Source organism: Rana temporaria, chromosome 11 (genome assembly GCF_905171775.1).
Source record: "Rana temporaria chromosome 11, aRanTem1.1, whole genome shotgun sequence".
Taxonomy (NCBI): Eukaryota; Metazoa; Chordata; class Amphibia; order Anura; family Ranidae; genus Rana; species Rana temporaria.
Genome location: NC_053499.1, coordinates 158558068 through 158846425, shown reverse-complemented (window position 1 = coordinate 158846425; position 288358 = coordinate 158558068). Strand labels below are relative to the sequence as shown.

Below are 288358 nucleotides of genomic sequence, written 5' to 3'. Positions count from 1 at the left end.
TCCCTACTGTGCATGCGCGACTCACGCTGTGCGTCCTCACTGGTCCCTGCTGTCTTCTGGGACCTGTGTGTCTCCCAGAAGACAACGGGGGAGGACAGAGTAGGCGCCGGAAGTGGCGTAGGTCACCTCGATCACCGCGATGACATATGCCCGGAAGTGGGAGCAAATACCTGTATTACACAGGTATCTACTCTCTCCTCCCCCCTGAAAGATGCCAAATGTGACACCGGAGGGGGGAGGGGGATTCCAAAAATGGAAGTTCCATTTTTGGGTGGAACTCCACTATAATGCCGCGTACACGCCATTATTCATGTCATGGAAAAAAACGACGTTTTTCTCGACGTGATTCCTCTCAAGCCTGCCTTGCATACACACGATCGTGATAAAAAATGCTCGAGCAAAGCGCGGTGACATACAACAAGTACGACGGCACTATAAAGGGGAAGTTCCATTTGAATGGCGCCACCCTTTGGGCTGATTATGCTAATTTCCCATCTCGTAACTTGCATGCACGTTTTTTTTCCCCCTCGCCAAAGCATATACACGACCGTTTTTCACGACGAGAAAAACGACGACCTGAAAAACGACGAGAAAAAATAGAGCAGGTTCTAAATTTTTAGTGCCCGTTTTTCTTGTCGAGAAAAATGCTCTTGAGCCTTCACACGACCGTTTTCACGACCAATTTAATAAATTGCATTTTTTTCATCATGAAAACGGTCGTGTGTACGCGGTATAAGTCAAAGAACAGTCCAGAGCTTTATTTCTTTTGTGTTTTGTTGAGGGGAATAGGGGTATTATGGGTTGCCCACTTGACTTCAGAAAACTCTTCAGGGACAACTCTTCCTATATACAGCTCTATGTGCACTCCTCTTCTTCCTCAAGCACTCACTTGCAAAAACAGATTCAGCTGGGATACTTTTAGAGAATCTGGCAAAGAGCTTTACAGGCAGGGACCAAGGCCCCTTTGGTTGCAAAGCAAAGTCCAGTCTCCAGCTTACTTCCCTGTGGTTACTGATTCCAGCACCACATCTTCAGGCAGTGCCAGCTCGCCTGGCTACAGCTGCCCCTTTTCACTAGCCTTCCTGGCTACTTCTCCACAGTCATCCCAGACTGACACCACTGTCTTTCCAGACTGCTCACACACCAGCCCACCCACCTGCCTCCTCTATAGACTCCTGGATGTGCTGACCTGCTTCCGCTGTCCTCTCCTTGCTCCAATGCCTCCAGGAAGTCCATAAATCAGGTTTGTTCTCCACCCAGAGACTGGCCACATCAATCACCTAGCAAATATACAAGAACAAGTCTCCTGCGCTCTGATATTTTGTAGGGAGTGCTATGGGGTGGTGCGGTTCAATTAAAAGTTATCATCTAGAGTCTTGCAGCCCTCCTCAGAATCGTGGGTATTCATGAAACTATAAAAGAGAAGAAAGAGAGCGGAGGGCGCACCGACCTCGTGTGATACTGATAAAAAATATTTATTCCAATAATAAAATCAATGGTTATACTCACCAACCGATTGGTTCAAACGATTATTCGTGTTCCACTGACGGTGCTGGACATCTGCTGTACTCACTTTTAAAGCCTGTTTTTAACTCCAATTTTGTGAGTATAACCATTGATTTTATTATTGGAATAAATATTTTTTATCAGTATCACACGAGGTCGGTGCGCCCTCCGCTCTCTTTCTTCACATCAATCACCTTGCAGGTGGACAGACAGGGAGAATGTATCACAACCAAAACCAGGATGCTGGAATGAAACCAGCAGCTGTGATGGAGCAAGAGCGTTACCCGCTCCTGACACCAGTATAAGTTTCCAAAGATCCAAAAATGTAAGTTAAGAAAACCGACAAGACCAAAAACCTGGATACCTGGGTCATCTTGGAAACTACAAACTTGCTCCATATTGTAAAGCAGGCACAGCTGTGCAAGTAAGCTTCTTAAGTTGTGCTCCAGAGTGTCCTAGGAGCACGAAAAAAATACTTCATTCACGTAATTTGCCTAGGTCAGCCGCGCTGTCCTCTGGCCTTTCCGTGCATTGCTCTGCTCGGCTCCGGCGCCCCCCCCACCTCAGGCCAAGCACGGTACTGCACACCACTTTGGCCTGAATGGTGCTCGTTTTGCAAGACAACACTCGCAAACCAAGTTACGATTTTTAAAAATGACTGTGCTCTTTATTGGGAAACGCTCATTAACCGCGTTGATCGCAATCCGAGGTTCCACTGTAAAACCTTTAACCTGGCTTTACGCTATCCAAAACTAAAGACATGACTTGAGTAAGATAAAATTATGGATTGCCATAGGTCACTGCAAATAATTATACTTACTTATGAAGTAAAACCTTTTGTGCACATACGTCCCCCATTAGTAACTGAGAACTTCACAAGTTCATCCATGTCCGCTCAACATCCCTTCTCTATTATCTTTAATGGAGCAACACATGGTTAGACTAGAAAAAAAGAACACAAGGAGAAAATAAAAAATTGTGTAAAACAATTTTAATGCAACAAGAGGTACAGTTAAGTAATGGAGCACTGGGTAATGGTGGCAACACATCTACAACCTGGTAACACAGTGATGATATTCTTCTTAAGTTCTTTCCATCCTGCCTATCATCGCTCCTATTTCAAGGCTAATTTTAACTTTCAGCCAGTAGTTGGCAATTACCTATGCCCTAAGGAGTAGCCCATAGAACAGGGGCCTTCAGACTTTCTAAACAAAGGGCCAGTATACTGTCCTTCAGACTGCGGGAGGGCCAGACTGTGGCCAGTGGAAGTAGAAAATGTCCTTCTGTCAGTGTCAAGTAAACAATGCCCCCCCATCATTGATGTCAGTGGAAGGAATGGTGCCCTAACGTCGGTGTCATTAGGAGGAATTTTGCCCCATCATTGGTGTCAGTGGAAGGAATGGTGCCCCAACGTCGGTGTCATTAGGAGGAATTTTTCCCCATCATTGGTGTCAGTGGAAGGAATGGTTCCCTAACGTTGGTGTCATTAGGAGGAATTTTGCCCCTTCATTGGTGTCAGTGAAAGGAATGGTGCCCTAACGTTGGTGTCATTAGGAGGAATTTTGCCCCTTCATTGGTGTCAGTGGAAGGAATGGTTCCCTAACGTTGGTGTCATTAGGAGGAATTTTGCCCCTTCATTGGTGTCAGTGAAAGGAATGGTGCCCTAACGTTGGTGTCATTAGGAGGAATTTTGCCCCTTCATTGGTGTCAGTGGAAGGAATGGTGCCCTAACGTTGGTGTCATTAGGAGGAATTTTGCCCCATCATTGGTGTCAGTGGGAGGACATATGCCGAATTGTTGGTGTCAATGGAAAAAATAGTGCCCCGTCATTGCTGTGAGTGGAAAGAGTTGTGCTCCATCGTTGGTGTCATTGGGAGGAATTGTGCCCCATTGCTGGTGTCATTTGGGAGGAATTGTCCCCCTTCACTGGTGTCAGTCGGGTGACATATGTCCAATTGTTAGTGTGGCTTGGAGGACACATGACCAATTATTGGTGTCAGTGGATGGAGTAGTGCCCCAAGGGCTGGATAAAAGCAAGCAAATGGCCACATCCATCCCCCGGGACGTAGTTTTGAGACCACTGCTATAGACTTTGGGCTAGATTCATAAAGCCCGCCGTAAGTTTGTGTGGGCGTATCGTATCTGAGATACGCTACGCCGCCGTAACTTAGTGAGGCTGGGGCTGGATTCACAAAGAATCTGCGCCCTAAGTTACGGCGGCGTAGCGTACATCTGCCGGCGTAAGCGCGCCAAATTCAAATTCTGAAGAGGTGGCCATGTTTTATGCAAATAAAGCATGACCCCACGCAAATGACGTCTTTAACGAACGGCACATGCGCCGTTCGTGAAAGAATCACAGTGCGCATGCTCGAAATTACGCCGCAAATCGTCAATGCTTTCGACGTGGACGTAATTTACGCAAAGCCCTATTCGCGAACGACTTACGCAAACAACGTAAACTACGCAAAATTCGCCGCTGGCCCGACGTCCATATTTAACATTGGTTGCTCCTTATATAGCAGGAGCAACGTTACGCCGGAAAAAGCCTTACGCAAACGACGTAAAAAATTCCGCCGGGCACACGTACGTTTCTGAATCGGCGTATCCAGCTTATTTGCATATTCTACGCTGAAATCGACCTAGCGGCCAGCGTAAATATGCAACTAAGATACGACGGCATAAGAGACTTACGCCAGTCGGATCTTAGGCAAATTTTGGCGTATCTTGCTTTCTGAATACAGAAAGAAGATACGCCGGCGCAGATTTGAATTTACGCGGCGTATCAATAGATACGGCGGCGTAAATTCTTTCTGAATCTAGCCCGTTGCTTACAAACAAGACTGACTTTCTATCTGGTGCTATAATATATCTTCAGTCAGTGCTGCTTTAGAATCCTAGCCAATCATAGCCAGCCTTGCCTCTCGATTCACACATTCCGATTTTAGCCGGGACGTTGCATGTTTTCAGATAAGTCTAAAATCAAATGTTAGATAAAAATATTAGCTAAACTTTAAAATGATTGTGGGATCTTAGAAAGATGACATTTGGGTACTAAATGATGTTTTATATATTTGCCTGGAATTATATTTTAAAGAAAACTCATTGGTATGTAACAGGAGCTCCGGTGCGCCCAGAGCCGCCCCTACAGTGAGGGGAAAAAGTATTTGTCCCCCTGCTGATAGTGATTTATACATTTGCCCCACTGACAAAGAAATCATCAGACTATAATTTTAATGGTCGGTTTATTTTAATCACTTTACCGTGAAACGACTTATCTGTATGTCGGTTTGAGGAAGTGGTTGTACCTGGTTTACTTTCCGTGTGACAGCAATAAAAGTGATCAGATTTAATTTTTTTAAAAGGGACAGTGTAAAAAAAAAATGTTCAGGGCTGGCCCGAGGACTCGCACCCTAGTAGTCACACAGTGAACAAATAACGTGCACAAACAAAAAAAAGACAAAAACGTGACAAACATAGGCAATAAATAAAATGAAGTGGGTGAAAGGGATAGTGGAGAGGAAAATGAAAAAAGTGGTCATTGTGTTCTACAATGACCAGGCCCTCCGGCCAGGAATAAAAAATTCCTCCGGTCCTAGCCAAAAGGCCGGCCCAGGTGGCAGGTGCTTAAAAAGCGTGTTGCTGGTGCAGTGACTGTGGTATCTTTAAATCAAAGTGACCCTCACTCACAGTGATTCTCAGATACCCCTGGACTCCAGGGGCACATGCACTATAGGCTTTTCCGTTCCAAATCCAACCCCCCGACCGGCCAGTGCAGCCCTCCACCCCTGCCAGCTAGAGAGCCCTTCAAGGTTTTCTTAGGGAGTACTGCCGCTCCAGTTAGCAGCCTCCACCAATACTAGCCCCTCCAGACCCTCCGTCAACCCTGCGTATTTGCATGGTCCTACCCCGACCCATCACAGGGCAGTACCAGCTCCTCCTACCGGATTGCCGACAGGGATAGCACTTAAACCGGCCAGTCAGAAGGCCGGACTAGAACTCGGCAAAAAGACCAGACCAAGCGCAGCCACCCATCCTCACCAGGAGCACCCTTCCAGATGGCTCAGATGCAACCATTGGCTGGCCCCCAGTATCTGTCGGGCAGCACGGCGTAGTCCCTGCTGAAACCATCCTTCCAGGTGCAATGACGTCATTGGATTGCATCCACCCTCCCCATATAGGAGGTGCTTCTGCGCTCCTCTGACAACTGATAAGAACAGATACTACACTTGTTCTTAGCCAAAAGGCAGAGAAGCGATGGTTAATAAACCAATGCCCTGACTTCAGCCCTCCTTGTACTTGATGCCCGCTGTTTAGCACCTGCCCGTCACCTGCTCCATGACTCCAGCCCTTGCAAGGCCACTGACGGAGAGCGGAGGAGCACATTTTTTTGGAGACGTGTCAGCAGCTCTGCCCAACTAGTAGCCACAGCTTCCCGACATGTGTTCCTCATTTGCCTGCTCTGAGCTGGTCCTGGCTCTATGTGCTTTGGCATCCGGCCCCGCTTGGCATGCTGCCTGTCTCTGTGTCTTTGTCCCAGCCACTCACTGCATACCTTTTCTCTCTCAATGAGAAAACCAGCTTTAGAGAACAGTAAATTTACAGAGCCTGCTCTGTGCACTGTGCATCTTGTATCCTGTAAGTACGACAACCCCCGCCCCCCCCCCTTTCTTCCCAACACACCCCAGCAATAAAGCAATGAAAAAAAAAAAGTCTGCCCACAGCTGAGGGCAAGCTAAACACAAAAGCAGTGGAAATTAAAACAAATTGGCCCATTAAGAGTTCCATGTTGCTATAAATACTGAACAGCTAAACCGAACTGAGGGACAGTAGCATGGGAAAATTCTCCCAGGAAACTTGCCTGTGTCAAGACATGGCCAGCCTGGGAAGCGAGGAGAGGAGGAAGATAGGGGAGGGCTCTGAGCATGTGAACTTCAAAGACACATCAATTAAACCAAAGCTACGAAAACACAACGTAGGGCTGATATTTACATCTGATGGGCCCGTGTACTTCTTACCCCCTTGCTGCAGCGGTTCTGCTAAACCCTTTCATATTCGTGTTGTTTGGCTTCTGTGCTCACCTATTGGTGTTGCCTGCTATGCTGTTGTTGTTTTTTCCCTCCCATGTATCACTTCCTGGCCCACCTCCTAGTTTCCTTACCTATATAAACCATGCTCGGGGCAGACTGAGCAACTTCCTAGTTCTCTGAGCTCCTGTTTGCCAAGTGTTTTGTGTATTCAGTGTCTGACTTCCCGTGTACCGACCCGGCTTCATCTTCTGTATGTGCTTGTCTGCTGCCTGCCCTGACCTCGGCTTGTTTCCCAGATCCCCTTCTGTGTCCTGACATCTGTATGCTGCATGCGCGAGTGGGGATCGCAACCAAGTTCCAGATTGCTCAAAGAGGGGAACCGAGTGGGACTTTAGAGGTACCAAATGACCGATAGAAGAAAGTAATAAAAAAATGTTTCATTTATTAACATAGTAAAAAAAAAAGTTACCATACATCAAGTGCATAAGTCATGCCGCGTACACACGACCGTTTTTTCATGACGGGAAAAATGCATTTTTTTTTAACTGGTCATTACAAACGATCGTGTGTAGGCTCCAGAGCATTTTTCACGACGTGAAAAATGGCCATTAAAAATTTAGAACATGCTCTATTTTTTCTCGACGTTTTTCACGTCGTGAAAAATGGTCGTGTGTAGGCTTTAACGACGGGGAAAAAAACGTGCATGCTCAGAAGCAAGTTATGAGAAGGGAAATTTGCATAATCAAGCCCAAAGGGTGGCGCCATTCGAATGGAACTTCTCCTTTTTGATAGGGTTTAAAGCTGGCCATAAATGGACTGAAATTTGACTTGTCCCTGTTGAACCAGATAAATTTCGATTCATCTATGGCCATTTCCATTACAGAGAAGTCAACCTGGTGATTGATCAACTCCTCTCAAACCCGGGACGGCTGGAAAATTTGTGTTTAATGGAGGACTCCTGCTATCAGCGTAGAATACTGCAGCAGGGAGGATTTCCCAATCCACCTTAAATGTGTGGATGGGGGAATCTTTTGGCTTTTTTTTTTTTGTCCGCCAACTGGCTAATTAATAAAACAAACAAAAAGATCTATGTATGGCCAGCTTTAGCCCAGCAGACAGAGCTGAAAATGCAGGTTGTGTTGTAAGCCCAAAAAGAAGTTAGAAGAACACCTTCTGGTAGATCGATGAGTATTTCTCTGTTCTTATGGCATTTTTAAGAGGATAAAATATGGGGGTAATTTGCAAGTATTGCAGATACACATATTGTAGAACCCGAAACCTCAACCTAAATCCTAACATTTTTCGTTACAGCTACGCAAATTTTAATTAGCTGATCTTGTTTCCAAAATTGTTGGATGTTAATTGCTAGGAGTAGCAATTGATGACTAAACAGATGGACTTAAATGGCACCCTACTATAGCATTCAGTATTATGTAGTAGTGATCAGTCGCACATGACTGGAGCATAATCGTAACAACATGCTACTTGTTAGTTTACACCATAGGGAGCCATTTTTTTTCTATGTGCTTACTAATCAATTGCTACTCCATACGATGGTTAGTGATTTTAGTAGAGTGACTAAGCTACTGAAAATTGTCAGTGTAACTTTAGTCTCATTTCTGGGCAAAGCTTTCCAACCTATCATCCCTTTCTCTCCTCAACCATTCACTAGGTTTTTCAAAATACAAAATGTGTCCCTCACCAATCCCGCTTCAAAAAGTGGATAGCCCCTTCATCGGGTTATTTGTTGCAGCTGCAGTCTTCTGTATGCTGAGTGGACCCTACTGATAGTCAGCTATTAGGTAGTGTCCTCGTCGTCAAGTCAAGTATATGGACACCTGAAGAAGCACCCTCTGCAAGGAAGAAGATTCTGGACCTGACGTGGCACGTGACGGAGGATTTTGGCAAGTATTTGGGATGCCAAGAACAGCATAGCGTCTATATAAGTGGACCAGTACAAGCTACTAGTACCAACATTACCAACAACTACTGTCTATACTTTTATTTTTACTGAATCAGGGGTCTCCAAACTTCCTCCCAGGGGCTGGATGTGGCCCTTTGCTTGCCTTTGCCCAGCCCTTGGAGCACTTTTCCTCCCACTGAAACAGGACACTATTCCTCCCAATGACACCAACAATGGGCGTAACTCCTGCTATTGACATCAGCAATGGGGCACTATATCTCCCATTGACGCCAACGATGGGGCACTGCTCCTCAAACTGACACCAACAATGTTACACTATTACTCCCCCCAATACCAAAGATGCATTGTTTACTCCCACTGACGTCAGGACAATTTCTACTCCCAATGGCCACAATCTGGCCCCCTAAAGTTTGAAGGACTGTAAACTGCCCCTTTGTTTAGAAAGTTTGGAGACCCCTGTTATAAATGTAGACAAAAGCTGCATAAAATGTAAGGTTATTTTCAAGAGTATATCATGACTAGGGTACTAAATATGGCTTGCCTCCAGTCTGCTCTGACCATTGCCCTATTTATTCCACCTTTAAATAACAACACGACAAGGAGCTGGAGTTAAATGGCCATGGCAGCCTTTTATTAAACAAATTATATAAATAACAGGTAAATAACTTAATAGCACATTGTAAATGGAGCCACGAGCAACCCAGAGAAGAAAGTACCCGCGTACAACTCAATTAGGCCTCCTGCCGCAACACCGCTGACTTGAAGACAAACAAATCGCAGATACCACCATCTCAACAACTGGGAGCTGTACCTCAGGCAAGTCCCTACAAAGAAAATTTTTGCCCACACTAATCTAATCGGACCTTGTTACCCGTTTGCTACATGACAAAACGACAACACCACCAACAACAACCAAACTCCCCAGCACCCGAAAAATAATGTGAAATGCAGGGCGGGAGGAAGGAAAGTTTTCCAAATTCAGCTAACCTCCAACTGTTGACCTCCTCAGACCAAGTGCCTGACCACCCCCTGCTCCACCCGTCTCTTACCTGGACACCAATTACATAAGTCCCTGCCACGTTATTTTCTTTCAAACTAATGCCGTGTACACACGATCGGACATTCCGACAACAAAACCTTGGATACCTTTCCTGAGGGATGTTGACTCAAACTTGTCTTGCATACACACGGTCGCACAAAAATTGTCGGAAATTGCGAACGACAAGAACGCGGTCACGTACAGCACGTACAACGGCACAATAAAACAGGAGTTCTATACCAAGTGCGCCACCCTTTGGGCTCCTTCTGCTAATCTCGTGTTAGTAGAAGTTTGGTGAGAGACCATTCGCGTTTTTCAGCTTTGTGCTTTTAAGTCCGTTACTGCATGACGAATGTGCTATCTCCATTACGAAACGCTAGTTTTACCAGACCGAGCGCTTCCCTCTCGTACTTGATTCAGAGCATTTTGTGCATCGGAATTGTCCCCACACGCTCGGAATTTACGAGAAAAAAATTTGTTGTCGAAAAATATGAGAACCAGCTCTCAAATTTTTGTTGTCGGAAATTCAGACAGAAAATGTCCGATGGAGCCTACACACGGTCGGAATTTCCGACAACAAGCTCCCATCGAACATTTGTTGTCGGAAACTCCCACCGTCTGTACGCGGCATAAGAGAAACCCCTCCTAGATCCAAGTCCCTTTAACCCCTGTCATGCCAGCCCTCCATCTATCTTCTTTGCTTTTACTCCGGGCCTCCCTTTACTGAGCTCAGTAGCTTCTTACAAGCTATTTCTGTTCTTTCCCAGGAGACCGTAATCCACAAATGTTATATCATGTCTCCCAAACTAGTTAATAAAATATGTTTTGAATTAAACACTAGCCTTCAACAGACACTTTAAAAACATTTGCCATGTACTGTATGGGACAATGATAAGAACTGAACCTACTATATAAAAAAGAAGGATTGTATTGTGCAAGAGGCTAAAATTTAGAAGCAAGGACAGCTCCAAGGATAAAACGTTCCAAAGACAATTCTTCAAAACCTAGAAATGGCCCCTGAAATCAGGGACAGTTTGAAACCAGGGGAAGTCTTTAAAAAAAAAGGCTAATTTTATACCCCTGCGTATACCAGAAAAATTAAAGGAATAACATAGGACAAGCAGCAAACGTACACATATCATTTTATATTATTTCTTTTTTTTATTGTCATTTTAATAGTACAAAAGTAGAAAACAAAAAGAAAAACCTAACAAAAGAATACACTCATGATCAGATTATCCAAGCATATTGTGCTTCCATACTTCCACTGTTTGGCATGTGATGTGGTGTCAATAGAGGGCTTGACGTTGAAACCTCAGGATTATGAGGGGGTGTTTTTCAGGGATACACATATAGTAATATTTTAACAGGGTTCCAAAGGCCAAAAAAATATATATTTTGCAGCTGTTAGGATCCTACCTGGAAGACATTCATCCAGCTGAAATGTTGATAGGCATTCCAGATGTGGTCTTCCATCAGGGACAGTCAGACTGCTTCCTATTAGTCCTCCTAAGACTTCCTCTGCTGTTGCTCCTGCAGTCTCTACTGGGCCCTTCTACATGTCTACTGCTGTTGTTCCCACTGCCCCAGCCTTTGCCATCTTATCTATGCCCCCAGTCATTCTCAGCTCCTTTCCTATTTTTCCTTGCTCTGTATATCTTCATTTATGACCAAATGTGCACCATTTTTGATGGACGTTGGCACAATCCAATTGCTGCATTCTCCTTTAAAGTGCCCTACTTGTGCTGCAATTGTCTGAAAGACATCTTACTCTAGCCTTGGTGTGTCTATCGACCTTGCCTGTGGTTTACATATTGGCTTTGATACCGTATTTGCCGGCATATAAGACGACTGGGCATATAAGACGACCCCCTAATTTTCCAGCTAAAATGTTGGTTTTGGGATATACTCACTGTATAAGGTGACTCCCTTCCTACTAGTCATGCCTCGCCTCACTGTGCCATTACATGCTAGACTGTGCCACCATTACATGCCTCACTGTGCCATTAGATGCCTCACTGTGCCATTACATGCCTCACTGTGCCACTGTTACATGCCTCGCTGTGCCATTGTTACATGCCTCACTGTGCCATTGTTGCATGCCTCACTGTGCCATTGTTGCATGCCTCACTGTGCCATTGTTGCATGCCTCACTGTGTCATTGTTGCATGCCTCACTGTGCCATTGATACATGCCTCACTGTGCCATTGATACATGCCTCACTGTGCCATTGATACATGCCTCACTGTGCCATTGATACATGCCTCACTGTCCCGTTGATACATGCCTCACTGTGTCACTGCATGTCTCGATCCCTTACCTTATCTCTGACACACAGCTTCCCAGGAGACACTGTGTTTAGCGTTCCGCCTATCACGGATGCCTTCTCGTCCGAGAGGGCATCCGTGATAGGCGGAACACTGAACACAGTGTCTCCTGGGAAGCTGTGTGTTCCACCTATCATGGAACAGCAGAAGGAGGAGGCGCAGCTTTTGATAATGGACGGCCGCGGTTAGGTTACCGGCGTATAAGACGACCCCCAACTTTTACGAAAAATGTCAGGGGTTAAAAAGTCGTCTTATACGCCGGAAAATATGGTATTTGGCATCTGTGTCCTTTGCAATGAACTCCTTATATGCCTTCTAACTACACTCCTGTCTCATTCTTTGGTACTAATGTTGCAGGGCTTAATCTCTAATGCTGCGTACACACAGTCGGACATTCCGACAACAAAACCGACGGTTTTTTCCCGACGGATGTTGGCTCAAACTTGTCTTGCATACACACGGTCACACAAATGTTGTCTGAAATTCAGAACGTCAAGAAGTTTGACGTTCAGCTTTCAAACATTTGTTGTCGGAAATTCAGACAGCAAATGTCCGATGGAGCCTACACACGGTCTGATTTTCCGACAACAAGCTCACATCGAACATTTGTTGTCGGAAATTCCAACCGTGTGTACGCAACATACAGTAAGTCTCAACTAACATCAGTGTTTAAGGCTTTACGTCCATGTGGACTATCTAATTACATACGTTCTCTTTCAGACATTGCTTCTAGCCTGCCTCCGAGTAAAGTCCAGAGCACCTAAGTACTTGGCCAGGCACATAAACATCTACATAAGGTGGTTTCAATAGGTGAAGTGTGCTGAAGCAATGGCCATAGTGCCTGAGTTAGTTTAAAAACCTTAAGCCCTTGTGCTTGCTTAGAATCAAGCTCATGGTAAAAAATTGGTGGAGGGTCTGCTTTGGGTCTTTCTCCTCCAATTAGGATGTTTTCTATTTTTAGGGAAAAGGTATAAAGGAAGCAGATTTTCATTTGCTCCTTTCTGCTATTATGGTGCTACTAGACTGTTAGTTTATTATTGTCCATTTCAGAATGGACTTTCATAGGGGTGGATGCCACATTCATTGGTAAGACTGTGACACTTGCCCTGCTGTGCTTTCTCCTGTAAATGCTCCTTTGATATGACTGGCCTTAGGTCAATTTTTTCTTACCACGACTCAAAGGAGTAGTAACAGGGGAAGCAAAAGTCGGAACTGGTGCAAGGCCGTGTGGAAATAGTGCAGCTTTGACCCTGAATCAATAATGGTTGTCATTTTCTTCTTCTTGATATGACTGTATTACATAGAAGAGGCCTTCATGCTCACAAATATGTTTTCTTTTTTGAGAACTATGATTATGAGGAATATTGATAAATACATTTGAAAAGAGCTTCCACTGCATTAAGTGTCAGTGATGCAAGGAGAGATAGTTACAGACTTACAAAGAAGGTTTACACCCCCCCGAAGAAGCCACTGGATTTGAGTGTTCCGTTTTCCCCAACTCAATTTTCACACAGTTATGCATATGGTATTTTCTCCTCTCTTTCTCTGGCTCCAAGAAACAGTCTAGGGGTCTTTTGTAATTGTATTGCTGAATTGAACTTGGATGGGTAAACGGGAAACATGGGATACCTTTCCCCCTATTCTGAAATAGCCTTTCCACACAGTTCACTATTTGCTGGGACTTGCTTCTTTGTAGGACTGAGAACCGTACACTGTCTCTAGGGAAAAGGATTAGATCAGTACTCACAATGCCATAGGATCATTAGTTGCCTCCTTCTGATATCTACTGGTCTCTCTTCAGTGAGGAAGACACAGACTCACGATACCACAGGACCAATAGATACTCTTCCCTCCAGTATCCCTCAGGTATCCTCCAGTGAGCTCTCCAGACTGTAGGGGAGAAATCCCAGACTTTAGGAAATAGGCCCCCTGGCTTAGACTATAGCTGGGACCTCGATGAATTTACAATAGCATCTCCAGAAGACTGCCCAGAGGGTTCAGGGGACTCCTCTGACAGGGCTGAACCAAGGCTCCAACGACCCCTGCTTCAAGCATCAGACCATGGCTCTAGTCCTGCGGGAACGCGTGGGAACAGAGTTCCTGCACTTTTTTCACAGCAGGAACGCAGTTCCCTTTGCAGGACTAGAGCAGCCGAGAGCAGTTGAGCCGCCCAAGCCAATCCTTTACTAAGCGGCTATGCCCAGCTCGAGTCACTGTCAGGGGCAGGCGAACCTTAGTAATCCTTTATGTTACTGGCCGCTTCCTGTATATGGATTCATCGGGTAGTGTGCGGGTATTCTGTCACTTCCTCGATGCCGCAATGTCTCCTGGGAGCTTTTGTCATTGTTCCCAGGAGACATTCCGGAGGTCTGCCGCAAGTTATCGCAGGATTTAGAAAGAACTTGCTTTAAGAAACAAGCGGTTTAGTAATTATGCATATGAGCGTATCATTTTTTTTTTCTTGGTGGGGGAGTGGATCTTGGGTGGGAGTTCCCACACTTTTTTCCCCAGGACTTGACCCCTGCATCAGACTATTTATGGACTCTTCGGCCACCTACTGGACACACCTCCCCAGGAATTGGCTAGATTCTCATAAACATTCTGCTGCTTCTCTGAACATAAACAAGCTGCTTCCGGGTCTTCCAGGAACTTTCCTTTAATAATGAAAACTTGCTCATGATGAAGCAACTGGGTCCGAAGAAGTTTAGCCACTCCACTCTTGAGGTTCTGCCTTTCCTTCTCATACCTGCACTGGCAAAATGCGGTAAGTACGGTATTTTGCTGCCTGCAGACAACAGATGCACTTCTGCTGTACCGGCCAGCCCTGGTATACACAGCAGTAAGGCTTAGCTGTACCTAGTACATCTCCATTATTACTGTCCCGTATAGAGTATGTTTTCCCAGCATCTTTGACACAACTTCTCTTTTAGCTGAGATAGCCCAGAGCACCTTTACAAAGAGGCAAAACTGTCTGAAATGAGATTTGCCATGGAAAAAAAAAAAGGCAAAATATCAATTCTGACCTTTCTAAGTAGACCCCTGCTTTTCATACGTCTTCCCTCTGTGGACTTGCCAGTTATTTTCATCCTCCTAAAGTACTGTAATTAAGTTTGACATAAGCACGTGGATTATATATGCGGACTGGTGACAGAGGGCGGCTCTGGGCCTTTTTCCCCCCCCCCCCCGAGTCCATATGGAGATTGTAACAAAGTAATGTGCAAACGTAAAAACAAAATGAGAGGCGGTTGAGCGCCGGCCTCATTAGTGACAGAGCATGTTGTTTTACTGCGAAGGCTTATGTTAGTAATCATTCAAAGTCAGACTCCCTTGCCCCACCTCGCCTGCTTTTATTGACCAAACTTCATCTGTAAAAAGGACTTTCACGCTGCTATATATCTGCATAGCTGTAAAGTAGTGGCTAGGGTTGTCCCGATACCACTAAGACTGAGTTCAAGTACCGATACTTTTTTTCAAGTACTCGCCAATAGCGATTACCGATACTTTTTTTTTAATGTCATGTGACAGTGACGCACTAATAGATGCCACTGACTGATGGGTACTAAAAGGTGGTACTGACTGGTGGTTGGGAGTCAGGACTGATGGCTAGCAGGGGCACTGATGGATGGGCACTGATAGGTGGCACACACTGATGGCTGGCACTGATTTATGAGCACTTATAGGTGGCACTGATTATGCAGCACTGATAGGTGGCACGCACTGATGGCTGATAGTGATAGGTGGCACTGATGGCTGGCAGTGGCACTGATGGGTGGGCACTGATGGCTGGCACTGACTGATAGCATTAACTGATGGGCACTGACGAATGGCTGGCACAGATGGCTGGCAAAAATGGATGGCACAGATGGATGGACACTAACTGATAGCTGGGCACTGAAAGATGCATGGGCACTGACAGATGGCACTGACAGGTGGCTGGCACTTATGGGCACTGAAATAAATGACACGAGAGGAAAAGAACTAAACTAGTATTTTGCTATGCTGCCTGCGACCCCCATCTTAGTACACTCTGCACTCGGCCGCATAAAAGCAGCAGCGGACATCTTGTTACACCCAGCCCATATAGTTCGGGCTGGGTGTCACAAGATGTCCGCTGCTGGCTTAATGTGGCTGAGTTCAGGGTGTACCAAGATGGGCGTCGGGATGTCCAAGCACTGACGGCAACACGGAGCGTCACTTCAGTTACCGAATGTGACGGCTCTGGTCACTGATCATGATGGATTGATGCGGATGTACCCTGCACCTCTACCTGCTTGAGGACTCGATCTCCGCCTGCTGACTCCGCCCCTATTGAACACTGCCTCTCCTATCCCAGGTATCGGATTAGGCATCGGGAGCATTTGTGCGAGTACAAGTACTCACACAAATGCTCGGTATCGGTCCCGATACCGATACTAGTATCGGTATTGGGACAACCCTAGTAGTGGCGGCCGGTCCATAAGGTCCAAAAGTAAAAACATTTTTGTCATATTATCATTTATTTAAAAATAAATTGTTCTATGTGTGTACAAATGCACTGCGGGGCGCTGGACTAGTAAAAGTCTATTAGGTCCGTCAATGTTAAACAATCACATGACTCGAGCCTGAGGCCCCGTACACACGACCGAGGAACTCGACGTGCCAAACACATCGAGTTCCTCAGCGAGTTCAGTGTGGAAGCCGCCAAGGAGCTCGGCGGGCCGACTTTCCTCATTGAACAACGAGGAAATAGAGAACATGTTCTCTTTTCGGCCCGACGAGTTCCTCGACGGGTTCCTCGCTGAAAAGTGTACACACGACCGAGTTTCTCGGCAGAATCCAGCTCCGACCGAGTTTCTGGCTGAATTCTGCCGAGAAACTCGGTCGTGTATACGGGGCCTCAGGCTCTAACTAGCTTGTTTAACATTGTGCTGCCCATCCTCAGCCCCCTGACACGGCTCCCGATACCTGGCGGCTTCCGTGTTCCATCTTCAGCCCCCTGACTGGCCAGGACGTGAAACCAGAAGTTGAGTTGCATCTTGATATAGCGTGGTCATTTACCCCGTAGGATCCCAACGTGCTGGTCCATATACTAGACAAATCTTTTTTTTGAAAAAACAAAATAAATAAAAACTAATTTCGGGAGTAACTAAATAAATGTATTTTTCGGACGAAAACGAAATTACGAAACAAAATATTTCAGTGTGCGCATGTCTAATAGCGGCAAAGGGCGGGGCCAACTCAATATTGAACCCTACGAACTTAGACTGGGATGCCATTAAAGTTCATGTACATCATGTAAAGGCAGGCGTCCCAATACTTTTGGTAATATAGTGTGTGTGGAAATATGATTCTTTAGAAATACCAATGCTTAATATAGAGATTTGTAGAATAATGGAATAATCAGTGATTGCCGGAGACCTTCCTAAGACATCATTCCCTTTTATCGATCTCTTCATTTCTTCTTAATCAACAGAGGCAAATAAAAAATTGGACTAAAATTTTCCAACCCAAGATCGCTGATGAAGCGAATGTCTTAATATGGCGTGAAATCACTTGGCCTGTGTGGTCATCTCTCTCTAAAGTAGACGTCGCCCATGAGACACAACAGACGATGGAGGAGCGTTCACCTGCAGGGAATTAACACATTCCCCCCCCCCCCCCACACCCAGCAGTGATAGTGTTAAGCAGCAAATTTCTTTATCCTTTCATTTTCCTAAACCCCAAGATGCGGTTCACGCTAATCCTGATTTATTTTTGGGTTTTATCTGTGTTATTAATTCCAGTGATGGATGTTGCGGAGCACAGGGGAGGGTGACGGTGTGAAGTGCGGACACTGCTATGCCTCGCTCTTCCCTTCGCCCCGTCTGAACACACCAGCCTGACAAAGGATTTCTCAGAATGAGCCGACTGCAGTAATTTGATGTTTTTTTGTTTCCTGTAAATATCTTGTCATATCTCACCAGCACTAATCTGGATTTAATGTGGATTTAAATATTAACAATGCAAAATAATTTGGGTTAAAAAAATAATCTCCCCGGATAAAGTAGGGAACAAAAATACTATATATTATCAGCTTTGGAGAGCCCGCGAGCGCATTTACATATTCAAATGAGAGCCGCAGGGAATGGGGGAAGAGTTTGGAAGTCCGGGTCCTGCGAGCGCCGAAGAGACCGAGTAACCGGACTTCATTGGTTGAACGAGATGGACTACTAGTGTCTTTTTTTTTAACCAGACTATGCAACTATGTAACTGTTAGGCCTCGTACACACGATAGGTTAACCAGAGGACGACGGTCTGAAGGTCTGAAGGTCTGAAGGTCTGAAGGACCATTGTCATAGGTTAACCGATGAAGCTGACTGATGGTCCGTCGCGCCTACACACCATAGGTAAAATAACCGATCGTGTCAGAACGCCGTGACGTAAAACACAACGACGTGCTGAAAAATACTAAGTTCAATGCTTCCAAGCATGCGTCGATTTGATTCTGAGCATGCGCAGATTTTTAACCGATGGTCGTGCCTACTAACGATCAGTTATGACCTATCGGTTAGGAATCCATCGGTTAAATTTAAAGCGATTTGGCTTTTTTTTAACCTATGGATAAATAACCTATGGGGCCCACACACGATCGTTTTTGACCGATGAAAACGGTGCTTCAGACCGTTGTCCTCTGGTTAACCTATCGTGTGTACGAGGCCTAAGTCCTCGTACACCCGATAGGTTAAACAGAGGACAACAGTCTGATGGACCGTTTTCATCGGTCAAAACCGATCGTGTGTGGGCCCCATAGGTTATTAAGCCATGGTTAAATAACCTAACTTGCTTTAAAATTAAAGGCAGTCCTTTCCACTTAAGGACCGCCTCCTGTAAATATACGTCAGCAGAATGGCACGCCTGGGCAGATGTACGTACCGGTACGTCCTGTACATCTACCCAGCCGTGGGTCGCGGGCGCGCGTCTGAAGCTCTGGAACTGGGACCCGATTGACGCTGGGGTCCCGCGATCGGTCCCTGGAGCTGAAGACCGGGGAGAGCCGCGTGTAAACATGGCTTCCCCGTGCTTCACTGTGGCGGCCTCATCGATCATGTCATCCCCTTTATAGGGAGACACAATCGAAGACGTCACTCCTACAGCCACACCCCCCTACAGTTGTAAACACACACTAGGTGAACCCTAACTCCTTCAGCGCCCCCTGTGGTTAACTCCCAAACTGCAACTGTAATTTCCACAATAAACATTTTAAATGCATTTTTTGCTGTGAAAATGACAATGGTCCCAAAAATGTGTCAAAATTGTCCGAAGTGTCCGCCATAATGTCGCAGTCACGAAAAAAATCACTGATCGCCGCCATTAGTGGTGAAAACATATTTTTTTTATAAAAATGCAATAAAAATATCCCCTATTTTGTAAACGCTATAAATTTTGCGCAAGCCAACTTTTACCAAAAATATGTAGAAGAATACGTATCGGCCTAAACTGAGGAAAAAAACATTTTTTTTATATATTTTTGGGGGATATTTATTACAGCAAAAAGTAAAGAAATATTGCATTTTTTTTTCAAAATTGTCGCTCTATTTTTGTTTATAGAGCAAAAAATAAAAACCGCAGAGGTGATCAAATACCACCAAAAGAAATCTCTATCTGTGGGGTGAAAAAGGACGCCAATTTTGTTTGGGAGCAACGTCGCACGACCGCGCAATTGTCAGTTAAAGCGACGCAGTGCAGTTTTGCAAAAAGGGGCAAGGTCCTTTACCTGCATATTGGTCCGGGTCTTAAGTGGTTAAAGGAGCCGTATCCATTTTTTAATTTTTTTTAGGGGGCGGGGGTTAACAAACGCTTTAAATCATGTAACATTTCCATGAACTATACTAACTAATCCGGTGCCAACACACAACTTTATACAGCTTTATAATGTTTGTCAGCACAATGTAACATGTTTTGGGTGATTTTAGAGTGGATGGCGCGGTGTGTCGGGTGAGTGGATGGTGCGGTGTGTCGGGGGAGTGGATGGCGCGGTGTGTCGGGGGAGTGGATGGCGCGGTGTGTCGGGGGAGTGGATGGCGTGGTGTGTCGGGTGAGTGGATGGCGCGGTGTGTCGGGTGAGTGGATGGCGCGGTGTGTCGGGTGAGTGGATGGCGCGGTGTGTCGGGTGAGTGGATGGCGCGGTGTGTCGGGTGAGTGGATGGCGCGGTGTGTCGGGGGAGTGGATGGCGCGGTGTGTCGGGTGAGTGGATGGCGTGGTGTGTCGGGTGAGTGGATGGCGCGGTGTGTCGGGGGAGTGGATGGCGCGGTGTGTCGGGTGAGTGGATGGCGCGGTGTGTCGGGTGAGTGGATGGCGTGGTGTGTCGGGTGAGTGGATGGCGCGGTGTGTCGGGGGAGTGGATGGCGTGGTGTGTCGGGTGAGTGGATGGCGCGGTGTGTCGGGGGAGTGGATGGCGCGGTGTGTTGGGACTTCAATCACAGGCTTTGGCTCTTATCAGACGCTTCCATCGGCTGGCAGGTTTCCAATCCCTTCTGATCCCATTCTTCCCCCAGGCGGAGGTCATCCATAGCACAGGCTGGACATCGGCCTTACAAGGCACTCGGCTTGTTCGCTCGCAGTCCATTAGTGAGCGGCTTTGGCCTGATTCCTGACCTTGACACTGACCCGCAGTCCTCCCTGCAATCACTCAGCGGCCCAGCCAATGCCTGGAGGGGACACAGACCACACGCTCCCCTGACTGGAATTATTCGCTGGCCATGCTGGTGTCAGTGTATCGCCGACCGATCTCCCAGACGGAATGAAATACACCGGATACATTCAGCCTCGTTGTGGTTTGCAACATTTAAATACAACGGACGTTAAGGGCCCATGCACACAAACCTTTATAATGGCTCGTATTGCACAAATGCGTTTATGGGCGTCTGCGTTTAAAAGCGTTTTTTTTTTTAAAAAACATTTCAAAACATTTACACTTGAAAACGACGAATGCACTTAAACACCGCGTTTACGTGCGTCAAGCATTTATTCATGCCCGAAAGCTCAAAAAACGCACTTGATGTTTTTTTTCTTTTTTTCCCCGGCCTGTAAACGCTCAAATGTGAGTAGACGTCCAGGCTAACATAGATTTCCTTCTACGGGCGGAAAGGAAAAAATAAACGCCAAGCGCCTGTATAAGCGGCATTATTTTTTAGGCCTATCAGTATCTGGAATACAAAGTGCTTGTTTGACTCTTTGTGACGTGTGTTTTATAAGCGTTCATAAGCAACGGAGTTCTTATTTCAAACACTTTTTTTACTTCTTTAGACGACTGGCGGTAGCCCTCTGAAGGGCGACCCAGGCAGTGAAGAGGAGCACCACTGCATTGCAACTGCATGCATTGCACGTGGTTGTGTGGCAGGTGCAGCCTTTTTTACTTCAATGGGTCTCGTTCAGCAAGTTTTTCTGGGGGGGGGGGGGGGGTAAATATGTGGCTCAGCTGCCTGTTTTTACTGCCCATCAACTGCAGGTGCAAACCAGGCCCCATGCTATAGGCACACGGGTTGTGGATTCTAAAGAGTTCACCCAGATGCCGTGTGAGAACCTCCCGGGGTTGGATATGATGAATAGAGACTGCAGCATTAATGGGAATAGAGTATTGATTGGAATTGCAATTAGAGCAAATCATGGGGAGCCACTTCTGGAGTGTTTTCAGAAGAACATGTCTGTTTGGCGTAACAATTAATGTGAATGTAAACACACGATGTGATTTGGCGTGGGGGGGTGAGTCTGATGGGAAGGAGGGGGGGGGGGGGCAGTTCAGAAAGGGATCTCTGATGGGATGGATGACTCTCAAATGACGGGAATGGGTGGGGGGCTTCTGATGTGAAAGGGATTTCCGGTGTGATGGAGAGACTCTCATATGAAGATGGGACCTCTGATGTAATATGGAACTCTGAGATTAAGGGGGACTCTGATGTAATGGGGGTGGGGCTCTCATATGAAGATGGCACCTCTCATGGGATGGTGGGACTCTGACATTTGGGGGGACTCTGGTGTAATAGGGGTGGGCCTCTGAATGATAAAGGGGGGCTCTCATATGAAGATGGCACCTCTCATGGGATGGTGGGACTCTGACATTTGGGGGGGCTCTGATGTAATGGGGGTGGGGCTCTGAATGGTAAAGAGGGGGCTCTCATATGAAGATGGCACCTCTCATGGGATGGTGGGACTCTGACATTTGGGGGGACTCTGGTGTAATAGGGGTGGGCCTCTGAATGATAAAGGGGGGCTCTCATATGAAGATGGCACCTCTCATGGGATGGTGGGACTCTGACATTTGGGGGGACTCTGATGTAATGGGGGTGGGGCTCTGAATGGTAAAGAGGGGGCTCTCATATGAAGATGGCACCTCTCATGGGATTGTGGAACTCTGACATTAGGATATGCGGCGTATCCTATGTTAAGTATGGCCGTCGTTCCCGCGCCGAGTTTTGAATTTTTACGTCGTTTGCGTAAGTCGGTCGCGAATACGGATGGATGTAATTTACGTTCACAACGAAACCAATGACGTCCTAGCGACGTCATTGGGAGCAATGCACGCCGGGAAAATTCGCGGACGGCGCATGCGCAGTTAAATCGGCGCGGGGACACGCCTGATTTAAATACTACACTCCCCCTAGCCGCGGAATTTGAATTCCGCCGGGGGATTTACGATCCGCCAGGGCAAGTTTCGAGGTAAGTGCTTTCTGAATACAGCACTAGCCTCTCAAAATTGCGCCGCGGATCGTAAATCAGATAGATTACGCGGATCTAAAGATCCGCTAATCTATCTGAATCTACCCCAGTGAGGCATGCACATGGACACAGTGAGGCATGGACACAGTGGGGCATGGGCACAGTGAGGCATGCACATGGACACAGTGAGGCATGGACACAGGGAGGCATGGACACAGTGAGGCATGGACACAGTGAGGCATGGACACAGTGGTCCATGGACACAGTGAGGCATGGACACAGTGAGGCATGGACACAGTGGGGCATGGGCACAGTGAGGCATGCACATGGACACAGTGAGGCATGGACACAGTGAGGCGTGGACACAGTGAGGCATGGACACAGTGAGGCATGGACACAGTGAATCATGGACACAGTGAGGCATGGACACAGTGAGGCATAGGCACAGTGAGGCATGCACATGGACACAGTGAGGCATGGGCACAGTGAGGCATGCACATGGGCACAGTGAGGCAAAGTGGGGCACAGTGAGGCATGCAGATGGACACCCTAGGCTTATACTCGAGTCAATACGTTTTCCCATTTTTTTTGTGGTAAAATTAGGTGCCTCGGCTTATATTCGGGTCGGCTTATACTCGAGTATATACGGTATATCACAAAAAATAAAAACCGCAGAGGTGATCAAATACATCCAAAAGAAAGCTCTATTTGTGGGGAAAAAGGACGTCAATTTTGTTTGAGAACAACATTGCGATTGTCAGTTAAAGCGCCGCAGTGCGGAATCTTAAAAGATGCTCTGGTCATTGAGCAGCCAATTCTTCCCGGGGCTGAAGTGGTTAAAAAATGCTGCGGGTGAAAACAAAGTTTGAAAGAAATGCGGAAAGTGGCTCTTGTGTTGGATACATTGTATCAGCGCTGGTAATAATAATCTCTTCCTAGGACTTTAACCTTTCTCTCCGCTCAGAGCGAATGGATTTTTTGGGCGGATTTGGACTCTTTCGCATCATTCGGATGGCCGGGTCCCTTTAAGGCTCGGTCTCGGCTGTACAATCCCGGCGAGTCCTGGTGACTTCTCCTGTGTAATGACATATTGATGTATATATCTGTGTGTGTATGAATGTTTGCATTGCTGATTAGCTCCTTATCTCTTCTCGTTTTACTTCACAATTCATCACGGGGCCCGAGCGGACGCACACAGGAGGCGGAGAGGAGAATACTTTGCGGAACGCACATACAGCAAAGCCCTCGCTCCCTCCGTGTATTCCTGGAACACACCTTGCCCCGCTCTCTGCAAATATTCACCTCCGTCTCCATGACGACTAATTCCATAAGTTGGGTGTGAATGGAGACTCAGGTGATTTGTGTGTTCCGCTCTGGAACCCCCCGGGCCCCAGCCATTTTTTTTTCGCCTTCCTCGGTATTAGCCTCTGCTTGCCTGACTCTCCGATCGCCTCGGGCTGGAGGATCTGACTGTCAATACAAACATTTCCTCCGTAAAACCTCTTTGATAGATTTTTTTACAAAGTGATTAACCTTTTAGGAACCGATCTCTTCTGCTGGCTGCAGAACGCTCGGCGATCATCAATGCACCTGCAGCGGACCTCCGCGTGGCGCTTGTGTTTGAACCGGCGGCGCCGTGTGCCTAATAACCGAGTACAGGTATCAATATACACAAGAGCCTGGAGGATAGGGTGACCACGTTTCCCAGATTGCCCCGGACAGTCCCGCATTCTGCAGGTCTGTCCCGGGCACCTTCACTCTGGGACAATACAGTGTCCCTGAATGAAACTGACACAGGTCCCAGCATGAACCCCTCAGAGCTTAAGATGTGACACCCCCCCCCCCAAACTAGTGAAGAACTACAGGTCCCAGCATAGATCTGTGAAATCTATGGGGTCACACCCTTAGATCTCATGGGTTCATGCTGGGAGTTTCAAAATTGGGGGGGATGGGGGTCACATCTTTAGATATCATCGGTTCATGCTGGGATTTGTAGTCCTTTACTTTAGGGGGGTGTGACCTCCCCAAAGTTAAGGACTACAGGTCCCAGCATGAACCCCCCCCCCCCCCAGAGCTGAAGATGTAAGACCCCCTGCCCCCCAAATAGTGAAGAACTACAGGTCCCAGCATAAACCTGTGAAATCTATGGGATCACACCCTTAGATCTTAGGGGTTTCATGCTGGATGTTGTAGTCCTTCAAATTGGGGGGGGGGGGGTCACATCTTTAGATATTAGGAGTTCATGCTGGGACTTGTAGTCCTTCAATTTTGGGGGGAATGTGACCCCCAAAAGTGAAGGACTACAGGTCCCACCATGAACCCCTCAGAGCTGAAGATGTGACCCCCCCCCCCCCCAACTAGTGAAGGACTACAGGTCCCAGGATGAACCGGTGAAAACCATGGGGGGGGTCACAATTTTTTTTATAAAAAGTTATATTTTTTTAGGAAGGGGGGGGGGGTGTCCCTGAATGGCAGTTTGGAAATGTGGTCACCCTACTGGAGGAGCCTCGGAGCAAAAGAAAATACTATTCCGGATCATTTCCATACAAGCAGGGCCGGACTTACCATTGGGCTTGACTGGGCTCAATCGCGGCAATCCCCCGTTCGCGGCAATCCCATCCCATAATTTCGCGGCAATCTTGGCACCCCCGCTCAACAGCTTAGACGAATGGATGGAACCCTTGGCACCCCTCCCTCGCTCAACAACTTTGGCGGATGGATGCAATTCTCGGCAGCCCCCGGCCAACTTCGATGCTCCAGGGGGCCCCCCTTCACTGCAGAGCTGTGTAAGGGGCCCCAAAATTACTGAAGGCGGCCCTGGGAGGAGGTAAGAAGACCGTCCCCCTCGCTCAGCAACTTTGATCGGTCGGCGGATCAACCCACGCGCGCTCAACAAGTATGATCGGGTTGGGGCGCACTGCCCCCCCCCAACAACTTTGATAGGTCGGTCGGCGGATCCAACCCCCCCCCCCCCCCAACAACTATGATCGGTCGGCGGTAACAACCCAACCCCCCCGCTTCTCTGCCCCAGGGGGCCCCTTTGATTATTAAAAATGCAGAGGTGTGAATGCAGCCTAAAAAAAATCCAACACCTCCCGTATAAGGGCTCGTGTACACGCAGACTTGGTTTGCCCGCGGGAAAACAAAAAACGCTGCAAAATCAAGGCAAAAACATACTGGGCCGGATTCAGAAACGAGATACGACGGCGTATCTCCTGATACGCCGTCGTATCTCTGAGTCCGGCCGTCGTATCTATGCGCCTGATTCAGAGAATCAGGTTACGCATAGATATCCCTAAGATCCGACAGGTGTAAGTGACTTACACCGTCGGATCTTAGGCTGCAATCTCACGCTGGCCGCTAGGTGGCGCTTCCGTTTGTTTACGCGAGGAATATGCAAATTAGTAGTTACGTCGACTCAGAAACGAACGACCGCCCGGCGCTTTTTTTTTTTACGTCGTTTGCGTTCGGCTTTTTCCAGCGTAAAGTTACCCCTGCTATAGGAGGGGTATGTGCGGCGTATCCTATGTTAAGTATGGCCTTCGTTCCCGCGCCGAGTTTTGAAATTTTTACGTCGTTTGCGTAAGTCGTTCGCGAATACGGCCGGACGTAATTTACGTTCACGTCGAAAGCATGACGATTTGCCGACGTCATTTGGAGCATGCGCACTGGGAATTCAGTCGCGGCCGGCGCATGCGCAGTTCGTTCGGCCCCTACCCGCCGAATTTGAATTCCGCCGGGTGGATTTACGCTACGCCGCCGCAACTTTACAGGCAAGTTCTTTGTGAATAAAGCACTTGCCTGAAAAACTTGCGGCGGCGTCACGTAAATGAGATCCGTTACGCCAGCAGAAAGATCCGCTGGGTGACGTCTCATTTATTCCTAAAGAACTAATCTTTTCACCTGCACAGTGTCGGCCTCGACCCCAACACCGTCCTAAACACATTCAGATACCCCCCCTCCCAAATAAAAAAGGACAGATGGATAATGCAAGAGGTCAGCCAAGAGGAAACTTCCCGGGAAGAAGAATCACAATGTCTTGTAGTCAAGGCCCAGAGGTCACGACCTCTAATGAGGCCGAGTCAGACGGGTTAGCCGCCTCTGAGAATTGCAGCTAGCCAAAGGGACGGAGGTCAGCGGATAATGAAGTGGCCGGCATTGGTTTTCTGCCAGTCACACTTCAGAATGGAATAATGTGTGCGTGGGAAAGGCCGGAGTATCGGTGATACACGGCGGATCATCCCCCTGATTACATGCAATCCTGTGCGCTACTATATCATGAGCCCTAAAATGCCAATACTTCCCAGACACCTGCCACCAGCGTTCAGCGCGCCGATTGTCTTTCTCCCCGAGCGGCCGGGTCACTTTGCCTGGGGAGGTTTTTTTCTGGAGAGCTTCTGCACATGAGAACTTCCTCTACAGAGCCAGAAAATAATAGCGTAGTCCTTCCCGAAGGCGCAACTCCACCTCTGATGGCTGCGAAAAAAAACAATCTGTGAAATAGTAAACTTTGTAAATAACGCCGATTTTACGCCTTATTTGTTTTGTTACAGTAGATGTACACCCCAGACGAATGACATTTCATTTTCTAAAACGCTATTTACTTAGGGGGCGGCCACCTGGCAGGTGAAAATGGAAGCAAAGAGATATTATAGGGACAGTATTTCCCGAGAAAAGCTAGCATATAAGAAAATATTTAAAACATTTTTTATTTTAGGCCCCTTTCACACTGGGGCAGTATGTGTGGTGGCGGTATGTACACTGCTTACTCCTGAACTCTGCACTCTGTACACTGCGTACTCCTGAACCCCAGAACTCTGCACTCTGTACATAGCACACCCCAGAACTCTGCTCTCTGTACACTGCAACTCCTGAACTCTGCACTCTGTACACTGCGTACTCCTGAACTCTGCACTCTGTACATAGCTCAAGCCAGAACTATGCACGCTGTACATAGCACACCCCAGAACTCTGCACTCTGTACATAGCAAACCCCCAGAACCCAGCTCCACTGCCAATATAGAAGTCCACGAACTGTGATCCAGTGCTCTAGCCAGGACGTTCAGGCCCCACAATGTTCAGGCCTTTAATGAAGGCTTCTTAGCCAAAATGCGTCAGCATATAGCCTGTACCCATGTAACCAATAAAGTACATTCGAGTTTCCAGCCCTTTTTGATTCAATATGACAGGTTGCCGATTCTGACGGAACAGAGGTCCAGAGGAGCCATGTTGTCTACTGTCATGCCCTTCCTGACAGGTGCACAGCCCCCAAATACAGACAGTTTGAGTTCGGGGACATCCACTGGTTTGTCCATCAAATTAGCCAGTACAGTTGAACCCCGGATTAAGAGCATTTTCCGTTCCAGAAGAATGCTCGTAATCCAAAGTACTCGCATAACAAAGCAAGTTTTCCCATTGAAGTCAATGGAAACAAAAAAAATTTGTTCCGCATTGACTTCAATGGGATATAATACCGAATGCGGCCAGAGGTGGGGGGGGCGCCAGAGAGCACCGAAAACAGACGAAAAGGCCTGAGGACACTTTGGCTTGTTTCCTGTAAAAAAACTTCTAGATAAGCACCTGAACGACCACAACATACAGGGATATACCGTATTTATCAGTGTATAACACGCACCCCAATTTAAGAGGGAAGTTTCAGGAAAAATACTTGTTTATTTTATTGTATGGTCAGTGTTCATCTGCAGACTCAATGCAGCCTAATCTGTGCCCATCTCCAGCCTATGTGCCCATCTCCAGCCTAAATGCAGCCTATGTGCCCATCTCCAGTCTATGTGCCCATCTCCAGTCTATGTGCCCATCTCCAGTCTATGTGCCCATCTCCAGTCTAAATGCAGCCTATGTGCCCATCTCCAGTCTATGTGCCCATCTCCAGTCTATGTGCCCATCTTCAGCCTAGATGCAGCCTACGTGCCCATTTGCAGCCTCACCATCTCTCGTGGAGTATGGGAATCACCGAGCCGTCATGCCTCACCATCTCTCGTGGAGTGAGGGAATCACCGAGCCGTCATGCCTCACCATCTCTCGTGGAGTGAGGGAATCACAGAGCCGTCATGCCTCACCATCTCTCGTGGAGTATGGGAATCACCGAGCCGTCATGCCTCACCATCTCTCGTGGAGTGAGGGAATCACCGAGCCGTCATGCCTCACCATCTCTCGTGGAGTGAGGGAATCACCGAGCCGTCATGCCTCACCATCTCTCGTGGAGTGAGGGAATCACCGAGCCGTCATGCCTCACCATCTCTCGTGGAGTGAGGGAATCACAGAGCCGTCATGCCTCACCATCTCTCGTGGAGTGAGGGAATCACCGAGCCGTCATGCCTCACCATCTCTCGTGGAGTGAGGGAATCACAGAGCCGTCATGCCTCACCATCTCTCGTGGAGTGAGGGAATCACAGAGCCGTCATGCCTCACCATCTCTCGTGGAGTGAGGGAATCACAGAGCCGTCATGCCTCACCATCTCTCGTGGAGTGAGGGAATCACCGAGCCGTCATGCCTCACCATCTCTCGTGGAGTGAGGGAATCACAGAGCCATCATGCCTCACCATCTCTCGTTGAGTGAGGGAATCACCGACTGTCATGCCTCACCATCTCTCGTGGAGTGAGGGAATCACCGAGCCGTCATGCCTCACCATCTCTCGTGGAGTATGGGAATCACCGAGCCGTCATGCCTCACCATCTCTCGTGGAGTGAGGGAATCACCGAGCCGTCATGCCTCACCATCTCTCGTGGAGTGAGGGAATCACAGAGCCATCATGCCTCACCATCTCTCGTTGAGTGAGGGAATCACCGACTGTCATGCCTCACCATCTCTCGTGGAGTGAGGGAATCACCGAGCCGTCATGCCTCACCATCTCTCGTGGAGTATGGGAATCACCGAGCCGTCATGCCTCACCATCTCTCGTGAAGTGAGGGAATCACTGAGCCGTCATGCCTCACCATCTCTCGTGAAGTGAGGGAATCACCGAGCCGTCATGCCTCACCATCTCTCGTGGAGTATGGGAATCACCGAGCCGTCATGCCTCACCATCTCTTGTGGAGTGAGGGAATCACCGAGCCGTCGTCTCCTGTTCGCTCGGCGGCAGTCGCATACACAATCCCGCCTCGGCCATCGGCATTGGACCAGCTCCTGTGATTGGTAGAACACTGATGCAATGCCGGTGTCAGAAGCGGGACTGTGTGTGTGTGACGTTAGAGTGGACAGGAGATGACGGCTCGGAGATGACGGCTCGTGAATTCCCGTGGTGCTCGGCGGCGCTCGTCCCCCTCCTTCCCCTTCGGCGTATAACAAGCACCCGTGATTTTCCCTCTATTTTCAAGGAGAAAAAGTGTGTGTTATACGCCGATAAATACGGTACAATGTAATACTGACCTATAATCACACACAGAGGTTGGACTTGGTGTACTTGTATCTTTTTTCAACCTCACCTACTATGTAAATTTGGAGCATCGGTTACTTGCACCCAGCCGCTGCTCCAAATTGACTACCTGCACGGGAATGCACCTTCTCCAAAAATCGTCCCAGCCAATAAATTGGCCAGGACCATGAATTACGAACCTGATGGGTTCACCTTGAAACTATGGGTAGCAGCAAACCCCAACCCTAATCTTCTTATACCATACAGAGCCTATACCATATTATATGTGCCAGCTTTAGATTGAGTCTCTAGCGGCTCTATCTGACTCTTCTCATAGAAATATAAGAATTATCTCCCATACACCTGATACACCAGAAGCTCTCACTCACAAGCACCCAGACCAAAGGGAGAAATGTAATTACGCCAGAATATTTTAATTTGTTTCTAGACTAGATCTTGTAAGCTGTGATGAAGAAAATCTTCCATTATGTGGATTCATTTAATTTCCCCACAGTTGAGGGTGAGATGACAGATGGAGGGATTGGATTGGAACGTCTTGCGGCCACTCTCAGGCAGCATTTTCTCCTTGTCACTTCATTTGTATATAAAATAGGATTTTTATAGGGTATTTAACATCTGCTATTCCATATTTGTCCTGAAATAAATATTTTAGCTAAAGCTACGGCACGCTGCAAGGGGATTAATTATACCGCGGGGAGGAAAGACTCTGATCCTAGATAACAGTGAAAAATGCTCATTGTACAATTATATTCAATACGTAAAATGGAGGTAAATGGTGAATTGTGGTTATTTGCATTATTCGTAGGCAGAACAGAACAAATTTTATATACCGTATTTATCGGCCTATTGCGCGCCCCGGCGTATAGCGCGCACCCCCGAACTTGAAGAAAAATTCCTGGAAAAAAAAAATACTTACAGTTTGGATGCCCCTCGTCGGTGTCTTGCCCGTCGTCCATCGCGTCCTGTCCATCGCGTCCATTGGCGGCCTCGTCCGACGTCCTTCTGCGGCCATCGTGGTGTCCTCCCCGCTCGATCCCCGCTTCCCGCGCTGACTTTGAACCACTGCGCCGGCATATACCGAGCGCAGTACACTCGGGTAAAGTCGGGCAGGCTAGGCTCCTCTCGCGTAAAGGACGTACAGGACGCACAGGACGTGACCGCGAGAGGAGCCGAGCCTGCCCGACTATACCCGAGTGTACTGCGCTCGGTATATGCCGGTGCAGTGGTTCAAACTCAGCGCGGGAAGCGGGTATCGGCGTATATCGCGCACCCACGATTTTGCCCTGATTTTCAAAAGAGTGCACGATATAGGCTGATAAAAGTGCGCGGTATACGCTGATAAATACGGTATATATATATATATATATATACACAGCAAATACTTGTCATGTAACAGACGTTCTACTGTCCATATTCAGAGGAAAGTCATGGTGCTGTCAGGTCACCTGTGGTCATATGACAAGTGCACCCTGTTGGAGTCAGGGGTGCTCCACAAGGTAGTGAACCCTATAGCAGACTGCTGCGGATGGACCACAGAGTGGATATGGAGGTGAGGTACACTGGGGCTCAAACAGGGATCCTACAGGAAACTAATCAAAGATTCCCCAGGGCGCGGAGTCTAAGATCCAGTTTGGTATTCACCAGAGCCTCTAGTGGTGAGGATGGCCTTTGCTGCAACTGGATCCAGGTCGCGGCCCCTGGAGTCTCCTAGGTCACGCTCCGTAGGGAGAAAGAGGAAGCAGCCACTTAGGACACAAGGAATAGTGAAGGGTAAGCCGAGGTCGGGGCAACAAGCAGACGAGGATAACCAAGGGACAGGCCAAGGGTCAGGGTCACAGTCAAACAGGAGTAGTCGTAGACAAGCCAAAGTCGGTACACAGAGATATTAACGTAGCACACGGCAAGCAGGAACACAAAGCTAACACACAATGTTGATCAGCAAAGCAGACCTGCAGTGCACTAGTTAATATAGAGTTCCTGTGATGGCCTGGGGTGGAGCCATACCGGGAGGAGAAATGATAAAAGGCAGCCAGATAAGAGAGTCAGGCCTCTAATTAACACATGGAGGAGAAGGTAAGCTGCCAGAGATACTACATATCCATGACAGGTGCTGAGAAAAGACAGGAGTGCCACATGCATGGTTTTTGAGTCCTTTAGTATTTAGACCATCATAAAATGCCATGGTAAATAGACGCGTTTCAGGGCTTAGCGGACACTTCCTCAGGGCTTAAAGGAATTGTAAAGTGTCAGGAACCATGAATCAGACTGAAGCCTCATACACAGGGGCCAAAATCTCATCAGGAAAAAAATTTTGTTTTTCCTGACAAGATTCTTGGCAAGAATCTCTTGCCGCCCGAGTGTACAGACTCTCCTTTCAAAAGAACCCACGGTTCTCTTGAAAGGCAAGAACGCGGTCACGTCATGGCGTACGACGAGCATGCGCTCGTCACATTCGATGCTGTCACCACAATCTTGCTGCACACTACCTATGCCTAGGAAGCTACCGCGCATGCGTCAGTCATTTCAAGCATGCACGGGTTTCCACGGCGACCAGGTATACACACTCACGGGTTTCTCGGCAGGAAAACTGCAGAGAATCTCACAACGATAAAATAGAGAACACGATCTCTATTTTTCTCGTCTAGATTCTAGGCAGTTTTCTTGTCGAGAATGTTGAAAGCCTCGTCCACACGCTCGGTATACTCTGCCAACAGTTTTCTTGCTGGTTCTTGCCGAATAAACCGAGCGTATGTACGAGGCTTCAGACAGAAGTGCAAAAAATATCACACTATTTAAAGCAGAGTTCCACCCAAAAATGGAACTTCCACTTTTCGGAACCCTCCCCCCTCTGTTGTCACATTTGGCACCTTTCAGGGGGAGGGGGGGGAGATACCTGTGTAATACAGGTATTTGCACCTACTTCAGGGGAGAGACTCCCACGGGAGTCACTCGACATCCCGCCAAAGCCGCCCCCCCCACTGGCTTCTGGGAAACACACTGGTCCCAGGAGACAACGGGGACCACTGGGAACGAGCCGCGCTACTCATGCATGCACAGTAGGGAACCAGGCAGTGAACCTGCAAGGCTTCACTTCCTGATTCCCTCACCGAGGATGGCGGCGAGGGGCGCTGGACAGGTAAGTGTCCATTTATTAAAAGTCAGCAGCTGCAATATTTATAGCTGCTGGCTTTTATAAAAAAAAAAAAATCGCGGGACCTCCGCTTTGATAAAATGGTATAAACAGAGCAAACATATTCAAAATATAGCCAGAGTTCGGTGACCAGGACGGGTAGTCAGAACAAGCCAGAGAAACAGGAGTCCAGAGATCAGGAACCAGAAGGGAAGTCAGCCAAGAAAAAGTATTTCACTGGAAAACACAGTAGAGAGAGTCCGGATATGTTGACCAAGGCAAAGGCACAGAAGATCACAGTGGACGGTGTCAGTAGGGCAGAGGATGGTGTCGTACACGTGCACGTGCGCCCCCTACCTGCAACTTCAAAATCACGTACGTGATCCAGCGCTGAAGGGGCCTCAGTATAAGTGCAGTAAGCAGTCCTGAAGTGTAACAGCCAGGCAACCAGCATTTTTCAGAAAGAGAAACCGCCATGATGGGTTTACTTTAATAACTGCAGATGTGGAATAAATGGCATTTTTTTTATATCAGTCCGGAGTTCAGCTTTAATTGGTGTATTGCAATAAAAATAAAAATAAAAAAAACATACAGTTCACCATAAAATGAAAGGGATATTCATCGCCTTTTCGCAGTTCATGACCGCGCGAGCCTTCTATACAGATCACCGAAAATTAACTGCGACCTTTCCTTCTTTTTTACTTCACAGCAATGCTTTATGTTATTCCTTGAGATACAAATGTGTCAATTTAAAATATAGCGTCCTGATAGCGATACGGATCTGGAGTATATTTTATGGCGAGAAATGTCAGCGCTTCTATTCGATTAACACTTGTTTCTATTATTTCTGCAGTTCCCGAGGTGATCGCTGTTTGATGTCATCATTATCTCCTGCGCCCAGGTAAGACGGTCCTTCTAAGTGACGGCACATAGGACGCCGTGATTTATAAATACTAATTATAACGCTCCTCGGATCCTTCTCATTAGATGTGTTTGGAGGACTTGTTGGTTCATCCATTGGCTGTCCCCTGTGTGTGAGGATAGTGGGGATCTTAAGGGTTAATTCCACCTTTCATACAATGTTTTATATTACGATTGGAAGTAGCATAGAACATGGTGCCATTCTGCAGCCCCCCCCCCCATCTTCAACCCCCCCCCCGAATCGCAGGGTGCTTCTCTCCTGTGTATTTTTTAAACAATATTTTTACTCCATTCATAAATCCATTCCACCGTGACAGAGGGACTTGTACTTCTCAGTGGAACGCAGTTGAAGTGATGTCTCCGCCTTCTTAATGTAAACAGACATTTTAAAATGTATTACAATATGGATGGTGTCAGTAAGGCAGAGGATGTGTCAGTAGGGCAGTGGACGGTGTTGTCAGTAGGGCAGTGAATGGTGTCAGTAGAGCAGTGGACGGTGTCAGTAGAGCAGTGGACGGTGTCAGTAGGGCAGTGGACGGTGTCAGTAGGGCAGTGGACTGTGTCAGTAGGGCAGTGGACGGTGTCAGTAGGGCAGATGATGGTGTCAGTAGGGCAGAGGATGGTGTCAGTAGAGCAGAGGACGGTGGCAGTAGAGCAGAGGACGGTGGCAGTAGAGCAGAGGACGGTGTCAGTAGGGCAGTGGACGGTGTCATTAGGGCAGTGGACGGTGTCATTAGGGCAGTGGACGGTGTCAGTAGAGCCGTGGACGGTGTCACTAGAGCAGTGGACGGTGGCAGTAGGGCAGTGGACGGTGTCAGTAGAGCCGTGGACGGTGTCACTAGAGCAGTGGACGGTGTCAGTAGGGCAGTGGACGGTGTCAGCAGTGCAGTGGACGGTGTCACTAGAGCAGTGGACGGTGGCAGTAGGGCAGTGGACGGTGTCAGTAGTGCAGTGGACGGTGTCAGTAGAGCCGTGGACGGTGTCACTAGAGCAGTGGACGGTGTCAGTAGGGCAGTGGACGGTGTCAGTAGGGCAGTGGACGGTGTCAGTAGAGCAGTGGGTAGTGTCAGTAGTGCAGTGGACGGTGTCTCAGTAGGGCAGAGGACGGTGTCAGTAGGGCAGTGGACGGTGTCAGTAGGGCAGTGGACGGTGTCAGTAGGGCAGTGGACGGTGTCAGTAGAGCAGTGGACGGTGTCAGTAGAGCAGAGGACGGTGTCAGTAGAGCAGTGGACGGTGTCAGTAGAGCAGTGGACGGTGTCAGTAGAGCAGTGGACGGTGTCAGTAGAGCAGTGGACGGTGTCAGTAGGGCAGTGGACGGTGTCAGTAGAGCAGTGGACGGTGTCAGTAGGGCAGTGGACGGTGTCAGTAGGGCAGTGGACGGTGTCATTAGGGCAGTGGACGGTGTCATTAGGGCAGTGGACGGTGTCAGTAGGGCAGTGGACTGTGTCAGTAGGGCAGTGGACGGTGTCAGTAGAGCCGTGGACGGTGTCACTAGAGCAGTGGACGGTGGCAGTAGGGCAGTGGACGGTGTCAGTAGAGCCGTGGACGGTGTCACTAGAGCAGTGGACGGTGGCAGTAGGGCAGTGGACGGTGTCAGTAGTGCAGTGGACGGTGTCAGTAGAGCCGTGGACGGTGTCACTAGAGCAGTGGACGGTGTCAGTAGGGCAGTGGACGGTGTCAGTAGGGCAGTGGACGGTGTCAGTAGAGCAGTGGGTAGTGTCAGTAGTGCAGTGGACGGTGTCTCAGTAGGGCAGAGGACGGTGTCAGTAGGGCAGTGGACGGTGTCAGTAGGGCAGTGGACGGTGTCAGTAGGGCAGTGGACGGTGTCAGTAGAGCAGTGGACGGTGTCAGTAGAGCAGTGGACGGTGTCAGTAGAGCAGTGGACGGTGTCAGTAGAGCAGTGGACGGTGTCAGTAGAGCAGTGAACGGTGTCAGTAGGGCAGTGGACGGTGTCAGTAGAGCAGTGGACGGTGTCAGTAGAGCAGAGGACGGTGTCAGTAGAGCAGAGGACGGTGTCAGTAGGGCAGTGGATGGTGTCAGTAGGGCAGAGGATGGTGTCAGTGTTTTTTTTTATTATTTTACTGTTTTTTTGTTTTTTTCTCTTCTTTTTGAATCCCTCCATTGAGTAGAATGCACTATGTATTATGTACAATGCACGGATGTTTCCGGGACACGTGTTGGGTTTCGCTGCCTTGCATTGTCCTGTCTCCATGAATTGAGGTGCCATTAGAAATTGAATGTAACACTTTGTGACGAAACATGTTAGAACAAGATGCTAGAAGTGTCAATGGGCCTTATAAATACACATTATTGAGTTGCACTGAATTTTCTTTAGCAGGTCCCTTTTTTTTTTTTTGCGCTCATTGAGAAGAATTGAGAGCTGATTGCAAATGAAAGGGAACGCTTGGCGTAACTGATCCTCAGGTGTGAAGGGGCCTTTAAAGTGGTTGTAAACCCTTCCATATACCCAGTGAAGTGACTGGTCTCAGGTTATACACAGAGATTAAACAAACCCTCCTACATAAGTTGTACCTATTTCTCTGCAGTCTTCTCTACAGCCAAAGTCCAGAATTTATAAAGCTTTTCTGACCTTTCAGGGGGGGAAAAAAGGGACGAGGAGCTGAAATTGCCCACTGCAGAGCTCAGTAAGGAGAGCTCTGAGATACAGCACACAGGATCAGAGCTGAGGCTGTCAATCACAGGCTGTGTGCTGGGGATCCCTCCCCTGTCACCTTTTTTTCTTGGTGTCAGGAAAACTTGTCAGAAGTGATTTATGTAGATAGCAGGGGAAGAAGACAGCAGACAGAAATTACAGTTGCTCTGGATTGAGACAAGTACACACTACAGAGCAGTGGTCTCTAAACTGGGGCATATTGGGGCAATATTTCATCCTTTGCCCCCCCCCCCCCCACTGACACCAACGATGGAGCACAGTTACTCCCAATCACCCCAACGATGGAGCACAGTTACTCCCAAAGACCCCAACAATGGGGCATAGGTCTTTCCATAGACCCCAAAGATGGGGCACGATTCCTCCCAATGACCCCAACGATGGAGCATATGTCTTTCCAATGACCCGATGATGGGGCACAATTCCTTCCAATGACCCCAACAACAGAGCACATGTCCTTCAAATGACCCCAACGATGGGGCACAATTCCTCCCAATGACCCCAACGGTGGAGCACAGTTACTCCCAATGACCCCAAGTATAGGGCACAGTTCCTCCTAATGATGGGGCAAAGGTCTTCCCAATGACCCCAACGATGGGGCATGGGTCTTTCCAGTGACCTCAACGATGGGGCACAATTCCTTCCAATGACCCCAACAACGGAGCACAATTCCTCCAACCCCAATTATGGGGCACAATTCCTTCCAATGACCCCAACGATGAGGCACAGTTCCTTCCAATGACCCCAACGATGGGACACAGTTCCTCCCAATGACACAAATTACTGTCACTGACACCAAAGATGGGGCATTGTTTACTCCCACTGACATTTTCTACTTCCAATACCCACAGTCCGGCCCCCATAAAGTCTGAAGGACAGTAAGCTGACCCTTTGTTTAGAAAGTTTGGAGACCCCTGGTCTAGAGGGTTGTGCTTTGTTCATATTTCCTGTCTGAGGTTTACAAGCACTGTAACCTGTCCATACCCCTGTATGTATTAGACGACGGCCGGTAGTATAGGTCCAGCACGTGGCTGGTAGCGGTATATATCCAGTGACAGTGGCCAAGGTATGTGACCCATAGGACGTGTTTTTTCGGGGGCCACTTGGTGACAATATCTCGCCGGTTTCCTCAGCCCTTGATCCGGCAGCAGCCCAGGAGAGCGGTAAAGATCCGGGCAGCAGCCCAGGAGAGCGGTAAAGATCCAGGCAGCAGCCCAGGAGAGCGGTAAAGATCCAGGCAGCAGCCCAGGAGAGCGGTAAAGATCCGGGCAGCAGCCCAGGAGAGCGGTAAAGATCCGGGCAGCAGCCCAGGAGAGCGGTAAAGATCTGGGCAGCAGCCCAGGAGAGCGGTAAAGATCCGGGCAGCAGCCCAGGAGAGCGGTAAAGATCCGGGCAGCAGCCCTGGAGAGCGGTAAAGATCCGGGCAGCAGCCCTGGAGAGCGGTAAAGATCCGGGCAGCAGCCCAGGAGAGCGGTAAAGATCCGGGCAGCAGCCCAGGAGAGCGGTAAAGATCCGGGCAGCAGCCCAGGAGAGCGGTAAAGATCCAGGCAGCAGCCCAGGAGAGCCTTAAAGATCCAGGCAGCAGCCCAGGAGAGCGGTAAAGAGCCGGGCAGCAGCCCAGGAGAGCGGTAAAGATCCAGGCAGCAGCCCAGGAGAGCCTTAAAGATCCAGGCAGCAGCCCAGGAGAGCGGTAAAGAGCCGGGCAGCAGCCCAGGAGAGCGGTAAAGATCCAGGCAGCAGCCCAGGAGAGCGGTAAAGATCCGGGCAGCAGCCCAGGAGAGCGGTAAAGATCCAGGCAGCAGCCCAGGAGAGCGGTAAAGAGCCGGGCAGCAGCCCAGGAGAGCGGTAAAGATCCAGGCAGCAGCCCAGGAGAGCGGTAAAGAGCTGTTTATGGCTGGAATCCCCGGATTTACACCGAGGTAGAAGTCGCACCGCCCGCAGCAACCAATAAATAGCGGGTGAAGACAACGCACTTATTACCAGTTCCTGGAAGCCTCTTAACACTGCCCCGGTACACACCGGCTTCTCCCTCCTCGCCCCGGCCACACTGTCACCGCTTCCCCTGGTCCCGGCTGGAGACTCAATCGGCTTTGAGAACACCGAGGCGTTTTATCACATGGCAGCGAGTGGTAAATGGAAGCCATTAGGGCCGATAATGTCCTACAAGCACAGGGCCCTCCTTCCAAGATCATGGTAATGATCTCACACCTATCTAATGCCAGCTTAATAGACTCTCTAATGGGCCCCCTTTTCTCCCCAGTGGTTTATGAACCCTCTTGATGGCTCTTGGTGGGATTCCCAGCGTTTACGTCCCCCTGTCACAGGCCACGGCCCTCCACCCGCCGTCTCTAAAGCTCTCCACCTTCCCTCCCTACCAGAGAATAATGTCTGTCGAAAAGGCTTCCCCCTCCGTCCTTAATTAATTATTTCCTCTCTGTTGCATATTCTGGCTGTGTGCCCAAAGAGGAACTCGGATTCCTCCCCCCGGAGCAGCAAGTCCCAACTGCTCCCACCGTGCAGACCCCCAGATGGGTAGTTTAGGATGGGCAGGTGGTGCCTCCTCGCCCCAGGGCCCGATAAGGAGGACGCTCAGGATCACTTAGCACATGACAGGCAATTAAAAAAATAGGAAAATGCAAGCGAGTAAAAAAGGAGATACATGTTACAAGTTTACACAGCGATGCGTGTTTAATGTAGAAGAGCGTAATGGAGGGTGGGACGGGGGGGGTGCCTGGGAGGCCCAACTCCACCTGAACCTGATAGGTCAGCTTATCATGGATGCCTGCAAACTGAATGGCATGGTAGTTCCTTATAAATGTGGAGCTCGAAAATCCCCAACAGAGCTTTTAGTTCTCCCCAACCGTACTGACCGGTATCAGGGCCGATCCTAGGGTCACAGACGCCTGGGTACAGAAATTTTGCTGGCGCCCCCGTATGGGCGTGGTCATCTTACAAACACCTCCCCTTTACAAATGTTTCTATTGCTACAACTCAAACACAGAGATGCTCCCCTAAGAAGTCTTCATTAGTGTCCCCCATCAGAGTCCCCCCCAGCAGGTGTCCCCCCATCAGACCCCCCACAGCAGGTGTCCCCCATCAGTGCCCCCCACAGCAGGTGTCCCCCATCAGAGCCCCCCCCAGCAGGTGTCCCCCATCAGAGCCCCCCCCCAGCAGGTGTCCCCCATCAGAGCCCCCCATCAGAGCCCTTCCACAGCAGGTGTCCCCAATCAGAGCCCCCGACAGCAGGTGTCCCCCATCAGAGCCCCCCCCAGCAGGTGTCCCCCATCAGAGCCCCCCACAGCAGGTGTCCCCCATCAGAGCCCTTCCACAGCAGGTGTCCCCCATCAGAGCCCCCCACAGCAGGTGTCCCCCATCAGAGCCCCCCCCCCAGCAGGTGTCCCCCATCAGAGCCCTTCCACAGCAGGTGTCCCCCATCAGAGCCCCCCCAGCAGGTGTCCCCCATCAGAGCCCCCCCCCAGCAGGTATCCCCCATCAGAGTCCCCCCCAGCAGGTGTCCCCCATCAGAGCCCTTCCACAGCAGGTGTCCCCCATCAGAGCCCCCCACAGCAGGTGTCCCCCATCAGAGCCCCCCCCCCAGCAGGTGTCCCCCATCAGAGCCCTTCCACAGCAGGTGTCCCCCATCAGATCCCCCCCACATCAGGTGTCGCCATAGATCAGTACCTGTCCAATAGATCCCTCTAGCTTGAGTGCGCTGGGAGCAAAAGCACATTACAGGGGGTGGGGCATACGTGGCATCTTTGGTTACTTGGAGGGTGGCACTCGGAGAGTATTTCTGGGAGCGCACAGGATAGTGTCCCATCATTGGTATCAGTGGGAGGAATAGGGTCCCATCATTGGTGTCAGTGGGAGGAATAGTGCCCCATCATTGGTGTTAGTGGGAGGAATAGTGTCCCATCATTGGTGTTAGTGGGAGGAATAGTGCCCCATCATTGGTGTCAGTGGGGGGAATAGTGTCCCATCATTGGTGTCAGTGGGAGGAATAGTGCCCCATCATTGGTGTTAGTGGGAGGAATAGTGTCCCATCATTGGTGTTAGTGGGAGCAATAGTGCCCCATCATTGGTGTCAGTGGGGGGAATAGTGTCCCATCATTGGTGTTAGTGGGGAGTAGTGCCCCATCATTGGTGTTAGTTGGAGGAATTGTGGCACATTGTTGATGTCAGTGGGAGGAATAGTTCCACAACATTGGGCATTATTGGTGTCACTGGAATAATTTGTGCTCTATCTTTGGCATCATTGGAGGAATTGCATCCCATTGTTGCCATCTTTGGTGTCATTGGGCCCCACTGTTGGTATCACTGGGACAAATTTTGCCCCATCTTTAGCATGATTAGGTGGTATTGTGTCCTATTGTTGGTATCATTGGGAGGAATTGTGCCCCTTCATTGGTGTCAGTGTGGGGCATGCCCCATTGATTGTTGGTATCAGCGGATGAAATAGTGCCCCAAGGACCAGATAAAAGCATGCAAAGGGCCGCAGTTTGGAGACCATTGGTCTATCACAGTGATGGAGAACCTCGGCACCCCAGATGTTTTGGAACTACATTTCCCATGATGCTCAACTACATTGCAAAGTGCATAAGCATCATGGGAAATGTAGTCCCAAAACCTCCGGGGTGCCGAGGTTCCCCATCACTGGTCTATCACATAAAATCCCAATAAATTACATTTATGTCTTTGGTTGTAAGATGACAAAATGTGGAAAATGTCAAGGGGTATGAATACTTTTTCCAGGCACTGTAGCTCCTCGTAACATTAGTAAGCAGTTATTTTCTTTCCCCCGGGAATGGCCGTCTGTCCGGTATGATTGACTTCTGGAAAAAATCCTCCATAAGAAGAGGTAATAATGTGGAACGTGTGGGTTGGAGGCCCCCTTTAGAATCTCTGAGTGGCGCGGGGAGCGGCGATTATTCCAGGCCTGTCTGACTCCGGCGTTGGTGTTTATGAAACCACATAAAAAACGAGAACACTAATTAGTTCCCCAGGGGTTAAAATGCAAACGTCTCGCTGCTCCTATCTCCGGCACAGATCAGCTCCTGCGCCTGACCAGAAATTCACTCGAAAAATAACTTAAATTACGATTTGTACGGCGGGGCGAAGCTTCGGCTCGTCTGGCAGATTTAATGTCCATTTTAATGCGCAAAATTCATAACAAAACGCGGGAGGTGCGGACATTTCGCCATCGTCCTTTGAAGTTTATAATGACATCCTTAGGCGTGTTCTTCGGCGCATAAGTGGCTTGAAATAAACGGCCAAACCTAAGACCCTTTAACGGTACAAGATCTGCGCATGTGAGGGCGCCGTGGCAGCCCGAGACCCGCCGCTACACAGGTAGGTTGTCTTTTGTAACTATACGATTAAAGTTTTTGGACCCGTTTTTGGAGATCCTGGTGTGCCGGTGACATTTTTTCTTCAGGGCTACATGCTGTATCCTGGCCTAAGGCAGCACTTTGCAGGGGGGCAGCACGGACAGTGTCCCCGCCGGCTTGCGCTACACTGTTGGGCAAATTAGTTTCGCGCCCCCATAAATCGGCCGCACTGCTTCCAGTATGTGGGCGGTTGGCATTCGCTTCTAATTTTTTACCATCCCTGTCCCATGCAGAGATTTCCCTTCACTTCCTGTCCCATAGCCAAACAGGAAGTGAGAGGAAATCTATGCAAATTAAGGGAATCCATTGCCCCCCCCCCCCCCAAGCCATCAGAACCAGTGTCCCCACTTGAAAATTTCAGGGTGGGTCTTATACCGCAAGTGGTGTGGCCTCGACAGGAAGGGGTGGGTCATATTTAAATTAGGGGGTGCACGAGTTTAGTCAGGCCTAGGCCAGCACAAAACCTAAATACACCCCTGTAATCAACGCTGTATACTGGCCTAGGGCAGTCTCATGGGGTGGACTGGGCTGAGAGGCAAACTAGTCTAGTGCCCCCATAAAGCAGTCGCACTGCTTCCGGTATGCAGACGGCTGACATTCCGCAACTCTGGGGGGGGGGGGGTGGAGCTGCTTCTAATTTGACTGTCCTATCCTTCTGGACCAAAAACCTTCCTCACTATGATATATGTTTGCTGCTGCCAGGGCCGATCCTGGGCAGGTGCACGGGGTGCAGCGCACCCAGGCTCCACAGAGGTGGGGGCGCTGAAGTGCCAGAGTGCTCCTCTTCCGCCTCCCCCTCCTCTTCTTCTTGTCTGTGTCCAGAGGCAGCTCTCTGCGCCGGAAACTGACAGGAGTGGATCAGAGGAGGAGAGACTGTGCCGCCGCTGTGTTTCCTGCCCAAGTCCATCCTCCCTCTCTCCCTCCTCCTGTCAGAGGAGGAGAGCAAAGCAGCCGGAGACCATAGCGGCAGTCTCTGACCATCTCCTGTATTATATCTACATTCTCTAAACCATCTCCTGTACTATGTCTGCAGTCTCTGACCATCTCCTGTACTATGTCTGCAGTCTCTGACCATCTCCTGTATTATGTCTGCAGTCTCTGACCATCTCCTGTACTATGTCTGCAGTCTCTGACCATCTCCTGCATTATGTCTGCAGTCTCTAATCATCTCCTGTATTATGTCTGCAGTCTCTGACCATCTCCTGTATTATGTCTGCAGTCTCTGACCAGCTCCTGTATTATGTCTGCAGTCTCTGATCATCTCCCGTATTATGTCTGCAGTCTCTGACCATGTCCTGTATCATGTCTGCAGTCTCTGACCCTCTCCTGTATCATGTCTGCAGTCTCTGACCCTCTCCTGTATCATGTCTGCAGTCTCTGACCAACTCTTGTAATATGTCTGCAGTCTCTTACCATCTCCTGTATCATGTCTGCAGTCTCTGACCATCTCCTGTAATATGTCTGCAGTCTCTTACCATCTCCTGTATCATGTCTGCAGTCTCTGACCATCTCCTGTACTATGTCTGCAGTCTCTGACCATCTCCTTCATTATGTCTGCAGTCTCTAATCATCTCCTGTATTATGTCTGCAGTCTCTGACCATCTCCTGTATTATGTCTGCAGTCTCTGACCAGCTCCTGTATTATGTCTGCAGTCTCTGATCATCTCCTGTATTATGTCTGCAGTCTCTGACCATCTCCTGTATTATGTCTGCAGTCTCTGACCATCTCCTGTACTATGTCTGCAGTCTCTGACCATCTCCTGTATTATGTCTGCAGTCTCTGACCATCTCCTGTACTATGTCTGCAGTCTCTGACCATCTCCTGTATTATGTCTGCAGGCTCTGACCATCTCCTGTACTATGTCTGCAGTCTCTGACCATCTCCTGTACCATGTCTGCAGTCTCTGACCATCTCCTGTATTATGTCTGCAGTCTCTGACCATCTCCTGTACTATGTTTTCAGTCTCTGACCATCTCCTGTACTATGTCTGCAATCTCTGACCATCTCCTGTATTATTTCTGCAGTCTCTGACCATCTCCTGTATTATGTCTGCAGTCTCTGACCATGTGGGGGGTGCCAGAAATATTTTTGCACCCAGGCGTCTGTGACCCTAGGATCGGCCCTGGCTGCTGCTGCACCCTTGGCATGGTTATATCTTCTTAGTCCTCTCCATAAAATTATCAGAAATTTGTGCTTAAAGTAGAACTATAGGCAACACTTTTCTTTCATCTTGGATAGAGTAAGGGGGGGGTTATATTTGATTTTTTTATCGGCCGTCCTTCGGAGAGCTTCAGTCTATTTGTAACACAGAGAAACACCCATAAAAAAAAAAACATAACAGACAAATATTATAACTTGTCAAATGTTTATTAATTCGTTGCCAAATAAAACAAAGGAAATGAAGAAAGTTAATCTTCGGAAGGACGGCGAGCGGCTCGGCTCATCGCTGGCTGGACGGCGTCCCAATCCGCATCTAGAGAAGACAAAAGACAGACACGGCAAATGAAAGCCCCCGAATTTCTCCACCTCGTGTTTAATTGACATATTTTCATGTACTATGAAATAACACGTCCTCCCCGCTCACTACTGTACACAGCGTAGTAATGACTTCTGGCAAGACATTTTGTTTTTATAGATTTGTTTTTGGAGCGAGTCTGCCGAACGGGGGGGGGGATCTCCCGGGACAGAAGTTTTACTATTTCGGATCACTGCTAACCAACCATTTAAGATGATTATCTAAGACTGCCGCGTTCGAGAAGATGGGGGGGGGGGGGGCGGCCTTTCCCTGTATTTGCAACAAGACATCGTTTTGGAACACGTTGTTAAGCTGTTTATTTGTTTTAAAATGTAGTCATATGGAAATCATGTTCATTTACTAAACTGCAAATCCAACAAATTGCACACATCTGGGAGGGATGAGAGACAAAAGTGCCTGAAGATCTTCTCCCGCGTCCAATGGATAGGAGGCACCTTGGCGTTAGGGATGAGCCGAACACCCCCTCCCCCCCCCCGATCGGTTCGCACCAGAACCTTCGAACTGACCGAACGTTCGCGCGAACATTTAGAACCCCATTAACGTCTATGGGACTCGAACGTTCGAATTCAAAAGTGCTCATTTTAAAGCCTAATATGCAAGTTATTGTTGTAAAACGTCTTTGAGAACCCGGGTCTTGCCCCAGGGAACATGTATCAATGGAAAAAAAAGTTTTAAAAACTCTCGTTTTTTTTCAGAACTCCTGAAAAAACAACCGTTTAAAAAAAAAAATTCCATTGATACATGTTCCCTCAGGCAAGACCCGGGTTCTCAAAGACGTTTTCACAGGCATACTATAGCCACCCTACTATAGACACCCAGCAGGTACAATATTTAAAGTATTTTTTTTATTTTTTTTTATTATTTAAGCATCATTAAAATCACTGCTCCTGAATCTTTAGGTGCAAACTACAGAGCACACGGCCAGTACACACCAAGTAGCTTTAGGTGCAAACTACAGAGGTCACAGGCAATAAACCACATGAGAATACTGCAGCTAGCACAATCACCTGCCTGCCAGTAAATTAGGAAGAACTGATCTAGCTAAACTATACAGTGTATAAATATATGTACAACACCTGGGATGTATATATATCCTCTACACACTGTAACTTTAAATGACTAGCCTGCCTGCTCTATCTACCTGCAAAAAATGACAGTCTCTCTGTTCTCTCTTAACCACCGCAACACACTACACAAGGCCGACCTGCAGGCGGCCTTTTATAGTGTGGGGCGTGTACTAAACCCCCTGAGCCATAATTGGCTTTGGCCAATTATGGCTCTACGTTTTTTGCAAGCTGTGATTGGCCAAGCATGCGGGTCATAGTGCATGCTTGGCCAATCATCAGCCAGCGATGCCACAGTGAATTATGGTCTGTGAAACGTAACTCGAATTTGACACGAATTTGTTCGTATTTAGACGAACAATCGAACATACGATGTTCGAATCGAGTCGAATAAGAATACGAAGCTCATCCCTACTTGGCGTACAAACTGAAAATACATCTTCAAATGTTCTTGCATAAGAGCCGGTTCACACTGGGGCAACACGGCTTTCGGCGCGACTTTGGGCGGCAACTTGAACACGACTTGAGTATGAATCACAACGCGACCCACAACACGCCTCCAGGAGGGGGAACTCGATGCCAAATTTTAAATAAAAAAAACGGCATGGGTTCCCCTCCAGGAGTATATCAGGCCCTTAGGTCTGGTATGAATTTCAAGGGGAACCCCCTACGCTCGCCCGTCCCCACCCCCTTTCCTGACTGTCCAGTCTGCGTGCTCGGATAAGGGTCTGGTATGGATTTGGGGGGGACCCCCACGCCGTTTTTTCGGCGTAGGGGGTTCCCCTTGTAATCCATACCAGACCTAAGGGCCTGATATGCTCCTGGAGGGGAACTTAAAATTTGGCGTGGAGTTCCCCTCTGGAAGGTGGGAGCTTGCCTTAGAACAGGTTCACACTGGGGCGACTTCCTGTAAAGTTGCCTCACTGTGAACGGGGATCCGACTTGGAGGCGACTTCCATTGAAATCAATGGGTACAAGTCGCCTAGAAGTCGGGTTGAAGTAGTACAGGAACCTTTTCTGAAGTCGGAGCGTACATTAAGATGGCTCCCATTCATTTTCTCGACCGCGCGACTTGGCGCATCTTGAAGTAGGATCCCAGGTCGCCCCAGTGTGAACCGGCTTTAACTGGGACACGAGTGTGACACAAACACACAACAGTGTCGGGTGAGGGGCTTTCATGACCAATTTTATTGACCTACTGTACATCAGAAAAAGCCATTTTGGGCCTAGAGCAGCCATTAGGGTTACTGGACCCCTAGTGTTCCTTCAAAGGTTGCTAGGAGCTCCTTGAGCTGAGCCTCCGTTTGAAGGTTCCTGCATAGTTCTGGTCAGATGCAGGATACCAATGTCCTTTTTTGCTGTCTGTAAGGGTGACCTTCTGACCACCACTGTAGGGGGGCTTTTTTTTTGCACTGGCCACCGATGTAAAGGGTGTTTTTTCCATTATTGACCCACAATGAATTGGACTTGGCAAGAGATCCCCAAGACCTAAACATTATTTTAAGGCAGGGGTGCCCAACCTTTTGAAGGCCGAGGGCCACTTAAGCGACTTGGTAACCAGTCGCGGGCCACAATGACCTTTTCTCACCCTACGCCAGTTGTGTTTTGTCTGTATCTTCATTGGAGAGATGTCCCATCCAATACTGAGGACAATATAAACATGACAGGGGCGCTAACCCCTCACCACTCTATCTATGTGGAAATAAATAGGTTTGCCTGAAGTTGGGCTTTGATTGCACTAATCTGGATTAATTCGCACGTCTTACTTTGTTTAATTAGATTGGTGCTTTTGTTGTAAGCCATAAAAAACAGGAAGATCAATTTTTCAAAGATAAGTCCGGAGAAAATAAGGTAAAGATTATCGACACAAAGACGGGCCGGCAATTGTCTGGAAGGGTGAAAAAAATAATGAATCTGATCCTTTGATATAAAACTCAGACTGGTGATAACATTGCAGGGAAATGGTACAAAACAAACACAAGCTCATCAAGACATTTATATTCTGAAGCAGGGTTCTCCAAACTGCGGCCCGGGGGCCAGATACGGCCCTTTGCTTGCTTTTATCTGGCCCTTGGGGCACTATTTCATCCGCTGATAACAATGATGGGACATTATTCCTCCCACTGACACCAATGATGGGACACTATTCCTCCCACTGACACCAATGATGGGACACTATTCCTCCCACTGACACCAATCATGGGACACTATTCCTCCCACTGATACCAACAATGGGGCACTATTCCTCCCACTGACACCAACAATGGGGCACTATTCCTCCCACTGACACCAATGATGGGACACTATTTCTCCCACTGACACCAATGATGGGACACTATTCCTCCCACTGACACCAATGATGGGACACTATTTCTCCCACTGACACCAATGATGGGACACTAATCCTCCCAGTGATACTAATGATGGGACACTATTCCTCCCACTGACACCAACAATGGGGCACTATTCCTCCCACTGACACCAATGATGGGACACTATTCCTCCCACTGACACCAATGATGGGACACTATTCCTCCCACTGATACTAATGATGGGACACTATTCCTCCCACTGACACCAACAATGGGGCATTGTTTTTTTCCCCACTGACATTGAAACCTTTTCTACTCCCAATGGCCACAGTCCGGCCCCCCTACAGTGTGAAGGACAGTAAGCCGACTCGTTGTTTAGATAGTTTGGAGACCCCTTGATCTAAAGTCTACATAAAGCCAAACTTAGTATTTTTATAGAGGGGGAAGTATTCATCCTGTTGTCCATGAATGTCTTCCTAGGTTTCCTGTTGGGGAGTTTTCCTTTCAGTTCCTATCCCAGAGATACAGAAGGGCCAAAACGCACTTTTCTGCTGTGGTGCACAACACACGTTCATGCGCGTTACGTTCATTCTGAATGACAGCCCAACATGGGAAGGTAATGTAGCCCCAATGCGGTGCATAGAAACGCACTACTGTACATTGTGGCGCGGCGTGTTGCCAGAAATGGTGCAGGTCCGTTTGAAACTTGCAAACTTCACAAGGGCATTTAAAGCGGAGCTCCGCTGAAAAAAAAAAATTAAAAGCTGGCAGCTACAAATACTGCAGCTGCTGACTTTTAATATCGGCACACTAACCTGTCCTGGAGTCCAGCGCCGTCCGCAGCAGAGGACGAGCGATCGCTCGTCACTCTGCTGCCCCCCGTCATCCCTGGTCAGGGAACCAGGAAGTGAAGCGCTCCGGCTTCACTACCCGGTTCCCTACGGCGCATGCGCGAGTCACGCTACGCCTGCTGATTCGTTCCAGCTGTGTACTGGGAGCCGAGTGTTCCCAGAGCACAACGGGGGGGGGGACGGGAGGTGACGTCCTGCCCGCAGTTTGCCCGGAAGTGGGTGCAAATACCTCTCCTCCTCCCTGAAAGGTATCTAATGTGACACCAGAGGGGGGGGAGGGTTCCGATCAGCGGGAGTTGCACTTTAGGGTGGAGCTCCGCTTTAATTTTATTTTTAATCCAGGATTGGATGAACGCCATCCATTATTGGAACTGTGAATAAATTGGCAACGCGTTTCAGCCTCAAGCAGCCTTATTCCTGAATAGTAATGGGGGATTAGGGGAGGGGTATGTGTGCTGGAAGTGGGGGATTTGGAGTGGGGGGGATTTGTGCTTGGAGGGGAAATTTAAGAGGTAGAGGATTTCGGAGGGGAATTTTTTTTATTTTTCTTTGGAGGGGAGCATATGGGTAGAGAAAGGATTTGAGCTGGGGGGGGGGGGGGGGGCAAAGAGTTGTGCTGGGATGAGCATGCAGATTAGTCCTCAATTGTTTTTTTGAAGGGAGGGGATTTTTGCTGACACATACTGATTAAACATCTTGGGGGGGGGGGGCACAATTTGGCATGTTCTCCCCGGGTTTTAGATGACTGTGTCCTGTCCACACACACAATTTAGCACAACCGAATCAAGCTCATGTTCTTCTTTCACTTCCCCTTGAAATGTTTTTAAATCTCAGGAAAGGACTGACGAAGGTGAAGTCACGTGCTGAGGCCCGCAACCTCTGTGCGCTCCTCAGCCACATATAGCTCTGGTAAACCACACCCAGGGCCGGACTTACCATTGGGCTTGACTGGGCTTTAAAAAAAGGGGGTCCGGAGGTCCCCAGGGGCCCCGGACGGCAACCCCCCCTTTTTTTATTATTTTCTTTATAAAAAAAATTTTTTATAGATATATTTTATATATATATATTATTATTATTATTATTATTATTAAAGGGCCCAGAGGTCTTAATGCCTTAAGCTGTGTAAGGGGCCCAAAAATTCCTGATGGCGGCCCTGCGCATACCTCCCACGCATACCTCCCAACACGCACGGATTCTGCGGGACTTTCCCGCACAGACAGCTTCTTCCTGCAGCCCTGTGAAAGGGTTAATTTTCCCGCACTGAAAGAGGGAGGCAGCACGGAAGCAGGAGGAACCGGTGCGGTGTGTGGAGGACTGTGGCTGCTGAAGGGAAGAAAGGCACTCCCCCCCCCCGCTCAACAACTGCAAACCCCCCCCCCCACAGGAGGAACCCGAGCGATGTGTGGATGTCTGCTGAAGGGAAGAGAGCCGACACATTCTGTGCACAGGTGAGAGGCACCCCCCCGTTCAACAACTTTAATGCGCACCCCCTGCGCTCAACAACTTTAATTCGCCCCCCCCCCCGCTCAACAACTTTAATCTTTAAAATCTTTAATGCGCACCCCCCCCCGCTCAACAACTATGATCCCCCCCTCGCGCAACATCTTCGATCCCCCCCCAAAATTCTCGGCTCCAGGGGGCCCCTTCAACACTCAAGCCCAGGGGCCCCACCACCCTAAGTCCTGCCCTGACCACACCAGATATGAAAAGATGGAGCTCAGCCTATAATGGTCAACCGTCATGTTACAATTACAGTATTAATAAAATAAGAAACAAGGAAATCCCTCGATAAAGTGAAATGAAGAGGAGGAACTCTACAATAGCTCAATCGGTGGGGAGTCCAGTGAGAGGCCTGCCATGAATATCCTGCACCTTTCCCTGTCTGGGATATCCAATGTTCTTCAGGGGCATTTCCCAAAGGTGAACAATTGCTACTGTGACCGGCGCGGCTGTTCAGTATAAAAATTATTTATATTTCAGCAAAGAAAGGAGACTCCGCCCCCAAACAGGGAGATATGGGGGAGGGGGGGTCAGAAATTCCTATGACAAGACACACACTATGAGATTTATTTCCACACTCAGCATTACGTAATCTGCGCGGTTGGTAATATTTTGCAATGTTACATTTTCAGGAAGTTTGTCAGAGAATTGTTTGTTTGTGGAATGTTCCGTGACTCAGACATGCACACTAAATATTAATATTATGCAGGATTTATATGGCGCCAAACGGTTTGAGCAGCGCTTTACAATATAAAGGGTAGGGGATAGACGGGCAGATTGGGGTAGAGAGTTCAAGAGGATGGGGGAGGCTCTGGAGAAGTCCTGGAGATGAGTATGGGAGGAGGAGACAAGAGAGCACAATAATATACAATGACACAAAGATAGATCCCTTTCACACGGGCTTGTCCATTGGACAGACTCCGATTGGTCAGTGGGGGGGGGGGGTATCTCCTTTCACACAGGCTTGTCCATTGGATGGACTCTGCTTGCTCAGTGGGGGGGGGGAATCTCTCCTTTCACACAGGCTTGTCCATTGGATGGACTCTGCTTGCTCAGTGGGGGGGGGGGGATCTCTCCTTTCACACAGGCTTGTCCATTGGATGTACTCTGCTTGCTCAGTGGGGGGGGGGATCTCTCCTTTCACACATGCTTGTCCATTGGATTGACTCCGCTTACTCAGTGGGGGGGATCTCTCCTTTCACACAGGCTTGTCCGTTGGATGGACTCTGCTTGCTCAGTGGGGGGGGGGGGTCTCTCCTTTCACACAGGCTTGTCCATTGGATGGACTCTGCTTGCTCAGTGGGGGGGGTCTCTCCTTTCACACGGGCTTGTCCATTGGATGGACTCCGCTTGCTCAGTGGGGGGGGGGGGGTCTCTCCTTTCACACAGGCTTGTCCATTGGATGGACTCTGCTTGCTCAGTGGGGGGGGGGGGATCTCTCCTTTCACACAGGCTTGTCCATTGGATGGACTCTGCTTGCTCAGTGGGGGGGGGGGGATCTCTCCTTTCACACAGGCTTGTCCATTGGATGGACTCTGCTTGCTCAGTGGGGGGGGGGGGTCTCTCCTTTCACACAGGCTTGTCCATTGGATGGACTCCGCTTGCTCAGTGGGGGGGGGGGTCTCTCCTTTCACACAGGCTTGTCCATTGGATGGACTCTGCTTGCTCAGTGGGGGGGGGGGGATCTCTCCTTTCACACAGGCTTGTCCATTGGATGGACTCTGCTTGCTCAGTGGGGGGGGGGATCTCTCCTTTCACACAGGCTTGTCCATTGGATGGACTCTGCTTGCTCAGTGGGGGGGGGGGATCTCTCCTTTCACACAGGCTTGTCCATTGGATGTACTCTGCTTGCTCAGTGGGGGGGGGATCTCTCCTTTCACACATGCTTGTCCATTGGATGGACTCCGCTTGCTCAGTGGGGGGGTCTCTCCTTTCACACAGGCTTGTCCGTTGGATGGACTCTGCTTGCTCAGTGGGGGGGGGGGTCTCTCCTTTCACACAGGCTTGTCCATTGGATGGACTCTGCTTGCTCAGTGGGGGGGGGGGGTCTCTCCTTTCACACAGGCTTGTCCATTGGATGGACTCTGCTTGCTCAGTGGGGGGGGGGGGATCTCTCCTTTCACACAGGCTTGTCCATTGGATGGACTCTGCTTGCTCAGTGGGGGGGGGGGGTCTCTCCTTTCACACAGGCTTGTCCATTGGATGGACTCTGCTTGCTCAGTGGGGGGGGGGGTCTCTCCTTTCACACAGGCTTGTCCATTGGATGGACTCCGCTTGCTCAGTGGGGGGGGGGGCTCTCCTTTCACACAGGCTTGTCCATTGGATGGACTCTGCTTGCTCAGTGGGGGGGGGGGGGATCTCTCCTTTCACACAGGCTTGTCCATTGGATGGACTCTGCTTGCTCAGTGGGGGGGGGGATCTCTCCTTTCACACAGGCTTGTCCATTGGATGGACTCTGCTTGCTCAGTGGGGGGGGGGGATCTCTCCTTTCACACAGGCTTGTCCATTGGATGGACTCTGCTTGCTCAGTGGGGGGGGGGGGTCTCTCCTTTCACACAGGCTTGTCCATTGGATGGACTCTGCTTGCTCAGTGGGGGGGGTCTCTCCTTTCACACAGGCTTGTCCATTGGATGGACTCTGCTTGCTCAGTGGGGGGGGGATCTCTCCTTTCACACAGGCTTGTCCATTGGACAGACCTTGCTTGCTCAGTGGGGGGGGGGATCTCTCCTTTCACACAGGCTTGTCCATTGGATGGACTCTGCTTGCTCAGTGGGGGGGGGATCTCTCCTTTCACACAGGCTTGTCCATTGGATGGACTCTGCTTGCTCAGTGGGGGGGGGGGGGGTCTCTCCTTTCACACAGGCTTGTCCATTGGATGGACTCTGCTTGCTCAGTGGGGGGGGGGGGGTCTCTCCTTTCACACAGGCTTGTCCATTGGATGGACTCTGCTTGCTCAGTGGGGGGGGGGGGTCTCTCCTTTCACACAGGCTTGTCCATTGGATGGACTCTGCTTGCTCAGTGGGGGGGGGATCTCTCCTTTCACACAGGCTTGTCCATTGGATGGACTCCGCTTGCTCAGTGGGGGGGGGGATCTCTCCTTTCACACAGGCTTGTCCATTGGATGGACTCTGCTTGCTCAGTGGGGGGGGGGGGGATCTCTCCTTTCACACAGGCTTGTCCATTGGATGGACTCTGCTTGCTCAGTGGGGGGGGGGGGGGATCTCTCCTTTCACACAGGCTTGTCCATTGGATGGACTCTGCTTGCTCAGTGGGGGGGGGGGGATCTCTCCTTTCTTGTTTTCTATCTGTCCGGAGTTCAGCTCTGTACAGAGTCTCCAGGCGCGCCGCATTTCTTTTTCTCCAAACGCAATCCCCTCCCGTGAGGATCACACTTTTCCCGGATGAGTTTTTGCACTTTCAATGCTGCCGGTCAATAGATATTAAATTAATAACCCCGAGAGAGAGAGAGAAAAAGAGAGAAAGAGAGAGCGCCACCAGATGGTGCGAACCGCTCCCTCCGCCCAGTAATAGAAGAATTGTATACTACAGACGGGAAGGGACAAGAATCCTGAACTGTCCCTAGAAATCCTCTCTGACCATCTCTGTCTATTGATTTTACATTCTGGAAAAACTAAACACAGGCCCGGGGGGGGGGGGGGGGTGGCCATGTGGAGGAATTAGGATTTCCCCGGAAGGGCCAGAGTGTCAGAATCTATTAACTAGATTCAGGATGGCGAGCGCATACTTGCGGCGGCGTAGCTTATGGCATTTAGGCTACGCCGCCGTAAGTTAGCGAGGCAAGTACATGATTCACAATGTACTTGCCTGCTAAGTTACGGCGGCGTAGCCTAAAGCGGGCGGGCGTAAGGGCGCCTAATTCAAATTAGGCTGAGGGGGCGTGTTTTATGATAATTAGGCTTGACCCGACGTGATTGACGTTTTTTTGGAGCTGCGCATGCGCCGTGCGCCTACATTTCCCAGTGTGCATTGCGGCTAAGTCCGCCGCACGCGTCTATTGATTTCGACGTGGACGTAAACGATGTAAATCCCTATTCACGGACGACTTACGCAAACGATGTAAAATTTTCTAATTTCAACGCGGGAACGGCGGCCATACTTAACATTACTATTCCATCTATTTAATGGAATAACTTTAGGCCTGCTAATGCGTTACCTAAACGGCGTATGTGTACTGCGTCGGCCGGGCGTACGTTCGTGAATAGGCGTATCTACTGATTTACATATTCTACACCGACCGCAATGGAAGCGCCACCTAGCGGTCAGCTAGGTCCAAAATTACACTTTAGGATACGAGGGTGTAAGACACTTACGCCGCTCGTATCTGAGCCTAGTTTAAGCGTATCTGGTTACCAGAATACGCTTAAATTAGCGCCGACGCAAATACTGACTTATGTACTGAGTCTCTCAGAATCTAGCTATATGTGTATATGTGTAGGCTGTTCAGTCCCACTTGTAGCGGCTCCTAGACCCGAATACTTCACTACCGGACCGGAAAAAAGGGAGGCCAGCATTGGTGGGCAGAGATAGCGGGGGCAGGCAGAAGAATGAGCCCATTATGCTGCTTCTCCTTTATGAGCCAATCAGCAAGGTTGGGGGTGTGTCCTCTGCTTTAGTGTTGCAGTGCAGGACACAACGCTGGCTCTTCCACCCGTCACAATGCAGCAAATCAGACTGAAAACAACGTAGGAATCACTTTTATGTTTTACGAATCCCGGCCGCCATTGTGGAGTAACTAGCGGTGGAAAATCAGAAGCTTTTATTGAAAATCATACAGGAGGCTGGTCTCTCTTATTTCGATTTTATTATATTTCACATTATATAAAATACTTTGTTAAAAATTCTCGTTCATAAAAATATAATGGGTCGGTGGGCAGGCCTGTCCCGGGGCTTTTTTTTACCAGCGGAAACGCGGGGGAGCGCAATTTCGTCACCTCCCGCACTGGTAAACTACTAGTAAAGGTGGCGATCTGCGATTTTTAGCGGGACCGCGACATTGCGGAGGGACAGATTGTGTTTGTCATTTTTTTGGGACCATTGACATTTATACAGCGATCAGAGCTAAAAATAGCCACTGATTACTGTATAAATGTCACTGGCAGGGAAGGGGTTAACACTAGGGGGCGATCAAGGGGTTAAATGTGTTCCCTGGGAGGTGTTTCTAACTGTTGGGGGAGGGGACTGACTGGAGGAGAGGTAGATCGCTGTTCCTGATCACTAGGAACAGCAGATCTCTCTCTACTGCCCTGTCAGAACGGTGATCTGTCTGTTTACATGGACAGATCCCCATTCTGGCTCTCTGAGGAGGTACCACTGGGGGATGGGATGAGCGGCGCACTCCTGTCATAGGCGGGTATCGGGGTACCACTGGGGGATGGGATGAGCGGCACACTCCTGTCATAGGCGGGTATCGTGGTACCACTGGGGGATGGGATGAGCGACACACTCCTGTCATAGGCGGGTATCGGGGTACCACTGGGGGATGGGATGAGCGGCACACTCCTGTCATAGGCGGGTATCGTGGTACCACTGGGGGATGGGATGAGCGGCACACTCCTGTCATAGGCGGGTATCGGGGTACCGCTGGGGGATGGGATGAGCGGCACACTCCTGTCATAGGCGGGTATCGGGGTACCACTGGGGGATGGGATGAGCGGCACACTCCTGTCATAGGCGGGTATCGGGGTACCACTGGGGGATGGGATGAGCGGCACACTCCTGTCATAGGCGGGTATTGGGGTACCGCTGGGGGATGGGATGAGCGGCACACTCCTGTCATAGGCGGGTATCGGGGTACCGCTGGGGGATGGGATGAGCGGCACACTCCTGTCATAGGCGGGTATCGGGGTACCGCTGGGGGGTGGTATGAGCGGCACACTCCTGTCATAGGCGGGTATCGGGGTACCACTGGGGGATGGGATGAGCGGCACACTCCTGTCATAGGCGGGTATCGGGGTACCCCTGGGGGATGGGATGAGCGGCACACTCCTGTCATAGGTGGGTATCGGGGTACCGATGGGGGATGGGATGAGCGACACACTCCTGTTATAGGCAGGTATCAGGGTACCACTGGGGGATGGTATGAGAGGCACACTCCTGTCATAGGCGGGTATCAGGGTACTGCTGGGGGATGGTATGAGCGTCACACTCCTGTCATAGGCGGGTATCGGGGTACCGCTGGGGGATGGGATGAGCGACACACTCCTGTCATAGGCGGGTATCGGGGTACCACTGGGGGATGGGATGAGCGGCACACTCCTGTCATAGGCGGGTATCGGGGTACCACTGGGGGATGGGATGAGCGGCACACTCCTGTCATAGGCGGGTATCGGGGGACCGCTGGGGGATGGGATGAGTGGCACACTCCTGTCATAGGCGGGTATCGGGGTACCACTGGGGGATGGTATGAGTGGCACACTCCTGTCATAGGCGGGTATCGGGGTACCACTGGGGGATTGTATGAGCGGCACACTCCTGTCATAGGCGGGTATCGGGGTACCACTGGGGGATTGTATGAGCGGCACACTCCTGTCATAGGCGGGTTTCAGGGTACCACTGGGGGATGGGATGAGCGGCACACTCCTGTCATAGGCGGGTATCAGGGTACTGCTGGGGGATGGGATGAGCGGCACACTCCTGTCATAGGTGGGTATCGGGGTACCACTGGGGGATGGTATGAGCGGCACACTCTCCCTCGATTGGCTGGCGTTGCATTATTCTCCTCTCTGCTTTCTGAGAAGTGCCGTCGTTCTTCCTCCCCGCGTGGCTTTTCCGCACCTCCTGGTATGTTATTTTGTCGCGCCTTCGGGGCCTCTCAGGATTTGTGAATGGGCACTCCCTGGGTATGGTGCACAAAGTTGCATCTACCAGGAACATCAGGCCAAACCTGAAATTCCTGGCGCTTGATCGCCATCCAAGAAAAGATTTCCTTTGGCCCTGGAACTATTAATCTTGTCATCTAGGGAAAGTGTCTTCATCTACCTCAGGAACACGCCCGCTACAAGGATGTGGTTGGCTGCCGTCGGAGAACGACTGGCAGAGGGATCAGCTGGGTTCAGAGAACTCGGTCTGCCTTCCAAAACACAAAGGGCAGTAACCCATAGCAACCACAGTTCTTCTTTAAATTGTTAAAATGATTAATAAATTATAAATAGATGATTAAATTATTCTGACTGCTAGTAAAGGTGTATGTACAAGCATGGGCGTCCGCTCCATAGGGCAAGGGGGGTTTGCCCCCCCCCCCCCCCCGAATCGTCAGGGAGAGCCAGGAGCAGGGCCGAACTGGCCCTGGGGCCGATTTAAGCGGTGACTGCAGCACTTCCCTCCCCTATAATTGTCCCTTATTCCAAAATATTCCTCTTTTAGACCTGAAATAAATACTGTCAATATAGTGTAGTGTTTCAGTCAAGGGAAATGAGAGCCCTGACCATTATTTTTTTCGCACTTAAAGTGTATGTTACCCTAGAATTTTCTTTCCCCTATGTGTGTGTTCACATATTTGTATTTTATAAATCATAGTCCTTATCATTTTCATGTACTACTTCTATTTGAATTACTCAGCTGATCCTCCTGCCAGTCACCTTTCTTCCTTCATCGAAACTGACCACACGAAGTACAGAAGCTGATCTGTGTTAGCGTGGTCAGTTTTCATCCTTTGGCTGCCATTCAGGTACAGGACACTGTGCAGACACACAGCATGCCTGGATTGGGTAGTTTGGTCAACCACCACAGCTCCTGACCAGTCACAGCCTGCCTATGGCATACATCCCCTCCCAATCACAGCCTGCCTCTGGCATACAACCCCTCCCAATCACAGCCTGTCTCTGGCATACATCCCCTCCCAATCACAGCCTGCCTCTGGCACACCCCCTCCCAATCACAGCCTACCTCTGGCACACACAGCCTACCTCTGGCACACACCCCCTCCCAATCATAGCCTACCTCTGGCACACACCCCCTCCCAATCACAGCCTACCCCAGGCACACAAACCCTCCTAATCACCACCTACCTCTGGCACACACCCCCTTCGAATCACAGCCTGCCTGTGGCACACAAACCCTCCAAATCACAGCCTACCTCTGGCACACACCCCCTCCAAATCACAGCCTGCCTCTGGCACACACCCCCTTCGAATCACAGCCTGTCTGTGGCAGACAAACCCTCCAAATCACAGCCTACCTCTGGCACACACCCCCTCCAAATCACAGCCTACCTCTGGTACACACCCCCTTCGAATCACAGCCTGTCTGTGGCAGACAAACCCTCCAAATCACAGCCTACCTCTGGCACACACCCCCTCCCAATTACAGCCTGCCTCTGGCACACACCTCCTTTCAATTACAGCCGTTGTGCTAACAATACGGTTCCCCTATCGGATAGGGTCTGGGCTGGAGTGCGCAGGCGCAATCTGAGGCGACGGAAATCTATGAGGCTGAACAGAAGTCATCTGTAGACGGAGCATGCGCAATGAACACGGCGCTCGTGCCCGATGCTCGGGGCTGGTTATACATGCCGCTCTCCGCTTGCTCTATACAGCAAGGGGCGGATGGTATTCTGAAAGGGGTTGATATGGTTATAAGATGCCGCATGATGGCCAGTGCTATTTTGAAAGGGGCTGCTCAATATCACATCCGCCCCTTCGAGAAAAGCACTGCCCATCATAAAGCACGGGCCATCATGCGGCATCTTATAACCATATTCCTTGCTGTATTGAGATCCGAGCCTTTATAACGATATCCGCTCCTTTGAGAAAAAAGTCCACCTCTTGCTGCATAGAGCACGCGGAGAGCGGCGTGTAGAACCAGCCACGAGCATCGGGAGCGAGCGGCGTGTTCATTGTGGATGCTCCGTCTACAGCTGACGAACAGCTTGTCAGGCTCAGAGATTTCCGTGGCCGGACCCGATCTGATAGGGGAACCACCTCGACAAAACACCGGCATCTGGCCCACACCCCCTTCCAATTAAAGCCGGCTTCTGGCCCACACCCCCTTCCAATTACAGCCGGGTTCTGGCCTACACCCCCTTCCAATTACAGCCGGCTTCTGGCCCACACCCCCTTCCAATTACAGCCGGCTTCTGGCCCACACCCCCTTCCAATTACAGCCGGCTTCTGGCCCACACCCCCTTCCAATTACAGCCGGCTTCTGACCCACACCCCCTTACAATTACAGCTGGCTTCTGGCCCACACCCCCTTCCAATTACAGCCGGCTTCTGGCCCACAATCCCTTCCAATTACAGCCGGCTTCTGGCCCACACCCCCTTCCAATTACAGCCGGCTTCTGGCCCACACCCCCTTCCAATTACAGCCGGCTTCTGGCCCCCACCCCCTTCCAATTACAGCCGGCTTCTGGCCCACAATCCCTTCCAATTACAGCCGGCTTCTGGCCCACACCCCCTTCCAATTACAGCCGGCTTCTGGCCCACACCCCCTTCCAATTACAGCCGGCTTCTGGCCCCCACCCCCTTCCAATTACAGCCGGCTTCTGGCCCACACCCCCTTCCAATTACAGCCGGTGATCTGCCGATATGGTTCCTCCTATCTATATGGTTCCCCCCTTCACTGCGCAGGTACAATCCGAGGCGACGGGAATCACCGAACCTGAGCAGCTGTAGCAAGAGGTTCAGGGCTTTGCTCGGACGGCTCGCCCGGCCTCCTGGCTCTTTTTTTAACATCCTCCAATCCACGGGGATGGTAAGGAATGAGCCTGGATGCCGCCAGAGGTTCGGAGATTTCCGTGGGCTTTGTCTGCGCCTGCGCAGTCAAGCAGGGAACCATATTGAGGGGAACTAGCTCGACAAGACGCCGGCATCTGGTCCACACTCCCTCCCAATCACAGCCTGCCTCTTGAACACACCCCCTGCCAATCACAGCCTGCCTCTGGCACACACTTCCTTCCAATCACAGCCTGCCTCTGGCACACCCCCTCCCAATTTGGAATCATGAGGATTCTGCCCCCCTAATTCCAAATTGTTTAATGTGAACGGGGGCCTTAGGTCCGGCAAGTGCACCAATACCTTCCCACCCCAGCAGCGAATTCCCCAATTTCGCCACGCCAATTCTCGCTCCCCCCTTATAAACATATCCCCCCCGACCGGCGCTATAACAAACACACACCTACATCCCAATAAAACAAAAATCAACACGTTTGTTTTGTCGATTGTGAATAATGCATAAGGCCGGCCTGTCTAAATCATGGAACATGCCGGAATATCATCCAGCATCAAATAGCCATTTCTCTCCCTGACTCTATGGCACCGGGAGGGTTTGGGAATAAAGCATGTAATTGTGCTATTAAAATTCCTACTGAAGTAGGTTTTTTTTTTTTTTTTTTTGCTGTAGATTTTTTTTTTGTGGATTCATTTAAAAGCAAAATCAGGAAAACCCATTTTAAAAAGAAATTGGAAATTAAGGAAAATTAAAGTTTGCACTGCATTTTATGAAGAAAACCGCTGTTTTATGATATGTATACGTTATTCTTTTTTCTTTTTTTTGGTGTGTTTTTATAAGCTGCAGGTGTTTGGATAGGGCAGGTTATTTCCTTGGCTGAGATTTATAGGACGGCTCGTCTGTGAGTGTTTTTTTTTTTTTTACACATCTGAAAAGCATTTTTTGGGGGGGTTTTTATTACACAACTTGTGTATTTACATGCAAAGGAGACCTCATTGGAAATGGCGCGGCCCATTGCTGAAGGTATAACTAATACTAGAATACAGAATTGCAGCAACGTAAATAAAATAAATAAAATAGGCAGATTTGTGTCACTGATTCCTCTGGTTTTCCAATATAAATTCTCTATTTTATAATTTTCTCTAATTTAACAGATTTAATCCCCCGTTTGTTTTTATTTGCATACAATATTATATTATATTACATATTTATAAAGCGTTCACTAGAGTGTTGCGTAAATTACCTACAATCCGGCCCATGTCACAATTTAGGATCCGTTTATTGGGTATAACTTGCCTGCGTTTTTCCGTAGGTACATTTTTTTTTTTTTAGAAAAATACTCTACAAAAATACTCTACATTCCCCGGCTTGAAAAAAAAAAACACGCAGCTTAAAAAAACCCCCACAAAAATCCCAACTGTAGTTAGTCGCAACTCCGGTACCCCACAATCAATGAGGGTAACAGCATCCACATGACCAAGGTAAGTAATCAGTAGGTGGAGGGTCGGCGCCATCATAGTGATTAAGCACATATTATATTTAAAAAAATAGAAGCAAGAAAGTTAAAGTGTTTGTAAGCCCTCGCTTTTTAAAAAATAAAAACAACAAACATGTTATACTTACCTGCTCTGTGTAATGGTTTTTCACAGAGCAGCCCCGACTCTATTCTTCACGGCTCCCCGCCAGTGCTCCAAGCCCCTCCTCTTCATCAGGTGCCCCCGCGGAAAGCCGCTTTCCAGGGGGGCATCTGTGCGGGCACGCTCGAGTGCGGGACTCCACCACGCCCCCGCGCTCCTGTTTTACAGATTTTGATTGACAGCAGCGGGAGCCAATGGCTTTTGCTGCTATCAATCTGTCCGATGTCTGAGGACAGCAACAGCCCCCGAAGCCGCTGCGCTTGCGCACATCACTGGATTAGATCGGGCTCAGGTAAGAAAAAAAGGGGGGGTGCAACACAGAAGGTTTGTCACCTTAACACAGGGGTGTCAAACTCAACTTAATGGTGGGCAACATCAACAGTATGGTTGCCCTCAAAGGGCCAGTTGTAGCTGGAGTGCGCTATGTACAGAGTGCAGGGTTCAGGGGTGCGCTATGTACAGAGTAGTTCCAGGAGTGGGCTATCTACAGAGTGCAGGGTTTAGGGGTGCGCTATGAACGGTGTGCAACCCCACCAACTCCCCTGCCATGTTCTGGGTGCTAGGGCCACATGACAAGGCCTGGCAGGCTGGATTCGGCTCGTGGGCTTTGTGTTTGACATATGTGCCTTAAGGTGAATAAACCTAAGGCATTGCAACCACTTTAAGAATGCAACACAATAAATAATAAAGTGCAGTATGAGCAATATATATTTCCAGGGAGATGGTAAAGAGGGGGTACACGGGGGGGGGGGGCAATGCCAGGTCAACCCCCACATAGCCCCTCCCTTTCAGAGGAACATACAATTCCCACACTACCCATTTAGGTCACGCACAGTATCGTCTCTAGTATTAGTATTAGAGGGAGATTCAATCCAAAATGTTTCAGATCTTGTGAAAAAATGTTGGGCAACCTCGGGAAAGGTACAGTATGTCATTTTGTGCAATGGGGCCACTAAATGAACCCGTTTCTTCCAGCTGTAGGCACATCTTAATTTTTCTTTTTTATTGGATTTCAAAAGACATACAAAACAAAACCTATTGGGCATACCCAGGCTTAAGCAAAAACACAAACATGACTGAACACTACAACCCAACACAAAACACACTTCATACGCCAACCAATGGTACATCTTGATTTTTAAAAAGCAAAATTCTGCCACCCTTAACCAAGAAAAAAAAAAAATGACGCAACCCTGACCGGCCTAATGATTGGAAAATGTAAACATTCTATTATTTTGCAGTTCCCGTACCAGGGATATAGGACGGCGCAAGAGATAAAAAAAGCGACATTAAATAGCTGGACTGATAGAGCGAGAGATAGACAGGAGACAGATGGATAGATAGACCGCAAGATGTTTTGAAAGGCAGAGAGAAGTAGATAGATGGGGCAGAGATATAAAAAAAAAAAAAAAATCAGCTAAACGCCAATAAGGAGATACAGAGATATTTTCCAAGTATTTGGCATCAAAAGAATTACGCAACTCGATAATTCGCTTGCATTCGGCAAAAAAAGAGCAAAATAGAAAAATAACAGATTCCGCAAAACTGTATATTTTTTTTTCCCATTTCCAGTAAGCGGAAAAAAAATGAAAAATGATGGGGACGCCGGCACACCTGGGCACGAGACGGAGGGGACATTTCTGTATTAAAAAGCCACCCCTGAAAATATTCTGGAGCTTAGAGAGAATGTAGGACAAGATGTACGAGGGGAGCGCCAGCCAATACACAGCAAACCGCACCTTTAAGGGACTGCGGCGAATTAAAAAAAAAAAAAAAAACACACAAGAAGCATCATTCTCTGTGGAAAATCTTCTCCTTGTCGTGGAGTTGAAAGGCGTTCAGCATTATGTGAGCTGTGCTGTATAAACTGGGCTGCCACTTCCAGGAGAGAGGCAGTGACTCTACTAGAGATAGCATTACCCTCACCGCTGACCCCTGAGAGGCATGGACATACACACCGCCTACCACTGCCTATAGAATGGCCACCCGACGAAGAGAAGACCATAAAAAAAAAAATAACAGATGTACAAAAAAAAAAAAAATGAATGTATTAGGTTCTAATATTCTTCTTATTACAAAATAATGATATGCTCCTCATGTGAATGACATTCAGGAGCAAACATGGATACCGGATACCCTTCTATAGACCAATATATCAACCACTTCCTCAAAGAATATTAAAGAGTTGACCAGACATTATTTTAAAGGGGGGGGGGGGGGGGCTGACACTTATCTGAGTGACACGGCTACATTTATCCACATACACATCATAAATATACCACCCCTGGCCTGCTAGGATTTGTAGTACCTACAACAGCTGGAGGGCCCATTGCTTTGTGCTCATTTATCGTTTTCTGGTTGCAAGGTGTCTCCCCCCAAAAAAAAAAAACGTAATCATCTATTTTAGTTTATAAAAAATACAGATTTTATTTATGTAAATATCTCAATATTGAAGTGTAATCCTTCACTCCAGCCTGCAGATCTGGCAATCTTAAAGGACTTGCAGATGACCGAATATTTTTTGCAAGGGGCCTACAAGACTAGAGTGCAGTGTCTGGATTATTATGCAAAATAAAATATTAAAATATATATATTTTTTTATTATTACATTTTTTTTCATCCAAACACTGAAATCTAGTCTTGTAGGCCCCTTGCTAGAATATTTTATAATCTGCAAATATTTTAAGTCTGCCAGATCTGCAGGCAGGGGTGAAGTATTACACTCCAATATCTATCTAGCCAAAGAGATATACACATATATATATATATATATATATATATATATATATATATATATATATATATATATATGTGTTTTTTTTTTTTTTTGCATAATCAGACACTGCAATCTAGGGTTGTAGGCCCCTTGCAAGAATTTTCGGTTATCTGCAAGTCTTTTAAGATTGTCAGACCTGGAGGCTGGGGTGAAGGATTACACTCCGATATTGATATATATATATATATATATATATATATATATATATATATATATATATATATATATATATATATATATATATATATATATATAAATATAAATAAAATGTATTTATTATTATTTTTTTTATTTAGTTTTGATCCAGACACTGAAATCTAGTCTTGTAAGGCCCCCTGCAAGCATTTTTGGTCATCTGCAAGTATTTTAAGATTGCCAGATCTGCAGGCTGGGGTGAAGAATTACACTCCGATATTGAGATATATATATATATTTTTTTATTTTTTTTGCATAATCAAACACTGCAATCTAGGGTTGTAGGCCCCTTGCGAGAATGTTTGGTCATCTGCAAGTATTTTAAGATTGCCAGATATGCAGGCAGGGGTGAAGGATTACACTCCGATATAATATCTTTCTGTTGATATATATATTTTTTTATTTATTATTTATTTTATTTTTTTTGCTTAATGATCCAGACACTGAAATCTAGTCTTGTAGGCCCCTTGCAAGCATTTTTGGTCATCTGCAGGTATTTTAAGATTGCCAGATCTGCAGGTTAGCGCAAAGGATTACACTCAAATATTGATACATTTATATACACACACACACATACATACACACACACACACACACATATACATATATATATATATATATATATATTTGGCATAATAATCAAAACACTGCACTCTAGTCTTGTAGGCCCCTAGCAAGAATGTTCGTCATCTTCAGGTATTTTAAAGCTTCCAGATCTGCAGCCTGGGGTGAAGGATTACACTCCAATATTGAGACATTTATATACATACACACACACACATATATATATATATTTTTTTGGGCATAATAATCCAGACACTGCACTCTAGTCTTTTTTTTTTATTATTATTATTTTTTTTTTATTTTTTGCTTAATGATACAGACACTGAAATCTAGTCTTGTAGGCCCCTTGCAAGCATTTTTGGTCATCTGCAGGTATTTTAAGGCTTCCAGATCTGCAGCCTGGGGTGAAGGATTACACTCCAATATTGAGACATTTATATACACATACACATATATATACACATTTATATATATATATATATATATATATATATATATTTTTTTTTGGCATAATAATTCAGACACTGCACTCTAGTCTTGTAGGCCCCTTGCAAGAATGTTTGGCCATCTGCAAGTATTTGAAGATTGCCAGATCTGCAGGCTGGGGGTGAAAGATTACACTCCAATATTGATATCTGGGAATATCTACGTAACAGAGCGGGATTTTAACGCAACGTCCAGGGGTCACGCCGAGGCTCTGTCGCAGCCTGGGGCTTAAACGTTATATGTACATAGGAAAAGCACATAGTAGACGCACCACCAATTGGCGGAAGGGGAAGGCTGATGTCACAAAATACTGCGGCTTGCAGGTGTAAAAAAAAAAAAAAAAAGAAGATGATGCAAGCCTGTTCTTATTGTATTCTTTATAACATGAAATCTTTCCATCTATCTGTAGCTAAATATGTAGATTTGTATGGCTTTGCACACAATATAGTGATTAGAAGGCATTCTGTATAACTCATTTCCAATGCTCCCCAATCACAGTCTGTAGAAGGCTGGATTCACACCTGGGGCATTTTTAGTGCTTTTTGCAGATTTGCACTACAGAACATGTTCCATAGGAATCCAAATGAATTGTAGTGCAAATCTGCAAAATGCAAAAAGCACTTAAACTGCCTAGGTGTGAATCCAGCCTTATACAGACTATTACAGAAGAAGAATTGTGAACAAGGCGTATGGGGGAATACATTGCTAGGCTGTATTGTTCTATGTTTTGGGGTCTATGAGGTTTCCCACATTAAAATGACTTGTGTCCCTGAACAGCTGCATGTGGCCTTCATTGTATCCCCCATCCAAATACACAGGACTTGTAATTATATATCCAGGTATATGTATCTGCACCTAGATCTATACATTCCTCAACCCCAACCCTGACACACCTACTTGTATCACTTGTATATTGACAGACTCAGGTTACAATATTACAATGCATATCCCTGGAACAAGAGACCTGGCTAACAAAAAAAATGTAAATAAAGGGAAAAAAAATGTCTGTTTCTAATAACTGCATGTAATCAGAATGGGATTCTCACATGAAAACACCTCAACATTCCCAAATCTTCTACAAATACCAACTTCTTGCCTTGTACAGAAAGTAATGGGAAGCATCTGTACATGTATGACTTCATCTGGGAGACATGATATGGAGAAATATGCGTGCAGCTAGGTAAAAATCCCTCCAATGATACATAGAGCTGGGCGGCCAGGGTGTAGTAGTGTACTTTATGTCTATATAAGCACACAACCATCCATCATACATATTTACTATACAGTATATGCATTATTATATAGCCTACATACATACACATATATTATATATATATATATATATATATATATATATATATATATATATAGATAGATGGATGGATGATAGATAGATAGATAGATATGTGTGTTTTACATATATATAATATATATTTATATACACACACACACATATATATTATGGAATGTCTATCTATCTAGCTATATATATAAACACACATTGTAGTCTAATATACACACAAAGAATATTTAAGAGATGTATCCATCCATACCCATAAATACATATAAATATATACTGTGGTCAAATGCACACACATTCAGTAATTAAGCAATCTATATAAAACAAAACAAAAAACTACACAAACACACACACATATATATATATATATATATATATATATATATATATATATATATATATATATATATATAGAGAGAGAGATAGAGATGGATAGATATATATACACATACACACACATTGTGGTCACATATACATACATATGATAAGTAAGAGGTCCATATTTGTGTATGTATATTTAAAAGAAAAAGAAACACATTATGGATACATATATATTTGTGTGTATATATATATACAGATAGATAGATAGATAGATAGATAGATAGATAGATAGATAGATAGATAGATAGATAGATAGATAGATAGATAGATAGATAGATAGATAGATACTTCTACAAACAAACACACACTGTGGTCACATGTACACACAAACAATAAGTAGGTAAACTATATTATAAAAAAGAAAAGAAATTACAAATAAATGCTTTAATCAGATATACACACATCCATCAAGTTCTCTCTCTATCTGTATATATATATATACACACACACACACACACACACACACACACACCAACACATACAATAATTAAGAGGAACTCTGCATTGATTCTATACAATCATTAAGGACACAGAGATACACTCAGACACACACAATACACATCATACACTTGTCGTTTCCTCTCTCACACATGACTTGCAGTGTACATTGTAGGGTCACAGGAGAAGACCCCAGTACATCCCAGTATACCCAGTGTGTGCAGTCCAGTGCCCGGCAGGGGTGGTGGTGGCCCTGGATTGTGCACTGTGTATGTAGGGATGCTCTGGGTGTGCAGATGATCTCTTCAGGGACCCTAAAGTGACAACAGCTGCTGTTTAATGAAGCTTGCCCTGTCCTGACCCCCCTCTACAGCCTGTGCCCCCCGGGCACCACCTTCCTGCCAGCCGCCCGATCTCCTTCCTCCTCCACACACACAGCGACACCTGGCTACACACCCGACCAGGATCACCGACACACGCACCATAGATCTATACACCACATCACATATATACACCACATTATATATATACACCACATCACATATATACACCAACTATACACTACATCACATATATACACCAAATATACACTACATTATATATATACACCACAGCACATATATACACCAACTATACAGTACATTATATATATATACACCACATTACATATATACACCAACTATACACCACATTACATATATACACCAAATTACATATATACAACAACTATACAGTGCATTATATATATACACCAAATATACATAGACACACACACACACACCATATATATCTATACACCAAATTACATATACGCACCAAGTATTCACTACATTACATACAAAGATGTATACACACACAATATATTATATATATACACACACAATATATATTACATACATACATATATACACACACACACCATATATATCTATACACTACATTACATGCAAAGATGTATACACACACAATATATATTACACATATATATATATATATATATATATATATATATATATATATATATATATATATATACACACACACACACACCATATATATCTATACACTACATTACATGCAAAGATGTATACACACACAAATATATATTACACATATATATATATATATATATATATATATATATATATACATACATACACACACACACCAACAAATACTTGTGTAGATTTCTCATGCACTGTATATTGTATGTATAAAACACAATACAATATATATATTTGTAGAATTTGATTTATAAATAAGGAATAGGACAAAATGTATCTCTTTCTTCCATTGTTTTTATGTACAGATAGTAATATTCATACATGCAAATCTTATATATATATATATATATATATATATATACACACACACACACACCTACATGTACAGGAATTGTCTGTATATATGAATATTATTTGATATTTTATGTCTATCTCGGTATAAATGAGAATGTTGATTTAAACCTCAATCCACTATAATTATATCCATTGTATTTATATAGATATAATATATATATATCTAGATCTACACATACACATATATATTCATAATTACACACACACATATATATATATATATAATATTCATAATTACACACACACTATACAATATATATATTTGTCTTCTTGTGATGTGAATTGTAGACAGAGAAGTCAATGGGGGTTTCCCCATACATTGGGGGTCGGTCGGTATACAGTCAGTAAAGTCTGCACACCGCAGCCCCGGACCTGCACCCCTCTATCCGCCCCTATGTACGAACATCGCACAACGAATATACGCCTGGCCGTGCGCGCATCCCCGTGCAGGAACGAATCTCGCCGTGTTCTGTCCCGCCGGACCGGGCTGCACCGAGATCGGCCATGTGTGAGGTCCAAGGTGCTGATCTAACGAATACACCGGAGATCTGCCCGGCCCGACCGCCTGTCACCTGGACCGGTCCTCACCGGGGCCCTGAGCCAGGGGGGGGGGCACACACCTCTTCTGACACCCCTAAATCAGGGGATCCCCGACCTGTCCTATTGGGGGGGAGGGGGGGTCACACACTGATCCATCCACATCACATACACCCCAATACACCGACAGACATCGTGCCAACCACAGCCTGGCACTCTCACCATACAACCATATACATCATACCCTGCAACATGTACACCCCCCATATACAACCCGACTTCACACCGACACATTTATTATTCATATGACAATTACAGATATATATATATATTGCTAAATAAATGAATATATATCTATGAACATACACCCACATATATATATAAAACACAGATACACACACACATATATATATATATAAACACAGATACACACACACATATATATATATATAAACACAGATACACACACACATATATATATATATAAACACAGATATACACACACACACACATATATACAGATAGTAAAACCTTGACATACACTGCAGCATGTCCACCACAAATATACAACCGAACTTTACATCTTATTACATTGTCTACATGTCAGAGATTATATATATATGATACAGATATTTGTATAAATAGTAAAATGAGTGACACACACGGATGTTCTGTATACATTGGGGGTGATTTATATCCAGAGAGATGGAAACACATTTCAAATCTATTAAGAAAAATATTTATGCAAACACTGAATATACCCCACATACACAAATATATATAAATGCATAAATACACAAATATATATATAAATACACACAAATATATATAAATATATAAATACATACACACACATGTATATAAAATCTCTGCACACATTATGGCTTTATATACGTTTGTGTACAGATAAAATATATAAATGTGTGTGATATGTATCCATGTATACACCATGTACAGATATAGATATATATAGATAGGACAGATTCGAGACTAATATATGTTTATGTATATACATGCATATATATGTACACACAGGGGTGGTATATATCTATATCTATATAAAGTATATACCCTTGTGTGCATTTGTATATATATATATATATCTCATATCCATCTCATTCCTGCTCTCGGTATTCACAAAGCCTTTGGCATCCTTTACAAGCGATAACATCGCATATTCCGCACATTTCTATTCCTGAAATCAGAGAAAGGAAACACTTTCCATGTTTGATACATTCGGTGAGATGATGGAGAGAAAGTTGCAGGACGAGGAGCAGGGACTGTGTGGAGGGGACTTCAGAGGGGACCTGCAGGAGTGCTGAGTGTATATGCAAGGTGCACAGGGTGGCACATGGATGGCATGGTGTCTACAGGGTAGTTGGAGTGGCACATGGATGACACGGTGTGCACATGGATGGCATGGTGTGTACAGGGTACATAGGATTAAACATGGAAAGCTATGTACAGGGCACATGGTATGGCACATAGATGGAAGGCTGTGTACAGGGCATATGGGGTGGCACATAGATGGAAGGCTGTGTACAGGGCACATGGGGTGGCACAGAGATGCCATGGTGTGACACAGCTGGCATTGTGTGTACATGGGGTGGCACATAGTGTGCACAGGTTACATGGGGTGGCACATAGATGGTATTGTGTGCACATGGGGTGGTACATAGATGACATGCAGTGCACAGGGTACATAGGGTGGCACATATGCGGCATGGTGTGTACATGGGGTGGTGGTATATAGATGACATGCAGGGTACATAGGGTGGCACATATGTGGCATGGTGTGTACAGGGTACATAGGGTGGCACATAGAGGCATGCAGTGTGCAGGTTACATGGGGTGGTGGTGGCACATAGATGGCATGCAGTGTACAAGGAACACGTGGGGGTGGCACAGATGCCATGGCTGTGTGCAGTGATCTGCAGGTCATCAGACAGTGTTGTTGTGCCATGTTAGGAAATGCTATGCGGGGGGCTGATGGCTCTTACCTGTGCAGTGCAGCCCCCACCTCCTGTACCCCTGAAGACAAGTGTCCGGATCCTCCTGCCCTTCCTATAGGTCACATGTGCCAGGGTCAGACTGGTACACAGTGGAAGCCCCCCAGCCCAGGACTGTGCGCTGCTTGCAGGTGGCTGAGGGTGGGTCCTGCTGTCCTGGGAGGGGGGCAGCTGCTGCTTATTTGTGTCCCAGAGTGCCGGGGGTCAGACAACACCCTCCACCCCTCCCTGACCCCCTGTGATCTCCTTGGACCTCCTGTGATGATGGCACAAGTTCATCACAACTTTTTTTTCTCCTAGCAGACCCCCCCCCCCCCCTACTGTCATGTGTCACCATCCTGTCCACGTTCTTCCATCAGCAGCACAATGGACATCATGGGGCACACGTGTACTTCTACTTTGCATTGGGACCCCCTCCCCTGCATCCCTTTTCTAGGGGTCCCCTCTCTGCCTCCCCTATTCTAGAGACAAGCCGGGGGTACCAGAAAGGGAAGCAGAGACACGACTTCTGTTATCCCAGGACAAGCTGAGGACCCCCACCACCTCCTTTCTATGGGGTCCCCTCCCTATCTCTGATCAGCCCCCCCTATTCTATAGACAAGCAAAGGTCATAGGAAATGATAGACACGTGTTCTACAAGCTGAGGACCCCCAGCATGCCATTTGTAGGGCTCCCCTCTTTTCTTTAAGACTCCCCTACTCTATAGGCAAGAAGCACAAAACTTCTGCTATCCCCATCACCCCATTTCTAGGGGTTCCTTCCCCAGTCTCTGACGAATCCCCCCATTCTAGAGACAAGCTACAGAAGAACAGCAGAAGTCTGAGAGAAGCCAAGACAAGTCAAACGTCCCAGAAGAATAGCAGAAGTCTGAGAGAAGCCAAGACAAGTCAAACGTCCCAGAAGAATAGCAGGAGTCTGAGAGAAGCCAAGACAAGTCAAACGTCCCAGAAGAATAGCAGGAGTCTGAGAGAAGCCAAGACAAGTCAAACGTCCCAGAAGAACAGCAGAAGTCTGAGAGAAGCCAAGACAAGTCAAACGTCCCAGAAGTCATAAGAAAGCAGAGATAAGTCTTAGGACGCCCAGGGTCTCACTTCTAGAGGTCCCCTCTGTTCTAAAGGACTCCTGTATTCTATAGACGAGCAGAAGTCATGGGACCCCCAGGACCCCAATACTAGGGGTCTCCCCTATTCTAAAAGACTCCTGTATTCTATAGACAAGCACACCTTCCAGAAGAGCAGCAAAAGTCATAGGGATGCAGAGATAAGTCTTCTGAGGACCCCCAGCATGGTCCATGTCTAGGGCCCCCCTCTTTTCTATAAGCCTCCCCGGTTCTACAGACAAGCACAGGTACCAGAAGAAAAGCAGAAGAGATAGGAAAACAGAGACCCCCAGCATCCCATGTCTAGGGGTCCCCTCTCTTCTATAGACAAGCACAAGCAATATCAGAAGTCATAGGAAAGCAGAAACAAGTCCCAGGACCCCCTGCAACCCATTTCTAGGGGTCCCCTCCAGAAATAGGCACCAGAATATTACCCTAAGTCACAGGGAAGCAGAGATGAGTGTCTGTTATCTCAGGACCCCCAGAAATGGGGGTCCTCTCCTTCCTCTCTGATTAAAAACCAGACGACTATCCTAAGTCACAGGGAAGCAGAGACAGGTCTCGTTTTTGTCCCTAGGACCCCCATCAACCCATTTCTAGGGGGCCCCTCCAGAAATAGGCACGAGAAGACTATCCTAAGTCACAGGGAAGCAGAGATGAGTCTTCTGTTATCCCAGGACCCCCATCAACCCATCTCTGGTGGCCCTCCCCATAAATAGGCAACAGAATACTACCCCCCCCCCCCTATCCCAGGCACCAGAAAGTCACACGGAAGCAAAGTCTAGGGACCCCCCAGCATCCCATTTGTAGGGGTCCCCCTCTCTTCTATAAGCCTCCCCTATAGACAAGCACAGGCAATAGCAGAAGTGAAAGGGAAGCAGAGACAAGTCTTCTGTTATCCCAGGACCCCCAATAACCCATCTCTGGGGGTCCCCTCCCTCCTGTCCGAGTCTCCCCAATTCCAGGCACCAGAAGACCATCCTAAGTCAAAGGGAAGCAGAAACTAGTATTCTGTTATCTCAGGACCCCCATCAACCCATTTCTAGGGGTCTCCCCCCATTCCAGCCACCAGCAGACGATCCTAAGTCACAGGGAAGCAGAGACCAGTCTCCTATTATCCCAGGACCCCCCATCAACCGATCTCTGGGGGTCCTCTTCAGAAATAGGCACCAGAATAATATCCCCCCCCCCATTCCAGCCACCAGAAGACCATCCTAAGTCACAGGGAAGCAGAACCGAGTCTTCTATTATCCCAGGACCCCCATCAACCGATCTCTGGGGGTCCTCTCCAGAAATAGGCACCATCAACCCATTTCTAGGGGTCTCCCCCCATTCCAGCCACCAGCAGACGATCCTAAGTCACAGGGAAGGAGAGAAGAGTCTTCTATTATCCCAGGACGAACAGAGGACCCCCCCCCCCCTCAGCATTTCATTTCTGAGGGTCCCCTCCCCTATTCTAGGGACAAACAAGAAGAGTCTCAGAAGTCCTGGACAATCAGAGACACATTGAGGACCTCTCCAGCACCCCATGCTGCAATTCCTGGGGGGCCCTTGCGGATAAGTCCCCCCTCCCCATCCTCCAGCAGAGTATCAGAAGTCCTGGACAATCAGAGACACATTGAGGACCCCTCCAGCACCCCATGCTGCCATTCCTGGGGGGCCCTTGCGGATAAGTCCCCCCCCATCCCAGGCTCCAGCAGAGTATCAGAAGTCCTGGACAATCAGAGATACATTGAGGACCCCTCCAGCACCCCAAGCTGCAATTCCTGGGGGGCCCTTGCGGATAAGTCCCCCCTCCCCATCCTCCAGCAGAGTCTCAGAAGTCCTGGACAATCCTTCTGTGATCCCAGGACAAACTTTTCCTCCCAGTCTGTTCCTGCACTCCCCAGCATCACCAGTGCCCCCCCCCCCATCCCCCTCTCTGCCCACCTGTGCCCAGGTCACTGACACCACTGTCCCAACACTTCCTCCCCCCCATCCCCAAAAAAAGAAAAAAATCCCTCCCCCATTCTTGTAGTAAATTCCTGTGCCCCCCCATATGTCATTCCTGTACACACCCCCCCTTGTGAAGTGTCCCCCCTCTGTCCTTCAGCCCCTGTTGTCCCTCACTACTCCCCCCCAGCCCCTCTCCTCTCCTCCCCTGTCCCTCTCCCCCCTCTCCTCTCCCCTCTGAATCTCATTGATCCAGGCGCTGGTAATTAGCCCTTCCCGTCGTGCCTGTGTAATGAAGCACATGCGCACTGAATTAATCAGCCATTTTTTGCAGGAAACTAATTAGCAGAATAAAGATCCAAAGACTTTTTTTCTTGGCGACCATCAGATGTGAGTGCGGCTCCTGGTGTCCGGAGCTTCTCCTCCCCGATGTGCCCGGGCTGCCCCAGCCTGCAGCACCCGCCGCCGCGACCACCACCGTGCAACCAGCCGCCGCCGCCGCCACCGACCCACCGCTCCGGGGCTGAGCCCGAGCGGCTTCATGGGACCCCGAGCCGAACCGCTCCGGACTAACCCGAGCCGAGGAGGACCGTGCCGAGGACGCTGCAGCAGGGAGCCCCCGAGCCGAGTAAGTGACAACTTTTCACCCCCCCACACACACCCTGCTCCTCCTACAAAACACAACAACGGCCCCCCCAAGGGGGACCCCAAAAAAAACAACTTAAGGACTGACCTGGTGGGGTGAGTGTCCAGAGAAGTGGTGGGGAGCGGAGTCCCTCCGGTGTGTGTGCAATCCCTGCCAGAGCTGTATTGTGCACTCAGCTCTGTCCCTACATGTGTGTCCTGATCTGGGGGGGCCCCGAATCGGGGGTGCCTCTTCTTCTGCATCACCCCCACCCCCCTTTATTATCGCTGCTTTCATTTCCACATTTTACTTTTTTAGCATTTTAATTTTTTTGGAGGCTGTGGGTGCAGAGTGCTCCTTGTACTATCCTTGGGGGGGGTCTCTGGACAGAAATGGGGGTTCCAGCTTCTTCCTTTTCTGCATCCCCCCCCCCCCCAAATTGTCTTTGCTTTCATTTCCACAATTAACTTTTTGTTAGAATGTGTGTACAGAGAGTACCATTGGGGGCTCCCTGGACAGAAAAAGGGGGTGCCAGCTTCTTTTTCTACATCCCCCCCCCTTTTATTATCTTTACGGTAATTTCCACGCTTAATTTTGTATCTTTTGTTTTATTGGAGGATGTGGGTGCAGAGTGCTCCTTCCACTGGCATTGGGGTACACTGGGTGCCAGATTCTTTTGCATCACCCCTTTTTTTTATTTTTTTTATTATCTTTTTGCTTTTATTTCCTCTTTTATTTTATTATTTTTTGAGGATGTGTACAGAGTGCTCCTTCTGTCATTCAGCACAAAAAGGGGGTGCAGCACCCCCCTTTTATTCTTTTCCTTCATGCCCACACTTTTTAACTTTTTATATTTTGGAGGATGTGTATAGAGGGGTCATTGGGGTCCCTGGACAGAACAGGAGGTGACAGTGTTGTCTTCTGCACCCCCCCCCCCCTTTTATTATCTTTGCCTTCATGTCCAACTTTTTACCTTTTTCAGAGGTTTGTACCAAATATGTCTTCCCCCCCCCCCCTTTTTTTTTCTTGCAAGTAGCTGACCTCCTGATGTTATACTGCCCCCCCCCAAAAAAAAAAAATACTTTTACGATAGGATGGCACTCTCCTCTTTGTCATTCTGCAGATGTCTGCATTTGTCTTTTTACTGTATATTTACAATATAATATATTATACTCAATGCAGAGATGGTCTCCCATGTATGGATCATTGCTTTGTGAAATATGGATCATTGGCTATTGGGGGGGGGGGGGGAATAAAAAAACACAACGTGGAGATGATTTCCTATGTATGAATCGCTGGATTCATTTTTTTTGGGGGGGGGGGGGTGAAAACTCAACATGGAGATGATTTCCTTTATATGGATCGCTGGCTATTTGGGGGGGGGGGGGGATACTTGGTGTGGAGATGATCTCCTATGTATGTTTCATTGCATTGAAAAATATGGATCGCTGGTTATTGGGGGGGGGGGGGGGGGGGTGGAATATTCAATGTGGAGATGATTTTGTATGTATGTATCATTGCATTGTAGAATATGGCTTGCTGGCTTATTGGGGGGGGGGGGGGGTAAAATACTCAATGTGGACATGATTTCCATAATCAATAAGTGTTTGTAGGAAATCCTTTTCCTTCATTTCCTGTACTTTTTTTCTCCCCCCTCAGCTGTCTGTACTGGGGGAGCCTCTTTTCGATGTGTTGGCCTCTCTGTTTATTAATGGCCTTTTTTTTATACGGACACGGGCTTTGGATTTGCTGTGGAGTATTAGGGGGGTCGCATGCTGGATTGCTTTCATACAGTATGTGAATTATTATTTTTTCCTATTGCCATCCCCTAGACTTCTCCCTTTTCCTAATTCTAGTAGGAAGGCGTCCAGCGTGGATTTTATTATGTTTAATGCAGAAGGACTTTTTTTTTTTGGTGTTTGTGTTTTGAGGTCACCTCTACGTGATGTCGGTGTCAAAGGTCGACCTGTGACTACACTGAACACATCCCCAGCAAAGCTTTTTGCCTAGTAGGCAACTGTACAGATGTTTATGTTTGGCCAGCTTGGAATGACACAGTAGTTTTTTGTGTTTTTTTGCTTTTCTTCTATTTTGCATCTGTGAGGTGAGAAGTAGTGATGCTGAACATCCTTTAGTCCCCTGGACGGGTCAATAGCACCCCCCCCCCCTTCTTCTTTTCTCTGACCATCCAGCTTTAATCTCTTAATACAAAATTGCACGGTGCTTTCAATTTTGCATTTTTTTTTTTTTACCTACACCCGTCGGCCTTCCTTTGTCACGTCTTAATAGAACGTAATTATTATTATCTTTTTCTTCTTTCTTGCTGAAATCATTTTTTGTTTGTTTTGTTTCTCCTGTGTTTACTTGAATAACTCTTGTAAATATTTAGGCCTTTTTTTATATTTTTTATTTTGTAAAGGTGACTTTTTATTGTTTCTATTTATTTTCTATTTATTTTTATCATAGATGCAGAATGAGTTGAGGGATTTGTCTTGAGCACAGGCCTGTGAGCCTGTTTCCGATTTTGTTGGCCGCGTTCTTTTATTTTACCAATGACCCCCCCCCTGTTTTTAATATGGAAACGTTTCTTCTTCGACCCCCCCCGGCTCTGTAGTTGGCTCCCCTAAGGGTCACATCAAGTTCGAAACTGTGAAGGAAGGTGCAGGGACCCTGGAAGGAGAGGGAGGCTGCCCCGACAAAATGGGGTCAGCTAGTATGCTAAGAGGCGACATTAACAAAAAGAGAGAATGGAATACCAGCTGCTTTTGGTTCATTTTTTTTTTTTTATCTTTCTTACCCCCTTTTCCTCCCCTCCGGTCCTTTACCCCCCCCTCCTCCTTCTTCCTTCTTCTCCTTTCTCCCCTCTTCATTTTTCACTGTGTCCCTGTCTCTCTCTCTCTCTTGTGTTACAGATTGCGACCTGCCTGTAAAGTATTTGCTCTAAAGCTTAGCTAAAAACAAAACCAGCAAAAACCCTATTGAATTCAGGCAAATAAGGTTAGGTCTGCGGATCATATTACAAAGCAGTTTTGAATATGCTGCCCATCGCACCAGACCAGTTATTCCTGTTGCTGCAACTTGGAGGAAGGAGAGAAAAAAAAAAAAAAGACATTTAAATTGTAATTTGTTAGTACAAGAGATGGAAAGTATTTTAAGCTCTTTTTTTTCTGCGTGATAATTCAGCCCCAGCCCAACCCTTTTCTTCTCTTTCTATGTATCGTTTCTTGTCTAACATCTCAGCAGAGAGATTTTTCTATGTGTGTGAAAAAAATCTACATGGCTCTCCCCTTTTTTATATATTTTTATTTATTTTTTAATACCTTGCCAACCTCGTATTTCTCGATTAGACTGTCTTTTCTTTTTTTTGTGTGTATGTTGGGAGGAAGTTGGCTGTGATCCTGTGGTTTAGCTGTTGCACAATATGTTATCATGTTAGCAATCACTACATCATGGCTGTGGTTGTAGCGACACAATCGTGGGTTTTTTTTTTTTTTTTTTTTGCATGGGACGTGAGGTTAATGCGTATGCATGTCATTGCCAAGGCTCTGCTATTGACCCACCTAAGAGCCGGATTGGCACACTTGGGCATGACGCTGATTTGTAAATCGCCCCCTCCTTTTTTTTAAACGTTTCATCCTTTACCTGGGAATGCGATAAAAGTTGAGGCCTTCTGTTTTGGTCGCAACGCCATTTTTAATTTTTTTTTTTTACGTCTCCGACATATTGGACCTTGGATTACAATACTAGCCAGCCGAGCTGAGGAATTTTGAGGACATTGCAATACTGGTATTACCAAACATATGTGCCCCCCCCCCCCCCCCCCCTCTAAATCGTATGGGATGTGGATTTTGCCATGCGTTCGACGCTGGTTTTAAATATTTTCAGACGTGGATGGGCCCCGACGCTGGCCCTCTTTGCCCTTCTTCCTGCTGTTGTTTTTATTTTTTATTTTATTTTTTTCTCTCGAATTATTATGTAACAGAATCCAAAAGCTGCATTAAAAATTCAGTATTACAGGCTGATTGTAATGCTGCCTCATTAGAAGCTCTGTCTGGCCCAGTATTAAGTCAAACACAATGCAAGAGGCTTTTAGATTTTAAACAGCAATAAATATTAAGTATCTGGACAGGGAAATCTGCACCGCTGGCCGAGCCATTTGGCTTTTCCCCTGTTCCCCCTTTTTTTTGTCCTCTAGCATTGGGTTTGCACTAAATCTTCTACAATATTGAGTTTTATATTTTTATTTTCATTTAATAGGTTATTAGTGATTTTTGTTTTTTCCTGAATCTGCTTTGTATACTTTATTTTTTTTTATTTTATCTCTTTATTGCTCTGATGGTTTGAGTGACACACATCTGGCTGTTTTGTTTTTGTTATACTGGGAAGGAAGCAGAAGAACCCTTTTTATTGAATTTTTTTTCTTGGTCATTTTTAAAGCTACTTATCTCTTCACTTTCCCTCAATTCTCCTTTTCATTTAGGGGAGATAGCGAGGAAAACATTCTGCCATGATTGTTCAATTCATTTGCAAATTTCAACTGTGATAGCCTCCTGCTGAGAGGACCCAAATTGGACCCCCCACCTTTTTTTATTTTATCTTTTGCATTTATTTTTATTTTTTATTAGCATGTTTATTCATTTTTTTTTTTATTTATTTATTTTGTATTTAGTTTTTATTGGTACTAGTTTTCCTTTTTTATATCTGTTAGGCCTATATGCACACAGGACAGTTCCACCAAACCGATAAAATATCGAGGAGCCAAAGGTCCAGAGCATCTTTGTCTTTCTTCTTCTTCCTCCCTCCTCCCTTGTGGTCCCTGATTGCAATAAGCCAGCTATGGCTGAAAAGTGCTTCTGTGTGTTGACATTTTGGCTTGCCGTGAAACCCAAGGGTAACCTCTCCGTGCCCCTCGGCTGCTGGCCTATTGTTCAACCAGAATTGAGCTAAGGTGCTTTTCAGTGTGACTGCAGGGGACTGAGACGCATGTGTGCTCCCTGGTTTTAGAAATCCATCTCGGTTTATTGTGTGTGGGTTTAAAAAAAAAAAGCCCTAGATCTCTGTAAGCAGCAAGGCGTAGAAGTGGACCTGAGCCTCACGCATGTTGTGAATCTGAGCTCCTACCAGCCTTCTTCCCTTTTTTATATATGTCGTCTACATATCTCTCCTTTATTTACGTTTAAACAAATGGTCCCACTGGAAAACCTGTTTTCTAAACTCCTCTGCATGTTGGCATTTTTTTATTTTTCCAGCCTCTTTAGTTCGCAAGTAATGTTAGAAGTGAGCAGGTATAATCTTGATAAATGTTTTTTTGCTTTTGGATGTGAACATAACAACCCCCCCCCCCCTCCTCCCCAGTTTAAAATTAGACTAAAATTGCGACAATAGCTACATGTAAAAAATAAATACAATTCCAAAGCCTAGAACTGGTTTTATTGGCATTGCACGTCATGCTCCAGTAGGGAATATGTTTTTTATTTTTTATCCTTTTTGCAGTTTTGGCCCCTTTTTGTACATCATATCTTGGACATGAAAGAATTGGTATTGGTCGGAATATTTTGTAGTTCTATTTTCTATCATCTCACTTATAAGGTCTCCAGCTGGGTTTTTACGAACAAAGTCTATTTCCCGGAGTACGCCATATTCCACCAGCTCCCTCTGATCCTTGCTTTACCCCTTTTTTTTTTTTTCTTTTTTTTTTTTTTTTCTGCCCCCCCTCTACGTACTTCGCCCTCAATCCCCCCTCCTATATTGGCAGTCAGGCGTAGATTTGATCGTCTTTGGAGGCAAATTCGGGTCGGTTTTTCGGAGGTTGGCGTCACTTTTTATCGCTTTTTGCGGTTTTACAACATACCCCCCTCCCCTCTCGTGTCACTATATAGGGCCCAAGGGGAGACTTTAGGGGTTTGGTTTTGGGGGCGGGGGGCCATTGGCTTTGGGTGTACCTTTCTTACAACCAGGTTACAAACCCTTCAGCCAGTCTTCTAAACGACGCCCTTCCAACCCCTCGATCCCGCCTTCGTCTGCTCTCAGCATCCAGTAAGAAGAGCCGAGCGTTGGTCTCCACAGCAACAGGACCTGAATGACATTCATCAAGATATATAGATATATATTAATTTACTTGTGCATTGTTGCGTCGAGGAAAGCTTGATACGACCTCCTCCTATACAGCAATGCTGTTGTGCGGTTACATTCCCCCATATATACCTGTGTAGCCTCAGCCATGCGTTTGTGGCCAGGTTTTTAAAGGGGGGGGGGAATAAAAATAATAAAAAAAAATCTTTTTTGTATCACTTGCGCTTCAGCGGTTGGAATATGTACATCATTTCCACAAACCTTGTGCAAGCCGCACACAAAAACCCGCAGGTAAACTTAGACTTTCCCGGCCTGCTCATTTTGTTGGGATCAAATTATACCTGTGCAGGCTACTTTGTGCGCGCTGTAATTTTAATATAAAGATATGGCGATTAAGAACTGGTGCACTGGATATCGAATATCTTTTTATCTCTTCAGTAGCAGAAGGGATATTTTTCACCTACTTGCTTGTTTGGAAGGTCCACTTAGGCCTTAAGTACAAATTAAATTGGGGCCGGGGTTTGATTTTATTTTTATTTATTTTTTTTGCTGCAAGCTGCGCAGCTCTGTGGTTTGTGCTATTATGTCATGCATATGAATAGGGGTGTGTGTGTGTGTGTGTGTGTGTGTGTGTGTGTGTGGTTTTATTTTTTTTATATATTTTTTTAAATATTATAATACAAATATGTAAAATAATTATATATTTTGTGTATGTGCATACACAAAATATATAATTATATTTGTATTGTAAAATAAAAAATATTAGTGTGTGTGTGTGTGGCCTTTGATGTAGTAGGACTGCATGCATGGGGTGACTAAAATCTATATACGTATATTTCTATACACTGCATCAAAGTATTACGTGTGTTTTTTTATATATATTTATTATTATTAATCATAATAATATTTTATACCACTTCCAATATTTACTTGCCCTATTGGCTTTTTTTTTCCCATTGCATCATAAGATATATATATATATATATATATATTATAATAAATATATTATAATATATATTATTTTATGATGCAATGGGGGAAAAAAAAAGCCAATAGGGCAAGTAAATATTGGAAGTGGTATAAAATAAAATATTATTATGATTATTAATAATAATAAATATATATACAAAAAACACACGTAATACTTTGATGCAGTGTATAGAAATATAATTACGAGATATACGTATATAGATTTTTTTTTTTTTTTTTTTTTTTTTATTAATTTAAACGCTTGCACCTTATTTGTGATCTGATGCACGTGCCCTGCGCCATTGAGCGACTGCGCCAATCCACAAAGCACGGCCAGAACGTCTCTGAATTGATCTGCCCTCCTCGTCGGTCGTTTTAATGCGCCTGTCTGTCCGATTTTTGTGTATATAGGTTACTAGGACTTTGCATTCCTCGATCACACATTGGGGGCCTGACTCAGCAGATAAAAGGTGATTCTCCCTCCCCCCCCCTCCCTTTTAGGGCTGCAGGTACCCCGATTGGTATAAAGCCAGAATTAGGTGGCGTTCTTTAGCTTCCTAGCAGAATTGAAGAAAGGGGGGGGGGGGGGGGAATTAAAAATAATTGGCCTGAGCAGTAATGCTGGTAATTGGGCAGTAACTAGGAGTAGGATGCTTCTATCCATGCTCCACTTCTGACTGTCATTTGCTTACTGATCTGCCAGGAGCTTCGGAGAGAGAGAGGACTACTGCTGGGATTCTAGTCTCGCGGTGACACAACAGCTTGTGGTATAGGGGAGCGGCCTGTCATCATCATCATATATGCATTGTTGGAAGGATTTATTTTTATATATATCTTTTTTTTATTTTTTTTTCCTGCTTTGAGAATGCTAAACATTATTATTATTATTTATTTTTCTGCATTACCTGCAGGAAAGGCCGGCGATGGACACATTGATATAGCATTCAGGAGCTGGTTAGTCCAATCCATGTTTTTTTTGTCTCTTGTGAGGGATACAATGTTGCAGGTTTTTAGGGAACAATGTCGGCATTGGCTTCTACTTTATTTTATTTTCTATTTTTTACATTTTTTTTTTTTTTTTTTTTTTTTTTTTTTTTTACCTTGCTGCTGTTTAGGGGGATTGATCAGGAGAAAATCGGTTGAATTTCAGTGCCCTGCGCTTGGGTAATTATCCAAAATGGCGATGCTGGCGGTTGAATTTTTGGTTGTTGATTATCAAAGGATTCTGAACAAGGACAGACTTTTAGAAAGGGGGGTTGGAGGTAGCACCTTGTCAGATTTTCTTAAATTTTATTTTAATTTTTTTTTCTTTACAAGGGTTTATTAATTTTATTTTTTTAATAGTAATGGATTTTATTTTTTTGTATTTATTATTATTATTATTATTATTATTATTATTATTATTATTGATATTATTATTATACATTTTTTTTAATAAAAACCTGGCAAGGCGCTAGCCTCTCCTCCCCCTTTTTATTTTTTTTACAGTACATGTTGACCCCCCGAAGAAGGGGTCACAAGATCTCTGGGGGTTGGAGCGAGGTGAGTGTAATGATGTTTACACTTGCCTCTCTCTGTGCCAGATCCTGAGATGTTCAGGCCCCTGGCACTCTTCCACCGTCAGCTGGCCAGCATTTTGGTTGTCGGCCTCTTTTTGGATGTCTATGGGGACCTGTCTGACTACCGGCTGGCTTCACAGAGAGAAGGGGCGGAAGTGTGCTGGGATCGGATCTTTTACAGTTGGGGGGGGGGGGGGGGGGTCTCATGATTGGGGACACGGAAGTAAGTGTAGAGCACGTGATTTATGTACACCCCTTCAGGAGTCCTGCAAGCCTGGAGTTTCTAATAGAATCGGCAGAACCAACTAAAATGCATTGTTGGATTATTTTTTTTGACATAATCTTTATTATTATTTATTATAATTTTTTTTTTTTTTGTAAATCCAAACAAGAACTAATTGCCAAAGCACTACGTATAATAAACCATCAGCATTTTATTATTTATTTATTTTTTAAATACTTTTCATATTTATTTTTTTATCCTTAGTTTGCCTGCCTGTGCTGCTGATCTTTTGCAGCTTCTTTGTCGCCATTTCCTGTCTGAATGCATTTCAGTGATTTTTGGCTACATGGCACTTGACATGGAGGGTTTTCTGAGGCTGTGACGGCAATAGGCCATGTGCGGTGTGTTTAGAAATCGGACGCTTGTAGTCTTCGTTGCAAGCCTGTGGGACAGGGTGACAAGGCTAGAGCAGAATATAAAGCCCGGGGGGCAGAGCGTTGTTGTCACCCTGTGCCAGGAGATGCCTTATGACGGGATCACCAGGTATTATTTTAATAGTTGAAAAAAAAACAATGAAAGATTGCCTTTTGAAATTACGATATTAATGCTTAGGAGATTTTTTTGGTGATTAGGTTTATATGTAAGTTAAAGCAAAACTTTACTCTCAGCATTGATTATTCTTATGCTGCTAGCATTGGTAAACAGGAAAGTATATCAGATTTACTTGTTTTGACTTTTTTTTTTTTTTTTTTTGGTTACTTCCTGGTTTCTGGCCCAGGCCAATGATGTCATACATCCCCAGGCATCTTCAGGACAGGAGGAGGGGCTTTCTCAGCTAAGCACACCCTCTCCGGCTTTCATACCTGCAGTAAGGGCAGACTGATTCCAGGAAGTAAATGCTACTTGGATCATCTGCCCTTACTCAAGATGGCCAGAAATGCTGTGGGGGGGGGGGGGGATTGTTTTACAAAGTGATTTCTCAGCAAAATAAAGCATGGAGACATGGATGGAGGGCATTTGCTCTGAATATAAAACATTAATAAACGGTGCTTTTGGTTTGTGGTGCTCAGATGCCGTGTGCTTCTGCTTTAAAGGGAATCTTGTGCAAAGAAAAGAGCATGCAGCAGTTCACGGTTGTGGTTGGTGTTCTTATAAAGGCTCCAGTCAAAAGTGAGGCTTTAGGATGCTCGTGACCTACCTGCCCTGTTGTGGGTTAGAGTTTGTTGTGGTTTATGTCTTTTTCTCTCATTTATTGCTTTGGTACACCAGCCCACCGTAGCCCCTTTTTGCTTGTTTGGTGATGTGGGAACTCCTGCTTGTGGTCTACCATGACTGTTCCAAGACACGCCCACTTCAGGCTCTCTAGGAATTCTCGTATTTAGGAAACCCAATCGAAATAAAAGTACCTGGTTAGGATGAGGTTCATCAAAGCCACCAATGAGATTCAAGGCTACTTTTAGAATTTGGTTGGTGTTGGAAAAAGCTTAGAGGTTTTAGGAAGTAGAACTCCTAGTGACCCTGTGAGGTGTTCTCTGGATTAAGAAGATAACAGAAAACTTGGATTAAAGTCTAAACTCCTGGCGCCAGAAAAAAATACCTAATGCGGTGTGACCTCCCCATACTGCAAGGGTTAAATGCTCGTTGCGTCTAGGAGTAGGGGAGCAAGTTGTAGTCCTTCCCTTATTCCTCATTCATGCAGACTTCCTCCACAAACGTCTTTTCCAAGGCTGGGTTCTCCAAACTCCAAAGGGCCAGTTTTTTGTCCTTCAGACTTTAGAGGGCCCATAATGGCCAGCGGGATTGGAATATTTCCTGGCATCGGTGAGGGTAAACCTTGCCACCTTGGGTATTAAGTGGAGGAATACTGCCCCATTGTCGTGCCAGTGGGAGAAATGGTGTCCCATTGTTGTCAGTTGGTAGAATAGTCTTGTGGGAGAAGTCGTCCCGTCCCCCCCCCAAGGGCCGGATAAAGGCAAGCAAAGGGCCGCAGTTGGGAGACCACCATTCTAAGGCATTCTGGCTGGCGGTTGCACTGATGTCATCACATACAAGGTCAATAGTCCAGCATTGTATATGAGGATGGTGAGGGCTTGTCTACAACCCAAAGCATTGGAGATAAGAGCACCATGGACGGGAAAAGCGAGGGATAAGACCAATGTTCCAGAGCTTCTGATGACCACTGCATAGCCGGGATGGTCGGTGCCCTACCTGCCGACTTATGGGCTCCTTCACACCACAACATATTAATGCACGTGCGGTGCATTGTGGCACACTCAGTATTTTTTTGTAATGCGGCTGGCGTGCATACATGCGTGGTTGGGATTTTATTTGCCTTGATTTACGCGTTTCTACAACAAGTGTTGTGCTGGGGGAAAAAAGTAGTGTAAGTTGTACTCTTCTTCCCCCCCCCCCTTTTTTTTTTTTTATGTTTCCCCCCCAGTGCTGGGAAAATGCAAAATGCATTCATAGGAAGCAGTTTCTTTTGGGGTTGCCGTGCATTGCGCTCACGAACACACCCCAGCGCATCTGGTGTAGATGCATACCTTCAGTCTTGGCCCTTCCGGTGACGATAGTGTGCGTTCATTACAAATTGTTAGACGGGAGAAGTTGGTTGCAGGCTGGCTGGTGAGTTGAGCTGGGAATTTTTAGTTAGTTTTTTTTTCCGTACGCGTTGCCCACCCATGTGCTCCTTGCTGTGAAGGCCAGTTATAGGAGGGGGAAGGGCCATTTGTTTATGTAATACTGGTGAGGGGACGCACTGGACACCTTCGCTGCCATGGTGCGATTTGCTGGGTGTCCACTGCCCCTCTGTGCCTTTTTTAAGGAGGGGGTGAGCTCCCTCTAGGCCAGTGATGGAGAAACTTGGCACCCTGGATGTTTTGGAACCACATTTCCCATGATGCTCATGCTCTCTGCAGTGTTGATGAGCTTCATGGGAAATGTAGTTCCTAAACATCTGGGGTGCCGAGGTTCTCCATCACTGGTCTAGGCTTACTTTCCCTCTATCTGTCCATTATTATGTATGTGCGTCTACTATGGAGGTGCTCCATAAATTTACAAGAGTTGGGACTGCAGGTAATATTGGGGTGCCATGAAGGGGCTCTGTAGCTTACGCATGTACGGTATTTGCAAATGTGTGTAAACTAAACCCCCTATTTTTAGCGCAGACTGTTAGGAGAATTCGGTTGGTTACAGGCTGGCTGGTGAGTTGAGCTGGGAATTTTCTTTGGTTTTTGTTTGACATGCGTCGCCCTTCCACGTGCTCCTTGCTGCAGAGGCCAGAACGTTCTAATTTTAGCACGGTTGCAGTGTTTTCTCACTGGAATGTTTTTTTTGCTTTGTTGCCTCGAATCGCAACTCTGATGTTGAATTTTTGATCCGGAGTTCAGGGTGGAGGCGGCCTATATGACTAATGTGTGCTGTTTATGTACAGTCAGGGCTCATTCAGCTACATATTGTGCCTTTCATGCGGTACAGATCTTTCTAGGCTGGGATTGGTAGAGGGTGTCAACTGTTGGCTTTTACACAGTTGATTACTCAGGAATCATTAAAAATTGATTGAAAAATGATCAAAGTGTTACTAAATCCAGGACTCTGCAGTCACTATATCTGATCCCCAACAGTACACAGAACATGGAAATGCGATTTATTTTAGTAAATATAAACTGATAAATACCTTTTCTCATCAGCAGTATATAGCAGTCTTGTGACTTCTATCAGTGTCTGGTTAAAGCTTGTAGGAGGAGATTTCATAGGACAGTCAGTAGAATGAAAACATCTCCTACAAGCTTTAACCAGACACTGATGAGAGAAGTTTTCATTCTGACTGTCCTATGAAAACTCCTCCTACACGCTTTATCCAGACACTGATAGAAGTCACAAGACTGCTGTATACTGCTGATGAGAAAAGGTATTTAGCAGTTTTACTAAAATTGCATTTCCATGTTCTGTGTACTGTGGGAGACCAGATCTAGTGAGTGCAGGCTCCTGGGGAGACCGGATCTAGTGAGTGCAGGCTCCTGGGGAGACTGGATCTAGTGAGTGCAGGCTCCTGGGGAGACTGGATCTAGTGAGTGCAGGCTCCTGGGGAGACCGGATCCTAGTGAGTGCAGGCTCCTGGGGAGACCGGATCCTAGTGAGTGCAGGCTCCTGGGGAGACCGGATCCTAGTGAGTGCAGGCTCCTGGGGAGACCGGATCCTAGTGAGTGCAGGCTCCTGGGGAGACCGGATCCTAGTGAGTGCAGGCTCCTGGGGAGACCGGATCCTAGTGAGTGCAGGCTCCTGGGGAGACCGGATCCTAGTGAGTGCAGGCTCCTGGGGAGACCGGATCCTAGTGAGTGCAGGCTCCTGGGTTTAGTAACACTTGCATTGCAGTCTATGGCACTCCAGTCCCATGAAAGTTGCATCAAAGTAGTGCAGGAAACTTTTAAGTCGCATAGATTTGAACGGCTTCCATGGAACTACATGGGCTGAGACTGTGTCACACAAGTGTGAATGGAGCCCTAATGTGCACTACAACACTCATCATCCTTGATATGTGACCTACGCCATGGTATGTTTTTATTTTTTGCCCACATGCGGGATTGACATTCTAAATACATGGATGTCAAATGGATATAGAATGTGTGTTTTTTGGGGGCTGGCACTGCAACTGTAGATTGTAAGCTCTTGGGAACACGGTCAACAAGAGGGATTCTGTTTTTATTATTGTGGATCCCTCCGGTGTTTAGAGCGGTGACACCTTTGCCAGTACTTTTGCACTAATGCTTTTACCGAATGCAATGACGGGTTCTCTTTAGTGCTCTGCTATCCATTGCTATGAGCTGGTTGAGAAGGGAGTCGCTAGTTTGTGAGGGTGGCAGGTACTGGTAGGTGCTCTCTTCTTGGACGGGATAAGTTGCCCATAGACACAGAATGATCTGATTGGTTGTAGTTGGCTGGAAGACCTTCTCTCGCCCTTTCCGCAGACACCCCCAACAAGCAAACCTTGGGGTACTATTTGATTGGCCAGGGCAGCGATTTTTTTTTTGCTCGTGCCCAGCAGACTTCTGGGAAATGCAGTTGGCCAATCACGTTGGTATAAAATGAGATTTCTTGGGGCAGTGTGTACGGGAATGGTGTGAATGCAAATTTCTGCCTTGAATGTATTTTTATTTTTTATTTTTTTTCCTCAAATGTAGAAAGTCTTATCTGGTTACAAATTAAATGGAAAGGTAATTTTTTAATACTATTTAAATTGCGGAATGCGCTGCGTAGTAATTATAAATGCAGAATCCATTTTTATCTTTTTTTTTTTTTTTTTAATTGGTTCATATTTTAGTGATTTCAACAGGAGGTCCTTTTTTAACAGCAAAACCTTTTTATACATTTATACATATCACAGCTGTTCTTTAAAAAAACTGGCCCTGGGTGTTTATGTAGAAAAAAAAGCAAATTTTATGCAATAATATATCTAATATAATTTTAAATGTAAATTCATCCTGAAATCGGCACCTGTAACCCCCCTGCACAGCACAAAAGCCAGGCCTACAATACCGCACATGGTTCAAACACAAGGTCCCCCACTGGGCGGAATCTGTCCCCCCCCCCCCCCCCCAGGCCATTTCATGTGGCACTCGCGTTTCTCCTGCAGCAGCCTCCCCCCCCACATTGTCTCAGTAGTTGGCAGCATAGAGGACGACGGTACTCCTCCAGATCCTGCACTTCTCTGTGCACCCCCTTGTCTCCACCTCTCTTGGTCTCGGCATTTAGCAGACTCCAGCCCTTCTCTTGTCCTTCAGACCCTGCACTTTGCTTCTCAGCTCCACCCCAGCTTCCTCCTGGTAACTGCTCACGGCAAGGGGGGTGTACTCTGATGGGTGGAAGGAGGGCGCTTGGCTTCTGATGGGCAGAAGAAGGGGGCTTGGCTTCTGATGGGCGGGCGCTTGGCTTCTGATGGGCGGGCAGAGGGCGCTTGGCTTCTGATGGGCGGGCGCTTGGCTTCTGATGGGCGGGAGGAGGGCGCTGGGCTTCTGATGGGCGGGAGGAGGGCGCTGGGCTTCTGATGGGCGGGAACTTGGCTTCTGATGGGCGGGGGCAGGCGCTGGGCTTCTGATGGGCGGGCACTTGGCATCTAGTCTTAGTTACAACCGACCCTTTGAGGGCAACCATGATACTGATGCAGCCCGCTACTAAATTGAGCGTGACACCCCTGCATTACTGCATGCACATCTGCTGCCACTAGGAGAGGGCAGAAGGGAGGACCTCCACGGCTGTGCTCTTTCATTGTCCAAACAAGCAAGTACCAGACTGTGCAGTGTTGCCTGGGTCACAAGACCAGCTGAACAGAATTTAAAAACATTGGCTGAGAAGGTTCCCACCGATTGTTGAAGTGGCAAAGCCAGATATGTAAGCTCTGCGGAATGTTTTGTGTATCGGTTTGCGAAGTTTGTAAACTGGATTGTGTGTTGTTGTTGTCCACCCACCACTTTCCTCTTTTCCTATTCACATTTGTAACAAAGGAAGAAATGGAACGGGCTCGGGTTGTCTTAACCTTGTCATTGCTGGAGTCAGGCATGCAGGTCCTTGGCACCCAGCCCAGTGCAGTCGTCGCTTTTCTAGGCTGCCGCTGTTGCATTTTTATAAAGCATCTCTTCTCTTGATATTTTTTTCTTTTCCTATTGCCTTGACGCTCCGTGTGATGTCTGCTCACCATATTGATGTGGCACAAGAACTGTTGATATAAAGAGAAGATGGGAACTTTGGCTTTATCCGAGTCCTTGCCCATGTTGGCCATTATGCCCAGTAATGCACGTTCTATTGTAAGGTGTTTGACCTCCTGCACAGCAAAGGTGGCCTCAGAAACATGAACAGGAGAATTGAATTGTTGGTTGCCCTTCAAACCCTTTAGACCAGGGGTCTGTAAACTTTTGAAAACGAAGGGCCGGTTTACTGCCCTTAACTTTTAGGGGGGGGGGGGGGCGGACTGCAACCAGTGGGAGTAGAAAATGCCCCCAGCATCGGTGGTAGTAAACAATGCTATAGGCTTGGTGGTCAGTGGGAGTAACGCTTCACGTACACATGGCCGTGATGTATTGCCGCAAGCGGTCAAAACGTTCCTATCCCGAATGGGTTTTTTTTTTTTTCTTCCGCTTTCAAGAGACGGAGCTTGAGGGAGGTTGCACCTCCCCTAACTGCGGAAGCGCTGAAACGATCCTAAAAGCCGACATGGACACACAGGCTTTTATGAAGCTTTTTGTGTTCTTAAGCAAAGCTCCCATTAGCGTCGGTGGGAGGGATGGTGACCCGTCGGTGGGAGGGATGGTGACCCGTCGGTGGGAGGGATGGTGACCCGTCGGTGGGAGGGATGGTGACCCGTCGGTGGGAGGGATGGTGACCCGTCGGTGGGAGGGATGCGTTGGTGTCGGTGGGAGGGATGGTGACCCGTCGGTGTCGGTGGGAGGGATGGTGACCCATTATTGGCATCATATTTTTCTACCTGTTGTGTTCTCCGGCCTTGCGTGGTGGATTATTCCTGCCTATTGCCCTACCTTATTGGATGAGCCTTCTTCATCTACAGATGGGCATTGCTCATCATAGCATGTAGGCTGCACAGACCTGTCTTCCTGCATTCTTTTCTAATTTCTCCTTTTTTTATTAACATAACTTTTTTTTTTTTTTTCTGCTAGTAGCTGGAGGATTATGGGCAATCATAGAGGCCAAGGGGAGTGGGGCTTTGTCAATGCTCACTGACTTTGAATGACATCAGACGCTTTCCAAGCACACCAAAATTCCCTAATTTCTCACAGAACTTCCTCCTCCACCCAAAAGTGCAACACCGTCTTTTCTCCCCAACCCCCTTCTTCTTCCTCCATAGGGCGCATCGGTTAAACTGCGTTTTTTTTTTTTTTTTTTTTTTTTTTTTTTTTTTTTTTTTTTTTTTTTATACAGTAAGAATTTGTGACGAGGAGCTTCAATAAGTCGGCACTGGCTTCTGAGTTAATCCCACAAAAGCAAGAATGCAATTTTAATCCGGGACCATCTCCCCGCCAGCTGTTTCTCCCTGCAATGCTTAATGATAATTCATGCCAAAAAAAAAAAAAAATTAAAAATAAGTGGTTGGTAAATGGTGAAAAGTCCTCTTCAGATGCGGTTTTAAGCTTGCGTTGTCTGGCTGCAGGTTGCGTGCGTCTTTGTTTCTTTTTAAGCCTTTTCGGAATCCTTTTTCATAATATCGTGAGATTCTAATTTTGTAATCTTGCTGTTTTTTGCAATGGTCATTTTCTTATTTTTAAAGTGTATCTATAGCAAAAGACTATTTTTTTTTTAATATTATATATATATATATATATATATATATATATATATATATATATATATATATATATATATATATATATATATATATATATATATATATATATATATATATATATATATATATATATATATATATATATATATATATATATATATATAATTTATTTTGTAGTTTTGAAAAGAGTGAAGAAGGGTTGGAAGTCCTGTAAAGATTATTATTTACTATTTATGTTCCCTCTGCAGAGATTCATTCTATTTGGTCAGGTGCCTTTGTCATCGGAACAGCATGATGGGTAATCCAAATATTATCAACAGGAAATGGAGATAAATCTTCCGATAGGGACGTGTTTTGTGACATCGGGCCCTTCACTTTGGATGGATTTCCACTCGCTTCCTTTTTCTCTAGGACAGGAAGTGAGGTAAAGCTCTCTCTGACCCAGGAAGCAGACAAACCCCCTTCTCTATCCAGTGCTAAAGTTTTGGTTTGGTTTAGGATTCTAAACCTCAGACTTGAAAAATGAACAAAGAATATCCTTCTGTAGTGTGTATTTGTCTCACTCCAGAGCAACAAGTGTCATTTTTGTCTGCTGCTTCCTTCCTCTATCTCAGGGATCCTCAAACTATGGCCCTCCAGCTGTTGTAGAACTACACATCCCATGAGCCATTGTAACACACAGACATGACTAGGCATGATGGGAATTTGTAGTTCCTGAACAACTGGAGGGCCGTAGTTTGAAGACCCATGCTCTATCTGCATGAGTCACTCCTGACAAGTTTTCCTGACACCAAGAGATAAAGGGTGACAGGGGAGGGATCGCCAGCACACAGCCCTGTTCCGGTGTGCTGTGTGAAGGGGGTGTATCCCTTCCCTCCAATCAAGCTTTGACAAAAGAACCAGGGATGAGGGCAACCTCTTATGTGACTTTTGCTTCTGACGTTTTTAGAAATCCCTCCAATCAGCTCTTCTCACCGAGCTCTGCCAAGTTTGATTTCACCTCTCCGCCCCCTTTTTTCTGACCGCACAGACAAGCTTTATAAATTCTGGACTTTAAGAGGATGAAGAGAAAACTGCTGATAAACAGGTACAACTTATGTAGGAGGATTTGTTTCATTTCTGCTACCACCTGAGGCCAGTCACTTCACTGGGTATATTGAAGGATTAATAACCAATTTAAAGCGGAAGACAACCCATCAATTTATTTTCAAAAAACGGTTACATTCCTGGAATGCAGGAAACGCTAACTGTCACATTGGTTGTGTTCTCAACGGAACTGTCAAACCATTCAATGGCTTACCCAAGCAGACACCAGCCTATTATGGACACTACAGCTTCTACTCTTGTGGATGTTCGTCTGGGTTCCCACCTGGAGCGGCTATTCCCTTTCCCCATCCAAAGGCTGGTGTCGTATCTGAGCAGCGCCATGGCAGTTGAAGATTTAAACCAAGGCCAAGATGGCAGCTTCCTTGGCTGAAAACAATAGGAGGGTTTACTTTACTACTATCTACTTTAAGATCCACTTGGGCAGAAAATGTGTTCTGCATCTCTTGTGGTGTAAAGTCTTCCTACTTCTATTCTCACGCCATTGGGGAACGAGAGGGGGATCGGGCTGTCGGTCAATGGAGTTGACTTTTCGAAAACTGAGGAGTGCAAAATCTGGCGGAGCTCTGCATAGAAACCAAATCGGCTTTCAGGATTTATTGTCCAAGCTGAAGTTAGAAGCTGATTGGCTCTCATGCCCGGCTGCACCAGCTTTTGCATTCTCCGGTTTTTAGTAAATCTCCCCCCATTGGGTCATGTTGTACTTTCAGAGGCTGTAATAGTTTCACAGATCTAATACTTCTGCGAGCTCCAAGATACTTGTCTTCCCTTTTGGGGCTTCTTACCCAGACATCTTGGATCATGACAGATTCTTTTAGGTGGCCTGAAGATTTTGGTAGAACGTTCATCTTGTCCCTTGGTGTGTTTGGCGTTGGACCCCATGCAGGAAGACTTGGCAGACCATGTAGGACATCATGCCGTGTCGGAGTCGGTATGTATCCATAGTGATGGAAAAGCATCTTGTCCTGCTGGAATTGTTGGATACGGTTGAGGGGAGTGCGGTCAACCAAATCCAACCTCCTACTATTCTTTTCCAACCCCAGTCAGTGATGTCCGTCTCCTATGTATATTCCAGCTTGTTGAATATAAGTGGACATTCTTGCATTGTGCTCCCTGCCTGGGGACTAAAGTGGCGGCCCATAATTAATTCCCCCATTCACGCATTTGGGGGGGATCCTCCCCACTGAGCTGTTGTATTCTGACAGTGGGGTGACTTCCCCTCTCCATCAGAATACACTACTATAGCCTGCAGCGCTGATCAAGCGACTTTTACCCTGCAGGACAGTTGTGCAGAAGTTGATCAGTAGATTGTACAGAAGTCAACCTCCCTTCTGATACATGGATGGAAATTCAGTTGGTCCCTGCCAAACTGGCTGAGGCTTAATGGTCCACTCACACCAGCCGATGCGTCGTTGCACGTTGTTAAGTTTATTTTTAAACCAACTTTATTAAAATTCCACACCGACATTTCATAAAGTTCTATCCCTTCTTGGGGTCCAGGTGCCGGTAACTTGTCGGTATAGTTCCCAGATCCAGATGGTTCCCGCAAGGACTGCGCAGGCGCAATCCTTGCCGACGGAAATCTCCGAACCTCGGCCGGCATCCAGGCTCATTCCTTAACATCCTTGTGGATTGAAGGATGTTAAAAAGAAGAGCCAGGAGGCCAAACGAGCGTAGCAAGCCATCCGAGCGAAGCGAGGACGTGAGGCCGACTAGCCACTTTCCTCAAATTCCACGTCGCCCTGGATGCCGGCCGAGGTTCGGAGATTTCCGTCGGCAAGGATTGCGCCTGCGCAGTCCTATACAGCAGTGATGGGGAACCTTGGCACCCCAGATGTTTTGGAACTACATTTCCCATGATGCTCACCTACACTGCAAAGTGCATGAGCATCATGGGAAATGTAGTGCCAAAACATCTAGGGTGCCAAGGTTCCCCATCACTGCCTTACAGGAACCATCTGGATGGCAGATCACCTGCATGTTTAATTTGGGCAACCAGCTGTGAGTGGGAACACGAGTGTCTGCTACACGGAGTGTAAATTGGGCCTACAAGTAGAACTAAAGTCAACCTTTTTCTTTTAGTTCCCACTGCGCTTGTGCTGTGATTTTTGTGAAATGGTCCCACACAATGGGACCTGTGATGTGTCCCAGAAGGCTCTTGTCCCCTCCACAGCCCAACGCTCCAGTGAGCGCTGGGGGAGGCAGAGTAGAGAGCGCCGGTGACTGACGATCAACAGCTCTTTGCTTGGGGGTGCCGTGAGAACCAAACGATTGGTGGTGCTTGATCGCTCGGTTCTCAGTGTTCGAGCCGGCGGGGGACCGATACTGCATCCACCTAGGTAAGTATAATTCCTTAAAAAAAAAAGTCCATACTTCTCTTTTAATAATAATATTAAAACAATAATAAAATTATTTGTACTCAGCAGGATGATTATTAATATTTATTACTACTATTATACAGTATAATAGTAGGAATATTAATGTAATAATAAAATTAAACATGATTTTTATAGTTCCAATTTTTTTTTTTTTCCCTACATGTTAAAACCAAAAAAGATATTTAGGCAAAGAGTAGAGACCTTGGACACGCGGCGTCCTTACCCAGCAACAGGAGCCAAACTTTGAAAAGTTAATGATTTCCTCTCGGTATCAGTCTGCGGCGCGGTGAACTCGCTCCGCACGCTCCGTCAATGACTCCCGAATCCTATTTTTGCACTTGGCCTTGTTTTGTTTCCTGGGCATCCTACGCCCTGTGGCCCCTGAGATCCGTCTCCTGGCCTCGGGCTACCTTTCTCGCCTCTCCATTGCCCTTCCCTTGAGCCCTCAGTGCTAATCAGAGGGGAGAGGTGGGGGGGGGGCGGCTTTGATTTGTTTACAAGTGTTAAATAAATGTAAACAGCCTCCGTTCCCTCCCCGTGCCATCAAACTCCATCAATTAATCTGTTTGAATGTGAAAGGGGATTGCAGGTTCCCTGTGGGGTTAATGTTTATCCACGTTTCCTCTACAACATTAACAAGGAGGTCTGTAAGCTGCCTGGGGGAGGATTAGTGACCTCACACCCGTGGAATGGTGCCCCCCCCCCCCTCCAGAGAGTACAGTGCGGCTTTCAGGGGAATTTGCCCTTTATCAGCTCACAGGTAGATGATGCATCTGGTGGTGTGATCTCTATGGATCCAGCTGGAGGGATTGTGGAGACCTCGGCTGTGTCCCTGGTCACATGACTCCGGAGATTCCCTGCCGTCTGTCTGGCGTCAACTGGGGGAAGCATTTTAAAGTCGGATTCCGGAAGTTCTACAATAAAGCTGAGCTGGCCCTACAGAAAATCGAATGAAAAATCGCATTGGTAGACCGATCCTTTTTGTTTCTTTGTATCGTTAGTGTGCTTACTGCGACTATTTTTATTTTCAAGACTAAGAACGTGTTTTGTTTTTCGACCAAGCGCGTTTTTATTTTTTTTATTATTCATTTCTTGACGTTAGAAACACAATTACAGAGGTTCACAACCCACAAACGGTATTTTCACAGAACCTCTTCGTCCCCCTCCCCCGATCAAGCGATTTTTCTAATCATTTGTAGGTCAATCGTGCGAAAAGGGGAAATGAGCAGTAGGGGAAGTAGTAGTAATTGATTTAGGGGGGGGGAACATATTTTTAATGTGAAAAATGATCGGGAAATATTTAGAAATTCTAATTCAGTGATTGGGCCATTAAGTAGTAGATCGAAAGATCAAAATGGTAGTTTAAATATCTTTGCAACCCAAGATATTACCTTGTAAAGGTAGCGGTGACATCACTGTGCTGAGCAAAGCTGTGGGAGGGCCCCAGGAGGATCCACCCACTACAGGCAGTCTACAGAAAACTACAATGCTCACCATATAAAAATATTATACAGTTATATTGGCAGTATTTATTAATGCAAAAACATAAGCCTGAGGATCATTATTTTTTGGTTATTTATGAGGGCGATGAAACCGATGATTATTATTCTGGTTGTTTACGAGGGCGATGATCATTATTTTTGGTTCTTGGGGTGGTGGTCATTGTTTTGGTTCTTGGGGTGGTGGTCATTGTTTTGGTTCTTGGGGTGGTGGTCATTGTTTTGGTTCTTAGGGTGGTGGTGATCATTGTTTTGGTTCTTGGGGTGGTGGTGGTCATTGTTTTGGTTCTTAGGGTGGTGGTGATCATTGTTTTGGTTCTTGGGGTGGTGGTGGTCACTGTTTTGGTTTTTGGGGTGGTGGTGGTGGTCATTGTTTTTGGTTCTTGGAGTGGTGGTGATCATTGTTTTGGTTCTTGGGGTGGTGGTGGTCATTGTTTTGGTTCTTGGGGTGGTGGTGGTCATTGTTTTGGTTCTTGGGGTGGTGGTGGTCATTGTTTTGGTTCTTGGGGTGGTGGTGGTCATTGTTTTGGTTCTTGGGGTGGTGGTGGTCACTGTTTTGGTTCTTGGGGTGGTGGTGGTCACTGTTTTGGTTCTTGGGGTGGTGGTGGTCACTGTTTTGGTTTTTGGGGTGGTGGTCATTGTTTTGTTTTTTGGGGTGGTCATTGTTTTGGGTCTTGGGGTGGTGGTGGTCATTGTTTTGGTTCTTAGGATGGTGGTCATTGTTTTGATCATTTTATAAAGGTGATGATCGTTGTTTTGGTATTTAGAAGACTATGATCCATTAATTTTTGGTTATTTTATAAGGCTTATGATCTTTATTTTTATAATGACTGGTGTTTTGGTTTTAGATGCCTAATGCAGTGAATGTTCTATTTGCATATCGACCCTCCCCACACCCACCCGGTGTCCAAATGAGAAGTGGTCTTTGGGCTCCAATTGTTCCTCTGTCAAGCTGTGTAGGGAGGACAGCCCACCAGCATCAGATAATGTGGCGAGAGCGATGTGGGGACTAATTAGCACGTACCTCCTCATTAGAGCGGTATTGTTTTTGTCTAGCACTGTGCAAGTACTGGATACTTGTCTCAATGAAATGCAAAACAGCAATTAAACAGAGACCTGTAGGTAAGATGTAGGCATTCAGGGTGGCAGAGAGCTGTCTGCTCCCCCATAAAGACCGTTCTGTTGCCGTCAATGATCTGAGTGTTTCACATTTTGCCGTCCTGTAATATAGATATTTATTATTATTTTTCCCCTTTTGCCTCTCCTCCTCCTCCAGTTTCCAGTTATTATCGCCGTCACAACGACCTCTTCCCACATTTTCTTTCTCGCTTAAAGTCTGAAATGGAATCCAGTTGAAATGTGGAAAGTGTTCTCACCGATTGGCCTCTGTCCTCGGCACAGACCGTTCCTCGCCAGCGCCGCCGCCGCTCCTCCCAGCCAGAGCCGCTCGTTCCTCCATTTATTTATTAAATTTGAGCCATATCTGATGATTTCTGATAAATTGATAAGAGGAATTGTGTGAGTCAATAGAGATGTAGACAGTTTGCCAATAGAACCCTAGAGTTATTGATCCGCCAGTAAATTAAAGTCTTACTTAGGAGCTGCCGATAATTCTAATCTCTTCCCTCACCAATTACAGGCTCGCAGCTCCCGCCAGCCCCGGGGTAGAGAACGCGGCGGGACGCAGATGAGTGACACTGGATACGATTTGGGAAATCTTTTTATTTTTTTTCACACTCCCGACCCTCGCAACACTTATCCCTTCTCTGTCGTGCTTATTTTAAACCGTAGATCTAACCCAAATCAATAAGATCTCATGCAGGCAGATGATGGCAAGGTGTTTTTTTTTTTTTTTTTTTTGCTGGCTTTTTATATCAGTTTTAGCTCTTTTTAATATATTTTTATATATCTCTCTATCTCCTTCTATGAGGGTCTCCTAGTTTAGCCACTTTTGTGTATGGGGTGGCAACTGTCTCCCCGTTGTGCTCCTGCATTGTCCCGCCGTTTATTTGCATCCTTAGTCAAGACTACCAGCAGCCATGCTGGTGCAAATGGCACAGGAACGGTCCACCATTGTCGGGAAGCCGATCCCGGGCAATATTGTACAGGTCATGCTGGAGCAAGTGCATGTAGACGGGAAATGGCCGCGGGAGATCGGCAACACTGAGATGCAAAAGACTGGAAAAGGGTAAAAAATATATTATGGGGGGCAGGGGGAGAAACGGGTGTATGTATATACTCGCCAGCCACTTTATTAGGTACACCTTGCTAGTACCGTGTTGGACACCCCTTTTGCCTTCATTCTTGGTGGCATAGATTCCACAAGGTGTTGGAAACGTTCCTCAGATTTTGCTCCATAGTGACATGATGACATCACAGTGGCTGCACATCCATGATGCCAATAGCCAGTTCCACCCACATCCCAAAGGGTCTCTATTGGATGAGATGTGGGGAGGCCATTGGAGGACAGGGACCTCATTGTCCAGTGGTTAGATGATTGGATCTTTGTGACATGGTGACATTATCCTGCTGGGAGGAGCCATCAGAAGATGGGGACACTGTAGTCCTAAAGGGATGGACATGGTCAGCAACAATACTCCGGTAGGCCGTGGCGTATAAACGGTGCTCAAATGGTACTAAGGGGCCCAAAGTTCGCCAAGAAAATATCCCCCCCCCCCCCCACACCATTACACCCCCACCACCAGCCTGAACCGGTAATAAAAGGCAGGATGGATCCATGCGCCATATTCTGTTTAACAGCCACTCGGACTTACGACCAGCTCTCCCCACCTAAACGACGGGCTGTACGTCATTTGTATTGTACGGAATTTTTGTTTTTGTGTTCTGTACTTTATGCAAATGAAAACGTTGGGGTGTGTGTGTGTGTGTGTGTGTGTGTGTGTGCGTTTTTTAGACCCCCTTTTTTTTTGTACAGTAGTTAAAGTAGAGTTCCACCTAAAAATGGAACTACTGCTTTTCGGATAGTATTCCCCCCCCCCCCCTCCGGTGTCACATTTGGAACCTTTTCGGGGGGGAGCAGATGCCTGTCTAATACAGGTATTTGCTCCCACTTCCGGGCATAGATAGCCGCATTATCGGCAGGAATCTACGCCACTTCTGCCCCCCCCACTGTCTTCTGGGAGACACACAGGTCCCAGAAGATAGCAGGGACCCTTCGGGTTGTGCATCACGACTCACGTATGCGCAGTAGGGAACCAGGAAGTGAAGCCGTAAAGTCTAAACTTCCTGATTCCCTTACCGAAGATGGCAGTGGCAGCACCTGAGCGGCTTCGGGTGCCGACGTCGCGGGCGTGCTGGACAGGTAAATGTAATTTTTTTTAAAAAGTCGGCAGCTGCAGTATTTGTAGCTGCTGACTTTAAAAAATAAATAAAATCGGCGGACCTCCGCTTCAAGAATGCTTTAAAATATTGATTACATGTGGCTCCTCGTTTAGCGCCCTGGTCGTTGGAAGGGACTCTGGTCGTAAGAGAGGAGTTCCTGTTTTGTTGTTTTTCCAGCAATATTGTGCCAGCAGCTATTTTTTTTAATTCTTCTTCTTTTTTTTTTTTATATATATATTTTTTTTTAATATTTTTTTTGAGATTTATGTATTTACCTAGTGCAGCTGGTTATTCTATATAAATATATCATGATAGCGTTGCCCCCTCGACCTTCCTACGGGGCAACCTTCTCCTTTTTCGGCTTGCCCAGCCTTGGAAGCCTCGCCGTTTGGCACGAGGATGGATAGCCGAGGAATGCTCGTGACTCTGCAGTGTATTAAAGGAGACTTGAGTACAGGAGGCTAGTATATCAGAGGAAGAGATAAGCAGAGCTCCCTGATTGTGGATCAATAAAGGTTAGTGACATCATATCTCAAAGTGAGAGAGCCTTCTTAATGCAGCTCTATTTATCAGATGGGGCGAGCAGCCAGTAACCCTTTTCTCACCTGTCGGGCTTCTCCTCCTCTCTCCCTTGTATTGTGAAGCGCAGGATGAAGAGCCTGCAGCCCGTTTTTTTTTTTTTTTTGTGAGCGGTTAGCTCCAGCCAATCTGCAGCGTCCAGTCATCCTCCCAGCTTCCTGTGCCGTGTTTTGTGTTGCGCGTTCGCAGTGTTGTGTGTGTGTGTGTGTGTGTCTGTGTGTGTGTGTGGGTTGTTGCGGATTGTTTGTTCTTGCAGCCTGGCTGAGGTATCTGTCTAGGAAATGACTTGGGAGCGCTCCAGAAAGGCCTCACTTCCTGACACAATGATGACTCGACAGCCAAGTTCGTGTCCTTTCGGAGGGGGAGTGACTTCTCCGGGCAGATGTGAATCAGTAAAGAGTAAAAAAGCCTAGCTCACGGAACAGGTTTGGGCAGGTAGGCGGAGGGGCGTGAGCGGAGCACACACAGTCTGGAACGCAGCGTTTTAATGCTGGCAAAGCGTTGACCTGCCTGTGGCCCTTCGACGCCCGCCGTTCTTCGATGAAGCGCAAAACTTTTTTTTTTTTTTTTGCTTGCCGCAGAACCGTTAGCAGGCCCCGTTCTTCACAGCCAACCTGTGTTTTTGGCTCGCTGCCTGCGTTTCACATAGCCAGGATTACAGGCAGACTTGGAAGCTTGCAGAGTGCCTGAGGCTGGCAACTACACGGGCACCATGCCACTAATGTTCAGCCGGTGAACTTCTTCCTTCTCGTTTTTTTTGTTGTTGTTGTATCTGCAGTGGTTTTAGGACAGATGGTACCTGTGCAAGATATTGCTATCGTTTGGCATGTGGTACCGGGTACCCATGCATGGGTAAACGCGTGCAGTTGGATCACTATAATAATCTGACAATTTTGGCATCTTTTAGGCCAGTGGTCTCTACAGCCCTGGGGCCGACTCTTTGCTTGCCTTTATCCGGTCCTTGAGGCATAATTCTTGCCAGTGATGGGGGGCCACAGTTGCCGACGCCAGTGGTGGGGGGACACTGTTCCTGCCACTGACGCCAACTATTTCTCTCCCCAATACTAAATTTTGGGCATTGTTTACTCTTGTCTACTACATAGACTCATTCCCTTTATCCCAAAAGAAGACCTAGCAGTCGTGGTGGGAACACTTATCAACTCCAGACTAGACTATGCAAATGCCCTCTACCTCGGACTCCCTAAATACCAAATCACTCGTCTGTAAGGCGTTCAAAATATGGCCGCTCGACTTGTGACTGGGAAAAAAACATGGGAATCAATCTCGCCTTCTTTGAGATCCCTTCATTGGTTGCCAGTAAAAGACAGAATCATTTTCAAGGCACTCTATCTAACGCATAAGTGTATTCAAGGAAATGCCCCCCAATATCTATGCGAAAAACTAAAAGTTCAACCCCAATCGCGTTCTGCGATCCACCAATCAAAATCTACTCCAGATACCCAAAGCCAGATTTAAGTCCAAAGGAGAACGAAGATTTGCAGTCCAAGGACCTAGACTGTGGAACGCTCTACCAACCACCATCCGACTGGAGGTGAATCACTTGGCCTTCAGAAGAAAGATCAAAACCCATCTCTTCTGAGGGAATAAAGTTTACTCAGGGAATGGATACTAATCGCCCAGAGGCGATTCAGTTCGCATGTGTTGCGCTATATACGTTTTTCACTCACTCTTGCCACCGGCTGGCCCCTAAAGTCTGAAGGTCCGTAAACTGGACCTTCCTTTAGAAAGTTTGGAGACCCAAGTTTTAGGCTACTCTTCTTCTTTTCTGAAAGCCTCTAATGGGCAATAGTCCTCCCATGAATATTGGGACATACAAACAAGATCCAACTTTCTGGTGACCTTTCCTCGCTAAATGGACATGTAGTCCATTTCCATCCGACCGCCCCATAGAGAACACCAGGCCGTGTCCGTGTCTGCTCTGCATAGTGGAGCGGACATGAACCTGTCATCCTCACGGGAAGCCCATATGACAGGCAGACCAAGCAGGAGAACAATAGTGAGACCGGGACGAAGTGTTGTCACTCTATAGCAGGAAGTACCTGATTAAGACGCTTCATGGCGGGATCAGAATATATTTTACTAAAGGATGAAGATTCAAAAAGGAGTTTTTAAATTGCATTAAAGTAGAACTATAGGCAAACTTTAATTTTGGGTAAAGTGAAAGCGTTTTATAATTGCTGTCAAGGTGTGTTGTGTGGTGGTTTTGTTTTTTTCAGTTTGTTTTTGCCTTCTGTGCCCATTTGGGGAGATTTATCTTCACTTCCTGTGCCATAGCCAAACGGGAAGTGAGTGGAAATCCCTGCCCCCCGCTGTAGGGGTTTACTACCACTTTAATTGAACAAGCTGAAGTTAGAAGCTGATTGGCTCCCATGCACATTTGCCCCAGATTCTGAGTGCTCCAGTTTTAGTAAATCTCCCTACGTGTTCATGGGCACTCACGGGCATTTACAGGCGTATTAGAAGAGGGGGAAAACCTCACCGGGCGTATACAGGAAAGGAGCTAAAGAGCAGAAAAAAAAAAAACGGGACCCGTGTTAATTCATTCCAATGGCCAAAGTCAATTTAATATTCTGGCCAATGGAATCCATTAACGCTAAAATGCTTGCCACGACTTGGATTGGCGTTGGTTTTGGGGAAAGGGCTCAGGTTTCTCATCCAGGAATGTAAACCAGGACAATGTAACATTATGCTTTCCTCTAGATAAGTTCTATGAGCAACAATGACTGCTCTCTCCTCCTGTCAGGGGACTCTTCAGGTACTGTAATCCGGAGGTCTCTGGTCTGGGATTTGCAAGGACAAGACGCAGCCATGTGGATGGGATGGACAGTGGGAAGGGGGGGGAGGGGCGGGGGTTGCAGTAATATGATCTCTTTTATAGGCATTGGGAGGGGGTGGGGGGGGGGGCAGAGGCTTGGCAGGTCTTGGTGGCGGGTCAGTGGGAGGGTCTCCCAGCTGTGCTGTGCCCCGAGGTTTACAGCATCTTACCTACGGATTATAATATTAATTACCGTCCAGACAAAGAGGGATTTAGTGAAACTGCTCTGGTCTTTCCCTAGATTTTTCCCTGGGAGATGTGGACTTCATGCATTTTTCAGTATGGGTAATGCAAGGGGGTCGGAGCTCTCTCCCCGGGGGATTGATGAGAAGAAAGTAGATTGGACTTGTTACATCTTTTATAGTTTTTTTTTTTTTTTCTTTTTGTTATAAATTGGGCTAAAAACTGGTTGGTGGTAAAGAGAAGAAAATCTGTGTGCCAAAAAAGCCTCCATTCATTGGTTTGTTTTTGTTTTTTGTGCATTGTGAATTTTTTTTTTTTTTTCTCGCAACTTGGAGAAGTGTGTGTGTGTGTGTGTGTGTGTGTGTGTGTAATAGAATTCACTCAAAAGTACATTTTCAGAGAAATAACCGATAAGGAAGTGTTAGGATTTGTTGGCGTAGACTCGGATGGCATTTGATTGGTTGCTGTGGATAATTGTAGATGGCGCTTTTTTTTTTTTTTTTTTTTTTTTTTTACATTTTGACAATTCCTATATTAATAAACTGGGACTATAAAAGGGCAACTTTAATGTAACTATAAACCCAAAGTAACATTTGAGTCGAAAAAGAAGGCTGTATCATAAACAATTTTTTTATATATATATATATATATATATATATATAATTTTTTTTTTTTTTCTGTATTTGTTGCGTCTCGGTGCTGCTGATGTCTTGCAGCCTCTTCCGGCCTACATACACTCCAGCGATGTCTGCGTGGCATTTCTCAGGGTGGGCTTGCTGATGGTGACAACAGTAGGCCATGCCTGTGTATTGACGTGGTCTCTTTTTGGTCCCTATTGGAAGTCCGTGTGACAGGGCGACGACACGGAGAGAAATTGGGGGGGGATGGGTACAGAGCATTCTCACCCTATCACAGGAAGTGTCTGAACAAGGTTGGTCATGGCAGGATTTCTTGGTGGCCTTGGCTTGAATCCCATCAGGAACCCTATCTGTATGGTTGTTTTTGTTGTTCTTCTTCTAGACCCAGTGTCTCCGATCTTTCGGAACCGTTTACTGCCCTTCATACTTTAGGGGGGGCTGGACTGCAGCTACCTGGAGTGGAGAATGCCCCAATGTTGGAGTAAACCGTGCCCCAACACTGGTGTCGGAGGGAGGAATAGTGCCGTATTGTTGGTGTCGATGCGAGAAATATCGCCCCCCATCCTTGGCGTGGGTGGGAGGATTGGCGCGCCCCCTGTCCTTGGCGTGGGTGGGAGGATTGGCGGTGGGAGGGACAGTGCCCGGTCACTGGTGCCGCTAGGAGGTTTATTACCTCGTGGTCCAAGAACTGGTTAAAGGCAATCAAAGAACTGAAATTTGGAGACCACTTACTGTAGGCTTTGTCCCACTGCACAAACATGCTTTTAAGGTGAATATGTACACAAAAATTAATTTGACTAGATCTGGCAGCCATACTATCTGTGTGTCTGAAATCGCATTGCACGTGATGTGCGAATTGCATGCGATATCGCACTAGTGTGAACCGGGCCTTATTGGCAAAGCTTAATTAAACAAGCTGACGTTAGAAGCTGATTGGCTCCCCTAGATTCTGAGTGCTCCAGTTTTAGTAAATCTCCCCCCTATATATACATATTCCTGTCTCTTTACCCCTCTGCAGTGTTTATAGGAACCTTTCAGGTCAGTTGGTGTCGGATCAGATTGGCCAGAGAGCGTGTCCGCTGAGAGCGCTGACATTTGATTGCGAGGTCGTCTGGGGACACGGAGTGATGACCACGATCCACGCACTGCTTTATAGGCCCTCCTAATATATTGGAGGTTTATAAACTAGGAACATACGTGACCAGCAGTTCTGTTAACCCTTCGCAGCCTGCTGGGCTGTTTTTATGGGTTACCTGCAAACCCTTTTTTGTATCCAGTGTGACTTCTTCTTCTGTGCTTCCTGGCACAAGTCAAAGCTTTATTCGTTTGTTAGCAGCGTACACGCCGCCATCAGCGATGACATCGTCTCCCTGTGTGATCGGTGACACACAACTGCCTAATTCTTGAATTTCTGCCTCAACTTCAAAAGGCCTGGGCCTGACCACACGGCTGAAGGACCGTCTACTCCCAAGGTGGAGCCTTCCTGGGAGGGTAGCGTGCAGCAGGCAGGAGCTCCCCCAGCTGTGGGTGCTGCTTGTAGTTTGCCTGGGGTGCTCTTCTCCCCCCCCCCCCCACCTTCTCCTCTTCTTCTCGTTCTCAGGAATCTCCATTTAACTTGATGATTTACTTTGAAGTCGCAGAGAGCGAGCAGTGAGCCGGGGCTGGAGCTGCAGCCGCTGGCGGTTTCCTTCATTGTGAGCAAGGCAGTGATGTGCCCCAGCTGAGCGAGTGGAGCCTGCGCCAAGTCCTAATTAAACCTAATCACAGTGACAATGATATAAACAGGTGTTACCAGGGAAAATAAACCGTGTCAAAACAGCGGCGCCCCTCCCTCGGCCTGCAGGTGTGCTCTCGCCTTTTATTGCAGCCGCAGGCTCCGTCCATTGGCCCCCGATACCCCAAACCCCCCCCCTCGCCCCCCACCACTAACTGTCTCAGCAGCCAAGGGAGGCAAGGATTTTTTTTTAAAGGGTCTCTGCAATTATCCTAATAAACAGTTTTATCATCTTCCCGGCAATCAATATTGTGGCTGAGGCTGGTGTATTATCTCAGTGCTATTGATTACCTTTAACAGCTCCGCTGTGGGCCATGTTCTGCTAACCCCTTCAGTACACATGTACATGACACACCTTTCGGTGTCTTTAAAAGAAATTTTCCGCTCTAACAGGAAAGCCGGATGTGTGTGTTTTTTTTTTTTTTCTTTTGTTTTTAAGGGTCTCTAAATCGCCAAGATTATTGATTAACAATTGTACCAGCATTCTGTGCAATGGAGGAACAGCTGCTATGTAGTACATATACAGAGTTTCCTGGAAAAAATAAGCGTTTGGCCCCATCCTGATGTACCTCAATGACCCCCCCCCCCCCCCCCCCCAAAAAAAACACCTGTCTCCTTATTTGTGATGTAGCGCACTACAACGCACAGCTTGTGGTATTGCATTGGTTTGGCAATCTAAGTACCCCATAAACACGGCAATGCACGCAGGATATCGCAATGCATAATCCTGAAAGGGGCCAAGAGGTCACGTGTGAACTAGTAGAAATCGGGGCTTTTTTTTTTTTAAAGGGGAACGCAGAACTGAATAATTGTGATGGTATGGGGTGCTGGGATGTACTGCAGGATCCATTGATGCTGGGGGATCTATATTCACTGGTGGGGGGGGGGGGGGGGGTCTCTTGTTGATGGGGGGGGGGGGTCTCTTGTTGCTGGAGGTGGGTCTTGTGTTGCTAAGGGGGCCAATTGTTGCTGAAGGGTCTATAGTTGTGGGAGGGACCTACTGTTGAGGAAGGGGTCTATTGATGCTAGAGGGTTTGTCCCAGGAGGGGATATATTTTTATATATTTTTGCGGGAGGGTCTATTGATGCCTGGGGGGGTCAATTGTTACCGAGAGGTATCTACTGTTAAAGTGTAAGTAAACCCCCCCCCCTATCGTTTTCAGCCAAGGAAGCTGACATTTTTGCCTCTGTTTGTTCTACCACTGCCATGATGCTGCACATGTGATCCGTTATGACAACAGCCATTGGATGGTTTCTCAGTTTGGTTGAGAGCACAACCAATGATGAGTGTTACATTTCTGGCATGTGCCGGAAATGAAGCTGTTTTATGGATGGGTTTACTTCCACTTTAAGGGAGGGGTCTATTGCTGGCTGCTGGAGGATCCAATGATGCTGGCTGTGGGGAGATCTGTGGTTGCTGGGGTGGTATTTTAATGCGAGGGGTTTGTTGTTGCTTGCTTCATGGGGATTTATTCTGCTTTTCTTGTCATTTTAACAAATTCCATACAAAATATTTTGGTTGTGTTCTTTAAAAGGGTGGTTTTGGGAGGCGGGTGGAGCCAAGGAACGGTGCTCAGAGGTGGGTGGGGGGGCGGAGACAAGAGGTCAGTCAGTAAGGGGAAGTTCTTGCACCCATTTCCTGCCCCTGCTCTAGCCCTTTCCTCCCCATCCTTATGGTTTCTGGCCAGCCCTTTTTCTTTTCATTGGATTTCAGTTCTTTAATCATAGAGGCTCAGCACCCCATGTGAGCCTCATCTCTGGGTGGTCTGCCTATTAATGTCCACTCCCCCATCAAGGAATTTTGATATTTGCAGAACTCCTCCCAAAAGCCGGCCCACTGCTTCCATAGGGACTCTCAGTAGTATGGAGGTGTTTCATCAGATTAGATGACCTGTCAGAATTTGTAGCGGAAGTGACGTTCCGTCGCCGCCATCTTGCTTCACTCGCACTCGTCCACAGTAAGGATATAGTGAGAAGGTGTTAAGCGGACATCTTTCTACACCCACCGGAGTCTTGCATTTCACACTTATTTTTAACAGTAATCTGAGCTTGTTTGTCGTGTCTGTCACTTTGTTTTGTTTTTGGGGGGTTTTGGGCATTGTACACATTTCTCGTATGTTTAGTACAGTGTAGGTCCTCGGGCCTGCCCTGGACATCTTGGCAGGCGGGTGGACATGGCCTTCTGGCTTGGTTCACCCTTTCTCCCATGGGGTCTTCCTTTCGGGGGAACCCCACTTAGTACTTGGGGTGGTCTGTTTCGGCAGACCTCCCAGAGAAAGGAGTCCCTCCTGGTTTTGGCCAGATGGACCACGTGAAGTACCCCAGTCCCCGTCTGGAGCATATTCAGGGAAAAGGTCCCTTCTGTTCAGAGGAGGACCCATGTTTACACCCTGTGCACTTCTTGTTTTTTTATTTTCTTTGCACCGGGTGGAGTTTGGAGTATGTTCACACACACACACACACGCCCCACAGGCTTTAAAAAGGAAAAGAAAAAAGTGTATGTATTGTGAGTCGGGAAGTGTAGTTTGTTTGCTCCTTTGAGGGCAGGGGCTAATTTTGTAAGATCCTTGAGGGCGGGGACTAATGGGAATGTACAAGATGTGACACGTGGATATGTACTAGGGATCTTAGATTGTTTGCTCCTTGAGGGCGGGGACTAATTTTTGTAAGCTCCTTGAGGATGGGCACTGATTGGAATGTATGTAAAGAATACGTATGCCTGTGACACATGGGTATGAACTAGGGATCTTGGATTGTAAGCTCCTTGTGGGCAGGGACAGATGTGAATGTATAATATGTGAAGCGCTACGTAACCTGTAAAAAAATAAAAAAAAATAAAGGTGTAAATTCAGCTGTTTAGAGAAATCTTGGTGCCAGTTGACCGTGTGTGTGTGTGTGTGTGTGTACATAATACAGCGACTAGAGGCCTATAATTTCAATTTCCACAAATCTATTTCAATCCTTGAGATTCGGGGTGGATCGAAGGAGGTTGAAATGGATTGAAAAATCTCTACATTTTATAGACGGTTTAAATGTAGACATTCGCTGTTTTATCGCACGCGTGTCCAGGCCGTGCATAACCGCATTGCTCGCTCCTCGCCGCTTCTCCTTGATCTCGCATTCAAAGTGCAATGCATTTTTTTTAACGGAACTTTAAATGCCAGCCTTGCAGTGCCGTCCGATAAGTTGGGAGCGCTTCTGGTAAAGGACAGGAGTGAGGACACAGGATCCACTCGTTACTCGCCCTCCCTGTAGGAGAGAGGATGGGAAACCAGGTGCTCGAGTCTAATGGAATTTCCCATCACTTACTGCCCTGCTGATTTCTGATCAATGAAAATGAATTTGTTAGCTCATTGCAGGCCAGTCAGAATTCTGCTGCTTCCAACCGTGTCAGTTCCGGTAAAACCTGCTTATCGGCAGCACGAGTGGATAAAATGAAATAAAGAACGAGCTCAGAATGATCAAAGGCCATCAGCGCGCTTAACCCTTCCTGCCCCGGAGTAAACTGGGCTGCTTTCTCTCCCACGATGCAATCTGGCCAGAAATCTACATGGTGACCATCCCTGTCACCTTCATACATGGTTGTCAAGGGTTTAAAATATATATATTTTTTCTGTGGCTTACAGTTTTTTTTTTTTTTTTTTTTTTCTTTTGTCATTTACTGAATGGGATGCTAAAATTTAAATATTCCTTCAAGAGCGAGATAATCGCCCCTCTGTGACAAACTGTCCAAGGTGCAACTCCTGGAAGAAATTAAATAAAATTTTAAAGTTGGATCATTTTGTGGGTGTGTTCTAGTGCATTTTTACTACTTGCATCATTGGTGTCGGCGGGAGCATGGGGGTCCCATCGTTGGTGTCGGCGGGAGGATGGGGGTCCCATCGTTGGTGTCGGCGGGAGGATGGGGGTCCCATCGTTGGTGTCGGCGGGAGGATGGGGGTCCCATCGTTGGTGTCGGCGGGAGGATGGGGGTCCCATCGTTGGTGTCGGCGGGAGGATGGGGGTCCCATCGTTGGTGTCGGCGGGAGGATGGGGGTCCCATCGTTGGTGTCGGCGGGAGGATGGGGGTCCCATCGTTGGTGTCGGCGGGAGGATGGGGGTCCCATCGTTGGTGTCGGCGGGAGGATGGGGGTCCCATCGTTGGTGTCGGCGGGAGGATGGGTGCCCCGTTGTTGGTGTCGGCGGGAGGATGGGGGGGTCCCATCGTTGGTGTAACTGAACTACCAATACATGTTTAGCTAGTTTGAACCAATTGTCAAAACTGAATAGCGGTGGAGGGGCATGGAACTGTTGTAAATGTCTGAGACTCTTTATTTTTTATTTTATTTTATGAAAGGTAGGATCTTGTTGATCTTGCTCTTCAGGGCGATACCTGGTTTAACATGTACATCAGGGGTAGGCAACCTCGGCCCTCCAGCTGTGGTGAAACTACAGGTCCCATGAGACCTTGCAAGACCCCGACAATCACAGGCATGACTCCTAGAGGCAGAGGCATGATGGGATTTGTAGTTTCACCCGCTGCCTACCCCTGAATTGTAAATGGTACAGAACACTGCCTTCTCCTTTTCTATAGATGGTCATTTTAAGTGCTTATTCGATGCTCATTACCTCTTGGGGAAAGAACACGGTACTCTCCCTGACAGGTCTTCATCTCTTCAGAAGGACAGATCCATCTTTGTTCAGACATCATCCAGGGCCAGCATTTACCTCCTGGACTGAGATACCGGCTCAGATGAGACAATCGTGTAAATCTTAGTGGCTGTGCAATTCTTGGCTGTGTTCACAAATGTCTGACACAGATCAGCATTTTCGACAGCTCAGCACACCACAACCACATGGCATTTACATCTGTGTTGTGTGCCATTTAAAAAGAGTGAGTTGCAGCAACGTACATTATAGTGTGTGTTGTGTTTTTTTTTTTTTTTTTTTTTTTTTTTTTTATTGTGCATTACGGCATCTGAAATGTGGATCAAGTCCTAATGCAATGTGTCTCGTCACACGGAAAATGCATCTCGAAGCACACAAGGTGAATCGGCCTTTACCACTAAAAGCCGTCTAAACCAGGGGTGTCCAACTCTGTTTCATGGCAGGCCATTCGGCATTATGGTGGTCCTCAAAGGGCTGGTTGTGTCTAAAGCCTCGTACACACGATCGGACTTCATCTGACTTTTGCGTGGATTTTGTTCCGTAGGGCGTTGTCCGTGAACTTGTTCTGCATACGCACGGCAAGACTTTTTCAACCAACTTTTACCAAATTACGTTTTTTTTTTTTTTTTTTCTGCCCTTTACCGCCATCCTTTGAGCAACTTAAATGATATAATTTTGCATATTTACTATGAAATAAGGGGGGGGGGGGGGGAGAGATTCTACATCAGTGGTTCCAACTAACAGGCCAGGTTTGCAAGATAACTGAAATACAAAACAGGTGATATGTGCTGCTCAGTAATTGGCTGCTGTATAGTAGTCTGCATCTCCCCAAAGGTAATACTTAAAATCCTGGCCTGTTAGCGGGTCCTGAGGACAGGGGTTGAGAACCACTGTTCTACATCTTAAGTAGTGATGCACCAAATTTTTGGGCTGCCAACTTATTTCAGCGTTGTGCCAAAAGAAAACAAAAGTGTCCATGGCGTGTGGGTTTTTTATTATTTATTATTATTATTATTATTTATTTTCCTTGCTTATGGTGGGTTTTTCGTAGGTCACGTGACTCAAAAAATACATTGATAAAAAATAAAACATGGGTAAATGTTTTTTGATGCGTTTTCAATGTATTTTAGTAGGGAGGTGAGTTTTTCCAAATATGTGCTAAAAATGCACTAAAACTGCAGGAGGCAGGATTTTTATCACCGTTTTCAAAAGGTGCTGATAATGGACAACCAATAAATTCATATTAATTTAAATCATGGTATTAAAGTTGAATACAATTTTTTTTTTTTTTTTTTTTTTTTTTTTTTTTTAAACCGTCAATTTTGGTTTGGTTTTAGCCAAGTGCATCCTGAATTTTCAGTTTTCGATGCCGACATTTTCATTCCTGTGTAACTCGAATGAGAAGAGTTCTATTCCTTCTCGGTGTTTGCCAGGCTTCACAGGCGGCAGAGTCTTTACGGTTAGCCATCCTGAAAGCACAAGGCAAGCGACCTCGTTCCATGACCATTCCCCATCACCAGGGACCTCCCTGGTTTCTAGATAAACTCTACAAATGAAGAATCAATAAGATTGTGAAAAGGCTGCGATGTGGCCGCGCACTGAATCAATATTAGGATTTGTCTGTCGCATTGAAAACATTCTCCACACCTGGTAGCCGGGGGTCTACACAAAGCTTGCCTTGCCTTTTGGGCCTTCTCCGAGGCTCCTGGGTAGAGCCCATCCGCTCCGTACTGCAGAGGCAGCTCCCTTGCCTTCAGTCGGCGTCTGCGATTATAAGGCTGGCACGGGCCTCCGCTGGTGATCCCCCTGGGCTGCAACAAAGCTGCCAGCAGCCTTGTTTGGTTTGGTAGTTGCTTTGGCTTCCTGCTGTTCAAAAAGCTGTTTATGCTAATGAGCCTATTAAGATTTGAAGGCCTTTGCCATTCCCAGTGTCTCTGTGAGTGTGTGTGCTGTGCCCCATTAATGAGCATGCACAGGGCAACTCTTGTTTGTATTGTCATGGTGCCAATTCCGGCACCCTTTGCCAGAGCAACAGGAAGAGAGCGCTTGATGGCAGGCTCTCGCCTCTCGTGTCTATTTTCCTGCTGGGAGAAAACACGTGGGGCTCGCAAACCGTGCGGGAGGCGACTTTCTCCAAGTAGATCTATAGCAAGGAGATGTCAAGGGGTTAATCAACAGAGGCCTTTACCTGTTATCGATCCTGGGATTATTGAGCCCCCCCCCAATTGTGTGGATTCAGAAAAAAAAACGTTTTTGATTATTTTTTATTATCATTATGATCTTAATGATAATGGTTAATAATAATAATAATCATCATAAATATTTATTATTATGATCATAATAATAATAATATTATGATATTAAGATAATAATAATAATATCATAATAAATACTATTATTATTATTATGATCACAATAATAAATATTTATGATGATTTGTTGTTGTTATTATTATTATCTCAGACATGATTCCCTGTACTGAGAACACTTTCGATTTTAGTGAAGGAGATTACCAGTACATTAAAACGTAAGGCGACCATACACCTATCGCTTTACAAAGGTCGCAAACCACCAATTTTTTATCATTTGGTTTTTAAAATCTCGAGCATTGCAACGCACACAATATTGTTCTGAGCTTTGCAACCGACTGAAAACCTGATGAGTCGGTGATTTTGGATGCAAACAATCAAGTACAACATATCGCGTAATGGATCCGTGTTCTGATACACCTACTGATATTTGAGCAATTCCTAAGCAAGCAATCAAAATTCTGCGATGGCCGATTGAAACAGCAAAGTTACGATTCATCAAACAAAGTGACTCTAGATTGTGTGTGTGTGTGTGTGTGTGTGTGTGGTTTTTTGTTTTTTTTCGAAGCTTGCTTTTTCACATATTGCAAAATATCTGCACAGAGAGAGACATATATTGAGATATTTATGTGTGTATAAAATATATATACAATTCAAAAAAATAACATTATTAAAAATAAATTACTGCTGTGCTTCCTCTTATGACCCAAGGCAGGGGGCCCCAAACTTTTTTGCTTTACTGTCCTTCAGGCTTTGTGCCCCCCCCCCCCCTAATGTGACCAGTAGGAATAGAAAAGCCCCAGTGTCACGTAGTGGAAACAAATTATTATATGGCCTCATTGTTGTGTCAGTGCTAGGAATAGTGCCCCGTAATTGGTACAAGTGGGTTGACTAGTAAAATATGGAGAATCCCCCAAAGTGGGGCTTTTGAGGCAACAGTAGTTAAAGTAGTCAAAGTTGGTACAAAAATATTATTATTTAATAATCAAGAAAAAGTATACATATATGACATAATAGTTTAAAAACAACACATAAGGGAGTGTAAGTTGAAAAAAGGAGAGAGTCCACAATACGAATACAGGGCCCTGTGGGCCCCCATGTGTTGGTGGGTTGACTAGTGGGCCCCCATGTTGGTGGGTTGACTAATGCCCCAAGGGTTGGGTAAAGACCGCAGTTTGGAGACCACTGACCTAAAGCCTAGACAAAGACCACACTGTCTTCAGTTTTCAAGAGCATAATGGTTGTTTTATGTTATTAGTGACTGCATATTATGTTTTCAGTCAGTCTGCCTTTGTGAACATTCCTTTCCTCCCCTTCTTCCTTCTCCTTATTTTTATATATATATATATATATAATTATTAGAATTGAGCTTTCATTTTTAGTGGGGGAGGCAGAAGGGACAGCATTGGTGGCATTGGCACCATTGTATTCTGTTTGGTAAGCAAACGCAGTCCATGATATAAAAAATAAAGCTCCACCTGGCATTTTTTTTTTTTAAGGTGGGGGAGGGGCAGCCATCAGGTTGTTATGGGGCTACAGTTTTCTGCCCTCTATAAACATTTCCAGCATGTTAATACTTCTATCTGTGCGGTTCGTATACATTTTGGGGGGGGGAAGTAGATGCCATGACACAACTTTTTTTTATTTTTTTTTCTAGAAATTGTCCCCCTTGGCACTGGTCTTTATTTTTGTTTTCAATTCCACCCCCCCCCCCCCCCCATTTATTGGCATTTTCTGTCTTGGTTTGCTGCCAACCTGGCTCTTGTAAGAGAATCGCCTAATTAACATTGTTCTAATTAACAATTTCAGATTACACAGTGCCGTTGTTCAGATTAAATCCTGAGGACGTTGGGGTGGCATGATTCCTCCTCCTCCTCCTCCTCCTGTCTTGGCTATTGGCGTTTTCTCTGCCTGGCACCCTGCCACCAAGTGCTACACGTGTGTGTGCCCAGCGGGAATATGTGCGTCAGCTTGCATATCAGGAATGAAGATTGTAACACTCAGTTTGTTAATTACAGGACGTGTTTTTTTTTTTTTTCATGCTGAGTATCCAAAAAATACTTTTTTTTTATTCATTTTTTTTTTTTTTTTTTTTTTTTTTTTTTTTCCCAAAACCACATTTGTGCTCAGAACAGAAGGATGGATACATGTGCAGGGAATATATATATATTACACACAAACAAATGAATACTCTGATCTGTCACTTGTAGCAAATAATAAATATTTTGTAAGTCGCTCAGTTGCGGTTTTACAAAAAAAGTCCTTTTTGACCGGCTTTCAAACTCGAGACAGGTGTGCGCGCCATTTAGTAAGGGATACTCGGAGCATGCTCACTTTTGCGTACCATAATACTATTGTTGGTATACAATGGATTATATAAAATGCCTTCTTATGAAGGGGTCCAACATCCTTAAAGTGACACTAAACTCTGGCAATAAAATGTTTTATCCAAGTCATGTATTTTTGGTGAAGGGTTTCTTTCTAACTAACAAACATGTTATACTTGCGTCTTAGCTACCCTCCTCTAGCGCTTTTCCAAGATGGACCTTCACTATATTGCCAAAAGTATTGGGACGCCTGCCTTTACACATGTGAACTTTAATGACCTCCCAGTCTTAGTAGTGTTCAGAATTGAGTTGCCCCCCCCCCCTTTTTTTGCGGCTATAACAGCTTCACCTCTTCTGGGAAGGCCGTCCACAAGGTTTAGGAGTGTGTCTATGGGAAGGTTTGATCATTCTTCCAGAACTGCATTTGTGAGGTCAGGCACTGATGTTGGACGAGAAGGCCTGGCTAACAGTCTCCGCTCTAATTCATGCCAAAGGTGTTCTATCGGGTTGATTGGAAGGCTAGGTATAGTGATGGGAAATGCTAATTACCTGCTGATAAAATGGACATGTTCTCTTGTGAGTTTAGTAGTGATGAAAACGTATAAAAGGTCCCCTGAATGGCAGAGGATGTAATTGGTGGATATTGTAGAACCACAGATCCCAGCTTGCTATGATGTATTTGGTGTTGGAGGTGCTCCCAGGTGCTGGGCCTGCTGTTTGGTCTAAAGAGTGACAACTTTGTGGTAGTTGGTAGACGCAATGACTCGCTGGCTCTACGGTACTGCGGTCTCCGGACAGTTGGCTGCCGCATTGTAATGCTTCTAAAAATAATTTGTGGCCGCGGAGAGGATTCAGGCGACGGCCTGCCACAGTGCGCTTTTCTTTTAGCCGTGTCTAGACTTCTTCATGGAAGGTCAGGGCAGGTGATGGGCCTGTATGGAAACATATCAGACAGGTCCTAAATAAACGTGATGTGTGTCATTGTGGTGCATCTGAGAAATGCATTGCGGTAAAACATGTAATGCTGTTGGCCAAAATGTGTCTGCTGACTTCAAATGAATGTCTCTAAATTGCATGAGATTGCACACGTCCTGTAGGGTTTTTAAATGGTTTGGAACAAATGTGGCCATGGTCTAAGGCAGAGGTCTCCTGGCGTCAATGACTATGCCCCGTGATTGGGGGTCAGTGGGAGGACTGATGCCTCGTGATTGGGGGTCAGTGGGAGGACTGGTGCCCCGTGATTGGGGGGGGGGGGGGGTCAGTGGGAGGACTGGTGCCCTGTGATTGGGGGGGGGGGGGGGACAGTGGGAAGACTGGTGCCCAGTGTTTGGGGGTCAGTGGGGGGAATAGTGGCCCAAGGGCTGCATCTGCCCCTGGGCCACAGTTTGGAGACCCCTGTGGTCTTAACACAGTGGTTGTGTATAGGCCCTTCAAACTGTGGCCCCTGACATTTTCAAAGGAATGCACATAATGTTCAGTATATGTAGAAGACTGCCCAAGAATGGGGACATACTGAATGTGGACACGCCAGAGTTTTGGTTGGAGATGGACATCCTGGAGAAGATGGTGAGAGGCTGGGGGCGGGTTACATGAGGCTGGTAGAGATCACTGCCATGCTGTTACCCCTTTACACAAACCATTGTTACCACTACAAATGGTTGGAGTTCAAGGGCCACACAACAAATGCCGAAGAGCCGCAGGTTGAATACCAGTTCTCTGCGGTTGTACAGCCTGTATACACTTGCCATGCACGGTTTGAACTGGGTTGACAGCATTTTGACTATTTTGCAATATGCATACTATGAATTTCCATAGTAAATGCAAAGATTGGCCTTGGTAACATCCCGTGGAGAAAGCCCTCAAAGACACCAAAATTTGGTGACATTTTTTTGCCTTCAGAATTCACGACTGTGTTAATGTATAAACATATTCTTGTTTCCTGTTGAAAGCATTATTGCAGAATAGCTCAGGGTGCTTCAGTCCCACCGAACAGAACATGTGGTGTCCTGCGAACCTCCTGAGTGCCTTGATGGCTCCTGAACTTCAACTTGGAGTTCTCGCTTTAAGGCTGCATTATAAATTCTGGGACTTGTAGTCCTGCTATGACACCTGACCAGCCACTGGTTTTGCTGACTTTTTGGTGATCACAAGAGCTATGAGGGCATCCATCTGGCTGGAACACACAGCTTTGGGAACAGGCAGCCTTCAACATCCGCACTCTGATTGGAGGTCATTGATTTTACGGGAAAACATGTTTATAGACAGAGTGCTGATCGACCAGTGGAGTTTGACTTCTGCTTCCTTTAAGTAAGAGCTGCCTTTCTCCTATTGACTGACAATCAGAGTGAGATGAAAGCTAAGAGCCGAGAGATGGGAGCAGTGAAGAAAGCCGGCTAATATATCGGCAGATGTACACCAATCACGAGGGCTTGTAGGTCGGTTCAGGAGCACAATGGACGCTCCGCTTCCACAACCCATAAAAATGCAGTCTTTCTGCATAAAACACCAAGTACTCTTTGGGTCCCTGTGATTTTTCTTTTGCTATTAATGGAGTTTTCGTTTTGTGGGAACATTTTTAGTTTTTGGGTTTTATTCTTGGGTTACTATAGAAGTGGATTTAATTTTAGATTTTTTTTTTTTTCTTCTCCTTGGCTAAGGAAGCATGTCGGGTTTGTATTGATAAACAAGTCCCTAGTGCCCAGTCGAAGAGTTACTCTCTTCTCACTACCTCCCCTTCCCACAGCTTCCTGGAACTTACCAAGCTTTTATGGCATTGATTTTACAATTAGCCTGTTAACCCTCCCGCCCTGCTAACCTTGCCGGTACTGCTGGACTGAACTGTCAATCAGCCCACAATGGAGCATGCACCCCCACCCCCCCACCCCCATCACTTCCAGGCAGGTGTATTCCTTCTACTGGCTCCTATAGAGGAACTCAACTTGTGTTGCCCTATTCCTCCCAAAGATTTGTGTGCAAGATGTAGATGGAGGAGAAGGCTAAATACAATTACACAATTGGGACTTTAAATCTACTACATGGAGTCAAAAATATACAATTAAAACCTAAATTTTATTACAGAATATAAAACCACTTCAATACCGGACACTTCCACCCCCTCCTGCCCAGGCCAATTTCCAGCTTTTAGAAACACTGTGCCCAAACACAATTTTAGACAGAACTTTCTTTTGGTGGTAACTGATCACGATGGGTATTTACAAAAAAAATTTAACAAAAAAAAGTTTGTTACATTTTGTAAATAAGTAATTTTTTCTCCTTCACTGATGTGCGTTGTTCATCAGTGAAGGAGAAAAAAAAATTAAATTTATTTTAAGCAAAGAATAAAAAACCCATTGGTGATTAAATAGCACCGAAAGAAATCTCTGTCTCAAAAACATGATAAAAATTGTGTTTGGGTACAGCGTTGCATGACTGCGCAATTGTCAAAGTGTGACAGGGCTGAAAGCTGACAATTGCCCCCAGGCAAAAAGATTTTCACATACTACAGGAAAAATAACTAAAGGAAACAATTTTTTTTTTTTGTAATGTATATTATCCAAACAATTCGTTTTTTCCTGTATTACATGCAAATCTTTTATCCCAAAACAATGATTGTTGGTCCAGATGAAGTGGGGGGGGGGGGGGGGGTCCCGTGAAACATGCTGGCCAGCATTGGGAATGATCTTTCTTTCTTCTTTTTTTATTATATATCTATATTATAATTTGTTGCTATTGTTTACATTTCACAATGGTCATAAGTTTGACTTTTTTTTTTTTAAGACTATGTTCTGTAGTAAAACTGATTTTGATATGTTTTGACTCAATTTTGTGTATTTAAAGTCCCAATTGGGAGAGTGGCTCATTTCAATTAACTCAGATGCCCCTCCCCCTTGTATAGCATTTATTGATAATATGTAGATGAAAAATATCCCCCTTGATCTAACCTACGATCCTGACTTGGCTTTACAGAACTGACACATGCCTTATTTTTGATAATTGATGGGAATTGGTTTTCCAGGAATTTAAATTCTTGACTTTTTAAATATTTTCCATGGAAAGACGGGACCTGACTTACTAATTTATAAATAAAGGCAAAACTTTTTCTTTAGTTTAGGATAGATGGAAGAGAGATTGGCACCCCTGTCAGTTTTTATTGCCTTCTTTCCCCCTGTTACGGAGATTCAGCCTCTCTATTTGTCCTGGTTTACCATTCTCAGTAATTTAAAAGAAAAATCCCAACTTTTGGCTTGTCCCCAGGAAAGTAAGTGGGGAAATCTTCCAATGAGGACACTAGTTCTGCTGGCCTTAGGGTCCCCAAGGAATTCTCTTAATTTTTCTCTGTTTTGGCCAAATTAAGGTAAATCGCCGCATTGGGGTACAGATGGCAACAAATAAACCAAAAGGGGTCATATTCCTCCCTTACTCCAAAATGAAAGAAAAGGTTTTGCCTATAGTTGTAGTCCTCTAGCTCTTTTATAGGCTTGCCTGGCTCCTGACTTCCACAATATTAAGTTCACTTGTGACACAGAGAGGGGTTGATTTACAAAAAAATTGAGAGCAAAATCTGGTGCAGCTTTGCATAGACTTGATTCAGCTTCCAGGTGTGTGTTGTGTTTTTTTTTTTTGTCAAAGCTTTATTGAACAAGCTGAACTTGATTGGCTACCATGCACAGCTGCACTAGATTTTGCACTCTCCCGTTTTAGTAACTCAACCCCAGACTGACTAGTTATTGAACAGATGAGGTAGTCTCCACCATTGGACCATGGTTACCTAATGTCTAAACGCAACTAGCATTTTTTTAGTTGGACCTTTTGACCTTGTCTGTTTTAACTTATTTTTTTATTTTTTTTTGCTTGCAGGTCGGAGCCGTATTGGGTGCAATGAGCTCTCCGCGCAGATCTCGCCATGGAAGGCTGTGATGCTCCTGTCTTTGCTGGAGAGGACCATGGGTGCATCGTTTCTGCGAACCAAAAATGGACTGATCTCAACAGTGCTCTCCACCTTGACCAGTCTGGCAACATGGAGCATCCCAACATGGAAAGCCACAGGTCTCTGGAAACTCTGAGTGGCTCGTTCAATGAATGCATGTCTGAAAGCTCTGACCCATCTGGTGCCATCTCGCAGTCTCCCAGCAGAACGGTCTGTTGTAGCGAATGTTCAACCTCCTTTCCTAGTTTGCAGAACTACATGGAGCACTCCTGCCCTGGTACACGGCCATCACTCGCACTGAAGGAAGAAAGCGAAAGTGATGTTAGTTCGGAAGAGGAGGAGGAGAGCGATGTGGAAAATCTTGCTGGAGAGATAGTCTACCAGCCCGATGGCTCTGCGTATATAGTGGAAAGTGTCAGCCAGCTGATCCAAAGTGGTGAAGCCTGTGACAGTAACCCTAGCGAGGCTCTTCTATCCCTCTACAAAAATTCCCTGCCCAATGCAACGGGAAAGTCTGAGGAGTCTTCCTCTGTAGGCCCCGTTTACCCACAAATTATCAATACTTTCCACATAGCCTCGTCCTTCAGGAAGTGGTTTGAGAATTCAGACAATTCTTTCCTGGATACCTCCACCCTTTCAGGCCTCAGCCCTGTCCTGCACAGCTTCCGAGTTTTTGATGTGCGCCATCAAAGCAACAAGGATTACTTAAATAGCGATGGTTCTGCCAAAAGCTCCTGTGTATCCAAAGATGTCCCAAACAATGTAGATTTGTCCAAATATGATGGCTTTGTACTGTATGGTAAGAGGAAACCCATTCTAATGTGTTTTTTGTGCAAACTTTCCTTTGGCTATGTTCGATCGTTTGTGACCCATGCTGTGCATGACCATCGAATGACTCTAAGCGAGGATGAGCGTAAGATTCTTAGTAACAAGAACATTTCAGCCATCATTCAAGGGATTGGGAAAGATAAGGAACCTCTTATTAGTTTTCTGGAACCAAAAAACAAATCTTTTCCCCATCCTTTAGTTTCCTCTGCCAACTCTACTGGACCTGCTAATAGTTTTTATGGCAAATTTAGTGGCATTCGCGTAGAGGGGGATGAAGCCCTGCAGGCTAGCCTAGCACTTCTAAAAGATAGCGACACTACTTCCAGTGGGGCAGAGCAGGCGCAAACCAACACAATGTCCCAAAGTACTCTGCTTAACTTTGGAGGGTTGACTAATTCCTCCTTCAGCGCCTCTGTAAACTCTGTTTCTTTAAGCTCCTCAGGCTCTGGCCCTACCAAACCTTCCTATAACCAGGAATCTGAAACGGAGCCTGAGAAGCATCCTTTGGGAGTACAAGATGGCATATCGGAAAGGCTAGAACGTGAGGAGGATGAGGAGGATGAAGAAATGGATGAGGAAGGTGTAGATGATGACGAGGAAGGGGAGGACTGCAAAGCACTGTTTTCACGTGGGCTTGAGGATGACTTGGCGGACAGGCCTCAGGAGGAGTCTGGGGTGTTTGCCGAGAGCAGCGGCAAAAAGGACCTGGCTCTCACAAACCAAAGTATTTCTAACTCTAATTTAATGCCTAATGTGCCCCAGCCTATGGGAAGGGGCACACCTACATGTTCTTCTTCCTTTGTTGTCTATGATGGTGCAAATAGGAGGAACCATTTAAGCTTTAACAGTGATGGCGTTGGTGCCAGCATGGCGGAGGGTGGGATAAAATTGGACTTTGTTGATGAAAGTGCCAATAGGGACAATGCCACAGCACCTGAACCAAATGAAAGTGCAGAGGGAGAGGATGGAAGCTTTGCCACCCACCACCAGCACGCCGATAACCCCTGCGAACTTGTCACAGGGGAATGCCCTTCTGGGAGTGGGGTGGAGTGTCCGAAGTGCGACACTGTACTGGGCTCGTCGCGCTCACTTGGTGGACACATGACTATGATGCACTCTCGGAACTCTTGTAAGACTCTTAAGTGTCCAAAGTGTAACTGGCATTACAAATACCAGCAAACGCTGGAAGCACACATGAAAGAAAAACACCCTGAACCGGGTGGTACCTGTGGCTACTGCAAATCTGGTCAGCCTCATCCTCGCCTTGCCCGGGGAGAGAGCTACACGTGTGGTTACAAACCTTTCCGCTGTGAGGTCTGTAACTACTCAACCACTACCAAAGGCAACCTCAGTATTCATATGCAGTCGGACAAGCATTTGAACAACATGCAGCAACTGCAAAACGGAGGGAGTGACCAAGTTTTCAGCCACACTGCCGGGGTAGCAGTCGCTGCCGCCACTGCAGCTGCTGCCGCCGCCGCTGCTTCCAACATTAGCAACTCCTGTGGGGCCCCTTCCCCCACCAAACCAAAAACTAAACCCACCTGGCGCTGCGAAGTGTGCGACTACGAAACCAATGTCGCAAGGAACCTGCGAATTCATATGACCAGTGAGAAGCATATGCATAATATGATGCTGCTTCAGCAAAACATGTCCCAAATCCAACACAGCCGGCACCTGGGCATCAGCAGCCTGCCCACCCCGGCTGAAACCGATCTCTACCACTTTTACTTGGCACAAAACATGAACCTGAAGATGGACAACTCGGCTAATGAATCGCAGTATATTATGGGAGGTTTCCAGCTGGATCCGACTAGCCCAATGCCAGGGATGGCTCCCACTGTTGGTAAGTACAGGAAACTGAAAAAGGGGAATGGGGGCGGGGGAAATGTGCATGCTTGAGATGAAATCTGCAGCCATAAAGAATTTGAATCTTGTACTCGTTTTATTGCCAAGATATTTGACAGCTTTTTTTTTTTTTGGAGCAGTTGACAGATCTCCTTTCCTTAAATTGTCTGATTGGCATGTTTTACCTATTTGAGTTGAGACAGCCAATCACAAAACGAGAACAGTTTTATGAATTGCTATGTAAAAATGTCAGTTGGAACTTTTTAGCTTTTTTTTGTGGAGCTTGCTTAAAGTGGAACTAAACCCTTCAATTTTAACAGTTTAAAAAAAAACGGCATGTATCGGGAATGTGGTTGTCTCATTGGTTGTGCTCTCAACCAAACTGTCAAACCATCCAATGGCTGGAGTCATAACTGCTCACATGTGCAGCATCATGGTAGCTGAAGGTCAAACGGAGGCCAAGATGGCGGCTTCCTTGACAGAAAATGATGGGAGGATTTACTTTTGCTTTAACCTGCTTTCCGGACCTTTTTTAGGAGCTTCTAAATGGCAGGAGGTGGAGTTGGACGTTCGGATCATGGGACAAATCTGCAGTATTTCTTTAGAAAGTAGAAAAGCCTGTCCTGTTGGCGTGCTGTAAAGGAGGACCCTTGCTATGTTGACGCAGTGGTCTTTCTGCAGAAGTCCAACCTACATTTTTCTGAGTCGGAGCTACAGCTCTTTAATCCCCGGGGACTGAACGTTTTGTAGCTTGAACCCCAAAGCACCAAAACCCAATGTTTTTAAATGGTGCCACAATGCGGCCCTCTTAAAGTCTGAAGGACAATAAACTGGCCCTTTGTTTGAAAAGTTTGTAGGCTATAGAGCAGGGGGTCTCAAACTGGCGGACCTCCAGCAATTGCGAAACTACAAGTCCCATCATGCCTCCGCCTGTGGGAGTCGAGCTTGTAACTGTCAGCCTTGCAATGCCTCATGGGACTTGTAGTTCCGCAACAGCTGGAGGGCCGCCAGTTTGAGACCCCTGTTATAGAGGGATATGCTTTGTTCCCATTTAATGTCCGAGGTTTACGACCACTTTAAGGTTATTTTGCTGTGCCGAGCATCTGATGAATGTAATACAGTTAGATGGTATGTAGTTGCAGCTTGGCTCCTTCTTCTTTTTTGTTGTTGTATAAAATGTTAAAAGACTACCCCTGATATAAGCCACTTGATTTGGTAGCACAATCTAAAACTTTTTAAAATAGATTTTCTCATTTATAAAACAAACATGCCGCCTTAATTCACAAAGCCCATTGAAGCATGGCAGAATTCCAACCCCCCGAACCTTAGTGCTGCAGGGAAAGGAGATGGCAACGTTGCCACCGTGCTGCTGAACCTAAGTGACATTTTTAGGACAACGGCAGATTATACCTTGCTGTCCCATTTGATTCATCAGAGACCCGCCTAATATTCCTTTGTAGGCAGGCTTGGTATTTTAGGTATCTGGGATCAGTGATGAACAGGAGATGGGAAGAACCAGACCTTCGAACTATTGTCCCCCCCTGCCGAGCCCCTTGCTGAGTCTTCCTTATTAATTACAGATGGTTGGCTCTCTCTGATACAGTTTCACTCTGATTATTTATGGCTTGTCATTACTAACAGACGCAAGGGTCTGTCTGAAGGTCTTCCCCTGATGGAAAGGATTTGTAGAGTTTTATTTATCGCTCGGTTAGGGGATCCTAGGTAGGAATTGGGCATCCAAAAAACAAAACTGCTTTAGGGTCGGGCACATCCTGGAAGCCTTCCAATCTATATGCCTACAAGAAAAAAAGGTCCGTCATTGGGTCTAATGTGTTCTGGGGAAGTTTTCTCTTGGTTTTCCTGCTGGAGTGTTTTTTATTGATTTCATAATCATGTCCATAGACACTTAAATTTTTACAAGGTTCTATGGTAGTGGTCATGTAACTAGTCACCTGGCAATGGAGGCTTAAGCGCAAGAGTCCTCAAACTACATCCCTCCAGCTGTTGCGGAACTACACGTCCCATGAGGCATTGTAAAACTCTGACATTCACAGACATGACTAGGCATGATGGGAATTTGTAGTTCCTGAACAACTGGAGGGCCGTAGTTTGAAGACCTCTGCTTAAGAGGGTGACCTCTTTGACTAAGCCCCATTGGGCTGGACGAAACGTGTCAGAGTGTGGCTGTCGGTGACCAGTGGTGCCAAGCAAGTAACCACCTGGCGGTAGCTATGCAGAAGGGAATTTTCTTGGCACGGGACCCAGAAGGTCACGGCTATCACTGTAGTGATACTGCCATCGCTGACAGTGATTTCCAACTTTCAAAGTGAGATATGCATAAGAATATTGTTCCAAACTGGACTGTAGACTTCAGCTTTAAAAGAGAAGTAGGACAAGGCTTTTTTTGTCAATACAGCTCTTGTGGGTCACAGGAGTGCACTTACTTTTGCTCTCCTCCTGTGAGCCAGAATCAGCCAACAGCGGGCTCCAGGTTCTGGAAGGATCCTGGCAATATTGATATTAGAAATGGTTTCAAACATTCTATTAGATGGGAACTTTTCTATCACGTGATTAAATATTTTAATTTGTCTTAACATATTGACCCCTTTTTATTTTATAAGAATTATTATACATGATTTTTATAGCACCAACAGTTTGCACAGCGCTTTAAACCTTTAAGATTTCTTGATGTTTGTTATATTGGACTGAATGATTCCTAAATTCTGTATTCGTTCAGATCAGGCGCAAGAGAATCCGTCTGCATTGTTTTTCCTTTTCTAACCCAACTGTGTCTTTCTCTTTCCCCTCTTAGTGGGTGGTGAAATCCCCCTGGACATGCGGTTGGGTGGTGGACAGCTGGTCTCGGAGGAGCTCATGAACCTTGGCGAGAGTTTTACCCAAACCAACGACCCTTCCCTGAAACTCTTTCAGTGCGCCGTATGCAACCGCTTCACGACCGACAACTTGGACATGTTGGGCTTGCACATGGGAGCTGAACGCAACCTGCCGGAGGAGGAGTGGAAGTCCGTGGTGGGGGATTCTTACCAGTGCAATCTCTGTCGTTACAACACCCAACTGAAGGCCAACTTTCAGCTGCATTGCAAAACTGACAAACATGTACAGAAGTACCAGCTGGTGGCTCACATCAAGGAGGGGGGCAAAGCCAACGAGTGGAGGTTGAAGTGTGTTGCCATTGGAAACCCAGTGCATCTGAAGTGCAATGCCTGTGACTATTACACCAATAGCCTGGAGAAACTGCGTTTGCACACCGTGAATGCAAGACACGAGGCCAGCCTCAAGTTGTACAAGGTAAGACTATATTGATCTGTGATCCCTCAACGGGAACAATATTATGTTCATGATTTTGCATTTACATCTGTTCAAGTACGAAATGGGAACTTGATGTTGGCTGGGCGTGGCCATTTTGTTTTCCTAACCAATGATTGGACTTTGGGTTTGTAACAGGCTTGTAATATTACCTTAGGGGTCCATGGTGTAGTTGTGTCCCGTGCTGGGACAAGATTATCCAGTGCCCTGGGTAAAGATGCCAAATTGAACCCCACCTTCATTATTTGCGAGCTTATATGGAGGAGGGTGAGAGAGAGAAGGCACAGCCCGCACCTCTGCCCGGCTCTTTTCCTCTCCTTGCCGCTTCCAGCGCTGGGCTGACATAAAAAGTGGTGCCGCTGTCGCTACTCCTGTCAGCCTTTTATAGTAGAAGTAACTTGTGGTGCCCCCATCCCTACAATACATGATGCGCCCAGGGCAGCCCTCCCTTGTCCCGGCCCTGGTTGTTGTCAGTGGCTCGAAGTAACATAGACTGCATTCTATGGAAGCAAACAAGGGTTTGTAGGGCCCTGACAATGAACCTCTCTTGTGTGCTTCCTTTTCATCTGTTAAATATACCATTGAAAATGTTTTGTTATACAGGCAGTCCCTGGGTTACGAACAAGATAGGTTATGTAGGTTTGTTCTGAAGTTGAATTTATATGCAAGTTTGATCAGGTACATTTTTTTATTTTTTTAAGTGTAACTCCAGTGTTGCATTTTTTTTTTTAAAGTTTTTAGATTAGTTGGTTTTAGCCTAGGGAAGGATTAACTGGCCATCCAGTGATGTGGGATTGCCGATGGGTCCACCAGACAGTAGGTGGCAGCCACTGCAGGACTGGCACGCTGCAATATGTTACTTTTATTTATTTTTTTAGTCTTGGATTTAGATCTGCTTTAAAATGTACACAGTAGTATATTTGGATTGTACGTTGTAGTGAAAGTATTGCTCCTGCCAAGATGTTGGAATGTTGTATTCATTTTATTTATATTAATGAGATCTGTGTGTTTTCTGGAATCAAGTCTAAAACCTGGAGGAACCGGAATGCGGAGGTGTTGGCTGTAAGAGCCAATCAGAAAAATATTTTAATATGGTCCCGTTCCTCCAGTTATACCCAAAAGTGCCTTTTTGTATTTTTAAGAATTGCCATTTCTTTGGCTGCTGTTGGTGTTGGTTAGATGATTGCTGACCTTTTCGATAGTCATATGGTTGCGGAATTTCATCACGGTCATTGATGGATGCAATGGGGGAGATTTACCAAAACTGGCGAGTGACAAATCCTGGTGCAGCTCTGCATGGTAACCAATCGGCTTCCAGGTTTTATTGTCAACGCTGAAGTTGGAAGCGGTCAGGAGTGACTGATGCAGATAGCAGAGAGAGGAGATAGAATGCACACTGGTGCTTTGGACTGAGTCTAGTACACACTATAGTAGGGCTGGGGAAAAAATCGATTTGAATCTCTTGAATTGAGTTGTGAGGTCAAATCTTTTTTTTTTTTTTTTTTAATGTTCCATAGGACCGGCGCTCCATGGACTAGGCCTCTCCTAAAAAATCCTGCTTGCTGCGATCCTGGGAAAAGGCCGAAGCCACGACCTTTTCCCTGGTGAGCTGTGGGCAGGATTTTTTTCCCAGGATTGCTGCGGACTAGGCTGAAGCCGCTGCCTCGCCTAAAAACTCTTGCCCGCAGCTTCTTAGGACCGGTGCCGTGTCCATCAAAAAAAAAATACTTTATTTCGAATTGTGAATCAAGTTGTTGTTTTTTTTCGCAGATTTTTTTGGGGGCCAAAATCGCCCAGCTCTACACTATAGAGGGATATGCTCAGTTTATCTTTCAATTTAGAGGTTTACAGTCGCTTTAGGGCAAGCTGGTAAAACAGTTTATTCATTGAGGTGCCCTACCGAATAGGGGTGCAACGGATCGTCATTGATCCGTGATCCGAACCGAAAAAGATTGATCCGAACCGCACACACGTGATCCGAGGATTGTTTTCTAAAAAAATAAAAAATAATAATTTGCGCATGTTCAGTCCACACACAGCGTGGTCATGGCGAACGGAGGAGCTTGAATGCCCCGCGTCATTTAAATCCCCTGTATGGGAGCATTTTGGCATCCCTGTCAAATATAATGATGAAGGAAAGCGGTTAGTGGATAAAACCGTGACGGTGTGTAGGCACTGTGGCACAAGAATGCCATATGACAGTGGGAACACATCAAGTATTGTCACTAGGGGTGCAACTGATCCGTACGGATCAGCACCTTCGGGTCGGGACACGCGGCGATCCACGGGCCTCCCGGTCCATAGGAAAGGCCGCGGCTTCGGCCTAGCTATCGAAGCGGCGGCCATCGAGGTCCACCCGGCGCGGGGGATGCAGGCTGCTCTTTGGAAGTTTGTGGGCACTTGAGCTCAATATGTCATTGACTCCTAACAGCCCAGCGATGAGCTCCATGCTGCACCTTGAGGAATCCACACGGGGAGCCACTGCCGCACCGGGCGTCCTGCTGCTTGCCAGAGAAGAGAGAGGAGGCGATCGGGGGGATCTGTATGGACTGAGCACGTAGGGGGGATTTTCACTAGACACTCAGCCCGCCGATCAATGACACTAAAGGGATCTGATGATTGGGATAGTTCAGGTCACAGTAGGGAACTGGTGACACCACTTTCGTACATGGGGCTGCGACTTCCACTTGGCTGCACATATAAGTATTGCGAGATGCAGTTATTTCAACACAAAACAGAGCTTATACGCTTAAATACAGTATTTGTAAATCTGACGGACTGTTTAAATGTGAAAATCAGAGGTGTTCTGTCACATTAGCAATAAACAGTCCATCGGATTTCCAAACACTGTATTTAAGCACATAAGCTCCGTTTTGTGTTGAGAAGAACTGTGAAATCTAAAACTCTGGTGGGTGTAACAAGATTTGTCTTTTTTTTTTTTTCTGACCCGAAAATGATCCGATCTGTGACTCCTGATCCTAGGATCGATCCGATCCGTGAGTTTTTTGATCCGTTGCACCCCTACTACCGAATGTTTGCTGGAGGGTCCAGTGTTGGATGACATTCTCATTGAGAGTTGATATTTGTATGTTGTCATTACAAGGGATGGTACCGGCTTCGTTTCCTGCTATGCCTCTAAAAAAAACAAAAGGCAGATAAATAATTTTTCACACATTTTGTCACTAGGTAAATTTTCCCCCTTATTTGTGGTCCAGGGCTGTCCTAGACTGAAACCACACCCACACAACATACCCCTCTTTTGGGGCCTGTTCACACCAGCCGCTGCACTGAAGCACGGCAGCTTGTGTACGGTGCAACCGGATGGGATCTGCACAGTGATCATGTGCTAAGCTCGGTAGATTGCACTTTTTTTTTTGTTTGTTTTTTTAAGCAGACATCTCCTAAAGTTCAATTGTGGGCTGTGCTGTGTGAGGCACTTGATTGCTTCACACTGCGCTGAAAAAAGTACTGCATGGCATACTTATCAGCACATCGTGCCCGCAACGCAGTGGTGTAAACCTGGGAGGTGAGGCATTTCGCCTTGTCCTTGTGGGGGGGCTGCGATGGCATAGCCGCCCAACACATCTGGTGTAAACCGGGCACCTGGGAGGTGAGGCATTTCGTCTTGTCCTTGTGGGGGGACTGCGATGGCATAGCCGCCCAACACATCTGGTGTAAACCGGGCACCTGGGAGGTGAGGCATTTCGTCTTGTCCTTGTGGGGGGACTGCAATGGCATAGCCGCCCAACACATCTGGTGTAAACCGGGCACCTGGGAGGTGAGGCATTCTGCCTTGTCCATGTGGGGGGCTGCACTAGAATAGGCCGCCCAAGGCATCTGGTGTGAACGGGGCACATAGGAGGCGAGGTGTTTTTGCTTTGTCCTTGTGGGGGGACTGCGATGGAATGGCCTCCCAACTCATCTGGTGTGAACCTGGCACACAGGGCGGCAAGGCATTTTGCCTTGTCCATGTTGGGGGGGACTGTGATATAATAGCCACCCAACGTATCTGGTGTGAACCGGGCACGTAGAGGCATTTTGCCTTGTCCATGTGGGGGGACTGCGATGGGATAGCCGCCCAAGGCATCTGGTGTGAACCGGGCCTGAATCGGTGAACCCCTAATTGACCATAAAATGAAGAGGGACAGGGCTTGGTTTTGAGAAGTCAACAAAGATGAACCAGAAGCAGCAAACTGACACAAGGATCAGAGGGGGGCATGGCAGATGTATTTCTGGCCAACAAAATGATATTGTCAGGTGGTGACTACTCAAAGAATGACGTTTTCATTTCTTTAAAGATTCCCTTTAATGGTTACTTTGCTGGGTGCGTTTTTTTGTTCGCCAAGCCAGTTCAGATTCATTTTTTTTTATGTTCAATTTTATGTTTAGCAGAATGAGCCTAGATGAGGGAAATGTATAATGATTCCATAATTTAGTAATTTATTAATAATAATTTCCATAATGGTAAATGTATAAGTCGCGTTTTACGAAGCGATGGAAAATATTGTACTGGGAACTGGCAGTCCTCTTGATGATCATTCAAAAATAGTTGCCGTTATGAAATGCAGACAGGTCCCCTTTTGCGTCTCTGGAAAGGACTCTTCTATTAGTCTCCTTTCAACCTCGCTTCCCCCACCCCCACCTTTGCTTGTGGTGGCTTTTGGTTCTCTAACCATAGAAGCAGTGAACATCCCGTAAATAGCCGCCTGCTCACCCCATAGAATTCCTCCAGACACTACTATTGATTTTTCACTGGACTTAAAGCCTTACCCTCCTCTCTAATCATTCCATAATGGCTTTAGTATGAATGGTCAGGTACAGTTCCCCATAAATCTCGCTCGGCTCATTCACTTACCTTCCACACATGCATCTACTTTCTGCACGCTAACGCTTTCCTACCTCCCGTCTTTTATCTCTATTCCAGCCTCTGCACTTTATTTAATGGGGATGTCAGAGTGCAGCTTCTTCCACTGCTCCCCCTGACACCCATACCGCAGGCCCTGCCAGGGAGCCGATACCGCAAGCAAAGGAACGGTCCTCAGGCCAGCAGTTCAGAAGGCGAGGTGGACTGAGGTCGATTGCATGTTATGTTCCCTCTTGCAAATGTAATCCATTAGACTGGCACATCTCTAATCAGGTTAGAGCAGAGTTAAATGCGTCTAATCATCTTCTCCACTGTCACACACACAAAACGCCGCCCAATGCCAAAACGGTATCCAGGAGTGAAAATGACAGGCCTTTGTCTCGGTAGGGGCCGGAGCCCATGTGGTAGTCTGGAAAAGGCGATTTAGAGATAGCGAAGGGGAACTGCAATCTGGTTTTGCTTAAAGGTGAATATTGAATAACTTGGCTTTCATCCCTGTATGGTCTCTGAGAGCATCCAGCCTGCTAATGACTTGGTTGATTGGCTTTTTTTTTTTTTTTTTTTTTCCTGTGCTGACCGGTTCATCAGGAAAAATGCTTAGAGAGCCTGCTATTTTAACCCCACACAGGGATCAGAGATGGGAGATGCATTCTGCTGCAAGAATCCATTTAGCTACTGTCATACAAATACAGCCTTTTGTTGTAAAGATCCCTCTTTAGGGTAAAACTGCTTAGTGCCTCGTTCCTCAACAAAGGCCTTTTCCAAAGTGTATGTCCAGATGTGGACCAAATTTACCTCCAACCCCTGTATGTCCGAGGATCCCTCTTTAGGGTTAAAATCCTTAGGGCTGCAGAGGCCTAGTTCCTCAACAAAGGCCTATTCTAAAATGTATGTCCAGTTGTGAACCAAATTTACCCCCCAAACCCTGCAAGTGCAAGGATCCCTCTCTTTAGGGTAAAACTGCTTAGTGCCTAGTTCCTCAACAAAGGCCTTTTCTAAAGTGTATGTTCAGACATTAACCAAATTTACCCCCAATCCCTGTATGTCCGAGGATCCCTCTTTAGGGTAAAACTGCTTAGGGCTGCAGAGGCCTAGTTCCTCAACAAAGGCCTTTTCTAAAGTGTATATTTTCAGACATTAACCAAATTTACCCCCAACCCCCTGCAAGTCCAAGGATCCCTCTCTTTAGGGTAACACTGCTTAGGGCTACAGAGGCCTAGTTCCTCAACAAAGGCCTTTTCTAAAGTGTATGTCCAGTTGTGAACCACATTTACCCCCAACCCCTGTATTACAGGACAAGCCTATTGCTGCATTTTGATTTTAACATTGGAGGCCAATCGGAGCAACCAGTTAAAATTTCAGGTACTATAAATACCTAACAGAGGGGTGCTACATAATCTTAAAAATATTCGGGGACTAGTAGTTGGCAAGCATTGCTGTGGATGGATGTATAATGGAACCTTGGGCACTCGGCATAAGCTCTCCTGCTCTAAGCTGTCCTTTGTAACCAAGCCTGATTATTTTTTGCATTGGAAGCGTGCCATGGAGATGCCCTGCTCAGTGCCTGTATGATCTCTGTGTGCTCCATTCTCTGATCATTCACAGTTTATCTTGGTGATGTCTGCTTCCTCTCCCTCGGGCACACACAACTGTCTGCAATTTAAGACTAATTTTATAAAGGTGCATTTGCAGCCAATACAGGCTTGGCTGTTGTGTCTGTGTTCGTGTGTGTGTGTAATATAAAGGTACAAAAAAATACTAGCAACCAATCAGATTCTAGCTTTTAATGTTCTCTATTTTACAAGATTAAGATGCAGCTAGGTTTAATTTATAGCGATTAAGTAGCACTCTTCCAAAAATGCTTTTGCACTCGCTCGCGCTCTCTTTTTGGCTTTCTTTCGCTCTCTTTTTGGCTTTCTTTCGCTCTCTTTTTGGCTTTCTTTCGCTCTCTTTTTGGCTTTCTTTCGCTCTCTTTTTGGCTTTCTTTCGCTCTCTTTTTGGCTTTCTTTCGCTCTCTTTTTGGCTTTCTTTCGCTCTCTTTTTGGCTTTCTTTCGCTCTCTTTTTGGCTTTCTTTCGCTCTCTGGCTTTCTTTCGCTCTCTGGCTTTCTTTCGCTCTCTGGCTTTCTTTCGCTCTCTTTGGCTTTCTTTCGCTCTCTTTGGCTTTCTTTCGCTCTCTTTGGCTCTCTTTGGCTTTCTTTGGCTCTCTTTGGCTTTCTTTGGCTCTCTTTGGCTTTCTTTGGCTCTCTTTGGCTTTCTTTCGCTCTTTGGCTTTCTTTCGCTCTTTGACTCTCTTTGGCTTTCTTTTGCTCTCTCTTTGGCTTTCTTTTGCTCTCTCTTTGGCTTTCTTTCGCTCTCTCTTTGGCTTTCTTTCGCTCTCTCTTTGGCTTTCTTTCGCTCTCTTTGGCTTTCTTTCGCTCTCTTTGGCTTTCTTTCGCTCTCGCTTTGGCTTTCTTTCGCTCTCGCTTTTGGCTTTGGCGGGAGCTCTCGCTTTTGGCTTTGGCGGGAGCTCTCGCTTTTGGCTTTGGCGGGAGCTCTCGCTTTTGGCTTTGGCGGGAGCTCTCGCTTTTGGCTTTGGCGCGAGCTCTCGCTTTTGGCTTTGGCGCGAGCTCTCGCTTTTGGCTTTGGCGCGAGCTCTCGCTTTTGGCTTTGGCGCGAGCTCTCGCTTTTGGCTTTGGCGCGAGCTCTCGCTTTTGGCTTTGGCGCGAACTCTCGCTTTTGGCTTTGGCGCGAACTCTCGCTTTTGGCTTTGGCGCGAACTCTCGCTTTTGGCTTTGGCGCGAACTCTCGCTTTTGGCTTTGGCGCGAACTCTCGCTTTTGGCTTTGGCGCGAACTCTCGCTTTTGGCTTTGGCGCGAACTCTCGCTTTTGGCTTTGGCGCGAACTCTCGCTTTTGGCTTTGGCGCGAACTCTCGCTTTTGGCTTTGGCGCGAACTCTCGCTTTTGGCTTTGGCGCGAACTCTCGCTTTTGGCTTTGGCGCGAACTCTCGCTTTTGGCTTTGGCGCGAACTCTCGCTTTTGGCTTTGGCGCGAACTCTCGCTTTTGGCTTTGGCGCGAACTCTCGCTTTTGGCTTTGGCGCGAACTCTCGCTTTTGGCTTTGGCGCGAACTCTCGCTTTATGGACTTTCTTTAGTGCTTGTTTTTATATTTTCATGTTGGGACAACATGAAAAAGAATGGGCTTTGTCTAGATACTTTACTGCCTCTTCTTTCTGTGTTGGTTTTTTAATGTGTTTTGCAAGCAAGGAAAGGTTATGGTCAGGTAATTCGTAATTCCAGCCTTGCCTTTTATTTACAGCTTCTCTTCTTATAACCAGTTGTGTATGGCTGATACAAGTCACCTGTATATGTATAGGCCTGGTATTATAAGTCGGCATACTGATGGTCACATTCAACTGGACTTGTTCTGTATTGATGAAGACGTTTCACTACCCAAGTAGCTTCTTCAGTTCCAATGAGTGTCAGAAGCCAACCCCCCCCTCAGCATTTATAGCCACTTGGGTTCCTCAGTCCCCTTCATCTGATTACTGTCTTGGCATGAGATGTGTCAACGGAAATGTCGATTGTACCAACATTGTGACCGTGTGAAAACACCCAGTTTCTTTTTCGTTGCCGGAGTATCCTCCTGACTTTCCTTAGAGCCTAGTAGTTTGATTCAGGTCGACCCAGGCCACTTCCAGGTCTCGTAAGCGATGGTAAAGTCGCTGTTGATGTGTTGATTCAGCATAATTGATGCAGCCTCATTTCCCGCAGCTGATGAGGATTAGAGGAGCCTAGTTTAACAGTCTCATTTTTCTGGTCCCAAAGCACACTTGTTTTAATGTGTTTCAGTTAATGAGGTAGAAGAGGAGGAGGAGGTGGTGACGCTGAATGTATGCAGGCTGCTCCGCCTGCGAGTCTTAACTTGTGCCACATTCCACTAACTGCAGCGGCTACTATTCCCACTGCCGGTGGCCAAGGCATGCGAGGGGTGCGGGCTAGAGCAACCAAGAGTAAAAATGAACGTCCATGTCAGTAGATATTTGTGCGCATGCGGTACCCTGAAGCTGTTCCAAGCAGCCTGTGACTTTCCAGAGGGACTAAACAATACCCAACATCCTGTGAGTATCTTATGCTGGGATCTGTAGTTCCATCTCAGCTGAAGATCCATAGACCACCTCCTCTAGAAGCCATAAAGTGGTCAGGCTAATGACTGGCAGGATATCATGGGATTTGTAGCCTGATGGCACCTAGTTGAGCCACAGTCTGTCTGCCTTTACAGCTACATTGGGCTGAATGGTAGTTGCAAAACTACAATGTCCAGCAGGCCATATCTGGCTTCCACTACAGAGGTAGACAACCTGTGGCTCCACAGAGTCCGGCAGGACTACAAATCTCTCGGTAGCTTTGAGGCCCCTTCACTTTATGGCTTCCTTGAGAAGTGACCCATGACTTTTCAGCTGAGGCTACAGAGCCATGGGGGACCTCCTGTGGAAAACAAAGTGGTTGTGCCCAAAGCTGCTAACCGATAGGATCTGAGATCTGTAGTTCTACCTCGGCTGAAGACCCATGGACCACCTTCCATAGAAGCCATAAAGTGGCTGTGCCCAAAGCTGCTAACCGATAGGATCTGAGATCTGTAGTTCTACCTCCGCTGAAGACCCATGGACCACCTTCCATAGAAGCCATAAAGTGGCTGTGCCCAAAGCTAACCAATAGGATCTGAGATCTGTAGTTCTACCTCCGCTGAAGACCCATGGACCACCTTCCATAGAAGCCATAAAGTGGCTGTGCCCAAAGCTGCTAACCAATAGGATCTGAGAATTATTTTTTCACCGGAACACACCGCTTTTAAATTCCATTTCTTTTTTTATTTTATTTTCCATTCTGATGCTCAGAGGCGGCTCTTTTTAATTAGGAGATCGCCTTAGGCCTCGCACTCACAGGGGCCTCACGGCCGCCTAATTTTACCTCTGCTCCATCACTGTGTGATGGAGCCGTGCAACTTTCAGCAGCCATTTTTATTAGCTTGATTTTTTTATTTATTTTTTACCCATTATGGGCATGAGTGGGGGCCCCCTGGTCTAAGCCTAGAGCCGCCTCTGCTGATGCTGGGTTTGAAGTTCAGCAAGTCGTCTTCACCAGGTCTAGATGCTTGAATGCCTTGAATTGCTGCCATGCGACTGGCTGATTTAGCAAATTTGTGTTACCAAGCGGGTGTACCTAATAAAGTGGCCGGTGAGCGTGCGTGTAAAGCGCAACGTAAATTGATGGCGCTCTACATTTGAGACTGTTGATGGTGGAACTACAATGGCCAGCATGCCATGTCCTGCAAGAAGCCCCTGGATGGCTGGGCTCTGTAGTTCACAGCAGCCGGAGAGCCACAGGTCCCCCCGTCCGCCGCCATGGAGTGACGAGGCGCAGTCCTTTGGGGGCTCATCTGACAGATAGGCGGCTCCCATCTAACAAAACGCAGGCGCTGGAGCTGGCAGCTTGCAGCCATATGGGGAGCTTCTGTTTGTCTAGTGGGGAAGCCGGTAGTGTCGGCGGCTCTCACCAGTATAATGGGCCGTCTCAGCTACAAGTGAAAGCTGTTATCTCTGCCCTGGCACGGCTCCAGTCCCCCTGGCACATGCCGGCTGACGGCGCACAACGGCACATGATGCTTTTTTTTGTTTTTTTCCCCAAGGCAAAGCCACCGTTGGTTTAAGTAGGCATTAAACAATTAGCCAGCCTTTGGTTCTCCTCACCTTCCACAGATTGGCTCTATAAATTGTCGGCCTGCTGACATTTTAATGTGAATTATGTCATGTGGTATCCCCTTTGATTTCAGCATGCCTCAGTTTGTAAATACACAAGGCACTCAAAGGCTTGTGGTTTGTGTACACACAGTAGGCCTCGGGGTTTTTGGTGGGGAGCGGGAAGAGAACGGTCCTCCTCCCCTCCCCCCCCTCCCTGGCTATGGACCCGCTGGCTTCCGCCCTAAAGACACACTTTGCGATTTTTTTTTTTTTTCCGGTCTTCCATGTGTCGAGCCGCTCGCTGGGCTGCCGAACGAAGCTTCTAATCCCCCCCCCCCCCCCCCCAAAGCTGCTTAACTCGTGTCTGTTTTATAATAAATTAAATGAGGAAAGTTGGGTGTGATTTCTTTTTTTCGCCCTGTTTATTTCCCGCTTTCATCCCTCCCTTCTGTCGCTCGCAGATAAAAAAAAGAGCAAGTGCGGATTTTTGCAGATTTGCGAGCCTTCCGTTTTAATAAGATTGCGACGTGTCAAGCGAGCGCGCACGCTGTTTACACGCAGAAAGTTGCTCTTTTGGTTGCAAGGTCTTCAATGGAAACGCAGGGGGAAAAAAAGCGCAGCGTTTTGCAATTTTTAGATTTTGTTTCCGCTGCGTTTTTTTTTTTTTTTTGGTGGTTTCTCCCGCATTGAAATTGCACGCCTTCGAAAAGCAAAAATGTAAAAATGCATGCGGGAATTAAGACGCAATGCATCGGGAAAACGCAACACGCGTAGGGTGTAAACCTAGCTTTACTGTAAATATGCAATTACAAACTAAAATCAGCGCGTTTTTTTTTTTTTTTTGAGTGAGGATATATTTTTTTACAGGTGCTTAAAGCGGAGGTCCACACAAAAATGGAACCTCCGCTTTTCGGAAACAACCCCCCTCTGGTTTCACATTTGCCACCTTTCAGGGGGGAGGGGGTTGCAGATACCTGAGTAATATTTGCAACCACTTCCGGGCATAGACTTTGCCCCGCGGGGGTTACGCCACTTCCTGTGCTCCCCCGCTGTCTTCTGGGAAACACACAGGTCCCAGAACTCAGCAGTGTCCAGTGAGGACGCAGGCGTGACTCGCACATGCGCTGTAGGGAACCGGGAAGTGAAGCCGCAACGCATCACTTCCTGATTTCCTACCGAGGATGGTGGCGGGGGCAGCCCGAGAGACGAGCGATTGATTGGCTTTGGCTCCCGAAATCGCGGGCACCCTGCTGGGGTATTTGTTGCTGCTGGCTTTTATAAAAAAAAATTAGGTGGACCTCCGCTTTAAAACGGAGCACCACCCAAAAGGGGAAGCTCCGCTTATCTGCCTCCACATTCCTATAGATCTAATGGTGGCCATACACAGAACGATCTGATCAAACCAGGGCTTTTTTTTCAGGGGGAACTTCGTTCCACCACCTCTGGCTCAGACCCTTGGGGGGGGGGGGGGGGGGTCTGCTCACCACAATTGCTTGTAAACACAGAAGTCCGGTTTCTGTGTTTTACAAGTGACAGCTCTGCACTCTGTGTGTAGTGCAATCCTGGTGTTTAATGCCCCTTTAAGACCCTCCTACTGTTTGTTAAATTTGACTGACCACACCCACTATTTAATGTGATTTGGAGGGTGTGTGGGGGGAGGGGATCAAACCGTTCCTATAGATCTAATGGTGGCCATGCACAGAACGATCTGATCACACCGTTCCCCACCCCCCCGCCGGTGTCGCAGTGGACTGTGCCGTGCTTACCAGGCCGGTGTCGCAGTGGACTGTGCCGTGCTTACCAGGCCGGTGTCGCAGTGGACTGTGCCGTGATTACCAGGCCCGTGTCGCAGTGGACTGTGCAGTGATTACCAGGCCCGTGTCGCAGTGGACTGTGCGCTTTTTCTGGACGTAATTTTTTGGGTGGTTAATGGGTTAATCTTTCTAGGTTAATGGGGCCTCTCCCTTTGTCTTGTTTAGAGCCACTTGTGCTGCGGACCTGTCCAGGCTTGTCATTAGACATGGGAATACGCCTGACAGTCTGGTCACTTCATGGTCATTGCTGCTGGGTGTAGCTTTACCATTTGTGTGTGTGTGTGGTTTGTTGTTTTTTTCTTTTTTTGTGTGTGAAATATAATTGTATGTCGATTTCTGTTCCCTTTTTGGTTTTCCTGAGCTCCAGCTCGTGCCTTTGTGCTTCCTGCTCCAGCGGCCTTGCCTGTTGTTTATGTATATGTCCATAAGCGTTACCTATTTCTTACTTACCCCAGCTGGGACATTGCCAGCTGGCTGTCAGGAGGTTGCTAGGAAACATGCAGGCCTCTTTGCCGTTTCCTAAGGACAAGGCCCCGACTTGGCACTATGAGGCCTGAAAACAGCAAGCATCAAAGCTAACACAATAGAGACAAGTAGGAGGCTGTGACCCCCAGCCTCATCCTCTCGTACCCTCCTCCCCTCACACTACAGGCTCTCTATGCATCCAGGCTTCTTGGAAATTAATCTCCCTGAATCTGTGGCAGAGGTAGCAGATGTCCGTACAAGGTTGGACTTTCATTTCTTTCCTGCTCTCACTTAGGGCTTTTTTCTTTTTTTCCCCCCGTTTTGTTCGTCCTGTGATGTTTGGATTGAGGGAGGGGGGCACTCGCCCATCTTTTCGGAACTTGCTAGGACAACGCAAGGCAGTTCTGTTTTGTTTTCATGTCCGCCCCTTTTATCCTGCTCAGATGTCACTCTTCAAGGCCACATGTCTCCAGCAAAAGCATCAGAAGATCCACTTTTTGTCTTTAACACCAAAATAAACTTTTGTACCTTTTTTTTTTTTATTTATTCGTTCGTATACTGACGAGTCTGTCTGCCCTGCCCCCACAGACTGCGCACGTTGGTTCCTGAACTCTGAAGGAACTTGACGCTTTGCTCTTTGGTCTGTTTCATTGAACAAGCATTTAAGTCAGATTCCATCTTCTGCCAGGCCTTGGGGGTTTCTTCTGCCAGGCCTTGGGGGTTTCTTCTGCCAGGCCTTGGGGGTTTCTTCTGCCAGGCCTTGGGGGTTTCTTCTGCCAGGCCTTGGGGGTTTCTTCTGCCAGGCCTTGGGGTCTCTTCTGCCAGGCTTTGGGGTCTCTTCTGCCAGGCTTTGGGGTCTCTTCTGCCAGGCTTTGGGGTCTCTTCTGCCAGGCCTTGGGGTCTCTTCTGCCAGGCCTTGGGGTCTCTTCTGCCAGGCCTTGGGGTTTCTTGCGCCAGGCCTTCAATAAACTTTGGTTAGTTACTAGAATGTCTCTTAATTGCAAGTGATTTATTTATTTTTATTTTTTGTTACTCTTGTAGCTTTAGGCCACATCTAGTTTGTTTGCTCTTTTGGTCTGTTTCATTGAGCAAGCATTTTTAAGTCCAATTCTTTCTCGGGCCAGGCCTCTGTGGCTCTTTGGGCCGGGCGCCTCTGTGGCTCTTTGGGCCGGGCGCCTCTGTGGCTCTTTGGGCCGGGCGCCTCTGTGGCTCTTTGGGTCCGGGCGCCTCTGTGGCTCTTTGGGTCCGGGCGCCTCTGTGGCTCTTTGGGTCCGGGCGCCTCTGTGGCTCTTTGGGTCCGGGCGCCTCTGTGGCTCTTTGGGTCCGGGCGCCTCTGTGGCTCTTTGGGCCGGGCCTCTGTGGCTCTTTGGTGGCCAGAATGTCTGTGTGTGTGTGTGTGTGTGTGTGTGTGTGTGTGTGGTTTTTTTTTTTTTTTTATTGCTTTAACTTTCCTTCTTACCATTGTAACTGTAGGCCACATCTTTGTGAAAGTGATCAATATCTTAAAGCAGGGGTATGCAACATCGGCCCTCCAGCTGTGATAAAACTACAAGTCCCATGAGACTTTGCAAGACCCTGACAATCAGAGGCCTGACTCTTAGAGGCAGAGGCATGATGGGATTTGTAGTTTCACCACAGCTGGAGGGCCGAGGTTGCCTACCCCTGTCTTAAAGGGTCGACGCTTTATTTCCAAAGAGGCGTAGAGCCCTCCGGTAAGAACAGAGAGCCGCCCACTCTTGGGATGCAACCTGGAGTAGCATTGATAAATGTTCTCCTGACTTCCAAGCACAATTAACATGAGAAGAAGGCAATCCAAGGTGGAGCTAATTTGGGACCGTATTGTTTTCTGTTAATCTATTTTGTTTTCTCGTCCCGGGAGGGGAAAGGCGTAATGCTTAGTGAAGCATACATAAACTGCAAGCTCATTAAGAGACGGTCTGTTTATCAGCCTGTACTAAAAGCCCATAGCCCAGGCTCAGGCTGCTAGTAGTGCATGCTCCCTCTGGGCTTCGGCCCCTCCTCATTAAGTCAGTCCTGGCTATTGATTGGGAAGCCGTGTTTGAAGGAGTCTTACTTACTCCATGCATTATCTTGACAGATTGATCAGACCTGATTGAGAACCTCTTAAAGGAACGAGGAGCCGTAATGGGAAAGTTGGACTCTGTCATCCGTTAGGGTGATTCTGGGAGCGAGAAGAACAAGCTGACATCGTGGAGCAATTGTATTTACAATTAACATGGCTGAAAACGATTGGCCGTATTGATCCCCCCTTCCTGCAATTACATATCCATTGTTTACATTCCAGCACTTCAGTTATAAAAAGGAAATCCAATAATTATTGCATTATTTAAAGTTAAAGTGCCACCGAGTTTTGCCTGCCGTGCGGAGAGGTTTTCTTTTTTGATTTACTGATCGGCGCACTCCGAGCCCCGGCTCTTTAATCTGAAAGTCAAACGAAATCGGCTTTTAATGAGGCTCAAAAAATGAAAACTTTAGATGTCCCTCTTTGACCACTGGTCCCTTCGGTTGGAATTTGAATAATGATATCATTGACCGTTGTCCTGGAGCTTGCCACCGATTTCAGAGGGCTGCCACCGAGTGACCTGTGTGTGATATATGTCTGGTTGGAGAGTGGACACCTGGCTCTTAGCGACAAATGGGCTGACGTGTAAAATCTCGCTTTCCTTCAACGCCATCGTAAAAAATAATATAGGTTTCAATATTTCAAGTGACTGTCGGGGAAACCCTCTCGCTCCCTACATGCAATACCTCCTCCTAAGTGCAGGAATTTCCCCCCTTTCAGTTGCCCCTTTTCTAGTGGCCTAAATCAGAATATCGGGTTACTTTTAAAGGAAAACCTTTTTTATTTATAAAAAAACAAACGTGTTAATACTTGCCTGCCCTGTGCAGTCCTGATCCCCCCCCCCTCTTCCCAGGTCCCCCGCCAGCGCGTTGGCCTCCTTCCCTTGTTCCCCCATAGCAAGTCTCTCTTGTTGTCGGGGTGCTCGCTCCCGTGCCGGCTCTCCGCGTCCATAAGACCTTCAGCCTTTATAAATTCTCTTTTTCATGGAAATCATATTGCTATTCACCAAAAACATAATCTTTCTTTAGCATATATTTATCAATACCATCTATCTATATCACCATATTACATTGATGTCCTACATTGTATCACCCCTTATAAACTGCTTGTTGGCACAAAATAATACTGGGAGGAAAAAAAAACACAGAGGGACCCTTCCTCCTTTTCTTCCTCTTTTTTCTTCCTCCTTTTCTTCCTCCTTTTCTTCCTCCTTTTCTTCCTCCTTTTCTTCCTCTCTCCCCCGACAGCATGACTATCCTATCTACTCCCAGCCCCTCCCTGTATGCCGGATAAGGGGCCCTTGTCTTCCAATACTTCTCATCTTGATCTTTCAACATCATAGTAAGATTCTCCATCTGTTGGTTTTCTGCAATTGTGCTCTAGATGGACTATCGCTCTTCCACAGGACTTCAGCCCTTCTAACCACTTTAAAGTGGATGTAAACCTAAGATATGAACAAAGCATATCCCTCTATAGTGTGTACTTGTCTCACTCCAGAGCACTAAGTGTCATTTCTGTCTGCTGCTTCCTTCCTCTGCTATCTGCATGAGTCACTTCTGATAAGTTTTTCCGACACCAAAAGAAAAATGGTGACGGGGGAGGGAGCTCCAGTAGAGTGACCGCCTCAGCTCTGTTCCTGTGTGCTGTGTAAAGGGGGAGGTGTGTCCTTCCCCCTCCAATCAGAGCTCCTCTCACGGATGTAACTTCAGCTCTCTGCCCCCTGCTTTTCATTGAATGGACGTAGGGCAGTGGTTCTCAACTCCTGTCCTCGGAACCTACTAACAGGCCAGGTTTTAAGTATTACCTTTGCGGAGATGCAGACTAGAATACTGCAATCACTGAGCAGCAAATGATCTCACCTGTGATGTATTTCAGTTATCTTGCAAATCCCGGCCTTTTAGTGGGTGACGGGAGTTGAGACCCTCTGGTGTAGGGGAAAGACGGCTGTAAGGGTTTACAATTCCCATAATATGCAGGTATGTAAAGAATAGATTCCTTCGCCAGTGGACCTCACATGGGCAATTTTGTTCTAGTGCCTCCAATCAATCGCCATCTATCTCTACACATCCAGTTGATTGCAAACTGTAGCACAATGCTCCAATTTTGTGCAATCAATGACTTGTACATGCTACACCCCCAAAATACATATAGATGTGTTTTGTATGTTTTGTATGTTTGGTGATTATTCATGAGTGATGATCCCCTTTCTACGCTCAGCCTGAAGCTTCATTTCATCTAGTTAAGTATTTAGGAACCGACTGTGCTTTTTGGCAGGGGTGTCTGAATCTTGAGCCTGGCTAAGCAGATTTCCAAATCCCTTTTAGCAGGTAAATCCATTCATGTATGCCGTCCAATTGTGTATTTGGCTTTAAGACACCACAGAAGTGGTGGGGTGGTGTTTGTCAGACGGCCCCGAGGAAGATCTTCTGCGGTGCACTTGGCTAACTTGTTGCCGTGTTAAGTAACCGAGTGCGCTTCCTGATTGTTTTCTTTATGTAATGTTTGGCCTTGCTGACCTGTGGTTACTTGTTAGAGCTCCTCCGCTGTGGAATTATAGATGAAACCGAGTTAATCCTTCCAGAAACCCTCTTTGTCAGTAATGACTGCTGGAACTGCTGGGGCTTTCTCATATATTAGTCTGGATCTTGTCAGCCTGCCTCCGATCGACTCCCTTTAAAGTTTCAGAGATGCGTTTAAATTATTGACACTCATTGAGCAGGCCTTGTTTAGTGGTCTATCCTCATAACCTTTATAAATGGCCAAATAATCCCCACCGTTTATCTCTAGCCTTCTTAAGGGAGTCTGGGATGAGAATTCCTCAAAACCTATGAGGATCGTTCTTGAGGGTTTCAAAATCGGGAAGATAAAACCTCTTGTATTGTAGAGGTAAACGAGGTGTAGAGGTGGGCACTCTTCTTTGCTTTTCCAGTAATGCATTTTTTTGATGCATCAATGTAGTGTGGTGGTAATGTGTGATATGTTGTGTGATATTTTGTGCATTAATTTTGAACCGTATTCTAACGTTTAGATACAGTAGGTGGCCACACACCTGTACACAGAACCACAAAGTATGTGGGGAAAGTTGTTTTTCTTTTTTTTTTTTTGTTCTGTGCTTTGTAGTTAGAATTAGCTGACTGAACTTTATAATGATCCCAACGATATCCATATTCTAGTATTTGTAGATTTAAGCCCTAAGGCAGTGGTCTCCAAACTGCGGCCTGCCGGTTGGATGCTACCTGTTGCTTGCCTTTTTAGGGCGCCGTTCCTCCCACTGATGGGGCGCCGTTCCTCCCACTGATGGGGCGCCGTTCCTCCCACTGATGGGACACCCTTCCCCCCCCCCCCCCTCACTGGCGCCAATGACGGGGCACCATTTCCCCCCCCAGTGGCACCAATGACGGGACGCCATTCTTCTGCCTACTAACCACAGCACTAGGCTATTTTATTTATTTTTTACTCGCACTGACCACCAAGCCTGGGACATTGTCTGCATCCCACGGATGCCTGGGGAGTCTCAACCTGGCCCCCTAAAAGTGAAAAAGCCAAATGCTTTTTTTGGCCATACTTGTCTTCAGGGTCACAGGACTGCACTTGAATTTTCGTTCCAGGCTCTGAAAAGATCCCAACCACATTGTTGAAAACCACGTGGATGCCAGATCTCGCCCCCCTCCTCAGGCTGATGGTCCATTGAGGTAGAGAGCTGTGACTAATAGTCACTGCTCTCTGCTCCGAGCAGACGGAGAACTGAGCGATCAGCGGTCATGTGATCGCTCAGCTCTCAGGCGATAGAGCCGGTGTAGGACTGCTGCAGTTATGGAGGGGAGTATGCATGTATATTGTTTTTACATGTCCATACTTCTTTTAAGGACTCCTGGTTTCATTTTGTCACATAGGCATCGTTGAGGTTCATCAACTGAGTCAGAGAGAAGATTGTGACGGGCTGCCATTGCTTACCCCTTGTGAAAACACTGCATGCCTTGCACTTATGCTGATCCTCTGACAATATTTTCAGTCGCTGACCCAGAACAGTGTAGCAAATGGAAATCATAACTGCCGATCGGCATACTTGGTTTGCAACTCGGAATGTATTGAAGCCGTAGAACCAGCAAAAGAGCCAGGGAACCGGAACTTGGAGGCGTTTGGGGAGCAGAGATGATCACCAAAGAAAATAACTGAAGAAAACCCTCTTTCCTTGTATCTTCTGGTAAAACACTTTATTGGGACTTTCCACCCTTTATAACATTTTGGCACTTGACCGCGCTACTCGGTCCTTCTCAATGCTTCCAGGGCTTCCATACGTGGTTGGAGGTGTTTGTCCCGTTATCTGGGTGGCGGGAAAGTCGCGTGATCTCCAGAAACAAAAGATTCAACTGAGATTGAATATAATAAAAAAAAAAAATCTGAAATGGACTGAAAATTCAAAGTGCACAAAAGGATGCTTATAATTCACCGCCTGAATACCTAGACATCTGGTGGGCTTATGTGCCTCATGCTTCGGGTTGAAGATATTTAGAAACTCAAACCATACTTTTTTTTTTTTCTTCATAGAAATGGGGAGCATGTGGTCCTCGTGTTATGAAGGGAGTTAAGCGTTCTTTCCATGGTCTAATACTTTCATTTCCACCTACAAAGTAGCTGTAGAAAGTCGAGCCAGGGGTTTTTAATGCGAGCAGCCGTGAAATCGCTGTTGACTTGATCCTATTGAATGCACCGTCTCATAATAGGTTAGGCCAGACATGGCTACCTCATCGTGTGTACCCATTTTCAAGGAACATAATGTAAAAATCATGGCTTGAATACGGGATAATTTGTTTTTTGGCGCTCGTAGTTTTGTGCCGAGAACGAATGAGTTCCCCTAAAATTGGGAAGGAGGGAGAGTTTTCCCCCTATACTTGTCCTGCATTGTCATCTAGGGGAGAAGTACAGAACGCCTTCCCCTTATTCCCTGGCTGACTTTAATACTTAACCTAGCCCATGAAGTGCGCCTTTAAAGCGGATCGACACTGTATCTGAACACCGCAAAACAAAAAGTTTAATTTAACCCCCCCCCCCAAATATATACAGATCCCTGGTCCCTTAAAGCAGATCACATAGTACAGTGCTTGTGCTGTGTAATCTGTCCCTCTATAAACTGTAAAAAAAAACACTCCCTGAATCTGGCACTATCTGTTTTCTCTCTCTCCTATACTGACCACGAAAATCAGAGCTGCTCAGCCCCGACCACCGTGGTCAGAGTGCATCCCTCCGTCATACGCTGCTGTCCCCTCTGCTCTCTTCTCACCCCTTCCTTCCTTCTGTCATCTCCATCTCTGTGTCTGTCTCCAGTCACGTGACTCGTGGCCAATTTACAGCTACAAGACAGAGCTTCTGCAGGGCGAGCGGCCACAAGATCTCCCTGACTGACGTCCGAGGGAAATAACGGCTCCTCCCACAAAAGATCTACCCGATTCCTATACTGACCACTACACTGATCTACCTGATTCCTGCACTACTCGCACCCCAGGTACTGTGGCGGTTTTAAGTCTGAGCACCACATCCTGATGGTGAGAAAGTGGGACTTGGATTTAAGTGGATTAGAAGGTGCTCTACTGGCCTTGGCCTTATTGGCCTTGGTGCGCCTCTTGCCTACTTGCAGATGAACTGCATGCCCCGGGGGGGGGGGGGGGGTGAACAAGATTGCAAAACGTCCAGAAAATCAGGTTTTGCGATGACAATTGGCTGCTGTGAGGTCTGCAGATCCCTTTTTTAAATGAACTTTCTCTACCTGAGACCGAGGTTTGTGACCTCTCGCCTGTCTTCTAGGTTCTTCAGATTAGCTGCAAAGGGTATTTTGTGTGATGATCAGAGGATAGGTGAGGGAAGGAGGGGGGGGGGGGGGCAATGAAGAACGTCTAGAGTTAGCGGTGTGGAGAGCCAATCCCCTCCCTTTTTCTCTGCCAGGAAATTCCAGGCTTGTCTGCAGGTGGTGGACTGCTGAGGATGTTAGCAGCCATGGACATGTATGCGCTATTCGGAGCCGGCCTGGAAGGACATCTGCTTTCACATAACTCTTTCATTAAAGAGATGGATTCTCCAGCTGAAGACTTGTGATTTATGACCTGAGGTTGCTGAGATCTGAAAGAAGCTGAGAAAGAGGGCCTCTGAGTTTTTCTGGACTGGAGAAAGGAGAGGGGTGGGGGGAGGGGGGAAGAGTTATATATATTCTGCAGATAGAATTAATACATTCCAGACATCCAAACAGGTTTTGTAAACAAATGGTTGTACCAGCCTCAGTACTTCCCGGGTCTGTTAATGTCTTTTACTGGTATTCACGGCAAACTACAACCCGTCTCATTAACTGCCGCTGAAAATTTTCACCAGTCGAGGCCCCTGTTGCTCTTAGGTGCAAATTTGCCGTAAACCCCGGCAATTGGGGTAGTAAGACTTTATTGGTAGCGTGCAAAGCGTGCGGAGGGAGGGTCCGGCTTTGTATCGGGGAAATTCAAGGAATGGGGTAATGGACTTTGCAGAGGCCGCCATTTTTGCTCATTTAGTTGACGCGTGGGTTGGCCTTGACGCGTGGGTTGGCCTTCTCGTGTCAATTATTTAGGTTGCTGATCCTCCTAAACCTGGAGTTTTGGGTTTTCTGGACAAGTAGCATCTTTCTACAGTATTTGGTGATAAATGCTGTGCTGGGTTTCTGGAGGCCACCATGGGTTCTAGGGCAAGGGTCTCTAAACTACGACCCTCCAGCTGTTGTGAAACTACAAGTCCCATCATGCCTCTGCCTGTGGGAGTCATGCTTGTAACTGTCAGCCTTGCAATGCCTCATGGGACTTGTAGTTTCGCAACAGCTGGAGGGCCGCCAGTCTGAGACCCTTGCCACTACAAAAAGACCCTTGCCACTACAAAAAGACAGGCTGGTTGCATTGAAGTCGATCCATGGATCGACTTCAGCACAACTAGCTTGACCATAGACAGATATTGGCTGGTTCCTGCTGATCTTGGCTGGTTCCTGCTGATCTTGGCTGGTTCCTGCTGATCTTGGCTGGTTCGCGCTGATCTTGGCTGGTTCGCGCTGATCTTGGCTGGTTCGCGCTGATCTTGGCTGGCTCGCGCTGATCTTGGCTGGCTCGCGCTGATCTTGGCTGGCTCGCGCTGATCTTGGCTGGCTCGCGCTTATCTTGGCGGGCTCGCGCTGATCTTGGCGGGCTCGCGCTGATCTTGGCAGGCTCGCGCTGATCTTGGCGGGCTTGGCGGGATCTGGCTGAGATTCATCGATGGCCAGCTTTAGCTTACCCAGGGCTTTAGACTTCCGGTATGACCGTGCCAACTGGTTCAGCACTGCTACGTGCTTCTCCATACCCGGAAGTACTGCGTATTTCCTCCGGATCGCAGTGGCTGAAAAGTAGGGATGGGGAAGCAAAGAAAAGGTTAGTCTCTAGGCTGCTGGGGAATTAAAGGAAACCGGTTGCCTTGCACTGTATGGGAAAAGCGCAGGTTTGCTTTGAAGCTTATCTAAAATCTAAACTTTAAAGCACAGAACAATACTGCGTACAGCGACCTTCATATCCCTCGATCAGTCTGTCTGGAGCGCGGGGGGGTTGTGGGAGATCAGCAGAGCCAGTGCTAAGTAAATACAGAAGTTGCGGCTGTCCCGGTCCTTATAGAAGTTCTGGCGGCTGGTCTCTGACCTCAGCTGTTTCAGTCGCTGATCTGGACCAAGTGGGCGGGCAGTGAAATTGGATTCACCTGATTTGCTGATTCAAAATATTAAAGTGAGCAAATTGGCGTGACAGCCGGGCAACTGGTATTTTCAGGAGGACGACAGATGGCAGCATCTTCTCTCATTGCAGGGCAGGCAGGTACACACAGAGCAAGTTATTGAATATTTCTTTCCTTTTTATAGGTGAACTCCAAGCAGCCTAAAATATCGCCGTCCAAGGCTCTGCCCACATTGGTGCGTCTCCAACGTCGCATGATTTCCAGTGCGACTTTGATCCTGTAATTTGGTTGCACTGGTCTGAAGGTGTGTCGGTGCAGACAATGGGCAGCGACTTGTAATTTCCAAAGTCGCATGACAATTCGCACAAGTGTGGGCGGACCCTGAAGCAGTTGTGTAGAAATAAAATTTCAGGTATTTCTAGTGAAACTAGAGTAAGTTCCTTATTTTTTTTTTTTTTTTTTTCTTAATACCAGCCTCTTGTACACCCCTGTACAGGATAGGCCAAAATGGGAGAGGGCGAGGCCGTGCTAGTAACCAATAAGTTGCTCTAGCACAGTGTTTCTCAACTCCAGTCCTCAAGGCGCACCAACAGGTCATGTTTTCAGGATTTCCCTCAGATGAAACGGCTGTGGTAATTACTAAGGCAGTGAAACTGATCAAATACCCTGTGCAAAATAATGGAAAGCCTGAAAACATGACCTGTTGGGGCACCTTGAGGACTGGAGTTGAGAAACACTGCTCTAGCATGCTGACAGCAGTAGAGAGCAGAAAGATGAGCTCATCGGCCTACTGCTGTTCTGTCATTGTTCATTGATGGGGCAGGGAGGTGACCTTTCCTGTATTTCCTCCACTCACTGCAGGAGAGATCACTGGCATGGCCTTGCTGTCTTGAAGGGCTGCATCAATCTCAGGGCAGGATGAACAAAATTGCAAATCCTTTGGCAGATGAAACCACTCCCATGTATCCATTTGAAAGGTGTATTTAAAGTTTAACTCCAGGTACCAAAAATTTCACTTAAATATATTCCTCAATAGACACAACGGATATAAATCCACCAAATTCCTTTGCAAACCCAGATATTACTTATATAAAAAGCAACATTGAATCGCTGTGGATAGACTTTGAAGGAAACAGGGCTGTGGGAGGGGCCCAGAAGGCCCAGAAAACGACAGGGGGGCGGAGACCAGTCATCCTGCACAAGGAGAAAGAGCATAGTTGTGGGAGGAGCCCAATGGATCCACCCACACTACAGAAGAGGGCGGAGACCAGACCAGTTCCCCTGCACTAGGAGAGGGAGAAGCAGTGAGTGGTCTTTAATACAGGAAGTCTCACACTGGATTACTGCACAGATCACCGAGATTCAGGGAAGATTCCCCGGGATTCTTGTATTTAGATGAGTTACTTCTATATATTTTACTATTAAAGCTTTACCAGTTTCCCTGGTGTTCCCTTTAAGGTCTAATTTTGTGCACATGATGTTTTATGAGGATTGCGGTCACATTATTGTATATCCTTCCCAGTGAATTGGTGCGATGGACATTGGCGGTCTCTCTCGTCCATGTATGGGGGGGGGGGGGGGGGGGCGCCGTCTCTGGTCTATTTCTGGATGTGATTGTGCAGTTTGGTGTGAAAGCGGCGGACAGAATCGTGTGCAATGGCCGACCTCCTCCCCAGAGTATTCCCTGCCTTCCATCAGAATGTTCTTGTGTCTGTTCTGTTTTTAAAGTGGTGCTTCAGCTAAACTTGATCGATATTTCGCTTTCCATGCGTGAAGAAGCAGATGTTAGAAGTTTCCTGTTGTTGCCGAGAGAGAGAGAGAAAAGGCCCCACAAGCTTTCTAGCAATCAATATGGTGACACATGTGCCGATGGCATCCCTTCGTTCTGCCGGCGGAGACTTCCTTTATCTGCTTCACGATGGCGACCCGCGTTGTGCCCGTCACAGCCGCCCCCCTCCCGCACCGCCTGCCAATAGCCGGAGATCGTTTTTAAAGGGGGGGGGATTTGCTTTAGAAATAATTAATTACGACCAATTATCACTCCTCTGCTTGCTTTAGAAGAGCAGCTAATCCACAGGACAATATTAGGTACTCGTAAAATACGTGCCGCCATTTGTACCGCGCGCGCGGCTGACAGGACAAGCTGGGCCCGGCCACATCGGAGGACGCCGCACATTCTGCGGTGTGTTACAACACGTCACACCACTTAACTTTTTTTTTTTTTTTTTTTTATTATATATTTTTTTATTTATATTCTTTCTTAATGTAACAAAATTACATCTCATTCACCTTTAGGCACTTGCAGTGTGTTGTGCGTAAAAAAAATTAAAATTAATTAAATGAATCCTGACCTACTTTTTTCTTCAGCGCAGAGCATTCGTATGACCCGACGCCATAGGACAGGGGTGCCCAACCTTTTGAAGAGCGAGGGCCATTTAAGGGACTTGGTAAAAGGCCGCGGGCCACAATGAGTGGAGCGGTCGGATGACAGGTCCGTATGCACTCTGTATATGCAGAGCAGGCACAGCCCACTCTACTCTATGGGGCCACCTATCCTCCCAGATGGAAGGGGATGGATCTCTTGCTAAAGGAAGCATCAGGGGGCCGCGGGCAACATCAGAGGGCTCCGCGGGCCACATGTGGCCCCCGGCCACTGGTTGGGCACCCCTGCCATAGGACATGAGGAAGATTGCCTGGTCTGTGTGTTGGGCAATGCTGTCCGACACTGCTCAGTGCATATCGTGTGAATGTGAATGGGGTGTGTGAATGCCAGGGGCAGACTGACCATTGAGGCCCTCGGGCACTGCCCGAGGGCCCCATGCCACTAGGGGGCCCCATCAGGGTTGCCAGACTCAGTAAAACCAGGGACAGTATGTAAAAATCTGTTTTTTTTTTTTTCTCGCGCGCTCTCCTTCCTCTGGCGCGCTCTCCTTCCTCTGGCGCGCTCTCTTTCCCTCTCTACCTCCATCAAAAACCTGTGAGGAGAGAGCTGAGGTCAAGCCAGGCTGTGTGTGTCAATAGATGCACACAGCCCAGCTTATGAGCATGCTCGCATAAGTGTCTCCAATAGCAAGTGGCTTGAAATGGGGGCACTCGGAGAAGAGGAGGTTCGGGGCCGCTGTGTGTGTGTGTGTGTGTGTGTGTGTGTGTGTGTGTGTGTGTGTGTGTGTGTGTGTGTGTGTGTGTGTGTGTGTGTGTGTGTGTAAAAATCCTATTTTTACAAACGCGCTTGAAGTTGTTGCTTCTGTAGGATTCGGAGTGTCTATTGCAGGATTGGCCTTGCTGCGGATGGCGGCCGCACCGGATAAAATACAAGCGACATTAATAATCGCTGAGTAGACTTTTGTCTTGAGAATTCCGTCTCAGGCCTCTGACAGGTGTGCTATGTCCTACCTAACACAATGATAGATGTTATCTGATCATTTTTAATTTCGGTATAAATTTCTGGCATGCCGAAGGGTATTGGCACTTTGATGTCCAGGCCGTCGGTCTTTTTTAATATTTGATTCTTGGGAAGTTTAATTAGAATTTGTTAGCGTCTTCGGTACACACTGCGTTCACAGGGTACTTTGTTAGGTTTTTAATGTCATCACGAAGTAATTAACTGTAAGATTTTTTTTTTTTATACTCGGTCGTGTCGCGCGGTTCTGTTGGTCAGATACAGTCTGCAGAATGCAAACCATGGGACACTTTGGGGGGAGATTTACTAAAACTGGAGCACACAGAATCTGGAGCAGCCAATCCGCTTCCAGGTCTTATTGTCAAAGCTTAAGTGAACAGGCTGACGTTGGAAGCTGATTGGCTCCCATTATGCTGGTAGGGGGGGGGGGGTGTGGATCACAATAGTTGTACAGAATTATATTGATGAATATTTGTGATTTTATAGGCTTCTAATTGTCGTTTTTCCCGCTTTTCCGCAGCACTTGCAGCAACACGAGAGCGGCGTGGAAGGAGACGCGTCGTACTATCACTGCGTGCTCTGCTCTTACTCCACCAAGGCCAAACTCAACCTGATCCAACATGTGCGCTCCATGAAACACCAACGCAGCGAGAGCCTGCGCAAACTGCAGCGGCTTCAGAAGGGCCTGCCGGAAGAAGAGGAAGATTTGGGACAGATCTTCACCATCAGGACCTCCTCGCCCCCTGCAGAGACTGGTGAGTGTTTCCAAATGCTCACCTTTTACCACCCCTCCCCCATATGCGGTAACGCAGAGCGAGCAACCCACTAGTCATCTCTCATTTCTCCACCTGCCTAGAGTTGGCGTTAACCTGGATTTAGATTCTTTAAAGCTGAACTCCGGGATAAGCAACAGAGCAGCGCATTTTGGTTGGGGGTGAGGTAACAGGTGCGATTTACATGCTGTCCCCCCCCCCCCCGTAGTATGAACTTGTGTGTACGTATGCTGCTCAGGCTGCACGGAAGTGTAGTCCTGCGAGTGCTGGCTGGGAAGGAGCCCCCCCCCCCCCCCCCCACGCTCCAGACAATGGTAAATAAGAGATGAAGGATCCCAGGAGCCGCACATCAGAACGAGACCCGCTGTGTGTGAGCAAGTGGCAGTCTCAGTATGGGCCCCCTCCAGGCCACGCCCCCAACGCGTTTCACTCTGCCCAGTGGAGCGTACCTGCAGTAGTGTGAACCTAGTCCTTCCTAAAGGCCTTTAGTCGCTTTTTGATATAGGGCAGTGATGGCGACCCTTGGCACCACAGATGTTTTGGCACTACAGTTCCCAAGATGCTCTTGCACTCAGCAGTGTATTTGAGCATCATGGGAAATGTAGTTCCAAAACATCTGGGGTGCCGAGGTTCACTATCACTGATCTAGGGTAACCGTCTTAAGCTGGCCATACATGGATCAAAATTCATCCGGTTCAGCAATAACCAGGTGAGATTCAATCCACATATGGGTAGGCTGGTTGTACCCATGTCTGTGGACTTGGGTACAACAAGCCTGTCAGATTTATTTTTATTTTTTTCATACTGTTACTGCTCCTGGCTATAGTCGCTACAGTAATCATTGTGTTCTGCGAGTCTTACCATGCCCCTCCGCCAGTAGAACACAATAGTGCTGTAGGCGCTATTCTCCATCAACACTGACTGTGGTGGGCAAATCAAGCAATTTTCTTTCCTTCCACCCATGGCGAATGAAAAGAAAATCGAATCATCTATGGGCAGCCTTTAGTCACCCTCCTGTTGCCACTGATGGGGATGAGAAGTGGCCATGCCCACATACATTACACAGGCACGGTCCACCATGTTCCCAGCTGGTCCAGACCAACAATGTACAGCCGACCTTGAAGAAAGGTGCATGTAAACAGGAAGTGGGGAAAAGAGGTAGGTTGGGCAGCACAGTGGCTAATAAGGATGACCTCCGGCATGTTCCAACACCCCACGTGCAGAGCCCGCCAGGAAGTCGGCACAGCACCTATCACAGGCAGTGAGACATTTTCCGATCTCTGCAGCCGTGCAGCGGGACAATGTTTCACTGCCTGTGACTGGCGCAGTGCTGCCTTCCTGGCGGGCTCTGCAGGTGGGGTGTGCCAACACGATGGAGCTCATCCTTAGGGGCTAAGTGGTTAACACTTCCTGGCAGCACCGGGGGGTCGTCGGTTCAAGTCCCAACCACGGCTCCTGTCTAGATTGGCCCTAGTGTGTGTATGAATGTGAGTTGGGGACCTTGGATTGTAGGCTCCTTGAGAGCAGGGATTGATGTGAATTTACAAAATATATGATGGCGCTTCACAAGTAACGAAGAGTGAAAAGAGTAATTGATGGGCGAGCCTGGAAATCATGCATGGGTTTTTTTTTTTCAAAAAATGTCCATTTGAGGTTTAGCTCTACTATAGGCTCCTTTTACGTAAAGATCAGATTGCTGTTGGTGACTGCACGTCGCCACAAGCTCGATAGACTTGACTACTCTCCGATGGTTTGCGGGTATCCGGTTGTGTACATGACGACACCACTGGCTGGAAAGTTAGCGATCACCTGTGTTTTATGGAGGCCCATCTGCTTTTTATGTATCTCCAGATTTTCTTCCAACCGCACTAACCTTTTCCCTCCAACCTTCCCCTGGGGCACTTTCTGCTAATTGCTGCAATAATAAGGCTGTGGAAGTATCTGGAGAGGCAGCCAGTCTTTTACCCAGAGTGCCCCGGGGATGACGGCAAGGAGTTTCCTGGTCTGCGCACTGTCTGGGGGCCCAGCGTGGCCCTTGTCCTAAAGCGTTTAGTTTAGCGGCCTCTTCTCTGGCTCAGAGGGGGCCGCACTCCCCCCTTTAAGGGCCACTTTCCGGCTCGGTCCCTTTGCATTCTTCTGCTGGGACGGGGTCCTGCTGGTGGACATATTGTTTCAGCAGATTGTGTTAATCTCTGCGGAGTGCCGGCCATCTCTTCCCAATCTCTCGCACATTGGCCCTCATTGTTGCAGCTCTGCGATGAGAGTGTGTGCAAGGCCGGAGAGAGAGGGGTGGGGGTCTAGGAGGGGATCCCAAGCACAAAGCCTGCTCCTTGAAGGGAGCTTTTGTTTGGACAGGAAGAGGTTGAATGTTACTGTCAGCTCCTGATTCCACCAGTACTGGGACTCCACCCCTATCTCCTGCTCGGACTTCATGGAACTGGAGCTTTGTGTGTATATGTTGCGCACAAGGGGGGCGGCCTGCATCTCATTAACCCCGTCATTTTGGGATCCCCCCTTCTCTTTTCTCGGTGGGCCTCCACACGCAGCATCTCATGTCACTCATGTGTCGGTGCAGCTACTTAACACTCAGTATGTTCCCCATTGTCCGCATAGAAAGGAACAAGAGCCAGCAGAGCCGGGCCCTTTCAATGCTCCTGTCACCATCTAAACTTCTACACAACTTTTTTTTTTTTTTTTTTTCTTCTGTTTTTTCTTTTGCCAATGATTTCTGCTCCGTTTCGGCAGTTAACATACTTCAAACGCGTTTAGCCTCGTGTTGTTCTGTAGGCCATAGGTCTGAAATAAGCCGTATGGTTTGGCTATAGTCATCCAAAGAGGTGGGGGAGGGGGATCCGCAAAAAAACAGACTGCTGGTTTTTGGGCCGAATGAAGTTATATTATTTCATAAGCCTTATGAATGTGTCACAATTTTTTTTTAGTTGGTTATTAAATCGTGTTTGTTTGTTTTTTCATTTAACATTTTGCAGTCAACCATTAAAAATAAATATAAAAAAGTGACGCATAATGGCCTCACAATGGGTCTCGATGGTGAATTAGGTTTCACGTGGCAATAAGCAACCAATAGATCTTAAGCTCTCTCAGAACTGCAAATCCCAGCATGCAGTTTCCTGGCTGACCCTGTATACCAGTGGTCTCAAAAATGGTGGCCCTATGCATGCTTTTAACTGGCCCTAGGGGCACTATTTATTCCACTAATACCCCCCCACTGAAGGGACACAAATCCTCCCAGTGACACCAACAATGGGGACCAATGACCCTGATGGGACACAATTTCTCCCAATTACCCCAATTTAATGGGGCACAATTCCTCCCACTGAAACAAAAGATGGGGCATTATTTTTTTCTACTGCCCATAGCCACAGTCTGGCCCCTGTAAAGGCTGAAGAACAGTAAACTGGTCCTTTTTGTTTAGAGCAGTGGTCTCCAAACTGTGGCCCGAGGTCCAGATGTGGCCCTGTGCTTGCTTTTATCAGGCCCTTTGTATCCACTGATAGCTACAATGGAGCGTAATTCCTACCAATGACACCGACAATGGGGCCCAATGACAGCAACGATGGGGCATAATTCCTTCCAATGACAGCAACGATGGGGCACAATTTCTCTTACTGACAAACAATGGGGATCAATGATGGGGCACAATTCCTCACTCTGATACCAATTGATGGGACGCACTTACTCCCACTGAAACTATGGGGCCTTATTTCTTTCCCACTGATGGGGCCTTTTCTACTCACAATTGCTACAGTCTGGACCTTCTAAAGCAGGGATCCTCAAACTACGGCCCTCCAGCTGTTGTAGAACTACACATCCCATGAGGCATTGTAACACACTGACATTCACAGACATGACTAGGCATGATGGGAATTGTAGTTCCTTAACAACTGGAGGGCCGTAGTTTGAAGACCCATGTTCTAAAGTCTGCAAAACCGTAAACTGGCCCTTTTTTGTTTAGAAAGTTTGGAGACCCCTGCTGTATACTATTTAAATGGCAGGGCATGATAGGACTTGTAGTTCACAGTAGCTGAAGGTATGCCATCTAACCATCATAAATAGTTGTGATGCCCCAATGATGGGGCATAATTCCTCCCAATGCCCTCCTTCAATCCAGCGCTGTGCACGTCTGACGCTCTTCTCGCCCCTCGCTTCCGGGTCTCACTGGCTTTGCTGGGGCACTGTCAATCCAAGCTAGTGACAAGGGAGCTGGGGGGTGGGGCTGAGTCCTGCTGTCTGTGTCAGTGTACGCAGGCGTGGGGCTCAAGAGTGAGCACGCACAAGTGCCCCTATGGGAAATTGCTTCCCATGGGGTCATTGGACAGAGGAGGGTCCAGGAGCGCCAGAGGGGTACCCCAACAAGAGGAGGTTCATGGCTGCTCTGTGCAATTTTATTTTACAATTGTGAGGTGTTTTTTTTTTTTTTTAGTTTTCTTTCTGTGTCGTCATCGCCCTGGGAACACACAGAGGTTTGGATTTTTATTCATGTGTGTGTGTGTGGTGGTAAAAGGTTTTCCTGTTATGCACTGCAAGCTGTCCTTCCGTATGATGTAATGGGGGGAGACTGGATGGATTCCAGGCTGTAGCGAGTGTTCTAACAGAACGGTCTGTGATGCCCGTAGAATGCAAAAATATCTTCTGTTCCATTTTCACACCTGGGATTAGAAAATGGCAGTTGGAAGTGCAATTGTGCCGAAGGCCAAACCTTATATCTACCTATTCATGAGTTCTTCTCGCCCTTATCAGACCTGACTGTTCCGTTTTGTAGGACTCCACCTGTTTTTGGAAATTAAAATAAACTACCATATATACTCGAGTATAAGCCGAGACCTAATTTTACCACAAAAAAATGGGAAAACGTATTGACTCGAGTATAGGCCTAGGGTGTCCATCTGCAGCCTCACTGTGCCCATGCCGAAACTTACGTTTTAACATGGGAGTATATAGAAGGGGCTACATGTTTGCCAAGTTTCGGGTCCAGAGGACCTACGGCCGGCACCTGGTCCCCAAAGTTACCGGAGAAATTACTGTTTAACATTGGAGTCTATGGAAGGGGTGCCCGGCTTTGAAAAATCGGTGCTTCCCGGCCGTAGTTTCGCCAGACAGCAAACTTTGCACACTTGTAGAGGAGAACTGGGGCTACCTGTGTGCCAAGTTTCGGGTCCAGAGGACCTACGGCCGGCCGGTACCAGGCCCCCAAATTTACCGGAGAAATGACCGTTTAACATGGGAGTCTATGGAAGGGGTGCCTGACTCTGAAAAATCGGTGCTCCCCGGCCCTAGGTCCCCCGGACAACAAACTTTGTACACTTGTAGAGGAAGAGTGGGGGCTATATGTTTGGTGTCCAGGAGACCTACGTCCGGCTGGTACCGGGTCCCCAAAATCCGGGAGATCAGGCGCAAAAAGGTGACTCGAGTATAAGCCGAGGGGGGCATTTTCAGCACCAAAAAATGCGCTGAAAAATTTGGCTTATACTCGAGTATATACGATATTCTGGTATAAAAGATCGGGATTGCTTCCTGGAAACGTTGCCGGTTATCTGTCGCTTTTATAAAAACGTGGATTTTTTTATTTTCCCAATCCTACGCTGACCATGGAATTTGACCAGCGGACCTGTGACCTCTTTTCTGAGGCCGGGGAGATTCTATCGGGACACAATTCCCTCCTGCACGGGTTGGAGGATTGTTCCTATTTTCTGCCTGGCACTCTATTAATCTCCGGCTACCAGCAGTGCTTTTTACTATTCATGCTTCCAGGCAGGAAGATCCCAGACAGAAGAGCAGCCGAGCTCGGCCTGGAATGTCAGCAATGCCATGAAGCCTGCTTCTTGTTTGCTCTCCCTCCCTGCTCCCAGCACAGCGGCTTGGAAGAGGATATGAAAGTCTTCAGGCCGCACATTTTCTTTTTATTAAAGCGTTTGCCGGATAATTCTGCCTTCTATTTTATCTGCCTCTGGCGGTACAGGGGAGGTGGAGGGGCCAAGGTTGGCCTGGGACAGAGAGATCTACATAAGCCCAGGCCTTTCATTTTCTTCTAATGGCCTCTGCCGGTCAGGTGGCTTATTCATCGTATAGATCTTATTTTCGGGACATATTGCTCATCCTTCTGAGAAGAACTCGTGTTTTTCATTTTGGTTTAATCTTCTCCGTGTTCTGGAGTCTTTCAGCTGTCGCGGTGGAAAGCTTAAGAGCTGATTCTTAAAGGTTCCCTCTACGGTTGAGCGTTTTTAAAAATGGCTCCTGGTTTCAGTCTGGTGCTGTTGAATCAATTGAATGTTCAATGTCCTTTTTTTTTTTTTTTGGTGAAATATCGGGGGTCTAAACAAACCTGATGATTCACCTTTTGAGACAGGGAAAGGAGCCCTCAATCTCCTTCCCTACAGCCTCGGCTGCACAAAACCAATGGACAGGAGTAGCTCTGTACACAGGCTTCCTGTTCATTCACAAACTGAAGCATCGTAAGCACAGTTTACTTATTTATGAATGGACAAATGAGCAATTATTACCGATCACTCAGTGTTCATTCAAAAAGACAGGGGCCAGCAAAGAACATATTTACTGGTCCCCTTCCCCGCTCTCCATCCTGATACATTGGGAGAGGAGGAAAGCCAGCAGCTCTACAGGGAGGGACCGGTTGGGTACCCAGGGGCCCTGGGGCAGCAAGAGACGCGTAACCTGGATAGGAGAGACGGCAAGTAGAGGAACCAACGTCCTCCTTTTTTATTTCTCCAGCCGCTAAATGTCTTTGGGAGGGAGAGGAGGAGACGCTGACTTTCAGCAGCTGCAGGAGAAAAATAAAGGGCGCATCTGGTCCTCTATGCTGCTCCCACCGCCCTCCTATCCGGGTGTGACACAGAAGCCACAGTGCCCCCTGGGGCCAGGATGAAGTTGTCACCATCAGAAAACCCGCCCTGACAAACGTGCATGCAGTTGCTGCAAGAGCTCGGCAGCACGAATGTGCAACAAAGGATGAATCCGTGTTGATGATCCACTATATTAAAGGACACCTGTTATAAAATAAATGGCCAATCCACTGTTAGGTTTATGTAGGACAGTGAAGAAGCAGCCAGTCAGGTTGCAGAGCATGCTGCAGAGAGCCAATCGGTTTGCGGAGCCTGCTCCAGATGATCTCTCCCCTCCAGCAGGTTATGAAATGAAGCGGCGGGGCGTTTGATCTGTTTCTGGAAACGCTGTGACACCGATTTATTGCTGGGAGCTCAAAGTCGGACTTATTTGGAAACTTTCTCAAACAGAAGGATAATGAACCGGATGGAAAGTGTTTAGTCCTCTTGGAGATGATTACCGTGCCAAGGTTTGATGGGATTATTTCCACTTCGCCGTCAGCCAGGCTCAGGACAGTGCTGTCAGCCCCGAATGACCCGATGTTCGTTCTTTTATAAAGTGTAGTTACATTCGATCACCGGGACCTGGGACCAGATTCAGACCAGTCTAGAAATATTCCTCATCCGCTGAGGAGAATGTGCTCGTTGCCTGGCTGCCTTTTTAATCCCCGTCCTGGGACAAGTATGGAGGGCTCTGGATATGAACGCTTTGTTTTCACTTCTTGAATCTGAATGTATTGAGTCCAAAAAATCGGCATCTCGGTCAGGCATTTCGAATTTAAAAAATAAGAGGTCAGTAATATCGGCCGCCATGTTTCTCTTTAATGTAGATCTTCTCTAAGGTCAGCTCAGTAGATTGTATGTATGGTCTAGCGGCTCTGTAGGAGTTCCCAGCACCATCTTCCTGTGTGTACCGCAGATCCCGGCTCTGCCCACCCGCTGTGTGTACCGCAGATCCCGGCTCTGCCCACCCGCTGTGTGTACCGCAGATCCCGGCTCTGCCCACCCGCTGTGTGTACCGCAGATCCCGGCTCTGCCCACCCGCTGTGTGTACCGCAGATCCCGGCTCTGCCCACCCGCTGTGTGTACCGCAGATCCCGGCTCTGCCCACCCGCTGCGTGTACCGCAGATCCCGGCTCTGCCCACCCGCTGCGTGTACCGCAGATCCCGGCTCTGCCCACCCGCTGCGTGTACCGCAGATCCCGGCTCTGCCCACCCGCTGTGTGTACCGCAGATCCCGGCTCTGCCCACCCGCTGTGTGTACCGCAGATCCCGGCTCTGCCCACCCGCTGTGTGTACCGCAGATCCCGGCTCTGCCCACCCGCTGTGTGTACCGCAGATCCCGGCTCTGCCCACCCGCTGTGTGTACCGCAGATCCCGGCTCTGCCCACCCGCTGTGTGTACCGCAGATCCCGGCTCTGCCCACCCGCTGTGTGTACCGCAGATCCCGGCTCTGCCCACCCGCTGTGTGTACCGCAGATCCCGGCTCTGCCCACCCGCTGTGTGTACCCGAGATCCTAGCTTGCCCCCAACTATATAGTGGAGATTCCAGTTCTGTCCAGCTGTTGAGTATGTACTTGAGATCCTAACTATGCCCACCTACTACTGTATGTACCTTAAATTCCCAACTCCACCTACCTGCTCCCAGCTATGGGATTTTTACATCATCCCTTTGCTTATAGTCATGAATTTTCACAATGAGGAAAACGTAAGACTTCTTTGAGGCACGTGAGAACTTGGAGGGGGAGAAGTTCCTCCCGTGATCCAGCAGTCGATTGATCACACCACCGTCGGTCAGTAACTTCCAGGTCTGTATTGGATGGACCGGCCCTTTAAAATGAATGAGAATTTGCGGTTGTGCAGAGGGAGCATTGCTGGATCTCTATAGGACTACCGGGAGAAGGTTGCTTCGCACTCCTCCTCCTTGTATAATATTCACAGCTATATATGGAAAAGTCCCCAGACTTGTATAGAAATGGAGTCATTGACATTTATGTAACCTCCGTATTAAAGAAGAAGCACTGCTGTCTGGTTCAGTAGGTTGGGACAGCCCACTGAACGCAATTCAATCAGCAGAATGGGGGTACCCTGCAACCGTAGGCAATGTGGGTCCTGCAGCTTCGTGCAATGCGGGTAGTGCAGGGTTTCAGGGGTTAAAATGCCATTCAACGGAATGGGGGGGTGTCATAAAAATGCGTGCAATGTGGGTAGTGCAGGGTTTAAGGGGGTTAAAACGGGCAGCGAGGTGAAGATACAAGACCACCTTACCACCTGGCAAATGCCCTCTGAAGAGCGATCTTTCTTGGCGAGCAATGCTAGTGTAAACAAGCCCATAGGCGGCTGGGATTTTAGGGCTGTTCCTTCTGAATTGGTTAAATTCGCCCATCCTCACCGTTTAAAAAAAATCTATACATGTATGGCCAGCCTCCGAGGAATGCAGGTGTCCCAAAATACAATTCTACACCCCCGATGTACATATTTAAATATTGGGGATGATTTACTAAAGATAAATAGACTGCACTCCGCACGGACAGTTGTTCCAGAGCTTGGTAAATAAAGTGAAGCATTACTTTGCAAAGACCCAATCGCATGCAAGAAAATAAATCATAATTTTTTGCTTGCACATGATTGGCTGATGGAAGTCCCTCATTTACTAAGCTCTGGAGAGACAACACTTGCAGAGTGCTCAGTCTATTTGCCTTTAGTGAATCCCAATTGTGTCCCTTTTTTTTTTTTTTTTTTTTTAAAGCAAATGCAGGTTCCTCCCACAATATGGCTCCCTGTTATGCGTCAAGCTGACAGGTTCTCTTCATTTACTGTGCTCCATCAGTATGAAAGAATGCCGATAGGCCGGCTTCCTGTGAAAGCGGGACAACGCCGTGCCCCCCCCTCTACTCTATTACCCCCCCTCCCCACCCCTCAGTCACTCATTTCGTCTCCCTGCGCAAATTGAAAACGACTAACCTTGTCATATTTAGTGCATTGCTCACAGCCGCTGCCTTCCAGGGCTAATCAGGCACAAACATATTCGCCAAGTTGCTAAGCTCTGAGCTGTCTTCTAAGCATTAAAGTGTCCTGTCTGCCTGGGAGGTCACTCCTATCTTGGCTCTGCCGCTCATCTACGGCCAGTATTATTGATTGATTAATGTATAAAAAGCACCAAATCCATTTGCTTCTATGAAACAGAGCAAAGTGCATTCACTCGCTTGGAATTTTCACCTCATCCTTTTGTTTGAAGGACGTGTGCACGGCACTATTAATAACCTGACAGATTGTGTGTTTTTTTATTTTATTTTTTTCTATGTTTACGTAGATATTTTTATTATTTTAGCCAAGCCATAGTGTTTTTTTTTCAGAATGCCGCATGTAATGTCAGCGACTTGCATTTGATAAACTTTCAACAAATATGGAATATGTAAAAAAAAAAAAAAAAACAAACACATGTGGGGGGGATACAATTGAAAACATGGCCCCCCGGCCGATCTGTAGGGAAGCGGCCCACTTCCATCCCGGGCTTTGTCTTTAGAGTCCGGTTGCCTTGCTTGCCAACCACCTGTTATTACTGCAGTGGCGGCTGGTGCTCCCTTTTTTTTGGGGGGGGGGGGCAAACAACCCCCCCGCCTCTCACCCACCCACCTGCTCAACCACACACGGCCAAGGCAACAAAGGAGTGGCGGTTCAAGAAGAAGCACATTAAGGTCCTGGAGTGGCCTAGCCAGTCCTCAGACCTTAAAGTGATACTAAAGGTTCCCTTGCAGAGTATGATGCTTGCCCCCCCTCCTTGATGAGCAGGAGCCGGTCATATGGGGCCTGTGGAGCAAACCTCGGCTCCCCTTCGTATCCTGAGCCACGTTTACCGGATCCCTCGGTGTGGAGCAGAAAAGTGAATTTTCTCCTAAAGCCTTAAGTGGGGAAGCCATGCTAATTGTAAATCGATGCATCTTAAAATGTACCATTGATCTGCAGTTGCAAGTTGGGAGGGAAACTGTAATTACGGCCTTTTTCAAGGGCTTTTTATTCTCGGGATCCAAGCAAAATAAATAGAAATAGTCACAGGAGCCGCTGATCTCTCTATTAAAGCAGAACTCCGGGGGGGGGGGGGGGTGCCTCTGCGCCGACTTTGTGGGAACGTCAGTCTACGTGACGTTGAGCCTCAGCAGTCCCTTCCTGCAGTTTTTCTAGACACGAGCTGGGCCTGTCATATATAGTGCAGTATAGTAGTATGTGGGGGTGCTTTCCATGTGGTTGGCACAGGCTGTGAACGGGGCACAGTGACCCTCAGCTGTACAGTTGTGGCAGAGTGCATGCTGGGAGCCTTGCCTGTCCCCTCGCTGAGTTTGACGTTTTGCCCCGACGGTCTCCTAACAAGCTTAAAACAAGTGGCAGCTTCTGGCTAGAAATTGATTTAATTAATTGCTATGCCAATAAGCCGGCTTGTTATGCCTGCTATTGGTTAGCAGGATGGCTAACAACTTCGCTGATCAATGGTGCCAATAAAGATTTTACTCATTAATGAGTGGAGCACTAATTACAGTTATCCGGTGACCAATTAGGCTTAGTGTATGGGGAGCTGGTCCATGCTCTCACTATTTAGCTTGCAGATCAGGAAAGGCGATGGAAGCGGCGTCAAAAAAAGCGAGGGCAATGCGACCTTGAAAAGGGTCATGTGTAAGCAGATGGGGGGGCGGCTGCAGTGCAGTGATTGCTTATTGGGCCTGATGTGTCAAAGTGAGAAATAGCGTTATCTCTAAAGCCACCAATCGGAAACCAAGTTTGAGGGCAGGTGTAAACCTTATTGGAGGATGAGGGAGATATCCCTGAGACACACTGGGGTGGATTTAAAATTAAAAGTCCTCAGCAACACATAATGCAGTTGCTGACTTTTAATATTAAGACACTTACCTGTCCTGGAATACAGCGATGTCGGCACCCGTGCCGACGTTTCCAGGTGCTGCCGCCACCATTGTATGCAAGGGGAACCGGCAGTGAAGCCTTGTGGCTTCACAGCCAATTCCCTACTGCACATGCACAAAGTGTGCTGCACTTTCTGAATGGTGGGGGGGGGGGGTGTGGCGAACTTCTGACGGACCTTGCCACTATGAAGTCCAACGGAAGTGGGGAACGGGTACCTGTCAAACGGGTACCCCCTCCCCCCCCAGAAGGTGCCAAATGTGGCACCGGAGGGGGGAAGGAGGAGACGGATAAGCAGAGCTTCCACTTTTGGGTGGAACGTCACTTTAATAAAGGGAAATGGAGAGTGCACTTTGCAGTTGCTCCAGAGAAAAACATTTTTTCCCTTGCATGTGATTGGGTATTCTTTGCAAAGTAAAGCTTCCCCTCATTTATTAAGCTCTGGCGCAAATTCCCTTGGAAAATGCATTTGCAAAGTGCACAGTCTCTTTGCCTTTAGTAAATCAACCCCAGTGGGGTTGATTTACTAAAACTGGTTTGAACGAGTTCAGCTGAACTCGCACAATTTCTAACCCGCAGCAACGTGAACCTACTCTAAAACTATTTCTGTGAGTTTTTTATTAGATTTTCTTTCACTTCCTGTCAGGACAGGAAGTGAGGGAAATCTCCTCCCCCAGTAGACATACTGAGGGCAAAAAAACTTTACAGGGACCGTAACTCTTTTCTACTCTATCCTATCCATAATGAAATGGATTTGGATGGAGTCGGACATCTTGGTCTAAGTTGTATGTGGTTCCAGTGGTCACCCCACATGGGCCGTGGATGGACTTGCATTCTGAGGCCTGTGCTTTGAGTCACTAGTCCGGCAGTTTATTTTATTGAATCGGCGACCGAGATCATTTACTTATTACTGACGTTTTGGATAAATTAAAAATTTCCATGACAATAAAGTGAAAAACTGGCAATGTTGGTATTTATGAGAATATTGTCCATTTCTTAAACTGGGCATAAAAGGTTCCCGGGTCACCAATGTAAGGAAGTGGGGTGGACTGGTGACTTGCAGAAGTTCCAGGAACAAGCTGAAGCCTTGAATAGGCTTGTGTGTATTAATTTTTAATTCTACATAATTGCAGTGTTTGCTGGATACAATGTGTCCACTTATTGGTTGTACTTGTTCCCCTGAAATAGCTCTTTAAGATCCACTTAGGCGGACAATGTGTTCTGCATCTCTTGTTGTATAAAGTCTTGTTTCTCGACACTCCCGGGATTACATGGTCATTTTCTGTTTTCACTGTTGGGACCAGACCCTTCTCCTCCCAGTCCAGTAGAGCGGGTGAAGGTGGCGGGTGGCTGCCACGTGTTGGCGGTAGATGAGAGCCATGAGAGATGACGGCAGGTACTACTGAAGGCCCAGACCGGGGATTTGCGGTGGGGTGGGAGCTCCTGTCTGGCATGGCTCGAGCCAAGTCTCCAGGAATCTTCTAGTTCTCAACTTGTCTGCTGCGTCTCTTATTGACCAGGTCAGACCCCTTGTGAGCTCCCTAATTGAAAATTAATACAGGATCAATACGGAAGGCAATTTGCATATTGATTATACACCGTACTGAATGCACCATATGTGTGGCAGATTGATTGAAGGACAGAGACAGCTCAAGGAAGCAAAACATCTTGTAGTCTGTGCTGTGTGGGTATGACTAGGATTCCTCTACCAGCCAACGTGGAGAGGAATGTTGGGACAGCCACATACAACATGGACTATAGGAAGAGGCGCCACTGCATATAAACGCATTCAGAGACTTGCAGTGCACTGGTCACCCATCTCTGCCTCAATCTCACCTGTATCTGAATAGCTTCAGTTCTGCAGGTAAAGAACAAGACGCATGCAGCCACCTGCATGTCAAGATTGCATAATAGAGGGTGGGGGGGGTAATAAATATTTTGTGTGTTTATACATTGGAGCGTGCATACACAGAAAAAATCTAAAAGCTTTTTAATCAAATTGACTATACAACCCGCCTATAATATGAAAACCTTCATTACCATCTGGCTGTACAACCTTCTTTGGATTTACCAACAACTATGAAGTGCAAGGGCCAACCTATCTAGCTATGAAATGAATGCATTAGGCATGCCCTTTCGCTACATAATTGGCAAATTTAAAAGATTGATCAATTGCGTTATAACGTGTGGCTAGATTTACCTAAAACTTCAAAGACCTTCCTAACCAATCCAATAATGTAGACCTTCAAATTCCATAAGTGTTGGCAAATCTAAAGCTGACCTTTTTATCTCAATGTACATTCTCCTTTTTGGATCTATCATCGGCTATATAGTGCAAGGGCCAGCCTGATTTGATACAAATTGGATTTTCCAGGTTCGTCCTCATATTACATAGTGCAGTTGAGGGCAGTGTAAGGTGACTTGCCTCCTAATCGCCTTGATTTCCCAACGAGTAAGGCCCTAAAGACATACAATTGGGTAGATCTGATGTTGACTGTACAGTCCTATTGTATGGTTGTCTTTTAGGAAGATTGTGGGTTAGGTGCAGCGTTGTGTGGAGAACACAGTCCGAGTTTGACAGTAACAATATATTGTAGAAAAGTCCCGCAAGTACAACAGGCCCAGTGGGGGAACACACCCAACCGGAGCCACTTAGAACCGAGACAGTGATGGACCCATAAGATGCAGAAAGGAAGGTGCCAACAGCATTGGCCACGAGAGGCGGAATGCGGCATGGCTGGTCCACACGCAAAAGAGGAGGCTTGCTGGAAGGTAGATGTAGTCCCTGTACTGTCCCTACTCCTCAGGAACCTTTCCCTGATAGACGGGTGTCCATTCCCTATGCTAGTGCACTCCCAAAATGCACCAAGATCGGAAGCTGGCATCTTAAATGGACTTTGCCTGACCAAGATGGCCGTTAAAGTCACACGGGGCACCAGCATCCAATCGGCTGCCTCCCTGTAACTGAGGAAATCATAGAGAACACAAGTTCCTCTTGGTTTCCTCCCCTCCTCTACAGTCGAGTGCCACCTGCAGTGGAGAATACAGACTACACCTGCCTAATTTGTTACCATTAGATGACCACACTTGGATGACCAGCTCTAGACCTTGCCATGACTCAACTCCCACCCACTCCTGTCAGAGTCCACCATCTTTGGGGGGATCACTTACCCAAAGTGGATGACATTTGGAAGTAGTTGCAACTTTTCACAGTACTACAGACCCGACGAGTTCAGTCCAAGTCCTTCTGAATTTTGGTGTAGTAGAAGGTAGATGGGGGTATGCTGCAATAAATTAAAGCTACCGCCCCGGAGATCCACAACCTTTAATTATCGCCCTCGGCCTGTATGCCTTGTGCCATCGGGCTCCTTGGTGAATGTTAATATTTATGTTTTCAGCTGGGCCCATATCATCCCAGGTGGCTTTTCCTATAAACCTGCATTTAGATTTTCGGATTTTTAGATCGGGGAGTTCAGATGTCGCGTTCTAAAAGTGAATGTGTTTTGTCCAGGCAGTTTTTTTTTTTTTTTTTTCACTGGCTTGACCGCAGCCAAGAGCGAACGCGATTCTTTTACAGTTCCTATTGACACATATGATGGCATACACACATTGATTTGCTGTACCCGTGTTATTATGTGGATGGTTTGTAGCGGTGTCGGTGGGGCCTGTGCTGCCCTCCCCCCGCACGAGGAGTCCTTCTAGAGCGAGCCTCCCATTGTCCCACTGACATTGAAATTACATTTCTCATGGTGATTTGAACACGGGTATGTTTGAGGGAGCGAGAGATTCATTCTCACCATGACAGGACATAATAGCTTCACGCTCTGCTAGGAACTGCCACACAAAATTTGCCTCTGCCGCCGCTTACAACAAGCCGCACGCCGAGGCTCGCCCGCAAAATACGGAGGGCAATCTGGTGTTTTGCACACGCTCCTACCTGGAACGTGTGCTGTATATATTGACTGCCGGAGAAAAATATTCTGCACCGCGCCCTGCGGACATCCAAGTCTTCGCAGTCGCTTGCATCGGTTAGCGTGTTGGAAATCGGGCGGCGGGTTGGTGGACGCGTGTTTTTTATTAGATTTTTTTTTTTTTTTGTGAGCGGTTTCTATCAGGTGTGCTGTATTATACCTTCGAACCGCTGTGCCTATTCTGATATATAGTATACTCGGATGTATTATACACAACCTTTTTTTGCTCTGTATTTGAAGATTTGATAAAAAAAAAAAAATAGAAATGAGCATCAATTCAGCCTTAATATATCCGATTTTATTCACATGCGTCTCTTCATGGTTTTGTAAAAAAAGATGACGATGTATACAATTCGGCAGTACTTATTTTCATGCATTGTCATTGATTTATAATACACCCTGATTTTTGTTAGTAATGTTTTTTTCATATATTTGTATATATAATTTTTTTACAACACAAACTATAGCAAGCACATTTCTCAAAATTATAATGCGAGTTTCATAGATTATGATGGTAACTCGTTTTCTGCATTGTAGTGCATATAAAATGCAATGGGGTATCATTACTTTTTGTTTTTTGTTTTTTTAATCAATGAACATTGGTATGAAACTGCTCATATCTGTAATCTGGAGAAATGCAAACAAGAGAAAATATTAAATTTTAAGATTTTGCTTTTTTTTTTTTAAATCATCTTTTGTATTGTATCAAGTCCTCAGAACCAATCAGATCAGTCCTAGAGAAGTTCACGGTATTATTGTCCCTACTGTGAATATACAATTTGGGAGATTTACTAAAACTGAAGCACACAGAAATCTGGCGCATTAAAAACCAATGGGCTTCCAGGTTTTAGCCCCCCGTGTACACTGATTCGATGTTGTCATGCGATTTTTGGCAGTTCCAAATCACAAGACGTTGCACCCCATGGTCAGCAGTGGAACCGTTCAAATGGCTGAGATTCCTGCACTATTTTTTTCCGAATTCATTGCCACTTGCATAGAGTTCTAATGTTGTATGGTCGCAATTAAATTGGCAGTGCAAATCGCACTGATGTGCAGCTTTGAAACCGCGCTGAAGTAGCACCACGTCAAAGCTGCACTGCTGTGAACGGGGGCTTAGCATCACTCACATCTGGGCGATTTGAGGGGTTGGGGGGTTTGGGTTTCCCATTGTAGAATATGGTTAAGACTCAGGAATTGGAACATGGACCTCCCCCCAAAGGTCAGAAGGCAGGTTCCCAGAGGTCAAAGGGCATGGCTAACCCACCCCCACCAAAGTGTACCACCTACGTCGGGTGAATGAACAAGTCGCGGGAAAGCGTCTTGCGTGCCAACTTGGAGGCTTTTGCCGGCAATGACACCGTGCGGAGCCGACTTTGTGGCGCTGCACCGATTCCCAACAGTAGTTCTTGTACTACTTTTAGCGACTTTGGAGGCGATTTGAATAGACATCTGTGCATGAACCCGCACCGATGTTTGCCAAATTGCCCCCCCCAAAGTCGGACTGCATTGCCGGATTGAAATTGCGCGAGTTCAGCTGAACGCGGTTTCTAATCTGAAGTCGGTGTAAAGCTGAAATTAGAAGCCGATTGGCTCCCATGCACAGCTGCACCAGATTTTAGGAAATCTCCCCCACGGCCTACCTAATGTTGGGGACACTGCGAACTTCCAAAACATTGAAGGTTGCTTCTGCTGGTGAATTAACCATAAAATCTGATTTAAGCTTTGATGTGCTGGTGATATGTGATCTGGCGTAAGACTCGTAGTTCTCTGTATGATTATATAATATTTATGGGGTGATGACAATAGAGCAACCGGATCAAACCCACAAATGCAGACAGAACAATGCCGGGATTGCTGCAGGGAATTGAAGCAAAAATGTCGGCACTGCAAGGCCAAGAGATGAGGCCGCCTCGTCTTTTTCATAAAACTAACCGGTGAACACAATCTTTAATTTTCTTTTGTATTTGTTGTCTTTTTTTTAATGGAGCATCGGGAATGTTGAAGGGTCTCTGTAAATCTATCTCGGATCAGGATGAACACTGTAGCTTCCTCTTCATGGCATATTGTGAACTAGGAAGTCGTTTTTAGCCTCTGCCCAGTCCTAGGTTCCCTCTTCCCGTACTCGGCCTCCCTTTGCTAAGGATGACACCTCTAGGTCACAAGTGGAACTGCACCAAGGGACACACGAGCGAGCGAGCTCCCACAGCAATCAATGCCGTGCACAATAAAGAAAGCACCCTCCTGCTAATCTGAAGCTCCGCTTTGCTCTCCTGGAAGGACCATGAATAGAGATCGGACTGTCCTTCCTGCCTTTTTACTCCTCAATCTCCTTTTTCTTTTCTAAGGAATCAGTGCTTCTTAAGATCAACGCTTATTCAGAATCTCCTTCCTGACTGCGTCAGGCGCAAGGTGCCGCTTTATAGAGATGCAGCGTCCTCTCCGACATTCCTTATGGGGTTACATTGCTTAGACATGTTGGGTGGTAATTGATGAGCCATGATCCCTCTAACGAGGGGAGAATTTACTGCACTTTACTCTTTAAACACAAAGCCCAGAATATTCTGTTATAGAAAGATTTCCCTATACATTTCATCCAATCGATGGAAACCTCACCTTCTATCTTGTTGTACAGGCTACTGTCTTGAAATAGTTTTATTTTGATTTCACCGCACACTGTGAGCTTTTCCTGTTGTGCGTTGGAAGTTGCAGCAAGTCAGAGAGACCCTGCCTTATTTCCTGGATAGAGGACCTCCAGCCTCATTTTAATACACAATCGGATTATCCGACGGGAATTGTGTGATGACAGGCTGTTGTCAGACCGTTTGTATGCTCCGTAGGACAATTGTCGGATTTTCCGCCAACAAATGTTGGATAGCATGCTTTAAAATTGTCCGCCAACAAATGTGTGTTGTCGGATTTTCCGATCGTGTGTCCTTCGGACAAAACTCCAAAGTGCAAACATGCATGCTCAGAAGCAATGCTCACCATAACGCAACATTGGCAAGAAGTTGCCCAAAGGGTGGCGCTAAAGAGTTGAAAAAACACGTAGTTCCGTGTTTGTTGGACGACAAATTTTTTGCCCTTGTGTATACAATACAAGTTCACGGCCAACGCCCTTTGGACAAAAGTCCTACGATTTGTCCGATGAAAATCCAATCGTGTGTACAGAAGTAAAATTTTTTTGCCCTTGTGTAAATAATACAAGTTCACGGCCAACGCCCTTCGGACAAAAGTCCTACGCTTTGACCGATGAAAATCCGATCGTGTGTGAGGCTTATGTCTTTCCTCCCCACCTCAACCATGTCTGCCCCACCCTTCTCATTCATTGGACTTCAGTTCTTTCAATCAGGAAGGTTCAGTATCACATGTGGCCATTACTGCACCTTTCTGTTTTCAGGAAGGTATGTACAGCACTTTTTTTTTTCGTCGCCGCCATCTTGCTACACCCCGCACTCATCCACAGTAAGGATACAGTCAGTAAGAAGGCGGCAAGCGAACATCTTGTTTGACCCACCGGAGTCATGCATTTCACTTATTTCTTAAACGGTAAACGATCATTGCATATTGGAGCCTCCTCATCAGTGCCCTTCGGTGAAGTAGGAAAATGATTTTACAAAATTTTATAACTGATGAAGAAAAACTTTTTAGCAAAAAAATAAAAATACCACCAAAAAAGCTCTATTAGTGGGATTTTTTTTTTTTATAGATTTCATTTGGGTACAGTGTATCATGACTGCGTAATTGTCATTCAAAGAGTGACGGCGCTGCAAGCTGAAAATTGGCCTGGGCAGGAAGAGGGTAAAAGTGCCTGGTAGGCAAGTGGTTAAAGGGACAAAACATGAAATAGGCATGTATTATAGATATGTAGTAAATATAATTATTATTTTTTTTTGCCTTGACGTACACTTTATTCCTTTACCACCCAACCAGTATTCTTCCTTCCTTCCTTCCTAGTTCAGCGTTGATCTTGGGCCTAACCACACAGTACTGGTCCTTGTATCGTCTTATGAAATGGAGCCTGTAGTGTAGTATTCTGCCATCAGATAGTTTTTGCTTTTTTTTTTTTTTTTTATGGCTTAGCATCCCCCCCAAAACAGCCGTTCAATCCAACCCATTTATTATTATTTCAGAGGAGCCGGCAGAGGACCCAGAAGGAGCCTGCGATGCAGATGCTGAGCCAGCGGAGGTGCCGAAAGACCAGGAGCCAGAGGGCGCTAAAGACACTAATAGGGAAACAGGTACAGTACCATAGAGCCAGCCAGTGTGACTGTGTGATTTCTATGGGCTTGTTCACACTTGCTCACAATAGTGACGCTTCTAAAACGCACCTATAGTGTTCATGCGCTTGAATAGGTGCGTTTTATAAGCGTTTAACGAGCATTAAAAACACTCCCCCCAAACGCCCTATGCGCGTTTGTGGCGCGGTTCACAATCGCTTTTTAGCGTGTTTTAAAACCGCACCACAAACGCCTAGGTTCACACATGTCGGTGCGAATTTCCTCTCCGCTTTGTGAAACTGCGAATTGCAGCTGTTCAACAGTTCAGCTGCGATTTCAGATGCAGTTCAGATGAAAATGCACCTATAGCGTTAATGCGCGGTAATGGGTGCGGTTGATGAGCATTTACCAAGCATTAAACGCGTCCGCCAAACGCCCTATGGGCATTTTTCGGCACGGTTGACAAGCGTTTTTGGCGTGTTAAAACCGCACCCCCAAACCCCCTAGGTTCACACACGTCCACTGCGAATTTCCCCTCCGTTTTTGCGCAACTGCGAATTGCTGCTGTTGAGCGGTTCAGCTGCAATTTTAGATGCAGTTCAGATGAAAATTTTTGGAGACGGCAGCCATCGGCGTCTTTAGCATTAGCTGGTTGTTAAGGAGCAGACCGGGGAGCCGGCCGCCACGTCCTTGACAACGGATGACTCGGCTAAATGTAAACAAAAAACATTGCCGGCAATAAAAAAAAAACAATTGTGAAAAAAAAACAGCCTTTCGGGGCTGGTATGGATTTTAAAAAGAACCGCATGCCAAATTAAAGCGTCGGAGGTCTGGCATGGATTTTGAGGCACAATTGGGGGGGGGGGGGGGGGGTAAAAACAGCGTGGGGTCCCTCCAAATGCCATGTACTCATACTCGTTCCCATAGAGGCACTGGGATCTGGTGGCCTCCTTGATGAGCCCATTTTTTTTTTCTGTACTGTTTTCTTCCAATCAGCATGTCCCTTTTGTAAGAACATGAGCACTGCTTGCCCCCCCCCCCCCCCCCCCCCGTGCTGCTTTTTCTTTCCCCAGTCTGAGCTTTGCTGTACCGGGACTGCAAGCAAATGATACCAAGTCAAATTCATTCACATAAAGACGTAAGAATGAATACAGGGCTGTGTTAGTTTGTCTTTTTATATCTGCCTGGAATTTATTAATTTGTGTTTTTTTAGTATTCTTAAAATTGGGTTCTATCAGACCGAGGACCTAATGAAAGAAGGATCCAGGACTGATGACTGTGTAATAAAACTCTTATTACCTTTGTTTTATAGCACCACCTTCTGTTGCACCTGAGCGGGATCCACCCGACGCCGTACCTGCCAAGCTGCCCTCCAATACGAGCGCCGAGCCACCGCCGAAGAGACCGAGATCTGCCGAGGAGAAGAAGGAGCAGCAGGTAGCCATCTCTGTTCTACTTCTTGCCTTTTTTGAACATCCTGTTTGTCATTCTTCTTCCTCCTATGTTGTTCATTCTCTGCTGCCCGCTCTCATGCTTTTCCCTTCATTTGTCTTTCCTGTCTCCAGCAATTCCAGTGTCCATACTGCAAATACACCAATGCAGACGTCAATAGACTGCGGGTCCACGCCATGACGCAGCATTCCGTGCAGCCGATGCTGCGCTGCCCGCTTTGCCAAGATATGTTAAACAACAAGATCCACCTACAGCTGCACCTCACCCACCTGCACAGCGTGGCCCCGGACTGCGTGGAAAAACTCATACTCACCGTAAGTGGCCACACATGGGGTCAGTTGTAAAGAATTGGCCCTGTATGTGATCTTTGATCTTCTGCTAACCACATGGAACATCTACCCAAACCTACTTTTAGATGTCCCAACATGGGGATGATGAATGGATAAAGACAAATGGAGTGCAGTTGCCTCCAGAGTTTAGTAAATGAGGGGATTACCCAATCGCTTGCAAGTAAAAAAAATAAAAATTCATAATTGGATGAAGGACGTCAATAGAGCTTTCCCTCATTTACGAAGCTCCGGGGGCAGCTGCACTTGCAAAGTGCCCAGTCTATTTGCCTTTAGTAAAACCACCCCATTGTGAACATGATGATTGAGGCATTTAAAGGCCAAGTTCACCTTTTTTGTCCCCCCCATCTAAGTTCCAGCTCCCCTTTGTACCAATATAACATTAATGCTGTTCTTTTGCAAAAAAAACGCTTTCCATTCTCCACACGCTTACCTCCCTTCATAGCTGTTTAAACACACGGCTCCATTACTTCTGCCTTATTTCCTGGACAGACTTTAGGTCATGATACAGGAAGCAGTTGACCAGCTCAGGGTAGGTGGTGCAGGGTGTGTGATAAAGAGGTCCTGAACAAGGAGGGCTGTAGTTTACATGCTCCCACTTCCAGTGCTAGAATTTCACCCCCCCCCCCTCCTGGAGTTTTCTGGGATACGTCACACAGGTCCCAGAAGACGGCAGGACTATTCACAAGGTTTTACTTCCTGTTTCCCTTACTTGAGATGGCAGCGCCTGCACCCAAAGCCAGTTGAAGAATCAACTCAGGTGAGGACATCGCGGGATCCCTGGACAGGTAAGTGTCCTTATATTAAAAGTCAACAGCTACAGTATTTGTAGCTGCTGGCCTTTTTGATTCTTTTGGGGGGGCGGGGGAGCCTGGAGCTCTTCTTTAAATAAGAGAAGATAATCTGCCCATGTGATGGAGAATTCATTTCTAAAATCGCAGGAGATGCCGGTGGCAGGTGTGCGCGCGCATGCCCAGCTTGTATTTATGTAATGTCCCTAATAACGCAGACGGCTCCCTGCAACCTGCCCTGTGTCAAGTCTGTTACCACAGCAACCGGGGGGCTTTGCTTCTGCTCCACATCCTGCACTCTGTCCTGTCCTCTGGTAACACGGCGCGCGGTCACGTCACTCCTGTGACCGAGGAACCTGAACGCGCTATGTCTTGTCGCAGCCAGCCCCGCAGCTCCCCCCCCCCGATCGCATCGCCTCCGGTATTTTACTGCACTTTAATGTGCAAACCTGCCTTTCGCCCTTTATCTCCCTGTCGTCCTTTTTTTTTTCATGCCGCCGTTTGCACACAATTGCCAGGACTTTATAAGTAGCAGCGCTTGGCTCATGTTTTCCAATTAGATGGTGTAAATTCAAAGTGACCTTAATATCCTCCCATTGCTAACGAGTTTCTCTCTCCAACCTTTGCACTCTTTGTAATGGAAATATGCAGTCTGTCTGCAGGCGGGATTTGCATGTTGGACCTCGCTGACAGTCAGGAGGGTTTCTTTTTTTTTCCCCCCTTGACCTCCTTCCTCTTTCCTTTGTCTGTGTCCTTAGCTTTCCTCTCACCGTCAGCTGCTTTTCTTCGCCGCCTCCCCCCCCATTGCTCTCTCTTTACACCCCCCTCCTTTTTTATTTTCTGCTATTGCTTTTTTTTTTCCCCTCATTGCGATATGCATAGAGAAGTAGTCGGGTTCTAGGAAAAGGGGCCTGCAAGTCCGGCATCCACTTCTCAGACCTCAGCATGGTGTAAACAGCCTCTGAAAAACGTGGCCATGCACTGTCAGCTGGGCCTCCTCACACAATTAGCATGTAATTATCCCGTGTGATGGGCAGCCAGAGGAGAGGCAGCTGACACGTTGCATCGCTGACCCGCATGTCAGAGATCAGTGGGCGCAGCGAGCAGCGCAGTGTGCTCCTTAATGATGCCATTTACATATTTGGCCGGGCAGCTGTGTAGTGCAGGACCCCATACTGTGCTGTATGCAGGACAAGTGTGATGATTTACCAGGGGCACGGCGTTCTCACTTGTGCCGCTATACTTTGTCCAGAGATTGACGCACCATTCTGGATAAATTGGGCAATGGTAGAATCGTGTGTGAGGCACGAGCGGTCACCAATTATGGTGGATTGGAGTGCTCTGTTTTCGATAGTCTCCTTGTTAAGGGCCGATTCATGCCACAAAAACGCACTCCGGATGCGTTTTTTGCTTACAGTTCACACCACAAAAATGCGCTCTCTGCACTTTAATGCATTACAGTCCCCCCCTGCTTGTTTTTTTTTTTTTTCAAGGCCTCCCAGGGTTTCTCTTTATTGCTGTGTTCTGGTACAACTCTGTACATAAAAAATAATGCATGTTCTATTTTTTTTATTCTTTACTGGAATTGACGGCAGTGGTGTGAACTATGCCATAGCCATGTTCTTCTTTCCATGCATTTTTTATGCTTAAATAAAATGCACTGCACTACATCTGGCATGACCTGGCTCTAAGGCTCAGAATGCAGGTCCTGCGCTCCGCGTTTGCTCGGGAACGGAAGCCCATTCATAGCAATGGGCCGCTGTGCTGTGTAAAACCCACACAAAAGGTACAAGCACCTTGTTAAAAATGCGGTTGCACCCCCTGTTGCAGGCTGAGATGAGTGGGGGGGGGGGGGGGGGGGCACACCATTTAGAATGAATGTCACCACCGTGCATCTCACAAGAGCAGTGCGATGTGGTTGCAGGGATCGATGGAATTCCCGCAACTGGAATGCACAGCCCGCATGAGTGTGACCTGAGCCTTGGGGGTACTAAAACTAGAGATTGCAAAAGCTGGTGCGCCTGTGCAGGGCAGCCAATCAGATTTTAACTTCAACTTGTTCAATAAAGCTTTGACAAAAAAAAAAAAAAAGAGCTGATTGGTTTCATTGCAGAGCTGCACCAGCTTTTAGCATTTTCCAGTTTTAGTAAATCAACATGGTGCATTAACAAAGCATCCCATTCATTTTAAATAGGCCCACTACTGTGTTGTGTGATTTTTAACTTGATTTGAAGTGCAATTCTGGTTGCATATTCTATAGGCCAAAGTCACATTGCGACTGTGCTGCATTGATGGGAATGTTCTTCCATTGTGCGTTTCAATTAAATCTATTTTATAGGGTTTTTTTTTTCTTAGGATCCTTAATTCTATGTTTTGGGCATTAGGATTTTTTGTTAGCTTTGTTTTTGAGCTGCTGCTTTTTTTTTTTTTTAGAACTGGTGTTTTTTTGAACATTATACCTCATACTTATGTCACCCTTCTTGCTCTGTTATCCAAGTACAAGGCAAGCTTTCATCTCTCTCTCTCGGCAGCCAATGATGAAAGGGCATAGTGGGAATTTTCAGAGGTGTTGGTTTTAGGGTTCATTCACAGCGGGTGCGCTCCCCAGCACAAGAGTCCCCATAGAGGGACAATTCACACCACAGGCGGTGAACAACATGGCTTACTGGTATGAAGAAGCTCTTACGGTATTTAGGGATCATCCTTTTCAGCCAAGGAAGCTGCCATCTTAGCTTTTGTCTGATCTGCAACTGCCAAGGAGCTGCACATGTCATCCATTATGACAGACATTTTTTTGCTTGACAGTTTGGTTGAGAGCATGTGATAATTGGCAGTCCTGGTGTTTTGGAACTACACTGTAGAATCATGGAAAAAATGTAGTTCCAAAACATCTGGGGTGCTGAGGTTTGCCATCACTGCTCTAGGAGATGTCTGCTACGCCAGAGACTAGGGGGTTGCCACCGCATCCCTTTAAACCCCAACAGATATAAATTACACAGGTTCTGAGGCTAATTTATTGCAGATAAGGCACCAAAGTGAGTTCAACTACCACCTTAAATCAGCCACAGAACCTGTGTAATACGTGTTCGGTTTTAAAGGGATGAAGTGGGAACCCTAGCAGGGACACCACGTAAACTATTGTTCCCTATGTGTCCCATTCACACTACAATGCTAAAGCATGCTGTGGTAAAAAATTATGCAAACATGCTGCATTTTATTGTAGCCCACCAGGCTGAATTACACTGCAACCTGCCATGCATTAAATAAAAGTGTATGTTTTGTACACTTCAAATAAAGCTTGTACATAAAAAAAAAAAGAGCTGTGTGATGTGCTGATTACGCACCACACTGCCCCCTAGTGCAGCTGGAGGAGCAGTGTATCTCTCGGCAGTGTGGTTTTTATTTTTTTTATTTTTTTATTTTTTTTATTCTTTTTGACTGATATGTCTATCTAATGTAACAGGTGGCAACTGTTTGGACACTCAGTACTTCTCTTGCTTTTAAAAAGAAAAAAAAAAAATGACCAAATAAAGCGATAACTGACACACCATTTTTTTTTTTTTGACTCAACAGATTACTAAATTTACATACAATAATTGCCCTCCACCCTGCATCTACTATAGAGAAATACTCTAATTATCTGATGTAATTTAGCTTATTATATATATGGCCGGGCTCTTTTATACGTGACACATCGTGCTAATAGGGATCTTTACAGCTATGTTTGTAATTAAAGTCTCTTTTAAAGTTGGACTCCATTTACGTGTGATGTTTCCTTTAATCTGTCCACCTATTGAACTTTGTCAGGTTCTGATCATGTGCAATGTTGCTTTTATTATGGTTTTACTATAGGGGCCACCCTTGCATTGCAGTCCTGAGCTCTTGACACATTCCCACAAATAATTTACTAAAAACTGGAGAGTGCAAAAATCTGGTGCAGAGCCGCCATGGTAACTGTTCTAAAAATTGTATAGATTGGCAATGCCATCCTCATTAATTTGGAATCGCATATGAAAAACGATTGCAGCAGGGAACAGACGCAAAAGATACAACTCGGCATCTTGCCAAATAACTGTTCTGTTTTATTTAACACATTTGAGGGTTTTTTATACACAATATTACATAGGTATCACATTATTATTATACTTGTACAGGGCTGGACTGAGACCAAAATTTGGCCCTGGACTTCATCCAGACTGGCCCACTTTAAGTTTGCAAACAAGAACAAAAACAGTATATAAACTATACGCAATTGTGCAAAAAAACAGAAGTAACATAAGGAGTCCTCCCTCACTCACCTCTTTTATTATTTCACTTATTCTCCTCTGTATTTTTCTCATCCTTCTCACATCACTGCATGAAGTGGAGGGCGAGCTGTGCAGCCATTACTTTGACAGGCTGTCACTGAGCCATCGGCCCACCGGGAAACTCCCTATGGCCAGTACCATGCCTGTACTTGTATGGCAACAAGGGGCGTAACATAGGCAGGCTAATTCTAATCAGGACTCGAAGGAATGCAAACATGTAATGAAAATATTGAGTGCCATATATATATATTTACACAAAATAGAACACAATAATATACAAAATTTACAAGCATCATCTTGTAGCACTGGCGACAAAGCCATACTATACTATTAAAACAAAAGTCTATCTGTACTGGCCACAGGAGTAGTTTTTTTCCTTTTTCTCAGCTGGTGGTCCTGCCAAATGATACACTTCCTGTCCTAAAGTGACAACAATCAATCGCTGTACTGTATCTATGGAGGAGCATCGTTGCCCTAAGACATGAAGTGTATCATTGGCAGGACTGTCGGGGGAAAATAAAGAGGGGGGGGGGGGAATTAAAATGGAAAAAGAAAATATGGACAGCCGCACTCCAAAAAATCTTGATGGTTGTCTTTATTTAAAAAAAAGGAAAAATGCACCACAAGTCACAGCACACAACACAGGAGTAAAACAGCTGACGCGTTTCACACTATAATTTAGTGCTTACTCATAGCTGACAATTATAAAACATCACATCTAATATATAGCAAACTTTCAAAGACGTGTGATCAATGCGAACCCCTGAGGGGGAATTTAAAATAATAAAATAGGTCCACCACATCCAAGTACTAGTACGAGGCAATATTACATTTGGGGTTTGGGTGCATGTTCGTTTTACTAGTATAACATCTCCAGTGCTAGAAGAGGGGGACAGATACTCCAGCAGTGCATTGTGGGAATGTATTAAAACGCTCAGGACTGAAATGCAAGGTGGCCCAAGAACACTTTTGCTTTTCCCAATCCCCATAACATCTGTGGAAGGCGTTTAGTAGTCCTCAGAGGTAAACTGGGCAGAACTAGTAAGAATATCTGAGGTCACCCTGGACAGTCACAGGACCATGCTGGATTTCTGACAGGATTGACCGGTAGCTTTTTTGCACTTCTAAAAGAAATATAATAAAGCACTTACTTTCAAGGTTATATTTAAAGCAGACCTTGCAGCTAAATGCTAGATCAGAGTTTATCAACTCCAGGGGTCCCAACAGGTCATGTTTTCAGGCTTCCCATTATTTTTTGCACAGGTGACTTGACCAGTTTTACTGTCTTAGTAATTACCACAGCCATTTCATCTGAGGGAAATCCTGAAAACATAACCTGTTGGGGTGCCTTGAGAAACATGGTGTTAGAGCAGCACAAATTGCATGGAACCCCCTACCTCTTTCACAAATCACCTACTGGTAATGAGTTTAAAATCGGGGAACAACCAAAATATGAGGAAAAATTATATATACAAACACTCACCCCACTTAATCTGCAAACATAGATCCTCCAGCTCACCACACTAGCGTGTGGTCCATATAACCTAGCAAAGCTACATAAAATAATGTCTAGATCGGGGATCCTCAAACTACGGCTCTCCAGCTGTTGCAAAACTACACATCCCATGAGCATTGTAAAACGCTGACATTCACAGGCATGATGGAAATTGTAGTTCCTGAACTGGAGGGACATAGTTTAAAGACCCCCTGCTCTAGACTCTAGGATAGAGGTTACCACCAAGGGGTTTGACCTCCTAGTATTTTTTAAAGAATTCAAAAAGTGAAACATACATATGTTGTCAAAACTGGAAAACGTCTCCACCATACACCCCATTAATAAAGAATGACAACGTTGACGTAATTTAATAAAAATAATCTGGTAAAGATTGGCAGGTGAAGCATGTTGACGCTGCGAGGTCATCACATCCAGTAGTGACCACTTGGTTCCTTTGTAGGTAACCGCATTCTTGGACTTCTCTTCGTCTAGATCTGTGGTCTCCAAACTGCGGACCTTGGCCGGATACTGCCTTTTGCTCACCTTTACCTTGGAGTACCACTCTTCCCTCTGACGCCAAGGATGGGGCACTACTCCTCTCAGTGGGAGGCATTCTGCCCCATCGTTGGTGTCACTGGGCCAAATTCTACCCCATTGTTGGTGGCAGCGGATGGAATAGTGCCCCAAGGGGTTTGATAAAGGCAAGCAAAGCTCTGCAGTTTGGAGACCATTGGTCTATAGCAGTGGTCTCCAAACTGCGGCCCTTTGCTTGCTTTTATCTGGCCCTTGGGGCACTATTTAATCCACTGATACCAACAATGGGACATAATTTCTCCTACTGACACCAACAAAGGGGCCCAATGACACCAACAAAGGGGCCCAATGACACCAACAAAGGGGCCCAATGACACCAACAAAGGGGCCCAATGACACCAACAAAGGGGCCCAATGACACCAACAAAGGGGCCCAATGACACCAACAAAGGGGCCCAATGACACCAACAAAGGGGCCCAATGACACCAACAAAGGGGCCCAATGACACCAACAAAGGGGCCCAATGACACCAACAAAGGGGCCCAATGACACCAACAAAGGGGCCCAATGGGACACAGTTTTTCTCAATGACACCAACAATGGGACACAATGACTGGGCACAATTGCTCACACTGAAGCAATAGCCTTTTCGACTCCTACGGACCACTGTCTGGCCCTGTCTATAGCAAGGGTCCTCAAACTACAGCCCTCCAGCTGTTTCGGAACTACATATCCCATGAGGCATTGTAAAAACTCTGATATTCACAGGCATGATGGGAATTGTTGTAGTTCTTGAACAACTGGAGGGCCATAGTTTGAAGACCTTTGGTCTATAGGATATAAAACCTTCAGTTGAGGATGTTAGGAAGTCTGGGGATGACATTTTTGCCCAGTATATAAATAAATATGCACTATTTGGATGTGGGAATGCCTGCCCATATGAAATAGAGATTTATTTTTCGGAAAGCCCCATCTCCTGTCATAGGCCGGCTTTCCAGGTGTTTTTAATTTTTTTTTTCCAGCGCACTATAAGGGTCGGCTCCCCACATGGAGATATTGGCTCCATTGTTTGCCGGGTTGTGTAATATCACTGGAAATTTGATGCGGGAGGCATTTTAAGAGGCGAGGCACAGAAAAAGGTAGCAGACACATTAGACCTCTCAAAACCTGCCAGAATTCCAATCAGGAGAGATGATTAAAGTGGAGAGCAGACAACGTCTCCGGCTCACCTCCTCGTCTGCCGTCATTCACACTTGATTGACTTCAACCTTTCAAGTACAGAAGTCTTTCTCTTATTATTCAAGGCCAGGCGAGCTTTTCTAATTAAAGTGTATGAAAACAATTATAGAGCTGTCTTGTGGAGCTTGGAATTCTCGGAGACTCCGCGCAGAGCTTTGCTCTCGCCGGGTTGTGGGGATTTAGCAGAGACGTATTCCCTCCCCTTGCCTTTAAATGAGAGTGCATCCATGCTTGTGATCGTGTCTGTCTCTTTCTGTAATGTCCTCGCACTGAAGAAGATCAGACGCGAAGCCTTTGTTTCCCCCTGGTTTGATTATGTCATTGCACAAAACACGGGTTAGAAACGTACATGTAATATTAATTAAATACAGCAATAGATGCCTTTCAGGATGCCGCCAAACATCGTTTTTGGGTCTTGAGGGTAGGAGGATCACATTTATATAATGAAGTACCATCTTCATCAAGTATATGTAAACCTAATCATTAGCATCGCATAGAAGTGTTAACATTTCAATATTGTCTTAAAGGTCAGCATTTGTAAAATACCTGGAGCTCCTGCCATGATCGTCCTTGTTTAGGAAGGGGGACACTCACCCTGTTGCTTCCAATAGAGATTACATGTGACCATCTTTAAACACCATTCAGGAGAACCCTCCGTGAGAAATGTATGAGGTCATCGCCGGAGTGCATGTAGACGGGAAGTGGCTGCAGATAATAATGGAAAAAAATTATATTTTATAAAGATAAATATGAAATAAAAGCCAGTTATCTACACAGGGAGGGGATCTTCTAACCGCTCAATTTAGTGCAGCTGTGCATGGCAGCCAATAAGCTTTAAACTTCAGCTTTTTCGTTTAAAGTGGTTCAGAAGGGTTTTTATTTTAATGCATTGTATGCATTAGGATTAAAAAAAAACTTCTGTGTGCAGCAGCCCCCTCAATACTTACCTGATCCAACAATGTTGCATGAGAGAGCCTTGGCTGTCCGGGACCCTCCTCATTGGCTGAGACAGCAGCAGGCGCCATTGGCTTCCATTGCTGTTAAAGTCAGTGAGCCAATGAGGAAAGAGAGGGGGCAGGGCTGAGCCACTACTTTGTTTCTGAATAGACACACAGAGCAGCGGCTCAGCTAAGGTGCCCCCATAGCAAGCAGCTTCCTGTGGGCTTACTCGGCAGGAGGGAGGGGCCAGGACTGCCAGCAAGGGACCCGAGAAGAGGAGGATTGGGGCTGCTCTGTGCAAAAGCAACTGTGCAGAGTAGGCAAGTAGAACTTATTTAAAAATAAAAAAACAAACAAGACTTTACTTTCACTTTAAGCTTTGACAAAAACAAAAATGGAAGCCAATTAGTTTCCATGCAGTACGAGGCGGTCCCTTTAACAGCTACAGCGGACGCACACCCCTGGAGCCAGTCGCCGGCCACCTGCGATCGCTTCACAGAAAGCCAGAACAGGGACCTGTGAATGTAACAAATAAATCCCTGTTCTGACAGGAGAGTTCAGAGTGATCGTCTGTTCCTAGAAACACCTCCCAGGGAACACATTTAACCCCTTGCTCGCCCCCTAGTGTTCCCGGCCAGTGACATTTATACAGCAATTTGTGCATTTTTTATAGTACTGATCGCTGTTTAAATGTCAATGGTCCCAAAAGTGTCGGAAGTGTCCAATCTGTCTCCCACAATCCCGCTAAATAATCGCTGATCACCATCATTACTAGTTAAAAATAATAATAATAATAATAATAATAATGTCATAAATTTCCCTATTTTGTAGACGCTATAACTTTTGTGCAAACCAATTTTTTTTACCGCTCTCATGTGATCCCAGGCTGAAGTCACTATGTCAAGCCTAGGTTCACTAAGTAGTGGGGGGGGGGGGGGAACAGACCACATGTGATTCGGATAGGAATCGCACCGCATTCCCGTTCTTTGTAGTGCGATTTGAGATACATTTGTTTCTATGGGCTCACACCACACCACACCACAACACAACGGTAGAAGAGTATTTGCACGAGTACTTGTACCGGTAATGCTGCAACCCCTAGTTGTAGTCTTGGCCGGTTCCTGCTGAATCGGCTGAGATCTGAACTGTCCATTGCTGGCTTTAGTATTATGGATCAATCGGCTAAAAATTTCCCATGTGCTGCCACCACGCCTCCAATCTTTCAGCAGTCACATGGTCTCCTCGGGATCAGACCTCCCATGCAAACATGTTTCAGAGCACTTTTTTTTGTTTTCCATGTGGTTTCATGGCCTTTTAATCCCATTAGTAACACCTTTTGTGTGTGTCCCAGTAACTGTGTCTTCTTCCTTTGCAGAACTTCCACATCTAAATGACTTATTTCATTTCCTACCATGCCCCCCCTCATCCCTTTGTCTCTCTTGGTTTAAAAAAAAAAAATACGTCCTGGCAGGCTTGTGCTTTCACTCAGGAACATGGCCCACTCATCTCTCTCTTTAGCAGTCTGAATTAATTAGGGGTGTTAATATGTGCCGGGTAGATTAAGAAGGAAAAGGGGGGGGGGGCTCACAGCACATCTCTGTAATTGGCTGCCCCACAGCCTGCGACAAAACACTCTTTGTGATCAAAGTCAGAAATTCTGTGGAAAGGGGGGGGGAAAAAAAATCTATTAATTAGAAGATTATTCTTTTAGCGTGTAGTGATAATTAGAGCCGGCCACCTCCTGAGTGATGAGGAGGTTGTTGAGCAGCTGTGGACACTCTCAGCGATCTGTAGGGTGAGGCGTAGATGGTGGCGGGAACACTTCTGAACAAAATTCTCTCTTCTTCCTCGTCTGCAGGTAACTTCTCCAGAGACGCTCATGCCGAGCAGCATGTTTCTTCCTGTGAGCTCACCGGAGCGAGAAAAACCTGCGGCAGCCCCAGAAACCAACGAAAAGGCTTCAGGTAGGTAAACAGAACCTTTAGAAAGGTGTGCCTGTTCACGAGAGGTACAGGACCTCTTTGCATGCACATGTCTCCGATGCCGATTCTGTGTTCCTCATGATTCAGTGGACCTCATGCATCTCAAACAAGCTATTATTTTGCCCCCCCCCCCCCCCTTTATTCTGTATCGCATACATAAAAGAGGAGTCAAGTGTATTCTCTTTTTCAGGTCCTCTACCTCATTTACAGTACTGGCAGTAGGGGTGCAGAGAAGGTATTAGTGTCTTGGAGGCCCCCAAATACAAAAAAAATAAAGCGTAATTTCCATTCCCAAAGTTCCTCCCACTAAGAATGAGGTTGCCCAATACCGTAATGGACATTTAGGGGGAAATTTACTAAAATTGGTGCACACAGAATCTGGAGCAGCGGTGCATGGTAACCAATCAGCTTCCACATTTTATTGTCAAAATCTTAAAGTGGTTGTGAAGGCACAAGGTTTTTTAAAAACCTTGTGCCTTCACAAAACCTGTGTGCAGCAGCCCCCCCCCCCCCAATAATTACCTGAGCCTTTTCGATCCAGCAATGTCCACGCAAGCCTTGGCTCTCCCAGGGACTAGCAGTCCCAATTGGCTTTTGGCGGGAGCTATTGGCCAGTGAGCCAATCAGGAGATGGAGGGGGCCAAACTGTGGCTGTGTGTGAATGGACACACAGAGCCCTGGGTCGGTAGCGCACATGCTTGGGTGCCCCCCCCAAGCTGCTTGCTGCGGAGGCACCTAGCAGGGAGGAGGAGCCAGGAGCGCCGGTGAGGGACCCGAGATGAGGAGGATTTGGGCTGCTGCTCTGTGCAAAACCATTACACAGAGCAGGCAAGTATAATATGTTTGCTATTTATAAAAATAAATCAATATGACTTTTTGCTCTCTTGCTTGCATGAAGTAGCATCTGAAATCACGCTGACCTGCTACTTTGAAATCATGCTTCTTGAAGTGAAGTAGCACAATTTCATAGGGGGGGGGGGGGGGGAGGAGGGGCGCGCCAGGGCCGCCGGCTCCTCCAACAATCAGGGCTGCTCTGTGCAAAACCATTGTACAGAGCAGGTAAGTATGCAATTTATTTTAAATTACAACCTTTAGAATCACTTTAAGGTACTTCCTTCACCCAGTGCAAATTAATGCAACATACTGTAAATCTGAATGGGCCCCAAGGAGGACATGTAACAGAAAATCAAAAGGCAAAAAACAATTGATTACACTGTTGCTTAATTGAATTTCTTATTTGATAAGGCCATTGGGAACGGGTGTATTATAACAGTGCATTTTGTTTCTCTCCATAGAACCCAATGAAGCATTGTCCAAGAATGCAGCCGTCCCTGAGATGACGGAGCCGACTTCAGAACAGAGAGCGCCCACCATTGACAACTTAACAAGAGAAGATTCTGGGTTCTTGTGTTGGAAGAAAGGATGTAACCAAGTGTTTAAAACCTCGGCTGCTCTACAAACGCATTTCAACGAGATTCACAACAAACGTCCCCAATTGCCAGTTTCCGACCGCCATGTTTACAAGTACCGCTGCAATCAGTGCAGTTTAGCTTTCAAAACTATCGAGAAACTTCAGCTCCATTCACAGTATCATGTGATCCGTGCGGCCACCATGTGCTGCCTTTGCCAGAGGAGCTTCCGCACATTCCAAGCCCTTAAGAAGCATCTAGAGACCAGCCACCTGGAGTTGAGCGAGGCGGACATCCAGCAGCTGTACAGCGGCCTTTTGGTGAATGGAGACCTTACAAACATGGGAGAGCCGGCAATGTCCGACGACCAAAGCATGATGGTAGATGATGACAAAGAGGATGAGAGTGACCTGGAGGACAAGCAAAGTCCCACCGGAAGTGATTCAGGTTCTGTACAAGAAGACTCTGGTTCTGAACCCAAAAGAGCTCTTCCTTTTCGCAAGGGCCCAAATTTTACCCTGGAAAAGTTTTTGGACCCCTCCCGCCCTTACAAGTGCACAGTATGCAAAGAGTCATTCACGCAGAAGAACATTCTGCTGGTGCATTACAATTCAGTGTCACATCTGCATAAACTTAAAAGAGCCCTGCAGGACTCAACCACTGGGCAGCCGGAACCCACCAGCAGCCCAGATAATAAACCATTTAAGTGTAACACGTGCAATGTTGCATACAGCCAGAGCTCCACGCTAGAAATTCACATGAGGTCCGTTTTACATCAAACCAAGGCCCGTGCAGCAAAGCTGGAAGCAGCAGGTGGCAGCAGCAGCACAGTTAGCTCCAGTAGTACTTGTCCATCTACGACCTCCACAACCACATCCAACAGTGTCACCCCCACATCAACCTGCACAACCACAGCAACAAGCTCTAGTGTTGTGAGCCAAATGCCCACTGAACCTGTAGTCAGTGCTGGCACAAGCAACCTGATCACTCCTACTGCCCCCTGCCCACCTGAGCATAAAGAAGGGAATCGTAAGAAACTGGCAGACATGATAGCCTCACGACAGCAGCAGCATCAACAACAACAGCAGCAGCAGCATCAACAGCAGCAGCATCAACAACAACAGCAGCAGCAGCAGCAGCAGCAACAACAACAGCAACAACAGCAGCATCAACAACAACAGCAGCAGCAGCAGCAACAGCAAGCCCAATCACTGGTGCAGGCACAAGTGCAAGCCCACTTTCAACAAGAACTCCAACAACAAGCTGCTATTCTGCAGTCTCAGCTATTAAATCCCACACTGCTTCCCCACTTTCCTATGACCACAGAGACATTACTTCAGCTCCAACAACAGCAACACCTTCTGTTCCCCTTTTACATCCCTAGTACAGACTTTCAGTTCAACCCAGAGGTTAGCTTGCCCTTGACCAGTGGCACTTTTACATTGACGGGAAGTGGCCCTAGTTTACTGGAAGACCTAAAGAATCCACTACAACTTTCCCAACAGGTACACGCTCATCACCAACATCTCCTGCAACAACAGTCAAGCCAAATGTGTATATCAGAACAGCATTCCACTCTCCTGCAACCTCTAGAACTAAAGAACAAATCTTTAAAGGAAACCCTCAAGGAACTAAAGAAAGAAAAAGATTTTCATGAAAGAACTGATGAGACTACAGTGGCGAATGAGTCGGTGCCCGATGGCCTAAAGTGTAAAGATAAGAAAGAGCCTACACCCAATTCCAGCTCTGACTGTACTTTGCTTCCACCTCGTATTGCGTCAGATGCTCGAGGTAATGCTACCAAAGCCTTGCTTGAGAATTTTGGATTTGAACTGGTTATTCAGTTCAATGAAAACAAGCAGAGAGTGCAGAAGAAAATTGTGAAGAATGAACAGATTGACACATTGGAGAAGTTGGAATGCAATTCATGTGGGAAGTTTTTCTCCAACATCCTCATTTTAAAAAGCCACCAGGAACATGTCCACCAACGTTATTTACCATTTAAGCAACTTGAGCAGTTTGCAAAACAGTACAGAGACCAATATGAAAAGCTTTATCCGTTGAGACCCCAAACACCAGAGGCACCTCCTCCTCCACCACCACCACCACCGCCTCCACCACCTCCTCCTCCTCCAGCAACCCCACAGCCAGCTATCACACCAGTTCCTACTACTGCTCCTCCACTCACCCCACCCAGCATTTCACCTGCACAGCAGTCTGTGTCTCTGGCTCAACTTTCAATGCCAATGGACCTGCCTATTTTTCCACCCCTTATGATGCAATCTATGCCATTGCAAAGTATGCCAGGGCAGATGACTTCAGTAGAAACTCTTTCTGCAGACTTGGCCCAGCTGTATCAGCATCAATTAAATCCCAGTCTTCTACAACAGCAGAACAAAAGGCCACGTACCAGAATCACAGATGACCAGCTAAGAGTATTACGACAGTATTTTGACATCAACAATTCTCCAAGTGAGGAACAGATCAAAGAAATGTCCGATAAGTCTGGATTACCCCAAAAAGTTATCAAGCACTGGTTTAGAAACACCCTCTTTAAGGAGCGTCAACGAAACAAAGACTCTCCCTACAATTTTAATAACCCTCCCATTACTAGTTTAGAAGAAATAAAGGTGGACTCTAGACCTCCATCACCAGAACCTCAGAGGCATGAATACTGGGGAAGCAAGAGGTCTTCCAGGACACGGTTTACAGATTACCAGCTCCGTGTTCTTCAAGACTTTTTTGATGCCAATGCTTATCCAAAGGATGATGAATTTGAGCAACTTTCCAACCTGTTAAACCTTCCCACGCGTGTTATTGTTGTCTGGTTCCAGAATGCACGTCAGAAAGCAAGAAAAAATTATGAAAATCAAGGAGATGGCAAGGAAGGTGAGAGGCGTGAATTGACAAATGACCGATATATTCGTACTAGCAACCTAAACTACCAGTGCAAAAAATGTAGTTTGGTCTTTCAGAGGATCTTTGACCTCATCAAGCATCAGAAAAAACTGTGTTACAAAGATGAGGATGAAGATATGCAGGATGACAGCCAAAATGAAGATTCTATGGATGCCACCGATATGTTGACACCTTCAAGTTCCTCATGTAGCACCCCTATGTCCTATCAGATCTATAGTACTGCAGGCACATCATCCACAAACGCTGCCGGTTTCTCACAGCAGATGATGGATATGGAAGATGCGATAATGTGTAGTTCCAAGCTAGAGGCTTTAAATGATGATAAACCAAAGCATTATGAAATTCCAAGGACACAGCAAAACCAAACCCAAGAACAGCCACTGCAACCAAAGCAAGAGCCACAGCAGCCTCAAACCACACAAGCTCAACCCTCACCACAGGACCAATTGGAACAAAAAGTTACTGCAACACCACAGAAACATCTATCCCTATCATCTCCATCCACGCAACCATCCCACTGCTCGTTGACACAGTCAAGTCCCAGTGCGACTCAAATTTCACACCACTCTATGAAGCCTCTTCACTCATCAACTCCACAGCAGTTAACAAATTTGCCTCCTCAGCTAATTCCCTATCAGTGTGATCAATGCAAATTGGCCTTCCCATCTTTTGAGCATTGGCAGGAACACCAACAGTTGCATTTTCTTAGTGCTCAAAACCAATTCATCCATCCTCAGTTTTTAGACAGATCAATGGATATGCCCTTCATGCTATTTGATCCCAGTAATCCATTACTAGCAAGCCAGCTTCTTTCTGGAGGACTTTCTCAAATGCCAACCAGCTCAGCTACTTCTCCTTCAGCACCGTCATCCACAATGAACACCTTGAAAAGGAAGCTTGAGGAAAAGGCAAACGCAAGCCCAGGGGAAAACGATAGTGGGACTGGTGGAGAAGAACCTCACAGGGACAAGCGTCTGCGAACCACAATTACGCCAGAACAGCTGGAAATATTATATCAGAAGTATCTGCTGGATTCTAACCCAACACGTAAGATGCTTGACCATATTGCCCATGAAGTGGGTTTAAAGAAACGTGTTGTTCAAGTTTGGTTTCAGAATACTCGGGCAAGGGAAAGAAAGGGACAGTTTCGAGCGGTTGGTCCAGCCCAAGCTCATAGGCGCTGCCCATTTTGTAGAGCTTTGTTTAAGGCCAAAACTGCATTAGAAGCTCACATACGATCTCGCCATTGGCATGAGGCAAAAAGAGCTGGCTACAACATGAGTTTATCTACAATGCTTGTTGACTGTGATGGCACTTTGCAGTTGAAAGGAGATCTTTTTGACAATACTTCCTTTCATAACTTACCCCACAGTAGCAGTGACGGACACTGCATTTCCTTGTCTCCGATGAGCAAATCTATGGATCTTTCGCCTAGAACACTGCTCAGCCCATCTTCTATTAAAGTTGAAGGGTCCGAAGACTTTGAAAGCCCCTCAATGTCATCTGTCAATTTGAGCTTTGATCAAGCTAAGTTGGACAATGATGACTGCTCCTCTGTGAATACAGCTTTAACAGATACAACAACAGGAGATGAAGGAAATGCAGACAATGACAGCACCACAGGTATTCTTGCTGAAACAAAATCTGCATCTATAACAAGTGAAGGCTTGCCAAAGTCTGCCATTATGGCAATGTCTGAGTATGAGGACCAAATGTCTTCTGGTTTAGTCAGCCCCGCCCCAAGCTTTTACAGCAAAGAGTATGAGAATGAAGCCATTGTTGATTATAGTGAAACTTCCAGCCTTGCTGACCCATGCTCTCCTAGCCCAGGTGCAAGTGGTTCAGCAGGCAAGTCAGGTGATAGCGGAGACCGCCCTGGTCAAAAGCGTTTTAGAACGCAAATGACTAACCTTCAACTAAAACTTCTTAAGTCCTGTTTTAATGATTACAGAACACCCACCATGCTGGAGTGTGAAGTTTTGGGCAATGATATCGGACTGCCAAAGAGAGTTGTTCAGGTCTGGTTTCAGAATGCCCGGGCCAAGGATAAGAAGGCTAAACTAAACATGGCCAAGCACTTCGGAATAAACCAAACCAATTATGAGGGACCCAAAACAGAGTGCACTTTGTGTGGCGTGAAATACAGCGCGCGTCTGTCTGTGCGGGATCATATCTTCTCCCAGCAACATATCTCCAAAGTTAAGGACGCTATAGGAAGCCAGTTGGACAAGGAGAAAGAATACTTTGATCCAGCCACTGTTCGTCAGTTAATGGCTCAGCAAGAGTTGGATCGCATTAAAAAAGCCAATGAGGTTTTGGGTCTGACCCCTCAGCAACAGGCTGTATTTGATAACCCTCCCCTGCAAGCACTCAATCTTCCAACACCCTACCCAGCTCTCCAAGGCATCCCTCCAGTACTGTTGCCAGGTCTCAGCAGCCCAACTTTGCCAGGATTCACTCCCTCTAACACAGGTGGGCACAAGATAAGAGCACTTGGTAGTGAAAGTGTGCTGGTGTTAGGGTAGAAAAAAAAGAGACATGTTGGCCCTTCAACTACACGTAAACCCTGAATTACATGAATTTAAAATTTTGTAATTTCTTAAATATAAAATTGTGTAAAATTTAACTGATTTACCAGCCAAAGCTCTTATCAATGTCTAATTCAGAGATTAGACATTAAAATTGCCAAATAAGTGAAACTCTTGGATAATATTTTATAAATGCATACCAAGCCCCAAAGATTGCACTGGCTAGAACTACTAATCGCTTGACATAAACACATGTGCTATTATTAATTGAATCATGAAGAACACACGAGTAATAACTTAATTTCACATCCATACGAGTTGGCCTGGAAGAAACCTTCCAACGTTACCCAGTGGTTCTTTTCTACCCAACAGTGGTGAATATCATTAGCTCCTAATCATGTGAATTCTTTAGACCCCTTTTATACTGGAGGCGCTTTCGCACTAAAAAAAAAAAAAAAGCGCCTGAAAGGTTCCCGAAAAATGCTTCCCATTAATATCAAATGGATGCTTTCACACTGGGGCGGTGAAAAAAGTCCTGCAAGCAGCATCTTTGGAGCGCTTAAAAAAAAAAAGCTCCTCAAAAATGCCCCCCTCCATTGAAATTAATGGGAAGCGATTCAAAGGTGCCGCAAAATGGTTCTTTTGAGTCACGTGACCTTAAAAAAGCGCCCAACATTTCATGGGCATTTTTAAAGTGCCTCAGTGTGAAAGGGGTCTTAGATTTAGTCTTTGCCTAGAGAGTATTTGTTTCTTAGAACATCAAGACACGCTAGCAAGTTCTGGTGGAAGCACCACCCTCATAAGATTATATGCAGATATTAATATATATATGATAAGTGGAATGTATTATCTGGAAAATCCTTGCTGTTTAAGGAAGGTCTGGTAATAAACATTTTTCACTGCATCACTTTAATAGATGGAGAAAAAAATTAGTCTACATGTTTTTTTTTTTTAGTCCATTTTTTTTATTGAGTTTATGAATGACTGAGGCGAGTGTGTGTTTTTGGCAGAAATGAGAAGATGTTGGTGTTGACTGTGGGAATTATATCTTTAGTAATTTTATTTACTGGTTCCTGAGCTATCCATAGACCAGGGAGTCTCAAACTGGCAGTCCTCCAGCTGTTGCAGAACTACAAGTCCCATGAAGCATTGCAAGGCTGACAGTTACAAGCATGACTCCCACAGGTAGAGGCATGATGGGACTCGTATTTCCGCAACAGCTGGCGGACTGCCAATTTGAGACCCCTGCTAGACTGTTCGAATCTTGGCCGGTTCAGCAGGGACCGGCCGAGATTCGAACCATGTAGGGCAGGCTGATTGTACTCAATATGTTTGATCAATCAACTTGGCTACGGCCAGCATGTCAGCTTTTTTTTATGACGTAATTATTGCCAACGGCTGTAGCCGATAGCAATAATCATTATTTGCTTCACCCCGTGAGAACAGAATAGCTCCACTGGAGGGATTCCCCTATCATCACTGACTGTGTTGATGGGGGAATCTAGAAAACCCTTGGTTGCAGGGAAGAAAATCGCTCTATCTATAGCAAGCTTTAGACTCGCTAGTGCCCAACTCTATTTTCGAGAATTAGGAAGGGTCTACTTTAAAGGACACATTCACCTCAAATATAGAAAATAGCTGAAATCTGAATAGAAATGAGGGGATACTTAAAAGCAAAACTGCCCAAGCAGCACATAGTGGGGGTTGTTTCAGGGTGGGTTCACATTTGAGTCAGAGGGCCAGTTCACCATTTTATCCCAAATTTTTGGCTGAATTTGGACCTGAAATGGACCAAAAGACACACAGCATTTTTGTGCAAATTGCACCGGACCTGCTGTGGAGATATGTGAACCGGCGACATACAGAGTTGGTCAAAATCTGCCACATCCAATTCGCAGTGTGAACCCAGCCTCACTAAAACTGGAGAGTGCAACATCTGGTGCAGCTCTGCATAGAAACCAATCAGCTTCTAACCTCAGCTTGTTCAATTATGCTTTGACAAAGAAACATGGAAGCCAATTGGTTTCTATGCAGAGCTGCACCAGGATTTTGCACTCTCCAGTTTTAGTAAATCAATCCACTGTCCCTCCATTCAGCCACTTAGAAGTGAATAAAATAACCAATACTTTGAGGTATTGGGGGGGCATGTACCAGTGTAGGTAGTTGGTGATTGGCAAAGCACTGCCACATGTGGGTGCAAAAACTGGCTTTAGCCAATTGTTAGCTTTGACTAGAGCAACTTGGCACTTGGACATGGTTTTCCTTTCTTGTGACTGAATGGAGTAGTGGTCGATTGAAGGAAAGGCAGAATGTGCTACTTGGGAGAAGGATACCTGGTTCACTTTAAAGATTATAATGAATACAGATTCAAGGAAGTTTGTTGAAAATAAAAGAAGCGTAATAGTTTAGTTCCATGGATGACCCAACACTCTTGTAGGGAATGAGATATATGGGCACTCCCCAATAGATAGCAACACCCCGTTATGTGAATTACACCACCGTTTCCATTCTTTACACCTCACAAACACTATTCAGGGTTGGTCCCTCAGGTATAATAATAATCCAGACCGTAGAATTAAGCATATCTTTACAAATTATAGCAGATTGCAAGCTCTATCAGACCAAAGCTGACATATTTTGTCATACCCTATGTCCCATGAGGTCTTGTTGCTGCCTATTGTTCCGACCCCACATTTGTCACTGCCAAGATGAGTACACACATAAAAAGCCTGCCAGGTATTTTCCCCGCTTTCATATCCTATCCAAAACTATCAAGTATGCAGACAAATCTTGGAGGCAGCTCAATATTTCAGCCTTATACTGCCAATCATGGAATACCCATGCCACACAACACTATCCAGGTGCATTTGCAAGTTTGACTAGAGTACCAGCATTATGGAAATACGTATGAGAATATTCCCAGAACAACAAAGTGCATCTAACACCGAATGGATAGAGTAGAGAAAGATTCAAACCCGTTTTATTTTTGTAATCTACTCACTGGAAAGATTCGCCCTATTTGCCCTGGTGTCCATGGTTCTTTATGGCGTCTTAAGAGTGGGACTGAAAGGAAATCTTCCCACACAGACAGCCCAAAAAAATAATTATATCAGCAGTTTTACCCATTCTATTGTGAAGATTACATATCGTGGACAGGAAGGGTAAGGGCAAAGCAAACAGTTTACTCTATTGCACTCCTTCCTTCTGTCTTGAAAGGAAGGCATGCATGGTCTCCACCTCCCAAGAACCATTGTTCATCGACTCCGGACATTGGCAAAAAGCTCTGCTGAAACCACCCACCAGTGTATTCATCTAACCCTACCAACTCCATGAGGCTCTGTTTTTTGCTAAAGTCCTTAGAGGATGAACCCTTTCGCCTACTAAAGAAGATTTTTATTTATTTTTTCACTACTTTTCTTCTTTGAATGACACTTCTATCAAGATCTGACGGCCTAATGCCTTACGGCTCACTAACTAAGTGTTTTTCTATAAACATGGAAGGCCATTTGCAAAAGAAAAAAAAAGTGGAGAAACAAGCTTGATTGACTTTCCCGAGAGAATTAAAGATGAAACCTCCTTGATTGGTATTTTATTGCTAAGGGTCCTTTCACATGAGCAGACCGATCGGGACCACCTGTCCCGTTTTTCAGGTGGACCCGATCGGACCCTTCAGTCTCCTGGTTGTCAATGGACATGTGTCTGTTGACACCCGCTGTCATCCGATCACTCAAAACAGACAGATGAGGATTCCTCCCCCATCCGTCTGTTGGATCGGATGGCAGTCAGAAGTAAACTTACAGGTAGTACATTTACATCCCACTGCCCATAGAGGAGAGCAGGCAGAATGTGTGTCTGCTCTACATAAGACAGACCGATTCCCCGCTGAGTATGCAGACTCCAGCGGAGCCCACCTCGTGTAGAAAGGGCCTAAGTCCAAAAGGTTGAAGTCAGCTAGGTACAGATAAGAGATGACATGCTTTTCAAGTTAATAGCCTAAATAATGTTTGGTGTTTGGATGTGTGTTGTATTTTTAGACTACCTCTACGTCTTTAAACTGTTTCTTCATACTAGTTCGTCTGTCTAATTCTTCTCTTTGTGGTTCTTTTTTAGCTTTAAGTTCTCCAAAATCCAATGTGATGGGAGTGTCCAACACCACCGTCCCTTCTCCTGGCCTTCCAACTTCTGGACAACCAAATAAACACCTTCCCAAATCACTAAGCCCTACCATTCCATCACAGACTCATCCTGCATCCCAGTCCCAAGAGTTGCTGAAGGACAAAGAAAATGAGAAGGTGAAAGAGAAGGAAAGGGGGAAAGGCAAGAGAGATCCATCACCCATGCTCAAAAAAGAGAAAGGGGAGACTCAAGCTTCAACATCCAGCTCAATGCCGGGCATGGAGTATATAGTAGACTCATCCCAGCTCCAGGCTTTACAAGCGGCTTTGACATCGGATCCATCTGCTCTGCTTAGCAGCCAATTTCTTCCATACTTTGTCCCTGGGTTCTCACCCTACTACGGCGCTCAGATCCCAGGAACCTTACCAGGTGGTTACCTGCAGCCAATGTATGGGATGGAAAGTCTGTTCCCATACAACCCTGCTATCTCCCAAGCGTTGATGGGGCTTTCACAAGGCTCTTTACTTCAACAGTATCAGCAGTACCAGCAGAGCTTACAGGAAGCACTTCAGCAGCAGCAGCGGCAACTCCAAATGCAACAAAAACAGCAGCAGCAGCAGCAGCAACACCACCACCACCACCACCATCATCAGAGACTGCAGCAGCAACAACCCAAAGCAAGCCGAACCCCAACTCCTTCTGTTGTTTCCCCTTCAGAAAAAGACCCTGCCAAAGACTCCCCTAAGCTGGAAAAGCAGAATCCTATGGCCCATGAGGTATCGCACTCCAACAAGCCTCCAGAACATCAAGAAGCAGAAAGCCAAGTTGCGGATTGTCTCTTGGACCCCTTTATTGTCCCAAAGGTGCAGTACAAGTTGGTCTGCCGGAAGTGTGAGCTAAGCTTCAGCAGCGAGGAGGCGGCTATCAGCCACCTGAAGTCCCTCTGCTTCTTTGGCCAATCTGTGGTGAATCTGCAAGAGCTGGTGACATGCATCCCCACTGGTGACTGCAGCGGCTCGTATCGCTGTCTAGGGTGTGAGGCCACGATGTCTGGGGGCGATGCACTGCGTCAACATCTGGAGTCACCCTTGCACAAACACAGAACAATCAAAAGAACAGCAAGAAACGCCAAAGAGCACCCTAGTTTATTACCTCACTCCGCCTGCTTCCCCAATCCTGACACCGCATCTACCTCTCAGTCTGCTGCTGACTCCAAAGCCAGCCTCTCACCCCCTTCCCCCTCTGCTTCTCCCCACACCACCACCAAGTCCTGGTCTCACAGTACGCCCAGAAAACCTCCGCCACCCCCCACGCTCTCCTCATCTTCAACAGTTACCTCAAGTCCGTGCAGCACCTCAGGGGTCGCGACCTCCTTTCCAACAGACGTTTTCTCTGAGGAGTCTGACTCGGATCTCAGCCAAAAGTCTGACAGGGCGGGAAGTCCACTAGGCGCTCCTGAGAACCCAAGCTGTCATGAGGATGGCTCTCGAACTGCTGTGGGAGTGGGTTCTTTACGATTGTAGACTTCGGAGATGGACGATGATGAAAATAATAATAAATATGAATTTTAAATAATAAAAAAAAAAAAATGATAAATAACAAACCAATTTCACAAACAAAAAAATACTGCAATTTCCAAAGCTTCTAACCAAAAAAAAGGACCCCTTCCCTTCCCCCAGTATGAATTTCTTCATTCCTACACCTGCCCCTCTGCCCTGTTTTCCCCTCTACTGTCACATTGGTCCCCTTTAACAGGGAACTGGGTCCAACTCCATTTTTTCCCCCCTTCTACGGAGTTTGGTCACCCGGCGGTGACAGCCCTTCTCTGCTTACCCTGCGAAGGCTTTGTTAAGAAAAAAAAAAACCAATGGAATTATTGTGTTATTCTCAGGTCAAATGTTCACACCGTGTTCTGACTCTGGTCTTGGAATTTTATATATACATATATATGGATAGGAATATATATGTGTGTATATATATGTATTTATTTTATTTTATTTTTTTCTGTTCAGTAACTGAATTTTTTTTTAAGTAATTGCTAACTTAACCGGTCAGAAAAAAAAAAGATTCAGGACTGGGTTTTAAATGATAATAAAAAAGAAAAAAAAAAAAAAAAATCTGCCTCCCAAGGGACGAAACGTTTCGGGTGGCATTCGTACTTTATAATTTTCACATCCGGGAACCACAGCTCCAAAAATATATATATATATAAATATATATACTTTAATGAATTGCGAACAGACTTTCTATATTTCTTGTAGATGAGGCCATTGAATCAAGACAGTTTTCAGAAATGGATAAGATCCTTTGTACTTTTTTCTTTGTGTCCATATGACGTTACTCATCAAGCCATTTGTTTTTCCGGTCACAAGGTGGCCGACCCAAAACACATTGTCAAGCTCAGTAACCCTTAGCTCTTTAACCAAAAGAAAACCCCCCTTCCCCTCTTTTTTTATTTTTTGTTTTTAACTATAATATTTTTCAGAAAAATTAGCTCTTACCAGCAGGGATCCGTCACTGCGACTTAATTTTATTTACGTATTTTATTTCCCAATGGGACAAACAGCTCTTCATAGCCTGCGTTTAGCAGTGCTGTACATAGTGTGTTACAGGCACATGCCCCGCCCCCGAGGAGCTTATTCTCTCAACAAAAGCCGATGTTGGGATTTGGGGAAAGAGGGTTTGCTGGTAAAAAAAAGGTGTATTATTCCCTGTTGTTTGGTGTTTGTATTCTGCACACTTACCCCGACCCCAGTGTTACCTGTTGACTCTGTTTCATGTCAATAGACAGAGGTCTGTTCTGTTATAAAGAGAAAAAAAAAAAAAAGTGGAAAAGAGTTAACCATTTGTATGTGTATGTATACATGTGTGTGTATATGTATGCATAGATACATGGTCACACACCGACGTGTGCACACACATTTAATTTCTTTTTTTTGAATGAAATCTGATGCTTTAAATAAAATCCAAAGATAAGCCTCCCTTGTGTCTTGGCGCGGAAGGCTTTGTTTGACTTGACGTGTTTTCTATGTTAATGTACTTTCAATTACTGCTTTATGGGTCATGTGATCAAATGCAGCCAATGGAATTTGGCAGAAAAGCACCTTGCTTTGTATGTCCTGGTATATGAACCACCTATGCCGCTGTCAAATACAAGCCCTACAATTCAGTGGTCATCAACCCTGTCCTCAGGGCCCACTAACAGGCCAGGTTTGCAAGATAACTGAAATACATGACAGGTGATATAATTTGCTGCTCAGTGATTGCAGTATTCTAGTCTGCATCTCCCCCAAGGTAATACATAAAATCTGGCCTGTTAGTGGGCCCTGAGGACAGGGTTGATGACCAATGCCATACATAACACCTTGTAAGGAATGGAAGTCTGAATTGGTGTATATCCAAAGGGAAGGATCCCTGTGGCCACACATCCGTAGAAGTCCCTAGGACAGTGATGGCGAACCTTGGCACACCAAATGTTTTGTAACTACATTTCCCATGATTCTCAACTACACTGCAGAGTTCCCCATGACCAAGGAGTGGAGCGAAACGCATTGGGGGCGTGGCCTGCCTGGATTACAGGCCGAGGTTGGAACTCTTACATCTATCCTAGGGACTACACGGATGTGCAGCTACAGGGATCCTTCCCTTTGTAGAAGCCATAGCAGGAGCTGGGACGATCTCCATCCCGCAACAGCACTCCCAGAGGCAGATGCTTAAAGGGGTTGTAAAGGAAAAAATAGGATTTTGTACTCACCGTAAAATCAATTTCTCTGAGTTCATGGACGGACAGAGCATCCTTTGACAGTAGGGTTATGCACCTACTGTCAAAGGATGCTGTGTCCGTCCATGAACAGAAGAGAAATAGAGCAATTTCCCAGCAAAAAACGAACAATGAGGAAGAGGAATGTCTGCAGGTAAAGGATGCTTATTATGAAAAAAAAAATTCTCTTCTGTTCATGGACGGACACAGCATCCTTTGACAGTAGGGTTATGCACCTACTGTCAAAGGATGCTGTGTCCGTCCATGAACTCCGAAATGGATTTTACGGTGAGTACAAAAATCCTATTTTCTTCTCTGTTCTGTTCACTTCCTGCTTGTCTGATTGTTACTGACCACCGTGAAGGGAGGCTTTACTGCGGTGGTCAGTGACGTGCTCACCCCCTCCTGGGAACTACATCTGTGTGGCAGGACGCTCTCTATGTGTTAGAAACTTCAAGGAGGTGTGAATTACTGGGCGTGCTGCAATTCATACTGGGAAATGTAGTTCTTACATGAACGAGCGCCACAAACCAGGAAGTGAATGAGAGAACAGAAACTAGAACGCCGGAGGTGATATAGATGAAGGAATTTAATAGGTATTTACTCGTTTTTTAACAGAATCATTACACTATTCTGTCTGTCTACCTTGCAGACATTAATTTTAGGCAAAACATTTTTTTCCTTTACAACTCCTTTAAGGATCCACATACACAGCGCTTTAACAGAGCTTGAGCGGCACACAAAGTTGCATTTGGGTCGCTCTGAATTGGTATAGTTGACTTGAGTCACTACGGGACGTCCTTCAAAAGAGAACCTGACAAAACTTTGGTCTTGTGCAGAAAAACTGAATATTCAATATATTTCAATATTCAATATTTGAATTATAACTGTGCAGTACTTTGAGACTGACACTCTAGCCCAGGGATCTCCAAACTACGGCCCTCCGGCTGTTGTGGAACTATGTGTCCCATGAGGCATTGTAAAACTCTGACATTCACAGACATGACTAGGCATGATGGGAATTGTAATTCCTGAACAACTGGGGGGGCCATAGTTTGGAGACCCCTGCTCTAGTGGGATTGTTGCTGTCCTTCCATCGGTCTGACCTCCCACTCAGTATGTCCTCAGAAGATAAAAACGTTTGTGTGTGAGCTCCAGCAGTCGAAAGGCCAGCAATGGTCAGATTTCAGTTGGCCTCCTCTGATTTTACAGATAATGAACACTCCACTCCATATGTATGTTTCACCAAGAGAGGCATTATTTCCTCATATAAATAATATAAGGTAATGAGACAGTAACCGTAGGTTCACATCTATGCGGCTCATTTCCTTTTTTTTCTTCAGCAGGTTTTGTGTATTTAAAGAATTTTGCATTTTTTTTCTCTTTACCAAACTGCGAATAGCTGGTTTTTAAGGAGCCAACCGCCGCATCCTTAACTGATGAGTCATCCTGTCAGCGGGGCTCCCCACTGACAGCTGAATGTAAAACAAAATAATATTAAACTGGAAAAAAAACAGCATAGGGCCCCCCCAATCCATACCAGGCCCTTTAGATCTGGTATGGATTTTGAGGGGGAACCCTGCGCCAAAATGTAAAAAAAAACATGGCGAGGGCGGTCCACCCAAAATCCACACCAGACCCTCATCCGAGCATGCAGCCCAGCAGGTAAGGATAGGGGGAGGATGAGTGAGCGCCTCCCTCCTGAACTATACCAGGCCACATGCCCTCAACCCTGACTGGTGGTTGTGGGTGTATGCGGGCAGGGGGCTTATCGGAATCTGCAAGCCCCCTTTATCAAGGGGGCCACCGGATCCCAGCCCCCTCTATGGGAAGGAGTATGGGGTACATGGATTTTAGGGGTGACCCCACACCATCCCCCCGTTCAATTTTGGTATGAGGTTCCCCTAAAAATCCATACCAGACCTGAAGGGCCTGGTATGGATTGGGGGAAAGCCCACACCGGTTTTATACAGATTTTTTTATTGCAGGCAACTCTTGTTTTTATAATCAACTCGCTGACAGCTGATGACTCATCAGTTGTTAAGGACACTGCGGCCGGCTTCCTGGCCCACTCCTTAACAACCAGCTATACACAGTTTTGTTATGGATAACCCTAACCCTTTCCAATAATGTACCGGCTAAAAAATGCATAGATACCATAGGAAACCATGTTAAATGGACTGGAGTGCATTTCTGCAAAACGCACTAAAAAAATGCATAGATGTGAACCTATAGGGTAAATGGCTTCAAACATGCTTGGAACAAACGGATCTCTACTAGATATATAATCTATAGACAAAAAAGGTAACGAAAAAAAAAACCAATGTACTACTCCTGCCTTTTTCTGCCTTCACTTTTCTATGTTTCTATATTAAACAACTATATGATTTTTCATAGTTGACATTTTCAAAATGTCAAAAAAAAAAACACCAACCCAAATTTGTCAAGTATTCTCAAAACGTATAGAAATCAGTCAATGTACGTGGGTCGGCACGTTTCGCAGGACCACCTGCTTCCTCAGGACCACTTGACCTCGGATTTATTCAAGCACATGTAGCACTACCCCCGGAGGAGCTGCTGGATTGTTTTCGGTGGCACATTTACCTCATGGCTCTTCCGAATTCCTAGGGGTGAATGGTGCATATAGCGATACTAAAGGAATGTCCGTAACAAGTGTCTTTTCTGTGCTCTTTATTACCCAGCCGGGTAAAAACAATGAACTGGTGATGAAAGGATAGAGTTTGGAAGGAGAACAGCAGATTCAGGCGTAGTATTTGAAACAGTCTTGCTCCCATATGTTACACTTTCCGCACCACTCCTGACTGAGTGGGCTTAGCGCACCCGGACAGGCCTCTCTCACTGACCTGGCAGCCGGAGTATCACCCGAACCTTTGTAGGATAAAGTCTCTGCCACAGACCCTCCTTAGAATGAACTTCAGGGAGACAACTCTGCCACAGGCCCTCTCTGGCTGTAGATACGGAGGCAATCCTTAAGGAATTACGCCTGGATCTCCTTCATAATGTCGCCCAGGTACCGACTGACAGGTGTTCAATCCTTTAGTGTCCGGATACCTTGATCCCCGGTGGTTTATCAAAATCCTTCTGGACCGCCAGCCTCTCAATGACGCTCCTCAGATGGACTCCCCACCGAACAGCTATACCGCTTGGGATCTTTAAAAGTGGGAACCCAGTCGATCACTGGGTCCCCGCCGCTGCTCAAACATTCCGGACCAACATGGTCCCGGAACACCGCGTGGCACGCACGCCCCGGCCAGCTAGGCCATAACGCCGGGGCGCCGTGATGTCACCCTAAAGGTGGGTGCCACACTGGAAGAAGACCCAGACTTAATGGCGTCTGTACCATAAGTACCCTCTCCCAGCGAGGACACTCCCTCCTGATTGGCTGCTGGAAAAGAACACTAAAAGTCTTGACTCTGCTGCTGCCACCTGTCGCCCTGGGGTGGTATAGCACCCCAGAAACAACAGAATGAGCCTGCAGCACAGTCAAGCTGAAACAGAGACCCTATTTGAACATTGTAATTTGGATCATTGTCATTAGCAGGTGATCCCGTGAAAGGCGTCGACCCACATACATTGACCCACTTCTAAGATTTGAGAAAACTTGACAAAAGTTGGTTGCCGTTTGTCACCCATGAAAAACAGTTTTTAAACTATTTGTCTTATAAGACATGTTTTAGGCCTCATGCACACTGGAAGTTATCAAAAAAAATTTGTTTTTTAGCTTTTTTTTAACAATATTATACTCCCATAGAAGCTTATGGCTCAAAAATGCAGATAATCGCAGAATAGCCGCAGTTTTGGGCATTTTTAAGCCTTTTTTTAGAGCAGTTTTCCAGCTGAAAAAAGTGCTCTGAAAACTCAGTTGTTTTTTTTCAGCCAGAAAAAGCCCCAGCCAAAAGCTGCTAATAACAGCCTATGTGTGCATGGACATGGGATAACATGCTGGGAAGTTTATCCACTGCAGCCAAAAACGTCTGAAGCCAAAAACAGCAGCTGTAAAAACGTCCAGTGTGCGTCCTAGCTCCTGTGTGCAAAAATCACGTACAGATACACGATTCTGCACGTTCGGGTCTGTGGCATGCACCGCCAGCAATCCGCTTCTGCTGTGACTACACACAGCGGGAGCCAATCAGTGGGTCCGGTGGACTCCCATGTCCGCCGGGATCTGCCGACCATTCCTCACAGAGGCAGAACGGCCTCTGTAAACAAGACAGATCGCCGTTCTGTTAGTAGGGAAGACAGAGATCCTGCATCTCTGCTAAGCAGGAACACTGATCTCTGTCTTCCCACAGTTAAAGCACCTCCCCCAGAGTTAGCAAGCACCCCCTAGGAACACATTTAACCCTTTGATCGCCCTTGATCACCCCTTCCCACCCATAATGTCATTAGTACAGTGACTGTGCATATTTTTTTAGCACTGATCACTGTATTGGTGTCACTGGTCCCCAAAAAAGTAGCAAGTGTTGCTTAGTGCCCGATTTGTCCGTCGCAATGTTGCAGTCCCGTTATAAGTTGCTGATCGCAGCCATTACTAAAATAAAGAAATAATTCCATAAAAAATAGCCCATAGTTTGGTTTATCTATATACGCTTATGAATAAACCTTCTGGAGCTGAAGCAGTTACGGTAACTATTGTGAAATAATACATTTTTGTAATAAAGCTTTTTACGATGTCATAATGAGGTGGACACTTTTAGTCGTATGTACAGTCCCAATATCATATAGTTATTCTCTGATTGGCTCGGAAACAGCTCATCCTATACAGTAAAACCTTGGACGGCGAGGAGAATTTGTTCCAGAAACATGCTTGTAATCCAAAGCGCTTGTATATCAAAGCATTTTTTTACAGGGTATAAAAGAGAAGAGAGGCGCCTCCAAGTGTAGCAATAAGTTGCTAAATGTTGTACCTTCATTAAATGTAACCATATTGCTACACTTAGAGGCGGTTCACACAGGGGCGGCACGACTTTGGGGGCGATTCGGCAAGGCGATTTTGAGACGACTTGAGAGGTGACTTGTAAAATGACTTCTGTATTGAAGTCAATGCAAGTCGCCCCCGAAGTTGTACAAGAACCTTTTTCTAAGTCGGAGCGGCTTGTGTCGCTTCTATTAGAACGATTCCATTGAATAGAGCGAGCAACTTGTTAGGTGGCTGAGTCGTCCAACAAGTCGCCCGTGTGAACCGGCTCTTAGAGGCTCCTCTCTTTTTTTTTATACTCAGTTGTGACATGACGCCACTCTTATATCAAGACATCGCTTGTATATTAAGGCAAAATTGCTTGTCTTGCAAAACGCTCTCAAACCAAGTTACTCTCAAACCTAGTTTTTACTGTAGTTCTTTCCTGACAGGTTGCCACTACAACCCAAAACAGTACATTTCCCACACAATCATGTCTCTATATCATAGCTTTTTTTCCTCAGAAAATAGGTGCAGGAACTCAACCACGACCCCGTTCAGATTTCACAAACAGTAGAAGGGTCTTAAAGGGGCATTAAATACCAGGATTGCATTACATACAGAGTTCAGGGGGTTACACACAGAGTGCAGAGCTGTTGCTTGTAAACACAGAAGCCAGACTTCTGTGTTTACAAGTGGTTGTGGTGAGCAGGCACCAAAGGGTCTTAGCCAGAGGTAGTGGAACTGAGTTCCCCAAAGTTCTCCCTGAAAAAAAGCCCTGCGCTCTCACTCACACTCACACACACACACACACACACACACACACACACACACACACACACACACACACTATGTAGGCACACATAAGTGCTGATGAATCATCATTTTCCTTCCTGCATCCCAAGGCCCCTTTCATTACTGATCCGCCCTGTGATCCTCCGCTTGCTCAGCGGGGATCGCTCCGTTGTCTTTTCTCTGCTCTCCCCTATGGGGGGGATCGGATGAACATGGACCGTCTGTCCGTGTTCACCCGATCCGATCGACAGATGGAAAAGTAGGTTTTTCCTCCGTCACACTTTGGCGGGTCGGATGTCAGCGGGCATGTCACCGCTGACATCCGCGGCTCCATAGAGGAGCACGGAGCGCCCGTTCAGGTCCCCCTAAAAAAATGGCAGGCGGACCTGAACGGGCCGCCCGTGTGAAAGAGCCCTAACTGTACAAAAAGCAGAAGCGGGTTGGTTGTCACCTGGGAAATGCACACATTCTACAGTTGGACACTTCATACATGAAACGTAAAAAAGGAAAGCTGGCATTACAGAAGCTTAAAGAGGAACTGCAGTCCGCTCACATAATTTGTAATAAAAACATCTTTGCCATTCTGAAGCTTCCCTCCAACCACTTTGCATATTATTTTATATATACACTGCGATTCTGTACTTGCCAAATATGCTGCAGAAATCTCCCTCCACTGAGTCTGGCTGCCTCCATTTTAACTGTGGGCAGCTGAAGCTACTGCCTCTTCACTTCCTGAATTTACAAAGGCACACCTCCAGCTCTGCAGCTCTCAGTGGCCCTCTTATAACTCATCCCCCCTCCCTTCCTGGCAAACTCTCACGAGAGCGAGAGAGGGCACTGTGCATGATGTCAAAAGCCTAGGCCAATGACCAGACAGGAAACAGGAAGTGGGCTGTATAAGGGATTTACTGGCAGAAAAAAAAATGTTTTACTGTCCAAAGTTAAAACAACAACAACAACAACAACAACAACAACAAAGGGCAGAAGATTTCAAAGAAAGATGAAAAAATGACTGAAGGTCCACATTAAAGTGTTACTAAACCCACAATAGTAAAATCAATGTGTATATGCAGTAAAGCATGCTTGTTATACTCACTGTGTGTGGAGCCTAAGGGGTTAAAGAGGAAGTAAACCCTCTTGGTAAAAAATAAATAAAAAAATACACCCTGCAAGACAAAGGCATAATGAGCTAGTATGCATAGCTATGTATGTATGTATGTATGTATGTATTACTTACCTGAGATTGAAGCCCCCGTAGCAGCCCTTGTTCCCCTCCTCCAACGCCGCCATCTCTTTCCCCGGAGTGACTTCCGGGTATCGCAGTTCCGGCGTCGGGACTGGCAGGAGCCGAGATGACGTCACTCCCGCGCAGGTGCCACCACTAACGGCATGCGCCGTAGACATCAGTGCCACTATTTCTGCAAAGAAACAGGTAAGCCTTAACCTAGGCTTACCTGTAGGTTAAAGTGGTTGTAATGGGTTTACAACCACTTTAATCCTCTGCATTGTGTAAAAAGGCTTCTCTGATCCTCCCCCTCCTGCACTGTCCCCCTGGACAAGTCCGGATAAGACAGAGCCTTTGGAGTCAGGCTGCATATGCTCAGTTTGGTGTGTATTGCTAGAGAGGTTTTTTTTTTTATTATTATTATTATTATTTGGAGAGTGCATGTGATCAGCACAGGGCCAATCAGCACTGTCCAGACAGAGGGGTCAGGGGTCATGCAGCCTCAGTGAAAACTCCTCCAATCAGCTTCACCAGACACTGATAGAAGTCACAAGACTGATATATACTGCTGAAGAGAAAAGGTATTTAGCAGTTTGTTTCCATGTTGTGTGTAGTGTAGGAGATCAGATATAGTGACTGCAGGCTCCGGGGTTTAGTAATACTTTAAAGATTGCCGTTACCGACCTTCTAAAACGCTTATTGCATTATTATGTAACCCAATGGCTTTAAAATGGTTAAACTCTGACCCAGCGCAGGCTTGCAGATGAGACGTTCCGGGCTTTATTACTTTGCATTCCCATTCCGGGTCAGTCACTCAGAGGGGTCGATTTACTAAAACTGAAGAGAGAGTAAAATCCGGTGCAGCTCTGCATAGAAATCAGCTTCTAACTTCAGCTTGTTCAATAATAAAAAGTGTCACTAAACCCACACCATAAAAGATTATTAATAAATGGTGTTCAACATGCTGGTCACACTCAGGGCCGTTCGAAGACATTTGGGGGCCCCAAGCAAAAACAAAAAAAAGTGACATTTCAAGTTGAGAAGCAGGGGGGGGGGGGGGTTGGCGGCTTACCTCTATCCTCTGCCTCACACGCACAGGGTGTGATGTTGGCAGATGTTGGTGTCCGCACAGGGGCCCCAGCAGGGAGGGACCTTGCCGCATCCTCCTGCAGTCCGGTCGGCCGTGTACCATAACCGCGCGGTACAGGAGATTCACTTTGCTGTTCCCGGGGCCGGACTGAAAGGAAGTGAACACTCAGTGTGTGCACTTCCCGTCAGTCCGGCCGGGAACAGGAACCTGATTCTCCTGTACCGCGCGGTTATGGTACACGGCCGACCGGACAGCAGGAGGACGCAGCGGTGCGGCAAGGGCCCTCCCTGCTGGGGCCCCTGGCAAATGCTTGCTTTGCCTGTCGGGTTCCGACGGGCCTGGTCACACTCAGTCACTATGAGATTTGTGTACACACGATCGGATAATCCAACAAGACACATTTGTTGTTGGACAATTTGAGAGCATGCACAGCCAACATTTGTTGTCGGAAATTCAGACAACAATTGTCCGATGGATGGAGCATACACATAGTCGGATTATGCGACAAAACTCTTCCATCACACAATTGTTGTCGGAATATCTGATCGCGTATACACAAGTCCGTCCCCTATATGTCTTTAGCTTAACTAGGTAGTTGTTCTACTTTGGATTCTTCAATCAACACTTCACCGTCCAATACAATGGAAGCAATGCATCCAGAATGGTGCAACCTAGATGGATGCCTAGAAGTTGAACTAGATGAACATATGCCTTTTTTCCAAACTGACTAACTATGTAACCTCGGTAAAACCATGGATGCCGTAACCGTACTCCACACCATAGGGACTGCCTATAATGGTGCTTTGGACACTGGGTCCTGCTTGCACACTCACCTTGGCATTCGGTGCACCATTTGTATTTAGCCACAGGGTGCTACACAGGTCCAGGGCCATGATCCATTCCTATAGAACCCCAACCCTCGAAGACCCCTTTGGGGATATGCCCATCATGAGAAAAGTCTGGGCCCTATATAGTGGACCTGGGCAAATTGCGGCTCCAGGGCCATGTACAGCCTTTTGGCTGTCCTTTCCAGCATGCCTTCCTGAGCTGAGGAAGCACTGATGCATGTCCAGGTGAAGAGCTACAAGTAATGGAAGAAGGGCGCCTGAGGAGCTGATCGGTACAGCGGGGAGGCTTGTTCCTGGTGGGGGAGCATTGCCCAGGAGACATCTCGATGCTCTGCCACCTCTCTTCTACCCAGCCAAGTTTTCCCTGCATTAGTGTCTGCACAAACCCGAGAGACGTGCGGCTGTTCTTCACTTTAGGTCAGGATCTGCAGAAATCCCCGCTGTACTGACCTCAGACTCTCCTTCCAGTCACAGGGCTTTTCAGAGAGTGTTTGACAGGCAGGTGCCATGTTGCCTCCTCACTGCCCGATTTAACCCTGTAAGGCAGCAGTTGTGGCACAGCCCCATAGAACTCAATGTGCAAGTTTGACAAGCTGTGCCGCGTCTCAAACTCTGCACCCAGACTTAAAAATGCTTCGGCCGCATGTGAACATCCCCCCCTATCCAGCTGTTTATTTTACAGTTTGGGTGGGTGGCAAAACCATGGCTCAGGTGCCCATTTTTTACATACTTACGAACCTTCCCAATTATTATTGAGCAGAATTAAGTTCAGCTCTCCACATCAGTCCCAGTTTCTCATGTGGCCCCTTGGAAAAATGAATTACCCACCCCTGCTGTATAGATACCAGGGGCATGGACAGGCAAGACAGGGTCACCTGTTTATTGGACTGTTAATGTAGCCCACAGCAAGTATGAGTTATAGTACCTACATTACTTGGTTTACAGTGTTCATATTTATATCCTGAATAGTATGATAAAAAAGCGCTTCCCCCTGTCCTTTTGCCCCAAGGACTTCGCTACGGGACATTCAACACCCGAGTTGATGTGTACTCCTTCACAGACAGGCTTTTCCTATCTCTGCACCCAACTTTGTGAGTACCCCCCTAGGGGAATACGCTTACTGATAGCAATGGCAGAAACTAGGCGCAAAAGGAACCATGACAAAACCTCAGGCAAACATTCAAGGCCTGCAGAACAATCAAACCGCTCGAAGTGATAAGCAGGACCCTCTCTTAAAAGGGGCTGTAAAAGGTAAAAAAAAAATAAAAAAATCCTAAAATAGCTTCCTATCCCTTAGTGCAGACCTCCTTCACTTACCTCATCCTTCCACTTTGCTTTTAAATGTCCTTATTTCTTCTGAGAAATCCTCACTTCCTGTTCTTCTGTCTGTAACTCCACACAGTAATGCAAGGCTTTCTCCCTGGTGTGGAGAAAGCCTCTTGAGGGGGGAGAGGGCGAGCAGGAGGGTCAGGACACTCTCTACTTTGCAGATAGAGAAAGGAGCTGTGTGTTAGTGGGCGTCCTGACACTCCTGCTCGCCCTCTCCCCCCTCAAGAGGCTTTCTCCACACCAGGGAGAACGCCTCGCATTACTGTGTGGAGTTACAGACAGAAGAACAGGAAGTGGGGATTTCTCAGAAGAAATAAGGACATTTAAAAGCAAAATGGAAGGATGAGGTAAGTGAAGGTAAAGGAAGCTATTTAGGAAAAAAAAGAAATTACCTTTACAACCCCTTTAACATCAGTCTCTGGATCCAATTCTAGCTCTATCTCAGGCACGCAACAAGCTGCCTACCTGATTACGGCAGACTTTCTGCAACCTGGTCACAATTTCTCAGACAGCCAACAGCTTTAATACAGTCATCACTGCCCAGAGTTCAAAAGCGTCAGGCTCCTTCTCCAACCCCACCATCTCTACCAAAGTCAGAAAGTGAAATGCCTCCTCTAGAGGATGCCGACATGAACGGGAGAGGAGAGGATCTGGAGGCGGTGTTAGGGGAGGTCGCAGAAGATTTCTCATCCCCAAGCCCCTATACACCTGATGTTAAGGCTTCATGCAATATAAGAAAAAGAAAAAATCGCGCCAATCTATAAAGATTATTCAAACCTATGTGACAACACAATTAGTGTAGTGAATGAATGTCCAAAAAAGAAAAAGAAATAATGTCCCTGTAGCATGTGAAATATACCACACTAGCATGTGTGGGTTATAGGATAACGTTTTCAATGGGAAAACGTTATCCTATAACGAAACGCGTCTGGGTCGTAGGCGTGCAGTGACGTCACCGCGTTTATACAAGGAGGAAGGGCTCCTATCCATGCCGGCCGGCAAATTGTTTTTATGTGCCTATACTTCATTCTATTGATGTAAGTAGGTTTTTACACTTTTAATAAAAGTATTTTTTTGGACGTATTACGCTATGTGCGACTTTCTCTCTGCATGACATGCTATTGTTTCCTGCTACGGTCCGAGAGTCTGTCAGTACGAGTTTATCCTATCCCTCCGTGGAGATACCAGTGAAAGATATATGCTGTACATCCATTGATCCTGGGTTGTGACCATACCCCTTGGAGACCCCTGCTGCAATCTTTAAATAACGCTGTTATTTATATGTGTTCTGGTAAGCCCCAGTCCATGTGGTGGTGGCTCACTCAATCATTTGTGCACCGGGTGTTGTTTGTCCTAAGAAACTTCACAGCTATTTGGACTTTTAATATAATTCACCATTATGGTTATTCCAATAAGGATTTGAATGTTTCCCACACATGCTAGTGTGGTATATTTCACATGCTACAGGGACATTATTTCTTTTTCTTTTTTGGACATTCATTCACTACACTAATTGTGTTGTCACATAGGTTTGAATAATCTTTATAGATTGGCGCGATTTTTTCTTTTTCTTATATTGTTTGTGTTATGACACGTTATTGCTGCCTTTTTTATATTCATTTATATAATCACGCTGTTTTGGTTAGCGCAATTTTTCTTCTAAAAATTCATGCAATATGCTTGCTAATGTACATATGCTCACTTCTGCTGTGCACAAAAGCCTCACGATTGTCACACTTGATTCTCTCAGAGCCGGTTCACACAGGGGCGGCACGACTTCGGGGGCGACTCGGCCAGGCGACCTGAAGACGACTTCTAAGGCGACTTGCAAAATGACTTCTGTATAGAAGTCAATGCAAGTCGCCCCCGAAGTCGTACAAGAACCTTTTTCTAAGTCGGAGCGACTTGCGTCACTCCTATTAGAACGGTTCTATTCACTAGAATGGGACGCGACTTGTCAGGCGGCTGCGTCGCCTGACGAGTCGCCCCAGTGTGAACCGGGTCTTACATCTCACCATGCCCCTTTGGGCACTAAGAGGCTGCATAGGTCTAAAGAGACATTTCCTGTCTATAAACAAATAAAATGAGCAATCTATGAGGACTGGGACAGTCCTGAAAAGAATATCAGCCCTTTAAGAATTGTTGCTGAACTCTAGTGAAAAAGGAGTTTACAAAAAAGAAGGCTGTCCCACTGGTTGACCCTTCCATCTCACTGTACCCATTGAAGAGGTTTCTCCTTTTAAATATTCTACCGATAGAAAGTTGGGAGACTTCTTTTAATTCCGTCTCTATCTTCACAGGCCCAGCTCTGCACCCAGCTATTGCTGAAATTTGTGTTTGTCAAATTGCAGTTAACTGGATTAGGGCGATGAACAACTAACATTTGGCAGAACACTCACAGTAGTTAACCTCCACTTTGCTCCTTTGTGTTGATGCCCTAAAAGTCATGACACAAAATTTCCAGAATGGCTCCGATTTCTGTCCATATGTGCAGAATCTTAAAGGCAAAAACCATGGACAGCTGATGCTGCTTATAAAAAGACATCATCTCACACATATGCTCATTTAAGGAGGATGTCCTTTTGGTAAGGCACTTGTCAAATTCATCAAAGATGTCACAAGAGGAAAAGTCCTTGTCCTGCAGCGGACGTTTCCAAAATCCCTTTCTGCAGGAGCCTCCATCTCCTCCATACCCGGGCTTCAACTGCCAAGCCAAACCTCAGTCCTTCCTTTCGGAGAGAGACTTGGAACACAACATATACAAAGTCTACCCCAAAGTCCTTTTCCCAATAAAGGGTCGCTTTCACTCCAAAGAGTTGGGCACATCTGTTACAAATTGTCTCTCTCTCTCTCTGTCACAGACGACCCATGACCTTGGGTTCAGATGGTTTAAAAAAGGATACAAAATAGAATTCCAAATTCTATCCCCATCCTTCTTTCAAATCAACCAAAATTTGCTCAAGGACAGTCAGAGTTGCAGAACACCCTGAACCATCTTTTGTCCCAGAAAAGTCATTCCGCTGGCCCTGGAGGACAGGTTCTAAGGATTCTATTCAAACCTGTTCATGGTAACAAATGCCAAAAGGGGGTAAATGCCCTATACTGGACCTAAAAATCCCCAAACAAGTACTTTAAAAATCCTACGAGTTTCATATGGAACCTGTAAGGTCAGTTATTGTCTACTTGGCATGTGTAGACATCTGAGATGTCTTTCTGCATTTTCCCATCTAGCCATGTTATCAGCACTTTAATTTTGCAATAGGAGACAAATACTTCCAGGTTGTCGCACTGCTCTTTCCTTGCACCCTTTTTTGCCCTCTCAAGAGATCAGGGCATTCAGGTCACAGGTATCTAGATGATCTTTTGAAGGATTTCTCTCCTGTCCACCTATCTGCAGACATCCACAAGACTAATAAAATGCTTCAGACATTCGGTTGTGTTATCCAAAATGTCCCTCTGTCTGAAATACTTGGGCCTCATTCTATACAATCCAAGCAAAGGTATTTCTTCTAGAAAACAAACTAGTCTCTCTCATATCTCATGCTCAGGCTTTAAGGTCAAGGAGACATCCCTCTGTGAAATTCTTAATGAGAGTTCGTGACCTCATTCAAGGTTGTTCCTTTCACCCAATTCCATTCAAAGCCTCTCCAATACAACATCTTGTTGGGATGGAACAGACACACTCCATTGTCTTCACAATGGAGAAGTCTTTTCTTCCATATCAATGAAAGGAAATAACAACAAATTCCAGCCTCACAGGCTGGGGAGAAGTGTTCCAATCTCTCACAGTTCAGGGAACACGATTACCCAAGGAAGTCAAGCTTTCCATCAACATCTTGGAGCTCAGAGTGATAAAAATGGCTCTGCACTATTGAACCCCGTGTTCTTCAGCGACACCCGATCAAGCCACGGCTGTGGCCTACGATAACAACCGGGGGGTACCAGGAGTCAGGTGACTTTGAGGGAAGGAAGCCCGACTACCTCACAGACAGAAAAACACTGTCCAGAAATCTCGGCTGTTCACAACATGCCTTCATCCAGACATCTTGAATCAGATTTGTCACAGATGGGGGGGTCTTCAGATGTGGATACCCTGGCCTCCAGGTTCAACAAGTTACCTCCGTTTGTGACTAGGATCCCCCAACACTGGCAAAGGATGCTCTGATAAATCCCTGAACGGACTTCCTTTCCTTCAGTCTGAATTCTGCCTTGACTGCTCCGCAAAACAGATCAAGACAAGACGGATTTCCGGTTTGCTCTTCCTTCAGATCCTTGTAAGGGACATCTTGCTTCATGATCCACCATTGCTAGGTGGATAAGACAACTTCATCTCAAGAGCTTACACCCTAAAGGATGAAGCAACTAATGCACCAATACATGCTCACTTTAGGCTGGTAGAAGTGTATTGGGCAGTCTGACATCAAGCCTCTGTTGTCTAGCTTTGTAAGGCTGCAACCTTATCTTCTGTTCATACCAGGTGGGTATCCAATCCTCGGCAGCTTTCAATCGCAATGTACAGCTCTCCACGTTGGGTCAGTTGACCCGTGTTATTGTTGAGCTCAATTGTTTGCCTTACCGTTGCATACCCATCTTATTAATTGCTTGGGAACATCCCAGGGTCTGAAAATCAAGACTGTGTCATGTACTGTACTCCAAGATATGGAACTTAGAGGATGTTCATGCAAAAATCTTTTTTTTTTTCCTTGCATGTACAGTGCCCTGAAAAGGTATTTGTACCCCTTGAAATGTTCCACATTTTTGAACTAACCATGATGCCGGTTTGCCGACAAGTGATCGCTCCATCATTGGAGCGATCACAAGGTAAAAGGCCACTGTGATTGGCCCTTTACTCCATCAGTGCTGCCTCATCGGCGCCCAATTTTTTTCAAAATTGTCGGCCTTTTTTTTATTTGTTTAGCAAAAAAATAAAAACCCAATGACGATTACATACCACCAAAATAAATGCTAAAGATTGTGCTTGGGTACAGTGTTGGATGATGGCACAATTGTCAAAGTGCAACAGCACTGAAAGCTAAAAATTGGCCTGGGTAGGAAGGGGGTGAAAGTGCCCAGTAGGCAAGTGTTTAAACAAGCTGCTAGCAGGCTTCCAACAAGCTTCATGAAGTGCTAAAGCCTGAGAGCAGCTTGTTTAAAGTGGCAATCAGCACTCCCATTAGGATGTGTTCAGCATTTACAAACTGGGGTTGAAAGATACTTTAAAATCTTCACCAAAGCTTGCTGAAAGCTCTGCAAATGTTTTGTAAAAACTTGCTGTTCACACACTGCTCTTATACAAGATGAAGCCTGTGAGAAACAGGCCTGGTGAAGAAATGTCAAGCAGTTTATGTACCTGGCTTTGTATATGAAAAGCTCTCAGCTTCATGTTGACCCCACTCACGCAAAACATTCATGAATCCCCTTTCACAACTTTCACACAAAAAAAAAACACAAGCAGCAGCCATCTTGCTTACTGTCTAAACATGGATGGCTTACAGTAACACGATCTCCATTTGGTAAATGAAGAGTGCAAAAGAAAATTGCATACGACAGCTTTTGAAAATTGAAACCTTCCATTTCAAAGGGAAATTGGGGTTGGAAATAATTAAAATGGGAATAAAGACATTACAATGCCTATTAAAAATAGCAATGAATCAAAGCAACGTTAAGGATTTGATCCAGCTGGTGCTTAACCTCCGAGGTGACATCTACTGGATGGAGGCAGCGCAAGAGAAGTACACAGAGCTCCTGTAATCACAAACGGAAGAATATAATTAGATGTTAAGCTGCAGTACTAAGAAACGGATACCACAAATTCATATTTTTGGAAAAAGAAGAAGATGTGCGATATGGAAAAGTGTATGAAAAGGCTGCTGGTGGGGTGTCATCGATGATTCTAGAGTAAGGGCTCCTTCACACCACCTACGCTGGTTTGCGTTTGTAGCACAGTCCACGTAGGAGCTGCAGAGTTAGAATTCCCCACTGCTACACAGCCAGGCACACCGCATTCCCTTCAGGCACTCCAATGCAGAAATCAGTCCATGGCTTGTTTTTGAGGGTTTAGTAGGGGTGGATAACTTGGATGAGGTAGGGAATTATTGGAGACAAGGCCAGTTTTGTCTTAAAAGCTTTTTTGGACACACTTCTATGGATCACAGGAGTGACCCACTTTTAGCCAACAGTGGGCCAAAGCGTAGTAATATAGTATATAGTGATATGTACATGGATACAGAACGCCCACAATGGGCCTCAATGGGTATTTATGAGGGAGGGACAAAGGGGAAGGAAGAGTAGAATCACAGAGGACGTTCAGTGTTATTCTCCATAGCCTTCTTTCCCCAAAAAGCAAGTGTTTTTTTTTTTACATTTGTTTTTTGATGAGGTCACAAACATAGAAAGTAAGGGGTGGTTGGGGGTGATAGAGAGGGAAGAAGGAGGATGGGGGAGTGAGGACATGGGGGGTGGGAACTTGGTAGAGAGGCCTATTAACCCCTAGATTTACTTGGGAGAAAGATCTGTAGGATTAGTTGCATTGAGATATGTGGGAAGCCTCCATCTCTCATGATGCCGGTTGCCTCCCCCCTTGGGGAATAATTATGATATACAGTATATGGTTGTTATAAGGTCCTAGGATATACACCTTTTATATCTATGTCTGAAAGAGTATTTACATTGTGTGAGCCTTCGACACGGTAGACCACAACACATTGCTCACGCGACTCAAAGAAGTAGCCGGAGTCTCAGACTCGGCCCTACCGTGGTTCACATCTTTTCTAGAAAAATCGCACTCAGACCGTGAAACTTGGAGGCCTCACGTCAGAAACACGGACCATTACATGCGGAGTCCCGCAAGGATCACCCCTTTCACCTACACTCTTCAACATCTACATCCGCCCGCTCCTCAAAATCATCAGCAAACAGGACCTGCGCTACCACTCCTATGCGGACGACACGCAGCTTTACTTTCGAATCACCAACAAAAAAGACCAATATCATGAACTAGGAAAATGCCTCACTCTGATCGATAATTGGATGACTGAAAGCTCCCTCAAACTCAACAGATCCAAAACAGAACTACTCATCCTTCACGCAAATCGGAAATCTAATTCTAGGACCACTTGGACACCACCCACCATCCTCGGACAAACCATTGCGCCAAGCAACAAAGTCAAAAGTCTTGGAGTCATCTTTGACTCAGACATGACTATGAATGCACAAATAGGATCAGTCGTCAGCGGTTACCATCTGCTCCGCATGCTACGTAGACTCATCCCGTTCATCCCGGAAGAGGACACAGCAGTAGTAGTTGGAACCATTATCAACTCACGACTCGACTACACAAACTCCCTCTACTTAGGACTACCGAAATACCAGATTTCACGTCTACAAGTCATCCAGAACACGGCAGTCAGACTGGTAACAGGTAAAAAAACGTGGGAATCTATCTCTCCGGTCTTGAGGTCCCTCCCCTGGCTGCCCATACAGGACCGGGTGACTTTCAAGACGCTCTGCCTCACCCACAAATGTACACAGGGTAACGCTCCTCAATACTTAAGCGAGAAAATAAAACCTTACGTCACCAAGCGCGTGCTCGGTCAACCAACCAAAACCTTCTCCAAATCCCTAAATTCTGCTACAAATCTAAGGGAGAACGTAGATTCGCAGTTCAAGGACCCCGGCTTTGGAATGCTCTACCCACGACCATCAGCTTGGAAGAAAACCATCGGGCTTTTAGGAAAAAACTAAAGACCCACCTCTTCTAATGGATCAGGACAACGCTGGATGCAAAGCGCTTATGTATATGGGATTTTATTTTTATTTTTTATATTTTTAACAGCTTGTCGACCAGCCGCCGTCGTTTTACGGCAGCAGGTCGGCTCCCCTGCGCGAGAACTCGCAGCTATACGTCGGCTATCGCACAGGCCACTAGGGGCGCGTGCATGCTGCTGGAGGCGCACGCGCCCCCTGCTCTCCCTCTGACTCCCGTGTGCGTGCCCGGCGGGCGCGATCGCCGGCGGGCACACGCGATCGCTCGTTACAGACCGAGGACCGGGAGCTGTGTGTGTAAACACACAGCTCCCGGTCCTGTCAGGGAGAGAAATGCTGATCTTCTGTTCATACAACGTATGAACAGAAGATCAGTCATTTCCCCTAGTGAGGCCACCCCCCCCTACAGTTAGAACACACCCAGGGAACACACTTAACCCCTTCCCTGCCCCCTAGTGTTAACCCCTTCACTGCCAGTGGCATTTTTATAGTAATCAATGCATTTTTATAGCACTGATCGCTAAAAAAATGTCAATGGTCCCAAAAATGTGTCAAGTGTCTGAAGTGTCCGCCATAATGTCGCAGAACCGGAAAAAAAAAAAAACGCTGATCGCCGCCATAACTAGTAAAAAAAAAAAAAAAAAAGCGCCATAAAAATACCCCCTATTTTGTAAACGCTATAACTTTTGCGCAAACCAATCAATAAACGCTTATTGCGATTTTTTTTTACGAAATATATGTAGAAGAATACGTATCGGCCTAAACTGAGGAAAATAAATGTTTTTTTTTATATATTTTTGGGGGATATTTATTATAGCAAAAAAGTTAAATAATATTAATTTTTTTCAAAATTGTCGCTCTATTTTTGTTTATAGCGCAAAAACTAAAAACCGCAGAGGTGATCAAATACCACCAAAAGAAAGCTCTATTTGTGGGGGAAAAAGGTCGCCAATTTTGTTTGGGAGCCACGTCACACGGCCACGCATTTGTGAGTTAAAGCGACACAGTGCCGAATCGCAAAAAGTGCTCTGGTCTTTGACCAGCAATATGGTCCGGGGGGTTAAGTGGTTAATAAATATACAGATTTCAAACTTCTTTCACGTTGCCATTACGGGGTATTGTTTGTAGAATTTTGAGGAATTATTGAATCCATTTTGGATTAAGGCGGCAACATAACAAAATGTGGAAAAAGTGAAGCGCTGTGAATACTTTCCGGAGGCACTCTACATGCCCTTAATGTAATTGGGACAAAGGGTGGGAAAGTCTTTCACATCTTTGAAACCTCCGGCTATTTATTGAGCCCCCCCCCCCCCCCACTAGGTCTTTCGGACTCGGCTTCTGGACTGCACACCCCAGCTTGGGTATATGTGAAAATGTCAGACCGATATATATGATTGTTTTCTGACAATTATTGACCTGATCACACAATGTTTTTGTGTCTATGGGTAATCCTATATTTGCATGTAAAATTATTACTTCCATTTGAAACAGGACTTGGTATGAACCGATTGACCGTGGCTATCAATAGATGGCTAGTAATGCAACCCACATATTTTTATTTATTTTTTATCCTTTTTTTGTATCAGTGTCACGACTATCCAAAGAAGTGGTTCACGGAGCTGCCTTCATTTATCAGCTCAAATATAATAGCCACATAACATGCTTTGAATCCTAGTAATTGTTTCTTCTTGGTCTCAGCTGTTGTCATTTATCTCGGGAAACTAATGACTGACTCAAGTCACTCCCCTCTGTGCCCTTGATGTCATCTTCTCTGATGAGGAACTGGAAGAGCGATGGTCATTGTACTCCACCGCTGAAGGCTTTGTCAGCCAAACAAGTGCTTGTCACAAAGCATCACAACATTAAGGATTTCTTGGAGGATAGATAGATAAATAAATATAGACCTAGATGTAAAATAAATACACATATTTAAAACAGCTAGATAATAAATATATTAGGCAGCATCAGAGAGAGATTTTGTGTGCCACGTCCGACAAGAAAACCACGATGTGTGAAGAAACCCAACCGATATGAAGAAAACCACGATGTGTGAAGAAACCCAACCGATATGAAGAAAACCACGATGTGTGAAGAAACCCAACCGATATGAAGAAAGCCATGATTTCTCATTACATCGTATGGCAACCCATCAAGTCACAAACTGCCCAAGGCGGAATCCCACCCCCCCCCGGTGCTTAAGGATCTACACTGGCTCCCGATAGCAAAACGGGTCGAGTTCAGGGCTCTCTGTCTGGTGTTTCGGCCCTATTGGCAACTAGGCCCGATGTACTTATCGAATATGACACAACACTACCGTCCACCCAGAGAGCTTCGTTCCACTGATGCCCTGTAAGCGATTATTCAACCTAGTCGCTCAGCTTCAAAGTAGGGTTGTCCCGATACCAGTATCGGTATCGGGACCGATACCGAGTATTTGAAGGAGTACTTGTACTCCCGCAAATGCCCCCCGATGCCTGAATAGAATACTTGAACGCCCATCCCCCCCCCCCGCCGCCGCCGCCGACCGAAAATCCGCCGCTGCCGCGTTAATCAGCGTGCGGGGAACATTACAGGCAGCTTTCGTTTGAATAGCTGTATTCAAACGAACAGATCCGTCCAATACCGAGCAAGGGGGAGTGTCTATACACGGCGCGGCAAGGAATGGACAGCTATTCAAACAAAAGTTGCCTGTAATGTTCCCCGCACGCTGATTAATGCGGCGGCATCATCATCTACTAGGTATGGGGGACATGGCTGGATATATGTGGGGGGGCATGGCTGGATATATGTGGGGGGACATGGCTGCATATATGTGGGGGGACATGGCTGCATATATTGGGGGGGACATGGCTGCATATATTGGGGGGGACATGGCTGCATATATTGGGGGGGACATGGCTGCAATATGTGGGGGGACATGGCTGCAATATGTGGGGGGACATGGCTGCAATATGTGGGGGGACATGGCTGCATTTGGGGACACATTTAAAAAAAAAGTATCGGTATTCGGTATCGGCGAGTACTTGAAAAAAAAGCATCGGTACTTGTACTCGGTCCTAAAAAAGTATTATCGGGACAACCCTACTTCAAAAGGGTGGCCGCCGGCTCCAAACACTGGGGAATTCTCTTTGGAACCGGCTCCCTCATCAGCTCCGAGCATCCTCCTCCTTGATGGCCGTCCGTAAAGGCTTGAAAACATTGCTTTTTTCACAAGCCTATGGATAGACACTTGGCCATCCAAGCTCTTAGCAGGACGCTGCCTTAATCCCAGGCTGCGGTCCATGGTCGGGGAGTAGGGATAGGCTCCTTGTGTCCTGCCCCCCCCTCCCCTCTTTTTATATTTCTGTTTACTTTGTGCTTGTTCACCTCTTTTACTTAGATTTCCTAGTCTCTTCTCTTAGCTCCTGGGAATTGGATACCCCCAGCTTGTTGTTAAGCGCTTAGACGCGAGTTTCACAACTCGCATTCGGCACATAAGCATTTATTCCAATCCAATTCAATTCAAAATGAATGTATTCCCAGAGCAGCCAAAACCACACTTGGTCATTCTTTGGCAATGGTAGAGTGTTGTGGAGTGCTGCAGCACAGGTACAGTTGCCTTAGAGCAGGGGTCTCCAAACTGTGGCCCGGATGCAGCCCTTTGCTTGCCTTTAGCCGGCCCTTGGGGCACTTTTCCCTCCACCGACGCCAACCGTGGGGGCACCATTTCTCCCACTGACGCCAATGATGCACAGCCCGGCCCCCCTAAGGTCTGGAGGACAGTAAACTGGCCCTTTGTTTAGAAAATTTGTAGACCCCTGTCTTAGAGCAGTGGTTGCGGACCACTGATGGTCCATGAGAAGATTTTGGTGGTCCCCAGGGGTTCTGGGGCAAAATCAACAATGTGGCGGATGTTTACCACCCAGTGTTGTTCTCAATGCGTGCCGACAGTCGATACTGGGGCAGAGAGGTGGAGCATTGTGTGTAAAATTGGCCTGGGCAAGAAGGGGGTGAAAGTGCCCTGTAGACAAGTAGTTAAAGTGGTTGTAAACCCTGACATATAGTGGTTAGCCCCAGGAGATTAAACAAATCCTCCTACACAAGTTGTACTTGTTTGTCTGCGGCACTCTTCTCTACAGGTATACAAACACAAATTTACACAGCATTCCTGAACTCCAGAAGGCCCGGGGGGGGGGGGGGGGTGAAGGAGGAAATTTGATGGCACACACTGCACACCATAGAGCAGGGAGCCTAGTGTAATTTGAGACCTGAGTGGAGGAAATGGACACACCCCACTCTACACAGTCCTATAGGGAAACATGCAAAGCTAAGGTGGTAAATCAATTGCTTGGGGGGGGGGGGGGTGTGGACTGGGCCGTCTTCTTGGATTGCTTGGTGTTGGAAGCTTTCAGCAGTGATTAATGCAGACAGCGGAGGAGTGAGAGAGCGGACAGAAATCACACTAGGTGTTTTGGACCGAGGCAGGTACACACTATAGAAGGATGCTTTGTTCATTTCTCATTTCAGGGGTTTACAACTAGTTCAATTAAAAGTGTATGCGCCCGACATTCAGCTTTAGGCCCCTTTCACATTGAGGCGCTATTCATGCGGTACAGCGCTAAAAATAGCGCTGCTATACCGCATGAATAAATCTTGCCCTGCAGGCTTCAATGCGAAAGCCCGAAGGCTTTCACGCTGAAGCGGTGCGGTAGCAGGACCGCTCCAAAAGTCCTGCTAGCCGCATCTTTGGAGCGATATAGGAGCGGGGTGTTTACCGCTCCTATACCGCGCCTTCCTATTGAAATCAATTGGAAACCGCAGTAATACCGTCCGCAATGCGCTTCTGCAGAGGCGAATTGCGGGCGGTATTAACCCTTTTTCAGACGCTAGCGGGGGTTAAAACCTCACCGCTAGCGCCCAAATATCGCCGTAAATACGACGTATAGCGGCACTAAAAATAGCGCAGCTATACCGTCAACGCACCTCCGCTGCCCAATGTGAAAGCAGCCTTAAAGCTACTGAAGCCTCCTTCATTTTGTTGAAGTGCCATCCTAGGAAACGTTCCCACGCCTGTGAAGCGCTTACGCTACTCGAGTCACATCAATGCGGATTCTTCCTCCGAATTAGCAGCACCCTCCTTGGAGAGCCTCCGCACAGGGACTTTTACCTACAGCAAGTAACTGAACACAGATGCTGCGTGCAAGAAATAGCTAGTGACAGGCTATCGAGCGCAGCATTGGAAATCAATCCCCGCTAAATGTGCATCTTAACTACAAGTGAAGAGTTGCAAACAATCCCATTTTTATAGCCGTGGAGATAAATACTCTGTTTTTATTAGGAAAAAATGGCTTTGGACTAAATAAAGTCATTTCATTAACAAGTCAGAGCGCGCCGCGTTTATCGACATTCAGGAGGGGGAAAAAAAGTTTTCGGGACGGATTCCGGAATGAACAATCCGCAGCTGCGGTGGCAGTCGTAGCGCCAGATTTACGAGCCCCCCCGCCCTGTCTGCACGCCGGCTAGGTTTATTAAGATGAAATATTAGACTGTGGCAGTGCTCAGTGCTCTGAGGAGGAATAAGCGGCCGACCTTTCACCTTTCGCGCCCTCTCGCTGAAAATTAGCACTTCGCCATAATTCACACCGCAGCGCCGAAGGAGTGAAAGATCATTTCGCTTGCTGCGATCATATTATTTGTGGTGTGGATAAAAAAAAAAATCAAATACTTGCAATATTCAAACGCTGAGATTTGACAAATTTATTGGCGGGTTCAATTTAATTTGCCGATGTCATAAATGGACGTAACAGAGTTAAAGGATCAGTCCATCTGAATTCAATATTTCAGTTATAGGCAGAGCCTGGTGGGCCTTCTTTGAGGTGCGCTGCACCGCTGTAGGAGCCGCTGGCGAATTTGGTCCTATTTTCCGCTTAGAGCACACACAGCCAGGCACACCACATTCATAGCACTCTTCCACTGGCCCGTCCATATGGGGCACAGGGGTGTCGCCCCCCTAATCTATGCCCCCGGCCCCTAATTTACATACAGGGCTCCGAACACATGTATTCCAATGTGGGTTTTTAAAAGCACGTGATGAGAGCCTGAGGCTCCAATTAGCTTCAAGAGAGGGTGAGAGGGTTGCACCCACCCACCCAGTTGTGTGACAATAGAAAATTAACCACTTGACAACTGGGCACTCTAGTGGCACTGATGAGCGCTGTAGTGGTGCAGATGAGCACTATAGCTGATGTGGTACTGGTGTTACTGATGGCACCGCTGGGCACTGGCGGCACTGAAGTGGCAGAGGTGGCACCAATGGGGCACTGGTGGACACTGGCGGCACCGCTGGGCACTGAAGTGGCAGAGGGGGCACTGGTGGCACCGATGTGGCACTGACACTTGTAGTGGCACTGATGAGCCTTGTAGTGGCACTGATGGGTACTGTAGTGGCACTGATGGCACTGCTGGGTACTGTAGTGGCACTTCTGGGTACTTTGGGGGCTCAGATTGGCACTGTGTGGCACTGTAGTTCTCCAAAAATAGCAAATACACTCACTGTTTGACTGTAATCTCTTCTCTCCTCACACACTGTATCGATGTGAGGAGAGAAGAGAGATGGACCTCGCTGTGACCCCTGTTTGTTTACATTGTGATTGCTCCCTCATTGGAGGAAGCGATCACATGGTAAAAGACCGTTTTCATTGGTCTTTTACCCTGATCCGTGTTGCGCAGGTTTCCGTGAACCCGGCGAGCACGGAAACTGTCGCGAGAATGGGACGACGTCCATAGACGTCCTCCCAGAATAACTCGACCGCGATGTAGCCGTATATCGGCTATGGCGCGGTCGGCAAGAGGTTAATATTCGCTATTGTCTTCATAATTCTCCTCCTTGTCAATCCCGGTGTTCAAAATAAATTCTGGATTTATGAAAAGTCTCGACCGCGTCACTTCTGGTGCTGCAACGTCACAAAACAGCTGTTCGCAGGGCTTTACCGTGCATGCAATTTTCGGGTCTATAATTTTTCTGTACCCGAGCGGGTGGGCGGAGCCGCGATTTGTTTAAACTCGTCATTGGCAGCACCGCGTCCAGCCCCGCCCCTGCCCCTAGGCTTTTCTTTCTACTAAGCCATACTGAGGGAAAGTGGGAGGGGGAAATAGAGGGGGCAGGCCGGACACAGTGCTATGCACGGGGCCCACCCCCCTCTCCAAGCACCACTCCATCTCCCCCTCCCACTTTCCCTCAGTACGGTGACTTGTCGGTATTGTTCCCCTATCCAGATGGTTCCTGTAAGGACTGCGCAGGCGCAATCCTTGCCGACAGAAATCTCCGAACCTCGGCCCGCATCCAGGCTCATTCTTTAACATCCCCGTGGATTGGAGGATGTTAAAAAAAGAGCAAGGAGGCCGAGCGAGCGCAGCGAGCCGTCCGAGAGAAGCGAGGCCGACTGGCCACTTTCCTCAAACTCCATGTCGCCCTGGATGCCGGCGGAGGTTCGGAAATTTCCGTCAGCAAGGTTTGCGCCTGCGCAGTCCTTACAGGAACCATCCTGATAGCCGGAACCATATTGGCAGATCAACTGCTTAGTAGAAAGTACAGCCATGGGGCAGGGGCGGGGCTGGACGTGATGCTGCCGATGACGAGTTTAAACAAATCGCCACTCCGCCCACCTGCTCGGGTCTATCATTTTTCTGGACCCGAAAATTGCATCCGCGCATGCATGATAAAACAGCGGTGAAGTCGCACATGCGCAGTAAAGCCCCGTGAACAGCTGTTTGCTGACGTAGCCACACTGTAAGTGTTGAGGAATATCATAGGTCGAGATTTTATATTTTATTACACCGGCTCAGGAATGGGGTCCTGAAATCTGATTGGCCGAGAGGCGATTTAATCCTTTTGGCCCCCTGAGTAGGGAGGAGACGCAAGGGAAGCCGCGCCGTTGTGAAGCCGAGGAAGGAGGAGACGCAGGGTGAAGCCCGCAACCTAGATAGGGTAAGTGCAGGGACCGATACCACCAGGCGCCACTGGTAGGGAGCATTGGATACCCCGATGAACTGCAAAACTGAACAACTTGGGGACTCTCAATTTCTGGCTGCCCTGCACAAAATAACAGCCCACAGGATCCTCTATGCGGTTTGGTGACCTGTACTCCTTCCAGAGTTAAAAGGTACACAGTCACTATTCTTCAGCACTGGGGTCATCTACTCACAGGATCATCGATTGCCTTCTGCCGATATCCACCAGCCTTTTCCTAGTGAGGAAGATGTAGACGCAATAAATGCAATGGTGCAGGAAAAGTGGTTTGAACCTTAGTGGCTAACTAAACATCTTCATTAAATGTGCATATACAAGAAGTCCATTGAAGTGTCAGCAGGGAAAGATAAGCAGAATCAGTGGCAGCTCCCCATAGAGTGAAGCAATGACTCTGCAGAAACAAAAGAGAACACAAGGGGGCGCCAAGTTAACTGTAGCAGATTAGAATGAAAAGGGTTTATTAAATGCCAAATCTGCAACTTACATCAGTTTAAAAACAAGAAGGAACATCAATATGTCTGAGGCAGAGGTGTCCCGAAATCATCTGGAGGTGGTATGGAGAGGCTCAGAGCTTAGTGCACTCTGGGAGAACGATTGTAGCCAGCGTGGAGCAAGGCAAGAGCCACCGAGGGAGCCAGGCCGGAAGTGACATCAGCGGAGACTGCCGCAGGAAGGGGAGGTAAAGCGTTTCCAAGCATCCGCTTCTTTCTCAAAAGATGAAGATCCCCAGACGCGGATTTTATAAATAGGCCCCCCCAGCTAAGCCTACCTACAACCTCATTGTCTTCCTCAAGACTACCTCTAGGCTCCTGCACCAGGAGGCAGCGCACCCTCACGGGGGTCTCCTTCTGCAGGAATGAACCCAGGAACACGGCACTCTGATGCCCAGGCCCTGGGATATTTACGGGCTCTCCACCTACTGGGCACATCTCCCCAGGGATTGACTGGAATTCCATAAGTATTCAGTCTGCATGGCTGTCCTTCCTCCCACTAGGATTCTAGATTCCTCTAGAAAACTGGACTATTTTCTCATCTTGAAGCCTTTGAGCTTCTCTGAGTTCTATGTTCACATATTTGTGTATTATTCATGATTGCGTTATAATGTGCACCTTTTCCATATATTAGCCCTGCACTAATTATCCACACTAATTCTTCCCTAACAAGAATCTCGCACGGTACAGACATGTGTAAAAAATTGCGGGAGCGTGCACAGCTACAGCGGAATTAAATTAAGGTTCTATGATTGGTCGAGGCTGGCCACACTCCCGCAATGAAACAATACAAGTGGAAGGCATTTTCATGTGTTTGACGTCACTCCCCTCGCACTGACGGTTTTAGTGTGCCGTTTTGTCGTAAAAGTGTTGGAACGCGAATGGCGGCGTCGCGCATGCGCACTCCAGAAGGTAGCCAAATGTGATGGGTCACCATATGTGACGAAACACTGGCTCTTCTGAGATACCAACGGAGCACATTAGGGGACCATTGCCCTAACAGACCCCATTCCATCTGTAAAAAATGGGACAGTGCCACCTTCTGGATGGAGAAAAACCTGCACCTGCCGACATAATAGTCACCAGAAATGGAATAGTGGGCAAATCTAACAAATCGGAAAACTTGCTTCAGTGGCAACTGTCTAATGGCATGGTGTGGTGTGGTACAAAAAAAATTCAAAAAATGCAGCCTGTCCCGTTTTAGATCACTTGTAGTGCACTGGGCAGCCCATTCAAATAAATGGGTTGCCTTTATACAATGCACTTTACCACGCAACATGCGTTAAACCCACACTTGTTAAAGCGGGGTTCCGGGCATCATTTTTTTTTTTGCAAGCTAAAATGAATCACATTAACCACTTACTGCACATTTACGTCGGCAGAATGGCACGGCTGGGCACCGGCATGTACCTGTACGTCCCCTTAAGTGCCCGGGCGCGCGCCCGCGACCCGGTCCGAAGCTCCGCGGCAGCGGGACCCGCGGACCTGATCGCCTCCGGTGTCCCACGATCGGTCATAGGAGCTGAAGAACGGGGAGAGGTGTTTAAACACAGCTTCCCCGTTCTTCACAGTGGAAGTGTCATTGATCGTCTGTTCCCTGATATAGGGAAAGGCGATCAGTAACGTCACACGTCCAGCCCCGCCCCCCTACAGTTAGAAACACATATGAGGTCACACATAAGCCCTACAGCGCCCCCTAGTGGTTAACTCCTAAACTGCAATTGTCATTTTCACAGTAAACAATGCATTTTTTAAAGCATTTTTGTGTCCGCCATAATGTCACAGTCACGAAAAAAAAAAAAAAAACGCTGATCACCGCCATTAGTAGTAAAAAAAAAAATATTAATAAAAATGCCATAAAACTATCCCCTATTTTGTAAACGCTATAAATTTAGCGCAAACCAATCGCTAAACGCTTATTGCGATTTTTTTTACCAAAAATATGTAGAAGAATACGTATCGGCCTAAACTGAGGAATATATATATATATATTTTTTTTTTGGGGGGGGGGGGGGGATATTTATTATAGCAAAAAGTAAAAAAAATATTGATTTTTTTTCAAAATTGACGCTCTATTTTTGTTTATAGCGCAAAAAAAAAAAAACGCAGAGGTGATCAAATACCACCAAAAGAAAGCTCTATTTGTGGGGAAAAAAAGGACGTCCATTTTGTTTGGAACCCACGTCGCACGACCGCGCAATTGTCAGTTAAAACGACGTAGTGCTGAATCGCAAAAAGGGGCCTGGTCCTTAAAGCGGAGTTCCGGACACAATTTCACTTTTTAAATATAAATACCCCTGTAATACACAAGCTTAATGTATTCTAGTAAAGTTAGTCTGTAAACTAAGGTCCGTTTTGTTAGGTTGTTACAGCATTTAGACACTTTATAAAATAGAAATTGACTGGGGCCATCTTAAGTGTGGGCATCATGAAGCCAGACTGTATGACTTCCTGGATTTCAGCCTTGCAGAACTCGCACATGCTCAGTGCTGCACAAGCAGTGTAATAGTTTTCAGATCAGGTTTCAGCACCTGTACTGTCCAAGTCACATGATTCTTCGAGACTGGGGAATGCACAGACTCCTGGAAAGTTACACCCACTACATTCCCAGGAGTCTGTGCGGTGTAGGTTAAGCACCTAGGTGCAGGAAGTGGGAAGATTAACTATTCTGCCTAGCAACAACACTTTGAAGGCATCTAAAAAAAAAAAAAAATTCTTAAAGGACTAATGACATTTTTTTAAAACTACTGATGTAATGTTATATTTATGGGTGGAACTCCACTTTAACCTGCATATTGGTCCGGGTCTTAAGTGGTTAAACACGCCGCAACTGTTTTGCCTCTCGGGAGATCAGGAAGGAATTTTTGTCCCCTGCTGTAGCAAATTAGATCATCGCTCTGCTGGGGTTTTTCACCTTCCTCTGGATCGACTGTGTGTATATGGAATTGGGTATATGGGATTGTATTATTTTATTCTATTTTTTTTTTTTTTATGGTTGAACTAGATGGACTTGTGTCTTTTTCCAACCTATGTAACTGATCGGGCATGTGCGAATGGGCCCTTAGAGATCATTTCCCCCACTTATTCCTGTGTTCACCAGACAGAAAATAAATTGAAATCTCCCGAGTAAAACACAAATGGTAAAAAAAAAAAAAAAAAAGGTTTTTATCCATTCCATACTCTATATGCAAAATGAAAAACAACAACGGTTTTGACTTTAGATTTACTTTAAACAAAGAATCCTGCGGGGAGAGATATAATAAACTGTTAGATGCTGGAGCGTTGAACCATCTAAAATAGCTGTGTGATCGCTACGCAGAGCTAATACTCACCTGGGTCCGCGCGTTGCTCCCTCGCCGTCCTGACGAGCGTGCCATTGCTCCATCACTGCCACAAATGCTGCAGAATTTAATCCGCCAACGACGGCTCCCTTATCCAGAAAGCGAGGAACCAAATTAGTATTTGCTCTGCATAGGGATTCGCTTGCTGCCGAGTTGCCGTCAACGACAGAAATCGCCAGGTGATGCATGGAGAACACTCACCTCCCCCACTGCCGAAAATGCTTCAGAATGTAAGTCGCTGACGTGGGAATGACACATGTAGTGGCCCGTACACACGATGCGAATATCGTACGACGGACCGTATGACTTTTTTCGCTTAATAGTCGCAAGTAAAATGAAATAGGTTATTAAAGTCACGAAAATTCTCGTACGACCGGAAAAAATTATCGGAAGTGATGTCATGTGTTGTAATGTATTTGTATTGTATTGTCGGACGACAACTGTACTGACTAAACGAAAATCGTACGATCTTACATCGTACGAGGAAAATTTTCGTGCATGTCCGATCGAAAAATATCGGATGAACGGTCGTGATCGGCTCTCGAAAGTAGTGTGCACACGATCCGAAAATCGTTTGGAAAGTCGGCACCGCGCTAATCACAGGCAGGGAGACATTGTCCCGCTGCTCGGCTGCAGAGATCGGGAAATGTCTCCCTGGCTGTGATTAGCGCAGCGCGTTGCCGACTTCCTGGCTGGCTCTGCACGTGGGCTGTGCGAACACGCCGGAGCTCATCCTTGATTGGGACATAGTGGCTGTGTCAGTGCGGGTGCGTCTGAGCATTTCTGCTCATATACTGGGATTTTCCCACACAGCCATCTCTTGGGTTTACAGAGAATGGTGGGGGGGGGGGGGGGGGGGGGAGAAAATATCCAGTGAGTGGCAGTTGTGTAAAGGAAAATGCCTTGTGATGTCAGAGGAGAATGGGCAGACTGGTTGAAGAGAATAGAAAGGCAACAGTTAGGGCTCTTTCACACGGGCGGACCGTATTTCCGCTTTTTCTTCCATCTGTGTACGAAAAAAAAAAAAAAAGGGACATACGTTGGTCCCTATGAGATTGCCGGTTCCGCAATCCTCCGATTCTGCAGACTGAGGAAAACCCTATTTTTCCATCCGTCTGCGGATCGGATGAACACGGACAGACGGTCCGTGTTCATCCGATCCCCCAATAGGGGAGAGCGGAGATCTGACAGGGCGGTCCTTGCACAGTGTGCGGGGACCACCCTGTCATCCGGTGGCTTAGTGGAGCGATCCCCGATGAGCAAGCGGAGGTTCATGGGGCGGATCATCACGGATCCGTCCCGTGTGAAAGAGGCCTAACTCAAATAACCCCTCGTTACATCCAAGGTATGCAGAATACCATCTCTGAATGCACACAACACATCCAACCTTGAAGCAGATGGACTACAGCAGCAGCAGAAGACCACACCGGGTGCCACTCCTGTCAGCTAAGAACAGGCAACTGAGGCTACAATTCACACAGGATCACCAAAATTGGACAATAGAAGATTGGAAAGCGTTGCCTGGTCTGAGGAGTCTGGATTTCAGTCTCCGACATTCAGATGGTGGGGTCAGAATTTGGTGCAAACAACATGAAAGCATGGATCCACCTTGCCTTGTGTAGCGCTCTCCCCGACTTCACAAGGGCCTTATCCAGAGCCAATGAGAGCTGACATCCCCCCCTTTAGGGTGCAGGTTACTAGGCATGATGGGTGTTGTGCAAGGTGGAAAGATTGGGCGCCAGTCACTTAAAAAAAAAAAATGAACAAAGAGGGGTAGGGCCAGAGCTTTTTTTCTCAGAAAATAGGTGCGGGAACTCAACCATGACCCCGTTCAGATTTCACAAACAGTAGAAGGGTCTTAAAGGGGCAATAAATCCCAGGATTGCACTCTTCAGCTAAACTCGCACGATTTCAAACCCGCATCAGCGTGAACCTGGGCTTAGACAGACATCATACATGCTACTCCGAGACATCGTAATAATGTTACTGTATACCCATATTAGGGTGACCACATTTCCAAACTGCCATTCAGGGACACCCCCCCCTTTCTAAAAAAAGATAACTTTTTATAAAAAAAAAAAATTGTGACCCCCCCATGGTTTTCACCGATTCGTCCTGGGACCTGTAGTTCTTCACTAGTTTGGGGGGGGGGGTCGCATTTTCAGCTCTGAGGGGTTCATGGTGGGACCTGTAGTTCTTCACTTTTGGGGGTCACATTCCCCCCCAAAAGTGAAGGACTACAAGTCCCAGCATGAACTCCTAATATCTAAAGATGTGTTCCCCCCCAATTTGAAGGACTACAACACCCAGCATGAAACCCCTGAGATCTAAGGGTGTGATCCCATAGATTTCACAGGTTTATGCTGGGACCTGTAGTTCTTCACTAGTTTGGGGGGGGGGGGGTGTCACATCTCAAGCTCTGAGGGGTTCATGCTGGGACCTGTGTCAGTTTCATTCCGGGACACTGTATTGTCCCAGAGTGAAGGTGCCCGGGACAGACCTGCAGAATGCGGGACTGTCCCGGGCAATCCGGGACACATGGTCACCCTAACCCATATATCCCATTGTACCTTATTGCTTCACTCTTGAATAAAAAAAATGTAATAAAAATAAATAACATGAGATATATATCTCTACGTGCGTTTTCTTACAGCTGTTTTGTTCTTGTTCTATCCATATGTAAAGTAAAAGCAAACTATTGGCACCCTTTGAGGTCACACTGCCAACTAATGGGAGTTTAATGATTTTACCAGTCTGGTGAAGACAGTGTGAGGAGGACATACTGGGCAATCCATTGGGGGGTCTCTGTGATCTTAAAAAAGGCAAAGAGCCCCTGATCTATGGGGGAAGGGGCGCAACATTTAAAATCTCAAATAAAAAAAAAAACATTAATTGTTGAAAGTGTAATTATATACATGGCTAAGATTTAGCAAACTTTCCTGTACCTTTCTCTGCTGCTGCTGTTGCTGCTCCATGTGCCCCAGGCAGGCCCCTCCTGATTGCTGAATGAGGATCACCTGAACAAACTCAGGGGTTGGCTTGAGAAAAGCCACAGTGCCTGCATCCCTTTAGAAGAGGACAGTCATTCCAGAGGAGCTCTTTAACTTTCATCTTCCATCATTTCAAAAATAAAATAAAAAATAAATAAAATAAAAAATAAATCGGTATTAAACCCGAAAAAAATAAAATAAAATAAATAAATCGGTATTAAACCCGAAAAAAAAAATGCAGCTTACCAATTCTCAGATGTGATGGCTGCATTCGTTTTCTTTTTTTTTTGGGGGGCATTCTTTTGTTTTTACCTGGTGATCAAAGGCAGTAAAGCTCGGTTCACCCCTATGCGTTTTTTTTTCACGGTTAACCACTTCAGCCCCCCGGACCATTTTGCTGGTCAATGACCGGGCCACTTTTTGCGATTCGGCACTGCGTCCTTTTAACTGACAATTGCGCGGTCGTGCGATGTGGCTCCCAAACAAAATTGGCGTCCTTTTTCCCCCCACAAATGGAGCTTTCTTTTGATGGCATTTGATCACCTCTGCGGTTTTTATTTTATGCGCTATAAACAGAAATAGAGCGACAATTTTGAACAAAATGCAATATTTTTTACTTTTTGCTATAATAAATATCCCCCAAAAAGATATAAAAAAACTTTTTTTTTTTCCACAGTTTAGGCCGATACGTATTCTTCTACATATTTTTCGTAAAAAAAAAAACCATAATAAACGTTTATTGATTGGTTTGCGCAAAAGTTATAGCGTCTACAAAATAGGGGATAGTTTTATGGCATTTTTATAAATATTTTTTACTAGTAATGGCGGCGATCAGCGTTTTTTATCGGTACTGCGACATTATGCCGGACATTTCGGACACTTCGGACACATTTTTGGGACCATTGGCATTTTTATAGCGATCAGTGCTATACAAATGCATTGATTACTGTAAAAATGTCACTGGCAGGGAAGGGGTTAACACTAGGGGGCGAGGAAGGGGTTAAGTATGTTCCCTCATTGTGTTCTAACTGAAGGGGGGAGGGGACTGACGAGGGGAAATGACAGATCGCTGTTTGTACATTCTTTGAACATGCGATCAGTAATTTCTCCCCCTGAAAGGATCGGGAGCTGTGTGTTTACACACACAGCTCCCGGTTCTCGCTCTGTAACGAGTGATCGCAGGTGCCAGGCAGTGATCGCGCCCGCCGGGCAGGCGCATCGGCACCAGGGGCGAGCAGGCCCTAGTGGCTGAAAAGCACTGCTGCCGCCCATAGCGTAAAACGTCGCTATTCTACCGTCGGTTTTGCGGCATATTTCGGACACTAGCGGGGCGCTTTTAGCCCCCGCTAGCGGGCGAGAAAGTGTTAATACCACCCACACAATGCGCCGCTACAGCGGCGTATTGCTGGCGGTATGGCGGCGCTGCCCCATTGATTTTGATGGGCAGGAGCACATTAGGAGCGGTGAGTTCACCGCTCCTAATGCGCTCCAAAGAAGCTGCTGGCAGGACTTTTTCTGACGCCCTCCCAGCGCAGCGCTCCAGTGTGAAATCATATAGTGCGTTTTTTGCGCCGATTTTGCCGCAATTTCCGTTTTGCGTATTTTAATACACCCAGCAACAAATTGGCCTTTTGTGCAAAACCGTTAGGCTCGATGCACATCTATGCATGTTGCTTTTGAGCATTTCTGCAGTACTTTTTTGCTGTTCTTTCTGCGCTTTTGTTGCTGCGTTTTTACTGAGATTAGCTTTTTGTTATTTGTGTCTCTTTTTTTTTTTTTTTTTTTTTTTACATTTACTGTAAATAGCTGGTTGCTAAGGAGCGGGTCGGGAAGCCGGCTGCCGCATCCTTAGCAATGAAAGAGTCATCAGCTGACAATTGCTGGCTAAAATCCCCCCCCCCAAAAAATGGCATGGGGTCCCGCCCAAAATCCATACCAGACCCTTATCCGAGCATGCAGCCCGGTAGGTCAAGAAAGGGAGGGGACAAGTGAGCGCCCCCCCCTTCTGAACCGTACCAGACCGCATGCCCTCAACATGTTGATGAGGACAAGGGCCTCTTTCCAAAAACCCTGGCTGGTGGTTGTCGGGGTCTGTGGGCAGGGGGGCTTATCAGAATCAGAACCATATCCCGACCCCCCCTATGTGAATTGGTACCCCTACCCATTCACCAAAAAAACTGTGAAATGTAAAAAAAAAACAAGAGCCAGTTTTTGACAAGTCCTTTATTAAAAAAAAAATTGCTCTGTTTTCTCCCCGAGCTGTCTTCTCCCGCGCCGCTGTCTTCTTCCTCGCCGCCGCTGTCTTCTTCCTCCCCGCTGGTTACCCGCTGAAAACAAAAAAGACGCTCTTTTCCTGATGCTGTCTTCTTCCGTTGTGACATCCCCCGCTGTCTGACAACTCTTATGTAGCGATTTTTTTCTGCCAGTAAATACCTTATACAGCCCACTTCCTGTTTCTTGTTTGGTCATTAGTAGGGGTGCAACGGATCAAAAAACTCACGGTTCGGATCGTTCCTCGGATCAGGAGTCACGGATCAGCAAAAAAAATAATCTCCCCCACTGTAATATACACATCTCCCCCCCCCCCCCCCACTGTAATATACACATCTCCCCCCCACCCAACTGTAATATACACATCTCCCCCCCCCCCACTGTAATATACACATCTCCCCCCCCCACTGTAATATACACATCTCCCCCCCACTGTTTACCCCCCCACCAACTATAGTACCCCCTCGGTGCAGACACCCCCTCCCTCCTCTCAGTACAAGAGACCCCCTCCTCTCAGTACAAGAGAACCCCCCCTCCTCTCAGGGCAAGAGACTCCCCCCTCCTCTCAGGGCAAGAGACCCCCCCTCCCCTCAGGGCAAGAGACCCCCCCCCTCGGGCAGTACAGACACTCCCAGCGTGTGTCCCACGAGTGCGGGCTCCTTCTCTGTGGGTGTAAACAGAGGAGGGCCGCCGCCAGGTGTACCAAGATGGCCGCAGCTCCGGAGCTAGGCCGAAGCCGCGGCCTTTCCTAATGTTATCCCTGCGGCTCCGGAGGTAGGCCGAAGCCGCGGCCATAACGTTAGGAAAGGCCGCGGCTTCGGCCTAGCTCCGGAGCCGCGGCCATAACATTAGGAAAGGCCGCGGGTTCGGCCTAGCTCCGGGGCCGCGGCAATCCGCGGATCACAGTGTGTTCCGATCCGAAGGGGGTGATCCGTTCGGATCACGGATCAACTGTGATCCGTTGCACCCCTAGTCATTAGCCTAGGCTAATAACATCATTCACAGCCCTCTCTCTCTCACTCTGGTGAGAGTTTGCCAGGAAGGGAAGGGGGGGCGAGTCATAAGAGGGCCAATGAGAGCTGCAGAGCTGGAGGTTAAATGCAGGAAGTGAAGAGGCAGCAGCTTCAGCTGCCCACAGTTAAAATGGCTGCAGCCAGACTCAGTGGAGGGAGATTTCTGCAGCATATTTGGCAAGTACGGAATCCAAGTATATATAAAATAATATGCAAAGTAATTGGAGGGAAGCTTCAGAATGGCAAAGATGTTTTCATTACAAATTATGCGAGCAGACTCCAGTTCCTCTTTAAATATTTATCCTTCCAAAGCATTTTTTTCTAAATGTAAAATAAATCTGAATGACAACTCAATACAAGGAGGCGTACGGGACTACAGCTACTCGTGTTTGGTTCTCCCAAATGTTCACACAACGGTTGAAAAGGATCTGTCACTTTTAAAAGACATTGTTCTTTAATCAGTTTAATGAGAGTTATAAAACTATTTAGTGGTTGTGTTAAGAGCTACTTATTTACCACAAGGCAGTACATCTGCTTCTGTGGAAAGAGATAACCCTGAACAAAGACATCATCAGAAGAATGGCATAGAAGAAAAACAATAGCACTTATATCAAACTGCTTGATGAATAAAATATAAAAATGGCCAGTCTACCCCCAAATGGATAATCCTGCAATATACTGTATATTAGAGATCGGAAGGAAAGGACTCATCCAGCACAGTCACACCCGTCATCCAAGCGCTGGCTTCTGAGTTTGGGGGCCCACTGTTCCACAAGTTTGGGTGCCCACTGTTCCACAACCTCATCTGGAGTTCTTGTTCAAGTCTGGGAATAACATAAATGAATAAAGTATGTAGGGATCTGCTGACCTTTACTGTTCGAAAGTTTAAATGCCTGTAAACATATTAGAGATGCACTTCCTGTCCCTGGGTTGTTGGCTTTGAATCCTCAGAAGGAGGAAGTGAGAGAGGAGAAGCAAGGTATTTGCCGCCCTGAAGGCTGTCAGCTCGTGCCTGCATACCCAACCCCCTTCCAATGCTAGTGGGCAGTTTCAGGTCCCAGTTGCCCATCTTCTCATCCTGTTGAGAAGCGTTACCACCCAGACTTTAGCTTGGCACCACTCTATTGCACCCTTCTGACCCACATCTGGTAAAATTGAACCCTTATGTCCCAGAGAACCCATGTTCCACTCCACAAATGAAATGTCCGCTCTTGGAACCAACTGCCATCCAATGTTAGTGGGCAGGTGTGACCTCCTTCCCTTCTATTCTGCAACCTTTCAAGCTTAGAATTTGCCGCCCTGAAGGCTGTCAGCTCGTGCCTGCATACCCAACCCCCTTCCAATGCTAGTGGGCAGTTTCAGGTCCCAGTTGCCCATCTTCTCATCCTGTTGAGAAGCGTTACCACCCAGACTTTCGCTTGGCACCACTCTATTGCACCCTTCTGACCCACATCTGGTAAAATTGAACCCTTAAGTCCCAGAGAACCCATGTTCCACTCCACAAATGAAATGTCCGCTCTTGGAACCAACTGCCTTCCAATGTTAGTGGGCAGGTGTGACCTCCTTCCCTTCTATTCTGCAACCTTTCAAGCTTAGAATTTGCCACCCTGAAGGCTGTCAGCTCGTGCCTGCATACCCAACCCCCTTCCAATGCTAGTGGGCAGTTTCAGGTCCCAGTTGCCCATCTACTCATCCTGTTGAGAAGGGTTACCACCCAGAGTTTCGCTTGGCACCACTCTATCGCACCCTTCTGGCCCACATCTGGTAAAATTGAACCCTTATGTCCCAGAGAACCCATGTTCCCCTACACAAATGGAATGTAAGCCCTTGGAACCAACTGCCTTCCAATGTTAGTGGGCAGGTGTGACTTTCTTCCCTTCTATTCTACAACCTTTCAAGCGTATGAAGGCTGTCAGCTCGTGCCTGCATACCCAACCCCCTTCCAATGCTAGTGGGCAGTTTCATGTCCCAGTAGCCCATCTACTCATCCTGTTGAGAAGGGTTACCACCCAGACTTTCGCTTGGCACCACTCTATTGCACCCTTCTGGCCCACATCTGGTAAAATTGAACCCTTATGTCCCAGAGAACTCATGTTCCACTCCACAAATGAAATGTCCGCTCTTGGAACCAACTGCCTTCCAATGTTAGTGGGCAGGTGTGACCTCCTTCCCTTCTATTCTGCAACCTCTCAAGCTTAGAATTTGCCGCCCTATAGGCTGTCAGCTCGTGCCTGCATACCCAACCCCCTTCCAATGCTAGTGGGCAGTTTCAGGGCTCAGTTGGCCATCTACTCATCCTGTTGGGAAGGGATACCACCCAGACTTTCGCTTGGCATCACTCTATTGCACCCTTCTGACCCACATCTGGTAAAATTTAACCCACATTCCCCTGCACAAATGGAATGTAAGCCCTTGGAACCAACTGCCTTCCAATGTTAGTGGGCAGGTGCATGGGCATCCGCTGAAATTTTTTCAGTTGGGGGCACTTCGGCAGCGGCGATACACAGTCGCATTTTACCCTTTCTTCGACCACTAGCGGGGGTTAAAAGCGCACCCCCCCCCCCCCCGTTAAAATGTAAAAACACCCCACTGTGTCCCCTGCATCTTTCAATATATTTTTGTCACTACTGTGTACCCCCTCTCCACAACTGCACCTCTGGACCCCTTTACATTACACAGCACCTCACAGCTCTGGACCCCTTTACATTACACAGCACCCTGCATCACGGGCCCCCTTTACATTACACAGCACCTCACAGCTCTGGACCCCTTTATATTACACAGCACCCCACAGCTCTGGACCCCTTTACATTACACAGCACCTCACAGCTCTGGACCCCTTTACATTACACAGCACCCCCCCCCCCAGGTTAAAATGTAAAAACACCCCACTGTGTCCCCTGCATCTTTCAATATATTTTTGTCACTACTGTGTACCCCCTCTCCACAACTGCACCTCTGGACCCCTTTACATTACACAGCACCCCACAGCTCTGGACCCCTTTACATTACACAACACCCTGCACCTCTGGACCCCTTTACATTACACAGCACCTCACAGCTCTGGACCCCTTTACATTACACAGCACCTCACAGCTCTGAACCCCTTTACATTACACAGCACCTCACAGCTCTGGACCCCTTTACATTACACAGCACCTCACAGCTCTGAACCCCTTTACATTACACAGCACCCTGCATCACTTTCCCCCTTTACATTACACAGCACCTCTTTCCCTTGACTGAAACACTACACTATATTGACAGTATATTTATTTCAGGTCTAAAACAGGAACCTTTTGGAATGAGGGACAAATGGATTTGATCCCAGAAGAGGGACAGGCACTCTTAATAAGGGACAACTAGAGGGAAGGGGAGCGCTGCAGTCACTGCTTAAATCGTCCCCAGGGCCAGTTCGGCCCTGCTCCTGGCTCTCCCTGGCAATTTCAGGGGGGGGCAAACGACCCCCCTTGCCCTATGGAGCGGACGCTCATGGGCAGGTGTGACTTTCTTCCCTTCTATTCAAGTGTATGAAGGCTGTCAGCTCGTGCCTGCATACCCAACCCCCTTCCAATGCTAGTGGGCAGTTTCATGTGCCAGTTGGCCATCTACTCATCCTGTTGGGAAGGGTTACCACCCAGATTTGTCACTTGGCACCACTCTATTGCACAAGTCCCTCTGATGCTCCGGAGCGAGTCGTGTAACTTTGCCGCTTGGTGACGCAAGAATTTGTTTCCTCTGCTTGTAAGTACACTGCGAATGCCGGTTCCTGCTTTTCTGATTCAGTGATTTACAATTCACAACAGTTTCCAATTAACAAGTTTAATCTCAATGGGAAAAAGAATGATTATTGTACAGTGACATTTGCTCGGTGCTCCTGGATTTCAGCATCAAAATCTATTATCTCCATGTCATTTAAATGTTTGCCTAAAACCACTTATTTCCCTCATAATTACATGTCACAATTTGTTGCCACTCGGAGTTCACGTTTTATACTGTAATTAACCAACAGAAGAAAAATGCCAGCCCCAAATTAACATGTAATGAATGTTTTGGGTGGCGGAGAGCTTGCTGGAGATTACATACGTGTGGCTGTGTTCCGGGGAATTTCAGCTTTTTTGTTGTTTCTTCTATGACTTTCTGCATGTATTAGGTTTAATCAAGGCCAATGTTTCATGGATGAGGCTGCAGTGACAGTGACAAAACACTCCTTGTATTAGAGCATCCCCCTCCCCCCACACACACTCTGGATGAAGGAGAACAGGGGGCACCTTTGGACAACAGCATTGTCAGTCTACGGGGAAGGGAGGGTCAGACAGACTAGCAGATTTAAATACACTAACTGAAGCCAAACTCGATTTTTTTAAATAACATGTTATACATACCTGGTCTGTGTAATGGTTTTGCACAGAGCAGCTCCGATCCTCTTCTTTTTGTGTCCCCTGCCGACAGTCCTGGCTCCTCCCCCTTGCAGAGTGTCCCCAATAGCAAGCCTCTTGTTATGGGGGCACTCAGGTAGGCTCGCTCTCATGAATGGACATTGTCACTTCACACATAGAGCGTGGCTCGGCCCTACCCTCCGCTCTCTCCTCATTTGCTCACTGGCTGTGCCTGAAGGCGGAAGAAGCCAATGGTTCCCGCTGCTATGTGAGCCAATGGGAAGAGAGAGACCCTTGAGAGCCGCTGCTCTCATGCACATCGCTGGATTGAGATGGGCCTCTTGTTATGCAGGCACTCGGGTAGGCTCGCTCTCGTGAATGGACATTGTCTATTTACACATAGAGCACGGGTCGGCTCTAATCCCTGCTCTCTACTCATTGGCTCACTGGCTGTGGCTGACAGCGGAAGAAGCCAATGGTTCCCGCTGCTATGTGAGCCAATGGGAAGAGAGACATCTGGGAGAGCCGCTGCTCATGCACATCGCTGGATCGAGATGGGACTCTTGTTGTGGGGCACTCAAGTAGGCGCACTCTCGTGAATGGACATTGTATGTTTTATGTAAATACGCCGTGACCCGAAGTAAACAACGTTTTTTTTTAACGGCGCATGCGCCGTCCGTGGGGGAATCCCAGTGCGCATGCTCGAAAATAAACCGGAACAAGCCAATGCTTCCGACGGTGACGTCATTCTACGCAAATCCCTATTCGCGAACGACTTACGCAAACGACGTAAAAAATTCAAAATTCGACGCGGGAACGACGGCCATACTAAACACTGAGTACGCCTCATAATAGCAGGGGTAACTATACGCCGGAAAAAGCCGAACGCAAACAACGTAAAAAAATGCGCCGGCCGGACGTACGTTCGTGGATCGCCGTAACTAGCTAATTTGCATTCTCGATGCGGAATTCAACGGAAACGCCACCTAGCGGCCCGCGGAAAAATGCATCTACGATCCGACGGCGTACTAAGACATACGCCTGTCGGATCGATCCGAGATGCAGTCGTATCTTGTTTTGTAGATACAAAACAAAGATACGACACGGGAAATTTAAAATTACGCAGCGTATCAATAGATACGCCGGCGTAATTCTTTTGTGGATCTGCCCCATAGTCTTCATTCAAAAATTATTGATTGATTTTTTTCTGGCAGCGCAATAATCCCCATCCTTCTGCCTTTCTTTGTTTCTATTGGTTGTCTGTGTTGTGTAACGCTCCCTCACCTCACAGGAAGTGAAGGTAAATCCTCGGCGTTATGACGCGTCTGCTCTGTAATCAAACCACTTTACTGTCCTTGGTACTGAAAGAAATGAACACACAATATGAATTACCTTTTATTCAGAAGATTGTATAACATTGTACATCATGGCAACTAAGCAAATACAGGAGGTGACAAATCGTTTACATGACCCGAGATAACATCCTGCCCATCAGAGCTTACACTCTATTGTCAAGTATTTCACCAGTACGGTGACCCACAGCACTGAAGAGGATGAGGTATCAAAGTATTACATTGTAACAACCCGGAAAAGCTTGATCTACAGAAAACACAATCACACACTTACCTGTACGCATTACAAACTCCCGAGAGAATATACAGTCTCTCACAAAAGTAAGTACACCCCTCACATTTGTGTAACTCTTTTCATGTGACAACACTGAAGAAATGACACTTTGTATCTACAATGTTGTGTAGTGAGTGTACAGCTTGTATAACAGTGTAAACTTGCTGTCCCCTCAAAATAACTCAACACACAGACATTAATGTCTAAACCTAAGTGAAAATGTCCAAACTGGGTCAGGATTGGATCCAGGATTGGATCGCGGAAACGACCGGGACACGGTGAGAGGGGGGTCACGGGGACCATTTTTATCTTGAACCGGACTGCCCGTCGTTGAAATAAATACCGGGGTTATGGTACCTCACTGTGCCCATCTGCAGCCTCACTGTGCCTATTTGCAGCCTCACTGTGCCCATCTGCAGCCTCACTGTGCCCATTTGCAGCCTCACTGTGCCCATCTGCATGCCTCACTGTGCCCATCTGCAGCCTCACCATGCCTATTTGCAGCCTCACTGTGCCCATCTGCTGCCTCACTGTGCCCATCTGCAGCCTCACTGTGCCCATCTGCAGCCTCACTGTGCCCATCTGCATGTCTTACTGTGCCCATCTGCAGCCTCACTGTGCCCATCTGCAGCCTCACTGTCAGGGCTGTCTTAATGAGAGGGCACACCTGGGCACTGCCCAGGGGCCCCAGCTGCATGGGGGGCCCTGCACTTTCCCCAAAGCAGCTGCTCCTTGAGCCCATGCTGCCCCGAAAATTGGAGGCCCCATGATGGCACTGAGAGCCAAGTGGAGAAGCCAGAGCCTTGTGTACGGGTCTGAGGGAGAAAGCCATTTGCAGGACTGTCAGTGCTGTTTGGAGTAAATGGACCACCTGGTGTGGAGAGAGATTGTCATTGTGACTCAGGAGGGGACGTCTCGTGTAGGTGAGACGCTATAACTTTTGCTCAAACCAATCAATAAACGCTTATTGCGATTTTTTTTACGAAAAATAGGTAGAAGAATACGTATCGGCCTAAACTGAGGAAAAAAATTGTTTTGTTATATATTTTTGGGGGATATTTATTATAGCAAAAAGTAAAAAATATTCATTTTTTTTTTCAAAATTGTCGCAAAATTGTTTATAACACAAAAAATAAAAACCGCAGAGGTGATCAAATACCACCAAAAGAAAGCTCTATTTGTGGGGAAAAGAGGACGCCAATTTTGTTTGGGAGCTACGTCGCAAGACCGCGCAATTGTCAGTTAAAGCGACGCAGTGCCGAATAGCTAAAAAGGGGCCTGGTCCTTGACCAGCAATATGGTCCGGGGCTGAAGTGGTTAGAACTGTAATTTTGTAACTTTTGGAAGTGCCAGTAAAGACTTGGCTGTGCCAGTAAATTTTGGGTGTTATGTCAGTAAATTTTAATCTGGTAGGTTGGCAACACTGGAACCCGCACAGATGTCTCATGCCGCGTACACACGGTCGTTTTTTGTCTTGTAAAAAAACGTTGTTTTTTTTTAATGAAAATTCATTTTAAAAAACAAGTTGCCCACACACCATCGTTTTTTCAAAATGCTCTAGCAAAGCGCGGTTACGTTCAGCACGTACGGCGGCACTCTGTTCCATTCAAGCTCGCGTCATAACTTGCTTCTGAGCATGCGCGGGTTTAAAAACATTGTTGAAAAACGACATAAAAAATTGAAGCATGTTCGAATTTTTTTTTGGTCGTTTTTCAGAAGACATAAAACAACGTTTTCACCACACACGGTCATTTTAAATGACGTTTTTAAAAATGTCGTTTTTTTTCATCACAAAAAACGACCGTGTGTACGCGGCATTTGAACCCCCCCCCCTCCCGAAATCGGGACTGATGCCGCGTACACACGATCATTTTTCGGCATGAAAAAAAAACTTTGTTTTTTAAAAACGTAATTTAAAATGATCGTGTGTGGGCTACACATAATTTTTCAGGTTCTGAAAAACGACAACGATTATGCTGCATTTTTTAACGTCGTTTTAAACAATGTCGTTTTTTGGGTTGTAAAAAATGATCGTGCGTGGGCTAAAACGACGTAAAAAACCCACGCATTCTCAGAAGCAAATTATGAGACGGGAGCGCTCGTTCAGGTAAAACTACCGTTCGTAATTGAGTAAGCACATTCATCACGCTGTAACAGACAGAAAAGCGCGAATCGTCTTTTACTAACACGGAATCAGCTAAAGCAGCCCAAAGGCGAATGGAACTTCCCCTTTAGAGTGCCGTCGTACGTGTTGTACGTCGCCGCGCTTTACTAGATCATTTTTTTAAAACGATGGTGTACGGGCAACGTCGTTTTAATGATGAAGTCGGGAAAACGTTGTTTTTTGGACATGCTGAAATACGACGTATTTTTTCATGCTGAAAAATGATCGTGTGTATGCGGCATGACATGCGGGTATGAAATCGCGTGCGTTCAGCTCAACTCGCACGATTTCAATCCCGCAGCAGTGTGAACCTGGGCTGAATTATTTAAATGGCTTCTTTTAAAGTGCCCGGACCAGGTCATCTAATTCTGTTTTTCTTTTCCGCGTTGTACATATTCATTTCACTTGCGTAATATATAATCTTCATCAAATCCAGGTGACCACGCGGACACTCGGCTCAGTCAAGTGCTTGAAAACCGCGGCTGGACTGATTAGATTTGGCCTCCAGAATGATTATTTTTAAGCAGTCCCAAGCAGTTAACTTTGTCATTTATATCCCCCGTTGCTCTGAGAGTTTCTGGTGACAGTATAAATTGTGATGCATTTCTTCCATTTACATCTGACTGGTGAGGAATACGTTTTTTTTTTATTATTATTTTTTTTTTTCCCCTCTTTCTCTCTCCCTCTTGTTTTTCTCTCTTTTTTTTTTTTTTGTGGCGGGTGAGGATGGGGGTTAGCAGGGAGGTTACGGCTTTGTATCTGTCTCCGTTTCATTACACATGCGAGAGATTGAAGTGTGCCACGGCGGCGAGGTGCTGAAATGGCCTGTTATTTGGAATATCCTTCCGCACGCCCAGAATTTCTCACAAAGGAAGGCAGCGCAATGGGCTGGCAATTATAATTCAGGAGAGCGCGTCCTGCAGCAATTACCAAGAGCCACTCTAAGAGACCAGGGGTGCGATGTGTCTGGAAATTGGCGCTGGCGCAGTGACGGCTCCTCGTGCCGCTCGCATTATAGTCCAGTAACCGAGATCCAAATTCATTTCACAGCTGTAATTGAATCTTCTGGCTGAGGCCGGAGAAATCTTTGATATCTCTCGGCTCCTGTTGCTATACGGAACGTATTCTTACATATTTGCATTATGTCTAGCAAAGCACGGGGGCTGCTGCAATATGAGGCCTCTCCGGGGAATTAAACCCTGAAAACGCTGACTTCAAATCCTCCCAACTTGGAGCGAGGAGGGAAAAAAAATAAAAAATCCAAGATGGAGGCTGGACGGATATTCTTCACTTTTTAATTAATTTATTTGTGGAAGTGGACGGTACTTTTGCAAGAATTTCATGGAGGGCCCATTCAAATCAGCAGCTGTGCTAGAACAGAGCCGCCGGTGTGCCGTAGGATCAGGGCCGGCCCAAGACATTGTGCTGCCCCGGGGTCCAAGAATGAAATGCTGCCCCCATCCCCCTCCCCAAAAAAAAAAATCACGCACACCAAAAGGCCCCCACATCCATTGTTTTATATCATGATAATTAAAAATAAAATAACATTTTATTTAGTCAGATTTCCTGTTACAAGGAATGTAATCATCCTTTGTCACAGCAATAGGCACATTTGTGGGGAGGATTTTGGTTTTTAAGTAATTTTATGGAGATATCTAGGGTCTATAAGTCCCTTTATGGAGGGATCTAGGATCTATAGGTCCCTTTATGGAGGGATCTAGGGTCAATAAGTCCCTTTATGGAGGGATCTAGGGTCCATGAGTCCCTTTATGGAGGGATCTAGGGTCAATAAGTCCCTTTATGGAGGGATCTAGGGTCAATAAGTTCCTTTATGGAGGGATCTAGGGTCTATAAGTCCATTTATGGAGGGATCTGGGGTCTATAAGTTCCTTTATGGAGAGATCTAGGGTCTATAAGTCCCCTTATAGAGGGATGTAGGGTCTATAAGTCCCTTTATGGAGGGATCTAGGGTCAATACGTCCCTTTATGGAGGGATCTGGGGGTCAATAAGTCCCTTTATGGAGGGATCTGGGGGTCAATAAGTCCCTTTATGGAGGGATCTAGGGTCAATAAGTCCCTTTATGGAGGCATCTGCTGTCTATAAGTCCCTTTATGGAGAGATCTAGGGTCTATAAGTGCCTTTATGGAGAGATCTGCTGTCTATAAGTCCCTTTATGGAGAGATCTAGAGTCTATAAGTCCCTTTATGGAGGGATCTGGGGTCTATAAGTCCCTTTATGGAGAGATCTAGGGTCTATAAGTCCCTTTATGGAGAGATCTAGGGTCTATAAGTCCCTTCATGGAGAGCTCTGCTGTCTATAAGTCCTTTTATGGAGATATCTAGGGTCTATAAGTCCCTTTACAGAGGGATCTGGGGTGTAAAAGTTCTCTTATGGAAGGATTTGGGGGTCTATAAGTCCCTTTAGGGTAAAATCTGGGGTCTATAAGTCCCTTTATGGAGAAATCTGGGGTCGTGTCATCACTTCCGGGTTACCACAGCGGAGAGCCATTCAAGGCTTTGTACGGGTCTCTGATGTGCCAGCTAGTAGCTTGAGCCTCCTGGTGGGACAGCAGAGCCCGAGAGACCCCCGGAAGATGGCCTGGGGGGACGTCTCCAAATGCTATTACAAGAGAGTCGACCGTTGGCGATAAAAAATGGTACCGGGGTGATGGCTGCAGCATCCCGGTACAACCACTTGAAGTCAAATGACGTACCAGGTACGTGATTTGGCGGCAATTGGTTAAACAAAAAAAATGTACATAGATCACCCAGAGGGGAATGTTTTTTTTCTCAACAGAAATGGAGTTACTGTTTAATTGCCTCTAGACCGCTCAGGTCCTAAAATGTGTAGATCTCGCGCGGTAGAGACAGTATAGGCCGCCTTTCAGGGCAGAGATAAAGTGCTGCAGAATTAGAAGTATAGAATACATATTTGATACATTGTATTCTCATAAGTACTGTATTTATTGGCGTATAACACTCACTTTTTAACCCTGCAAATTGGTTGCAAATAGTGTGTGCGTGTTATACGCCGATACTGAAATTTGAGCTCTCTCTGAGAGAACGGGGAGGGGGGGGCGGGACGAGCGCCGTCAGATTACATACAGCAAGAATCTCCTGTTTACTTAGCGGCCTCTGTAACAGGAAGTCCCGTCTCCTGGGCTGGCATTGGACCAATGTTCTGTCTATCATAGAAGCCGGTCCAAGAGGCGGGACTTTGTATTAAAGAGGCCGCCGAGTAAACAGGAGATTCTAACTCTAGGCAATCTGATGAGGCTGCATTCATGGCAATGGGGAGGCTGTAGATGGGCATTAATCAAGCTGCATTGATGGGCAATTGTGAGGCTACAGATGGGCATTGATTAAAGGGGAGTTCCAGCCTTTTTTTAGATTTATTAAAAGTCAGCAGCTGCAAAAAGTGTAGCTGCTGACTTTTAATAAACAGACACTTACCTGCTCCACGGTACAGCGATGCGGCCGCCCGGAGCGTCGCTCCTCTCCCCCCCTCTCCGCGCCTCCATTCACTCTATGGGCACCCGGCCGTGACAACTTTCGGCTTCGCGGCCGGGCACGCACTGCGCTCCCTGAGTGGATAGGCGATCTCCTGGGACCTGTCACGTGTCCCAGGAGATCGCCTAGAGGGAGGGGCCACCTAAGGCGAGAGGAGGAGTCGCCGAGGCAGTCCCTGAGCGGAAGGAGGAAGTGAAACAGGAAGTCCCACTCCTACTGAAGCTCCCACTCCCCCCCCCCAAAAAAAATGACATGCCAAATGTGGCATGTAAGGGGGTGAGGAGTGCTTACAGCGGAAGTTCCACTTTTGGGTGGAACTCTGCTTTAAGCTGCATTGATGGGCAATGGTGAGGCTGCAGATGGGAATTGATCAAGTTGCATTGATGGGCAATTTTAAAACTACAGATGGGCATTGACCAAGCTGCATTGATGGGCAATTTTGAGGCTGCAGATGGGAATTGATCAAGCTGCATTGATGGGCAATGTTGAGGCTGCAGATGGGAATTGATCAAGCTGCATTGATGGGCAATGGTGAGGCTGCAGATGGGAATTGATCAAGCTGCATTGATGGGCAATGGTGAGGCTGCAGATGGGCATTGATCAAGCTGCATTGATGGGCAATTTTGAGACTGCAGATAGGCATTGATCAGGCTGCATTGATGGGCAATTTTGAGACTGCAGATGGGCATTGATCAGGCTGCAGATGGGCAATTTTAAGACTGCAGATGGGCATTGATCAAGCTGCATTGATGGGCAATTTTGAGACTGCAGATGGGCATTGATGGGCAATGGTGAGGCTGCAGATGGGCATTGATCAAGCTGCATTGATGGGCAATTTTGAGACTGCAGATGGGCATTGATCAAGCTGCATTGATGGGCAATGTTGAGACTGCAGATGGGCATTGATGGGCAATGGTGAGGCTGCAGATGGGCATTGATCAAGCTGCATTGATGGGCAATTTTGAGACTGCAGATGGGCATTGATCAAGCTGCATTGATGAGCAATGGTGAGGCTGCAGATGGGCATTGATCAAGCTGCATTGATGGGCAATTTTGAGACTGCAGATGGGCATTGATCAGGCTGCATCGATGGGCAATTTTGAGACTGCAGATGGGCATTGATCAAGCTGCATTGATGGGCAATGTTGAGGCTGCAGATGGGAATTGATCAAGCTGCATTGATGGGCAATGGTGAGGCTGCAGATGGGCATTGATCAAGCGTGTTCTATGCCGATAAATACAGTAAATAAAATAAAGATAAATCCGCGCTTCTGGAGGAACGTTTTTCTCTCTGCATTGACCAGAAGGAGGAAGACGGGGTCAAGTCCTAAGTATGAATTTTATAATCTCTCTATTCCCCGTTCCCAGAACAGCCCGTCTTTCTACCTACAGAATTGTATTTTTATGAATTTTTCTAGGTTTTTCGAGTGGGTAAAAAAAAAAAAAAAAAAGAAATGTAAATTTGCAACAAGGCTTTTTTTTTTTTAAAAGCACAGCCTCGGGGAAGCTGACCTCAGCCAGTACCATCAACCGTCTCCTTCTCTCTCTCTCTCCTCTTTTTTTTTTTTCTTTTATTAATTTATTTTTAAACCTCCCCTCCCCCACCACCCCTCAAATCTAATTTTCTTCTGTGAGGCTCGGGAATGAGTTACAGCTGGAATAGCGGCTTAACCTATTAAGAGCATCTAAATATTCCCTGTAATTTGGCCGGCGTACCCATTTTTCCAGGAAGCAGCGCTCGCTACGGAGGTGTATAACCTTAATGGCTTGTTGTATGCCATTAAAAGGTATTGTACACTCATAAAAGAATGACATTTTGATCAATGCTGTTAAGAGAATTATTGTCTTAACACAGAAAAGCTTTCCTGTTACAAGTTTAAAAATACGCCTTTAAAAGCTTTTTATTGAATATCTCAGTGTCCCGGAGAAAGCAGGCTGTTTTGGCACGTGTGCTTTGCGCTGAGATATACGGCATCTCAGGTCTGAATACAAAAAAAAAAAAGGGGGGGGGGCTGGCGGTCCAAGGGGCGAGCGGCGGAGGAGCTGTTGTGTGTCTTGCCCGCAAAAAACGAGAAATCTTCCTGCGCTCCCCTGAGGCGGCCGCGCTTGTCTAGCTCCACAAATTCGCATTACAAATACAGTCTGGAGGTGTCAAGGCGCCCCCCCCCCCCCGTCCGCGCGCAGCCAATGTATATCTCTCTTATTTATACACCCCGAGACATTTATATCTGAAGCCTGGATGATGAGACGAGGGGATAAGCCGTGAAGCCGTGAAGCTAGTAGTAGTATGCCTACGCTATTAGGGAAAAAAACAGAAAGCGATAGGTCAGCCATTTTGTTCAGCTGTGGGCAATGTATGGGGGGGGGGGGGGTACACACATGGGCCCCAGCTCAACAAATTTGCTTTGATGTAGTAACTAGCTAAAAGTAGGTAGGAGACAGTGGGCCAGATTCAGATAGGTTAGCGGATCTTTAGATCTGATTTACGATCCACCGCCGCAAGTTTTTGAGGCGAGTGCTTAATTCAGAAAGCACTTACCTCAAAACTTGCGGCGGCGTATCGTAAATTCCCCGGCGGAATTAAAATTCCACGGCTAGGGGGCGTGTACTATTCAAATCAGGCGCGTCCCCGTGCCGATCGAACAGGGCATGCGCCGTCCGCAAATTTTCCCAGCGTGCATTGCTCCTAATGACGTCGCAAGGACGTCATTGGTTTCGACGTTAGCGTAAATTACGTCTGGCCGTATTCGCGAACGACTTACGCAAACGTTGTAAAAAAATCAAAACTCGGCGCGGGAACGATGGCCATACTTAACATAGGATACGCCGCACTTACCCCTGCTATAGCAGGGGTAACTTTCCGCCGGGAAAAGCCGAACGCAAACGACGTAAAAAAAAAGCGGCGGGCGGTCGTTCGTTTCTGAATCGGCGTAAATGCTCATTTGCATATTCAACGCATATCTATGCGTAACCTGATTCTATGAATCAGTCGCATAGATACGACCGACCTAACTCAGAGATACGACGGCGTATCTCCTATCTGAATCTGGCCCAGTTTTTTTTTAAACTGCTTAGTGGCCGCCCACCGTAGATATACTGCAGCAGGGCATCCGCTTTGCTCCAGATCACGTACCTAGTACGCAATCTGCCACTTCTGGGTCAGGGGACGTGCGCGCACAAGCACGCCGCCGCTAGGGTGACCACGTGTCCCGGATTGCCCGGGACAGTCCCGGATTTTGCAGGTCTGTCCCGGTCACATTCATTCCAGGACAATGCAGTGTCCTGGAATGAAACTCACACAGCCACACCCCGGGCCAATTTTATGCCCCCAAAAAGGCCGCCACACCAGCGCTTTACTCACTGACAGTACTTGTCCTGGCTGGGAATGCCTGGAGGAGCACAATCCTGCCCCCTGCTTGTGATTGGAGAAATCATAAATCCCGCCTCTAGTGTCCAATCACTGTGCTGTGCTTTGTTACAGCACAAGCTGATTTTTGGGAAGGGAAGGTGTCCCTGAATGGTAGTTTGGAAATGTGGTCACCCTAGCCACCGGTGGCCCGATCCCGCTGTGGTTGGACACAGCGGGAGCCAATCAGTGGGTCTGCTGGTAGGGTTGCCACCTGTCCAGGATTCACCCGGACAGTCTGGGTTTTGAATCTTGTGTCTGGAGTTCAGGCAGACTGAAACCCAGGCACATTATTCAGACCGGGCTGTGGCACCCCCAAGTAACAAAGATGGTCACACACAAATCTGTTGCCGTCCGGCTAGCTGCGGGCGGATGTCTGGGGGCAGGTTCGGCGTCACAGGGGGGGGGGCAGGGCGACAATGTCAGCAAGAGCAATTTGGCCACACCAACTGTTTTTCACGGCAAGCTATGCGCACCACTTTACTACTCTCCTTTGGGCACCCAAATGTGTCCCAGACCGCTAAAGTGTTCGGGTCTGGCTTGAAGAAAAGGTGGAAACCCTATCCGGTGGACACGATGTTCGCTGGGACTCGCCAATCGATCAGGAGAAAGGCAGAACGGCGGTCTGCCTATGTAAACAAGGCAGATTGCCATTCTGTGAGAGGGGAATGGGCTGATCCTGTGTTTTTGCTAGGCTAGGAACACGGATATTTGCCTTTCCCTTAGGCCCCTTTCAGACTGAGGAGTTTTTCAGGCGGTACATCGCTAAAAATAGCGCTGCTATACCGCTTGAAAATCTCCTGCACTGCATACTCAATGTGAAAGCCCGAGGGCTACACACTGAGGCGATGCGCTAGCGGGGGAGAAAAAAATCTCCTGTCAGCAGCATCTTTGGAGCGGTGAGAGGAGCCGCATGTATACCGCTCCTTCCCATTGAAAACAATGGGAAACCGCGGCAATACCGCCCGCAATGCGCCTCTATAGAGGCGCATTGCGGGCGGTATTAACCCTTTATCGGTCGCTAGCGGGGGTTAATACCGCACCACTAGCGGCCGAATCCCGCGGCAAATCCGAAAGAAAAAAAAACGCTGATCGCCGCCATTAGTAGTAAAAAAAAATAAAAAATAATAAAAATGCAATAAAACTATCCCCTATTTTGTAAGCGCTATAAATTCTGCGCAAACCAACCGATAAACGTTTTTTTTTTAACAAAAATAGGTAGAAGAATACGTATCGGCCTAAACTGAGGAAAATATATTTTTTATATATATTTTTGGGGGATATTTATTATAGAAAAAAGTAAAAAATATTGCATTATTTTCGAAATTGTCGCTCTATTATGGTTTATATCGCAAAAAATAAAAACCGCAGAGGTGATCAAATACCACCAAAAGAAAGCTCTATTTGTGGGGAAAAAAGGACGTCAATTTTGTTTGGGAGCCACGTCGCACGACCGCGCAATTGTCAGTTAAAGCGACGCAGTGTCGAATCGCAAAAACTGGCACAGGTCCTTTACCTGCCTAAAGGTCCGGGTCTAAAGTGGTTAAAGGGACACTGGGGCAGGTGAGAAGGAGTTAAACATAATCAATGTTTTCCTTTAAAAATGTTTCAGATTAAATTGCTTTAACAGTTTGGTGTTATCAGCTTTTCTTCATTAATGTGATTGTAATAAGAATTCTCTTCACAATAAGATTCCAGCCTGCCATGGACTTGGGGGGAAGGAAGAGGGGGGGGGGGATCTGCAAAATAATTACTTTTTACTTAGTATTTTTAATCTCTTTTTTTTTTCAGCTTACAGAGATTAAAAACAGAGTTGTGATGATATTGAAGCGAAATATACAAAACTATACCAGACAGAATGGTAGGAAAAGATGAGAAAGGAATAAAAGTGTCATCATTATTGCATCTGATGCCGCGTACACACGGCCGTTTTTTGGGGTTCTAAAAAATTACGTTTTTTTTTTTAACCACTTGACAACCGGGCCTATTTTGGCACTTCTCTCCTTCATGTAAAAATCTAAATATTTTGCTAGAAAATTAATCAGAACCCCCAAACATTATATATTTTTTTTAGCAGACACCCTAGGGAATAAAATGGCGGTCATTGCCACTTTTTTTCCTCACACGGTATTTGCGCAATAATTTTTCAAATGCCTTTTTTTGGAAAAAGAAAACGGTTTCATGGATTAAAAAATAGCAAAACGGTAAAGTTAGCCCAATGTTTTTGTATAATGTGAAAGATGATGTTATGCCGAGTAAATAGATACCCAACATGTCACGCTTTAAAATTGCGTACACTCATAAAAGGGCGCCAAACTTCGGTACTTAAAAATCTCCATAGGCGACGCTTTAATTTTTTTTTACAGCTTACTATTTTCGAGTTACAGAGGAGGTCTAGTGCTAGAATTGTTGCACACGCTCTAACGCACGCGACGATACCTCGCATGTGGGGTTTGAACAGCGTTTACATATGTGGGCGGGACTTGCATGCGTGTTCGCTTCTAAGCCCGAGCTACCAGGGACAGGGGCGTTTTAAAAAAAAAAAAAAAAATTATTTTTATTTTACTTCATTTTTTTATTTTTACACTTTATTTTACATATTTATTTATTTTTTGATCACTTTTATTTCCTATTACAAGGAATGTAAACATCCCTTGTAATAGGAATCACTGTGAAAGGTCCTCTTTATAGAGAGATGTGGGGTCAATAAGACCTTCCCCTCCCCCCCAGATCTCTCCTCCAGGCTTACAAGCATTAGATGGGTGAAAAAAATTCACTGATCTAATGCCGACAGCCGCTATTGCGGCTTTGTTTACTTCCGGGTCCTGGACGTGACGTCATAACGTCGCGGCCGGACCTCCGACGGTCATAGAGATGACTAGTGACCATCATTGCTTGCTCCGACACCTCCACCAATCAGGGGAAGCCTTCACAGACAAAGTACAGTGCGTAAGCCTTGTCACCCCAGGACAGGAAGTGCATTACTGGTGGGATCACCGGGAGAAAATAAAGGGAAAAACACCATCTAGGGCAGGGGTGTCAAACTGGCGGCCCTCCAGCTGTTCCGAAACTACAAGTCGCATCATGCCTCTTCCTGTGAGAGTCATGCTTGTAACTGTTAGCCTTGCAATGCCTCATGGGACTTGTAGTTTTGCAACAGCTGGAGGGCCGCCAGTTTGACACCCCTGATCTAGGGAATAGTAATCTGCAATATATTACATTCTTATTCTTAGATTTGGATGTCCTAAACATGTCTGTGCACTTGAGAGACCCCTCCCCCCTTGGATCCCACCCCCACATTACCCTCTCGGGGTACCATTGGCAAGAATGATATAAAAACCTTAATAAAAAATCAATATTAAATTTAAAAAATGGAAAATGTTTCATTAAAAACAAAGCATTAAAGTTTTCGATGTAGATTTCCACCGTTTTGCCCCTTGTGATTGGTCACCGACACGAACGCAGCTGGTCTCCAATGCGTTCCGTTGGCTTAGTTGTACAGCTGAGAATCGCACGCGTAGCCTGGTTCTTCCCGCGGCAGATGCTTGTTTCCCAACCCCCGGCACATGGTTTAATTTTGAATTAATTACCTACTTTTTCAATTACTCTTAATTACGCAAATTACCGCTATCATAACATAACTAATGGTTGGGGAATTGGTTCGGGAAGTTGAAGTTGGCGCTGTTGAATCAGCAAACGCTTTGACTGTCCGGACTGATCTCAGGATCTATTTTTCACTGACTGGATTGCGGCATTTCGTTTTACAATTCCCCCCCTTTACATAAATGAGTGCCAAATTGTGTCTCAGCCTTCTGGAAAACGCTCTCTAGTGCTTAACTCTTTCCCACCCAGCAAAGGTTTAATAGGGTCTGTACACCCCGGGGGAGGGGCATTTGGAGATTATATGACCACTGTGATTGGCTGTCACAGCAATCACATGATCAGGAGCCAGTTAATGTTGACTGAGAGCTGTCTTTAAAGTGGATGTAAACCCATTCTGTAGGCTTGTAACCAGGGGCGGCCCATCCAGTAAGGGCGCACTGGCGCTGCCCCCCGTCCATCGCCGCCTCCGCTATCCATGCCTCCGACCCCTTTCAGGACACCGGCGCATGAATTACAATGCAGAGGGTTTTTTTTTTTGAAGCACCGATAAGAGCCAGAGGCTCTAATAGGCTTCATTATAGGGTGGGCTTGGGTTGCTGAGAGTGCTCTCCAATCCCACCCAGGTGTGTTACAACAGCGAATCAATATTCGCTGTTGTAACACTGATCCTTCTCCCGGCCAATCAGGAAGCACGGTTTGACACTCGATTGGCTGAAAGGACAGGCGATCCTATTGGATGCCTAGGAGGAGGAGGGGAGGAGCTGGAAGCCGCCATGGAGGAGAGGACACTCGGAGCCAAGCCGCTGCACCACACTGCCTGCCACGATGGAGTAAGTAGAGGACCGACCGTCAAACAGCAGGGAGGTGGGTGCCGCAGGTGGCGCTTGGGGGGGAAATGGGGGGAATGGGTGGTTGTTTGCCGCCACCCACCCAAAAAAAAAAAAATAGTCGGCACTACTTGTAGCTACAGGTAAGCCTATAATAAGGCTTACCTGTAGGTACATGGAATATCTCCTGAACCTTCACGGTTCAGGAGATATTCGCACTTCATGCAGCCGGTGATGTCACCGCCGTCTGCGCCAAAGGGACGGTACACTTGTGCCATCCCTTTAGAGCTCCGTCCCGTGGTTCGTAACTTCAGTGCGCATCAGCGGGAGTGACGTCATCACAGCACGACCAATAAGTTGGCCGGAGGATGCAAAGCGTCTGTCAGATTTTACAGCACAGCGGTGCAAGGCTTCGTTCTAAGGTAAGCAGCCTGTAAAGAACAGTATCACCTGTGACATCGCTTGTTGCCGTGCAGGTATAAAAGCTTAAAAACACACAAAATCGCAAAACAAAATGAGTGTATTGTGCATTTTTACATGCACCAATGGGACTCAAAATGCCCCAAAACACACCAATCTGCCTAAATCAAACTACAAAAGTGGCTCCACAATTTTCTTGAGCCTCTAGACTATTAGGTTATAGCGTCTACAAAATAGGGAATGGATTTATGGCATTTTTATTATTTCTTTATTTTTTACTAGTAATGGCAGCAATCTGCGTTTTTTAGCGGGATTACGACATTGCGGCAGACAAATCAGAAACTTTTGAATTTTTTTTTCGACCATTGACATTAATACAGCGATCAGTGCTATAGACATGCACTGATTACTGTGTAAATGTCACTGGCAGGGAAGGGGCTAACACTAGGGGGCGATCAAGGTGTTAAATGTGTTCCCTGGGAGGTGTTTCTAACTGTGGGGGGATGGGACTGACTGAAGGAGGAGAGAGATTGCTGTTCCTAATCACTAGGAACAGCAGATCTCTCTCTCCTCCCTGGGGATCTGTTTGTTTACATTGACAGATCCCTGTTCTGGCTCTCTGTGGAGCCGGGGGTGGCCGGCTGACATCGTAGCCACCAGCCACAAGCATCAGCTCCCCTGCCTTGCAGCGGTTGCGCACTCGCCTGCTATAGCTCTTAAAGGGACAGACATACACCCAGGGGAGGGCTGGCAGCCTTAGGCCTGGGGGGCAAGTCAAGTGGCCCATTGAATCACCGAATCAGATCACCATGCAGCCTGATCACTGGGACAGGTTACATGGGGTGTATGGGGGGGGGGGGGAGATGGGGGTCAGCTAGGGGTGTCAGGGTCTCTCACCTCAGTGATCCCAGCTCAGCAGGTCCTTGCACACCACGGCCTACTGGGGTGGTAATGCTCCTGGGGTCAAGTTGCAGCCAGCGCCCAGTCCTGCATCCCTACTACCTGGCATGCCCTGCCTCTGTCTGCTTCCAAGAATCCAGTCCCAGGGAGTTGTAATTTCCTCTGCGCTGCTCTGTTTTCCACCCACTGGGAGCTTGAGCGTGGACTACAACTCCTGGAATGCAACAGCTAGTGGTCAGCCCGACTTCAAAGACCAGAATAAAAAATAAAATGGTAGCAGGAATTTTGAACATAAGTTAGGGTGGCCTGGGAGGCAATTGCCACCCTGCCACCTGGCCCAGCCCTCCCCTGCATACACCTACGGCGATTTGCGGGAATCAAGCCGACCTGCCGCAGTATAATGACCAACACTGTATCCTGGCCTAGGCCAACACAGCCCAGGCCTATGGCAGCTCTTTGCAAGGGGGCAGCATGGAAAGATGGGCACAGGCTGCAAATGTTTTTTAGTTTTTTTTTTTAGTTTGTTTGCGCCCCCCCCAAACATTTTAAGCACCAGCCGCCACTGCTGCCTTTGGAAAGTGAAATGGACAACCTGGTCCCTCAGGGCCATAAAAGCAGCTCTTTTTCTTTCCAAAAAATCGTAATCCATTTTAATAAATGGATAAGGCCCCCGCTGTTTAGGGAAGGGGAGCGCACGCGTCTGGTTCTGTCACAGTACTCGGCCTACGTAATTGAGCATTACCGCAGCTATAGTTTTGCCTCCTGAAACATATCCTTGTTCCACCTCTTCTATCCTTCACCTGTTTATATTACCAGAGCCGCCATCTACGACACAAAAGACAGTAATGTAGAAGTATTGCCCTTTTCTTTACGCTCCGTACATTAACTGCAGGAAAAAAAAAACGGTATATTGTTTGTCTGGAGCCTCCGGCAACGAGGATTGCTTTCAGATCCTGAGACAATCTAGCCTGCTGCTCTTGTCCTTTTGTCAGGCGACCTTCGCAGGCTATCTAGCGCCGTAATTATGAGAATTCCACCCCTCTCCCTTGTCCTTCGTAATCACAACACGAGTTTTGATGAACTAATATTTTCAGCTACCTGCCTCTTGCCAAGGAATTAATGAGATCTGGTGACACGGAGCGATATAACAGACAGATGACACTGCTTCTTCGCGATGGATTATTCTGCTCGCTCAAAGATAATGATTTTTTTTTTTTTACTTTTGCGTGCGCGCAAGCGCGTTTCGCCATTTCCCAAGCTGCAGGAATGGCGGCGGCCTCAGTTACCGACTCATCCCCGCTTTAAATTCTATACAGCGCAGCCTTCGGAATGGCAATTTGTAAAATATCAGCTGGGCAAACTGTTATTGACTCTGAAGATACATTTGGTTTAATATTAACTGGTGGTAGATTTTCCTTCAGGAGATGCATCAAAATGTTTTGTTTTCCGATCTACGCGTTTAACCGTAAGGGTTTTTTTTTTTTTATTTTACGAAAAGGATGAAGAATGGGCCTTTTGTAAGCCAGACATGTCTTTTTTATTAGCAAAATATTATCCTCCTGTGTTTTGCGCACACACGGTATCTCGCAGCATCTTGTCCTCGGGGTTCGTGTACGAGTGAGAACAGTAACAGACAGCTATTGAGAGCCTTTAAAATGATTTGCCAATACAGACTTCCCTTTACGGCTAGACCATTGATCGGTGCGGTGATATCAGCGTCTACCTCTCCGCTCTATTTTAAACCAGATAAGTGAAATTTGTAAGTGGAGGGGGTCTGATCGTAACATCACGAGGAAAGGCATCAGTTTTTTAAAATGCTTTCTAAGGACAATTTGCTGAGCTGTTTTGTCTCAGGTCCCTACAGTGGACTTTCAGTGCACCTGGCTGATGCATTAGGTACAGGCAGGGCTTTTTTTCATCAGGAACTCGGGGGAACGCAGTTCCGGCACCTCCAGCTCTGAATGTATGTAATGGCAAGGGGTGCTGGGGTGTACTGGAGGGTCTATTAATGCTGGCTGCTGGGGGATCTGTTGTTGCTGGGGAGGCCTATTGTTGCTGGGGAGGTCAGTTGTTGCTGGTAGAGGATCTATTGTTGTTGGAAGGGCTCTTATGCTACTGGGAGACAATCGTTGCTGGGAGACATCAACTGTTGAAGGAGGGGTCTATTGTTGTTAGCTGGTCAGAGTCTATTGTTGCTGGCTACAGGTGATCTTTTTTACTTCCTATCATATACAAATTACTTAGTACCACAACTTGATACTTGGTTCTGAATCCATTACTGAGAGGTGGGTAGGGGGTGGAACCAGGGAATGGTGCTCAGAGGTTGGTAGGGAATGGAACCAAGGAATGGTTCTCATAGGTGGATAGGGAGTGGAACCAAGGAATGGTGTTTAGAGGTGGGTAGGGAGTGTAACTACGGAATGTTGCTCATAGATGAGTAGGGAGTGGAACCAAAGAATGGTGCTCAGAGGTGGGTAGGGAGTGGAACCAAGGAATGGTGCTCAGAGGTGGGTAGGGAGTGGAACTAAGGAATGGTGCTCATAGATGGGTAGGGAGTGGAACCAAAGAATGGTGCTCAGAGGTGGGTAGGGAGTGGAACTAATGAATGGTGCTCATAGATGGGTAGGGAGTGGAACCAAAGAATGGTGCTCAGAGGTGGGTAGGGGGTGGAACCAAGGAATGGTGCTCGGAAGTTGGTATGGAGTGGAACCAAGGAATGGTGCTCGTAGGTGGGTAGGGAGTGGAACCAAAGAATGGTGCTCATAGATGAGTAGGGAGTGGAACAAAAGAATGGTGCTCAGAGGTGGGTAGGGAGTGGAACTAATGAATGGTGCTCATAGATGGGTAGGAAGTGGAACCAAAGAATGGTGCTCAGAGGTGGGTAGGGGGTGGAACCAAGGAATGGTGCTCGGAAGTTGGTATGGAGTGGAACCAAGAAATGGTGCTCAGAGGTGGGTAGGGGGTGGAACCAAGGAATGGCGCTCGTAGGTGGGTGGGGAGTGGAATCAAAGAATGGTGCCTGGAGGTTGGTAGGGGGTGGAACCAACGAATGGTGCTCAGAGGTAAGTAGAGGGTTTGAAAAAAGGTATGGTGCTCGGAGGTGGGTAGGGGGTGCACACAACAGGTGACTCGGAAGTAGGGAGTTCCTGCACCTATTCTCTGAGAAAAAAAGCCCTGGGTACAGGCATATTAGGTATAGCTTGCTAGTGCCAGGCTGGACCCCCTTGTGCCTTTAGAACTGCCTTATAAAGCCCATAGGTGTTTACAGCCTATTGGATTAGGGTGTGCACCCCAAAGATCAAACACATAGTACCGATCACTCACGATGAAAGGGAAGGGGCTGGTAAGTTACATATTTACCGGCCCCTTCCCCCACTCATCCTAAAACATGAATAATAAACAGTATAGCGCTCAAAATAAGTGAAAAAAGGATCTAAATGAATTGATCTTAGAATTGTGATATAAAAAAAATACAGAGAAGTGGTTACAAAAAGTCCCTTGTAAAAAAAAAGGTTGGGTGACAAAATAAAAACATATAAAGAAAAACATGTGCATAAAGTCCCACTACATTGAAGTGACAAATGAAACGCAAGGAAAAATCGGTCCTTAAAGGGTTAATCCGTATTGGTGCCTGAAAGGAATGTAAGAATAGAGCAAACTTCATCCACCAGGAAGGCACCCAGAAGTGGTAATGTAGTCTCCTTACCCTCACTGTATGACCACCATTACAGCGGTCTCAGCAGACATGGGGATTTTTTTGGTCTCCCTCCAGACCCTCTGTGAAGAATCTGGGATGGTATCTGTTAATTCGAATGGTCAGAGAATGGCCATAGTCAAAATGGAGTATGACGCAAATCTAGCAGCCAATCCCAGACAACGTCCGTGGCGACGAAACGCGTAGGTGTGGCTCGCAGATTCGACTTCATCACGCCTCTCTAGACGAGGAAACACGGAGCACAAACAGATAGGAGAAGCAGGAGAAGCCGCCATGCTCAGGGCCGATCCTAGGCAGGGTGCATGGGGTGCTCCGCACCCAGGTGCCGCAGAGGTGGGGGCGCTGAAGCTCCAAAGTGCTCCCTTCCCTCCTCCTTGTCTGTGTCCAGAGGCGAAGCGCATGTAGCGGGTGCTGCGGTTCCTCATCCCGCCTGCTCTCTCCACTGGCAACTGACAAGAGCGCATACCTCCCACTGTCTAATGGGGGACACCTGCTGGGGGGACTCTGATGGGGGACACTAATGAAGACTTCTTAGGGGAGCATCTCTGTGTTTGAGTCGTAGCCATAGAAACATTTGTAAAGGGGAGGAGTTAGTAAGATGACCACGCCCATGTTGGGGCGCCAGAAATATTACTGAACCCAGGCGTCTATGACCCTAGGATCGGCCCTGCGTAGAGGCAGCCACCTTTAAATAATTCCTTTATTTCACTTAATTAAATCACAAAGCACTTACGCCCGACGTATCTCGAGATACGCCACGTAAGTCGTATTTGTGCGCCGTGCCCACAATCTGAGATACACCTAAAAATAGGCTTCCTACAACCGACGTAACCTGCCTATGCCGTCGTATCGTGGGCGCATATTTACGCTGGGCGCATTTGCCGCTCCCATTGATTTTCATATACAAATGAGGGAGATACGCCGATTCACGAACGTACTTGCGCCCGGTGCATACTATACGCGGTTTGCGTAAGTCGTACGTCTGGCGTGAAGTTATTCCTCATATATGAGGCACAATTCATGCTAAGGTATGGACCAGGGAACACAGCCGTCGTATTTTACGTCGTTTACGTAGTACGTGAATAGGGCTGGGCGTAGGTTACGTTCACGTCGTATCTTAGGGAGTAGTTCCGACGTGATTCTGAGCATGCGCACTGGGATACGTCCACGGGACGGCGCATGCGCCGTTCGTTTAAGTACTTGTATGGCACTCGGCCCATCATTTGCATGGGGTCACGCCTCATTAGCATGGCTCACGCCCACTTCCACCTATGCTGGCTTACGCCGAGGGAACCCAGCGCAGTTTAGGAGGCAAGTGCTTAGTGAATTCGGTGCTTGCCTCTCTGCGCTACGTCGGCGTAGCGTATATTAGATACGCTACGCCGGCATAAATATGCGCCAATGTATGTGAATCCAGGCCTTAATTTCTACATGAACCAGATTTACTAGGTCCTTTTTTCTGGTTTTATCAATAAATTTTCGCTGCACATATATTTATCACCTTGGTTCTGTTGCGCGGTTTCACTTTACATTTCCATATTTTTCCACGCCTGCCTAAAACTTTTGCACAGTAGCGTATACTTTAACTGACCTGCGCACAATAAACTGAAATCCCGCGTACTGCGTCTGACCTGCGTGTTCTTTGGCTTTGAATAAGCCCGACGAGTTTTTTTTATACCGAGTGCTATAAGGCAATAGACTTAACATGTGGTAAGCGGCCACCCGCACAGCAGACGCGAGCTTTAGCCTTTTCCTCGCGACGCACGTACAATAAATCACCCTCACTAAACATTTATTGGGAAGGGGGCGACGTGCCCAGAAATCTGTCCCCTTTTGTTGTTTCCGGGCCTAGAAACGCGTGTCTCTCTTGCCGCTATTTAATTATATGCTGAAAATGCTTTTCTCATGCTAATCTGCCTAACCAAATAAGCCGTAATAAAACAGGCAGAGTGGAAGAGGGCCTTCTTTTCAGATGTTTTCTCCTTGTGTTTACTCTTTTTAATGAACTAGATCAACCAAAAGCTCATTATTTAAGCAGAGTGACAGCGAGTCAAGTGCAGCTCATTTGGCCAGCTCTAGACTCGAGATGTTTATATCCCGCGCGCCAAATCCCCCCCCCCCCCCCACCAAAAAAAAAAAAAAAGCGTAGTTGCTGACTCGGCTTTTTTTTTTCTTCTTCTTCTTTTCTCCTCCAGCAACAAAACATTGGAATATCCGTAAAGACGGCTGAATTGGCTGATGCCTATGGCAGCTCGTGTGCGTGTCCCGGGTGCCTTCGAGGATCCTCGTTTGATTGGAACTTCTGGGTGCCTTTGGCAGGTGAAACGCGCTGCTGATTCACGATTTATCCGCGGCCCTTTTTGGCCGCTATATAATATTTCAGGGATTCGTAAGGAATGCCACTTAAAGGGCCATTAAAGGAATATATACGGAGGGCGCCATCGCTGACCTTCTTCTGAAAATACTATCTGACCTCGATGACAGGCGCGTTAAATGGCTTTGGAGATTTGGTAAATCGGCGGCGGCATGGAACAGATACACAAATCACGAGTTCTGACCTTACTCTGACTTTTACTTGCTGCATGCTTGTTCTAGTTAAAAGGGATTGAAGCCAAAAGACAGACAGACATTCACAGCTATTTATGAAATCCCATACCTGGGCTAAATTGCTTCTTCTTTTTTTTAGCAAACATTTGTCGTCTTAACTTCCTCAGACTGACAGTATAAATCAGGGGTCTCCAAACTGCGGCTTGTGGGCCGAATGTGGCCCTTTGCTTGCTTTTATCTGGCCCTTGGGGCACCATTGCATCTACAGACACCAATAATGTAGTGTTATTCTTCTTATAGACACCAATGAAGTGGCACCATTCCAACCACTGACACCAATGATGGGGCACCATTCTTCCCACTGACACCAATGATGGGGCACCATTCTTCCCACTGACACCAATGATGGGGCACCATTCTTCCCACTGACACCAATGATGGGGCACGATTCTTCCCACAGACACCAATGATGGGGCACCATTCCTATCACTGACACCAATGATGGGGCACTATTCTTCCCACAGACACCAATGATGGGGCACCATTCCAAACACTGACACCAATGAAGTGGCACCATTCTTTCCACTGACACCAATGATGGGGCACCATTCTTCCCACTGACACCAATGATGGAGCACCATTCTTTCCACTGACACCAATGATGGGGTACCATTCCTCCCACTGACACCAATGATGGGGTACCATTCCTCCCACTGACACCAATGATGGGGCACTATTCTTCCCACAGACAACAATGATGGGGCACCATTCTTCCCGCTGACACCAATGATGGGACACTATTTCTCCCACAGACACCAGTGATGGAGTACCATTCCTCCTCCGTACACCAATGATGGGGCACCATTCCTCCCACACACACCAATGAAATGGCACCATTCCTCCCACAGACACCAGTGATGGAGTACCATTCCTCCTCCGGACACCAATGATGAGACACCATTCCAACCACAGACACCAATGATGGAACATAATTCCTCCCACAGACACCAATGATGGAGAACTATTCTTCCCACAGACACTAATGAACGAGCACCATTCCTCCCCCTGACACCAATGATGGGGCACCATTCTTCCCACAGACACCAATGAAGGAGCACCATTCCTCCCAGTGACACCAATGATGAGCTAACATTCGTCCAGACAACAATGATGGGGTACCATTCCTCCTCCAGACACCAATGATGGTGCACCATTACTCCCACAAACACCAATGATGGGGCACCATTCCTCCCACAGACACCCATGTTGGGGTACCATTCCTCCCACAGGTACTAATGATATGGTAACCATTCCTCTCATAGACACCAACGATGGGGCAATGAGGAATATACAGAGGGTGCCATTGCTGACCTTGTCCTGAAAATACTATCTGACCCCAATGACAGGAGCATTAAAGGGTCACTAAAGGAATTTTTTTTTTTAGCTGAAATGATTGTTTACGGGGCATAGAGACATAATAGTTAACTGATTCCTTTTAAAAATGATTAAAAAATAGATAAAAAACAATCATATAATGTGCCTGCAGTGTAGTTTCGTTTTTGCTGTTGTTTGCTGGTTCTCTGATGTACAGAGAGCCACTAGAGGGCAGTCAGCCAATAGAGAGCAGTGATACTTTGTCTAAAACTCCTCAGCACCAATCCAGTTTCGTTTTACACACAATAATCACATTAGTGACCACCGTGAGAAATCTCCCAGTACTGTGGTTATCAGGAAACAGGCAACCAGGAAGTGTCCAGAACAGAGAGGATTTACAGCAACATTAAAAGCAAAAACGAACAATGAGGACATGAAACCAGGACTGCAGTAAGGTAAAGGAAGCTATTTAGCTAAAAAAAAAAATTCCTTTAGTGACCCTTTAAATGGCTTCAAGATTTTCTAAATCAGTGACACGGAGACACGTGTGCTCAATTGCTGAATAATTCACCCTAATTTAAACCTGAGGTGCTCCTTCATGTAAATTCTGTCTTGAACTCAGAAAGTGGTGACTCAACCTTCCCCTTCCAGACTATTTCTCTAAGTCTATCCCTGTGATGGGCATCTTCACAAGGCAACAGAAAGGCAAGGGAGGTGGGAGGAGGTGGTCCAACCCTTGACTTTCAAAGATCAATTCAGCAAGCCAGCGTCCAGTAGCAGATATCGCAAGTAGGGATCAAGCAGAAATGTAGTCAGTAAACAAGACAAAGTTCAGTAACAAATGGTTGCAGGTTGGGATCAAGCAGAAGCGTAGTCGGGGAACAAGACAAAGGTCGGTAACAAGTGGCAGCAGCATGGGATCAAGCAGAAGCATAGTCAAGCATCAAGCCAAAGGTCGGTGGCAAGTGGTTGCGGGTTGGGATAAAGCGGAAGCATAGTTGAGGAACGAGCCAAAGATCAGTAATGAGAGCTAGAGAAGATATTGATGGCAGTAGAAGAGACAAGACTGAGGTATTGGCTGGAGAGAGCATAATAATCTGACAAACAGGAAGTGCAAAGACATGGCTTTAATAGGAAGTTCATGGGATGAGCAAAACGGTTCAAGGCAGGATCATTTAAGGAATTGTCCAAGGAGCTGTCCAGCATGCCAGGACATCTCCAGACACAGCAGAGGCTGCAGGTTCAGACCCAGGTCCTTACACCTTGGGCCTCTTCTCCTTGCTGCTTCTGACAGATGTAGTTATGCTTTTACTATTTCTCCCTGACTCTTAGTAAAAGGAACTTGTGGCGCCCCCATCCCTACAATACATGCCGTGCCCAGGGCAGCCGTCCCTTCTACCCACCCCTTGTAAAGAAAGGGAGTCACCGCTCAAGGCAGAAGATTTGAATGATGAACCTCTTCACCGGATCTGGAGCCACAGGTGCTGGCAATGCATGTAGCAATGCGAATAAGAAGGGATATCTGGACAGCCGCACTCCAAAAAAGTTGCCTTTATTAATAAAACAGGATCACAAGATACATGCCACAGCAGACAGGATACTAGCTGACGCGTTTCACACTATTACTTAATGCTTAATTATAGCTATGATTAAGCACTAAGTAATAGTGTGAAACGCGTCAGCTGGTATCCTGTCTGCTGTGGCATGTATCTTGTGATCCTGTTTTATTAATAAAGGCAACATTTTCGGAGTGCGGCTGTCCAGATATCCCTTCTTATTCGCATTGCTACATGCATTGCCAGCACCTGTGGCTTCAGATCCGGTGAAGAGGTTCATCATTCAGGCGCAGACGAAGCCAACGGAAATCTCCAAACCTCGGGCGGCATTCCAGGCTCATTCCTTAACATCCCCGTGGATTGGAGGATGTTAAAAAAAGAGCCAGGAGGCCAAGCGAGCGCAGCGAGGACGTGAGGTCAACTGGCCACTTACCTCAAATTCCACGTCGCCCTGGAGGTTCGATGATTTCCTTCGGCAAGGATTGCACCTGCGCAGTCAAGACTGGAACCATATCGATAGGAGGAACCATATCGTCGGATCACCGGCCCTGCCCATCATTGATGCCAGTAGCAGAATTATTGCCCCATTGTTGGTGTCAGTGGAAGGAAAAGTGTCCCAAAGGGCCGGATAAAGCCAACCAAGGGCCACATCCGGCTGCAGTTTGGACTCTGTAGAGTCAGCGCTATATGTGTTACGATGGTGAAGGCTGAGAAGCTTTCGGCCTATGGGCCATTTTAATCTTTCCCACTAAAAACAGAATACCTCTTTAAATGTGCATTCTTTTATTTCTTTTTTTTTTGCCTCTTTTTTTTTTTTTCTTAGAACGCTACAAATAAGACTGTAAATGTGCAAGTGATTTTCCAATATGGAAGATCACAGGGGCATCTGTTTTGTCTATTCTGTTTTCCCCCCCAACGCTGGGCCCTGTCTCCCCAGCGTCCCAGTGACCTTACAGGGAAGACTCAGCCGATCATTTGCATTGCTGGAGGGTAGTGTTTGTATCTTTTGTCTAAAAATACTTATCCTGTAGGACTTGTGATCCATGAAAGTTAATTGAAACAATTTCTCTTCAAGTTTTGGCAAGCGAAGCATGCATTATAAGCATTAATATCTATAAATTGAATTGTTAATGAATCTAGACACTAATAATGAATGCAATTTTGCTGTCTTAACTAGAAAGGCTGAAATTATCAGCTTCTCTGCTAGAATTTCTAATCATTTTTGCTTATTAAATAGCCAAGCTATGCTTTTAATAAGCTAATCACTTTTATCTGACCCCACAGGAGTATCTATCCTGATTAAAAACAGGTTTCCGACCGCAGCGCTTGTTGTTTTTTTTTTTTTTTCTTCCCCTGCAGAAACATCTTTGATTCAGTGCTTAACGGGGGGAGGGGGGTGATCAGGACCCCATGGTGTGTCCTTGTGTCTGAGAGGCCTGCACATTTTTCATGTGTCACAAATAATGGGGGATTATTTACAGACTTGCTTATGTGCAGGTTGCAGCCAATGGGACGCATGCTTTCTTTATCTAAACCAGGCATTTCAAACTCAAGTCCAAGGATGGGCCGCAAAGGCCGGCCACACCTTCATCTACAGGCCTCACAAATGTTTATTTCAAGTATTTTAAATGTAAACTTTTACAAAAAAAATTAAATATCTAAATGTTGCATCCTAAAAAATACTTTGGCTACTGCCCACCATCTTCTCCACCTTAAATTTACTGACCTCCTCCGTCTTCAGCTCAACTTCACTGTCCATGGCCTTCTTCAGCTCCAATTCACTTCCCACCACCTTTTTCAGCTTAACTTTTTACTTTTCTGCCCACCACCTTCTCCAGCTCAACTTCAATGCCCATGGCACTTTCCAGCTCAACTTCACTGCCCACCGCCTTCTTCAGCTCAACTTCACTGTCAACCGCCTTCTTCAGCTCAACTTCACTGTCAACCGCCTTCTTCAGCTCAACTAGACTGCCCATGGCCATCTTAAACTCCAATTCACTTCCCACCACCTTTTTCAGCTTAACTTTACTGCCCACCACCTTCTCCAGCTCAACTTCACTGCCCATGGCCTTCTTCAGCTTAACTAGACTGCCTACCACCTTCTTCAGCTCAACTTCACTGCCCACCGCCTTCTTCAGCTCAACTTCACAGCCCACCACCTTCTTCTGCTCAGCTTCACTGCCCACCACCTTCTTCTGCTCAACTTCACTGCCCATGGCCTACTTCAGCTCAACTTCACTACACACCACCTTCTTCTGCTCAACCCCCCTGCCCACCGCCTTCTTCAGCTTGACTTCACTGCCCATCACCTTCTTCAGCTCAGCTTCACTTCTAAAGCCCTGTACACACAATCGGATATCTGATGGAATCTAATCTGATGGATTTTTTCGTTGGATATCCGATGAAGCTGACTTTCATCAGTCTTGCCTACACACCATCGGTCAAAAATCTGACCGTGTCCAAACGCGGTGACGTAAAACACTACGACGTGCTGAGAAAAATTAAGTTCAATGCTTCCGAGCATGCGTCGACTTGATTCTGAGCATGCGTGGATTTTTGACCGATGGACTTCCGCACAGACGATCGCTTTTTTCTATCGGTTTTTTATCCATAGGAAAATTTTAAAAATGTTCTATTTTTTTTTCACCGATGGAAAAAAAACTATGGGGCTCACACACGATCGGTTTGGGTTGCAAGAGTTTTCTGGCTCTTGACTCCTCCTCCTCCTCATCGAATACTCCCATGGAGAGCCACATGTCATGGGGGCACACGGGCAGGTGCACGCACGAGTCCTGCTAGTCGAGTTGACACTGACACAGACAGCACCACTTTTTTTAACTCAACTTCACTGCTCACCACCTTCTCCAGCTCAACTTCACTGTCCACCATCTTCTCCAGCTCAACTTCACTGCCTACCACCTTCTCCAGCTCAACTTCACTGCCCACCACCTTCTATAGCTCAAACTCAATGCCCACTGCCTTCTTCAGCTCAACTTCACTGCCCACGGCCTTCTCCAGCCCAACTTCAGTGCCCACAGCCTTCTGCAGCTCAACTTCACTGCCCACCACCTTCTGCTCAACCTCACTGCCCACCACTTTCTTTAGCTCAACTTCACTGCCCACCACCTTCTTCAGCTCAACTTTACTGTCCACCATCTTCTCCAGCTTAACTTCACTGCCCACCACCTTCTATAGCTCAAACTCACTGCCCACTGCCTTCTTCAGCTCAACTGCACTGCCCACGGCCTTCTCCAGCCCAACTTCAGTGCCCACAGCCTTCTGCAGCTCAACTTCACTGCCCGCCACCTTCTGCTCAACCTCACTGCCCACCACTTTCTTTAGCTCAACTTCACTGCCCACTGCCTTCTTCTGCTTAACCTCCCTGCCAACGGCCTTCTTCAGCTCGACTTCACTGCCCATCCCCTTCTTCAGCACAGCTTCACTTCTTACTGCATTTTTCAGCTTAAAGTGATTGTAAAGGTTTGTATTTTGATTTCTTTACAAACAAACATGTTCAATTTGTTAGAGTATCTAAATCTGCTAGTCCATCACACACTCTCCTCTCAAAGTCTGACAATGCTGTTGTCCAAATGTGCCCCCTTGTGCTCTTCCATCCAGAGTGGGGGGTGCTCTAATACACAAGATGTGTTACTGGCCAGATCACCAGGTGAAAACAGAAGGGAAAAATCTAAGGGAAAGAAAACAAATGCAGCCACCACATCTTATGATTGGTAAGCTGCAATATATCAAATTTTTGGTTTTGAGTTTAATACTGCTTTCAGAAGGGTGCTGATTGCAGTGCCTGACCTAGAAATAGCCTTAGTTTTTTTGGTATGAACTAAGGTTAGTAAAATATGCATGTTACCATGGAAGAATTGTGAAATTGGCTTCTGTCACACTAAGCCTGGTGTGTAGATTACAGTAAATTTTCGAGCATTCGGTTTAGATGACTCCATTGTCTGCCCAGGAAGACTAGACTCACCACCGCTACCTCCCAGCATAACCGCAGCTCCTATCTCTGCATGGAACAGATGTATGGAGGATGCGCTGTGTGCGGCTCGCCGTTATCAGATGAAGAGGAAGAGCGGGGCTTTGCCGCACGCAGATAAAAACACTGTTTAGAGATCCATTTCATAGTCACACTTATGCATATTATTCTAAACAGATCTATCCACAGGCACAGCATAAGGGGAGGCGGCGGGGCCCAGCCGGAGCAGATGTTGTCCTAGAGGTAATTGTAGCGTTGCCGATCGCTGTCACAATACCAGAAGCCTGTGAACCCTTCCTGCGTTTTGGTTTGGCACATTTTTCGGATATATATTTTCACAGCAACTCTGCTGTTTTTGTGACCTGACACAACCAACACGGCACGCACCATAGATGAACGTTCTACAAGTAAAGATAGGCCCTAAGGCAATGTAAAAAAAAATAGGCAAAGGGCTGCATGACTGGGGGGAAAGGGGAAACAGGGAAGGATAGGGTTCAATTTAAATACAGTTAGCTGGGTGGTCACCTACCGTTATTGCCTGGTTTATGGAAAGTAGGTGGGGCTGCTGGGGGTTATGCATGGTGGAGATCCCAAAACGCGGTTAATCCCTTGGGGTGACGAATGTGAAGGAATCTCCCGCCTTGTGTTGCATTGGTTTTAACTGTTGCTCTTGGGGCCTTGGCGGTTGGGGTCTTTGGAGGCGTTGACATTTTTGGAACAGTTCATAGTGTTGTCCATCTAAGGTATGGCGTCCTCCATTGGATCCCAGTTCGTGGTGGATTAACTGGGAAGTGGTAACAAGCAGGGCAGGACTTAGGGTGGTGGGGCCCCTGGGCTTAATAATGGAAGGGGCCCCCTGGAGCAGAGAAGCATATGGAGGTTGTTACCGCCGACCGATCATAGTTGTTGAGGGGGGGTTGGGGGGGGGCTGAATCCGCCGGCTGACCTATCAAAGTTGTTGAGCGGGGGGCAGTGCGCCGACCGATCATACTTGTTGAGCGGGGTGGGGATTCGCTGGCCAACCGATCAAGATTGTTTAGGGGGGGGGGGGCAGCCTCTGGACAGACTTCTTACCTCTTCTCAGGGCCGCCTTCGGTAATTTTGGGGCCCCTTACACAACTTCAGTGAAGGGGCCCCCTGGAGCATGAAAGTTGTTGAGCAGGGGGCTGGGGGGGGGGGAATTGCGGGAGGGGGTTGCCGCAAACTGGTGATTGCCGCAAAATTGCGGGAGGGTATTGCCGCGATTGTCGCAAAATTGCGGGAGGGGATTGCCGCAAAATTGCGGGAGGAAGTTGCCGCGATTGGGCCTGGGGCCCCCTATTGGTCGGGGCCCATGGGCTTGAGCCCAGTCAAGCCCAATGGTAAGTCCGGCCCTGGTAACAAGGAGGTATCTGTGGAGAAGTGTGTTTGTCCCCAAGCCGGTGTTGCGGGGCTGGGGATCGTTGAAGGTGTTATAAAGCTTTGTGTTTTTTCATCTTTCATCCTATGCATTAAAGTGAAAAAACACCTTGCAGTCAACGGCCCCCCCGAGCCCCCGTTTTACTTACCTGAGACTCGAATCTCCTTGGGCGCGATCCCGCGTTGCTTTAACCCGAGCTCTAGTCGTCTCTTCATTGGATGATTGATAGCAGCACAGCCATTAGCTCTCGCTGCTGTCAATCAAATCAATGATGTGGCGCGCCAGGGGGGGGCGGGGCCGAGTCATACACTTGGTGGCTATGGCCGCCGAGTGTATCACACAGGAGCGCCCCTCCACAAGGTGTAACCCCCTCGGGAGACAGCTTCCCCGAGGGGGTTAGCTCTTGCGGGAAGGAGCCGCAAAAGAACCGCCGTGGGACCCCAGAAGAGGACGTTCGGGGCCACTCTGTGCAAAATGAACTGCACAGTGGAGGCAAGTATGATATGTTTGTTTAAAAAAAAAAAAGAATCCCTTTAAGTAGTAACGCAGATACATAACCTGATGTTGGGTCTTTGGTGCCTCCCAAGACCGGCAACCTTTATGTTACGGGTACCGGATTGTGTATATTGGTTCTGTTTTAGCCACTTCAGCCCCGGACGGATTTGCGCCCTTCATGATCAGGCCCTATAGAGATCAATAGAGACTCGGCTCTCGTGGGGATATATGGAAAAGTGTAGAGAGCGACGATGATGCCAAAAGCTCAGAACCTTTGCCAGCCAAACAGAAATTTTGTTGCATTACAATGAGTGAAATAGAATTTCTGATTGGCTGGGACGGACTGTTGCATCAATGTAATGCAAGCATTTAACCCTGATTTTGCTGTTTCCTGTGTGCCCGGGTGTTTTGTTTCATAGTAAGATCAAATCTTTAGTATTTTGTCATTTGTATATTGAAATATATACCTATATACCTATATATCCTGTGTTCCTTCCCGTTCTAATAACGCTGCAGATTTGCATTTATCACAAAGGTCGCTTCATATAAAGAGGGGCTGCAGGAACCATTTTTTGGGATGGGGGGGGGGGGGGGGGGGGGTTTGTGATCTATTTACTGGACTTGTTGTCATTGGGTGTGATCATCAAAACTCAACATTCTGCTGCTGTCTCCCCTGAATGATTGGAGCTCCCTCTGCTGGCGAGTGCTGGGTGATGCCTTCCCAATTATTCTCCTCTCTACTTGCTTTATGTCTTTTACATTTCTTGTATTGGATCACAAAGAAAAATAAAGTCTAATTTAACAAATACGGCACGGTTCACCTTTCTACCGACAACGCAGCCGGAATTAAACTCGCCGCATTATAACCGTACAAAAATATTTTAAAATCCTAACGTTTGAGTTTGAAATGCAGCGAATATATCCGTCACTTATAGCTTTTGGGGCAGATCCACAAAAGAATTACGCCGGCGTATCTATTAATACGCCGCGTAATTTTAAATTTCCCGCGTCGTATCTTTGTTTTGTATCTACAAAACAAAGATACGACTGCATCTCGGATCGATCGGACAGGCGTACGTCTTAGTACGCCGTCGGATCGTAGATGCATTTTTTCCGCCGGCCGCTAGGTGGCGTTTCCGTCGAATTCCGCGTCGAGTATGCAAATTAGCTAGTTACGGCGATCCACGAATGTACGTCCGGCCGGGCGCATTTTTTTACGTTGTTTGCGTTCGGCTTTTTCCGGCGTATAGTTACCCCTGCTATTATGAGGCGTACTCAATGTTAAGTATGGCCGTCGTTCCCACGTCGAATTTTACATTTTTGACGTCGTTTGTGTAAGTCGTTCGCGAATAGGGATTTGCGTAGAATGACGTCACCGTCGTAAACATTGGCTTGTTCCGGTTTAATTTTGAGCATGTGCACTGGGATACCCCCACGGACGGCGCATGCGCCGTTAAAAAAAAACGTTGTTTACGTCGGGTCACGGCGTATTTACATAAAACACGCCCCCATCTCATCCATTTGATTTCTGCGCCCTTTACGCCGCCAAAGATACACTACGCCGCCGTAACTTACGGCGCAAATTCTTTGAGGATTCGGCGTAGTGTATCTTACGATAGATACGCTACGCCCAGTGGATTAATGCGCCGATGTACGTGGATCTACCCCTTTGTGTTCAGTGTGGGTCCCCCTATCCCTATTCCTTATAACATGGGAGAAGTTTGCATTCCGACATTCTAAGATCTTTTTGTGTGCCTAAAATCCTTAGGCCAGATTCACATACCTTTGCGGTGGCGTAACGTATCCCGTTTACGTTACTCCGCCGCAAGTTTTCAGCGTAAGTGCTTGATTCACAAAGCACTTGCGTGTAAACTTGCAGCGGCGTAGCGTAAAGCCGTCCGGCGCAAGCCCGCCTAATTCAAATGGGGCGTGTACCATTTAAATTAGGCGCGTTCCCGCGCCGAACGTACTGCGCATGCTCCCTTTTGAAATTTCCCGCAGTGCTGACGTAATGTTTTGAACGGCGACGTGCGTTACGTCCTTTCATATTTCCGGACGACTTGAGAAAAAAAAAATATTTGAAATTCGACGCGGGAACGACGGCCATACTTTAACATGGGCTGTCTAATAATACACCACCTAAATAGCAATCGCAACTTTAAGACAGGAAAAACCGACTAGCGACGACGTAAGAGAATGCAACGAACGCGCGTACCTTCGTGGATCGCCGTAAACAGCTAATTTGCATACCCGACGCGGAAAACGACGCAAACTCCACCCAGCGGTCGCGTTCGGCATTTTTCGTAGGGATTTCCGTAGAATGACGTCACCGTCGTGACGTCATAATTTGCATACCCGACGCGGAAAACAACGCAAACTCCACCCAACGGTCGCCGAAGTATTGCATCCTAAGATCCGAAGGCGTACAAAGCCGTACGCCTGTCGGATCTTAGCCAAATGCCGTTGTATCTTGTTTGTGAATTACAAATAAAGATACGACGCGGCAAATTTGAAAGTGCGCCGGAGTGTCAGCAGATACTCCGGCGTACTTTTTCTGTGAATCTGGCCCCTTGTTTCTCCAATTATGAGGCCAGGAAGTTTGCATTCCTACATTCTAAAATCTGAAGAAAAAAAAATGTATTATATTTTTTATCGTCAATCAAAGAAGCATTAGTTATTCATTTATTTTTTTATTTACTTTTTATTATTTTATGCTTTTTTAATGCTATTGTGTGTCTAAAATCCTTGTTTGTCCAATTATGAGGCCAGGAAGTTTGCATTCCTACATTTTAAAATCTTACATATAATTTTTATAATTTTTTATTTATTTATTTATAAACTTTTTTTGCTATTTGATTTTATATATATATATATATATATATATATATATATATATTTGCTTTTTTCTTTTTTTAATGCTGTTGTGCGCCTAAAATGCTTGTTTGTCCAATTATAAGACTAGGAAGTTTGCATTCCTACATTCTAAAATCTTAAATATAAATCTAATTTTATTAAATTCTTTATCAATTTACTTATTTATTTATTTTTTATATGTATTTTTTTATTAATTCTTTTGCCATTTGCGTTTGTTTTTTTTTAATGCTATTGTGCGCCTAAAATCCTTGTTTGTCCAATTGTGAGGCCAGGAAATTTGCATTCCTACATTCTAAAAGCTTAAATAAATATATATATATATAATTAAATTTTATATCAATTTACTTATTTATTTATTTAAAAATTTGCTTTTTTTTTTTTATGCTATTGTGCGCCTAAAATCCAGGAAGTTTGCATTGCTACATTCTAAAATCTTAAAAATCGATATATCAATTTACTTATTTATTTAAAATTTTTGCCATTTGCCTTTTTTAATTGTTATTTTAATACTATTGTGTGCCTCGAATCCTTGTTTGATTATGAGGCCAGGAAGTTTGCATTCCTACATTCTAAAATCTTAATATATATAAATTATTACATTTTCTATCAATTTACTTATTTATTTATTAAAACATTTTTTTGCCATTTGCTTTTTGCTATTGTGCGCGTAAAATCCAGGAAGTTTGCATTCCTACATTCTAAAATCTTAAAAATCTATATATCAAATTACTTTTTATTTTTTTTACATTTTTTTGACATTTGCTTTTTTTTTTAATGATGCTATTGTGCGCCTCAAATCCTTGTTTGTCCAATTATGAGGCCAGGAAGTTTGCATTCCTACATTCAAAAATCTTTAAAAAAATATATGTGTATATACACATATATATATATATACAATCATTTTATAAAAAATTTTATCAATTTACTTATTTTTTTTTTTTTTATTTAATTTTGTTATTTAATTTTTTTTGTCATTTTCTTTTTTTCATTTTTATTTTTTTGTTGCTATTGTGCGCCTAAAGTTTGCATTCCTCCATTCTAAAATCTTAAAAATCTTAAAAATCTATATATCAAATTACTTTTTTTTAATGATGCTATTGTGCGCCTCAAATCCTTGTTTATCCAATTATGAGGCCAGGAAGTTTGCATTCCTACATTCTAAAATCTTTAATTTTATATATATATATATATATATATATATATATATATATATATACATATATATATAATCATTTTATAACATTTTTTATCAATTTACTTATTTTTTATTTTAATTTTTTTATTTAATTTTGTTATTTAATTTTTTTGTCATTTTCTTTTTTTCATTTTTTTTTTTTGCTATTGTGCGCCTAAAATCCAGGAAGTTTGCATTCCTACATTCTAAAATCTTAAAAATCTTAAAAATCTATATATCAAATTACTTTTTTTTAATGATGCTATTGTGCGCCTCAAATCCTTGTTTATCCAATTATGAGGCCAGGAAGTTTGCATTCCTACATTCAAAAATCTTAAAAAAAAAAAAATGTGTATATATACACATATTTTTATTACATTTTATAACATACATTTTATAACATTTTTCATCAATTTACTTATTTTTTATTTTATTTATTTTATTTAATTTTGTTCTTTAATTTTTTTGGCATTTGCGTTTTTGTTTTTTTTTAATGGTATTGTGCGCCTAAAATCCTTGTTTGTCCAATTATGAGTCCGGGATGTAGAAGGGTTGAAGGTTATGTCAGATTTTTGTGTGTGATTGGGAATAAAAAAAATAAAGAGTGGGTGTGGGGGGCAGAAGTGGGGGGGAGAGGGCCGAAATGCAATTTGGGCTGAAAAATGAAATTTGTAAGATAAGAATGTGATTCAGCGGCGGCCCCATAATCATATGCGCTTTAATAATCTTTATTTTGCAGGAGTCAGTTTCCAGGGCAACGGAGAGCGAGCCAGTGACAAGCTCCCCCGCTGAACAGCCAGCGTTTTACAGGCTGGAGTATCCGTGAGTTCCTTCTCGTCCCAGTAATGATGGCTGCTATTCCTCATGCATCAGATTAATAAGGATTCCGCTGCCCCCCCTCCCCCCCTCTCCATTATTCTGTCGCTATGAGGCTGCGGTAATGGCAGAACGCGGAGGCCGCGGAGGAGGAGGAGGCCGCTAAGACCAAGTGAAATAACAGATGGAATATCGTTAGCATTTTTATGTAATTACATTTTTATTACCCTTATTCTTTTTTCTTTCTTTCTTTCGCCCACCCCCCCCCCCCCCCCCGCACCAATCACGTGGAGCGGCGCTGGGCAGACGAAGGAAGTTGAGGTGCTTCGCGGTCTCGCAGGGTCAAAGAGTTTATAAAAAATATATTATGTAAAGAGAGCGGGGGGGAGGGGGAGGGGGTGTCAGTGCGGCGCACGCGCCAATTGGGTTCTCTTTGTCTGCAGCTTTGAAGGTCGCCGAGCGCAATTCACATTTCTGCGATGACATTTGTACCGAGACCCCCCCATCCCCCCCCCCCCGAGCACAGAAGTCTGCGCTCTATCTCTGCCAGACCAACGTCCGCGCACTCCGGAGATTCCGCCGCGCCGGATCGGGGGAAGTGAGAGTTATGGGGGCGTTCGCGGTTGTAACGCTCTTCTATGGCGAGATTCCACAATGCATAGAAATACGCGGCGAGATTCCACAAAAATAGAAATGGCGAGATTCCCCAATAATAGAAATGGCGAGATTCCCCAATAATAGAAATGGCGAGATTCCCCAATAATAGAAATGGCGAGATTCCATAATAATAGAAATGGCGAGATTCCCCAATAATAGAAATGGCGAGATTCCATAATAATAGAAATGGCGAGATTCCCCAATAATAGAAATACACAGAGAGATTCCATAATAATAGAAATGGAGAGATTCCCCAATAATGGAAATACACAGAGAGATTCCCCAATAATAGAAATGGTGAGATTCCATAATAATAGAAATGGCGAGATTCCCCAATAATAGAAATGGCGAGATTCCACAATGGATAGAAATGGTGAGATTCCACAAAAATAGAGAATGTTTTGAAACAGTTGCTCCGACGCATCCTCCGCGTTCGGCCAAAGTTGCACAGGACTGGACAGTGGATGTTCCTGCATGATGACCGCGCCTGCGCACTGTGCGATCCGCGTGCGGCGATTCATGGCTCAGTGCGGACAACCTGTTCTCCGTCATCCACCGTGTTCCCCCAGATCCGGTGTCAGCGGACTTCTGTTTTTCCCGCCTAAAGAGCGTCATGAAAGGCGCGCGTTTTGCGGATGTGGCGGCAATCCAAGAATGTGGTACAGCGGTTCGATTCCTGAAGAGACCTTTTTGCTGGCGGTTTCCGGAAGCTTTATGAACGTTGCGAAAAGTGAGTTGTGAAGGACGGCCATTTTTTTTTTTTTGAGGGCCAATAAAGGTCATTTGTTTGTATCGCCTGTTTTCATCATTTCACCAAACTTTTTAGATACAATAACAAACTCCAGCGCACACATTCATAAGCAGTTACAGCAAACCGTTTGTTTTTCCTTTTGGGTTTTACCTAAATAAATAAAAGCTGATCATTGTAAGCACCCCTGTCAGTGATAAATGGTTTGTCTCATCCATGTAAACTGATACATTCTGCTGAAGAGCTTGAGCTTTTGAGCTTTTGAACAGTAAGCCCCACACTTACTCCATCTAGGTCGCGGGCTTGGCTCTTCCTCGGGGCGATGGGCGGTGACTTTCCCTGTGTCTCCTCCTCCTCTGCATCACAGCCGCTTCCGCCTTGCATCTCCTCCTCCCAGGCCAATAGGATCGCTTCTCCTTTTGGCCAATCAGGTCTTATCACTCGCTTCCTGATTGGCCCAGGAGGAGAATCAGGAAGACAATAGTGAATATTCATTTGCTATTGTCACACAACTGGGTGGGCTCGGGGCACAGTGCTCTGCGCCCCAAGCCCACCCTTTTTTTAAGCCAATTAGAGCTTCAGGCTCTAATCATGTGCTTAAAAAAAAACAAAAAAACATTGGAATCCATGCGTCCGGTGCCCAGCATGTAGATTAGGGGGCCAAATGCATGGATAGGGGAGGCGGCACCCCAGCGCTCTGCATTATGGGCCGCCACTGCTTTCAATGGTCAAATTGAGAGGATGAATCTCTTTAAAGGGGGCACAGACAGCAATAAACACCTGACAGGTGTTCTAATCCCCTTAGGCTCTAATCATGTGGTTAAAAAAACAAACAAAAATAAATAAATTGGAATCCATGCATCCGTGCAATAAATAAAAAACACGTGCTTGCAGTAGCGCCTGTCAGCCACTGCTATACTGCCCTCAGAAAAGCGATCCAATGCAGATCGCTTCTCAGAGGACAGTAAGCAGTACTGCTAATGTGGAGAAAAGCCTTAGGGTAGAGCATTACACCGCACGGAACACCAACAACACAGATTACCCGCCATCAAAAGCCAATGTCCTGGGGGGGGGTTTCACCTTCAATCGAATGAATATTCAGATGATGGTAAAATAACGATGGCACGGAGAGGTCTATAACACTTTCACACCGCTGTGACATTCAGCCACTTACATTATAATGAGGAAATTATCTGTAGATTAGGATAACAAGTGCAGTTAAATTAGCCCATCCAGCTTAGAGAACTGAGGCCTAAAGTCATATTAAACCCAAAACCTAAAATGTCATTTATTGCAGCTCACCAATCATTAGATGTGGCGTCTGCATTCGTTTTTCATTTTTTTAAGCTTTTTTCCCCCCCTCTGTTTTTACCTGGTGATCTGACCAGTAACACACCTCCTGAGAGCTGGTGGTGGTATATTTTTGGGCCAGCCCCCCCCCCCCCATCAGGTTGGTCAGTCACTTACTACCCCATCTAGGTCACGGGCATCACTCTTCCTCGGGGCGATGGGCGGTGGCTTTCCCTGTGTCTCCTCCTACTCTGCATCTGTGTCTCCTCCCTCCTAGGCCAATAGGATCGCTCCTCTTTTTGGCCAATCAGGTTTTATCACCCGCTTCCTGATTGGCCAGGAGGAGAATCAGGAAGACAATAGCGAATATTCATTCGCTATTGTCACACAACTGGGTGGGCTCGGGGCACAGTGCTCTGCGCCCCAAGCCCACCCTTTTTTTAAGCCAATTAGAGTGTCATGCTTTAATCATGTGCTTAAAAAAAAACAAAAAAACATTGGAATCCATGCGTCCGGTGCCCCGCATGTAGATTAGGGGGCCAAATGCATGGATAGGGGAGGCGGCACCCCAGCGCTCTGCATTATGGGCCGCCACTGCTTTCAATGGTAAAATCGAGAGGATGAATCTCTTTAACGGGGGCACAGACAGCAATAAACACCTGACAGGGTGTTCTAATCCAGGGATCCTCAAACTGCGGCCCTCCAGCTGTTGCGGAACTACACATCGCATGAGGAATTGTAAAACTCTGACATTCACAGACATGACTGGGCATGATGGGAGTTGTAGTTCATGAACAACTGGAGGGCCGTAGTTTGAAGACCCCTGTTCTAATCCCTCTTCTCTCTATCCAAATCTAACAAAAAGTTTTGCCTTTTAGTTATACTTTAACCTTTTGATAAACAACAGACTATTAGGTAGATTCACAAAGAGTTAGGCCGGCTTATCGGTAGATAAGCCGACCTAACTCAGAATCTACGCCGACTTATGTTTAAGTGTATTCTCAATCAGAGATACACTTAAACATATCTAAGATACGATGGCTTGCGCCGTCCTATCTTAGGTTGCAATATTTCAGATGGCCGCTAGGTGGCGCGTCCATTTCGGTCGGCGTAGAATATGTAAATGAGTAGATACGCCGATTCACGAACGTACGCCCGGCCGACGCAGAACTTTTACGCCGTTTACGTTAGAGATAGGCCGTCTAAAGTTAGAGCTTAGCCCTAGATGGAATAGTAATGGTAAGTATGGCCGCCGTTCCCGCGTCGAAATTCGCATTTTTTACGTTGTTTGCGCAAGTCGTCCGTGAATCGGGATTTACGTCGTTTACGTCCACGTCAAAATCAATAGGCCCGTGCGGCGTACTTAGCCGCAATGCACGCTGGGAAATGTAGGTGCCCGGCGCATGCGCAGTTAAAAAAAAACGTCAAAAACGTAAGGTCAAGCCTCAATAACATAAAACACTCCCCCTTACACACATTTGAATTAGGCGCCCTTACGCCCGCCCGCTTTAGGCTACGCCGCCGTAACTTAGCAGGCAAGTACATTGTGAATCGTGTACTTGCCTAGCTAACTTACGGCGGCGTAGCCTAAACACGCTAAGCTACGCCGCCGTAAGTTTAAGCCAAGCTACCCGAATCTACCTATTTCTGTCTCGATCGCCGGATGAAAATCAAAGAAAGAAAGCCTAAAAAAAAAAAGAAAACCAATGCAGCCGTCACATCTAAAAATTGGTAAGCTGCAATATAATAAAATGTTTACTTTTATATTTAAAGACGCTTTATCTGATTGATGCAGACTTGTAAAGATACTGACAGGTCCACTTTCAGACCGATGGTCAGCCTAGTCCTATATATAAATAAAAAACTCTCTGCCATCTGTAACCCAAGATGACGATTAGGCCCATCGGCGGCGTCTCTGAACTGGCTGAGGCTATTTACGGTGCGGTTGGGGCAATCAATGAACCACAAGGCCTCTCCTGCTGTCATAAGGTTCAGAGCGTGAAAACAAAGCAGCAGGACTGAGAGCGGCGACTGAAGGGGGGGAGAAGCGGCAGGACGAGCCTCGGGGGCATGATACTCCGCATAGTCAATAGGTTTATCCATCAGGGCCGGGCTGCGCACAGTGTGTGTTTGTGGGAGGAGGTCATGCACAGATGATGCCCCCGTATCCTCTGCCGGCCACAGGGGGAAAAACGTAATGCCTTTTCCCATAACTCTGCATAGTGACACAGACGATCGTTTAGGCCCAGATTCTACGGGGTACACGCGGAGATCTGCACACCCTAACTGGGTGACATTTAGCTTGCTAAAGCACCGTGAATAATAAACAATTGCCTATGTTTTATAAAAATATTGGGCCAGATTCACGAACAATTACGGCGGCGTAACATTTGTCCTTTACGTTACTCCGCCGCAAGTTTTCATCGTAAGTGCTTGATTCACAAAGCACTTGCGTGTAAACTTGCGGCGGCGTAGCGTAAAGCCATCCGGCGCAAGCCCGCCTAATTCAAATGGGGCGGGGACCATTTAAATTAGGCGCGTGCCCGCGCCGGACGTACTGCGCATGCTCCATTTTGAAATCTCCCGCCGTGCTTTGCGCGAAATGACGTCGCCCCGATGTAATGTTTTTAACGGCAACGTGCGTTACGTACTTTCGTATTCCCGGACGACTTACGCAAAAAAAAAAAATTGAAATTCGACGGGGAAAGACGGCCATACTTTAACATGGGCTGTCTATTGTTACACCACCTAAATAGCAGCCGTAACTTTGCGACGCGAAAAGCCGACTAGCGACGACGTAAGAGAATGCGACGAATGCGCGCACCTTCGTGGATCGCCGTAAACAGCTAATTAGCATACCCGACGCGGAAAACGACGCGAACTCCACCCAGCGGTCGATGAAGTATTGCATTCTAAGATCCGAAGGCGTACGCCTGTCGGATCTTAGCCAAATGCCGTCGTATCTTTGTTTGTGAATTACAAATAAAGATACGACGCAGCAAATTTGAAAGTACGCCGGAGTATCAGCAGATACTCCGGCGTACTTCTTCTCTGAATCTGGCCCCTTTTTTTTTCACCTTCTTATCTCAGTGCTGCTGATCTCCTCCAGCCTCTTTTAGCCACTTCCATGTATATAAAACATAAATGGATGCAGCGCCAAAAAAAACATAAATTGCGCCAAAAATATACCACAAAGAAAAACTTCCCAATTAACCACTTGTGGACTACATGTCTGCAGTACCCATACGCTGCTGCCTGCTTCCGGGGTTTAGGGCGCGCGCGTTAAGGGATTTTTATTATTATTTTATTTTTTACTAGTAATGGCGGTGATCTGCAATTTTTTTTATCGGGACTGCGACATTATGGCGGACACATCGGACACTTTTGACACATTTTTGGGACCGTTGTCATTTACACAGCGATCAGTGCTATAAAAATGCACTGATTACTGTATAAATGTCACTGGCAGGGAAGCGGTTTACACTAGGGGGCGATCAAGGGGTTAAGTGTGTTACCTAACCACTTAAGGACCGCCTCCTGCACATTTACGTCGGCAGAATGGCACGGCTGGGCACAAGCACGTACAGGTACGTCCTCCTTAAGTGCCCAGCCGTGGGTCGCGGGCGCGCGCCCGCAACCCGGTCCGAAGCACTGTGAACGCAGCTGCGGGACCCGTGAACCTGATCGCCGCTGGAGTCCCGGGATTGGTCCCCGGAGCTGAAGAACGGGGAGAACTGTGTGTAAACGTAGCTTCCTTGTTCTTCACTGTTTGTGGTGCTCAGATGCAGTGTAGTTCCCCTTAGTTTGTGGTGCTCAGATTCAGTGTAGTTCCCCTTGGTTTGTTGTGCTCAGATGCTGTGTAGTTCCCCTTGGTTTGTGGTGCTCAGATGCAGTGTAGTTCCCCTTGGTCTGTGATGCTCAGATGCAGTGTAGTTCCCCTTGGTTTGTTGTGCTCAGATGCAGTGTAGTTTCCCCTTGGTTTGTGGTGCTCAGATGCAGTGTAGTTACCCTTGGTCTGTGATGCTCAGATGCAGTGTAGTTCCCCTTGGTTTGTTGTGCTCAGATGCAGTGTAGTTCCCCTTGGTTTGTGGTGCTCAGATGCTATGTAGTTCCTCTTGGTTTGTTGTGCTCAGATGCAGTGTAGTTCCCCTTGGTTTGTGGTGCTCAGATGCTATGTAGTTCCTCTTGGTTTGTGGTGCTCAGATGCAGTATAGTTCCCCTTGGTCTGTGATGCTCAGATGCAGTGTAGTTCCCCTTGGTTTGTTGTGCTCAGATGCAGTGTAGTTCCCCCTTGGTTTGTGGTGCTCAGATGCAGTGTAGTTCCCCTTGGTTTGTGGTGCTCAGATGCTGTGTAGTTCCCCCTTGGTTTGTGGTGCTCAGATGCTGTGTAGTTCCCCTTGGTTTGTGGTGCTCAGATGCTGTGTAGTTCCCCCTTGGTTTGTGGTGCTCAGATGCTGTGTAGTTCCCCCTTGGTTTGTGGTGCTCAGATGCTGTGTAGTTCCCCCTTGGTTTGTGGTGCTCAGATGCTGTGTAGTTCCCCTTGGTTTGTGGTGCTCAGATGCTGTGTAGTTCCCCCTTGGTTTGTGGTGCTCAGATGCAGTGTAGTCCCCCTTGGTTTGTGGTGCTCAGATGCAGTGTAGTTCCCCTTGGTTTGTGGTGCTCAGATGCTGTGTAGTTCCCCCTTGGTTTGTGGTGCTCAGATGCAGTGTAGTTCCCCTTGGTTTGTGGTGCTCAGATGCTGTGTAGTTCCCCCTTGGTTTGTGGTGCTCAGATGCTGTGTAGTTCCCCTTGGTTTGTGGTGCTCAGATGCAGTGTAGTTCCCCTTGGTCTGTAGTGCTCAGATGCAGTGTAGTTCCCCTTGGTCTGTGGTTCTCAGATGCAGTGTAGTTCCCCTTGGTCTGTGGTGCTCAGATGCAGTGTAGTTCCCCTTGGTTTGTGATGCTCAGATGCTGTGTAGTTTCCCTTGGTCTGTGGTGCTCAGATGCAGTGTAGTTCCACTTTATAATAATAATAACAAAAAAGATGACGGAGCAAGTTTGTATAAATGTGAAAGTTTCCACCACACAGGACTGAACACTGCAGTAATAACTCAAAATGTTGAAAACGCATTCTCCTTTCCCAACAAATAAAATATAATTGCTTACTGGGCAACCGCGACTACCCTTGCCGTTGGTCAGGATGAGGCCCACCCCTCCCTCTAGTCCCGCTCCCCCCACCCCCCACCCCCCCTCCGCTGCAGCCGGGAGTTCAATTTTAAATGATAGATCTAGAAATTAGAAGCCAACAAGAAAATCCAATTTGGCGAGGAGTTTAAAAAATCCCCTAATAAACCTGCAGCGAAATGTATGATTTAATACGGGCGCAAATAGCAGCTATTATGTGTTATTAGCAAATCGGAGTTCAGGGAAAGCCTGGTCTGTGGCGGCTGCCTTTCAGCGCTCCGGCCTGTGCTGTCTCCATTGATTTGTGTGACTGTGTCATAACGACACTGGGAAGCAATGAATACAAGATGGAGCTGTGATAGAATCAGGAGGGAGGGGGCACAACACACACCGCTCTCTCCAACTTTCCTATCTCTTCAGACTGATTAGATTTTTTTTTTCCTTTTGCCTTCTCTTAAGAGCCTTCACTTTGTAATAAAAATGGTAAATCAGCTGCGTGTGTGAGAGAGAGAGAGAGAGAGAGGGAGAGAGGAGAGGAGAATCTGGTATTGGCTCTGCTAGGGTGCTGTTGAGTTTTATACACGTGCAGGGAAGGGGAAAAGCTGCATTGGAAGAGTCCAGGATGTTTAACCGCTTGCCGCCCGCCGATATACGTCTGCAGCATGGCACGGGCAGGCAAAAGGACGTACCTGTACCTGTACGTCCCCTTTAACCACTTAAGACCCGGACCTTTAGGCAGCTAAAGGACCCGGCCAGGTTTTGCGAATTCGGCACTGCGTCGCTTTAACAGACAATTGCGCGGTCGTGCGGCGTGGCTCCCAAACAAAATTGGCGTCCTTTTTTCCCCACAAATAGAGCTTTCTTTTGGTGGTATTTGATCACCTCTGCGGTTTTTATTTTTTGCTCTATAAACAAAAATAGAGCGACAGTTTTGAAAAAAATGCAATATTTTTTACTTTTTGCTAAAATAAATATCCCCCAAAAATATATAAAAAAAACATTTTCTTTCCTCAGTTTAGGCCGATACGTATTCTTCTACATATTTCTGGTAAAAAAAATCGCAATAAGCGTTTATCGATTGGTTTGCGCAAAATTTATAGCGTTTACAAAATAGGGGATTATTTTTTTGCATTTTTATAAATTATAATTTTTTTACTACTAATGGCGGCGATCAGCGTTTTTTTTCGTGACTGCGACATTATGGCGGACACTTCGGACAATTTTGACACATTTTTGAGACCATTGTCATTTTCACAGCAAAAAATGCATTTAAAATGCATTGTTTACTGTGAAAATTAAAATTGCAGTTTAGGAGTTAACCACAAGGGGGTGCTGAAGGGCCGCCCTAATGACACCAACCTCTGCCCCGCTGTCCGCTGCCCTAATGACACCAACCTCTGCCCCGCTGTCCGCTGCCCTAATGACACCAACCTCTGCCCCGCTGTCCGCTGCCCTAATGACACCAACCTCTGCCCCGCTGTCCGCTGCCCTATTGACACCAACCTCTGCCCCGCTGTCCCCTGCCCTAATGACGCCAACCTCTGCCCCGCTGTCCGCTGCCCTAATGACACCAACCTCTGCCCCGCTGTCCGCTGCCCTAATGACACCACCCTCTGCCCCGCTGTCCGCTGCCCTAATGACACCACCCTCTGCCCCGCTGTCCGCTGCCCTAATGACACCAACCTCTGCCCCGCTGTCCGCTGCCCTAATGACACCACCCTCTGCCCCGCTGTCCGCTGCCCTAATGACACCAACCCCTGCCCCGCTGTCCGCTGCCCTAATGACACCAACCCCTGCCCCGCTGTCCGCTGCCCTAATGACACCAACCTCTGCCCCACTGTCCGCTGCCCTAATGACACCAACCTCTGCCCCGCTGTCCGCTGCCCTAATGACACCAACCTCTGCCCCGCTGTCCTAATGACACCGACCTCTGCCCCGCTGTCCGCTGCCCTAATGACACCAACCTCTGCCCCGCTGCCCTAATGACACCAACCTCTGCCCTGCTGTCCGCTGCCCTAATGACACCAACCTCTGCCCGCTGTCCGCTGCCCTAATGACACCAACCTCTGCCCCGCTGTCCGCTGCCCTAATGACACC

General features: G+C 46.5%; 1 protein-coding gene and 1 pseudogene across 1 annotated transcript; one reads left to right on the top strand and one right to left on the bottom strand.

Annotated features, from left to right (window-relative positions):
• Positions 1-5655: 5655 nt before the first annotated feature.
• LOC120918028 lies at positions 5656-5762 on the bottom strand (annotated as a pseudogene).
• Positions 5763-75139: 69377 nt separating this feature from the next.
• Positions 75140-199387, top strand: ZFHX3 (zinc finger homeobox 3). Its single transcript, XM_040329549.1, has 11 exons — positions 75140-75296; positions 120883-123626; positions 126441-126937; positions 153524-153758; positions 173643-173750; positions 175042-175166; positions 175295-175495; positions 186693-186798; positions 188112-189320; positions 189405-193616; positions 197783-199387. Exons 2-11 carry the CDS (start codon positions 120929-120931, stop codon positions 199309-199311), a joined length of 10920 nt encoding a protein of 3639 aa, XP_040185483.1. The 5' UTR covers positions 75140-75296; positions 120883-120928; the 3' UTR covers positions 199312-199387.
• The last annotated feature ends 88971 nt before the right edge of the window (positions 199388-288358 follow it).

Excerpts from the sequence above, each read along its gene's own strand:
- ZFHX3 (XM_040329549.1), top strand. The coding sequence starts at position 120,929 with ATGGAAGGCTGTGATGCTCCTGTCTTTGCTGGAGAGGACCATGGGTGC. Across the intron at positions 123,627-126,440 it reads AGGGATGGCTCCCACTGTTG|TGGGTGGTGAAATCCCCCTG; the intron begins GTAAGTACAGGA and ends TTCCCCTCTTAG. Across the intron at positions 193,617-197,782 it reads ATTCACTCCCTCTAACACAG|CTTTAAGTTCTCCAAAATCC; the intron begins GTGGGCACAAGA and ends GTTCTTTTTTAG.